The sequence below is a fragment of the Pristiophorus japonicus genome, unplaced genomic scaffold, assembly GCF_044704955.1.
Source record: "Pristiophorus japonicus isolate sPriJap1 unplaced genomic scaffold, sPriJap1.hap1 HAP1_SCAFFOLD_269, whole genome shotgun sequence".
In the NCBI taxonomy this organism is placed as follows: domain Eukaryota; kingdom Metazoa; phylum Chordata; class Chondrichthyes; family Pristiophoridae; genus Pristiophorus; species Pristiophorus japonicus.
Genome location: NW_027252439.1, coordinates 1 through 268,980, shown reverse-complemented (window position 1 = coordinate 268,980; position 268,980 = coordinate 1). Strand labels below are relative to the sequence as shown.

The following is a 268,980-nucleotide window of genomic DNA, read 5'->3' as shown; positions in this document are numbered from 1 at the left end:
GGTCTGGGGGAGAGAGAGAGAGAGAGAGACGGGTCTGGGGGAGAGAGAGAGAGAGAGAGACGGGTCTGGGGGTGAGAGAGAGAGACGGGCCTGGGAGAGAGAGAGACGAGTCTGGGGGAGAGAGAGAACGAGAGAGAGAGAGACAGGCCTGGGGGGAGGAGAGAGACGGGCCTGGGAGAGAGAGAGAGACGGGCCTGGGAGAGAGAGAGAGACGGGCCTGGGAGAGAGAGAGAGACGGGCCTGGGAGAGAGAGAGAGACGGGTCTGGGGGAGAGAGAGAGAGAGAGAGAGAGAGACGGGTCTGGGGGAGAGAGAGAACGAGATAGAGAGAGACGGGTCTGGTGGGAGAGAGAATGAGAGACGGGTCTGGGGGGAGAGAGAGAGAGAAAGACTGGTCTGTGGGGAGAGAGAGAGAGAGACGGGTCTGGGGGGAGAGAGAGAGAGAGAGACTGGTCTGGGGGAGAGAGAGAGAGAGACAGGTCTGGGGGGAGAGAGAGAGGGAGACGGGTCTGGGGGAGAGAGAGAGAGAGAGAGACGGGTCTGGGAAGAGAGAGAGAGACGGGTCTGGGGGGAGAGAGAGAGAGACAGGTCTGGGGGGAGAGAGAGAGAGACGGGTCTGGGGGGAGAGAGAGAGAGAGACGGGTCTGGGGGAGAGAGAGAGAGAGAGACGGGTCTGGGGGAGAGAGAGAGAGAGAGAGAGAGAGAGAGACGGGCCTGGGAGAGAGAGAGACGAGTCTGGGGGAGAGAGAGAACGAGAGAGAGAGAGAGACGGGTCTGGGGGGAGAGAGAGACGGGCCTGGGAGAGAGAGACGGGCTGGGAGAGAGAGACGGGCCTGGGAGAGAGAGAGAGACGGGCCTGGGGAGAGAGAGAGAGACGGGCCTGGGAGAGAGAGAGAGACGGGCCTGGGAGAGAGAGAGAGAGACGGGTTTGGGGGAGAGAGAGAGAGAGAGAGAGACGGGTCTGGGGGAGAGAGAGAACGAGATAGAGAGAGACGGGTCTGGGGGGAGAGAGAGAGAGAGAGACGGGTCTGGGGGAGAGAGAGAGAGAGAGACGGGTCTGGGGAGAGAGAGAGAGAGAGAGAGAGAGAGAGAGACGGGCCTGGGAGAGAAAGAGACGAGTCTGGGGGAGAGAGAGAACGAGAGAGAGAGAGACGGGTCTGGGGGGAGAGAGAGAGACGGGCCTGGAGAGAGAGAGACGGGCCTGGGAGAGAGAGAGAGACGGGTCTGGGGGGAGAGAGAGAGACGGGTCTGGGGGAGAGAGAGAGAGAGAGAGACGGGTCTGGGGGAGAGAGAGAGAGAGAGAGAGAGAGAGACAGGTCTGGGGGAGAGAGAGAGAGAGAGAGAGAGAGAGAGACGGTCTGGGGGGAGAGAGAGAGAGAGAGAGAGAGACGGGTCTGGGGGGAGAGAGAGAGAGAGAGAGACGGGTCTGGGGTGAGAAAGAGAGAGAGATAGAGAGACGGGTCTGGGGGGAGAGAAAGAGAGAGAGGGAGAGAGACGGGTCTCGGGGAGGTAGGGAGGGAGAGAGAGAAAGACGGATCTCGGGGAGGGAGAGAGAGAGAGACGGGTCTGGGGGGAGAGAGAGAGACGGGTCTGGGGGGAGAAAGAGAGAGAGAGAGAGAGAGAGAGACGGGTCTCGGGGAGGGAGAGAGGGACGGGTCTGGGGGGAGAGAGAGAGAGAGATTGGTCTGGGGGAGAGAGAGAGAGAGAGACGGGTCTGGGGGAGAAAGAGAGAGAGAGACGGGCCTGGAGGTAGAGAGAGAGAGAGACGGGTCTGGGGGGAGAGAGAGAGAGAGAGATTGGTCTGGGGAGAGAGAGAGAGAGAGAGACGGGTCTGGGGGGAGAGAGACGGGTCTGGGGGTAGAGAGAGAGACGGGTCTGGGGGAGAGACAAAGAGAGACGGGCCTGGGAGAGAGAGAGAGAGACGGGTCTGGGGAGAGAGAGAGAGAGAGAGAGAGAGACGGGTCTGGGGGGAGAGAGAGAGAGAGACGGGTCTCGGGGAGGGAGAGAGAGAGAGAGAGAGAGAGACGGGTCTGTGGGGAGAGAGAGAGAGAGAGAGACGGGTCTGGGGGAGAGAGAGAGAGACAGACACGGGTCTCGGGGAGAGAGAGAGAGATACGGGTCTGGGGGAGAGAGAGAGAGAGAGAGCCAGGTCTGTGGGCAGAGAGAGAGAGAGAGAGAGACGGGTCTGGGGGGAGAGAGAGAGAGAAAGGGAGAAAGACGGGCCTGGGGAGAGAGAGAGAGAGAGAGAGAGAGAGACGGGTCTGGGGGCAGAGAGAGAGAGAGAGACGGGTCTGGGGGAGAGAGAGAGAGACAGACACGGGTCTCGGGGAGAGAGAGAGAGATACGGGTCTGGGGGGAGAGAGAGAGAGAGAGACGGGTCTGTGGGGAGAGAGAGAGAGAGAGAGAGAGAGAGAGACGGGCCTGGGGGGAGAGAGAGAGAGAGAGAGAGACGGGTCTGGGGGGAGAGAGAGAGAGAGAGAGACGGGTCTGGGGGAGAGAGAGAGAGACGGGTCTGGGGGGAGAGAGAGAGAGACGGGTCTGGGGGGAGCGTGAGAGAGAGAGAGACGGGTCTGGGGGGAGAGAGAGAGAGAGAGAGAGAGAGAGAGACGGGTCTCGGGGAGGGAGAGAGGGACGGGTCTGGGGGGAGAGAGAGAGAGAGACGGGTCTGGGGGGAGAGAGACGGGTCTGGGGGGAGAGAGAGAGACGGGTCTGGGGGAGAGAGAGAGAGAGAGAGACGGGTCTGGGGGAGAGAGAGAGAGAAAGAGAGACGGGCCTGGGAGAGAGAGAGACGGGTCTGGGGGAGAGAGAGAACGAGAGTGAGAGAGATTGGTCTGGGGGAGAGAGAGAGAGAGAGACGGGCCTGGGAGAGAGAGAGACGAGTCTGGGGGAGAGAGAGAACGAGAGAGAGAGAGCCGGGTCTGGGGGGAGAGAGAGAGACGGGCCTGGGAGAGAGAGAGAGACGGGCCTGGGGGAGAGAGAGACGGGTCTGGGGGAGAGAGAGAGAGAGAGAGAGAGAGAGACGGGTCTGTGGGGAGAGAGAGAGAGAGAGAGAGAGAGAGACGGGTCTCGGGGAGGGAGAGAGAGAGAGAGAGAGAGACGGGTCTGTGGGGAGAGAGAGAGAGAGGGAGAGAGACGGGTCTCGGGGAGGGAGGGAGAGAGGGAGGGAGAGAGAGAGAGAGAGAGAGAGAGAGAGAGAAAGAAAGACGGGTCTCGGGGAGGGAGAGAGAGAGAGAGACGGGTCTGGGGGGAGAGAGAGAGAGAGACGGGCCTGGAGGTAGAGAGAGAGAGAGACGGGTCTGGGGGGAGAGAGAGAGAGCGACGGGTCTGGGGGAGAGAGAGAGAGAGAGAGACGGGTCTGGGGGAGAGAGAGAGAGAGAGAGACGGGTCTGGGGGGAGAGAGAGAGACGAGTCTGGGGGAGAGAGAGAACGAGAGAGAGAGAGACGGGTCTGGGGGGAGAGAGAGAGACGGGCCTGGGAGAGAGAGAGAGACGGGCCTGGGAGAGAGAGAGAGACGGGCCTGGGAGAGAGAGAGAGAGACGGGTCTGGGGGAGAGAGAGAGAGAGAGAGAGACGGGTCTGGGGGAGAGAGAGAACGAGATAGAGAGAGACGGGTCTGGGGGGAGAGAGAATGAGAGACGGGTCTGGGGCGAGAGAGAGAGAGACGGGTCTGGGGGAGAGAGAGACGGGTCTGGGGAGAGAGAGAGAGAGAGAGAGAGAGAGGGAGAGACGGGTCTGGGGGGAGAGAGAGAGAGAAAGACTGGTCTGTGGGGAGAGAGAGAGAGAGACGGGTCTGGGGGGAGAGAGAGAGAGAGAGAGACTGGTCTGGGAGAGAGAGAGACAGGTCTGGGGGGAGAGAGAGAGGGAGACGGGTCTGGGGGAGAGAGAGAGAGAGAGAGACGGGTCTGGGGGAGAGAGAGAGAGAGAGACGGGTCTGGGGGTGAGAGAGAGAGACGGGCCTGGGAGAGAGAGAGACGAGTCTGGGGGAGAGAGAGAACGAGAGAGAGAGAGACGGGCCTGGGGGGAGAGAGAGAGACGGGCCTGGGAGAGAGAGAGAGACGGGCCTGGGAGAGAGAGAGAGACGGGCCTGGGAGAGAGAGAGAGACGGGCCTGGGAGAGAGAGAGAGACGGGTCTGGGGGAGAGAGAGAGAGAGAGAGAGACGGGTCTGGGAGAGAGAGAGAGAGAGAGAGAGAGAGAGACGGGCCTGGGAGAGAGAGAGACGGGTCTGGGGGAGAGAGAGAACGAGAGTGAGAGAGATTGGTCTGGGGGAGAGTGAGAGAGAGAGACGGGCCTGGGAGAGAGAGAGACGAGTCTGGGGGAGAGAGAGAACGAGAGAGAGAGAGACGGGTCTGGGGGGAGAGAGAGAGACGGGCCTTGGAGAGAGAGAGAGACGGGCCTGGGAGAGAGAGAGAGACGGGCCTGGGGGAGAGAGAGACGGGTCTGGGGGAGAGAGAGAGAGAGAGAGAGAGAGACGGGTCTGGGGGGAGAGAGAATGAGAGACGGGTCTGGGGCGAGAGAGAGAGAGACGGGTCTGGGGGAGAGAGAGACGGGTCTGGGGAGAGAGAGAGAGAGAGAGAGAGAGAGAGAGGGAGAGACGGGTCTGGGGGGAGAGAGAGAGAGAAAGACTGGTCTGTGGGGAGAGAGAGAGAGAGACGGGTCTGGGGGGAGAGAGAGAGAGAGAGAGACTGGTCTGGGAGAGAGAGAGACAGGTCTGGGGGGAGAGAGAGAGGGAGACGGGTCTGGGGGAGAGAGAGAGAGAGAGAGACGGGTCTGGGGGAGAGAGAGAGAGAGAGACGGGTCTGGGGGTGAGAGAGAGAGACGGGCCTGGGAGAGAGAGAGACGAGTCTGGGGGAGAGAGAGAACGAGAGAGAGAGAGACGGGCCTGGGGGGAGAGAGAGAGACGGGCCTGGGAGAGAGAGAGAGACGGGCCTGGGAGAGAGAGAGAGACGGGCCTGGGAGAGAGAGAGAGACGGGCCTGGGAGAGAGAGAGAGACGGGTCTGGGGGAGAGAGAGAGAGAGAGAGAGACGGGTCTGGGGGAGAGAGAGAGAGAGAGAGAGAGAGAGAGACGGGCCTGGGAGAGAGAGAGACGGGTCTGGGGGAGAGAGAGAACGAGAGTGAGAGAGATTGGTCTGGGGGAGAGTGAGAGAGAGAGACGGGCCTGGGAGAGAGAGAGACGAGTCTGGGGGAGAGAGAGAACGAGAGAGAGAGAGACGGGTCTGGGGGGAGAGAGAGAGACGGGCCTTGGAGAGAGAGAGAGACGGGCCTGGGAGAGAGAGAGAGACGGGCCTGGGGGAGAGAGAGACGGGTCTGGGGGAGAGAGAGAGAGAGAGAGAGAGAGACGGGTCTGGGGGGAGAGAGAGAGAGAGAGAGAGAGACGGGTCTCGGGGAGGGAGAGAGAGAGAGAGAGAGACGGGTCTGTGGGGAGAGAGAGAGAGAGAGAGAGAGGGAGAGAGACGGGTCTCGGGGAGGGAGGGAGAGAGGGAGGGAGAGAGAGAGAGAGAAAGAAAGACGGGTCTGGGGGAGAGAGAGAGAGACGGGTCTGGGGGGAGAGAGAGAGAGATGGGTCTGGGGGGAGAGAGAGAGAGAGACGGGTCTGGGGGGAGCGTGAGAGAGAGAGAGACGGGTCTGGGGGGAGAGAGAGAGAGAGAGAGAGAGAGACGGGTCTCGGGGAGGGAGAGAGGGACGGGTCTGGGGGGAGAGAGAGAGAGAGACGGGTCTGGGGGGAGAGAGACGGGTCTGGGGGGAGAGAGAGAGACGGGTCTGGGGGAGAGAGAGAGAGAGAGAGACGGGTCTGGGGGAGAGAGAGAGAGAGAGAGAGACGGGCCTGGGAGAGAGAGAGACGGGTCTGGGGGAGAGAGAGAACGAGAGTGAGAGAGATTGGTCTGGGGGAGAGAGAGAGAGAGAGACGGGCCTGGGAGAGAGAGAGACGAGTCTGGGGGAGAGAGAGAACGAGAGAGAGAGAGCCGGGTCTGGGGGGAGAGAGAGAGACGGGCCTGGGAGAGAGAGAGAGACGGGCCTGGGGGAGAGAGAGACGGGTCTGGGGGAGAGAGAGAGAGAGAGAGAGAGAGAGACGGGTCTGTGGGGAGAGAGAGAGAGAGAGAGAGAGAGAGACGGGTCTCGGGGAGGGAGAGAGAGAGAGAGAGAGAGACGGGTCTGTGGGGAGAGAGAGAGAGAGGGAGAGAGACGGGTCTCGGGGAGGGAGGGAGAGAGGGAGGGAGAGAGAGAGAGAGAGAGAGAGAAAGAAAGACGGGTCTCGGGGAGGGAGAGAGAGAGAGAGACGGGTCTGGGGGGAGAGAGAGAGAGAGACGGGCCTGGAGGTAGAGAGAGAGAGAGACGGGCCTGGGGGGAGAGAGAGAGAGCGACGGGTCTGGGGGAGAGAGAGAGAGAGAGAGACGGGTCTGGGGGAGAGAGAGAGAGAGAGAGACGGGTCTGGGGGAGAGAGAGAGAGAGAGAGAGAGACGGGTCTGGGGGGAGAGAGAGAGACGAGTCTGGGGGAGAGAGAGAACGAGAGAGAGAGAGACGGGTCTGGGGGGAGAGAGAGAGACGGGCCTGGGAGAGAGAGAGAGACGGGCCTGGGAGAGAGAGAGAGACGGGCCTGGGAGAGAGAGAGAGACGGGTCTGGGGGAGAGAGAGAGAGAGAGAGAGACGGGTCTGGGGGAGAGAGAGAACGAGATAGAGAGAGACGGGTCTGGGGGGAGAGAGAATGAGAGACGGGTCTGGGGCGAGAGAGAGAGAGACGGGTCTGGGGGAGAGAGAGACGGGTCTGGGGAGAGAGAGAGAGAGAGAGAGAGGGAGAGACGGGTCTGGGGGGAGAGAGAGAGAAAGACTGGTCTGTGGGGAGAGAGAGAGAGAGACGGGTCTGGGGGGAGAGAGAGAGAGAGAGAGACTGGTCTGGGGGGAGAGAGAGAGAGAGACAGGTCTGGGGGGAGAGAGAGAGGGAGACGAGTCTGGGGGAGAGAGAGAGAGAGAGAGACGGGTCTGGGGGAGAGAGAGAGAGAGAGACGGGTCTGGGGGTGAGAGAGAGAGACGGGCCTGGGAGAGAGAGAGACGAGTCTGGGGGAGAGAGAGAACGAGAGAGAGAGAGACGGGCCTGGGGGGAGAGAGAGAGACGGGCCTGGGAGAGAGAGAGAGACGGGCCTGGGAGAGAGAGAGAGACGGGCCTGGGAGAGAGAGAGAGAGAGACGGGCCTGGGAGAGAGAGAGAGACGGGTCTGGGGGAGAGAGAGAGAGAGAGAGAGACGGGTCTGGGGGAGAGAGAGAGAGAGAGAGAGAGAGAGACGGGCCTGGGAGAGAGAGAGACGGGTCTGGGGGAGAGAGAGAACGAGAGTGAGAGAGATTGGTCTGGGGGAGAGTGAGAGAGAGAGACGGGCCTGGGAGAGAGAGAGACGAGTCTGGGGGAGAGAGAGAACGAGAGAGAGAGAGACGGGTCTGGGGGGAGAGAGAGAGACGGGCCTTGGAGAGAGAGAGAGACGGGCCTGGGAGAGAGAGAGAGACGGGCCTGGGGGAGAGAGAGACGGGTCTGGGGGAGAGAGAGAGAGAGAGAGAGAGAGACGGGTCTGGGGGAGAGAGAGAGAGAGAGAGAGAGAGAGACGGGTCTCGGGGAGGGAGAGAGAGAGAGAGAGAGACGGGTCTGTGGGGAGAGAGAGAGAGAGAGAGAGAGGGAGAGAGACGGGTCTCGGGGAGGGAGGGAGAGAGGGAGGGAGAGAGAGAGAGAGAAAGAAAGACGGGTCTGGGGGAGAGAGAGAGAGACGGGTCTGGGGGGAGAGAGAGAGAGATGGGTCTGGGGGGAGAGAGAGAGAGAGACGGGTCTGGGGGGAGCGTGAGAGAGAGAGAGACGGGTCTGGGGGGAGAGAGAGAGAGAGAGAGAGAGAGACGGGTCTCGGGGAGGGAGAGAGGGACGGGTCTGGGGGAGAGAGAGAGAGAGACGGGTCTGGGGGGAGAGAGACGGGTCTGGGGGGAGAGAGAGAGACGGGTCTGGGGGAGAGAGAGAGAGAGAGAGACGGGTCTGGGGGAGAGAGAGAGAGAGAGAGAGACGGGCCTGGGAGAGAGAGAGACGGGTCTGGGGGAGAGAGAGAACGAGAGTGAGAGAGATTGGTCTGGGGGAGAGAGAGAGAGAGAGACGGGCCTGGGAGAGAGAGAGACGAGTCTGGGGGAGAGAGAGAACGAGAGAGAGAGAGCCGGGTCTGGGGGGAGAGAGAGAGACGGGCCTGGGAGAGAGAGAGAGACGGGCCTGGGGGAGAGAGAGACGGGTCTGGGGGAGAGAGAGAGAGAGAGAGAGAGACGGGTCTGTGGGGAGAGAGAGAGAGAGAGAGAGAGAGAGACGGGTCTCGGGGAGGGAGGGAGAGAGAGAGAGAGAGAGAGACGGGTCTGTGGGGAGAGAGAGAGAGAGGGAGAGAGATGGGTCTCGGGGAGGGAGGGAGAGAGGGAGGGAGAGAGAGAGAGAGAGAGAGAGAGAAAGAAAGACGGGTCTCGGGGAGGGAGAGAGAGAGAGAGACGGGTCTGGGGGGAGAGAGAGAGAGAGACGGGCCTGGAGGTAGAGAGAGAGAGAGACGGGCCTGGGGGGAGAGAGAGAGAGCGACGGGTCTGGGGGAGAGAGAGAGAGAGAGAGACGGGTCTGGGGGAGAGAGAGAGAGAGAGAGACGGGTCTGGGGGAGAGAGAGAGAGAGAGAGAGAGACGGGTCTGGGGGGAGAGAGAGAGACGAGTCTGGGGGAGAGAGAGAACGAGAGAGAGAGAGACGGGTCTGGGGGGAGAGAGAGAGACGGGCCTGGGAGAGAGAGAGAGACGGGCCTGGGAGAGAGAGAGAGACGGGCCTGGGAGAGAGAGAGAGACGGGTCTGGGGGAGAGAGAGAGAGAGAGAGAGACGGGTCTGGGGGAGAGAGAGAACGAGATAGAGAGAGACGGGTCTGGGGGGAGAGAGAATGAGAGACGGGTCTGGGGCGAGAGAGAGAGAGACGGGTCTGGGGGAGAGAGAGACGGGTCTGGGGAGAGAGAGAGAGAGAGAGAGAGAGAGGGAGAGACGGGTCTGGGGGGAGAGAGAGAGAGAAAGACTGGTCTGTGGGGAGAGAGAGAGAGAGACGGGTCTGGGGGGAGAGAGAGAGAGAGAGAGACTGGTCTGGGGGAGAGAGAGAGAGAGACAGGTCTGGGGGGAGAGAGAGAGGGAGACGGGTCTGGGGGAGAGAGAGAGAGAGAGAGACGGGTCTGGGGGAGAGAGAGAGAGAGAGACGGGTCTGGGGGTGAGAGAGAGAGACGGGCCTGGGAGAGAGAGAGACGAGTCTGGGGGAGAGAGAGAACGAGAGAGAGAGAGACGGGCCTGGGGGGAGAGAGAGAGACGGGCCTGGGAGAGAGAGAGAGACGGGCCTGGGAGAGAGAGAGAGACGGGCCTGGGAGAGAGAGAGAGACGGGTCTGGGGGAGAGAGAGAGAGAGAGAGAGACGGGTCTGGGGGAGAGAGAGAGAGAGAGAGAGAGAGAGAGACGGGCCTGGGAGAGAGAGAGACGGGTCTGGGGGAGAGAGAGAACGAGAGTGAGAGAGATTGGTCTGGGGGAGAGTGAGAGAGAGAGACGGGCCTGGGAGAGAGAGAGACGAGTCTGGGGGAGAGAGAGAACGAGAGAGAGAGAGACGGGTCTGGGGGGAGAGAGAGAGACGGGCCTTGGAGAGAGAGAGAGACGGGCCTGGGAGAGAGAGAGAGACGGGTCTGGGGGAGAGAGAGAGAGAGAGAGAGAGAGACGGGTCTGGGGGGAGAGAGAGAGAGAGAGAGAGAGAGACGGGTCTCGGGGAGGGAGAGAGAGAGAGAGAGAGACGGGTCTGTGGGGAGAGAGAGAGAGAGAGAGAGAGAGGGAGAGAGACGGGTCTCGGGGAGGGAGGGAGAGAGGGAGGGAGAGAGAGAGAGAGAAAGAAAGACGGGTCTCAGGGAGGGAGAGAGAGAGAGAGACGGGTCTGGGGGGAGAGAGAGAGAGAGACGGGCCTGGAGGTAGAGAGAGAGAGAGACGGGCCTGGGGGGAGAGAGAGAGAGCGACGGGTCTGGGGGAGAGAGAGAGAGAGAGACGGGTCTGGGGGAGAGAGAGAGAGAGAGACGGGTCTGGGGGAGAGAGAGAGAGAGAGAGAGAGAGAGACGGGTCTGGGGGGAGAGAGAGAGACGAGTCTGGGGGAGAGAGAGAACGAGAGAGAGAGAGACGGGTCTGGGGGGAGAGAGAGAGACGGGCCTGGGAGAGAGAGAGAGGCGGGCCTGGGAGAGAGAGAGAGACGGGCCTGGGAGAGAGAGAGAGACGGGCCTGGGAGAGAGAGAGAGACGGGTCTGGGGGAGAGAGAGAGAGAGAGAGAGACGGGTCTGGGGGAGAGAGAGAACGAGATAGAGAGAGACGGGTCTGGGGGGAGAGAGAATGAGAGACGGGTCTGGGGCGAGAGAGAGAGAGACGGGTCTGGGGGAGAGAGAGACAGGTCTGGGGAGAGAGAAAGAGAGAGAGACGGGTCTGGGGGGAGAGAGAGAGAGAAAGACTGGTCTGTGGGGAGAGAGAGAGAGAGACGGGTCTGGGGGGAGAGAGAGAGAGAGAGAGAGACTGGTCTGGGGGAGAGAGAGAGAGAGACAGGTCTGGGGGGAGAGAGAGAGGGAGACGGGTCTGGGGGAGAGAGAGAGAGAGAGAGACAGGTCTGGGGGAGAGAGAGAGAGAGACGGGTCTGGGGCGAGAGAGAGAGAGACGGGTCTGGGGGAGAGAGAGACAGGTCTGGGGAGAGAGAGAGAGAGAGAAAGAGAGAGAGACGGGTCTGGGGGTGAGAGAGAGAGACGGGCCTGGGAGAGAGAGAGACGAGTCTGGGGGAGAGAGAGACGGGCCTGGGGGGAGAGAGAGAGACGGGCCTGGGAGAGAGAGAGAGACGGGCCTGGGAGAGAGAGAGAGACGGGCCTGGGAGAGAGAGAGAGACGGGCCTGGGAGAGAGAGAGAGAGACGGGTCTGGGGGAGAGAGAGAGAGAGAGAGAGAGACGGGTCTGGGGGAGAGAGAGAACGAGATAGAGAGACGGGTCTGGGGGAGAGAGAGAACGAGATAGAGAGACGGGTCTGGTGGGAGAGAGAATGAGAGACGGGTCTGGGGCGAGAGAGAGAGAGACGGGTCTGGGGGAGAGAGAGACGGGTCTGGGGAGAGAGAGAGAGAGAGAGAGAGACGGGTCTGGGGGGAGAGAGAGAGAGAAAGACTGGTCTGTGGGGAGAGAGAGAGAGAGACGGGTCTGGGGGGAGAGAGAGAGAGAGAGAGACTGGTCTGGGGGAGAGAGAGAGAGAGAGAGAGAGAGAGAGAGACTGGTCTGGGGGAGAGAGAGAGAGAGACAGGTCTGGCGGGAGAGAGAGAGGGAGACGGGTCTGGGGGAGAGAGAGAGAGAGAGACGGGTCTGGGAAGAGAGAGAGAGACGGGTCTGGGGGGAGAGAGAGAGAGACAGGTCTGGGGGGAGAGAGAGAGAGACGGGTCTGGGGGTAGAGAGAGAGAGAGACGGGTCTGGGGGAGAGAGAGAGATGGGTCTGGGGGAGAGAGAGAGAGAGAGAGAGAGAGAGAGACGGGCCTGGGAGAGAGAGAGAGAGACGAGTCTGGGGGAGAGAGAGAACGAGAGAGAGAGAGACGGGTCTGGGGGGAGAGAGAGAGAGACGGGCCTGGGAGAGAGAGACGGGCCTGGGAGAGAGAGAGAGACGGGCCTGGGAGAGAGAGAGAGACGGGCCTGGGAGAGAGAGAGAGACGGGCCTGGGAGAGAGAGAGAGACAGGTTTGGGGGAGAGAGAGAGAGAGAGAGAGACGGGTCTGGGGGAGAGAGAGAGAGAGAGAGAGACGGGTCTGGGGGAGAGAGAGAACGAGATAGAGAGAGACGGGTCTGGGGGGAGAGAGAATGAGAGACGGGTCTGGGGCGAGAGAGAGAGAGACGGGTCTGGGGGAGAGAGAGACGGGTCTGGGGAGAGAGAGAGAGAGAGAGAGAGAGACGGGTCTGGGGGGAGAGAGAGAGAGAGACGGGTCTGGGGGGAGAGAGAGAGAGAGAGAGAGAGACTGGTCTGGGGGAGAGAGAGAGAGAGAGAGAGACAGGTCTGGGGGGAGAGAGAGAGGGAGACGGGTCTGGGGGAGAGAGAGAGAGAGAGAGAGACGGGTCTGGGAAGAGAGAGAGAGACGGGTCTGGGGGGAGAGAGAGAGAGACGGGTCTGGGGGGAGAGAGAGAGAGAGACGGGTCTGGGGGGAGAGAGAGAGAGACGGGTCGGGGGAGAGAGAGAGAGAGAGAGAGAGACGGGTCTGGGTGGAGAGAGAGAGACGGGTCTGGGGGAGAGAGAGAGAGAGAGAGACGGGTCTGGGGGAGAGCTGTGAAATGTGATTGTGTAAAATGCACCTTCTGTAAGGGTCTTTATTGAGCAGTGGCGGGGTGATGCAATGGCTCCACCCGTGCTAAAAGTTGCATGTGGCTCCCGCAGGTCCTTCACTGTGGAGATGTACTACAGGAACCAGAGTGATTCCAAGGCACACCTTCTCACTCTACCATCCTGCACCAACAGTTGTCCCTTACACAAATTCATCCAAATCACCAGCAGTGTGATCCCGGAGAATCGGGAGGAGGAATGTCGGGCACACTATGGCAGAATCCAAATAGGTAAGGCACTGATGGTCAGCTCGCTAACTTCACTAACCTTTGACCCTGACCTGTGATGGGTTGGGACGATCCCCTCTATATCCAATCTGATATTTGGCTCTATTCCAATTTCCTGGGCTGCAGCTTCAGCGACACTGCTCTCTCCCATCAGTGGTCCCTGTATCTTATATTCAGGAGTGCACCCACTCGGCCCAGCATTTTATTGTGTGACAGCATCATTTGAGGCAATAGCGCCCCTTGTCTTCGGATCTATATTGTGTCTTCCTCATGCATGCTTCTCAAATCGTTCAGTAGGTACAGGTCAAACACTCAAGTAAGATAAGGCTGGAAGGAATTGATCAAGGCTGTCACAGACTTACAGTACACAGCTGAGGCCTTTGTTGCCTTTCTCTCAGCTGAAGTTCCCACCTGATGGACATTGAAATGGGCACAGTTCAGGGGGGGTCTGGGTATCAGCAATGGAGTCTCGGAGAGTGGGCACAGTTCAGGGGGGCTCTGGGTATCAGCGATGGGGTCTCGGGGAGAGTGGGCACAGTTCAGGGGGGCTCTGGGTATCAGCGATGGGGTCTCGGGGAGAGTGGGAACAGTGCAAGGGGCTCTGGGTATCAGCGATGGGGTCTCGGGGAGAGTGGACACAGTGCGAGGGGCTCTGGGTATCAGCGATGGGGTCTCGGGGAGAGTGGGAACAGTGCAAGGGCTCTGGGTATCAGCGATGGGGTCTCGGGGAGAGTGGGCACAGTGCGAGGGGCTCTGGGTATCAGCGATGGGGTCTCGGGGAGAGTGGGAACAGTGCAAGGGGCTCTGGGTATCAGCGATGGGGTCTCGGGGAGAGTGGGCACAGTGCGAGGGGCTCTGGGTATCAGCGATGGGGTCTCGGGGAGAGTGGGCACAGTTCAGGGGGGCTCTGGGTATCAGCGAAGAGGTCTCGGGGAGAGTGGGCACAGTGCGAGGGGCTCTGGGTATCAGCGATGGGGTCTCGGGGAGAGTGGGCACAGTGCGAGGGGCTCTGGGTATCAGCGATGGGGTCTCGGGGAGAGTGGGCACAGTGCGAGGGGCTCTGGGTATCAGCGATGGGGTCTCGGGGAGAGTGGGCACAGTGCGAGGGGCTCTGGGTATCAGCGATGGGGTCTCGGGGAGAGTGGGCACAGTGCGAGGGGCTCTGGGTATCAGCGATGGGGTCTCGGGGAGAGTGGGCACAGTGCAACGGGCTCTGGGTATCAGCGATGGGGTCTCGGGGAGAGTGGGCACAGTGCGAGGGGCTCTGGGTATCAGCGATGGGGTCGAGGGTAGAATGGGCACAGTACGAGGGGCTCTGGGTATCAGCGATGGGGTCTCGGGGAGAGTGGGCACAGTGCGAGGGGCTCTGGGTATCAGCGATGGGGTCTCGGGGAGAGTGGGCACAGTGCGAGGGGCTCTGGGTATCAGCGAAGGGATCTCAGGGAGAATGGGCACAGTGCGGGGGTGGGTGGGCAGGGGGGGCTTTGGTTCGTGCTCCAGCCCCGGGTAGATTGCAGTATTGTGAATGGAGGATTGTGTTTTATTCTTAATTGAAATTGAAACTACTCGGAGGAGAGAAATTGCTCAACAATGGCGTGTTACAGTGGGGTTTGGCTCAGATTGTGCCGGGGTCAACATAGAAACATAGAAAATAGGTGCAGGAGTAGGCCATTCGGCCCTTCTAGCCTGCACCGCCATTCAATGAGTTCATGGCTGAACATGCAACTTCAGTACCCCATTCCTGCTTTCTCACCATACCCCTTGATTCCCCTAGTAGTAAGGACTTCATCTAACTCCTTTTTGAATATATTTAGTGAATTGGCCTCAACAACTTTCTGTGGTAGAGAATTCCACAGGTTCACCACTCTCTGGGTGAAGAAATTCCTCCTCATCTCAGTCCTAAATGGCTTCCCCCTTATCCTTAGACTGTGTCCCCTGGTTCTGGACTTCCCCAACATTGGGAACATTCTTCCTGCATCTAACCTGTCTAACCCCGTCAGAATTTTAAACGTTTCTATGAGGTCCCCTCTCATTCTTCTGAACTCCAGTGAATACAAGCCCAGTTGATCCAGTCTTTCTTGATAGGTCAGTCCCGCCATCCCGGGAATCAGTCTGGTGAACCTTCGCTGCACTCCCTCAATAGCAAGAATGTCCTTCCTCAGGTTAGGAGACCAAAACTGTACACAGTACTCCAGGTGTGGCCTCACCAAGGCCCTGTACAATTGTAGCAACACCTCCCTGCCCTTGTACTCAAATCCCCTCGCTATGAAGGCCAACATGCCATTTGCTTTCTTAACCGCCTGCTGTACCTGCATGCCAACCTTCAATGACTGATGTACCATGACACCCAGGTCTCGTTGCACCTCTCCTTTTCCTAATCTGTCACCATTCAGATAATAGTCTGTCTCTCTGTTTTTACCACCAAAGTGGATAACCTCACATTTATCCACATTATACTTCATCTGCCATGCATTTGCCCACTCACCTAACCTATCCAAGTCGCTCTGCAGCCTCATAGAATCCTCCTCGCAGCTCACACTGCCACCCAACTTAGTGTCATCCGCAAATTTGGAGATACTACATTTAATCCCCTCGTCTAAATCATTAATGTACAGTGTAAACAGCTGGGGCCCCAGCACAGAACCTTGCGGTACCCCACTAGTCACTGCCTGCCATTCTGAAAAGTCCCCATTTACTCCTACTCTTTGCTTCCTGTCTGACAACCAGTTCTCAATCCATGTCAGCACACTACCCCCAATCCCATGTGCTTTAACTTTGCACATTAATCTCTTGTGTGGGACCTTGTCGAAAGCCTTCTGAAAGTCCAAATATACCACATCGACTGGTTCTCCCTTGTCCACTCTACTGGAAACATCCTCAAAAAATTCCAGAAGATTTGTCAAGCATGATTTCCCTTTCACAAATCCATGCTGACTTGGACCTATCATATTACCTCTTTCCAAATGCACTGCGATGACATCCTTAATAATTGATTCCATCATTTTACCCACTACCGATGTCAGGCTGACCGGTCTGTAATTCCCTGTTTTCTCTCTCCCTCCTTTTTTAAAAAGTGGGGTTACATTGGCTACCCGCCACTCCATAGGAACTGATCCAGAGTCAATGGAATGTTGGAAAATGACTGTCAATGCATCCACTATTTCCAAGGCCACCTCCTTAAGTACTCTGGGATGCAGTCCATCAGGCCCTGGGGATTTATCGGCCTTCAATCCCATCAATTTCCCCAACACAATTTCCCGACTAATAAGGATTTCCCTCAGTTCCTCCTCCTTACTAGACCCTCCGACCCCTTTTATATCATGAAGGTTGTTTGTGTCCTCCTCAGTGAATACCGAACCAAAGTACTTGTTCAATTGGTCCGCCATTTCTTTGTTCCCCGTTATGACTTCCCCTGATTCTGACTGCAGGGGACCTACGTTTGTCTTTACTAACCTTTTTCTCTTTACATATCTATAGAAACTTTTGCAATCCGTCTTAATGTTCCCTGCAAGCTTCTTCTCGTACTCCATTTTCCCTGCCCTAATCAAACCCTTTGTCCTCCTCTGCTGAGTTCTAAATTTCTCCCAGTCCCCGGGTTCTCTGCTATTTCTGGCCAATTTGTATGCCACTTCCTTGGCTTTAATGCTATCCCTGATTTCCCTTGATAGCCACGGTTGAGCCACCTTCCCTTTTTTATTTTTACGACAGACAGGAATGTACAATTGTTGTAGTTCATCCATGCGGTCTCTAAATGTCTGCCATTGCCCATCCACAGTCAACCCCTTCAGTATCATTCGCCAATCTATCCTAGCCAATTCACGCCTCATACCTTCAAAGTTACCCTTCTTTAAGTTCTGGACCATGGTCTCTGAATTAACTGTTTCATTCTCCATCCTAATGCAGAATTCCACCATATTATGGTCACTCTTCCCCAAGGGGCCTCGCACAACGAGATTGCTAATTAATCCTCTCTCATTACACAACACCCAGTCTAAGATGGCCTCCCCCCTAGTTGGTTCCTCGACATATTGGTCTAAAAAACCATCCCTTATGCACTCCAGGAAATCCTCCTCTACCGTATTGCTTCCAGTTTGGTTAACCCAATCTATGTGCATATTAAAGTCACCCATTATAACTGCTGCACCTTTATTGCACGCACCCCTAATTTCATGTTTGATGCCCTCCCCAACATCACTACTACTGTTTGGAGGTCTGTACACAACTCCCACTAACGTTTTTTGTCCTTTGGTATTCTGCAGCTCTACCCATATAGATTCCACATCATCCAAGCTAATGTCCTTCCGAACTATTGCCTTAATTTGCTCCTTAACCAGCAATGCTACCCCACCTCCTTTTCCTTTTATTCTATCTTTCCTGAATGTTGAATACCCCTGGATGTTGAGTTCCCAGCCCTGATCATCCTGGAGCCACGTCTCCGTAATCCCAATCACATCATATTTGTTAACATCTATTTGCACAGTTAATTCATCCACTTTATTGCGGATACTCCTTGCATTAAGACACAAAGCCTTCAGGCTTGTTCTTTTAACACCCTTTGTCCTTTTAGAATTTTGCTGTACAGTGGCACTTTTTGTTCTTTGCCTTGGGTTTCTCTGCCCTCCACTTTTCCTCATCTCCTTTCTGTCTTTTGCTTTTGCCTCCTTTTTGTTTCCCTCTGTCTCCCTGCATTGGTTCCCATCCCCCTGCCATATCAGTTTAAATCCTCCCCAACAGCACTAGCAAACACGCCCCCTAGGACATTGGTTCCGGTCCTGCCCAGGTGCAGACCGTCCGGTTTGTACTGGTCCCACCTCCCCCAGAACCGGTTCCAATGCCCCAGGAATTTGAATCCCTCCCTGTTGCACCACTGCTCAAGCCACGTATTCATCTGCGCTATCCTGCGATTCCTACTCTGACTATCACGTGGCACTGGTAGCAATCCCGAGATTACTACTTTTGAGGTCCTACTTTTTAATTTAGCTCCTAGCTCCTTAAATTCGTTTCGTAGGACCTCATCCCTCTTTTTACCTATGTCGTTGGTACCAATGTGCACCACGACAACTGGCTGTTCTCCCTCCCTTTTTAGAATGTCCTGCACCCGCTCCGAGACATCCTTGACCCTTGCACCAGGGAGGCAACATACCATCCTGGAGTCTCGGTTGCGGCCGCAGAAACGCCTATCTATTCCCCTCACCATTGAATCCCCAATCACTATTGCTCTCCCACTCTTTTTCCTGCCCTCCTGTGCAGCAGAGCCAGCCACGGTGCCATGAACTTGGCTGCTGCTGCCCTCCCCTGATGAGTCATCCCCCTCAACAGTACCCAAAGCAGTGTATCTGTTTTGCAGGGGGATGACCACAGGGGACTCCTGCACTACCTTCCTTGCACTGCTCTTCCTGTTGGTCTTCCATTCCCTATCTGGCTGTGGACCCTTTCCCTGTGGTACGACCAACTCGCTACACGTGATACTCACGTCATTCTCAGCATCGTGGATGCTCCAGAGTGAATCCACCCTCAGCTCCAACTCCGCAACGCGGTCTGTCAGGAGCTGGAGGCGGATACACTTCCCGCACACGTAATCGTCAGGGACACCGGAAGTGTCCCTGAGTTCCCACATGGTACAGGAGGAGCATAACACCCGACCGAGCTCTCCTGCCATGACTTAACCCTTATATACACTTAAATTGGCAACAACAGTGTTAAAAGTTACTCACTGATATAGAAGAGAAAAAAGAAAAACTACTCACCAATCACCAGCCAATCACTTACCCTCTTGGCTGTGACGTCACCTTTTGATTTCTTTCTACTTCTTTTTTGCCTTCTCCCTGTAGCTGCACAAGTCACGCCTTTTATAGGCCTCACCACGCACCTCCTCGACGCTAGGCCCCGGACTCCCTGCTGTGCCTTTTATAGGCCTCTCCACACACCTCCTCGACGCTGGGCCCCGGACTCCCTGCTGTGCCTTTCATAGGCCTCTCCACACACCTCCTCGACGCTGGGCCCCGGACTCCCTGCTGTGCCTTTTATAGGCCTCTCCACACACCTCCTCGACGCTGCTCCCGACTGCCGCCGACGCTGGGCCCCGGACTCCCTGCTGTGCCTTTTATAGGCCTCACCACGCACCTCCGACGCTGGGCCCCGGACTCCCTGCTGTGCCTTTTATAGGCCTCTCCACGCACCTCCTCGACGCTGCTCCCGACTGCCGCCGACGCTGGGCCCCGGACTCCCTGCTGTGCCTTTTATAGGCCTCACCACGCACCTCCGACGCTGGGCCCCGGACTCCCTGCTGTGCCTTTTATAGGCCGCTCCACGCACCTCCTCGACGCTGCTCCCGACTGCCGCCGACGCTGGGCCCCGGACTCCCTGCTGTGCCTTTTATAGGCCTCACCACGCACCTCCGACGCTGGGCCCCGGACTCCCTGCTGTGCCTTTTATAGGCCGCTCCACGCACCTCCTCGATGCTGCTCCCGACTGCCGCAGACTCTCAATGTCAATGTCAATGTTGATGGAATTCCCGAATTAGTCACTCTTTTTTAAAAAACAAATGTCAAAAGCCACAGCAATCCTAAATATCGAGACCATTTATCCCCTCCCCTCCCCCGCGTCCCATCGCGTCCCCTCCCCCCGCGTCCCCTCCCCCCGCGTCCCCTCCCACATCCCCCTCCCATTCCCTACCTCCCCGCTTCCCCTCATCCCCTTCCCCCGTACCCCTGCCCCCACATATACCCATCCCCTCCCCTCCCCCTCCCCTCTCCCCCCCCCTCTCTTCCCCCCCCCCCCCTCCCCCTGCGTCCCCCCCCCCCCCGCGCCCCTCTCCCCGTGGTGGTGTACAGGCTGGCACCAGTACCTGTCCCCTAAAGTGTCCGTTATTCACGTGTGGGGCAGGGTGGTGATTCTGTCGAATGGCGGGCGAGCGCGGAGCGTTAACATTATATACCACATTCTCCTGATGTATAACATAACCGTGAATGCCATTCCCCAACTCTGGCACATGTCTGAAGTGTGTGTATCTCTCTGCAGAGCGGATCGTGGGCCTGCTGGTGGGCTCCTGCCTTCTCTTGATGCTTATTGGCCTGTGTGTCAAGCTGAGCTGCCGAAACAAGAGGCAATCCCTGGGCTACCAGCAACTCCCAGCAACTTGCAGCAACCAGCAACCAGCGACAATGAGAAATTGGCCTTGACCTTATCAGAACATAGAACAAGAAAGGCTGTGGGACTGGGAGCAGTCCGTGGCCCGAGGGGAGGGGAGGGCAGGTTGCTTGCTTTAAATGGCCTTTTATTCGTACGATAAGCAGGAGTTTTAGCTCCGATCCTTTGGTCACTGTGAGGTTAAAAAACGTGTATTTGCTTCAGAAAAGGAGCATTGAATGGAAAATGGGAGCTTAAAGTGTGGGAGGAAAGGCCAGTGTGTTGTAAGTGTTGATGTGGAGCGGTGCCTGACTTTATTTTGAATAGCTCGCAGTGTGCTGGGTGGGGTAGTTCAGTTGTCTTCACTGTTACATGGGTCTTTGTAATCCCACTAGACACAGCTGGCGATTAGTCGGTCAGTATTTGTGCCCAAGTTACCACGCAGCCAGGGACACCGGATCTTTGGGTGGTATTGGTACCTGTAACTCTGGACCTGTATACCTCACTGCCATTGCACAAACTATTCCATCATATACCCGGGGCTACAGGCAAGTTTCTAAGCCCCTACATAAACTAAAGACAATTGCATTTATATAGCGCCATTCAGGACCTCCGGGCGTCCCAAAGCACTGAGGTACTTTTGAGGTGCAGCACTGTTGTAACGACACAAACTCTGCAACCAATTTGTGCACAGCAAGCTCCCACAATGACCAGAATCTGTTTTTCAGTGACGTTGGTTGAGGCAGAAATATTGGCCAGGACACCGGGGAAAACTCCTGCTCTTCAGAATATTGCTTGGGATTTTTTACCCCCAAGAGGGTCTGTGGGTCAGTCTTTGGGTCAGTGGGTAACAGGGAACAGCACCAACCCTTGTACATGGCCGCCTTTGACCTCACAAAGGCTTTCGACACTGTCAACCATGAGGGTCTATCGAGCGTCCTCCTCCATTTTGGCTGCCCCCAAAAGTTCGTCACCATCCTCCGCCTGCTCCACGAGGACATGCAGGCCGTGATCCTGACCAACGGATCCATCACTAACCCAATCTACGTCCGGACCGGGGTCAAGCAGGGCAGCTTCATCACCCCAACCCTCAGTGGGGGGATCGTGGGGGGGGGGGTCGGGGGGGAGGGGTCGGGGGTGGGGGGGAGGAGAGGCCAGGGGGTCAGTTGGGGGGGGGGCCGGAGGGGTCAGTGGGGGAGGGTCGGGGGGGCTCAGTGGGGGGGGGGGTGAGGCCGGGGAGGTCAGTTGGGAGGGGATCGGGGGTCAGTAGGGGGGGCGGGGGTCAGTGGGGGGGATCGGGTGGTGAGTGGGGGGGGGGTCGGGGGCATGGGTGTCAGTGGGGAGGGGGCGTGGGTGTCAGTGGGGAGGGGGGCCGGGGCGGGGGGGGGAGGCCGGGGGGTGGGTGTCAGTGGGGAGGGGGGGGGCGAGTGGGTGAGTGGGAGGGGGGCCTGGGCGGGTGGTCAGTGGGAGGGGGGCCGGGGCGGGTGGTCAGTGGGGGGGAGGCCGGGGGGGGTCAGTGGGGGGGAGGCCGGGGGGGTCAGTGGGAGGTTAGTGAGGGGGGTGGGGGGAGGGCAGGGGGTCAGTGGGGGGGGGCCGGGGGGGATCGGGGGGCGATTGGTGAGCAGTGACCAGTCTGTGTATTTTGCACGGTATAATTTGGACTGTGGGTCAGGTTGGAATGTTTGGTTGGGGGCAGTGCCACTGTATTGCCCAATGTTTGCAACCTCTGCCAAGCTGGGGCTGGGAAACCCACGACCGTCCTTCAGGCAACGTAACTGCTGCCCTGTCCTGGGACCAATTACAAATCAGCAGGAAATAATTTGCTTGCTTTTTTAAAAGAATGCTGTTTTTGATCCTGTTTTTTCTAAGACGTAACACAGAAATCTGAAGCTGTGACACATTGTTTTTATACTGTGAACCTGCGCTGCCGTTGCTTACGGATGGTTGGAGCAGGCGGAATGTCTGAGTGAGGTGACAGCACCAACACTGCTGGGGAGAATGATAATGGATTATGTTGCAACATTACCCATTGAATTCCGTGTTAAGAACATAAGAAATAGGCCATACGGCCCCTCATTTAGTACGATCATGGCTGATCTGATCATGCTCCACTTCCCTGCCCGCTCCCCATAACCCCTTATTCCATTATTGGTTAAGAAACTGTCTATTTCTGTCTTAAATGTATTCAATGACCCAGCCTCCACAGCTCTCTGAGGCAGCAAATTCCACAGATTTACAAACCTCTGAGAGAAGAAATTTCTCCTCATCTCAGTTTTAAATGGACGGCCCCTTATTCTAAGATTATGCCCCTAGTTCTAGTCACCCCCATCAGATAAGATCACCTCTCATTCTTCTGAATTCCAATGAGTAGAGGCCCAACCTACTCAACCTTTCCTCATAAGTCAACCCTCTCATCCCCAGAATCAACCGAGTGAACCTTCCCTAAACTGCCTCCAAAGCAAGTATATCCTTTCATAAATATGGAAACCAAAACTGCACGCAGTATTCCAGGTGTGGCCTCACCAATACCCTGTATAGCTGTAGCAAGACTTCCCTGCTTTTATACTCCATCCCCTTAGCAATAAAGGCCAAGATACCATTGGCCTTCCTGATCACTTGCTGTACCTGCATACTAACCTTTCGTGTTTCATGCACAAGTACCCCCAGGTCCCGCTGTACTGCAGCACTTTGTAATCTTTCTCCCTTTAAGTAATAACTTGCTCTTCGATTTTTGCTGCTAAAGTGTATGACCTCATACTTTCCAACATTATACTCCATCTGCCAAATTTTTGCCCACTCACTTGTATATAGAGATATCATCTCGAGAGGTGGAGCTTTTACTGTTCACGGTCAACTCTACACAAGGCGACCATGGCCTAGGGCAAAAAAACCCGTAGTTGTTCGACAGGTATTTGGTTGGAGTGATGGGGGAGTTGTAGCTGTCCATGGAGGAATAATCCACCAGGAGAGGTGTCGTTCACCTCTCCTTGTCTCAGTGAAGATCTCTACCCTGCTGCTATCCCCATGTCAATCCTTATCTCAACCCCACTCTTCCCTTTCTCGGGTACCATTTAGTTCCTGTCTGTAAACGCCAATTGTCCCACAGTGATGGAGTGGTTATATTACTGCATGAGTAATCCAGATGTCTGGGAGTTTCAATCCCACTATGGCTGTTTGAGAACTCGGAAATAAAAAGCTGGTCTCAGTAAAAGTGACCATGAAGCTGTCAGATTGTCGTAAAAACCCCAAATTGTTCACTACTGTCCTTGAGGGAAGGAAATCTGCCATCCTTACCCGGTCTGGCCTATATGTGACTCCAGACCCACAGCAATATGCCCTGTGAGATGGCCGAGCGGGACATTGGGTTATATCACCACCCTTCCTCAGATGGGCAATAACAGCTGGCCTTGCCAGCGACACCCACATCCTGAGTATAAATAATATTTTTTAAAGTAACTTTTTTTCTGGGCACCTGCCTCCTCCCAAGGTTCTTATCGGGAGATATGCAAACCTAAAACAGCGGCAGAGCCCCTTTAACACTTGGAATATTGTCGATCGTGGACATAAACTGCACCCCCTCCACCCAATAATGACATTCGTTTCTTTGTTCCTTTTGTAAATGGAGTCTTCTCCGGAACAACAGTTTTATCGATCCATGTTCAACTGCTGACCGGGGAAAGGTTAATGATAGGTGGGGGGTCCGTACTGAAATACTGTGGGGGGGGGGGTCCGTACAGAAATACTGTGGGGGGGGGGGGTCCGTACAGAAATACTGTGGGGGGGGGGGGTCCGTACAGAAATACTGTGGGGGGGGGGGTGGCCTGTACTGAAATACTGTGGGGGGGGGGGTCCGTACAGAAATACTGTGGGGGGGGGGGGGGGTGGTCTGTGCTGAAATACTGTGGGGGGGGGGGGAGGGGGAGGGGGGTCCGTGCTGAAATACTGTGGGGGGGGTCCGTACTGAAATACTGTTGGGGGAGGGTCCGTGCTGAAATACTGTGGGGGGGGGGGAGGGAGGGTCCGTACTGAAATACTGTTGGGGAAGGGTCCGTGCTGAAATACTGTGGGGGGGGGGAGGGTCCGTGCTGAAATACTGTGGGGGGGGGGGGGAGGGTCCGTGCTGAAATACTGTGGGGGGGGGGGGGAGGGTCCGTGCTGAAATACTGTGGGGGGGGGGGGGGGGAGGGTCCGTGCTGAAATACTGTAGGGTGGGGGGGGAGGGTCCGTGCTGAAATACTGTGGGGGGGGGGGGGGGAGGGTCCGTGCTGAAATACTGTGGGGGGGGGGGGGGAGGGTCCGTGCTGAAATACTGTGGGGGGGGGGGGGAGGGTCCGTGCTGAAATACTGTGGGGGGGGGTCCGTGCTGAAATACTGTGGGGGGGGGGGGGTGGGGGAGGGTCCGTGCTGAAATACTGTGGGGGGGGGGGGAGGGTCCGTGCTGAAATACTGTGGGGGGGGAGTGGTAGGGAGGGTCCGTGCTGAAATACTGTGGGGGGGGGGGGGGGGGGAGGGTCCGTGCTGAAATACTGTGGGGGGGGGGGGGAGGGTCCGTGCTGAAATACTGTAGGGTGGGGGGGAGGGTCCGTGCTGAAATACTGTGGGGGGGGGGGGGGAGGGTCCGTGCTGAAATACTGTGGGGGGGGGGGGGAGGGTCCGTGCTGAAATACTGTGGGGGGGGGGGGGAGGGTCCGTGCTGAAATACTGTGGGGGGGGGGGGGAGGGTCCGTGCTGAAATACTGTAGGGGGGGGGGGAGGGTCCGTGCTGAAATACTGTGGGGGGGGGGGAGAGGGTCCGTGCTGAAATACTGTGGGGGGGGGGGGGAGGGTCCGTGCTGAAATACTGTGGGGGGGAGGGTCCGTGCTGAAATACTGTGGGGGGGGGGGGAGGGTCCGTGCTGAAATACTGTGGGGGGGGGGGGGGAGGGTCCGTGCTGAAATACTGTGGGGGGGGGGGGGGGGTCCGTGCTGAAATACTGTGGGGGGGGGGTCCGTGCTGAAATACTGTGGGGGGGGGGGGGGGCAGGGTCCGTGCTGAAATACTGTAGGGGGGGGGGGAGGGTCCGTGCTGAAATACTGTGGGGGGGGGGGAGGGTCCGTGCTGAAATACTGTGGGGGGGGAGTGGTAGGGAGGGTCCGTGCTGAAATACTGTAGGGTGGGGGGGAGGGTCCGTGGGGTGGGGGGGTGGGTCCGTGCTGAAATACTGTGGGGGGGAGGGGGTCCGTGCTGAAATACTGTGGGGGGGGGGAGGGGGTCCGTGCTGAAATACTGTGGGGGGGAGGGGGTCCGTGCTGAAATACTGTGGGGGGGAGGGGGTCCGTGCTGAAATACTGTGGGTGGGGGGTCTCGAATCTCCTCCAGGGGGATCCCAGAACAAGAGAAGTAATCTTAAAACTAGAACCAGGCTATCCAGGAGAGAAGCTGCTTCTCACACAAAGGTAGTGAGAATGTGCAACTCTCTCTCTATAGGCTCTCGCGGCCGGGCACAATTGCTGAGACAGAAATGGATAGATTTTTGTTGGGCATCAGGGGATAAGGAGCAAATGCAGATAAATGGAGTTGAGGTACAGACCATCCATGATCTGATTGGTTAGTGGAGCAGGCTGGCAGGGCGGAATGGCCTCGGCCTATTCCTGTTTCTATTTCAGTGAGTTCTGAGGCCCGATTGTGAATATAACTTGCGATAATAAATCACTCGATTGTACTGTCATAATTTCAGCATTTCCCTGTGTTGCATGCAATAAATTTTGATTATTTTCTCCGTTCACATCTGACTGAGTTTCATTTATTCACAGCAATGATGGTAAAATCTACAAAATACAAACAACATCCCAGTTCAGCACTGAGCAGATCCACACCCCCAGCTGCCCCCACCAGTTGGCAGCCAAGGCTCTGCTACATAGAAACATAGAAAATAGGTGCAGGATTAGGCCATTCGGCCCTTCTAGCCTGCACCGCCATTCAATGAGTTCATGGCTGAACATGCAACTTCAGTACCCCATTCCTGCTTTCTCACCATACCCCTTGATTCCCCTAGTAGTAAGGACTTCATCTAACTCCTTTTTGAATATATTTAGTGAATTGGCCTCAACAACTTTCTGTGGTAGAGAATTTCACAGGTTCACCACTCTCTGGGTGAAGAAATTCCTCCTCATCTCGGTCCTAAATGGCTTCCCCCTTATCCTTAGACTGTGTCCCCTGGTTCTGGACTTCCCCAACATTGGGAACATTCTTCCTGCATCTAACCTGTCTAACCCCGTCAGAATTTTAAACGTTTCTATGAGGTCCCCTCTCATTCTTCTGAACTCCAGTGAATACAAGCCCAGTTGATCCAGCCTTTCTTGATAGGTCAGTCCCGCCATCCCGGGAATCAGTCTGGTGAACCTTCGCTGCACTCCCTCAATAGCAAGAATGTCCTTCCTCAGGTTAGGAGACCAAAACTGTACACAATACTCCAGGTGTGGCCTCACCAAGGCCCTGTACAATTGTAGCAACACCTCCCTGCCCCTGTACTCAAATCCCCTCGCTATGAAGGCCAACATGCCATTTGCTTTCTTAACCGCCTGCTGTACCTGCATGCCAACCTTCAATGACTGATGTACCATGACACCCAGGTCTCGTTGCACCTCCCCTTTTCCTAATCTGTCACCATTCAGATAATAGTCTGTCTCTCTGTTTTTACCACCAAAGTGGATAACCTCACATTTATCCACATTATACTTCATCTGCCATGCATTTGCCCACTCACCTAACCTATCCAAGTCGCTCTGCAGCCTCATAGAATCCTCCTTGCAGCTCACACTGCCACCCAACTTAGTGTCATCCGCAAATTTGGAGATACTACATTTAATCCCCTTGTCTAAATCATTAATGTACAGTGTAAGCAGCTGGGGCCCCAGCACAGAACCTTGTGGTACCCCACAAGTCACTGCCTGCCATTCTGAAAAGTCCCCATTTACTCCTACTCTTTGCTTCCTGTCTGACAACCAGTTCTCAATCCATGTCAGCACACTACCCCCAATCCCATGTGCTTTAACTTTGCACATTAATCTCTTGTGTGGGACCTTGTCGAAAGCTTCTGAAAGTCCAAATATACCACATCAACTGGTTCTCCCTTGTCCACTCTACTGGAAACATCCTCAAAAAATTCCAGAAGATTTGTCAAGCATGATTTCCCTTTCACAAATCCATGCTGACTTGGACCTATCATATTACCTCTTTCCAAATGCACTGCGATGACATCCTTAATAATTGATTCCATCATTTTACCCACTACCGATGTCAGGCTGACCGGTCTGTAATTCCCTGTTTTCTCTCTCCCTCCTTTTTTAAAAAGTGGGGCTACATTGGCTACCCTCCACTCCATAGGAACTGATCCAGAGTCAATGGAATGTTGGAAAATGACTGTCAATGCATCCACTATTTCCAAGGCCACCTCCTTAAGTACTCTGGGATGCAGTCCATCAGGCCCTGGGGATTTATCGGCCTTCAATCCCATCAATTTCCCCAACACAATTTCCCGACTAATAAGGATTTCCCTCAGTTCCTCCTCCTTACTAGACCCTCCGACCCCTTTTATATCCGGAAGGTTGTTTGTGTCCTCCTCAGTGAATACCGAACCAAAGTACTTGTTCAATTGGTCCGCCATTTCTTTGTTCCCCGTTATGACTTCCCCTGATTCTGACTGCAGGGGACCTACGTTTGTCTTTACTAACCTTTTTCTCTTTACATACCTATAGAAACTTTTGCAATCCGTCTTAATGTTCCCTGCAAGCTTCTTCTCGTACTCCATTTTCCCTGCCCTAATCAAACCCTTTGTCCTCCTCTGCTGAGTTCTAAATTTCTCCCAGTCCCCGGGTTCTCTGCTATTTCTGGCCAATTTGTATGCCACTTCCTTGGCTTTAATGCTATCCCTGATTTCCCTTGATAGCCACGGTTGAGCCACCTTCCCTTTTTTATTTTTACGACAGACAGGAATGTACAATTGTTGTAGTTCATCCATGCGGTCTCTAAATGTCTGCCATTGCCCATCCACAGTCAACCCCTTCAGTATCATTCGCCAATCTATCCTAGCCAATTCACGCCTCATACCTTCAAAGTTACCCTTCTTTAAGTTCTGGACCATGGTCTCTGAATTAACTGTTTCATTCTCCATCCTAATGCAGAATTCCACCATATTATGGTCACTCTTCCCCAAGGGGCCTCGCACAACGAGATTGCTAATTAATTGCTAGAACTCTGATATCTTCACACTCAGTCCCCCATCTCCTGCCCTCAATCATCAGCAAAGTGATGGAAGGTGTGGACAGTGCTATCAAGCAGCACTTACAGACCAATAACCTGCTCACCGATGCTCAGTTTGGGTTCCGCCAGGACCACTCGGCTCCAGACCTCATTACAACCTTGATCCAAACAGGAGCTGAATTCCAGAGGTGAGGTGAGAGTGACTGCCATCGACATCAAGGCAGCTTTTGACCAAGTGTGGCATCAAGGACCCCGAGTAAAACTGAAGTCAATGGGGATCAGGGGGCAAACTCTCCACTGGCTGGAGTCATACCCAGCACAGAGGAAGATGGTTGTGGTGGTTGGAGGTCAATCATCACAGCCCCAGGACATCGCTGCAGGAGTTCCTTAGGGCAATGTCCTAGGTCCAAACATCTTCAGCTGCTTCATCAATGATCTTCCCTCCATCATAAGGTCAGAAGTGAGGATGTTCGCTGATGATTGCACAGAGTTCAGTTCCATTCACAACTCCTCAGATAATGGAGCAGCCCATGCCCACATGCAGCAAGACCTGGACAACATTCAGGTTTGGGCTGATAAGTGGCAAGTAACATTTGCACCACACAAGTGCCAGGCAATGACCATCTCCAACAAGCGAGAGTCGAACCACCAGCGCTTGACATTCTGCAGCATTACCATCGCCGAATCCCCCATCATCAACATCCTGGGGGTCAGCATTGACCAGAAACATAACTGGACCAGCCACATAAATACTGAGGCAACAAGAGCAGGTCAGAGGCTGGGTATTCTGCGGCAAGTGACTCACCTCCTGACTCCCCAAAGCCTTTCCACCATCTACAAGGCACAAGTCAGTCCGTCGCACCTCTGCTCTCACCCCTTCCCCTCCCTCTCAGGACCATGACAGGGTTCCCCTTGTCCTCACCTTTCACCCCACCGGCCTCCACATTCAACGGATCATCCTCCGCCATTTCCGCCACCTCCAGTGTGATCCCACCACCAATCACATCTTCCCCTCCCCTCCCCCCTCAGCATTCCGAAGGGACCGTTCCCTCTGCGACACCCTGGTCCATCCCAGCACTCCCTCCCCTTCCCATGGCACCTTCCCGTGCAGGCGCAGGAGATGCAACACCTGCCCTTTTCCCTCCTCCCTTCCCACTGTCCAGGGCCCCAAACATCCCTTCCAGGTGACACAGCGATTTACTTGTACTTCTTTCAATGTAGTATACTGTATTCGCTGCTCACGATGTGGTCTCCTCTACATTGGGGAGACCAAGCACAGATTGTGTGACCACTTTACGGAACACCTCCATTCAGTTTGTAAGTGTGACCCCAAGCTTCCGGTCACCTGTCACTGTAATTCCCCGCTCCACTCTCACTCTGACCTCTCCGTCCTCCGTCTCCTACATTGTTCCAACAAAGTTCAACGCAAGCTCGAGGAACAGCACCTCATCTTTTGTTGAGGCACTTTACAGCCTCTGGACTCAACATCCAGTTCAACAATTTCAGACCGTAAACCCTGACCCTATTTTTTCCTGTTTATTTCTCTCTTTCCCACGGCAGCTGTTGATGAATCTGCCATTTACATCCTAGCTAGATTCCTCTTTTGTTTCTTAACTTGTCCTATTACCATCTCCTTTTGTCTTGCACCTTCATCCCTTTAATCTCTTAATTTATTCTGCCTTCCACCCTATCACAGACCTTCCCCTTTGATCATTCCTCCCCTCCCTACGCTTGCTTAAAAACCTGTCACATCTCTAACTTTTTCCAGTTCTAACCAAGGGTCATCGACCTGAAACGTTAACTCTGTTTCCTCTCCATAGACGCTGCCTGACCTGCTAAGTATTCCCACCATTTTATTATTTAAATACTTGTTTGTTTGGAGATAAGTTTACATATTTAAATACTTGTTTGTTGGAGGTAAGTTTATATACTTAAATGTTTGTTTGGAGGTAAGTTACTTATTCAAATACATGTTTGTTTTGAGGTAAGTGTAATATAGTTCCACCTGGTGGACTACTGCTCCACCTAGTGGACAACTGTGATAATGCAGCCATTGTTGTTTACAGTAATTAAGCATCAGGTGACAGGTCACCTGACAAATTCCTGTGTTGAGAGATATCTTGTAAACTAGTGTGTTGTGATGTCCGAGAAAGTTTACCTCATTTGGTGATGAAGGATGGGATTTCAGGATAACATAGCTGAAATTTGTGTTGGTGGATGACTAGCCAAACATCAGAGAGACTCAAGAACAGCTATAAAAATCCAAGGTAAATTACAAGCACACTTGGCTGAACTGGAGAGTCCAGATGGCTGTGCCTATGGGAACAATAGGGCGCTTGGGTAAATTCCATCGTGACTGAGAGACTTTCGGAGCGTATGTGGAGCGGCTAGAAATGTTTTTCACTGCGAATAGTATCATCGAAGTCCCCAATGATGAAAACCATAACCGGGTGGCGGTAGAGAGAAAACGGGCAACTTTCCTGACTGAAGCAGGCCCCGAGGTGTATGAAACCCTGAAAAATGTGCTTGTTCCTGTCAAGCCAAAGGACACATCACTTATGGAGATTCTAACAAAATTAGAATAGCACTACAGTCCTGAGCCCCTGGAAATTGCTGAAAGTTATCATTTTGGAATATGAAATCAATTACCTGACGAGAGTATCAGTGAGTACATTGTAGCATTAAAAAAGCTATCCATTCACTGTCATTTCGGACATTTCAGGCCCAAGCACTGTGTGACCGTTTTGCTTCATTTTTCATCCCAGAAACAATCAGAAATATGTTATTGACAACTCCTAACTTGACAGTTGATTTAGCTTGTCAGACAGCTATGTCAATGGATATGGTCGACCAATACTCCTGAGAATTTCGTACCATTTCCAGTCATCAGGCAACCGAGGTGAGTCGCCTGCAGGTTAAAAGTAAAAGGCAGTTGGGCCCCAAGGCCTCAGCAACTGGCCAAGGTAACAGAGCATTGAAGTCCTGCTATCAGTGCCTGGGACAACACATTGCTCAAAGCTGTCTATATGTGAAGGCAGAGTGTTCCTTCTGCAGGAAACCCGGGCATCTTGCAAAGGCATGCCGACTGAAGGGTAAACCAACTTTCAAAGCTATAAGTAGAAATCCCCAGAGATTACATAGCACGGAAGAAAAGCAACAAGACGAGGTGGTTTTAGAGCTACACATCATCAGGAGCACGAGGGTAACTAACAGCGATTCGAAAAGTATCATCATCCAGGTAGATGTTGCAGGAACCAGGATACCCGGGAAATCAACATTGGTGCATCCGTGAGTGTAGTACCGGAGTCGTTATACCTCGACAAATTGAGTGATTTTCCACTGGAAAAATTGTAGAACTGCGAGGCTACTCAGGAGAGAACATTCCTGTGGTCGGTCATATCACCGTACTGGTGAAATACAAGGATCAATTTCAGAACTTGCCTCTCTTAGTAATGGCAGGAGACAAGTTTGCCTTATTAGGAAGAAATTGGTTGGGATCACTGAAGCTGGATTGGAGTGAGATTTTTCATGTTGAAACGAGATTTGCATCGAAGGATGATGTCATCAAAAAGTATCCGAAGGTGATCTGCGAAACGGGCAGTCCGATCCAAGGCTTCAAGGCGAGTGTCAGGGTACAGAAGGACGCTAGATCGGTTTAGTGCAAGCCACGTCACGTACCATACACATTCAAGGAGAGTTGAGCAAGAACTCAAAAGACTAGAGACTGAGAACATTATCTCTAAGATAGATTGATGTAATTGGGCTACACCCATTGTTGTTGTACCTAAGTCCGATGGTAAGGTAAGGTTGTGTGGTGATTAACAAGGAAATGTAACCAAGGTTCTAGAGGGTAATGTCCCCAATACATTGCCAAATATAGAAGATTTGTATCTCAACGCTGACAGGTGGTCAGATCTTCTCAAAGTTATATCTTACAAATGCCTACTTATAACTTGTCATGCTTGACTATAAATACTAGGCCTATATCAATTTAATAGGCTACCATTTGGAGTGTCTTCTGCCCCTGCCATATTCCAAGAGGTGATGAACCAGATTTTGCAAGGTATTGAAGGGGTAGTATGTTATTTAGATGACATACTCATTTCAGCACCAAACAGGCAAATTCATAATAACATATTGAATGAAGTCCTCAAATGGCTAGAGAAGCACAGAGTACGAGTGACTGCTCGCAAGTGTGAATTATTTCAAAACTTAGTGGAGTGCTTGGGGTACAGAGTAGACAAAGATGGTTTACATCCAACCAAGGGAAAGCTGGATGCAATTAGAAATGCACCCACTCCCAAGAATGTCGCTGAACTTCGATCATTTTGGGTCTTTTGAACTATTATGGGAATTCCTACCAAATTTGGCTACAATATTACATCCACTGAATGAACTATTGAAAAAACAGGTCCATTGAAAGTGGTCAGAAGAATGCAATGCATCATTCAAGGAGTGTAAAAGCCAATTGGTAGAGAGCACCATGTTTGTTCACTATGACATATCTAAGGAGGTCAAGCTAGCATGTAACGCCTCTCCGTATGGAGTTGGGACAGTGATCTCATGTATTACGTAGTGGGGAGGAGAGACCAATTGCTTTTGTTACTTGTATGGTCATAAGTTTACCATCGTTACAGACCATAAGTCCCTGACAGCAATCCTCCATCCAAAGTCCCCAGTTCCAACATTAGCTGCAGCCCGAATGCAGAGATGGGCTTTGATTTTGTCAGCATATACATATATTGAATACAGACGATCAACTGATCACAGTAATGCTGATGCTATGTCTAGAGTGCCTTCCCCATCACAAGTTACACCCGATAGGGAAGAAGTATTCTATTTTCCATATATTGGTGAACTGCCAGTCACAGCTGAAGAGCAACCAAACGTGACCCAGTTATGTCAAAGGTGTATGATTACATCGCGAATGGCTGGCCAAACCAAGTAACAGACAAAGATATTCATCCATTCTTCATTCGTAGGAATGAATTATCAGTCGATAAAGATTGTATCATGTGGCGTGCAAGAGTAGTTCAAATAAATTCAGGTCCAAATTATTAGGAGACCTCCATGACCAGTAGCTGGGAATGTGCTTGACCAAGAGTTTTGCACAGTTACTTATGATGGCCAAATCTAGATAAAGATATAGGCTACATATCGATTTTGCTGAGCTAGAAGGACAGCAATTGTTCATTATGATTGATAGCCATTCAAAGTTGGTCGAGCTGTTTCCGATGCAGAAAATAACAGGTAAAACACTAGACCATTTACAAAGATTATTTTCTTCATATAACCTCCCAGAAGAAATTGTATCTGATGATGGACCACAATTTTGTTCGGAAGAATTTGTACAGTTCACGAGCAGAAACTGTGTGAACTATACCAAGATTCCACCACACCACCATGTTTCAAATGGTGCAGCAGAGTGCACAGTACAAATTGTAAAATGTGCCCTCATCAAGCAATTGTTAGATCCAAAGCCAAAGAAACGGCAGTTATCGTTGGACCACATTGATCATATTTTACCTACAGACGTGGAAGGAGTTGAAAGTTGGAATGATACGATTATTTCTGACTCATCAGATAGTCTTGTTACAAGTAGAATACCAGTAGCAAATCCTACATCAGATGTACTGGAAACAAATCCAAGAGAAGGTCAGAATTTAAGTCGAAGTCCAAGTCAGGCAGACAAACAGTCTGAAGGTGTAGAGAGTTCAAATGTAGATCAAGGGTTGCCCTTGGAGGAAAACTCTCCTCAGGTTCAGCCTAGAATGAGTCTAAGTTCGACACCAAGTTTGGAAAGTTCTGTTCAAGAGTGAAGGTATCCTCTTCGAAACAGAAAATCAGTGGTTAAGTTTGATTTGTAAATATGGCAAAATAAGTCCTTATCATTTGTTATGTATAACCATGCAAGTTATGTATGATGAATATCTTGTTATAATTACTTCTTCATTAAGGAGGGAGAAGTTTAGTTGCACCTCGCAAACTACTGCTCCACTTACTGGACAACTGTGGTAATGCAGCCATTGCTATTTACAATAATAAAGCATCAGGTGACAGGTCACCTGACAAGTTCCTGTGTTGAGAGCCATCTTGTAAAAGTGTGTGTTGTGATGTCGTAGAGAATATACCAAAGTAAGTTATATATTTAAATACTTGTTTGTTTGGAGGTAAGTTTATATGTTAAATACTTGTTTGTTAGAATCATTGAATCATAGAATCATAGAAATTTACAGCACGAAAGGAGACCATTTCAGCCCTGTATTGTATGGGGTTAATCACATACTGTTAACTATGATATTTAGACATTTAGTGTGTGTTTCTGTCCCATGCCCCGTGGAATGTTGTTGCTATAGAGAGAGAGAGAAGCGACCTTGGGACACACACCAGCTTGTTATGAGACAGTCGGCGCCTTGAGATCTCATGCTTTGTGGACGAGCACCAGGGGTTTAGATTAGGAGTTGGCCATAAGCCACATGCACCCATGTTTTGATCAATAGTATGTTTGTTTAATAGTATAAAGGAACGGCACTGTCCCGTAGCTCTTTGAACTTCACCTTGGACCGTGATTCGTGAGCGGGGCCGGGACCCCCAAGGCTCCAGACCAGCCGTGGTTGCGGAGTTCCCGACGGGCCGAAGGCTGGTAGCTTTGTTGCATCTTATCATACTTCTCTCTTCTTCGTAAACTGTATTATTATCTTTCTTTACTCTCAGTAAACGGTGTTTTATTCTTTACTTCATTTGTCTTGTCTCTTATTGAACATTCATCCAGATCCCGAACCTGGGTCTATTATTAACGATCCAAAACAAGCCCATCGTGTCCACGCCAGTCAACCAAGAGCTACCCAGCCTAATCCCACTTTCCATCTCTCGGTCCATAGCCCTGTAGGTTACAGCACTTTAAGTGCACAACCAAGAAATTCTTAAATGTGGCGAGGCTTTCTGCCACCTCAAGGCTGAGAACTCAACATCCAGAGGTATTCAACATTCAGGAAGGATAGACAGAAAGGAAAAGGAGGTGGGGTGGCGTTGCTGGTTAAAGAGGACATTAATGCAATAGTAAAAAGGACATTAGCCTGGCTTCTGTATGGGTGGAGCTACGAAATACCAAAGGGCTGAAAACGCTAGTGGGAGTGGTGTACAGACCACAAAACAGTAGTAGTGAGGTTGGGGACAACATCAAACAAGAAATTAGGGATGCATGCAATAAAGGTACAGCAGTTATGTATCATGGGCGACTTTAATCTACATCTAGATTGGGCTAACCAAACTAGTAGCAATGCGGTGGAGGAGGATTTCCTGGAGTGTATTAGGGATGGTTTTCTAGACCAATATGTCAAGGAACCAACTAGAGGGCTGGCCATCCTAGACTGGGTGATGTGTAATGAGAAAGGTCTAATTTGCAATCTTGTTGTGCGAGGCCCCATGGGGAAGAGTGACCATAATATGGTAGAATTCTATATAAAGATGGAGAGTGACGCATTTAATTCAGAGACTAGGGTCCTGAACTTAAGAAAAGGTAACTTCGATGGTATGAGGTGTGAATTGGCTAGAATAGACTGGCAAATGATACTTAAAGGGTTGACGGTGGATAGGCAATGGGAAACATTTAAAGATCACATGGATGAACTTCAACAATTGTATATCCCTGTCTGGAGTAAAAATAAAACGGGGAAGGTGGCTCAACCATGGCTAACAAGGGAAATTAAGGATAATAAATCTAAGGAAGACGCATATAAATTGGCCAGAAAAAGCAGCGAACCTGAGGACTGGGAGAAATTTAGAATTTGGCAGAGGAGGACAAAGAGTTTAATTAAGAGGGGGAAAATAGAGTATGAGAGGAAGCTTGCTGGGAACATAAAAACTGACTGCCAAAGTTTCTATAGATATGTGAAGAGAAAAAGATTAGTGAAGACAAACGTAGGTCCCTTGCAGTCAGATTCAGGTGAATTTATAACGGGGAACAAAGAAATGGCAGATCAGTTGAACAAATATTTTGGTTCTGTCATCACGAAGGAAGACACAAATAACCTTCTGGAAGTACGAAGGGACCGAGGGTCTAGTGAGAAGGAGGAACTGACGGATATCCTTATTAGGCGGGAAATTGTGTTAGGGAAATTGATGGGATTGAAGGCTGATAAATCCCCGGTGCCTGATAGTCTGCATCCCAGGGTACTTAAGGAAGTGGCCATAGAAATAGTGGATGCATTGGTGATCATTTCCCAACAGTCTATCGACTCTGGATCAGTTCCTATGGACTGGAGGGTAGCAAATGTAACACCACTTCTTAAAAAAAGAGGTAGAGAGAAAACGGGTAATTATAGACCGGTTAACCTGACATCAATAGTGGGGAAAATGTTGGAATCAATTATTAAGGATGAAATAGCAGCGCATTTGGAAAGCAGTGACAGGATCGGTCCAAGTCAGCATGGATTTATGAAAGGGAAATCATGCTTGACAAGTCTTCTGGAATTTTTTGAAGATGTAACTAATAGAGTGGACAAGGGAGAACCAGAGGGTGTGGTGTATTTGGACTTTCAAATGGCTTTTGACAAAGTCCCACATTGGTGTGCAAAATCAAACCACATGGTCTTGGTAATGTACTGTTGTCGATAGAGAACTGGTTGGCAGACAGGAAGCAGAAAGTCGGGATAAACAGGTCCTTTTCAGAATGGCAGGCAGTGACTAGTGGAGTGCTGCAGGGCTCAGTGCTGGGATCCCAGCTCTTCACAATATATATTAATGATTTCGATGAAGGAATTGAGTGTAATATCTCCAAGTTTGCAGCTGACACTAAACTGGGTGGCGGTGTGAGCTGTGAGGAGGACACTAAGAGGCTGCAGGGTGACTTGGACAGGTTAGGTGAGTGGGCAAATGCATGGCAGATGCAGTATAATGTGGATAAATGTGAGGTTATCCACTTTGGGAGCAAAAGCACGAAGGCAGAATATTATCTGAATGGCAGTAGATTAGGAAAAGGAGAGCTGCAAGGAGACCTGGATGTCATGGTACATCAGTCATTGAAAGTTGGCATGCAGGTACAGCACGCGGTGAAAAAGGCAAATGGTATGTTGGCCTTCATAGCTTTGGGATTTGAGTATAGGAGCAGGTAGGTCTTACTGCAGTTGTACAGGGCCTTGGTGAGGCCTCACCTGGAATACTGTGTTAAGTTTTGGTCTCCTAATCTGAGGAAGGATATTCTTGCTATTGAGGAGTGCAGTGAAATTTCACCAGACTGATTCCCGGGATGGCAGGACTGACATATGAGGAGAGACTATCGACTGGGCATGTATTGACTGGAGTTTAGAAGAATGAGAGGGGATCTCATCGAAACATATAAAATTCTGACGGGATCGGGCAGGTTAGATGCAGGAAGAATGTTCCCGATGTTGGGGAAGTCCAGAACCAGGGATCACAGTCTAAGGATAAGGGGTAAGCCATTTTGGACCAAGATGAGGAGAAACTTCTTCACTCAGAGAGTTGTTAACCTGTGGAATTCCCTGCCGCAGAGAGTTGTTGAGGCCAGTTCATTGGATATATTCAAGAGGGCATTAGATATGGCCCTTATGGCTAAAGGGATCAAGGGGTATGGAGAGAAAGCAGGAAAGGGGTACTGAGGGAATGATCAGCCATGATCATATTGAATGGTGGTGCAGGCTCGAAGGGCCGAATGGCCTACTCCTGCACCTAGTTTCTATGTTTCTAATGTGGGGAAATGTGAAGTTATCCATTTTGATAGGGACAAAAAAGCAGAATATTTGTTGAATGGCGAGACTGGGAAATGTTGGTGTTCAGAGGGACCTGGGGGACCTTGTACATGAATCACTGAAAGTTAACATGCAGGTACAGCAAGCAATTAGGAAAGCAAATGGTCTGTTAGCTTTTGTTACAGAGGGGTTAGAGTATAAGAGTAAAGAAGTTGACTCCGGATCCAATGAACTGGCATCAACAACTCTCTGCGGCAGGGAATTCCACAGGTTAACAACTCTCTGAGTGAAAAAGTTTCTCCTCATCTCAGTCCTAAATGGCTTACCCCTTATCCTTAGACTGTGATCCCTGGTTCTGGACTTCCCCAACATCGGGAACATTCTTTCTGCATCTAACCTGCCCAATCCTATCAGAATTTTATATGTTTCGATGAGATCCCCTCTCACCCTTCTAAACTCCTGGGGACCAACCCTGGTTCAATGAGGAGTGTAGAAGAGCATGCCAGGAGCGGCACCAGGTATACCTGAAAATGAGGTGCCAACCTGGGGAAGCTGCAACACAGGACTACATGCATGCTGAACATCGAAAGCAGCATGCTATGGACAGGGCTAAGTGATCCCACAGCAAAGGCTATGGGCCCCAACACCATCTCGGCTGTTGTGCTGAAGACTTGTGCTCCAGAACTAGCCGCGCCTCTAGCCAAGCTGTTCCAGTGCAGCTACAACACTGGCATCTATCCGACAATGTGGAAAAATGCCCAGGTATGTCCTGTCGACAAAATGCAGGACAGATCCAATCCGGCCAATTACCGCCCCATCAGTCTACTCTCAATCATCAGCAAAGTGATGGAAGGTATGGACAGTGCTATCAAGCAGCACTTACTCACCAATAACCTGCTCATTGATGCCCAGTTTGGGTTCTGCCAGGACCATTCGGCTCCAGACCTCATTACAACCTTGGTCCAAACATGGACAAAAGAGCTGAATTCCAGAGGTGAGGTGAGAGTGACTGCCCTTGACATCAAGGCAGCATTTGGCTGAGTGTGGCATCGAGGAACCCTAGTGAAACTGAAGTCAATGGGAATCAGGGGGCAAACTCTCCACTGGCTGGGGTCATACCCAGCACAGAGGAAGATGGTTGTGGTGGTTGGAGGTCAATCATCACAGCCCCAGGACATCGCTGCAGGAGTTCCTCAGGGCAGTGTCCTAGGCCCAACCATCTTCAGCTGCTTCATCAATGAGAAGAAGCTTGCAGGGAACATTAAGGCAGATTGCAAAAGTTTCTATAGGTATGTAAAGAGAAAAAGGTTAGTAAAGACAAACGTAGGTCCCCTGCAGTCAGAATCAGGGGAAGTCATAACGGGGAACAAAGAAATGGCAGACCAATTGAACAAGTACTTTGGTTCGGTATTCACTAAGGAGGACACCAACAACCTTCCGGATATAAAAGGGGTCAGAGGGGCTAGTAAGGAGGAGGAACTGAGGGAAATCCTTATTAGTCGGGAAATTGTGTTGGGGAAATTGATGGGATTGAAGGCCGATAAATCCCCAGGGCCTGATGGACTGCATCCCAGAGTACTTAAGTAGGAGGCCTTGGAAATAGTGGATGCATTTGACAGTCATTTTCCAACATTCCATTGACTCTGGATCAGTTCCTATCGAGTGGAGGGTAGCCAATGTAACCCCACTTTTTAAAAAAGGAGGGAGAGAGAAAACAGGGAATTATAGACCGGTCAGCCTGACCTCAGTAGTGGGTAAAATGATGGAATCAATTATTAAGGATGTCATAGCAGTGCATTTGGAAAATGGTGACATGATAGGTCCAAGTCAGCATGGATTTGTGAAAGGGAAATCATGCTTGACAAACCTTCTGGAATTTTTTGAGGATGTTTCCAGTAAAGTGGACAAGGGAGAACCAGTTGATGTGGTATATTTGGACTTTCAGAAGGCTTTCGACAAGGTCCCACACAAGAGAATAATGTGCAAAGTTAAAGCACATGGGATTGGGGGTAGTGTGCTGACGTGGATTGAGAACTGGTTGTCAGACAGGAAGCAAAGAGTAGGAGTAAATGGGTACTTTTCAGAATGGCAGGCAGTGACTAGTGGGGTACCGCAAGGTTCTGTGCTGGGGCCCCAGCTGTTTACATTGTACATTAATGATTTAGATGAGGGGATTAAATGTAGTATCTCCAAATTTGCGGATGACACGAAGTTGGGTGGCAGTGTGAGCTGCGAGGAGGATGCTATGAGGCTGCAGAGTGACTTGGATAGGTTAGGTGAGTGGGCAAATGCATGGCAGATGAAGTATAATGTGGATAAATGTGAGGTTATCCACTTTGGTGGTAAAAACAGAGAGACAGACTATTATCTGAATGGTGACAGATTAGGAAAAGGGCAGGTGCAACGAGACCTGGGTGTCATGGTACATCAGTCATTGAAGGTCGGCATGCAGGTACAGCAGGCGGTTAAGAAAGCAAATGGCATGTTGGCCTTCATAGCGAGGGGATTTGAGTACAAGCGCAGGGAGGTGTTGCTACAGTTGTACAGGGCCTTGGTGAGGCCACACCTGGAGTATTGTGTACAGTTTTGGTCTCCTAACTTGAGGAAGGACATTCTTGCTATTGAGGGAGTGCAGCGAAGATTCACCAGACTGATTCCCGGGATGGTGGGACTGACCTATCAAGAAAGACTGGATCAACTGGGCTTGTATTCACTGGAGTTCAGAAGAATGAGAGGGGACCTCATAGAAACGTTTAAAATTCTGACGGGTTTAGACAGGTTAGATGCAGGAAGAATGTTCCCAATGTTGGGGAAGTCCAGAACCAGGGGTCACAGTCTAAGGATAAGGGGTAAGCCATTTAGGACCGAGATGAGGAGAAACTTCTTCACCCAGAGAGTGGTGAACCTGTGGCATTCTCTACCACAGAAAGTAGTTGAGGCCAATTCACTAAATATATTCAAAAGGGAGTTAGATGTAGTCGGGGGATCAAGGGGTATGGCGAGAAAGCAGGAAGGGGGTACTGAAGTTGCATGTTCAGCCATGAACTCATTGAATGGCGGTGCAGGCTAGAAGGGCTGAATGGCCTACTCCTGCACCTATTTTCTATGTTTCTATGTTTCTATGACCTTCCCTCCATCATAAGGTCAGAAGTGGGGATGTTCACTGATGATCTGTTCCATTCAGAACTCCTCAGATAATGAAGCAGTCCGTGCCCACATGCAGCAAGACCTGGACAACATTCAGGTTTAGGCTAATAATTGGCAAGTAATACTCACGCCACACAAGTGCCAGGCAATGACCATCTCCAACAAGCGAGATTCTAAACACCCCTTGACATTCGACAGCATTACCATCGCTGAATCCCCCATCAACATCCCAGGGGTCACCATTGACCAGAAACATAACTGGACCAGCCACATAAATACTGTGGCAACAAGAGCAGGTCAGAGGCTGGGTATTCTACAGCGAGTGTCTCACCTCCTGACTCCCCAAAGCCTTTCCACCATCTACAAGGCACAAGTCAGGAGTGTGATGGACTTGCCTGGATGAACACAGCTCCAACAACATTCGAGAAGCTCGACACCATCCAGGAAAAAGCAGCCACTTGATCGGCTCCCCATCCACCACCTTCATCATTCACTCCCTCCACCACCGGCGCACCGTGGCTGCAGTGTGTACCGTCGACAAGAGGCACTGCAGAAACTCGCCAAGGCTTCTTCGGCAGCACCTCCCAAACCCGCGATCTCTACCCCCTAGAAGGACAAGGACAGCAGGCGCATGGGAACACCACCACCTCCACGTTCCCCTCCGAGTCACACAGACCATCCCGACTTGGGAATATATCGGCCGTTCCTTCATCATCGCTGGGTCACAATCCTGGAACTCCCTCCCTAACAACACTGTGGGAGCACCTTCACCACACGGACTGCAGCGGTTCAAGGCATCGGCTCACCACCTTCTCACGGGGAAATTAGGGATGGGCAATAAATGCCGGCCTCACCAGCGACCCCCACATCCCATGGACAAATAAAAAAAGAAAAAGTCTTACTGCAATTATACAGGCCATTGGTGAGGCCACACCTGGAGTACTGTGCACAGTTCTGGTCTACTTACCTCGTGAAAGGCATACTTGCCTTGGAGGGAGTGCAATGGAGGTTCACCAGACTGATTCCTGGGATGGGGGGATTGTCCTATGAGGAGAGATTGAGCAGACTGGGCCTATATTCCCTGGAGTTTAGAAGAATGAGAAGTGATCTCATTGAAACATAAAACATTCTTTAGGGCTTGATAGGTTTAATGCTGAGAGAATATTTCCCTTGGCTCGAGAATTTAGAACATGGCGTCACAGACTCAGAATAAAGAGTTGGCCATTTGAGATTGAGATGAGGCGAAATGTCTTCACTCAGAGGGTGGTGAATTTTTGTAATTCTCTACCCCAGAGGGCTGTGGAGGCTCAGTCGTTGAGTATATTCAAGAGAGAGGTCGTTAATTTTTAGGGAACAAAGGGAATTACATAGAAACATAGAAACATAGAAAATAGGTGCAGGAGTAGGCCATTCGGCCCTTCTAGCCTGCACCGCCATTCAATGGGTTCATGGCTGAACATTCAACTTCAGTACCCCATTCCTGCTTTCTCGCCATACCCCTTGATCCCCCTAGCAGTAAGGACCTCATCTAACTCCTTTTTGAATATATTTAGTGAATTGGCCTCAACAACTTTCTGTGGTAGAGAATTCCACAGGTTCACCACTCTCTGGGTGAAGAAGTTCCTCCGCATCTCGGTCCTAAATGGCTTACCCCTTATCCTTAGACTGTGACCCCTGGTTCTGGACTTCCCCAACATTGGGAACATTCTTCCTGCATCTAACCTGTCTAACCCCGTCAGAATTTTATATGTTTCTATGAGGTCCCCTCTCATTCTTCTGAACTCCAGTGAATACAAGCCCAGTTGATCCAGTCTTTCTTGATAGGTCAGTCCCGCCATCCCGGGAATCAGTCTGGTGAACCTTCGCTGCACCCCCTCAATAGCAAGAATGTCCTTCCTCAGGTTAGGAGACCAAAACTGTACACAATACTCCAGGTGTGGCCTCACCAATGCCCTGTACAACTGTAGCAACACCTCCCTGCCCCTGTAATCAAATCCCCTTGCTATGAAGGCCAACATGCCATTTGCTTTCTTAACCGCCTGCTGCACCTGCATGCCAACCTTCAATGACTGATGTACCATGACACCCAGGTCTCTTTGCACCTCCCCTTTTCCTAATCTGTCACCATTCAGATAATAGTCTGTCTCTCTGTTTTTACCACCAAAGTGGATAACCTCACATTTATCCACATTATACTTCATCTGCCATGCATTTGCCCACTCACCTAACCTATCCAAGTCGCACTGCAGCCTCACAGCATCCTCCTCGCAGCTCACACTGCCACCCAACTTAGTGTCATCCGCAAATTTGGAGATACTACATTTAATCCCCTCATCTAAATCATTAATGTACAGTGTAAACAGCTGGGGCCCCAGCACAGAACCTTGCGGTACCCCACTAGTCACTGCCTGCCATTCTGAAAAGTACCCATTTACTCCTACTCTTTGCTTCCTGTCTGACAACCAGTTCTCAATCCATGTCAGTACACTACCCCCAATCCCATGTGCTCTAACTTTGCACATCAATCTCTTGTGTGGGACCTTGTCGAACGCCTTCTGAAAGTCCAAATATACCACATCAACTGGTTCTCCCTTATCCACTCTACTGGAAACATCCTCAAAAAATTCCAGAAGATTTGTCAAGCATGATTTCCCTTTCACAAATCCATGCTGACTTGGACCTATCATGTCACCTCTTTCCAAATGCACTGCTATGACATCCTTAATAATTGATTCCATCATTTTACCCACTACCGATGTCAGGCTGACCGGTCTATAATTCCCTGTTTTCTCTCTCCCTCCTTTTTTAAAAAGTGGGGTTACATTGGCTACCCTCCACTCCATAGGGACTGATCCAGAGTCAATGGAATGTTGGAAAATGACTGTCAACGCATCCACTATTTCCAAGGCCACCTCCTTAAGTACTCTGGGATGCAGTCCATCAGGCCCTGGGGATTTATCGGCCTTCAATCCCATCAATTTCCCCAACACAATTTCCCGGCTAATAAGGATTTCCCTCAGTTCCTCCTCCTTACTAGACCCCCCGACCCCTTTTATAACCGGAAGGTTGTTCGTGTCCTCCTTCGTGAATACCGAACCAAAGTACTTGTTCAATTGGTCCGCCATTTCTTTGTTCCCCGCTATGACTTCCCCTGATTCTGACTGCAGGGGACCTACATTTGTCTTTACTAACCTTTTTCTCTTTACATATCTATAGAAACTTTTGCAATCCGTCTTAATGTTCCCTGCAAGCTTCTTCTCATACTCCATTTTCCCTGCCCTAATCAAACCCTTTGTCCTCCTCTGCTGAGTTCTAAATTTCTCCCAGTCCCCAGGTTCGCTGCTATTTCTGGCCAATTTGTATGCCACTTCCTTGGCTTTAATACTATCCCTGATTTCCCTTGATAGCCACGGTTGAGCCACCTTCCCTTTTTTATTTCTATGCCAGACAGGAATGTACGATTGTTGTAGTTCATCCATGCGGTCTCTAAATGTCTGCCATTGCCCATCCACAGTCAACCCCTTAAGTATCATTCGCCAATCCATCTCAGCCAATTCACGCCTCATACCTTCAAAGTTAGCCTTCTTTAAGTTCTGGACCATGGTCTCTGAATTAACTGTTTCATTCTCCATCCTAATGCAGAATTCCACCATATTATGGTCACTCTTCCCCAAGGGGCCTCGCACAACGAGATTGCTAATTAATCCTTTCTCATTACATAACACCCAGTCTAAGATGGCCTCCCCCCTAGTTGGTTCCTCGACATATTGGTCTAAAAAACCATCCCTTATGCACTCCAGAAAATCCTCCTCCACCGTATTGCTTCCAGTTTGGTTAGCCCAATCTATGTGCATATTAAAGTCACCCATTATAACTGCTGCACCTTTATTGCACGCACCCCTAATTTCCTGTTTGATGCCCTCCCCAACATCACTACTACTGTTTGGAGGTCTGTACACAACTCCCACTAACGTTTTTTGCCCTTTGGTGTTCTGCAGCTCTACCCATATAGATTCCACATCATCCAAGCTAATGTCCTTCCTAACTATTGCCTTAATCTCCTCCTTAACCAGCAATGCTACCCCACCTCCTTTTCCTTTTATTCTATCCTTCCTGAATGTTGAATACCCCTGGATGTTGAGTTCCCAGCCCTGCTCATCCTGGAGCCACGTCTCCGTAATCCCAATCACATCATATTTGTTAACATCTATTTGCACAGTTAATTCATCCACCTTATTGCGGATACTCCTTGCATTAAGACACAAAGCCTTTAGGCTTGTTTTTTTAACACCCTCTGTCCTTTTAGAATTTTGCTGTACAATGGCCCTTTTTGTTCTTTGCCTTGGGTTTCTCTGCCCTCCACTTTTCCTCATCTCCTTTCTGTCTTTTGTTTTTGCCTCCTTTTTGTTTCCCTCTATCTCCCTGCATTGGTTCCCATCCCCCTGCCATATTAGTTTAACTCCTCCCCAACAGCACTAGCAAACACTCCCCCGAGGACATTGGTTCCGATTCTGCCCAGGTGCAGACCGTCCGGATTGTACTGGTCCCACCTCCCCCAGAACCGGTTCCAATGCCCCAGGAATTTGAATCCCTCCCTGCTGCACCATTGCTCAAGCCACGTATTCATCTGAGCTATCCTGCGATTCCTACTCTGACTAGCACGTGGCACTGGTAGCAATCCCGAGATTACTACTTTTGAGGTCCTACTTTTTAATTTAGCTCCTAGCTCCTTAAATTCATTTCGTAGGAACTCATCCCTTTTTTTACCTATGTCATTGGTACCAACGTGCACCACGACAACTGGCTGTTCTCCCTCCCTTTTTAGAATGTCCTCGACTCGCTCCGAGACATCCTTGACCCTTGCACCAGGGAGGCAACATACCATCCTGGAGTCTCGGTTGCGGCCGCAGAATCGCCTATCTATTCCCCTTACAATTGAATCCCCTATCACTATCGCTCTTCCACTCTTTTTCCTGCCCTCCTGTGCAATTAAGGGATATGGAGCTAGTGCGGGAAGGTGGAGTGAAGGTAGAACACCAGCCATGATCTTATTGAATGGCGGAGCAGGCTCGAGGGGCCAAAGGGCCGACTCCTGCTCCTGTTTCTTACCTAAGAAAGAACATAAGAAATAGGAGCAGGAGTCGCATGCATGTGGTCCTGTGTTGCAAATTCCCCAGGTTGGCACCTCATTTTTAGGTATACCTGGTGCTGCTCCTAGCATGCTCTTCGACACTCCTCATTGAACCAGGCTTGGTCCCCTGGCCTGATGGTAATGGTAGAGTGGGATATGTCGGGCCATGAGGTTACAGATTGTGGTGGAGTATTATTCTGCCTCTGATGGCCCACAGCGCCTCATGGATGCCCAGTTTTGAGCTGCTAGATCTGCTCTGAATCTATCCCATTTAGCGCGGTGGTAATGCCACACAACATGATGGAGGTTGTCCCCACTGTGAAGACAGGACTTTGTCTCCACAATGACTGTGCGGTGGTCACTGCTACCCATGCTGTCATGGACAGATGCATCTGCGACAGGTCGATTGGTGAGGACGAGGTCAAGTAGGTTTTTCCCTCAGGTTGGTTCTCTCACCACCTGCTGCAGGCCCAGGAATTGGCCAGCTCGGTCAGTAGTGATGCTACTGAGCCACTCCTGGTGATGGACATTGAAGTCCCCCACCCAGAGTACATTCTGTGCCCTGCTACCCTCAGAGATTCTCCCAAGTGGTGTTCAACATGGAGGATACTGATTGATCAGCTGAGGGAGGGCGGTAGGTGATAATCAGCAGGAGCTTTCCTTGCCCATGCTCGACCTGAAGCCCTGAGACTTCATGTAGTCCAGATTCAACTTCTTTACTCTTATACTCTAACCCCTCTGTAACAAAAGCTAACAGACCATTTGCTTTCCTAATTGCTTGTTGTACCTGCATGTTAACTTTCAGTGATTCATGTACAAGGTCACCCAGGTCCCTCTGAACACCAACATTTCCCAGTCTCGCCTTTCAACAAATATTCTGCTTTTTTGTCCCTACCAAAATGGATAACTTCACATTTCCCCACATTAGAAACATAGAAACTAGGTGCAGGAGTAGGCCATTCGGCCCTTCGAGCCTGCACCACCATTCAATATGATCATGGCTGATCATTCCCTCAGTACCCCTTTCCTGCTTTCTCTCCATACCCCTTGATCCCTTTAGCCATAAGGACCATATCTAACTCCCTCTTGAATATATCCAATGAACTGGCCTCAACAACTCTCTGCGGTAGATAATTCCACAGGTTCACCACTCTCTGAGTGAAGAAGTTTCTCCTCATCTCAGTCCTAAATGGCTTACACCCTTATCCCTAGACTGTGACCCCTAGTTCTGGGCTCCCCCAACATCGGGAACATTCTTCCTGCATCTAACCTGTCCAATCCTGTTAGAATTTTATATGTTTCTAAGAGATTCCCTTTCATTCTTCTAAACTCCAGTGAATACAGGCCCAGTCGATCCAGTCTCTCCTCATATGTCAGTCCTGCCATCCCGGGAATCAGTCTGGTGAACCTTCGCTGCACTCCCTCAATAGCAAGAACGTTCTTCCTCAGATTAGGAGACCAAAACTGAACATAATACTCCAGGTGAGGACTCACCAAGGCCCTGTACAACTGCAGTAAGACCTCCCTGCTCCTATACTCAAATCCCCTCGCTATGAAGGCCAACATACCATTTGTCTTCTTCACCGCGTGCTGTACCTGCATGCCAACTTTCAATGACTGATGTACCATGACATCCAGGTCTCGTTGCAACTCCCCTTTTCTTAATCTGCCGCCATTCAGATAATATTCTGCCTTTGTGTTTTTGCCACCAAAGTGGATAACCTCACATTTATCCACATTATACTGCATCTGCCATGCATTTGCCCAGTCACCTAACCTGTCCAAGTCACCCTGCAGCCCCTTAGCATCCTCCTCACAGCTCACACCGCCATCCAGCTTAGCGTCATCTGCAAACTTGGAGATATTACACTCAATTCCTTCATCTAAATCATTGATGTATATTGTAAATAGCTGTGGTTCCAGCACTGAGCCCTGCGGCACTACACTAGTCACTGCCTGCCATTCTGAAAAAGGATCCGTTTATCCCGACTCTCTGCTTCCTGTCTGCCAACCAGTTCTCTATCCACATCAATACATTACCCCCAATACCATGTGCTTTGATTTTGCACAACAATCTCTTGTGTGCAACCTTGTCAAAAGCTTTTTGAAAGTCCAAATGCACCACATCCACTGGTTCTCCCTTGTCCACTCTATTAGTTGCATCCCCAAAAAATTCTAGAGATTTGTCAAGCATGATTTCCCTTTCATAAATCCATGCTGACTTGGACCGATCCTGTCACTGCTTTCCAAATGCGCTGCTATTTCATCTTTAATAATTGATTCCAACATTTTCCCCACTACCGATGTCAGGCTAACCGGTCTATAATTACCTGTTTTCTCTCTCCCTCCTTTTTTAAAAAGTGGTGTTACATTAGCTACCCTTCAGTCCATAGGAACTGATCCAGAGTCGATAGACTGTTGGAAAATGATCACCAATGCATCCACTATTTCTAAGGCCACTTCCTTAAGTACTCTGGGATGCAGACTATCAGGCCCTGGAGATTTATCGGCCTTCAATCCCATCAATTTCCCGAACACAATTTCCTGACTAATAAGGATTTCCTTCAGTTCCTCCTTCTCGCTAGATCCTCTGTCCCCTAGTATTTCCAGAAGGTTATTAGTGTCTTCCTTCGTGAAGACAGAACCAAAGTATTTGTTCAATTGGTCTGCCATTTCTCTGTTCCCCATTATAAATTCACCTGAATCTGACTGCAAGGGACCTAAGTTTGTCTTCACTAATCTTTTTCACTTCACATATCTGTAGAAGCTTTTGCAGTCAGTTTTTATGTTCCCAGAAAGCTTCCTCTCATATTCTATTTTCCCCCTCCTAATTAAACACTTTATCCTCCTCTGCTGGATTCTAAATTTCTCCCAGTCCTCAGGTTTACTGATTTTTCTGGCCAATTTATATGCCTCTTCCTTGGATTTAACACTATCCTTAATTTCCCTTGTTAGCCACGGTTGAGCCACCTTCCCCATTTTATTTTTACTCCAGACAGGGATGTACAATTGTTGAAGTTCATCCATGTGATTTTTAACTGTTTGCCATTGCCTATCCACTGTCAACCCTCTAAGTATCATTTGCCAGCCTATTCTAGCCAATTCACGCCTCATACCATCGAAGTTACCTTTCCTTAAGTTCAGGACCCTAGTCTCTGAATTAACTGTGTCACTCTCCATCTTAATAAAGAATTCTACCATATTATGGTCATTCTTCCCCAAGATCGCTAATTAGTCCTTTCTCATTACACATCACTCAGTCTAGGATGGCCAGCCCTCTAGTTGGTTCCTCGACATATTGGTCTAGAAAACCATCCCTAATACATTCTAGGAAATCCTCCTCCACGGTATTGCTACCAGTTTGGTTAGCCCAATCTATATGTAGATTAAAGTCGCCCATGATAACTGCTGTACCTTTATTGCACGCTTCTCTAATTTCTTGTTTGATGCCATCCCCAACCTCACTACTACTGTTTGGTGGCCTGTACACAACTCCCATTAGCGTTTTCAGCCCTTTGGTATTCCGCAGCTCTACCCTTACAGATTCCACATCATCCAAGCTAATGTCCTTCCTTACTATTGCGTTAATTTTCTCTTTAACCAGCAATGCCACCCCAGCTCCTTTTCCTCTCTGTCTATCCTTCCTGAATGTTTAATATCCCTGGATGTTGAGTTCCCAGCCATGTCTCCGTAATCCCAATTATATCATATTCGTTAACAGCTGTCTGCGCAATTAATTCGTCCACCTTATTACAAATACTCCTCGCATTGAGGCACAGAGCCTTCAGGCTTGTCTTCCTAACACACCTTGTCCCTTTAGGATTTTGCTGTAATGTGGCCCTTTTTGATTTTTGCCTTGGGTTTCTCTGCCCTCCACTTTTACTTTTCTTCTTTCTATCTTTTGCTTCTGCCCCCATTCTACTTCCCTCTGTCTCCCTGCATATGTTCCCATCTCCCTGATATATTAGTTTAACTCCTCCCCAACACCACTAGCAAACACTCCCCCTCGGACATTGGTTCTGGTTCTGCCCAGGTGCTGACCGTCCGTTTTGTATTGATCCCACCTCCTCCAGAATCAGTTCCAATGCCCCAGGAATTTGAATCCCTCCCTTCTGCACCACTGCTCAAGCCACGTATTCATCTGAGCTATCCTGCGATTCCTACTCTGACTAGCACGTGGCACTGGTAGCAATCCTGAGATTACTACCTTTGAGGTCCTACTTTTTAATTTAACTCCTAGCTCCCTAAATTCAGCTTGTCGGACCTCATCCCATTTTTTACCTACATCGTTAGTACCTATATGCACCTGGCTGTTCACCCTCCCCCTCCAAAATGTCCTGCAGCCGTACCGAGACACCCTTTGACCCTTGCACCAGGGAGGCAACTTACCATCCTGGAGTCTCGGTTGCGACCGCAGAAACGTCTATCTATTCCCCTTACAATAGAATCCCCTACCACTATAGCTCTCTCACTCTTTTTCCTGCCCTCCTGTGCAGCAGAGCCACCCACGGTGCCATGAACTTGGCTGCTACTTCCCTCCCCTGGTGAGTCATCCCCTCAACAATACTCAAAACGATTTATCTGTTTTGCAGGGGGATGACCGCAGGGGACCCTGCACTACCTTCCTTCCACTGCTCTTCCTGCTGGTCACCCATTCCATCTCTGCCTTTGTAACCTTTGCCTGCGGTGTGACCAACTCACTAAATATGCTATTCACAACATCCTCAGCATCACGGATGCTCCAGAGTGAATCCATGCGCAGCTCCAGTGTCGCAATGCGGTCTGTCAGGAGCTGCAGCAGGATACACTTCCTGTACATGTAGTCGTCAGGGCACTTCCCACATAGCACAGGAGGAGCATGACATGTGTCCGATCTCTCCTGCCATGACGTAACCCTTAGATTAACTTAATTTGGCAATAACAATGATAAAGGTTACCTTCTGATAAAGGAAAAGAAAAAGAAGAAAAACTGCTCACCAATCACCAGCCAATCACTTAACCCCTTGGCTGTGATGTCACCCTTTGATTTCTTTCTACTTTTTTGCCTTCTCTCTCTGCTGCAGCTGGCCTCCTCTGCTGTCCTGCTGCTCCCCGACTGTTGGGCCTTTTATCGGCCTCCTGACTCACCGCGCCACCTCCTCCTTTTGACATGTTCTTGCCCACTCAGTCAACCTGTCTATATCTCTCTGCAGCCTCTTTGCGTCCTTCTGACAGCTTACTTTCCCAACTAACGTTGTATCATCAGCAAACTTGAATATATTACACTCAGTCCCTACACCCAAGCACTGATCCTTGTGGCACACCAATAGTTACAGCTTGCCAAGCCGAAAAAGCCAAGTTTGCTGATGATACAAAGATGGGAGGAAAAGCAATGTGTGAGGAGGACACAAAAAATCTGCAAAAGGACATAGACAGGCTAAGTGAGTGGGCAAAAAGTTTACAGATGGAGTATAATGTTGGAAAGTGTGAGGTCATGCACTTTGGCAGAAAAAAAATCAAAGAGCAAGTTATTATTTAAATGGAGAAAGATTGCAAAGTGCTGCAGTACAACAGAACCTGGGGGTACTTGTGCATGAAACACAAAAGGTTAGTATGCAGGTACAGCAAGTGATCAGAAAGGCCAATGGAATCTTGGCCTTTATTGCAAAGGGGATGGAGTATAAAAGCAAGGAAGTCTTGCTACAGTTATACAGGGTACTGGTGAGGCCACACCTGGAATACTGCATACAGTTTTGGTCTCCGTATTTAAGGAAGGATATACTTGCTTTGGAGGCAGTTCAGAGAAGGTTCACAAGGTTGATTCCAGAGATGAGGGGGTTGACTTATGAGGAAAGGTTGAGCATGTTGGGCCTCTACTCATTGGAATTCAGAAGAATGAGAGGTGATCTTATCGAAACGTATAAGATCATGAGGGGGCTTGACAAGGTGGATGCAGAGAGGATGATTCCACTGATAAGGGAGACTAGAACTAGGGGGCATGGTCTTAGAATAAGGGGCTACCTATTTAAAACTGAGATGAGGAGAAATTTCTTCTGTGAAGGTTGTGAATCTGTGGAATTCACTGCATCAAAGAGCTGTGGAAGCCGGGCCATTGATTACATTTAAGACAGAAATACAGTATTTCTTAAACGATAATGGAATAAGGGGTTATGGGGAGCGGGCAGGGAAGTGGAGCTGAGTCCATGATCGTATTAAATGGCGGAGCAGGCTCGAGGGGCCGTATAGCCTTCTCCTGCTCCTATTTCTTATGTTCTTATTTTTATTCCTACTCTGTTTTCTATCTATTAACCAATCCTCAATCTATGTCAATATATTGCCCCCAATTCCATGAATCCTAATTTTGTGTAATAACCTCTTGTGTGACACCTTATCGAATGCTTTTTGAAAATCCAAATACACTACATCCATTGGTCCCCCTTATCCATCTTCAAAAAACTCTAATAGATTTGTCAAACACGATTTCTCTTTCATAAAACCATGTTGACTCTGCCTAATATTATTACGATTTTCTAAGTGCCCTGTTACCACGTCCCTAATAGATTCGAGCATTTTGCCCACTACTGATGTCAGGCTAACTGGCTGAAAGTTCACCATTTTTTCTCCTCCTCCTTTCTTAAATAGCAGAGTTATGTTTGCTACCTTCCAATCCCTGGGGACTGTCCTCGAATCTAGGGATTTCTGGAAGATTAATACCAGTACATCCACTATCTCTGCAGCTACCTCTTTTAAAACCCAAGGTGAAGGTCGTCAGCGCCAAGGGATTTGTCATCACTTAGTCCCAATAATTTCTCCAGTCCCATGGTCCCAAGTTTCCCCAGGAGTTGCTCCTTTTTTTTTGGAGCAACTTGATTGTTCTGGAGTATCTTTTGAGTTGCAATTCTGGCCATTTAATTTGCTCCAGTGTAAGTGAGTTGGTTAGGTTTTATTTTAGTTCAGTTTTTTTTTCAAAACGGGTGTTCCCAGCCACTTCCCCCTGTTTTAGGTGTTTGGCCAGCAAATAGTTGCTCCAAACTAACACTTCTGTCCGCATAGAAAAACCTTACCTAGAGTTCAGGAATCAGCGCAAGTAACTACATTTAAAGTACCACCAAGCACCAAACAAAGCACAAAAAGTAATAAGCATTCAGTAAAAAATAAAGAACTGAAGTAAATAATTAAATTAACAAGTAAATGCTGAAATCGACAGGCTGGGGTGGGGGGTGGGGAGAGGGGGAGGGTGGTGATGATGAGGGAGAGAAGTCACATGACTGAATGGGGGAGGGGAAGAGAACAAAAGACCTTTGGGTGTCTTACCTTGTTTGGAGAGGGACAAGAGCTGAGCTGTGCTGCCATTTTTCACCTTCTTTCACCTTTGAAAGCTTAACTTTTACTTTAACAATGGGTGCAGCAATATCAATGCCACGGATTTTGCAATGGTTATACATCACGGTACTACGTAGGAGAGAATTGATTAGAGCTCATCGCATCAGGAACATCAGAGTCCGTAGGCTGCTGGGCAGGAGGCCTTACCCACCTCGGGTATATCGAGTCAGGCATTCCTACCTGGACCTGAGTGAGGCAGATTGTGTCAGAAGGCTGCGTTTCCGCAGAGAAGTTGTCCGTGAGATCTGTGAGTTGGTGAGACCAGACTTACAGCCAAGAAGCAGAACGCCGACTGCCTTGTCTGTTGAAGTGAAGGTTACAGCTGCACTTTCCTTCTATGCCTCGGGATCGTTTCAAGCTACAACTGGAGATGCGTGCGCCATCTCTCAACGTGCAATACATGTCTCCATTCACCAGGTCACGGCTGCACTGTATACACGGAGAAATGACTTCATCAAGTTCCCAATGACCGCGCCAGCAATGCATGACAGGGCTGTGGGCTTCTCCAGGATTGCTGGCTTCCCAAAGGTACAGGGCTGCATTGATTGTACCCACATCGCCTTGCGAGCACCTGTGGAGGATGCCGAGCAGTTCAGGAATAGAAAAGGCTTCCACTCCATTAATGTGCAGCTCGTGTGTGACGACAAGTATCGCATCATGTCAGTCGATGCGAGATACCCTGGCAGCACCCGTGATGCGTTCATCCTACGCGAGAGCGTTATATCTGCCATGTTTGAGCAGCAGCCAGAAGGGCAGAGCTGGCTACTGGGAGACAAAGAGTATGGCCTGACCACCTGGCTCATGACGCCCCTACGTGTGACAAGGACAGAAGCTGACCGCGAATACAACATGGCGCACATTGCGACACGCAGCATCATAGAGAGGACCATTGGCATCTTGAAACAGCGTTTCCGATGCCTGGACCATTCCGAAAGCTACTTGCAATATTCCCCTGAGATTGTCGGTCAGTTTACTGTTGTGTGCTGCATGCTGCATAACTTAGCCATCATGAGGCAGCAGCAGCTGGTCGTGGAAGAAGACGACCCACCTGCGGTGAGAGTGGCTCATGATAATGATGAGGAAGATGCAGGTGATGACCAGGAGGAGGAGGAGGATGATGACGACGAGGATGAGGAAACCATGCAAGTGCCTGAGGCCGGAGCACGATGGCGAAGGAAGGCGGGCCATCGTGCTCCTTTAACGATTGCTCGAGCCTTCCGCCAACAGCTCATCCGTGAACACTTTACTGATGCCTGAGGGCTCAGCGACAACTGTTCCGCATGGACATGTTTATTTTTTGCAGTGTTCCTAAATCTTGTGTTGTGTTAATGGAACATGATTCAGTTGTAATGTGAAAAATATTTTATTGAAAACTTTAGAATGTACTTCACTTTAGTGTAATAAAATTATTCTTCTGTCAAATTTTACTTTAGTATGATTCTTTAAGATCACTTATAAACTTGTAAAGTTACAAAACGTACTAAATAATTTCAATTAGAAAAACGTTACACTCTAAGATCACTTAAAAACTTTAAGATCACTTACTTAGTTGTACATGTACATAACTTACAAAAACTTTCAATTTGAAAACAGTTACAAGAGTAACATGAACAACAACAGCAGCAAAGAAAGGCTGCACTCATCTCTCATCCACATTTTGGTGAATGTGCACTTCTTCATGGGGGGGGGGTGGACCTTGGGTCTCTACAGAGGCAAGTGTGGGGATTGCCGTGGGAGTGGCAGTGGATTGGCCCGGCTGTGTTCCCTTATTGCAGCAGCTACCTCCCTGATGGCCTGTGCCGTCGTTCCCGCTGCCTCTGAAATTCCCTCCCTCATTTCCTGTGACATTATTGCTATTTCTTCTGACAGTCCCATTACCTCCTCATCCACTCCACTGATGGTGTGCATGAGTGATCGGGTAAGCTCATTGGTCTCCACACCCAATGCCATCACCTGAGCCACATCTGTTGCACCCTTCATTTCAGGACAGCGTGGTACATTTCTCCTTGCCCTCGCCCTGGATGTCTTGCTGAACCCCTCCAATGGGAGGCACAGGCTGGGCCGGTGGGGCCCTGGGTGTCCCATACTGCACTCCACCAGCACCGGGAGGTGCAGGCTGGGCCGGTGGGGCCCTGGGTGTCCCATACTGCATTCCACCAGCACTGGGAGGTGCAGGCTGGGACATTGGGACCCTGGGTGTCCCATACTGCATTCCACCAGCACTGGGAGGTGCAGGCTGGGACATCTGGGCCCTCGGTGTCCCATACTGCATTCCACCAGCACTGGGAGGTGCAGGCTGGGACATTGGGGCACTGAGTGATCCATACTGCATTCCAGCAGCACTGGGAGGTGCAGGCTGGGATGGTGGGGCCCTGGGTGTCCCATACTGCATTCCACCAGCACTGGGAGGTGCAGGCTGGGATGGTGGGGCCCTGGGTGTCCCATACTGCATTCCATCAGCACTGGGAGGTACAGCTGGGACGGTGGGGCCCTGGGAGTCCCATACTGCATTCCAGCATCGGCACTGGAACCCGCCACCTCGGAACTTTCGAGAGCATCCAATGTCGGACCAAAACTTAAAATACTATGCAGGGACTGGGACGAGCTGAAACCACAGAATGTCAAAACAGAACCCATGGGAGTGCTTAGCAACGTAAGTTCAAGATTCTCCCCTCATACCTCTCCAAGCCCACCCCCACCCCCCTCCAAAGTTGGTCTGGCTCGCCCGCGTCTGAATCTTCTTCTGTATCTTCAGGATTGTCATCGGGTTCTGCAAAATATAACCGAACAGTCAAATGGTTAGCAGCACAGGAGGGGGCAGGATGTGTGGCATGAGTAGTCTCACGCGTAGCAGGCCAGGCAGCAGGTTGATTAGATGGGCCACGATGCATTTTCAGTACTTACCCTTTCTCTCGCGTGTGGGCCCAGCTTGTGCAGTACTGACTGATTTTCTCCAGCTAGGACCCATCAAAGTAGCGACCCTCTGTTCCAGGGGTGTCAGTGGGTGCAGATTGGGCGGGCTGCCTCCTGTTCGATTTCTTTCCCTTTTGTTGTGGGCCAATTTCTTCTGCAAAAATGAAAATATAACTTGTTACAGAGGGTGTCTTTCTGCTGGTTGGGACATCTACAGATGGTCACATTTACAATTGCAATTCCATTGAAAAAGGAAAATATTACTTACACTAACTACTTGACCAAGGTCCTGCCATTTCTTTTTACACTGGCTCCCAGATCTCGTGGTATTTACCATTGCGCAGTAATCTTCTGCAACTTGGTTCCAGCGTTGCCTCATTTCTTTGGGTGTCACTTTTGTGCGACCTCTGTTGTTGGTATCCAGCTCCTGCCATCCGCTCTCAATGATATTAACTAGTATCTGCACCTCGTTATGCGAGAAATTCTTCGTTCTTGGCGCACGGTTTTGCATTGCATGATTTTTCAAAACACACGTTCCTTATTTTGCATGCAGCAATGAATGATTCTGACCTTTGCAGCACGCCTTCTGGAAGTTTAGCAGCAACACAGAGCACTCACTGATTCCAAACAGCACTCCTGCAGGCTCCAAAAATCAAACAGGCACCAAAACACACTCTCAAGGCATTCCCTTTAAAAATGGCCGATTGCCAATGTTAACAGACCATTGTGCATGCACAACTGCTCCATCGCACATGCGCAACGCTGCCGGCACTGAAACCGACGCTGAACCCTAGCCCTGCCCCCTGCCAGCTCTCTCTAGCCAGCATGTCCCTAGCTCCGACCCCCTCACTCTCCTGAACCACGCTGTGGCCGAAGACGCCGCGAGGATCGGCCAGAATTGCAGGTTATCTTTTCGCCGCATTTTTTCTCCCAGGAAGTCGGCGGTCCTCCGTGAGATGCGCCGGTTTTTAAGGGGGGAAATTTCAGCCCTGTGTCTTTACTTATACTGATTTCTTTAAATTCCGCACTCTCTATAGACCCTTGGTTCCCCATTATTTCCGGAATGTTTTTTGTGTCTTCTACCGTGAAGACAGATATAAAGTATTTGTTTAATGTCTGTCATTTGCTTATTGCCCATTATAACTCCTTCTGTCTCTGCCTCTAATGGGCCCACATTTATTTTCACTAAGCTCTTCCTATTTACATACCTACAGAAACATTTACAATCTGTTTTTATGTCACTTGTTAATTTATTCTCATATTCTTTTTTCTCTTTCCTTATCAATTTCTTGGTCTTCTGCTGAATTCTAAAATCCTCCCAATATTCTTTTCAGCAACATTATAAGCCTCTTCCTTTGATCTAATACTATTTTTAACTTCTCTTGTTAGCCACAGTTGGATCATTTTTCCTGTGGGATTTTTGTGCCTTAAAAAAAATGTATATTTGTTGTAAATTATGTATTAATTCTTTAAATGCTAGCCATTGCTTGTCTACCTGTCATACCTTTTAATGTAGTTTCCCAATCTAACTTCGCCAACTCGTCTATAAGGTTATTAATGAACCCTTTCTCATTGCACATTACTAGATCTAAAATAGCCTGTTCCCCAGTTGGTTCCTCAACATTCTGATCTCGAAAACTATCTTGTATACATTCCATGAACTCCTTCTTCACATTATTACTGCAAATTTGGTTTCCCCAGTCTGTATGTCGATTAAAGTCCTCTGTGATTACTGCATTATCCTGGTTACATGCACCTCTAATTTCCCGATTTATACTGTGCCCTACATTACCACTACTGTTTGGGGCTTATAAACAAATCCCACCAATGTTTTCTGCCCCTTGCTGTTTCTGAGCTCCACCCAAACTGATTCTACATCTTGATTTTCCGAGCTGAGATCCTTTCTCTCTACTGTCTTTATCCCAATCCTTTATTATCAGGGCTACCCCTCCTCCTTTTCCAATTTGCCTATCTCTTCTAAAAGTTAAGTATCCCGGAGTATTTAGTTCCCAACCGTGGTCACTTTGCAACCGTGTCTCTGTAACGGCTATTAGATCGAACCGTTTAATTTCTAACTGCACTATTAATTCATCTATTTTGTTGCGAATGCTTTGCGCAGATATGCCTTTAGCTTTGGCTTTTTTCTATTTTTCCCTGATGTCACCTTAGTCACTGATGCCCTATCGCCTTTGTTACTCTCTGTCCCTTCCTGACCCACTCGGCTTATTTTTACCCAACACTCTGCTCTAGCACCTTGACATTTCTCTTGCTGCCTTTAAATTTACTCTTTCCCGAATCCTCCCAACCCCCCTTCATTAGTTTAAAGCCCTGTGAGCAGTGTCTCCTGGAACGAGTTAGGATATTTGAGGCGCGCCTGTCCCCCTCCAATTAGCTGCTGCTGCCTTCGGTTGTTTGACACCTTGTCCTGCAAGAGAGGAAAGTGTGTCAGTGAGTGTGGTTCACGGTGTTTAGCTGATATGCTGCTCATGGTTGTATAGCTGGCAGTGTGTGTCAAGTGTGAGAGTTGATTTTGAGGTTTGCAGCAGGGCTAAGTGTGTGAGGGTGAGATGGAGCATATGAATGTGAGGTATGAGTTGTATTTGACAGAGATTGTTGGTAGGTGAGTGATGGGGTGTGGTACATTGAGCAGAGTGTGAGGCTAATGGTATTTGAAGATGAATTCACTGACCTTGACCACTCATGTGAGGTCATTAAACTTCTTGCGGCACTGCATCGAGATTCTCGGAGCTACACAGCTTGCATTGACCGTGATGGCTATCTGGTCCCAATTCCTCCTCGTAGTATGTCTGCCTCCCCATATCAAGGCCACCAGTGCTGTGTCTGAAAATCTGGGAGATCTCTCTGTGCCATGTTGCACCATCACTCAGTTTTCTTGGTCCTCAGTCTGTTTCCCAGCCACTTCCACCACCTGCTGAACCCAGAATGCACCTCCCCTTTAAGAGGTGCAGATTAGATTTAATTGGAGCGAGCTGCGCACGAACGTGGGCCTCCTGCTGAGGCACTAAGCCACTGAACACTGCAATCATTTTAATCAGCAGGCAGCACCACGAAGTTTGCACGCTGCCTGCATCAGACTCAACGGGTGCAGGCTAATCACGCATGTTTTTGGGCTTTCTCTGATTCCAGGAGGGAGATCCAGTCTGGGACCCAGCAGTTCTCTGGGACAGCATGTACTCTGAAGCAAGAGTCACCTCAGGTCTCAGAGGTTCCAGGGTAAGCACCTCGCCCACGGACTCGGGGAGCACCTCAGAATAGGAGATTAGGAGCTAGTTAACGAGCTAGTTAATGAGCTAGCTGGCAGAAAGGGCAGTATTGGAGAAAGAATGTGTTGGCAGTCCCTCGTGAATGAGTTTCAGTGTCTGCTCGCGACTTCTGGGAGGAAGGAGAAATGGAGACGTGTCTGATTAAGGACATCGGCTGAGGTTTTGCACAGTGAGGGTGTGTGTGGCTGGGGGCGGGAGGAGACATCAGTTGGTGAGTTGGCATTCATTTATTGAAAGCCCTGGGCCATCCGTTGTGTTTCTGGCTCCCCTTCCTCTCCGACTTGTGCAGCCCTCCAGCGCGTTATGGGATGTTTAGGTAAGACCTCCCGAGCGAGGGACTGTTTACACAGAGGGAGGAGCTAACTTCACTTCAGCTGCTTCCATATCTTCATCCTCCTTCGCTTCAGAACATCAAAATAAAGGGATTCCCATTTGGAAATGCAGGCGTGGTGGGAGAAGCAACACTGGAGTGGAGCAGAGTGTGTCCTGTACCTCAGGGAATGGCTGCAGCATCTCCTCACCGTGGATTAATGGGGCTCAAGGGCTAGCCACACACCTTGACCACATTTAAATGTGGCACATTGGGCTTAGCTGGCCTTGAAAGGACCTGGCAGTTTTGTGGGAGGGGATAACAGGGGTTTTTCTGGGGCAGTTTTGAGATGCTCACATTTAAAGTTGCATTTTACTTGCTTTATGACTCCAATAGAAACATAGAAATTTACAGCGCAGAAGGAGGCCATTCCAGCCCATCGTGTCTGTGCTGGCCGACAAACAGCCGCACGGCCCTTGGTCAGCAGCCCTGAAGGTTATATATAAACCTATGAACAATGACGGAAAGGCAAAGAGCACCCAGCCCAACCAGTCCGCCTCACACAACTGCGACACCCCTTATACTGAAACATTCTACACTCCACCCCAACCGGAGCCATGTGATCTCCTGGGAGAGGCAAAAACCAGATAAAAACCCAAGCCAATTTAGGGAGAAAAATCTGGGAAAATTCCTCTCCGATCCATCCAGGCGATCGAAACTAGTCCAGGAGATCACCCTGGCCGTATTCTATTCCCTGCAGTACTTACCATTATATCTGCTCCGTCCTACAAAAGGCCATCCAGTCTAATCCCAATTACCAGCTCTAGGTCTGTAACCCTGCAGGTTACTGCACTTTAAGTGCCCATCCAACCATCTCTTAAAAGTGGTGAGGGTTTCTGCATCCACCACTCTTCCAGGCAGCGAGTTCCAGATCCCCACAACCCTCTGCGTAAAGAAGCCCCCCCTCAAATCCCCTCTAAACCTTCCACCAACCACCTTAAAACTATGCCCCTTCGTAATAGACCCTTCCACCAATGGAAATAGACCCTTACTCTCCACTATGTCCAGGCCCCTCAATATATTGTACACCTCAATGAGGTCTCCTCTCAACCTTCTCTGTTCTAATGAGAACAAACCCAACCTATCCAATCTGTCCTCATATCTAAGATTCTCCATTCCAGGCAGCATTCTACTAAATCTCCTCTGCACTCTCTCTAGTGCAATCACGTCCTTCCTATAATACGGCGACCAGAACTGCACGCAGTACTCCAGCTGTGGCCTAACCAAAGTATTATATAATTTAAGCATAACCTTATATTCTATGCCTCAGCCAATAAAGGCAAGCATTCCGTATGCCTTCTTAACCACCTTATCCACCTGGTCTGCTATTTTCAGGGATCTGTGGACAAGCACTCCAAGATCCATTTGTTCATCTACACTATTAAGTGGCCTACCGCTTAATGTGTATACCCTTTCCTTATTAGCCCTCCCAAAGTGCATCACCTCACACTTCTCTGAATTAAATTTCATTTGCCACTGCTCTGCCCACCTGACCAGTAGATTGATATCCTCCTGCAGCCCATGACTTTCCTCTTCATTATCAACCACACAGCCAATTTTAGTGTCGTCTGCAAACTTCTTAATCATACTCCCTGTATTCAAATCTAAATCATTGATATATACCACAAAAAGCAAGGGACCCAGTACTGAACCCTGCGGAACCCCACTGGAAACTTCCTTCCAGTCACAAAAACATCCATCAACCATTACCCTTTGCTTCCTAAGTCCAAGCCAATTTTGGATCCAACTTGCCACTTTGCCCTGCATCCCATGGGCTTTAACCTTCATGACCAGTCTATCATGTGGGATCTTATCAAAAGCCATATATATTATATCGTACTCACTACCTTCATCGACCCACTTGGTTACCTCCGAGAATAGAATCCAGACCAATGTCTGTTAATACAGTGTTGCCCAGCAAGCGAACTAACACCCTTGTTTCTGTAATTAATCACCCTCAGACCGTGTGACGTATAAATCAGGTTTTATTAAAAGTAAAGTTTAACCAGCAGCATAAAGTCCAAACTGCAGATTTCACTGGTTACAGAATCTCTTTCAATACAAAAATAACAAGCACGACATATCGCTCTCTCTCTCAATATGGTATTAACTCCATCTAGGGAAGGCCGTTATGTATTTACTTAGAGCTGTCCCTCAATTGGATTTGAAGGGATCAGGCCCGCTGCCCCCAGCCAAACCTGGTGACAAACTGAGCCTCAGTAAGATGGAGGAACTTTCAAACTATGTGGATAGCTCTCAGGAAGGGCCATGAATGTGATCAACACTAATCGTTCTGTAATTAATACATTCATATTTTTGTCGATTTTTTAAAAAACACGCATTATCATGGAAGTTATGGAGATAGGAGGGAGCAGAAGAATGATGGGAACAGGGAATGAGGAGGGAAAGGAGATATTAGGACAGGTATCCAAAAGCTTGGGCCAAGAGGTAGGTTTTAAGGAGAGTCTTAAAGGATGAGAGAGATGGAGAAACGGTGTGATTTAGGGAGGGAGTACCAGAGCCTAGGGTCTCGGCAGCTGAGGCACACTCGTCAATGGTGGGACGAAGTGGGTTCGGGGTTTCACAGAGCCCAGAGTTGCTGCGACACAGAGATCTCGGGGTTATAGGGGCTGGAGGGGGTTACAGAGATAGGGAGGGGTGTAGGGCTGGAGGGGGTTACAGAGATAGGGAGGGTATAGGGGCTGGAGGAGGTTACAGAGATAGGGAGGGTATAGGGGCTGGAGGAGGTTACAGAGATAGGGAGAGGTGTCGGGGCTGGAGGAGGTTACAGAGATAGGGAGGGTATAGGGGCTGGAGGGGGTTACAGAGATAGGGAGGGGTGAAGGGCTGGAGAAGGTTACAGAGTTAGAGAGGATTGTGGGGCTGGAGGAGGTTATAGAGATAGGGAGGGGTGTAGGGCTGGAGGATGTTACAGAGATAGGGAGGGGTGAAGGGCTGGAGAAGGTTACAGAGTTAGAGAGGATTGTGGGGCTGGAGGAGGTTACAGAGATAGGGAGGGTGTAGGAGCTCGAGGAGGTTACAGAGATAGGGAGGGGTGTAGAAGCTGGAGGAGGTTACAGAGATAGGGAGGGGTATAGGGGCTGGAGGAGGTGACAGAAATAGGGAGGGGTATAGGGGCTGGAGGGAGTTACAGATATAGGGAGAGTGTAGGGGCTGGAGGAGGTTACAGAGATAGGGAGGGGTATAGGGGCTGGAGGGAGTTACAGATATAGGGAGAGTGTAGGGGCTGGAGGAGGTTACAGAGATAGGGAGGGGTATAGGGGCTGGAGGGAGTTACAGATATAGGGAGAGTGTAGGGGCTGGAGGAGGTTACAGAGATAGGGAGGGGTATAGGGGCTGGAGGGAGTTACAGATATAGGGAGAGTGTAGGGGCTGGAGGAGGTTACAGAGATAAGGAGGGGTGTAGGGCTGGAGGATGTTTCGAGAATAGGGAGGGGGGTAGGGCTGGAGCCGGTTACAGAGATAGGGAAGGGTGTAGGGGCTGGAGATGGGGGGGGGGGGGGGGGTTGGTGGGGGAAAGAGGGATTTGGGCATAAGAATACGAATTTTAAAACTGACGCTTAGCTAGGTCAGTGAGTACAGGAGTGATGGGTGAACGGGACTTGGTGCGAGTTGGGATACGAGAAGCAGAGTTTCAACATTAGATGAGTTGAGGTAGGGGTGGAGATGGACGATGGTGGTCTTGGTGATGGACAGGCTATGGGGTAGGAAGCTCGGTTTAGGGTCAAATAGGATGCCAAGGTTGTGATTAGTCTGGTTCAGTCCCAGAGGCTAGAGAGCAGGATGGAGGCAGTTTGTGGCGGGGACCAAAGACAATGGCTTCCCAATGTTTAATTGTTGGAAGTTGTGGCTCATCCAGGACTGAATGTCAGACAGTAAGTGTAACCAATCAGAGACAGTGTGGGGTCGAGAGTGGTGGTGGTGAGAGAGAGTATACATGTGGAACCTGACATGTTTTCGGATGTCAGCAAGGGGCAGCATGTAGATGAGACACAGGAGGGGGCCAAGGATAGATCCTTGGGGAACTCCAGGCGTAATGGTGTGGGAGCGGGAAGAGAAACCATTGCAGGAGTTTCTCTGGATACGACTGGATAAGAGGAATGGAACCAGGCGAATGTAGACCCACCGAGCTGGACAACAGAGAGGACAACTTTCTAGAGGGCAATAAATGCTGGACTTTGATGAGGAAAGGGAGATTGGAAATGGGATTAAATGTGCAATTAAAACCAAGATTAACTAAGATTAAAATCTTTAATAATGGGACTAGGAGTCGGCCAATCAGTACCTCGACTCTATAACTTGTCTTTGCTCTATATCCCTTGATACTCTTACCCATCAAAGATCCACTGATCCCAGTCGAAGATTGTAATTGGCCCCCATCATCCACAGCCCTTTGGGGGAAGAGCGTTTCAGATTCACGCGACCCCTTGTGAGAAAAAGTGCTTCCGATTTCATTCCTGAATGGCCCACCTGTAATTTTAAGATTATGCCCCTTGTTCTGGAGTCCCCATCAGAGTGAGTCGTTTCTCTGTTTCTACCCTATCGAATCCCTCTAACATTTTACTTATCAGGTTAATCGTTTTAATCACTCGATAGCCCTAGTATTAACGGTGAGTGTGATGACACTTGAATGTGGTTGAGGGCCTGGTTTTTAAACCACAATGTAATCTCTGGCCACACCGACACAAGGCCACAGTGATACTAATTTAAAGTGACGCATCACATCTCAGACCGGCAATATATAAACTTTCTTCTGATTTGGCACTGACACGTTTAGTAAAGATGGCACTGTACTAAACATACTGAGCCACAGGATGCAGCCGGGCTGTGTTTACAGGAGAGCCCTTTGATACAGTGCATACAAACAGCAATGTTACAGTGCTGCAATATCATTACAACACGCACTCCCCACAGTACGCTAAGACCCAAGACTGTCCCCACAAAGTGGTGCATAGTCGGAGCCCAATGTTGGGCTGAGCTGGGCCAGACAGGTGTTGAGCAGAACCCTGGCTTTTCACTGCAGTCAGAGGTAGGGGAAAGGGGAGTGAAAGTGGGCTGAATTAGTGGTCAGTCACTGGCCAGGCTTTCCGAGTAAAACGGCTAAACACACCAAAACAAAAGGGAAATATCCTCAAGGAAAGGGTCTGAAGCACGTGGGGAAAACAACAGGAAGTGTTGGTAACAGTTGTCATCACAGAATCATAAGCCCATCCTGCCAGTGTTGTGTGTTTACCTGGCACAACCCGTTGGAAACTCATTTCCCCAGTGTACTGTAATACACTTTCTTTCCTCTTCGTATTCTTCCCACATTACAACAGTGACCACACTCAAAGTACTTAATTGGCTGTAAAGCGCCTTGAGACGTCTGGTGGTCGTGAAAGGCACTATATAAATGCAAGTCTTCTTTGCATGGTTTTTCCAAAGTTCAGAAGCTGGAAGGAGCAGTCCCTCTGCTGGAGAACCTTTACTGGACAAATGGGATTATATCCAGCATCGACACTGCTCTGAGCCACAGTGATGGTCACCACTAGGGCTGGACAACCTACAGTTACACAGCACATTTTCCCCCATGGCACTTCTCACAGGCTTAAGGAAGATGAACTTTGAGCCAAAGGAGGAGTTATTAGAAAGGGGACAGAAAGCCCAGAGTTTGGAGTCTCAGTGGCTGAAGGTATAGCCAGCAAGGGCAAGGAGAAGGGAGGGAGGATGGACAAGAGGCCAGAGAGTTAGAAGAACGGAGAGTTTGAGGGGGGGGTGGAGTAAATGTAGGGCTGGAGGAGGTTTCAGCGATAGGGAGGGGCGAGGTCATGAAATGATTTAAACACAAGGATGAGAATTCTAAATTCAAGGTGAGTGGGTGGGGTTGGGGATATGGGGAGAGGGTGGGGTGGATTTGGGGAGATGGGTGGGTAGGATAAGAAAAAGGGGAGGGTTTGGTCGGGTCTAACGATCAGGCCCTAAAAAAGGAATGTACCCCGCTATGTCACAGCAGCAAAACAACAGATTAATTAGCTAAGCATTCAATACAATTTCATTTCGAAACAAGCTATTCCCACAGCTATTAGTCTGTAATCTCAAGTCTCCACCTATATCCAGAGACGTGCAGCTGGAGGTGACAGGGGAGTAGGTGGAAGAGGAGTACATTCAACCTTCGCACTGGTTGTCCTGCGTGAGCAAAGCCAGCCACGATCAGGGCATCTCATCACTGCTCGAGGGGACTCTGTGATGGTGTGTCTTGTGGTTCCACCAACAGCACAGGAAGATCAGTAAGAGGAACAGGACTATGCCCACACTCAGTGCCACACCCAGAATCACCTCTGCAAAACACACAGTACACCAGCTCATCAGTCCAGCCAAAAGGTGGTGCAATTTTAAAACACTTCACATTCCCGGAGACTCATTTACCCTTCCTTCGGATGAGACGTTAAACCCAGGCCCCGTCTGCCCTCTCTGGCGAATGTGAGAGATCCCATGGCATTATTGGAAGAGTTTCCACAATATCCTGGTCAATATTTATCCCTCAACCAACATCACTAAAACAGGCGATCTGGTCATTATTACATTGCTGTTTGTGAGATCACTGCTGTGTGCAATTGGCGTTTCCTACATTACTACAGTGATACACAAGACCCACCCAAACGGTGCCCAGTCTCCCCGAGACCCCATCGCTGATACACAAGACCCACCCAAACGGTGCCTAGTCCCCCCAAGACCCATATTTGGATGATCCAGTCTCCAGGTTACTGCCGGGTGCCCTGTTGCAATGGGTGGAGTGACCAATGGTGCAAAGCGCAGGACCTTCCCAAGCTAACAGAGGTCAGGGCTACCTTACAGACGAAACTATCGAATCCTGTGTCAGTACGTTACCTTTTCGCACACTGCCACTGGAGAGCTTGCATTCTTCATCCCGGTTGTCCGAGATCAGATCTCTGGTGATTCGGATGAAATCCTGTAAGGGGCAGTGTTTGGTGCAGGATGGCAGAGTGAGGAGGTATGCCTCGGAATCCGACCTGTTCCTGAAGTACATGTCCAGTGTGAAGGACCTGCAGATGCCACATGTAGGCACAATAAGTTCCATTCAGTCTGTGCCTGATAGAACATAAGAAATAGGAGCAGGAGTCGGCCATTTGGTCCCTCGAGCCTGCTCCGCCATTTAATAAGATCATGGCTGATCCGATCATGGATTCAGCTCCACTTCCCTGCCCGCTCCCCATAACCCTTTATCACTCAAAAATCTGTCCATCTCTGCCTTAAATATATTCAATGACCCAGCCTCCACAGCTCTCTGGGGCAGAGAATTCCACAGATTTACAACCCTCTGAGAGAAGAAATTCCTCCTCATCTCAGTTTTAAATGGGCGGCCCCTTATTCTAAGAGTATGTCCTCTAGTTTTAGTTTCCCCTATGAGTGGAAACATCCTCTCTGCATCCACCTTGTCAAGCCCCGTCATTATCTTATAAGTTTCAATAAGATCACCTCTCATTCTTCTGAACTCCAATGTGTAGAGGCACAACCTTTCCTCATAAGTCAACCTCCTCATCTCCAGAATCAACCGAGTGAACCTTCTCTGAACAGCCTCCAATGCAAGTATATCCTTCCTTAAATACGGAGACCAAAACTGTACACAGTACTCCAAGTGTGGCCTCACCAAAACCCTGTACAGTTGTAGCAGGACTTCTCTGCTTTTATACTCTATCCCTCTTGCAATAAAGGCCAACATTCCATTTGCCTTCCTGATTACTTGCTGTACCTGCAAACTAACTTTGTGTTTCTTGCACAAGGACCTCCAGGTCCCTCTGTACTGCAGCACTTTGCAATTTTTCTCCATTTAAATTATAATTTGCTTTTCTATTTTTTCTGCCAAAATGGATAACCTCACATTTTCCCACATTATACTCCATCTGACAATTTTTTGCCCACTCACTTAGCCTGTCTATATCCCTTTGCAGATTTTTTGTGTCCTCCTCACAATTTGCTTTCCCACCCATCTTTGTATCATCAGCAAACTTGACTACATTACACTCAGTCCCTTCATCCAGTCATTAATATAGATTGTAAATAGTTGCGGACCCAGCACTGATCCCTGCGGCACCCCTGAATGAAAACACAGTAATACATAGGAACAAAAGCACCTTTGATGACATGTGACAGTGGCTGGGCTGCCCGAGACACATACATTCCACAGTACAGTACAGCCCCCTTGGAGGTCCAGATCAGAAGCGCCCACCCATGGGACAGCGAGAAGTTTAAAAGATGTGAGTTTTCAAATCCCTCCAAGACCTCCTTCCTATCTCTGTAACCTCCTCCAACCCTCCAAGATCTCTGCGCTCCTCCAATTCTGGCCTCTTGGAGCGACTGCGCATCCCAATTATATTCGCTCCACCATCGGTGACTGGCCTTCAGCTGCCGAGGCTCTAAGCTCTGGAATTCCCTCCCTAAACCTCTCTGGCTCTCTCTCCTCCTTTAAGATGCTCCTTAAAATCTCCCTCATCTGTTCCAATATCTCCTTATGTGCCTCGGTCTCAAATTTTGTTTCATAACGCTCCTGTGTAGCACCTTGGGACGTTTTACTAGGTTAAAGATGCTATACAAGAAAATAAGAACATAAGAAATAGTAGGAGTACGCTAATTGGCCCCTTGAGCCTGCTCCGCCATTCAATAAGATCATGGCAAATCTGATCTTGCCTCAACTCCACTTCCCTGCACGGTCCTCATAACCCTCGACTCCCTTACCGTTCAAAAATCTGTCTATCTCCACCTTAAATACATTCAATGACCCAGTCTCCACAGCTCTCTGGGGCAGAGAATTCCACAGATTCCTCAGAGAGAAATTTCTCCTCAATTCCATTTACAACGATGCCCCCTAGTTCTAGATTCCCCCACAATGGAAAACATTCTCTCTGAATCTACCCTGTCACGCCCACTCATAATCTTATTTGTTTCAATAAGATCACCTCTCATTCTTCTAAACTCCATTCTGCTCAACCTTTCTTCATACGACAATCTCCTCATCTCCGGAATCAACCTCGTGAACCTTCTCTGAACTGCCTCCAATGCAAGTATATCCTTCCTTAAATACGGAGACCAAAACTGTACACAGTACTCCAGGTGTGGCCTCACCAATACCCTGTACAGTTGTAGCAGGACTTCTCTGCTTTTATATTCCATCCCCGTTGCAATAAAGATCAACACTCCACTTGCCTTCCTAATGACTTGCTGTACCTGCATAAGGTAGAAAAAGCCATAAAACAGCTTAAGAATAACAAGGCTACGGGAGCAGATGCAATCCCCGCTGAGGCGCTAAAGTATGGCGGAGAGGCGCTGTTGGCGCGAATACATGACCTCATCTCTCTCATCTGGAGGGTGGAGAGCATGCTGGGAGATCTTAAGAGATGCAGTGATCGTGACCATCTTTAAAAAGGGGACAAGTCCGACTGCGGTAACTACAGGGGAATCTCCCTGCTATCAGCCACTGGGAAAGTTGTCGCTAGAGTTCTCCTCAGTCGTCTTCTCCCAGTGGCTGAGGAGCTCCTCCCGGAGTCACAGTGCAGATTTTGTCCCCTATGGGGCACAACGGACATGATTTTTACAGCGCGACAGCTGCAGGAAAAATGTAGGGAACAGCACCAGCCCTTATACATGGCCTTCTTCAACCTTACAAAAGCCTTTGACACCGTCAACCGCGAGGGTCTATGGAGCGTCCTCCTCCGTTTTGGATGCCCCCAAAAGTTCGTCACCATCCTCTGCCTGCTCCACGACGACATGCAGGCCGTGATCCTGACCAACGAATCCATTACAGACACAATCCACATCTGAACCGGGGTCAAACAGGGCTGCGTCATCACCCCAACCCTCTTCTCAATCTTCCTTGCTGCCATATTCCATCTCACAATCAACAAGCTCCCCGCTGGAGTGGAACTAAACTACAGAACCAGTGGGATGCTGTTAAACCTACGCCGCCTCCAGGCCAGGTCCAAGACCACCTCAATGTCTGTCGAGCTACAGTATGTGGACGACGCCTGCATGGGCCTTACATCTGTAAGACAAAGATCTCCACCAGCCTGTCCTCACTGCACAGCACTGACCCCCAGTCATCAAGATCCATGGCACGGCCCTGGGCAACGTGGACCATTTCCCATACCTCGGGAGCCTCTTATCAACAAAAGCAGACATTGATGCGGAGATTCAACACCGCCTTCAGTGCGCCAGTGCAGCCTTCGGCCGCCTGAGGACCAGGCCCTCAAATCTGCCACCAAGCTCATGGTCTACAGGGCTGTAGTAATACCCGCCCTTCTGTATGGCACAGAGACATGGACCATGTACAGTAGACACCTCAAGTCGCTGGAGAAATACCACCAACGATGTCTCCGCAAGATCCTACAAAACCACTGGTAGAACAGATGCACCAACGTTAGCGTCCTCGACCAGGCCAACGTCCCCAGCATTGAAGCACTGACCACACTTGATCAGCTCTGCTGGGCAGGCCACATTGTCCGCATGCCAGACATGAGGCTCCCAAAGCAAGTGCTCTACTCGGAACTTCTTCACGGCAAACGAGCCAAAGGTGGGCAGAGAAAACGTTACAAGGACACCCTCAAAGCCTCCCTGATAAAGTGAAACATTCCGACTGACACCTGGGAGTCCCTGGCCAAAGACCACTTAAGTGGAGGAAGTGCATCCAGGGGGGCGCTGAGCACCTCAAGTCTCATCGCGGGGAGCATGCAGAAATCAATCGCGGGGAGCATGCAGAAATCAAGCGCAGGCAGCGGAAAGAGCGTGCGGCAAACCAATCCCACCCACCCTTCCCTCAACAACTATCTGTCCCGTCTGTGCCTTGTGCTGAGTAAGTTGTGCTGGGCCAAGAGGCGTGTATCTGTGAAGGGGAGGGAACGTTTCACAGGACCTACTCATCATCCTCTTGGTACACCTCAAATATGTGACAGGAAGCGTAAGGCGGAATGATGCTGCCGTACACGTTCATCGCCCTCTGCAGACTCACGATCGTTATATCATGCTGTGGAAAGAATGCACATTTTCAATGGGTTAGAAATTGTCTCTGAATCCCTCTGACCATGCAGCACTCCCTCAGTACTGCCCCTCTGGCAGTGCAGCACTCCCTCAGTACTGCCCCTCCGACAGTGTGGCACTCCCTCAGTACTGCCCCTCCGGCAGTGAAGCACTCCTTCAGTACTGCCCCTCCGACAGTGCAGCACTCCCTCAGTACTGCCCCTCCGACAGTGCATCACTCCCTCAGTACTGCCCCTCCGACAGTGCATCACTCCCTCAGTACTGTCCCTCCGACAGTGCAGCACTCCCTCAGTGCTGCCCCTCCGACAGTGCAGCACTCCCTCAGTACTGTACCTCCGACAGTGCAGCACTCCCTCAGTACTACCCCTCCGACAGTGTATCACTCCCTCAGTACTGTCCCTCCGACAGTGCGGCACTCCCTCAGTGCTGCCCCTCCAACAGTGCGGCGCTCCCTCAGTACTGCCCCTCCGACAGTGCAGCACTCCCTCAGTACTGTCCCTCCGACAGTGCAGCACTCCCTCAGTACTGCCCCGCCGACAGTGCAGCACTCCCTCAGTACTGCCCCTCCGACAGTGCAGCACTCCCTCAGTACTGTCCCTCCTACAGTGCAGCACTCCCTCAGTACTGCCCTGGGAGTGTCAGCCTGAATGATGCACTGGGGTCTCTGTGGTGGAGCTGGAACCCCGATCTTCCAACTCAGAACTCGGAGTGACATCCACGGAGCCACAGCTTTCAGTTGTATTTACCACCGTCAATCAAAATACGATTGATCGTTTATATTTAGTTCTATCGCTCAACAGTATTGATCATATGTAATACCCTCAGTTTACAGGACACAATAGGGAGACTCACCGCCGAGTACATGATCAGTTTGAGATGGGGAGTGGGTGTTGACTCATTTATCGCTTGATTAATATTTTGGAGGATCTGATTGAGGAGAATGCCTGCAAAGCAACAAAGTTTTAGATACACTGCAAAAGAAACAGGAGGGAAAGACAGGAGCTCCCCTTAGCACAGTAACAATACAGGCTGCTAAACACATCATTACTGAGTGACAACACTCAGACTAGCATTATACAATGCATCGTCCCTGTCACAGACAGTCAGTGTGGGGACAGTTAGTGAGACCAGAGACAGTCAGATTGAGGACAGTTAGTGAGACCAGAGACAGTCAGTGTGGGGACAGTTAGTGAGACCAGAGACAGTCAGTGTGGGGACAGTTAGTGAGAACAGAGACAGTCAGTGTGGGGACAGTTAATGAGACCAGAGACAGTCAGTGTGGGGACAGTGAGACCAGAGACAGTCAGTGTGGGGACAGTGAGACCAGAGACAGTAACTGTGAGGACAGTTGGTAAGACAAGAGACAGTCAGTGTGGGGACAGTTATTGAGACCAGAGACAGTCAGTGTGGAGACAGTTTGTAAGACGAGAGACAGTCAGTGTAGGGACAGTTACTGAGACCAGAGACGGTAAGTGTTGGGACAGTTAGTGAGAGCAGAGACAGTGAGTGTGGGGACAGTGAGACCAGAGACAGTCAGTGTGGGGCCAGTTAGTGAGAACAGAGACAGTCAGTGTGGGGACAGTGAGACCAGAGACAGTCAGTGTGGGGACAGTTAGTGAGATCAGAGACAGTCAGTGTGGGGACAGTTAGTGAGACCAGAGACAGTCAGCGTGGGGACAGTTACTGAGACCAGAGACAGTCAGCGTGGGGACAGTGAGACCAGAGACAGTCAGTGTGGGAACAGTTTGTGAGATGAGAGACAGTCAGTGTGAGGACTGTTAGTGAGGCCAGAGACAGTAAGTGTCGGGACAGTTAGTGAGACCAGAGACAGTCAGTGTGGGGACAGTTAGTGAGACCAGAGACAGTCAGTGTGGGGACAGTGAGACCAGAGACAGTCAGTGTGGGGACAGTTAGTGAGACCAGAGACAGTCAATGTGGGGACAGTGAGACCAGAGACAGTCAAATTGGGGACAGTGAGTGAGACCAGAGACAGTCAGTGTGGGGACAGTGAGTGAGACCAGAGACAGTCAGTGTGGGGACAGTTAGTGAGACCAGGGACAGTCAGTGTGGGGACAGTTAGTGAGACCAGAGACAGTAACTGTGAGGAAATTGGTGAGACCAGAGACAGTCAGTGTGGGGACAGTGAGACACAGTCAGTGTGAGGACAGTGAGACCAGAGACAGAAACTGTGAGGACAGTTGGTGAGATTAGAGATAGTTAGTGTGGGGATAGTTATTGAGATCAGAGACAGTCAGTGTGGCGACAGTTAGACCAGAGACAGTCAGTGTGGGGACAGTGAGACCAGAGACAGTCAGTGTGGGGACAGTGAGACCAGAGACAGTAACTGTGAGGACAGTTGTTGAGACCAGAGACAGTCAGTGTGGGGATAGTTATTGAGACCAGAGACAGTCAGTGTGGAGACAGTTAGTGAGACCAGAGACAGTCAGTGTGGGGACAGTTACTGAGACCAGAGACAGTAACTGTGAGGACAGTTGGTGAGTCCAGAGACAGTCAATGTGGGGAGTTAGTGAGACGAGAGACAGTCAGTGTGGGGACAGTAACTGAGACCAGAGACGGAGACAGTCAGTGTGAGGACAGTGAGACCAGAGACAGTCAGTGTGGGGACATTTAGTATGACCAGAGACAGTCAGTGTGGGGACAGTTAGTGAGACCAGAGACAGTCAGTGTGGGGACAGTGAGACCAGAGACAGTCAGTGTGGGGACAGTTCGTGAGAGCAGAGATCGTCAGTCTGGGGACAGTTAGTGAGACCAGACACTGTCAGTGTGGGGACAGTTATTGAGACCAGAGACAGTCAGTGTGGGGAGTGAGACCAGAGACAGTCAGTGTGGGGACAGTGAGATCAGAGACAGTAACTGTGAGGACAGTTAGTGAGGCCAGAGACTGTCAGTGTGGGGACATTTAGTGAGACCAGAGACAGTCAGTGTGGGGACAGTGAGACCAGAGACAGTCAGTGTGGGGACAGTGAGACCAGAGACAGTAACTGTGAGGACAGTTGGTGAGACCAGAGACAGTCAGTGTGTGGACAGTTAATGAGACCAGAGACAGTCAGTGTGGGGACAGTTAATGAGACCAGAAACAGTCTGTGTGGAGACATTTAGTGAGACCAGAGACAGTCAGTGTGAGCACAGTTAGTGATACCAGTGACAGTCAGTGTGGGGACATTGAGTGACAGCAGAGACAGTCAGTGTGGGGACAATGAGACCAGAGACAGTCAGTGTGGGGACAGTGAGTGAGACCAGAGAAAGTCAGTGTGGGGACAGTTATTGAGACCAGAGACAGTCAGTGTGGGGACAGTTATTGAGACCAGAGACAGTCAGTGAGACCAGAGACAGCCAGTGTGGGGACAGTGAGTGAGACAAGAGACAGTCAGTGTGGGGACAGTTTTTGAGACCAGAGACAGTCAGTGTGGGGACATTTAGCAAGACCAGAGACAGTCAGTGTGAGGAAAGTTAGTGAGACCAGAGACAGTCAGTGTGGGGACAGTTTGTGAGACGAGAGACATGTCAGTGTGGGGACTGTTAGTGAGGCCAGAGACAGTAAGTGTGAGGATAGTGAGACCAGAGACAGTCAGTGTGAGGACAGTTAGTGAGACCAGAGACAGTCAGTGTGGGGGCAGTTAGTGAGAACAGAGACAGTCAGTGTGGGGACAGTTAGTGAGACCAGAGACAGTCAGTGTGGGGACAGTGAGACCAGAGACAGTCAGTGTGGGGACAGTGAGATGAGGGACAGTCAGTGTGGGGACAGTTAGTGAGACCAGAGACAGTCAGTGTGGGGACAGTTAGTGAGACCAGAGACAGTCAGTGTGGGGACAGTGAGACCAGAGACAGTCAGTGTGGGGACAGTGAGATGAGGGACAGTCAGTGTGGGGACAGTTAGTGAGACCAGAGACAGTCAGTGTGGGAACAGTTAGTGAGACCAGAGACAGTCAGTGTGGGGACAGTGAGACCAGAGACAGTCAGTGTGGGGCCAGTTAGTGAGAACAGAGACAGTCAGTGTGGGGACAGTGAGACCAGAGACAGTCAGTGTGGGGACAGTTAGTGAGATCAGAGACAGTCAGTGTGGGGACAGTTAGTGAGACCAGAGACAGTCAGCGTGGGGACAGTTACTGAGACCAGAGACAGTAAGTGTGGGGACAGTGAGACCAGAGACAGTCAGTGTGGGGACAGTTTGTGAGATGAGAGACAGTCAGTGTGAGGACTGTTAGTGAGGCCAGAGACAGTAAGTGTCGGGACAGTTAGTGAGACCAGAGACAGTCAGTGTGGGGACAGTTAGTGAGACCAGAGACAGTCAGTGTGGGGACAGTGAGATTAGAGACAGTCAGTGTGGGGACAGTTAGTGAGACCAGAGACAGTCAGTGTGGGGACAGTGAGACCAGAGACAGTCAAATTGGGGACAGTGAGTGAGACCAGAGACAGTCAGTGTGGGGACAGTTACTGAGACAAGAGACAGTAAGTGTGGGGACAGTGAGACCAGAGACAGTCAGTGTGGGGACAGTTTGTGAGATGAGAGACAGTCAGTGTGAGGACTGTTAGTGAGGCCAGAGACAGTAAGTGTCGGGACAGTTAGTGAGACCAGAGACAGTCAGTGTGGGGACAGTTAGTGAGACCAGAGACAGTCAGTGTGGGGACAGTGAGACCAGAGACAGTCAGTGTGGGGACAGTTAGTGAGACCAGAGACAGTCAGTGTGGGGACAGTGAGACCAGAGACAGTCAAATTGGGGACAGTGAGTGAGACCAGAGACAGTCAGTGTGGGGACAGTGAGTGAGACCAGAGACAGTCAGTGTGGGGACAGTTAGTGAGACCAGAGACAGTCAGTGTGGGGACAGTGAGACCAGAGACAGTCAGTGTGGGGACAGTTAGTGAGACCAGAGACAGAAACTGTGAGGACAGTTGGTGAGATTAGAGATAGTTAGTGTGGGGATAGTTATTGAGATCAGAGACAGTCAGTGTGGCGACAGTTAGACCAGAGACAGTCAGTGTGGTGACAGTGAGACCAGAGACAGTCAGTGTGGGGAAAGTTAGTGAGACCAGAGACAGAAACTGTGAGGACAGTTGGTGAGATTAGAGATAGTCAGTGTGGGGATAGTTATTGAGATCAGAGACAGTCAGTGTGGCGACAGTGAGACCAGAGACAGTCAGTGTGGGGAAAGTGAGACCAGAGACAGTCAGTGTGAGAAGTTAGTGAGACGAGAGACAGTCAGTGTGGGGACAGTAACTGAGACCAGAGACGGAGACAGTCAGTGTGAGGACAGTGAGACCAGAGACAGTCAGTGTGGGGACATTTAGTATGACCAGAGACAGTCAGTGTGGGGACAGTTAGTGAGACCAGAGACAGTCAGTGTGGGGACAGTGAGACCAGAGACAGTCAGTGTGGGGACAGTTCGTGAGAGCAGAGATCGTCAGTCTGGGGACAGTTAGTGAGACCAGACACTGTCAGTGTGGGGACAGTTATTGAGACCAGAGACAGTCAGTGTGGGGACAGTGAGACCAGAGACAGTCAGTGTGGGGACAGTGAGATCAGAGACAGTAACTGTGAGGACAGTTAGTGAGGCCAGAGACTGTCAGTGTGGGGACATTTAGTGAGACCAGAGACAGTCAGTGTGGGGACAGTGAGACCAGAGACAGTCAGTGTGGGGACAGTGAGACCAGAGACAGTAACTGTGAGGACAGTTGGTGAGACCAGAGACAGTCAGTGTGTGGACAGTTAATGAGACCAGAGACAGTCAGTGTGGGGACAGTTAATGAGACCAGAAACAGTCTGTGTGGGGACATTTAGTGAGACCAGAGACAGTCAGTGTGAGCACAGTTAGTGATACCAGTGACAGTCAGTGTGGGGACATTGAGTGACAGCAGAGACAGTCAGTGTGGGGACAATGAGACCAGAGACAGTCAGTGTGGGGACAGTGAGACCAGAGACAGTCAGTGTGGGGACAGTGAGTGAGACCAGAGAAAGTCAGTGTGGGGACAGTTATTGAGACCAGAGACAGTCAGTGTGGGGACAGTTATTGAGACCAGAGACAGTCAGTGAGACCAGAGACAGCCAGTGTGGGGACAGTGAGTGAGACAAGAGACAGTCAGTGTGGGGACAGTTTTTGAGACCAGAGACAGTCAGTGTGGGGACATTTAGCGAGACCAGAGACAGTCAGTGTGAGGAAAGTTAGTGAGACCAGAGACAGTCGGTGTGGGGACAGTTTGTGAGACGAGAGACAGTCAGTGTGGGGGCAGTTAGTGAGAACAGAGACAGTCAGTGTGGGGACAGTTAGTGAGACCAGAGACAGTCAGTGTGGGGACAGTGAGACCAGAGACAGTCAGTGTGGGGACAGTGAGATGAGGGACAGTCAGTGTGGGGACAGTTAGTGAGACCAGAGACAGTCAGTGTGGGGACAGTTAGTGAGACCAGAGACAGTCAGTGTGGGGACAGTTAGTGAGACCAGAGACAGTCAGTGTGGGGACAGTGAGACCAGAGACAGTCAGTGTGGGGACAGTGAGACCAGAGACAGTAACTGTGAGGACAGTTGGTAAGACAAGAGACAGTCAATGTGGGGACAGTTATTGAGACCAGAGACAGTCAGTGTGGGGACAGTTTGTAAGACGAGAGACAGTCAGTGTGAGGACTGTTAGTGAGGCCAGAGACAGTCAGTGTGGAGACAGTTAGTGAGACCAGAGATAGTCAGTGTGGGGACAGTTACTGAGACCAGAGACGGTAAGTGTTGGGACAGTTAGTGAGAGCAGAGACAGTGAGTGTGGGGACAGTGAGACCAGAGACAGTCAGTGTGGGGACAGTGAGACCAGAGACAGTAACTGTGAGGACAGTTGGTAAGACAAGAGACAGTCAGTGTGGGGACAGTTATTGAGACCAGAGACAGTCAGTGTGGAGACAGTTTGTAAGACGAGAGACAGTCAGTGTAGGGACAGTTACTGAGACCAGAGACGGTAAGTGTTGGGACAGTTAGTGAGAGCAGAGACAGTGAGTGTGGGGACAGTGAGACCAGAGACAGTCAGTGTGGGGCCAGTTAGTGAGAACAGAGACAGTCAGTGTGGGGACAGTGAGACCAGAGACAGTCAGTGTGGGGACAGTTAGTGAGATCAGAGACAGTCAGTGTGGGGACAGTTAGTGAGACCAGAGACAGTCAGCGTGGGGACAGTTACTGAGACCAGAGACAGTCAGCGTGGGGACAGTGAGACCAGAGACAGTCAGTGTGGGAACAGTTTGTGAGATGAGAGACAGTCAGTGTGAGGACTGTTAGTGAGGCCAGAGACAGTAAGTGTCGGGACAGTTAGTGAGACCAGAGACAGTCAGTGTGGGGACAGTTAGTGAGACCAGAGACAGTCAGTGTGGGGACAGTGAGACCAGAGACAGTCAGTGTGGGGACAGTTAGTGAGACCAGAGACAGTCAGTGTGGGGACAGTGAGACCAGAGACAGTCAAATTGGGGGCAGTGAGTGAGACCAGAGACAGTCAGTGTGGGGACAGTGAGTGAGACCAGAGACAGTCAGTGTGGGGACAGTTAGTGAGACCAGAGACAGTCAGTGTGGGGACAGTTAGTGAGACCAGAGACAGTAACTGTGAGGAAATTGGTGAGACCAGAGACAGTCAGTGTGGGGACAGTGAGACACAGTCAGTGTGAGGACAGTGAGACCAGAGACAGAAACTGTGAGGACAGTTGGTGAGATTAGAGATAGTTAGTGTGGGGATAGTTATTGAGATCAGAGACAGTCAGTGTGGCGACAGTTAGACCAGAGACAGTCAGTGTGGGGACAGTGAGACCAGAGACAGTCAGTGTGGGGACAGTGAGACCAGAGACAGTAACTGTGAGGACAGTTGTTGAGACCAGAGACAGTCAGTGTGGGGATAGTTATTGAGACCAGAGACAGTCAGTGTGGAGACAGTTAGTGAGACCAGAGACAGTCAGTGTGGGGACAGTTACTGAGACCAGAGACAGTAACTGTGAGGACAGTTGGTGAGTCCAGAGACAGTCAATGTGGGGACAGTGAGACCAGAGACAGTCAGTGTGGGGAAAGTGAGACCAGAGACAGTCAGTGTGAGGAGTTAGTGAGACGAGAGACAGTCAGTGTGGGGACAGTAACTGAGACCAGAGACGGAGACAGTCAGTGTGAGGACAGTGAGACCAGAGACAGTCAGTGTGGGGACATTTAGTATGACCAGAGACAGTCAGTGTGGGGACAGTTAGTGAGACCAGAGACAGTCAGTGTGGGGACAGTGAGACCAGAGACAGTCAGTGTGGGGACAGTTCGTGAGAGCAGAGATCGTCAGTCTGGGGACAGTTAGTGAGGCCAGAGACTGTCAGTGTGGGGACATTTAGTGAGACCAGAGACAGTCAGTGTGGGGACAGTGAGACCAGAGACAGTCAGTGTGGGGACAGTGAGACCAGAGACAGTAACTGTGAGGACAGTTGGTGAGACCAGAGACAGTCAGTGTGTGGACAGTTAATGAGACCAGAGACAGTCAGTGTGGGGACAGTTAATGAGACCAGAAACAGTCTGTGTGGAGACATTTAGTGAGACCAGAGACAGTCAGTGTGAGCACAGTTAGTGATACCAGTGACAGTCAGTGTGGGGACATTGAGTGACAGCAGAGACAGTCAGTGTGGGGACAATGAGACCAGAGACAGTCAGTGTGGGGACAGTGAGTGAGACCAGAGAAAGTCAGTGTGGGGACAGTTATTGAGACCAGAGACAGTCAGTGTGGGGACAGTTATTGAGACCAGAGACAGTCAGTGAGACCAGAGACAGCCAGTGTGGGGACAGTGAGTGAGACAAGAGACAGTCAGTGTGGGGACAGTTTTTGAGACCAGAGACAGTCAGTGTGGGGACATTTAGCGAGACCAGAGACAGTCAGTGTGAGGAAAGTTAGTGAGACCAGAGACAGTCAGTGTGGGGACAGTTTGTGAGACGAGAGACATGTCAGTGTGGGGACTGTTAGTGAGGCCAGAGACAGTAAGTGTGAGGATAGTGAGACCAGAGACAGTCAGTGTGAGGACAGTTAGTGAGACCAGAGACAGTCAGTGTGGGGGCAGTTAGTGAGAACAGAGACAGTCAGTGTGGGGACAGTTAGTGAGACCAGAGACAGTCAGTGTGGGGACAGTGAGACCAGAGACAGTCAGTGTGGGGACAGTGAGATGAGGGACAGTCAGTGTGGGGACAGTTAGTGAGACCAGAGACAGTCAGTGTGGGGACAGTTAGTGAGACCAGAGACAGTCAGTGTGGGGACAGTGAGACCAGAGACAGTCAGTGTGGGGACAGTGAGATGAGGGACAGTCAGTGTGGGGACAGTTAGTGAGACCAGAGACAGTCAGTGTGGGAACAGTTAGTGAGACCAGAGACAGTCAGTGTGGGGACAGTGAGACCAGAGACAGTCAGTGTGGGGCCAGTTAGTGAGAACAGAGACAGTCAGTGTGGGGACAGTGAGACCAGAGACAGTCAGTGTGGGGACAGTTAGTGAGATCAGAGACAGTCAGTGTGGGGACAGTTAGTGAGACCAGAGACAGTCAGCGTGGGGACAGTTACTGAGACCAGAGACAGTAAGTGTGGGGACAGTGAGACCAGAGACAGTCAGTGTGGGGACAGTTTGTGAGATGAGAGACAGTCAGTGTGAGGACTGTTAGTGAGGCCAGAGACAGTAAGTGTCGGGACAGTTAGTGAGACCAGAGACAGTCAGTGTGGGGACAGTTAGTGAGACCAGAGACAGTCAGTGTGGGGACAGTGAGATTAGAGACAGTCAGTGTGGGGACAGTTAGTGAGACCAGAGACAGTCAGTGTGGGGACAGTGAGACCAGAGACAGTCAAATTGGGGACAGTGAGTGAGACCAGAGACAGTCAGTGTGGGGACAGTTACTGAGACAAGAGACAGTAAGTGTGGGGACAGTGAGACCAGAGACAGTCAGTGTGGGGACAGTTTGTGAGATGAGAGACAGTCAGTGTGAGGACTGTTAGTGAGGCCAGAGACAGTAAGTGTCGGGACAGTTAGTGAGACCAGAGACAGTCAGTGTGGGGACAGTTAGTGAGACCAGAGACAGTCAGTGTGGGGACAGTGAGACCAGAGACAGTCAGTGTGGGGACAGTTAGTGAGACCAGAGACAGTCAGTGTGGGGACAGTGAGACCAGAGACAGTCAAATTGGGGACAGTGAGTGAGACCAGAGACAGTCAGTGTGGGGACAGTGAGTGAGACCAGAGACAGTCAGTGTGGGGACAGTTAGTGAGACCAGAGACAGTCAGTGTGGGGACAGTTAGTGAGACCAGAGACAGTAACTGTGAGAAAATTGGTGAGACCAGAGACAGTCAGTGTGGGGACAGTTAGTGAGACCAGAGAAAGACAGTGTCAGGACAGTGAGACCAGAGACAGTCAGTGTGGGGACAGTGAGACCAGAGACAGTCAGTGTGGGGACAGTTAGTGAGACCAGAGACAGAAACTGTGAGGACAGTTGGTGAGATTAGAGATAGTTAGTGTGGGGATAGTTATTGAGATCAGAGACAGTCAGTGTGGCGACAGTTAGACCAGAGACAGTCAGTGTGGTGACAGTGAGACCAGAGACAGTCAGTGTGGGGAAAGTTAGTGAGACCAGAGACAGAAACTGTGAGGACAGTTGGTGAGATTAGAGATAGTCAGTGTGGGGATAGTTATTGAGATCAGAGACAGTCAGTGTGGCGACAGTGAGACCAGAGACAGTCAGTGTGGGGAAAGTGAGACCAGAGACAGTCAGTGTGAGAAGTTAGTGAGACGAGAGACAGTCAGTGTGGGGACAGTAACTGAGACCAGAGACGGAGACAGTCAGTGTGAGGACAGTGAGACCAGAGACAGTCAGTGTGGGGACAGTGAGACCAGAGACAGTCAGTGTGGGGACAGTGAGATGAGGGACAGTCAGTGTGGGGACAGTTAGTGAGACCAGAGACAGTCAGTGTGGGGACAGTTAGTGAGACCAGAGACAGTCAGTGTGGGGACAGTTAGTGAGACCAGAGACAGTCAGTGTGGGGACAGTGAGACCAGAGACAGTCAGTGTGGGGACAGTGAGACCAGAGACAGTAACTGTGAGGACAGTTGGTAAGACAAGAGACAGTCAGTGTGGGGACAGTTATTGAGACCAGAGACAGTCAGTGTGGGGACAGTTTGTAAGACGAGAGACAGTCAGTGTGAGGACTGTTAGTGAGGCCAGAGACAGTCAGTGTGGAGACAGTTAGTGAGACCAGAGATAGTCAGTGTGGGGACAGTTACTGAGACCAGAGACGGTAAGTGTTGGGACAGTTAGTGAGAGCAGAGACAGTGAGTGTGGGGACAGTGAGACCAGAGACAGTCAGTGTGGGGCCAGTTAGTGAGAACAGAGACAGTCAGTGTGGGGACAGTGAGACCAGAGACAGTCAGTGTGGGGACAGTTAGTGAGATCAGAGACAGTCAGTGTGGGGACAGTAAGTGAGACCAGAGACAGTCAGCGTGGGGACAGTTACTGAGACCAGAGACAGTAAGTGTGGGGACAGTGAGACCAGAGACAGTCAGTGTGGGGACAGTTTGTGAGATGAGAGACAGTCAGTGTGAGGACTGTTAGTGAGGCCAGAGACAGTAAGTGTCGGGACAGTTAGTGAGACCAGAGACAGTCAGTGTGGGGACAGTTAGTGAGACCAGAGACAGTCAGTGTGGGGACAGTGAGACCAGAGACAGTCAGTGTGGGGACAGTTAGTGAGACCAGAGACAGTCAGTGTGGGGACAGTGAGACCAGAGACAGTCAAATTGGGGACAGTGAGTGAGACCAGAGACAGTCAGTGTGGGGACAGTTAGTGAGACCAGAGACAGTAAGTGTGGGGACAGTGAGACTAGAGACAGTCAGTGTGGGGACAGTTTGTGAGATGAGAGACAGTCAGTGTGAGGACTGTTAGTGAGGCCAGAGACAGTAAGTGTCGGGACAGTTAGTGAGACCAGAGACAGTCAGTGTGGGGATAGTTAGTGAGACTAGAGATAGTTAGTGTGGGGACAGTGAGATTAGAGACAGTCAGTGTGGGGATAGTTATTGAGACCAGAGACAGTCAGTGTGGAGACAGTTAGTGAGACCAGAGACAGTCAGTGTGGGGACAGTGAGACCAGAGACAGTAACTGTGAGGACAGTTGTTGAGACCAGAGACAGTCAGTGTGCGGATAGTTATTGAGACCAGAGACAGTCAGTGTGGAGACAGTTAGTGAGACCAGAGACAGTCAGTGTGGGGACAGTTACTGAGACCAGAGACAGTAACTGTGAGGACAGTTGGTGAGTCCAGAGACAGTCAATGTGGGGACAGTGAGACCAGAAACAGTCAGTGTGGGGAAAGTGAGACCAGAGACAGTCAGTGTGAGGAGTTAGTGAGACGAGAGACAGTCAGTGTGGGGACAGTGAGACCAGAGACAGTCAGTGTGGGGACAGTGAGATGAGGGACAGTCAGTGTGGGGACAGTTAGTGAGACCAGAGACAGTCAGTGTGGGGACAGTTCGTGAGACCAGAGACAGTCAGTGTGGGGACAGTGAGACCAGAGACAGTCAGTGTGGGGACAGTGAGATGAGGGACAGTCAGTGTGGGGACAGTTAGTGAGACCAGAGACAGTCAGTGTGGGAACAGTTAGTGAGACCAGAGACAGTCAGTGTGGGGACAGTGAGACCAGAGACAGTCAGTGTGGGGCCAGTTAGTGAGAACAGAGACAGTCAGTGTGGGGACAGTGAGACCAGAGACAGTCAGTGTGGGGACAGTTAGTGAGATCAGAGACAGTCAGTGTGGGGACAGTTAGTGAGACCAGAGACAGTCAGCGTGGGGACAGTTACTGAGACCAGAGACAGTAAGTGTGGGGACAGTGAGACCAGAGACAGTCAGTGTGGGGACAGTTTGTGAGATGAGAGACAGTCAGTGTGAGGACTGTTAGTGAGGCCAGAGACAGTAAGTGTCGGGACAGTTAGTGAGACCAGAGACAGTCAGTGTGGGGACAGTTAGTGAGACCAGAGACAGTCAGTGTGGGGACAGTGAGATTAGAGACAGTCAGTGTGGGGACAGTTAGTGAGACCAGAGACAGTCAGTGTGGGGACAGTGAGACCAGAGACAGTCAAATTGGGGACAGTGAGTGAGACCAGAGACAGTCAGTGTGGGGACAGTTACTGAGACAAGAGACAGTAAGTGTGGGGACAGTGAGACCAGAGACAGTCAGTGTGGGGACAGTTTGTGAGATGAGAGACAGTCAGTGTGAGGACTGTTAGTGAGGCCAGAGACAGTAAGTGTCGGGACAGTTAGTGAGACCAGAGACAGTCAGTGTGGGGACAGTTAGTGAGACCAGAGACAGTCAGTGTGGGGACAGTGAGACCAGAGACAGTCAGTGTGGGGACAGTTAGTGAGACCAGAGACAGTCAGTGTGGGGACAGTGAGACCAGAGACAGTCAAATTGGGGACAGTGAGTGAGACCAGAGACAGTCAGTGTGGGGACAGTGAGTGAGACCAGAGACAGTCAGTGTGGGGACAGTTAGTGAGACCAGAGACAGTCAGTGTGGGGACAGTTAGTGAGACCAGAGACAGTAACTGTGAGAAAATTGGTGAGACCAGAGACAGTCAGTGTGGGGACAGTTAGTGAGACCAGAGAAAGACAGTGTCAGGACAGTGAGACCAGAGACAGTCAGTGTGGGGACAGTGAGACCAGAGACAGTCAGTGTGGGGACAGTTAGTGAGACCAGAGACAGAAACTGTGAGGACAGTTGGTGAGATTAGAGATAGTTAGTGTGGGGATAGTTATTGAGATCAGAGACAGTCAGTGTGGCGACAGTTAGACCAGAGACAGTCAGTGTGGTGACAGTGAGACCAGAGACAGTCAGTGTGGGGAAAGTTAGTGAGACCAGAGACAGAAACTGTGAGGACAGTTGGTGAGATTAGAGATAGTCAGTGTGGGGATAGTTATTGAGATCAGAGACAGTCAGTGTGGCGACAGTGAGACCAGAGACAGTCAGTGTGGGGAAAGTGAGACCAGAGACAGTCAGTGTGAGAAGTTAGTGAGACGAGAGACAGTCAGTGTGGGGACAGTAACTGAGACCAGAGACGGAGACAGTCAGTGTGAGGACAGTGAGACCAGAGACAGTCAGTGTGGGGACATTTAGTATGACCAGAGACAGTCAGTGTGGGGACAGTTAGTGAGACCAGAGACAGTCAGTGTGGGGACAGTGAGACCAGAGACAGTCAGTGTGGGGACAGTTCGTGAGAGCAGAGATCGTCAGTCTGGGGACAGTTAGTGAGACCAGACACTGTCAGTGTGGGGACAGTTATTGAGACCAGAGACAGTCAGTGTGGGGACAGTGAGACCAGAGACAGTCAGTGTGGGGACAGTGAGATCAGAGACAGTAACTGTGAGGACAGTTAGTGAGGCCAGAGACTGTCAGTGTGGGGACATTTAGTGAGACCAGAGACAGTCAGTGTGGGGACAGTGAGACCAGAGACAGTCAGTGTGGGGACAGTGAGACCAGAGACAGTAACTGTGAGGACAGTTGGTGAGACCAGAGACAGTCAGTGTGTGGACAGTTAATGAGACCAGAGACAGTCAGTGTGGGGACAGTTAATGAGACCAGAAACAGTCTGTGTGGGGACATTTAGTGAGACCAGAGACAGTCAGTGTGAGCACAGTTAGTGATACCAGTGACAGTCAGTGTGGGGACATTGAGTGACAGCAGAGACAGTCAGTGTGGGGAAAATGAGACCAGAGACAGTCAGTGTGGGGACAGTGAGACCAGAGACAGTCAGTGTGGGGACAGTGAGTGAGACCAGAGAAAGTCAGTGTGGGGACAGTTATTGAGACCAGAGACAGTCAGTGTGGGGACAGTTATTGAGACCAGAGACAGTCAGTGAGACCAGAGACAGCCAGTGTGGGGACAGTGAGTGAGACAAGAGACAGTCAGTGTGGGGACAGTTTTTGAGACCAGAGACAGTCAGTGTGGGGACATTTAGCGAGACCAGAGACAGTCAGTGTGAGGAAAGTTAGTGAGACCAGAGACAGTCGGTGTGGGGACAGTTTGTGAGACGAGAGACATGTCAGTGTGGGGACTGTTAGTGAGGCCAGAGACAGTAAGTGTGAGGATAGTGAGACCAGAGACAGTCAGTGTGAGGACAGTTAGTGAGACTAGAGACAGTCAGTGTGGGGGCAGTTAGTGAGAACAGAGACAGTCAGTGTGGGGACAGTTAGTGAGACCAGAGACAGTCAGTGTGGGGACAGTGAGACCAGAGACAGTCAGTGTGGGGACAGTGAGATGAGGGACAGTCAGTGTGGGGACAGTTAGTGAGACCAGAGACAGTCAGTGTGGGGACAGTTAGTGAGACCAGAGACAGTCAGTGTGGGGACAGTTAGTGAGACCAGAGACAGTCAGTGTGGGGACAGTGAGACCAGAGACAGTCAGTGTGGGGACAGTGAGACCAGAGACAGTAACTGTGAGGACAGTTGGTAAGACAAGAGACAGTCAGTGTGGGGACAGTTATTGAGACCAGAGACAGTCAGTGTGGGGACAGTTTGTAAGACGAGAGACAGTCAGTGTGAGGACTGTTAGTGAGGCCAGAGACAGTCAGTGTGGAGACAGTTAGTGAGACCAGAGATAGTCAGTGTGGGGACAGTTACTGAGACCAGAGACGGTAAGTGTTGGGACAGTTAGTGAGAGCAGAGACAGTGAGTGTGGGGACAGTGAGACCAGAGACAGTCAGTGTGGGGACAGTGAGACCAGAGACAGTAACTGTGAGGACAGTTGGTAAGACAAGAGACAGTCAGTGTGGGGACAGTTATTGAGACCAGAGACAGTCAGTGTGGAGACAGTTTGTAAGACGAGAGACAGTCAGTGTAGGGACAGTTACTGAGACCAGAGACGGTAAGTGTTGGGACAGTTAGTGAGAGCAGAGACAGTGAGTGTGGGGACAGTGAGACCAGAGACAGTCAGTGTGGGGCCAGTTAGTGAGAACAGAGACAGTCAGTGTGGGGACAGTGAGACCAGAGACAGTCAGTGTGGAGACAGTTAGTGAGACCAGAGACAGTCAGTGTGGGGACAGTTACTGAGACCAGAGACAGTAACTGTGAGGACAGTTGGTGAGTCCAGAGACAGTCAATGTGGGGACAGTGAGACCAGAGACAGTCAGTGTGGGGAAAGTGAGACCAGAGACAGTCAGTGTGAGGAGTTAGTGAGACGAGAGACAGTCAGTGTGGGGACAGTAACTGAGACCAGAGACGGAGACAGTCAGTGTGAGGACAGTGAGACCAGAGACAGTCAGTGTGGGGACATTTAGTATGACCAGAGACAGTCAGTGTGGGGACAGTTAGTGAGACCAGAGACAGTCAGTGTGGGGACAGTGAGACCAGAGACAGTCAGTGTGGGGACAGTTCGTGAGAGCAGAGATCGTCAGTCTGGGGACAGTTAGTGAGACCAGACACTGTCAGTGTGGGGACAGTTATTGAGACCAGAGACAGTCAGTGTGGGGACAGTGAGACCAGAGACAGTCAGTGTGGGGACAGTGAGATCAGAGACAGTAACTGTGAGGACAGTTAGTGAGGCCAGAGACTGTCAGTGTGGGGACATTTAGTGAGACCAGAGACAGTCAGTGTGGGGACAGTGAGACCAGAGACAGTCAGTGTGGGGACAGTGAGACCAGAGACAGTAACTGTGAGGACAGTTGGTGAGACCAGAGACAGTCAGTGTGTGGACAGTTAATGAGACCAGAGACAGTCAGTGTGGGGACAGTTAATGAGACCAGAAACAGTCTGTGTGGAGACATTTAGTGAGACCAGAGACAGTCAGTGTGAGCACAGTTAGTGATACCAGTGACAGTCAGTGTGGGGACATTGAGTGACAGCAGAGACAGTCAGTGTGGGGACAATGAGACCAGAGACAGTCAGTGTGGGGACAGTGAGTGAGACCAGAGAAAGTCAGTGTGGGGACAGTTATTGAGACCAGAGACAGTCAGTGTGGGGACAGTTATTGAGACCAGAGACAGTCAGTGAGACCAGAGACAGCCAGTGTGGGGACAGTGAGTGAGACAAGAGACAGTCAGTGTGGGGACAGTTTTTGAGACCAGAGACAGTCAGTGTGGGGACATTTAGCGAGACCAGAGACAGTCAGTGTGAGGAAAGTTAGTGAGACCAGAGACAGTCAGTGTGGGGACAGTTTGTGAGACGAGAGACATGTCAGTGTGGGGACTGTTAGTGAGGCCAGAGACAGTAAGTGTGAGGATAGTGAGACCAGAGACAGTCAGTGTGAGGACAGTTAGTGAGACCAGAGACAGTCAGTGTGGGGGCAGTTAGTGAGAACAGAGACAGTCAGTGTGGGGACAGTTAGTGAGACCAGAGACAGTCAGTGTGGGGACAGTGAGACCAGAGACAGTCAGTGTGGGGACAGTGAGATGAGGGACAGTCAGTGTGGGGACAGTTAGTGAGACCAGAGACAGTCAGTGTGGGGACAGTTAGTGAGACCAGAGACAGTCAGTGTGGGGACAGTGAGACCAGAGACAGTCAGTGTGGGGACAGTGAGATGAGGGACAGTCAGTGTGGGGACAGTTAGTGAGACCAGAGACAGTCAGTGTGGGAACAGTTAGTGAGACCAGAGACAGTCAGTGTGGGGACAGTGAGACCAGAGACAGTCAGTGTGGGGCCAGTTAGTGAGAACAGAGACAGTCAGTGTGGGGACAGTGAGACCAGAGACAGTCAGTGTGGGGACAGTTAGTGAGATCAGAGACAGTCAGTGTGGGGACAGTTAGTGAGACCAGAGACAGTCAGCGTGGGGACAGTTACTGAGACCAGAGACAGTAAGTGTGGGGACAGTGAGACCAGAGACAGTCAGTGTGGGGACAGTTTGTGAGATGAGAGACAGTCAGTGTGAGGACTGTTAGTGAGGCCAGAGACAGTAAGTGTCGGGACAGTTAGTGAGACCAGAGACAGTCAGTGTGGGGACAGTTAGTGAGACCAGAGACAGTCAGTGTGGGGACAGTTAGTGAGACCAGAGACAGTCAGTGTGGGGACAGTGAGATTAGAGACAGTCAGTGTGGGGACAGTTAGTGAGACCAGAGACAGTCAGTGTGGGGACAGTGAGACCAGAGACAGTCAAATTGGGGACAGTGAGTGAGACCAGAGACAGTCAGTGTGGGGACAGTTACTGAGACAAGAGACAGTAAGTGTGGGGACAGTGAGACCAGAGACAGTCAGTGTGGGGACAGTTTGTGAGATGAGAGACAGTCAGTGTGAGGACTGTTAGTGAGGCCAGAGACAGTAAGTGTCGGGACAGTTAGTGAGACCAGAGACAGTCAGTGTGGGGACAGTTAGTGAGACCAGAGACAGTCAGTGTGGGGACAGTGAGACCAGAGACAGTCAGTGTGGGGACAGTTAGTGAGACCAGAGACAGTCAGTGTGGGGACAGTGAGACCAGAGACAGTCAAATTGGGGACAGTGAGTGAGACCAGAGACAGTCAGTGTGGGGACAGTGAGTGAGACCAGAGACAGTCAGTGTGGGGACAGTTAGTGAGACCAGAGACAGTCAGTGTGGGGACAGTTAGTGAGACCAGAGACAGTAACTGTGAGAAAATTGGTGAGACCAGAGACAGTCAGTGTGGGGACAGTTAGTGAGACCAGAGAAAGACAGTGTCAGGACAGTGAGACCAGAGACAGTCAGTGTGGGGACAGTGAGACCAGAGACAGTCAGTGTGGGGACAGTTAGTGAGACCAGAGACAGAAACTGTGAGGACAGTTGGTGAGATTAGAGATAGTTAATGTGGGGATAGTTATTGAGATCAGAGACAGTCAGTGTGGCGACAGTTAGACCAGAGACAGTCAGTGTGGTGACAGTGAGACCAGAGACAGTCAGTGTGGGGAAAGTTAGTGAGACCAGAGACAGAAACTGTGAGGACAGTTGGTGAGATTAGAGATAGTCAGTGTGGGGATAGTTATTGAGATCAGAGACAGTCAGTGTGGCGACAGTGAGACCAGAGACAGTCAGTGTGGGGAAAGTGAGACCAGAGACAGTCAGTGTGAGAAGTTAGTGAGACGAGAGACAGTCAGTGTGGGGACAGTAACTGAGACCAGAGACGGAGACAGTCAGTGTGAGGACAGTGAGACCAGAGACAGTCAGTGTGGGGACAGTGAGACCAGAGACAGTCAGTGTGGGGACAGTGAGATGAGGGACAGTCAGTGTGGGGACAGTTAGTGAGACCAGAGACAGTCAGTGTGGGGACAGTTAGTGAGACCAGAGACAGTCAGTGTGGGGACAGTTAGTGAGACCAGAGACAGTCAGTGTGGGGACAGTGAGACCAGAGACAGTCAGTGTGGGGACAGTGAGACCAGAGACAGTAACTGTGAGGACAGTTGGTAAGACAAGAGACAGTCAGTGTGGGGACAGTTATTGAGACCAGAGACAGTCAGTGTGGGGACAGTTTGTAAGACGAGAGACAGTCAGTGTGAGGACTGTTAGTGAGGCCAGAGACAGTCAGTGTGGAGACAGTTAGTGAGACCAGAGATAGTCAGTGTGGGGACAGTTACTGAGACCAGAGACGGTAAGTGTTGGGACAGTTAGTGAGAGCAGAGACAGTGAGTGTGGGGACAGTGAGACCAGAGACAGTCAGTGTGGGGCCAGTTAGTGAGAACAGAGACAGTCAGTGTGGGGACAGTGAGACCAGAGACAGTCAGTGTGGGGACAGTTAGTGAGATCAGAGACAGTCAGTGTGGGGACAGTAAGTGAGACCAGAGACAGTCAGCGTGGGGACAGTTACTGAGACCAGAGACAGTAAGTGTGGGGACAGTGAGACCAGAGACAGTCAGTGTGGGGACAGTTTGTGAGATGAGAGACAGTCAGTGTGAGGACTGTTAGTGAGGCCAGAGACAGTAAGTGTCGGGACAGTTAGTGAGACCAGAGACAGTCAGTGTGGGGACAGTTAGTGAGACCAGAGACAGTCAGTGTGGGGACAGTGAGACCAGAGACAGTCAGTGTGGGGACAGTTAGTGAGACCAGAGACAGTCAGTGTGGGGACAGTGAGACCAGAGACAGTCAAATTGGGGACAGTGAGTGAGACCAGAGACAGTCAGTGTGGGGACAGTTAGTGAGACCAGAGACAGTAAGTGTGGGGACAGTGAGACTAGAGACAGTCAGTGTGGGGACAGTTTGTGAGATGAGAGACAGTCAGTGTGAGGACTGTTAGTGAGGCCAGAGACAGTAAGTGTCGGGACAGTTAGTGAGACCAGAGACAGTCAGTGTGGGGATAGTTAGTGAGACTAGAGATAGTTAGTGTGGGGACAGTGAGATTAGAGACAGTCAGTGTGGGGATAGTTATTGAGACCAGAGACAGTCAGTGTGGAGACAGTTAGTGAGACCAGAGACAGTCAGTGTGGGGACAGTGAGACCAGAGACAGTAACTGTGAGGACAGTTGTTGAGACCAGAGACAGTCAGTGTGCGGATAGTTATTGAGACCAGAGACAGTCAGTGTGGAGACAGTTAGTGAGACCAGAGACAGTCAGTGTGGGGACAGTTACTGAGACCAGAGACAGTAACTGTGAGGACAGTTGGTGAGTCCAGAGACAGTCAATGTGGGGACAGTGAGACCAGAGACAGTCAGTGTGGGGAAAGTGAGACCAGAGACAGTCAGTGTGAGGAGTTAGTGAGACGAGAGACAGTCAGTGTGGGGACAGTGAGACCAGAGACAGTCAGTGTGGGGACAGTGAGATGAGGGACAGTCAGTGTGGGGACAGTTAGTGAGACCAGAGACAGTCAGTGTGGGGACAGTTAGTGAGACCAGAGACAGTCAGTGTGGGGACAGTGAGACCAGAGACAGTCAGTGTGGGGACAGTGAGATGAGGGACAGTCAGTGTGGGGACAGTTAGTGAGACCAGAGACAGTCAGTGTGGGAACAGTTAGTGAGACCAGAGACAGTCAGTGTGGGGACAGTGAGACCAGAGACAGTCAGTGTGGGGCCAGTTAGTGAGAACAGAGACAGTCAGTGTGGGGACAGTGAGACCAGAGACAGTCAGTGTGGGGACAGTTAGTGAGATCAGAGACAGTCAGTGTGGGGACAGTTAGTGAGACCAGAGACAGTCAGCGTGGGGACAGTTACTGAGACCAGAGACAGTAAGTGTGGGGACAGTGAGACCAGAGACAGTCAGTGTGGGGACAGTTTGTGAGATGAGAGACAGTCAGTGTGAGGACTGTTAGTGAGGCCAGAGACAGTAAGTGTCGGGACAGTTAGTGAGACCAGAGACAGTCAGTGTGGGGACAGTGAGACCAGAGACAGTCAAATTGGGGACAGTGAGTGAGACCAGAGACAGTCAGTGTGGGGACAGTGAGTGAGACCAGAGACAGTCAGTGTGGGGACAGTTAGTGAGACCAGAGACAGTCAGTGTGGGGACAGTTAGTGAGACCAGAGACAGTAACTGTGAGAAAATTGGTGAGACCAGAGACAGTCAGTGTGGGGACAGTTAGTGAGACCAGAGAAAGACAGTGTCAGGACAGTGAGACCAGAGACAGTCAGTGTGGGGACAGTGAGACCAGAGACAGTCAGTGTGGGGACAGTTAGTGAGACCAGAGACAGAAACTGTGAGGACAGTTGGTGAGATTAGAGATAGTTAGTGTGGGGATAGTTATTGAGATCAGAGACAGTCAGTGTGGCGACAGTTAGACCAGAGACAGTCAGTGTGGTGACAGTGAGACCAGAGACAGTCAGTGTGGGGAAAGTTAGTGAGACCAGAGACAGAAACTGTGAGGACAGTTGGTGAGATTAGAGATAGTCAGTGTGGGGATAGTTATTGAGATCAGAGACAGTCAGTGTGGCGACAGTGAGACCAGAGACAGTCAGTGTGGGGAAAGTGAGACCAGAGACAGTCAGTGTGAGAAGTTAGTGAGACGAGAGACAGTCAGTGTGGGGACAGTAACTGAGACCAGAGACGGAGACAGTCAGTGTGAGGACAGTGAGACCAGAGACAGTCAGTGTGGGGACAGTGAGACCAGAGACAGTCAGTGTGGGGACAGTGAGATGAGGGACAGTCAGTGTGGGGACAGTTAGTGAGACCAGAGACAGTCAGTGTGGGGACAGTTAGTGAGACCAGAGACAGTCAGTGTGGGGACAGTTAGTGAGACCAGAGACAGTCAGTGTGGGGACAGTGAGACCAGAGACAGTCAGTGTGGGGACAGTGAGACCAGAGACAGTAACTGTGAGGACAGTTGGTAAGACAAGAGACAGTCAGTGTGGGGACAGTTATTGAGACCAGAGACAGTCAGTGTGGGGACAGTTTGTAAGACGAGAGACAGTCAGTGTGAGGACTGTTAGTGAGGCCAGAGACAGTCAGTGTGGAGACAGTTAGTGAGACCAGAGATAGTCAGTGTGGGGACAGTTACTGAGACCAGAGACGGTAAGTGTTGGGACAGTTAGTGAGAGCAGAGACAGTGAGTGTGGGGACAGTGAGACCAGAGACAGTCAGTGTGGGGCCAGTTAGTGAGAACAGAGACAGTCAGTGTGGGGACAGTGAGACCAGAGACAGTCAGTGTGGGGACAGTTAGTGAGATCAGAGACAGTCAGTGTGGGGACAGTAAGTGAGACCAGAGACAGTCAGCGTGGGGACAGTTACTGAGACCAGAGACAGTAAGTGTGGGGACAGTGAGACCAGAGACAGTCAGTGTGGGGACAGTTTGTGAGATGAGAGACAGTCAGTGTGAGGACTGTTAGTGAGGCCAGAGACAGTAAGTGTCGGGACAGTTAGTGAGACCAGAGACAGTCAGTGTGGGGACAGTTAGTGAGACCAGAGACAGTCAGTGTGGGGACAGTGAGACCAGAGACAGTCAGTGTGGGGACAGTTAGTGAGACCAGAGACAGTCAGTGTGGGGACAGTGAGACCAGAGACAGTCAAATTGGGGACAGTGAGTGAGACCAGAGACAGTCAGTGTGGGGACAGTTAGTGAGACCAGAGACAGTAAGTGTGGGGACAGTGAGACTAGAGACAGTCAGTGTGGGGACAGTTTGTGAGATGAGAGACAGTCAGTGTGAGGACTGTTAGTGAGGCCAGAGACAGTAAGTGTCGGGACAGTTAGTGAGACCAGAGACAGTCAGTGTGGGGATAGTTAGTGAGACTAGAGATAGTTAGTGTGGGGACAGTGAGATTAGAGACAGTCAGTGTGGGGATAGTTATTGAGACCAGAGACAGTCAGTGTGGAGACAGTTAGTGAGACCAGAGACAGTCAGTGTGGGGACAGTGAGACCAGAGACAGTAACTGTGAGGACAGTTGTTGAGACCAGAGACAGTCAGTGTGCGGATAGTTATTGAGACCAGAGACAGTCAGTGTGGAGACAGTTAGTGAGACCAGAGACAGTCAGTGTGGGGACAGTTACTGAGACCAGAGACAGTAACTGTGAGGACAGTTGGTGAGTCCAGAGACAGTCAATGTGGGGACAGTGAGACCAGAGACAGTCAGTGTGGGGAAAGTGAGACCAGAGACAGTCAGTGTGAGGAGTTAGTGAGACGAGAGACAGTCAGTGTGGGGACAGTGAGACCAGAGACAGTCAGTGTGGGGACAGTGAGATGAGGGACAGTCAGTGTGGGGACAGTTAGTGAGACCAGAGACAGTCAGTGTGGGGACAGTTAGTGAGACCAGAGACAGTCAGTGTGGGGACAGTGAGACCAGAGACAGTCAGTGTGGGGACAGTGAGATGAGGGACAGTCAGTGTGGGGACAGTTAGTGAGACCAGAGACAGTCAGTGTGGGAACAGTTAGTGAGACCAGAGACAGTCAGTGTGGGGACAGTGAGACCAGAGACAGTCAGTGTGGGGCCAGTTAGTGAGAACAGAGACAGTCAGTGTGGGGACAGTGAGACCAGAGACAGTCAGTGTGGGGACAGTTAGTGAGATCAGAGACAGTCAGTGTGGGGACAGTTAGTGAGACCAGAGACAGTCAGCGTGGGGACAGTTACTGAGACCAGAGACAGTAAGTGTGGGGACAGTGAGACCAGAGACAGTCAGTGTGGGGACAGTTTGTGAGATGAGAGACAGTCAGTGTGAGGACTGTTAGTGAGGCCAGAGACAGTAAGTGTCGGGACAGTTAGTGAGACCAGAGACAGTCAGTGTGGGGACAGTTAGTGAGAGCAGAGACAGTCAGTGTGGGGACAGTGAGATTAGAGACAGTCAGTGTGGGGACAGTTAGTGAGACCAGAGACAGTCAGTGTGGGGACAGTGAGACCAGAGACAGTCAAATTGGGGACAGTGAGTGAGACCAGAGACAGTCAGTGTGGGGACAGTTACTGAGACAAGAGACAGTAAGTGTGGGGACAGTGAGACCAGAGACAGTCAGTGTGGGGACAGTTTGTGAGATGAGAGACAGTCAGTGTGAGGACTGTTAGTGAGGCCAGAGACAGTAAGTGTCGGGACAGTTAGTGAGACCAGAGACAGTCAGTGTGGGGACAGTTAGTGAGACCAGAGACAGTCAGTGTGGGGACAGTGAGACCAGAGACAGTCAGTGTGGGGACAGTTAGTGAGACCAGAGACAGTCAGTGTGGGGACAGTGAGACCAGAGACAGTCAAATTGGGGACAGTGAGTGAGACCAGAGACAGTCAGTGTGGGGACAGTGAGTGAGACCAGAGACAGTCAGTGTGGGGACAGTTAGTGAGACCAGAGACAGTCAGTGTGGGGACAGTTAGTGAGACCAGAGACAGTAACTGTGAGAAAATTGGTGAGACCAGAGACAGTCAGTGTGGGGACAGTTAGTGAGACCAGAGAAAGACAGTGTCAGGACAGTGAGACCAGAGACAGTCAGTGTGGGGACAGTGAGACCAGAGACAGTCAGTGTGGGGACAGTTAGTGAGACCAGAGACAGAAACTGTGAGGACAGTTGGTGAGATTAGAGATAGTTAGTGTGGGGATAGTTATTGAGATCAGAGACAGTCAGTGTGGCGACAGTTAGACCAGAGACAGTCAGTGTGGTGACAGTGAGACCAGAGACAGTCAGTGTGGGGAAAGTTAGTGAGACCAGAGACAGAAACTGTGAGGACAGTTGGTGAGATTAGAGATAGTCAGTGTGGGGATAGTTATTGAGATCAGAGACAGTCAGTGTGGCGACAGTGAGACCAGAGACAGTCAGTGTGGGGAAAGTGAGACCAGAGACAGTCAGTGTGAGAAGTTAGTGAGACGAGAGACAGTCAGTGTGGGGACAGTAACTGAGACCAGAGACGGAGACAGTCAGTGTGAGGACAGTGAGACCAGAGACAGTCAGTGTGGGGACATTTAGTATGACCAGAGACAGTCAGTGTGGGGACAGTTAGTGAGACCAGAGACAGTCAGTGTGGGGACAGTGAGACCAGAGACAGTCAGTGTGGGGACAGTTCGTGAGAGCAGAGATCGTCAGTCTGGGGACAGTTAGTGAGACCAGACACTGTCAGTGTGGGGACAGTTATTGAGACCAGAGACAGTCAGTGTGGGGACAGTGAGACCAGAGACAGTCAGTGTGGGGACAGTGAGATCAGAGACAGTAACTGTGAGGACAGTTAGTGAGGCCAGAGACTGTCAGTGTGGGGACATTTAGTGAGACCAGAGACAGTCAGTGTGGGGACAGTGAGACCAGAGACAGTCAGTGTGGGGACAGTGAGACCAGAGACAGTAACTGTGAGGACAGTTGGTGAGACCAGAGACAGTCAGTGTGTGGACAGTTAATGAGACCAGAGACAGTCAGTGTGGGGACAGTTAATGAGACCAGAAACAGTCTGTGTGGGGACATTTAGTGAGACCAGAGACAGTCAGTGTGAGCACAGTTAGTGATACCAGTGACAGTCAGTGTGGGGACATTGAGTGACAGCAGAGACAGTCAGTGTGGGGAAAATGAGACCAGAGACAGTCAGTGTGGGGACAGTGAGACCAGAGACAGTCAGTGTGGGGACAGTGAGTGAGACCAGAGAAAGTCAGTGTGGGGACAGTTATTGAGACCAGAGACAGTCAGTGAGACCAGAGACAGCCAGTGTGGGGACAGTGAGTGAGACAAGAGACAGTCAGTGTGGGGACAGTTTTTGAGACCAGAGACAGTCAGTGTGGGGACATTTAGCGAGACCAGAGACAGTCAGTGTGAGGAAAGTTAGTGAGACCAGAGACAGTCGGTGTGGGGACAGTTTGTGAGACGAGAGACATGTCAGTGTGGGGACTGTTAGTGAGGCCAGAGACAGTAAGTGTGAGGATAGTGAGACCAGAGACAGTCAGTGTGAGGACAGTTAGTGAGACTAGAGACAGTCAGTGTGGGGGCAGTTAGTGAGAACAGAGACAGTCAGTGTGGGGACAGTTAGTGAGACCAGAGACAGTCAGTGTGGGGACAGTGAGACCAGAGACAGTCAGTGTGGGGACAGTGAGATGAGGGACAGTCAGTGTGGGGACAGTTAGTGAGACCAGAGACAGTCAGTGTGGGGACAGTTAGTGAGACCAGAGACAGTCAGTGTGGGGACAGTTAGTGAGACCAGAGACAGTCAGTGTGGGGACAGTGAGACCAGAGACAGTCAGTGTGGGGACAGTGAGACCAGAGACAGTAACTGTGAGGACAGTTGGTAAGACAAGAGACAGTCAGTGTGGGGACAGTTATTGAGACCAGAGACAGTCAGTGTGGGGACAGTTTGTAAGACGAGAGACAGTCAGTGTGAGGACTGTTAGTGAGGCCAGAGACAGTCAGTGTGGAGACAGTTAGTGAGACCAGAGATAGTCAGTGTGGGGACAGTTACTGAGACCAGAGACGGTAAGTGTTGGGACAGTTAGTGAGAGCAGAGACAGTGAGTGTGGGGACAGTGAGACCAGAGACAGTCAGTGTGGGGACAGTGAGACCAGAGACAGTAACTGTGAGGACAGTTGGTAAGACAAGAGACAGTCAGTGTGGGGACAGTTATTGAGACCAGAGACAGTCAGTGTGGAGACAGTTTGTAAGACGAGAGACAGTCAGTGTAGGGACAGTTACTGAGACCAGAGACGGTAAGTGTTGGGACAGTTAGTGAGAGCAGAGACAGTGAGTGTGGGGACAGTGAGACCAGAGACAGTCAGTGTGGGGCCAGTTAGTGAGAACAGAGACAGTCAGTGTGGGGACAGTGAGACCAGAGATAGTCAGTGTGGGGACAGTTAGTGAGATCAGAGACAGTCAGTGTGGGGACAGTTAGTGAGACCAGAGACAGTCAGCGTGGGGACAGTTACTGAGACCAGAGACAGTCAGCGTGGGGACAGTGAGACCAGAGACAGTCAGTGTGGGAACAGTTTGTGAGATGAGAGACAGTCAGTGTGAGGACTGTTAGTGAGGCCAGAGACAGTAAGTGTCGGGACAGTTAGTGAGACCAGAGACAGTCAGTGTGGGGACAGTTAGTGAGACCAGAGACAGTCAGTGTGGGGACAGTGAGACCAGAGACAGTCAGTGTGGGGACAGTTAGTGAGACCAGAGACAGTCAGTGTGGGGACAGTGAGACCAGAGACAGTCAAATTGGGGACAGTGAGTGAGACCAGAGACAGTCAGTGTGGGGACAGTGAGTGAGACCAGAGACAGTCAGTGTGGGGACAGTTAGTGAGACCAGAGACAGTCAGTGTGGGGACAGTTAGTGAGACCAGAGACAGTAACTGTGAGGAAATTGGTGAGACCAGAGACAGTCAGTGTGGGGACAGTGAGACACAGTCAGTGTGAGGACAGTGAGACCAGAGACAGAAACTGTGAGGACAGTTGGTGAGATTAGAGATAGTTAGTGTGGGGATAGTTATTGAGATCAGAGACAGTCAGTGTGGCGACAGTTAGACCAGAGACAGTCAGTGTGGGGACAGTGAGACCAGAGACAGTCAGTGTGGGGACAGTGAGACCAGAGACAGTAACTGTGAGGACAGTTGTTGAGACCAGAGACAGTCAGTGTGGGGATAGTTATTGAGACCAGAGACAGTCAGTGTGGAGACAGTTAGTGAGACCAGAGACAGTCAGTGTGGGGACAGTTACTGAGACCAGAGACAGTAACTGTGAGGACAGTTGGTGAGTCCAGAGACAGTCAATGTGGGGACAGTGAGACCAGAGACAGTCAGTGTGGGGAAAGTGAGACCAGAGACAGTCAGTGTGAGGAGTTAGTGAGACGAGAGACAGTCAGTGTGGGGACAGTAACTGAGACCAGAGACGGAGACAGTCAGTGTGAGGACAGTGAGACCAGAGACAGTCAGTGTGGGGACATTTAGTATGACCAGAGACAGTCAGTGTGGGGACAGTTAGTGAGACCAGAGACAGTCAGTGTGGGGACAGTGAGACCAGAGACAGTCAGTGTGGGGACAGTTCGTGAGAGCAGAGATCGTCAGTCTGGGGACAGTTAGTGAGACCAGACACTGTCAGTGTGGGGACAGTTATTGAGACCAGAGACAGTCAGTGTGGGGACAGTGAGACCAGAGACAGTCAGTGTGGGGACAGTGAGATCAGAGACAGTAACTGTGAGGACAGTTAGTGAGGCCAGAGACTGTCAGTGTGGGGACATTTAGTGAGACCAGAGACAGTCAGTGTGAGGACAGTGAGACCAGAGACAGTCAGTGTGGGGACAGTGAGACCAGAGACAGTAACTGTGAGGACAGTTGGTGAGACCAGAGACAGTCAGTGTGTGGACAGTTAATGAGACCAGAGACAGTCAGTGTGGGGACAGTTAATGAGACCAGAAACAGTCTGTGTGGAGACATTTAGTGAGACCAGAGACAGTCAGTGTGAGCACAGTTAGTGATACCAGTGACAGTCAGTGTGGGGACATTGAGTGACAGCAGAGACAGTCAGTGTGGGGACAATGAGACCAGAGACAGTCAGTGTGGGGACAGTGAGTGAGACCAGAGAAAGTCAGTGTGGGGACAGTTATTGAGACCAGAGACAGTCAGTGTGGGGACAGTTATTGAGACCAGAGACAGTCAGTGAGACCAGAGACAGCCAGTGTGGGGACAGTGAGTGAGACAAGAGACAGTCAGTGTGGGGACAGTTTTTGAGACCAGAGACAGTCAGTGTGGGGACATTTAGCGAGACCAGAGACAGTCAGTGTGAGGAAAGTTAGTGAGACCAGAGACAGTCAGTGTGGGGACAGTTTGTGAGACGAGAGACATGTCAGTGTGGGGACTGTTAGTGAGGCCAGAGACAGTAAGTGTGAGGATAGTGAGACCAGAGACAGTCAGTGTGAGGACAGTTAGTGAGACCAGAGACAGTCAGTGTGGGGGCAGTTAGTGAGAACAGAGACAGTCAGTGTGGGGACAGTTAGTGAGACCAGAGACAGTCAGTGTGGGGACAGTGAGACCAGAGACAGTCAGTGTGGGGACAGTGAGATGAGGGACAGTCAGTGTGGGGACAGTTAGTGAGACCAGAGACAGTCAGTGTGGGGACAGTTAGTGAGACCAGAGACAGTCAGTGTGGGGACAGTGAGACCAGAGACAGTCAGTGTGGGGACAGTGAGATGAGGGACAGTCAGTGTGGGGACAGTTAGTGAGACCAGAGACAGTCAGTGTGGGAACAGTTAGTGAGACCAGAGACAGTCAGTGTGGGGACAGTGAGACCAGAGACAGTCAGTGTGGGGCCAGTTAGTGAGAACAGAGACAGTCAGTGTGGGGACAGTGAGACCAGAGACAGTCAGTGTGGGGACAGTTAGTGAGATCAGAGACAGTCAGTGTGGGGACAGTTAGTGAGACCAGAGACAGTCAGCGTGGGGACAGTTACTGAGACCAGAGACAGTAAGTGTGGGGACAGTGAGACCAGAGACAGTCAGTGTGGGGACAGTTTGTGAGATGAGAGACAGTCAGTGTGAGGACTGTTAGTGAGGCCAGAGACAGTAAGTGTCGGGACAGTTAGTGAGACCAGAGACAGTCAGTGTGGGGACAGTTAGTGAGACCAGAGACAGTCAGTGTGGGGACAGTGAGATTAGAGACAGTCAGTGTGGGGACAGTTAGTGAGACCAGAGACAGTCAGTGTGGGGACAGTGAGACCAGAGACAGTCAAATTGGGGACAGTGAGTGAGACCAGAGACAGTCAGTGTGGGGACAGTTACTGAGACAAGAGACAGTAAGTGTGGGGACAGTGAGACCAGAGACAGTCAGTGTGGGGACAGTTTGTGAGATGAGAGACAGTCAGTGTGAGGACTGTTAGTGAGGCCAGAGACAGTAAGTGTCGGGACAGTTAGTGAGACCAGAGACAGTCAGTGTGGGGACAGTTAGTGAGACCAGAGACAGTCAGTGTGGGGACAGTGAGACCAGAGACAGTCAGTGTGGGGACAGTTAGTGAGACCAGAGACAGTCAGTGTGGGGACAGTGAGACCAGAGACAGTCAAATTGGGGACAGTGAGTGAGACCAGAGACAGTCAGTGTGGGGACAGTGAGTGAGACCAGAGACAGTCAGTGTGGGGACAGTTAGTGAGACCAGAGACAGTCAGTGTGGGGACAGTTAGTGAGACCAGAGACAGTAACTGTGAGAAAATTGGTGAGACCAGAGACAGTCAGTGTGGGGACAGTTAGTGAGACCAGAGAAAGACAGTGTCAGGACAGTGAGACCAGAGACAGTCAGTGTGGGGACAGTGAGACCAGAGACAGTCAGTGTGGGGACAGTTAGTGAGACCAGAGACAGAAACTGTGAGGACAGTTGGTGAGATTAGAGATAGTTAGTGTGGGGATAGTTATTGAGATCAGAGACAGTCAGTGTGGCGACAGTTAGACCAGAGACAGTCAGTGTGGTGACAGTGAGACCAGAGACAGTCAGTGTGGGGAAAGTTAGTGAGACCAGAGACAGAAACTGTGAGGACAGTTGGTGAGATTAGAGATAGTCAGTGTGGGGATAGTTATTGAGATCAGAGACAGTCAGTGTGGCGACAGTGAGACCAGAGACAGTCAGTGTGGGGAAAGTGAGACCAGAGACAGTCAGTGTGAGAAGTTAGTGAGACGAGAGACAGTCAGTGTGGGGACAGTAACTGAGACCAGAGACGGAGACAGTCAGTGTGAGGACAGTGAGACCAGAGACAGTCAGTGTGGGGACAGTTAGTGAGACCAGAGACAGTCAGTGTGGGGACAGTGAGACCAGAGACAGTCAGTGTGGGGACAGTTCGTGAGAGCAGAGATCGTCAGTCTGGGGACAGTTAGTGAGACCAGACACTGTCAGTGTGGGGACAGTTATTGAGACCAGAGACAGTCAGTGTGGGGACAGTGAGACCAGAGACAGTCAGTGTGGGGACAGTGAGATCAGAGACAGTAACTGTGAGGACAGTTAGTGAGGCCAGAGACTGTCAGTGTGGGGACATTTAGTGAGACCAGAGACAGTCAGTGTGGGGACAGTGAGACCAGAGACAGTCAGTGTGGGGACAGTGAGACCAGAGACAGTAACTGTGAGGACAGTTGGTGAGACCAGAGACAGTCAGTGTGTGGACAGTTAATGAGACCAGAGACAGTCAGTGTGGGGACAGTTAATGAGACCAGAAACAGTCTGTGTGGGGACATTTAGTGAGACCAGAGACAGTCAGTGTGAGCACAGTTAGTGATACCAGTGACAGTCAGTGTGGGGACATTGAGTGACAGCAGAGACAGTCAGTGTGGGGACAATGAGACCAGAGACAGTCAGTGTGGGGACAGTGAGACCAGAGACAGTCAGTGTGGGGACAGTGAGTGAGACCAGAGAAAGTCAGTGTGGGGACAGTTATTGAGACCAGAGACAGTCAGTGTGGGGACAGTTATTGAGACCAGAGACAGTCAGTGAGACCAGAGACAGCCAGTGTGGGGACAGTGAGTGAGACAAGAGACAGTCAGTGTGGGGACAGTTTTTGAGACCAGAGACAGTCAGTGTGGGGACATTTAGCGAGACCAGAGACAGTCAGTGTGAGGAAGGTTAGTGAGACCAGAGACAGTCGGTGTGGGGACAGTTTGTGAGACGAGAGACATGTCAGTGTGGGGACTGTTAGTGAGGCCAGAGACAGTAAGTGTGAGGATAGTGAGACCAGAGACAGTCAGTGTGAGGACAGTTAGTGAGACTAGAGACAGTCAGTGTGGGGGCAGTTAGTGAGAACAGAGACAGTCAGTGTGGGGACAGTTAGTGAGACCAGAGACAGTCAGTGTGGGGACAGTGAGACCAGAGACAGTCAGTGTGGGGACAGTGAGATGAGGGACAGTCAGTGTGGGGACAGTTAGTGAGACCAGAGACAGTCAGTGTGGGGACAGTTAGTGAGACCAGAGACAGTCAGTGTGGGGACAGTTAGTGAGACCAGAGACAGTCAGTGTGGGGACAGTGAGACCAGAGACAGTCAGTGTGGGGACAGTGAGACCAGAGACAGTAACTGTGAGGACAGTTGGTAAGACAAGAGACAGTCAGTGTGGGGACAGTTATTGAGACCAGAGACAGTCAGTGTGGGGACAGTTTGTAAGACGAGAGACAGTCAGTGTGAGGACTGTTAGTGAGGCCAGAGACAGTCAGTGTGGAGACAGTTAGTGAGACCAGAGATAGTCAGTGTGGGGACAGTTAGTGAGATCAGAGACAGTCAGTGTGGGGACAGTGAGACCAGAGACAGTCAGTGTGGGGACAGTGAGACCAGAGACAGTAACTGTGAGGACAGTTGGTAAGACAAGAGACAGTCAGTGTTGGGACAGTTAGTGAGAGCAGAGACAGTGAGTGTGGGGACAGTGAGACCAGAGACAGTCAGTGTGGGGCCAGTTAGTGAGAACAGAGACAGTCAGTGTGGGGACAGTGAGACCAGAGACAGTCAGTGTGGGGACAGTTAGTGAGATCAGAGACAGTCAGTGTGGGGACAGTAAGTGAGACCAGAGACAGTCAGCGTGGGGACAGTTACTGAGACCAGAGACAGTAAGTGTGGGGACAGTGAGACCAGAGACAGTCAGTGTGGGGACAGTTTGTGAGATGAGAGACAGTCAGTGTGAGGACTGTTAGTGAGGCCAGAGACAGTAAGTGTCGGGACAGTTAGTGAGACCAGAGACAGTCAGTGTGGGGACAGTTAGTGAGACCAGAGACAGTCAGTGTGGGGACAGTGAGACCAGAGACAGTCAGTGTGGGGACAGTTAGTGAGACCAGAGACAGTCAGTGTGGGGACAGTGAGACCAGAGACAGTCAAATTGGGGACAGTGAGTGAGACCAGAGACAGTCAGTGTGGGGACAGTTAGTGAGACCAGAGACAGTAAGTGTGGGGACAGTGAGACTAGAGACAGTCAGTGTGGGGACAGTTTGTGAGATGAGAGACAGTCAGTGTGAGGACTGTTAGTGAGGCCAGAGACAGTAAGTGTCGGGACAGTTAGTGAGACCAGAGACAGTCAGTGTGGGGATAGTTAGTGAGACTAGAGATAGTTAGTGTGGGGACAGTGAGATTAGAGACAGTCAGTGTGGGGACAGTTAGTGAGACCAGAGACAGTCAGTGTGGGGACAGTGAGACCAGAGACAGTCAAATTGGGGACAGTGAGTGAGACCAGAGACAGTCAGTGTGGGGATAGTTATTGAGACCAGAGACAGTCAGTGTGGAGACAGTTAGTGAGACCAGAGACAGTCAGTGTGGGGACAGTGAGACCAGAGACAGTAACTGTGAGGACAGTTGTTGAGACCAGAGACAGTCAGTGTGGGGATAGTTATTGAGACCAGAGACAGTCAGTGTGGAGACAGTTAGTGAGACCAGAGACAGTCAGTGTGGGGACAGTTACTGAGACCAGAGACAGTAACTGTGAGGACAGTTGGTGAGTCCAGAGACAGTCAATGTGGGGACAGTGAGACCAGAGACAGTCAGTGTGGGGAAAGTGAGACCAGAGACAGTCAGTGTGAGGAGTTAGTGAGACGAGAGACAGTCAGTGTGGGGACAGTAACTGAGACCAGAGACGGAGACAGTCAGTGTGAGGACAGTGAGACCAGAGACAGTCAGTGTGGGGACATTTAGTATGACCAGAGACAGTCAGTGTGGGGACAGTTAGTGAGACCAGAGACAGTCAGTGTGGGGACAGTGAGACCAGAGACAGTCAGTGTGGGGACAGTTCGTGAGAGCAGAGATCGTCAGTCTGGGGACAGTTAGTGAGACCAGACACTGTCAGTGTGGGGACAGTTATTGAGACCAGAGACAGTCAGTGTGGGGACAGTGAGACCAGAGACAGTCAGTGTGGGGACAGTGAGATCAGAGACAGTAACTGTGAGGACAGTTAGTGAGGCCAGAGACTGTCAGTGTGGGGACATTTAGTGAGACCAGAGACAGTCAGTGTGGGGACAGTGAGACCAGAGACAGTCAGTGTGGGGACAGTGAGACCAGAGACAGTAACTGTGAGGACAGTTGGTGAGACCAGAGACAGTCAGTGTGTGGACAGTTAATGAGACCAGAGACAGTCAGTGTGGGGACAGTTAATGAGACCAGAAACAGTCTGTGTGGAGACATTTAGTGAGACCAGAGACAGTCAGCGTGAGCACAGTTAGTGATACCAGTGACAGTCAGTGTGGGGACATTGAGTGACAGCAGAGACAGTCAGTGTGGGGACAATGAGACCAGAGACAGTCAGTGTGGGGACAGTGAGACCAGAGACAGTCAGTGTGGGGACAGTGAGTGAGACCAGAGAAAGTCAGTGTGGGGACAGTTATTGAGACCAGAGACAGTCAGTGTGGGGACAGTTATTGAGACCAGAGACAGTCAGTGAGACCAGAGACAGCCAGTGTGGGGACAGTGAGTGAGACAAGAGACAGTCAGTGTGGGGACAGTTTTTGAGACCAGAGACAGTCAGTGTGGGGACATTTAGCGAGACCAGAGACAGTCAGTGTGAGGAAAGTTAGTGAGACCAGAGACAGTCAGTGTGGGGACAGTTTGTGAGACGAGAGACATGTCAGTGTGGGGACTGTTAGTGAGGCCAGAGACAGTAAGTGTGAGGATAGTGAGACCAGAGACAGTCAGTGTGAGGACAGTTAGTGAGACCAGAGACAGTCAGTGTGGGGGCAGTTAGTGAGAACAGAGACAGTCAGTGTGGGGACAGTTAGTGAGACCAGAGACAGTCAGTGTGGGGACAGTGAGACCAGAGACAGTCAGTGTGGGGACAGTGAGATGAGGGACAGTCAGTGTGGGGACAGTTAGTGAGACCAGAGACAGTCAGTGTGGGGACAGTTAGTGAGACCAGAGACAGTCAGTGTGGGGACAGTTAGTGAGACCAGAGACAGTCAGTGTGGGGCCAGTTAGTGAGAACAGAGACAGTCAGTGTGGGGACAGTTAGTGAGACCAGAGACAGTCAGCGTGGGGACAGTTACTGAGACCAGAGACAGTAAGTGTGGGGACAGTGAGACCAGAGACAGTCAGTGTGGGGACAGTTTGTGAGATGAGAGACAGTCAGTGTGAGGACTGTTAGTGAGGCCAGAGACAGTAAGTGTCGGGACAGTTAGTGAGACCAGAGACAGTCAGTGTGGGGACAGTTAGTGAGAGCAGAGACAGTCAGTGTGGGGACAGTGAGATTAGAGACAGTCAGTGTGGGGACAGTTAGTGAGACCAGAGACAGTCAGTGTGGGGACAGTGAGACCAGAGACAGTCAAATTGGGGACAGTGAGTGAGACCAGAGACAGTCAGTGTGGGGACAGTTACTGAGACAAGAGACAGTAAGTGTGGGGACAGTGAGACCAGAGACAGTCAGTGTGGGGACAGTTTGTGAGATGAGAGACAGTCAGTGTGAGGACTGTTAGTGAGGCCAGAGACAGTAAGTGTCGGGACAGTTAGTGAGACCAGAGACAGTCAGTGTGGGGACAGTTAGTGAGACCAGAGACAGTCAGTGTGGGGACAGTGAGACCAGAGACAGTCAGTGTGGGGACAGTTAGTGAGACCAGAGACAGTCAGTGTGGGGACAGTGAGACCAGAGACAGTCAAATTGGGGACAGTGAGTGAGACCAGAGACAGTCAGTGTGGGGACAGTGAGTGAGACCAGAGACAGTCAGTGTGGGGACAGTTAGTGAGACCAGAGACAGTCAGTGTGGGGACAGTTAGTGAGACCAGAGACAGTAACTGTGAGAAAATTGGTGAGACCAGAGACAGTCAGTGTGGGGACAGTTAGTGAGACCAGAGAAAGACAGTGTCAGGACAGTGAGACCAGAGACAGTCAGTGTGGGGACAGTGAGACCAGAGACAGTCAGTGTGGGGACAGTTAGTGAGACCAGAGACAGAAACTGTGAGGACAGTTGGTGAGATTAGAGATAGTTAGTGTGGGGATAGTTATTGAGATCAGAGACAGTCAGTGTGGCGACAGTTAGACCAGAGACAGTCAGTGTGGTGACAGTGAGACCAGAGACAGTCAGTGTGGGGAAAGTTAGTGAGACCAGAGACAGAAACTGTGAGGACAGTTGGTGAGATTAGAGATAGTCAGTGTGGGGATAGTTATTGAGATCAGAGACAGTCAGTGTGGCGACAGTGAGACCAGAGACAGTCAGTGTGGGGAAAGTGAGACCAGAGACAGTCAGTGTGAGAAGTTAGTGAGACGAGAGACAGTCAGTGTGGGGACAGTAACTGAGACCAGAGACGGAGACAGTCAGTGTGAGGACAGTGAGACCAGAGACAGTCAGTGTGGGGACATTTAGTATGACCAGAGACAGTCAGTGTGGGGACAGTTAGTATGACCAGAGACAGTCAGTGTGGGGACAGTGAGACCAGAGACAGTCAGTGTGGGGACAGTTCGTGAGAGCAGAGATCGTCAGTCTGGGGACAGTTAGTGAGACCAGACACTGTCAGTGTGGGGACAGTTATTGAGACCAGAGACAGTCAGTGTGGGGACAGTGAGACCAGAGACAGTCAGTGTGGGGACAGTGAGATCAGAGACAGTAACTGTGAGGACAGTTAGTGAGGCCAGAGACTGTCAGTGTGGGGACATTTAGTGAGACCAGAGACAGTAAGTGTGGGGCAGTGAGACCAGAGACAGTCAGTGTGGGGACAGTGAGACCAGAGACAGTAACTGTGAGGACAGTTGGTGAGACCAGAGACAGTCAGTGTGTGGACAGTTAATGAGACCAGAGACAGTCAGTGTGGGGACAGTTAATGAGACCAGAAACAGTCTGTGTGGGGACATTTAGTGAGACCAGAGACAGTCAGTGTGAGCACAGTTAGTGATACCAGTGACAGTCAGTGTGGGGACATTGAGTGACAGCAGAGACAGTCAGTGTGGGGACAATGAGACCAGAGACAGTCAGTGTGGGGACAGTGAGACCAGAGACAGTCAGTGTGGGGACAGTGAGTGAGACCAGAGAAAGTCAGTGTGGGGACAGTTATTGAGACCAGAGACAGTCAGTGTGGGGACAGTTATTGAGACCAGAGACAGTCAGTGAGACCAGAGACAGCCAGTGTGGGGACAGTGAGTGAGACAAGAGACAGTCAGTGTGGGGACAGTTTTTGAGACCAGAGACAGTCAGTGTGGGGACATTTAGCGAGACCAGAGACAGTCAGTGTGAGGAAAGTTAGTGAGACCAGAGACAGTCAGTGTGGGGACAGTTTGTGAGACGAGAGACATGTCAGTGTGGGGACTGTTAGTGAGGCCAGAGACAGTAAGTGTGAGGATAGTGAGACCAGAGACAGTCAGTGTGAGGACAGTTAGTGAGACTAGAGACAGTCAGTGTGGGGGCAGTTAGTGAGAACAGAGACAGTCAGTGTGGGGACAGTTAGTGAGACCAGAGACAGTCAGTGTGGGGACAGTGAGACCAGAGACAGTCAGTGTGGGGACAGTGAGATGACGGACAGTCAGTGTGGGGACAGTTAGTGAGACCAGAGACAGTCAGTGTGGGGACAGTTAGTGAGACCAGAGACAGTCAGTGTGGGGACAGTTAGTGAGACCAGAGACAGTCAGTGTGGGGACAGTTAGTGAGACCAGAGACAGTCAGTGTGGGGACAGTTCGTGAGAACAGAGACAGTCAGTGTGGGGACAGTTAATGAGACCAGAGACAGTCAGTGTGGGGACAGTGAGACCAGAGACAGTCAGTGTGGGGACAGTGAGACCAGAGACAGTAACTGTGAGGACAGTTGGTAAGACAAGAGACAGTCATTGTGGGGACAGTTATTGAGACCAGAGACAGTCAGTGTGGGGACAGTTTGTAAGACGAGAGACAGTCAGTGTGAGGACTGTTAGTGAGGCCAGAGACAGTCAGTGTGGAGACAGTTAGTGAGACCAGAGATAGTCAGTGTGGGGACAGTTACTGAGACCAGAGACGGTAAGTGTTGGGACAGTTAGTGAGAGCAGAGAAAGTGAGTGTGGGGACAGTGAGACCAGAGACAGTCAGTGTGGGGCCAGTTAGTGAGAACAGAGACAGTCAGTGTGGGGACAGTGAGACCAGAGACAGTCAGTGTGGGGACAGTTAGTGAGATCAGAGACAGTCAGTGTGGGGACAGTAAGTGAGACCAGAGACAGTCAGCGTGGGGACAGTTACTGAGACCAGAGACAGTAAGTGTGGGGACAGTGAGACCAGAGACAGTCAGTGTGGGGACAGTTTGTGAGATGAGAGACAGTCAGTGTGAGGACTGTTAGTGAGGCCAGAGACAGTAAGTGTCGGGACAGTTAGTGAGACCAGAGACAGTCAGTGTGGGGACAGTTAGTGAGACCAGAGACAGTCAGTGTGGGGACAGTGAGACCAGAGACAGTCAGTGTGGGGACAGTTAGTGAGACCAGAGACAGTCAGTGTGGGGACAGTGAGACCAGAGACAGTCAAATTGGGAACAGTGAGTGAGACCAGAGACAGTCAGTGTGGGGACAGTTACTGAGACCAGAGACAGTAAGTGTGGGGACAGTGAGACTAGAGACAGTCAGTGTGGGGACAGTTTGTGAGATGAGAGACAGTCAGTGTGAGGACTGTTAGTGAGGCCAGAGACAGTAAGTGTCGGGACAGTTAGTGAGACCAGAGACAGTCAGTGTGGGGATAGTTAGTGAGACTAGAGATAGTTAGTGTGGGGACAGTGAGATTAGAGACAGTCAGTGTGGGGACAGTTAGTGAGACCAGAGACAGTCAGTGTGGGGACAGTGAGACCAGAGACAGTCAAATTGGGGACAGTGAGTGAGACCAGAGACAGTCAGTGTGGGGACAGTGAGTGAGACCAGAGACAGTCAGTGTGGGGACAGTTAGTGAGACCAGAGACAGTCAGTGTGGGGACAGTTAGTGAGACCAGAGACAGTAGCTGTGAGAAAATTGGTGAGACCAGAGACAGTCAGTGTGAGGACAGTGAGACCACAGATAGTCAGTGTGGGGACAGTTAGTGAGACCAGAGAAAGACAGTGTCAGGACAGTGAGACCAGAGACAGTCAGTGTGGGGACAGTGAGACCAGAGACAGTCAGTGTGGGGACAGTTAGTGAGACCAGAGACAGAAACTGTGAGGACAGTTGGTGAGATTAGAGAAAGTTAGTGTGGGGATAGTTATTGAGATCAGAGACAGTCAGTGTGGGGACAGTTACTGAGACCAGAGACAGTAACTGTGAGGACAGTTGGTGAGTCCAGAGACAGTCAATGTGGGGACAGTGAGACCAGAGACAGTCAGTGTGGGGAAAGTGAGACCAGAGACAGTCAGTGTGAGGAGTTAGTGAGACGAGAGACAGTCAGTGTGGGGACAGTAACTGAGACCAGAGACGGTGACAGTCAGTGTGAGGACAGTGAGACCAGAGACAGTCAGTGTGGGGACATTTAGTATGACCAGAGACAGTCAGTGTGGGGACAGTTAGTGAGACCAGAGACAGTCAGTGTGGGGACAGTGAGACCAGAGACAGTCAGTGTGGGGACAGTTCGTGAGAGCAGAGATCGTCAGTCTGGGGACAGTTAGTGAGACCAGACACTGTCAGTGTGGGGACAGTTATTGAGACCAGAGACAGTCAGTGTGGGGACAGTGAGACCAGAGACAGTCAGTGTGGGGATAGTGAGATCAGAGACAGTAACTGTGAGGACAGTTAGTGTGGCCAGAGACTGTCAGTGTGGGGACATTTAGTGAGACCAGAGACAGTCAGTGTGGGGACAGTGAGACCAGAGACAGTCAGTGTGGGGACAGTGAGACCAGAGACAGTCAGTGTGGGGACAGTGAGTGAGACCAGAGACAGTCAGTGTGGGGACAGTTAGTGAGACCAGAAACAGTCTGTGTGGGGACATTTAGTGAGACCAGAGACAGTCAGTGTGGGGACAGTGAGTGAGACGAGAGAAAGTCAGTGTGGGGATAGTTGGTGTGACCAGAGACAGTCAGTGTGGCGACAGTGAGACCAGAGACAGTCAGTGTGACGACATTTAGCATGACCAGAGACAGTCAGTGTGGGGACAGTTTGTGAAACCAGAGACAGTCAGTGTGGGGACAGTTAGTGAGACCAGAGACAGTCAGTGTGGGGACAGTTAGTGAGACAAGAGACAGTCAGTTAGGGGACAGTTATTGAGACCAGAGACAGTCAGTGTGGGGACAGTTATTGAGACAAGAGACAGTAAGTGTGGGGACAGCGAGACCAGAGACAGTCAGTGTGGGGTCATTTAGTGAGACCAGAGACAGTCAGTGTGGGGACAGTGAGACGAGAGACAGTCAGTGTGGGGACAGTTAGTGAGACCAGAGACAGTCAGTGTGGGGACATTGAGTGAGAGCAGAGACAGTCAGTGTGGGGACAATGAGACCAGAGACAGTCAGTGTGGGGACAGTGAGACCAGAGACAGTCAGTGTGGGGACAGTGAGTGAGACCAGAGAAAGTCAGTGTGGCGACAGTTAGTGAGACCAGAGAAAGTCAGTGTGGGGACAGTTATTGACATCAGAGTCAGTCAGTGTGGGGACAGTTATTGAGACCAGAGACAGTCAGTGTGGGGACAGTTATTGAGACCAGAGACAGTCAGTGTGGGGACAGTTAGTGAGACCAGAGAAAGTAACTGTGAGGACAGTTAGTGAGACCAGAGACAGTAACTGTGAGGACAGTTATTGAGACCAGAGACAGTCAGTGTGGGGACAGTTAGTGAGACCAGAGACATTCAGTGTGGGGACATTTAGCGAGACCAGAGACAGTCAGTGTGGGGACAGTAAGTGAGACCAGAGACAGTCAGTGTGGGGACAGTGAGTGAGACAAGAGACAGTCAGTGTGGGGACAGTTTTTGAGACCAGAGACAGTCAGTGTGGGGACAGTTAGTGAGACCAGAGACAGTCAGTGTGGGTAAGTTTGTGAGACGAGAGACATGTCAGTGTGGGGACTGTTAGTGAGGCCAGAGACAGTAAGTGTGAGGATAGTGAGACCAGAGACAGTCAGTGTGAGGACAGTTAGTGAGACCAGAGACAGTCAGTGTGGGGGCAGTTAGTGAGACCAGAGACAGTCAGTGTGGGGGCAGTTAGTGAGACCAGAGACAGTCAGTGTGGGGGCAGTTAGTGAGACCAGAGACAGTCAGTGTGAGGACAGTTAGTGAGACCAGAGACAGTCAGTGTGGGGGCAGTTAGTGAGAACAGAGACAGTCAGTGTGGGGACAGTTAGTGAGACCAGAGACAGTCAGTGTGGGGACAGTGAGACCAGAGACAGTCAGTGTGGGGACATTGAGATGAGAGACAGTCAGTGTGGGGACAGTTAGTGAGACCAGAGACAGTCAGTGTGGGGACAGTTAGTGAGACCAGAGACAGTCAGTGTGGGGACAGTTAGTGAGACCAGAGACAGTCAGTGTGGGGACAGTTAGTGAGACCAGAGACAGTCAGTGTGGGGACAGTGAGACCAGAAACAGTAACTGTGAGGACAGTTGGTAAGACAAGAGACAGCCAGTGTGGGGACAGTTATTGAGACCAGAGACAGTCAGTGTGGGGACAGTTTGTGAGACGAGAGACAGTCAGTGTGAGGACTGTTAGTGAGGCCAGAGACAGTCAGTGTGGAGACAGTTAGTGAGACCAGAGACCGTCAGTGTGGGGACAGTTACTGAGACCAGAGACAGTAAGTGTTGGGACAGTTAGTGAGACCAGAGACAATCAGTGTGGGGAAATTTAGTGAGAGCAGAGACAGTGAGTGTGGGGACAGTGAGACCAGAGACAGTCAGTGTCAGGACAGTGAGACCAGAGAGAGTAAGTGTGGGGACAGTGAGACCAGAGACAGTCAGTGTGGGAACAGTTAGTGAGATCAGAGACAGTCAGTGTGGGGACAGTTGGTGAGACCAGAGACAGTCAGCGTGGGGACAGTTAGTGAGACCAGAGACAGTAAGTGTGGGGACAGTGAGACCAGAGACAGTCAGTGTGGGGACAGTTAGTGAGACCAGAGACAGTCAGTGTGGGGACAGTGAGACCAGAGACAGTCAGTGTGGGGACATTTAGTATTACCAGAGACAGTCAGTGTGGGGACAGTTAGTGAGACCAGAGACAGTCAGTGTGAGGACAGTTAGTGAGACCAGAGACAGTCATTGTGGGGACAGTGAGACCAGAGACAGTCAGTGTGGGGACAGTGAGACGAGAGACAGTCAATGTGTGGACAGTGAGACCAGAGACAGTCAGTGTGGGGACAGTTAGTGAGACCAGAGACAGTCAGTCTGGGGACAGTTAGTGAGACCAGTGACAGTCAGTGTGGGGACAGTTAGTGAGACCAGAGACAATCAGTGTGGGGAAATTTAGTGAGAGCAGAGACAGTGAGTGTGGGGACAGTGAGACCAGAGACAGTCAGTGTCAGGACAGTGAGACCAGAGAGAGTAAGTGTGGGGACAGTGAGACCAGAGACAGTCAGTGTGGGAACAGTTAGTGAGATCAGAGACAGTCAGTGTGGGGACAGTTGGTGAGACCAGAGACAGTCAGCGTGGGGACAGTTAGTGAGACCAGAGACAGTAAGTGTGGGGACAGTGAGACCAGAGACAGTCAGTGTGGGGACAGTTAGTGAGACCAGAGACAGTCAGTGTGGGGACAGTGAGACCAGAGACAGTCAGTGTGGGGACATTTAGTATTACCAGAGACAGTCAGTGTGGGGACAGTTAGTGAGACCAGAGACAGTCAGTGTGAGGACAGTTAGTGAGACCAGAGACAGTCATTGTGGGGACAGTGAGACCAGAGACAGTCAGTGTGGGGACAGTGAGACGAGAGACAGTCAATGTGTGGACAGTGAGACCAGAGACAGTCAGTGTGGGGACAGTTAGTGAGACCAGAGACAGTCAGTCTGGGGACAGTTAGTGAGACCAGTGACAGTCAGTGTGGGGACAGTGAGACGAGAGACAGTCAGTGTGGGGACAGTTAGTGAGACCAGAGACAGTCAATGTGGGGACAGTGAGAACAGAGACAGTCAGTGTGGGGACAGTTAGTGAGAGCAGAGACAGTCAGTCTGGGGACAGTTAGTGAGACCAGAGACAGTGAGTGTGGGGACAGTTCGTGAGACCAGAGACAGTCAGAGTGGGGACAGTTTGTGAGACCAGAGAGAGTCAGGTTGGGAACAGTTCGTGAGACAAGTGACAGTCAGTGTGGGGACAGTTATTGAGACCAGAGACAGTCAGAGTGGGGACAGTTTGTGAGACGAGAGACAGTCAGTGTGAGGACTGTTAGTGAGGCCAGAGACAGTCAGTGTGGAGACAGTTAGTGAGACCAGAGACAGTCAGTGTGGGGACAGTGAGACCAGAGACAGTCAGTGTGGGGACAGTTAGTGAGACCAGAGACAGTCAGTGTGGGGACAGTGAGACCAGAGACAGTCAGTGTGGGGACATTTAGTATTACCAGAGACAGTCAGTGTGGGGACAGTTAGTGAGACCAGAGACAGTCAGTGTGAGGACAGTTAGTGAGACCAGAGACAGTCATTGTGGGGACAGTGAGACCAGAGACAGTCAGTGTGGGGACAGTGAGACGAGAGACAGTCAATGTGTGGACAGTGAGACCAGAGACAGTCAGTGTGGGGACAGTTAGTGAGACCAGAGACAGTCAGTCTGGGGACAGTTAGTGAGACCAGTGACAGTCAGTGTGGGGACAGTTAGTGAGACCAGAGACAATCAGTGTGGGGAAATTTAGTGAGAGCAGAGACAGTGAGTGTGGGGACAGTGAGACCAGAGACAGTCAGTGTCAGGACAGTGAGACCAGAGAGAGTAAGTGTGGGGACAGTGAGACCAGAGACAGTCAGTGTGGGAACAGTTAGTGAGATCAGAGACAGTCAGTGTGGGGACAGTTGGTGAGACCAGAGACAGTCAGCGTGGGGACAGTTAGTGAGACCAGAGACAGTAAGTGTGGGGACAGTGAGACCAGAGACAGTCAGTGTGGGGACAGTTAGTGAGACCAGAGACAGTCAGTGTGGGGACAGTGAGACCAGAGACAGTCAGTGTGGGGACATTTAGTATTACCAGAGACAGTCAGTGTGGGGACAGTTAGTGAGACCAGAGACAGTCAGTGTGAGGACAGTTAGTGAGACCAGAGACAGTCATTGTGGGGACAGTGAGACCAGAGACAGTCAGTGTGGGGACAGTGAGACGAGAGACAGTCAATGTGTGGACAGTGAGACCAGAGACAGTCAGTGTGGGGACAGTTAGTGAGACCAGAGACAGTCAGTCTGGGGACAGTTAGTGAGACCAGTGACAGTCAGTGTGGGGACAGTGAGACGAGAGACAGTCAGTGTGGGGACAGTTAGTGAGACCAGAGACAGTCAATGTGGGGACAGTGAGAACAGAGACAGTCAGTGTGGGGACAGTTAGTGAGACCAGAGACAGTGAGTGTGGGGACAGTTCGTGAGACCAGAGACAGTCAGAGTGGGGACAGTTTGTGAGACCAGAGAGAGTCAGGTTGGGAACAGTTCGTGAGACAAGTGACAGTCAGTGTGGGGACAGTTATTGAGACCAGAGACAGTCAGAGTGGGGACAGTTTGTGAGACGAGAGACAGTCAGTGTGAGGACTGTTAGTGAGGCCAGAGACAGTCAGTGTGGAGACAGTTAGTGAGACCAGAGACAGTCAGTGTGGGGACAGTGAGACCAGAGACAGTCAGTGTGGGGACAGTTAGTGAGACCAGAGACAGTCAGTGTGGGGACAGTGAGACCAGAGACAGTCAAATTGGGGACAGTGAGTGAGACCAGAGACAGTCAGTGTGGGGACAGTGAGTGAGACCAGAGACAGTCAGTGTGGGGACAGTTAGTGAGACCAGAGACAGTCAGTGTGGGGACAGTTAGTGAGACCAGAGACAGTAACTGTGAGGAAATTGGTGAGACCAGAGACAGTCAGTGTGGGGACAGTGAGACACAGTGAGTGTGAGGACAGTGAGACCACAGATAGTCAGTGTGGGGACAGTTAGTGAGACCAGAGAAAGACAGTGTCAGGACAGTGAGACCAGAGACAGTCAGTGTGGGGACAGTGAGACCAGAGACAGTCAGTGTGGGGAAAGTTAGTGAGACCAGAGACAGAAACTGTGAGGACAGTTGGTGAGATTAGAGATAGTCAGTGTGGGGACAGTGAGACCAGAGACAGTAACTGTGAGGACAGTTGTTGAGACCAGAGACAGTCAGTGTGGGGACAGTTATTGAGACCAGAGACAGTCAGTGTGGAGACAGTTAGTGAGACCATAGACAGTCAGTGTGGGGACAGTTACTGAGACCAGAGACAGTAACTGTGAGGACAGTTGGTGAGTCCAGAGACAGTCAATGTGGGGACAGTGAGACCAGAGACAGTCAGTGTGGGGAAAGTGAGACCAGAGACAGTCAGTGTGAGGAGTTAGTGAGACGAGAGAGTCAGTGTGGGGACAGTAACTGAGACCAGAGACGGAGACAGTCAGTGTGAGGACAGTGAGACCAGAGACAGTCAGTGTGGGGACAGTTAGTGAGACCAGAGACAGTCAGTGTGGGGACAGTGAGACCAGAGACAGTCAGTGTGGGGACAGTTATTGAGGCCAGAGACTGTCAGTGTGGGGACATTTAGTGAGACCAGAGACAGTCAGTGTGGGGACAGTGAGATCAGAGACAGTAACTGTGAGGACAGTGAGACCAGAGACAGTCAGTGTGGGGACAGTGAGTGAGACAGAGACAGTCAGTGTGGTGACAGTTAGTGAGACCAGAGACAGTAACTGTGAGGACAGTTGGTGAGACCAGAGACAGTCAGTGTGTGGACAGTTAATGAGACCAGAGACAGTCAGTGTGGGGACAGTTAGTGAGACCAGAAACAGTCTGTGTGGGGACATTTAGTGAGACCAGAGACAGTCAGTGTGGGGACAGTGAGTGAGACGAGAGAAAGTTAGTGTGGGGATAGTTGGTGTGACCAGAGACAGTCAGTGTGGCGACATTTAGCATGACCAGAGACAGTCAGTGTGGGGACAGTTTGTGAAACCAGAGACAGTCAGTGTGGGGACAGTTAGTGATACCAGAGACAGTCAGTGTGGGGACAGTTAGTGAGACCAGAGTCAGTCAGTGTGGGGACAGTTAGTGAGACAAGAGACAGTCAGTTAGGGGACAGTTATTGAGACCAGAGACAGTCAGTGTGGGAACAGTTATTGAGACAAGAGACAGTTAGTGTGGGGACAGCGAGACCAGAGACAGTAACTGTGGGGACAGTTATTGAGACCAGAGACAGTCAGTGTGGGGACAGTTATTGAGACCAGAGACAGTCAGTGTGGGGACAGTTTGTGAAACCAGAGACAGTCAGTGTGGGGACAGTTAGTGATACCAGAGACAGTCAGTGTGGGGACAGTTAGTGAGACCAGAGTCAGTCAGTGTGGGGACAGTTAGTGAGACAAGAGACAGTCAGTTAGGGGACAGTTATTGAGACCAGAGACAGTCAGTGTGGGAACAGTTATTGAGACAAGAGACAGTTAGTGTGGGGACAGCGAGACCAGAGACAGTAACTGTGGGGACAGTTATTGAGACCAGAGACAGTCAGTGTGGGGACAGTTAGTGAGACAAGAGACAGTCAGTGTGGGGACAGTTTGTGATACGAGAGACAGTCAGTGTGAGGATTGTTAGTGAGACAAGAGACAGTCAGTGTGGGGACAGTTTTTGAGACCAGAGACAGTCAGTGTGGGGACATTTAGCGAGACCAGAGACAGTCAGTGTGAGGAAAGTTAGCGAGACCAGAGACAGTCAGTGTGGGGACAGTTTGTGAGACGAGAGACATGTCAGTGTGGGGATTGTTAGTGAGGCCAGAGACAGTAAGTGTGAGGATAGTGAGACCAGAGACAGTCAGTGTGAGGACAGTTAGTGAGACCAGAGACAGTCAGTGTGGCGACAGTTAGTGAGACCAGAGACAGTAACTATGAGGACAATTAGTGAGACCAGAGACAGTCAGTGTGGGGACAGTTAGTGAGACCAGAGAAAGTAACTGTGAGGACAGTTAGTGAGACCAGAGACAGTAACTATGAGGACAATTAGTGAGACCAGAGACAGTCAGTGTGGGGACAGTTAGTGAGACAAGAGACAGTCAGTGTGGGGACAGTTTGTGATACGAGAGACAGTCAGTGTGAGGACTGTTAGTGAGGCCAGAGACAGTCAGTGTGGGGACAGTGAGACCAGAGACAGTCAGTGTGGGGACAGTGAGACCAGAGACATTCAGTGTGAGGACATTTAGTATGACCAGAGACAGTCAGTGTGAGGACAGTAAGTGAGACCAGAGACAGTCAGTGAGACCAGAGACAGCCAGTGTGGGGACAGTGAGTGAGACAAGAGACAGTCAGTGTGGGGACAGTTTATGAGACGAGAGACATGTCAGTGTGGGGACTGTTAGTGAGGCCAGAGACAGTAAGTGTGAGGATAGTGAGACCAGAGACAGTCAGTGTGAGGACAGTTAGTGAGACCAGAGACAGTCAGTGTGGGGGCAGTTAGTGAGAACAGAGACAGTCAGTGTGGGGTCAGTGAGACCAGAGACAGTCAGTGTGGGGACAATGAGATGAGAGACAGTCAGTGTGGGGACAGTTAGTGAGACCAGAGACAGTCAGTGTGGGGACAGTTAGTGAGACCAGAGACAGTCAGTGTGGGGACAGTGAGTGAGACCAAAGACAGTCAGTGTGGGGACAGTTAGTGAGACCAGAGACAGTCAGTGTGGGGACAGTTAATGAGACCAGAGACAGTCAGTGTGGGGACAGTGAGACCAGAGACAGTAACTGTGAGGACAGTTGGTAAGACAAGAGACAGTCAGTGTGGGGACAGTTATTGAGACCAGAGACAGTCAGTGTGGGGACAGTTTGTAAGACGAGAGACAGTCAGTGTGAGGACTGTTAGTGAGGCCAGAGACAGTCAGTGTGGAGACAGTTAGTGAGACCAGAGACAGTCAGTGTGGGGACAGTTACTGAGACCAGAGACGGTAAGTGTTGGGACAGTTAGTGAGAGCAGAGACAGTGAGTGTGGGGACAGTGAGACCAGAGACAGTCAGTGTGGGGCCAGTTAGTGAGAACAGAGACAGTCAGTGTGGGGACAGTGAGACCAGAGACAGTCAGTGTGGGGACAGTTAGTGAGATCAGAGACAGTAAGTGTGGGGACAGTTAGTGAGACCAGAGACAGTCAGCGTGGGGACAGTTACTGAGACCAGAGACAGTAAGTGTGGGGACAGTGAGACCAGAGACAGTCAGTGTGGGGACAGTTTGTGAGATGAGAGACAGTCAGTGTGAGGACTGTTAGTGAGGCCAGAGACAGTAAGTGTCGGGACAGTTAGTGAGACCAGAGACAGTCAGTGTGCGGACAGTTAGTGAGACCAGAGACAGTCAGTGTGGAGACAGTGAGACCAGAGACAGTCAGTGTGGGGACAGTTAGTGAGACCAGAGACAGTCAGTGTGGGGACAGTGAGACCAGAGACAGTCAAATTGGGGACAGTGAGTGAGACCAGAGACAGTCAGTGTGGGGACAGTGAGTGAGACCAGAGACAGTCAGTGTGGGGACAGTTAGTGAGACCAGAGACAGTCAGTGTGGGGACAGTTAGTGAGACCAGAGACAGTAACTGTGAGGAAATTGGTGACCCAGAGACAGTCAGTGTGAGGACAGTGAGACCACAGATAGTCAGTGTGGGGACAGTTAGTGAGACCAGAGAAAGACAGTGTCAGGACAGTGAGACCAGAGACAGTCAGTGTGGGGACAGTGAGACCAGAGACAGTCAGTGTGGGGACAGTTAGTGAGACCAGAGACAGAAACTGTGAGGACAGCTGGTGTGATTAGAGATAGTTAGTGTGGGGATAGTTATTGAGATCAGAGACAGTCAGTGTGGTGACAGTTAGACCAGAGACAGTCAGTGTGGGGACAGTGAGACCAGAGACAGTCAGTGTGGGGACAGTGAGACCAGAGACAGTAACTGTGAGGACAGTTGTTGAGACCAGAGACAGTCAGTGTGGGGACAGTTATTGAGACCAGAGACAGTCAGTGTGGAGACAGTTAGTGAGACCAGAGACAGTCAGTGTGGGGACAGTTACTGAGACCAGAGACAGTAACTGTGAGGACAGTTGGTGAGTCCAGAGACAGTCAATGTGGGGACAGTGAGACCAGAGACAGTCAGTGTGGGGAAAGTGAGACCAGAGACAGTCAGTGTGAGGAGTTAGTGAGACGAGAGACAGTCAGTGTGGGGACAGTAACTGAGACCAGAGACGGAGACAGTCAGTGTGAGGACAGTGAGACCAGAGACAGTCAGTGTGGGGACATTTAGTATGACCAGAGACAGTCAGTGTGGGGACAGTTAGTGAGACCAGAGACAGTCAGTGTGGGGACAGTGAGACCAGAGACAGTCAGTGTGGGGACAGTTAGTGAGACCAGAGACAGAAACTGTGAGGACAGTTGGTGAGATTAGAGATAGTTAGTGTGGGGATAGTTATTGAGATCAGAGACAGTCAGTGTGGCGACAGTTAGACCAGAGACAGTCAGTGTGGGTACAGTGAGACCAGAGACAGTCAGTGTGGGGACAGTGAGACCAGAGACAGTAACTGTGAGGACAGTTGTTGAGACCAGAGACAGTCAGTGTGGGGACAGTTATTGAGACCAGAGACAGTCAGTGTGGAGACAGTTAGTGAGACCAGAGGCAGTCAGTGTGGGGACAGTTACTGAGACCAGAGACAGTAACTGTGAGGACAGTTGGTGAGTCCAGAGACAGTCAATGTGGGGAAAGTGAGACCAGAGACAGTCAGTGTGAGGAGTTAGTGAGACGAGAGACAGTCAGTGTGGGGACAGTAACTGAGACCAGAGACGGAGACAGTCAGTGTGAGGACAGTGAGACCAGAGACAGTCAGTGTGGGGACATTTAGTATGACCAGAGACAGTCAGTGTGGGGACAGTTAGTGAGACCAGAGACAGTCAGTGTGGGGACAGTGAGACCAGAGACAGTCAGTGTGGGGACAGTTCGTGAGAGCAGAGATCGTCAGTCTGGGGACAGTTAGTGAGACCAGACACTGTCAGTGTGGGGACAGTTATTGAGACCAGAGACAGTCAGTGTGGGGACAGTGAGACCAGAGACAGTCAGTGTGGGGACAGTGAGATCAGAGACAGTAACTGTGAGGACAGTTAGTGAGGCCAGAGACTGTCAGTGTGGGGACATTTAGTGAGACCAGAGACAGTCAGTGTGGGGACAGTGAGACCAGAGACAGTCAGTGTGGGGACAGTGAGACCAGAGACAGTCAGTGTGAGGACAGTGAGTGAGACCAGAGACAGTCAGTGTGGTGACAGTTAGTGAGACCAGAGACAGTAACTGTGAGGACAGTTGGTGAGACCAGAGACAGTCAGTGTGTGGACAGTTAATGAGACCAGAGACAGTCAGTGTGGGGACAGTTAGTGAGACCAGAAACAGTCTGTGTGGGGACATTTAGTGAGACCAGAGACAGTCAGTGTGGGGACAGTGAGACCAGAGACAGTCAGTGTGACGACATTTAGCATGACCAGAGACAGTCAGTGTGGGGACAGTGAGTGAGACGAGAGAAAGTCAGTGTGGGGATAGTTGGTGTGACCAGAGACAGTCAGTGTGGCGACAGTGAGACCAGAGACAGTCAGTGTGACGACATTTAGCATGACCAGAGACAGTCAGTGTGGGGACAGTTTGTGAAACCAGAGACAGTCAGTGTGGGGACAGTTAGTGATACCAGAGACAGTCAGTGTGGGGACAGTTAGTGAGACCAGAGACAGTCAGTGTGGGGACAGTTAGTGAGACAAGAGACAGTCAGTTAGGGGACAGTTATTGAGACCAGAGACAGTCAGTGTGGGGACAGTTATTGAGACAAGAGACAGTTAGTGTGGGGACAGCGAGACCAGAGACAGTAACTGTGGGGACAGTTATTGAGACCAGAGACAGTCAGTGTGGGGACAGTTATTGAGACCAGAGACAGTCAGTGTGGGGACAGTTAGTGAGACCAGAGACAGTCAGTGTGGGGACAGTTAGTGAGACCAGAGAAAGTAACTGTGAGGACAGTTAGTGAGACCAGAGACAGTAACTGTGAGGACAGTTATTGAGACCAGAGACAGTCAGTGTGGGGACAGTTAGTGAGACCAGAGAAAGTAACTATGAGGACAATTAGTGAGACCAGAGACAGTCAGTGTGGGGACAGTTAGTGAGACAAGAGACAGTCAGTGTGGGGACAGTTTGTGATACGAGAGACAGTCAGTGTGAGGACTGTTAGTGAGACAAGAGACAGTCAGTGTGGGGACAGTTTTTGAGACCAGAGACAGTCAGTGTGGGGACATTTAGCGAGACCAGAGACAGTCAGTGTGAGGAAAGTTAGCGTGACCAGAGACAGTCAGTGTGGGGACAGTTTGTGAGACGAGAGACATGTCAGTGTGGGGACTGTTAGTGAGGCCAGAGACAGTAAGTGTGAGGATAGTGAGACCAGAGACAGTCAGTGTGAGGACAGTTAGTGAGACCAGAGACAGTCAGTGTGGCGACAGTTAGTGAGACCAGAGACAGTAACTATGAGGACAATTAGTGAGACCAGAGACAGTCAGTGTGGGGACAGTTAGTGAGACCAGAGAAAGTAACTGTGAGGACAGTTAGTGAGACCAGAGACAGTAACTATGAGGACAATTAGTGAGACCAGAGACAGTCAGTGTGGGGACAGTTAGTGAGACAAGAGACAGTCAGTGTGGGGACAGTTTGTGATACGAGAGACAGTCAGTGTGAGGACTGTTAGTGAGGCCAGAGACAGTCAGTGTGGGGACAGTGAGACCAGAGACAGTCAGTGTGGGGACAGTGAGACCAGAGACATTCAGTGTGAGGACATTTAGTATGACCAGAGACAGTCAGTGTGAGGACAGTAAGTGAGACCAGAGACAGTCAGTGAGACCAGAGACAGCCAGTGTGGGGACAGTGAGTGAGACAAGAGACAGTCAGTGTGGGGACAGTTTTTGAGACCAGAGACAGTCAGTGTGGGGACATTTAGCGAGACCAGAGACAGTCAGTGTGAGGAAAGTTAGTGAGACCAGAGACAGTCAGTGTGGGGACAGTTTATGAGACGAGAGACATGTCAGTGTGGGGACTGTTAGTGAGGCCAGAGACAGTAAGTGTGAGGATAGTGAGACCAGAGACAGTCAGTGTGAGGACAGTTAGTGAGAACAGAGACAGTCAGTGTGGGGGCAGTTAGTGAGAACAGAGACAGTCAGTGTGGGGACAGTTAGTGAGACCAGAGACAGTCAGTGTGGGGACAGTGAGACCAGAGACAGTCAGTGTGGGGACAGTGAGATGAGAGACAGTCAGTGTGGGGACAGTTAGTGAGACCAGAGACAGTCAGTGTGGGGACAGTTAGTGAGACCAGAGACAGTCAGTGTGGGGACAGTGAGTGAGACCAAAGACAGTCAGTGTGGGGACAGTTAGTGAGACCAGAGACAGTCAGTGTGGGGACAGTTAGTGAGAACAGAGACAGTCAGTGTGGGGACAGTTAATGAGACCAGAGACAGTCAGTGTGGGGACAGTGAGACCAGAGACAGTAACTGTGAGGACAGTTGGTAAGACAAGAGACAGTCAGTGTGGGGACAGTTATTGAGACCAGAGACAGTCAGTGTGGGGACAGTTTGTAAGACGAGAGACAGTCAGTGTGAGGACTGTTAGTGAGGCCAGAGACAGTCAGTGTGGAGACAGTTAGTGAGACCAGAGCCAGTCAGTGTGGGGACAGTTACTGAGACCAGAGACGGTAAGTGTTGGGACAGTTAGTGAGAGCAGAGACAGTGAGTGTGGGGACAGTGAGACCAGAGACAGTCAGTGTGGGGCCAGTTAGTGAGAACAGAGACAGTCAGTGTGGGGACAGTGCGACCAGAGACAGTCAAATTGGGGACAGTGAGTGAGACCAGAGACAGTCAGTGTGGGGACAGTGAGTGAGACCAGAGACAGTCAGTGTGGGGACAGTTAGTGAGACCAGAGACAGTAACTGTGAGGAAATTGGTGACCCAGAGACAGTCAGTGTGAGGACAGTGAGACCACAGATAGTCAGTGTGGGGACAGTTAGTGAGACCAGAGAAAGACAGTGTCAGGACAGTGAGACCAGAGACAGTCAGTGTGGGGACAGTGAGACCAGAGACAGTCAGTGTGGGGACAGTTAGTGAGACCAGAGACAGAAACTGTGAGGACAGCTGGTGAGATTAGAGATAGTTAGTGTGGGGATAGTTATTGAGATCAGAGACAGTCAGTGTGGTGACAGTTAGACCAGAGACAGTCAGTGTGGGGACAGTGAGACCAGAGACAGTCAGTGTGGGGACAGTGAGACCAGAGACAGTAACTGTGAGGACAGTTGTTGAGACCAGAGACAGTCAGTGTGGGGACAGTTATTGAGACCAGAGACAGTCAGTGTGGAGACAGTTAGTGAGACCAGAGACAGTCAGTGTGGGGACAGTTACTGAGACCAGAGACAGTAACTGTGAGGACAGTTGGTGAGTCCAGAGACAGTCAATGTGGGGACAGTGAGACCAGAGACAGTCAGTGTGGGGAAAGTGAGACCAGAGACAGTCAGTGTGAGGAGTTAGTGAGACGAGAGACAGTCAGTGTGGGGACAGTAACTGAGACCAGAGACGGAGACAGTCAGTGTGGGGACAGTTCGTGAGAGCAGAGATCGTCAGTCTGGGGACAGTTAGTGAGATCAGACACTGTCAGTGTGGGGACAGTTATTGAGACCAGAGACAGTCAGTGTGGGGACAGTGAGACCAGAGACAGTCAGTGTGGGGACAGTGAGATCAGAGACAGTAACTGTGAGGACAGTTAGTGAGGCCAGAGACTGTCAGTGTGGGGACATTTAGTGAGACCAGAGACAGTCAGTGTGGGGACAGTGAGACCAGAGACAGTCAGTGTGGGGACAGTGAGACCAGAGACAGTCAGTGTGGGGACAGTGAGTGAGACCAGAGACAGTAACTGTGAGGACAGTTGGTGAGACCAGAGACAGTCAGTGTGTGGACAGTTAATGAGACCAGAGACAGTCAGTGTGGGGACAGTTAGTGAGACCAGAAACAGTCTGTGTGGGGATATTTAGTGAGACCAGAGACAGTCAGTGTGGGGACAGTGAGTGAGACGAGAGAAAGTCAGTGTGGGGATAGTTGGTGTGACCAGAGACAGTCAGTGTGGCGACAGTGAGACCAGAGACAGTCAGTGTGACGACATTTAGCATGACCAGAGACAGTCAGTGTGGGGACAGTTTGTGAAACCAGAGACAGTCAGTGTGCGGACAGTTAGTGATACCAGAGACAGTCAGTGTGGGGACAGTTAGTGAGACCAGAGACAGTCAGTGTGGGGACAGTTAGTGAGACAAGAGACAGTCAGTTAGGGGACAGTTATTGAGACCAGAGACAGTCAGTGTGGGGACAGTTATTGAGACAAGAGACAGTTAGTGTGGGGACAGCGAGACCAGACACACTAACTGTGGGGACAGTTATTGAGACCAGAGACAGTCAGTGTGGGGACAGTTATTGAGACCAGAGACAGTCAGTGTGGGGACAGTTAGTGAGACCAGAGACAGTCAGTGTGGGGACAGTTAGTGAGACCAGAGAAAGTAACTGTGAGGACAGTTAGTGAGACCAGAGACAGTAACTGTGAGGACAGTTATTGAGACCAGAGACAGTCAGTGTGGGGACAGTTAGTGAGACCAGAGAAAGTAACTATGAGGACAATTAGTGAGACCAGAGACAGTCAGTGTGGGGACAGTTAGTGAGACAAGAGACAGTCAGTGTGAGGACTGTTAGTGAGACAAGAGACAGTCAGTGTGGGGACAGTTTTTGAGACCAGAGACAGTCAGTGTGGGGACATTTAGCGAGACCAGAGACAGTCAGTGTGAGGAAAGTTAGCGTGACCAGAGACAGTCAGTGTGGGGACAGTTTGTGAGACGAGAGACATGTCAGTGTGGGGACTGTTAGTGAGGCCAGAGACAGTAAGTGTGAGGATAGTGAGACCAGAGACAGTCAGTGTGAGGACAGTTAGTGAGACCAGAGACAGTCAGTGTGGCGACAGTTAGTGAGACCAGAGACAGTAACTATGAGGACAATTAGTGAGACCAGAGACAGTCAGTGTGGGGACAGTTAGTGAGACCAGAGAAAGTAACTGTGAGGACAGTTAGTGAGACCAGAGACAGTAACTATGAGGACAATTAGTGAGACCAGAGACAGTCAGTGTGGGGACAGTTAGTGAGACAAGAGACAGTCAGTGTGGGGACAGTTTGTGATACGAGAGACAGTCAGTGTGAGGACTGTTAGTGAGGCCAGAGACAGTCAGTATGGGGACAGTGAGACCAGAGACAGTCAGTGTGGGGACAGTGAGACCAGAGACATTCAGTGTGAGGACATTTAGTATGACCAGAGACAGTCAGTGTGAGGACAGTAAGTGAGACCAGAGACAGTCAGTGAGACCAGAGACAGCCAGTGTGGGGACAGTGAGTGAGACAAGAGACAGTCAGTGTGGGGACAGTTTTTGAGACCAGAGACAGTCAGTGTGGGGACATTTAGCGAGACCAGAGACAGTCAGTGTGAGGAAAGTTAGTGAGACCAGAGACAGTCAGTGTGGGGACAGTTTATGAGACGAGAGACATGTCAGTGTGGGGACAGTTAGTGAGACCAGAGACAGTCAGTGTGGGGACAGTGAGATGAGAGACAGTCAGTGTGGGGACAGTTAGTGAGACCAGAGACAGTCAGTGTGGGGACAGTTAGTGAGACCAGAGACAGTCAGTGTGGGGACAGTGAGTGAGACCAAAGACAGTCAGTGTGGGGACAGTTAGTGAGACCAGAGACAGTCAGTGTGGGGACAGTTAGTGAGAACAGAGACAGTCAGTGTGGGGACAGTTAATGAGACCAGAGACAGTCAGTGTGGGGACAGTGAGACCAGAGACAGTAACTGTGAGACAGTTGGTAAGACAAGAGACAGTCAGTGTGGGGACAGTTATTGAGACCAGAGACAGTCAGTGTGGGGACAGTTTGTAAGACGAGAGACAGTCAGTGTGAGGACTGTTAGTGAGGCCAGAGACAGTCAGTGTGGAGACAGTTAGTGAGACCAGAGACAGTCAGTGTGGGGACAGTTACTGAGACCAGAGACGGTAAGTGTTGGGACAGTTAGTGAGAGCAGAGACAGTGAGTGTGGGGACAGTGAGACCAGAGACAGTCAGTGTGGGGCCAGTTAGTGAGAACAGAGACAGTCAGTGTGGGGACAGTGAGACCAGAGACAGTCAGTGTGGGGACAGTTAGTGAGATCAGAGACAGTCAGTGTGGGGACAGTTCGTGAGACCAGAGACAGTCAGCGTGGGGACAGTTACTGAGACCAGAGACAGTAAGTGTGGGGACAGTGAGACCAGAGACAGTCAGTGTGGGGACAGTTTGTGAGATGAGAGACAGTCAGTGTGAGGACTGTTAGTGAGGCCAGAGACAGTCAGTGTGGGGACAGTGAGACCAGAGACAGTCAGTGTGGGGACAGTTAGTGAGACCAGAGACAGTCAGTGTGGGGACAGTGAGACCAGAGACAGTCAAATTGGGGACAGTGAGTGAGACCAGAGACAGTCAGTGTGGGGACAGTGAGTGAGACCAGAGACAGTCAGTGTGGGGACAGTTAGTGAGACCAGAGACAGTCAGTGTGGGGACAGTTAGTGAGACCAGAGACAGTAACTGTGAGGAAATTGGTGACCCAGAGACAGTCAGTGTGAGGACAGTGAGACCACAGATAGTCAGTGTGGGGACAGTTAGTGAGACCAGAGAAAGACAGTGTCAGGACAGTGAGACCAGAGACAGTCAGTGTGGGGACAGTGAGACCAGAGACAGTCAGTGTGGGGACAGTTAGTGAGACCAGAGACAGAAACTGTGAGGACAGCTGGTGAGATTAGAGATAGTTAGTGTGGGGATAGTTATTGAGATCAGAGACAGTCAGTGTGGTGACAGTTAGACCAGAGACAGTCAGTGTGGGGACAGTGAGACCAGAGACAGTCAGTGTGGGGACAGTGAGACCAGAGACAGTAACTGTGAGGACAGTTGTTGAGACCAGAGACAGTCAGTGTGGGGACAGTTACTGAGACCAGAGACAGTAACTGTGAGGACAGTTGGTGAGTCCAGAGACAGTCAATGTGGGGACAGTGAGACCAGAGACAGTCAGTGTGGGGAAAGTGAGACCAGAGACAGTCAGTGTGAGGAGTTAGTGAGACGAGAGACAGTCAGTGTGGGGACAGTAACTGAGACCAGAGACGGAGACAGTCAGTGTGAGGACAGTGAGACCAGAGACAGTCAGTGTGGGGACATTTAGTATGACCAGAGACAGTCAGTGTGGGGACAGTTAGTGAGACCAGAGACAGTCAGTGTGGGGACAGTGAGACCAGAGACAGAAACTGTGAGGACAGTTGGTGAGATTAGAGATAGTTAGTGTGGGGATAGTTATTGAGATCAGAGACAGTCAGTGTGGCGACAGTTAGACCAGAGACAGTCAGTGTGGGGACAGTGAGACCAGAGACAGTCAGTGTGGGGACAGTGAGACCAGAGACAGTAACTGTGAGGATAGTTGTTGAGACCAGAGACAGTCAGTGTGGGGACAGTTATTGAGACCAGAGACAGTCAGTGTGGAGACAGTTAGTGAGACCAGAGACAGTCAGTGTGGGGACAGTTACTGAGACCAGAGACAGTAACTGTGAGGACAGTTGGTGAGTCCAGAGACAGTCAATGTGGGGAAAGTGAGACCAGAGACAGTCAGTGTGAGGAGTTAGTGAGACGAGAGACAGTCAGTGTGGGGACAGTAACTGAGACCAGAGACGGAGACAGTCAGTGTGAGGACAGTGAGACCAGAGACAGTCAGTGTGGGGACATTTAGTATGACCAGAGACAGTCAGTGTGGGGACAGTTAGTGAGACCAGAGACAGTCAGTGTGGGGACAGTGAGACCAGAGACAGTCAGTGTGGGGACAGTTCGTGAGAGCAGAGATCGTCAGTCTGGGGACAGTTAGTGAGACCAGACACTGTCAGTGTGGGGACAGTTATTGAGACCAGAGACAGTCAGTGTGGGGACAGTGAGACCAGAGACAGTCAGTGTGGGGACAGTGAGATCAGAGACAGTAACTGTGAGGACAGTTAATGAGGCCAGAGACTGTCAGTGTGGGGACATTTAGTGAGACCAGAGACAGTCAGTGTGGGGACAGTGAGACCAGAGACAGTCAGTGTGGGGACAGTGAGACCAGAGACAGTCAGTGTGGGGACAGTGAGTGAGACCAGAGACAGTCAGTGTGGTGACAGTTAGTGAAACCAGAGACAGTAACTGTGAGGACAGTTGGTGAGACCAGAGACAGTCAGTGTGTGGACAGTTAATGAGACCAGAGACAGTCAGTGTGGGGACAGTTAGTGAGACCAGAGACAGTCAGTGTGGGGACAGTGAGTGAGACGAGAGAAAGTCAGTGTGGGGATAGTTGGTGTGACCAGAGACAGTCAGTGTGGCGACAGTGAGACCAGAGACAGTCAGTGTGACGACATTTAGCATGACCAGAGACAGTCAGTGTGGGGACAGTTTGTGAAACCAGAGACAGTCAGTGTGGGGACAGTTAGTGATACCAGAGACAGTCAGTGTGGGGACAGTTAGTGAGACCAGAGACAGTCAGTGTGGGGACAGTTAGTGAGACAAGAGACAGTCAGTTCGGGGACAGTTATTGAGACCAGAGACAGTCAGTGTGGGGACAGTTATTGAGACAAGAGACAGTTAGTGTGGGGACAGCGAGACCAGAGACAGTAACTGTGGGGACAGTTATTGAGACCAGAGACAGTCAGTGTGGGGACAGTTATTGAGACCAGAGACAGTCAGTGTGGGGACAGTTAGTGAGACCAGAGACAGTCAGTGTGGGGACAGTTAGTGAGACCAGAGAAAGTAACTGTGAGGACAGTTAGTGAGACCAGAGACAGTAACTGTGAGGACAGTTATTGAGACCAGAGACAGTCAGTGTGGGGACAGTTAGTGAGACCAGAGAAAGTAACGATGAGGACAATTAGTGAGACCAGAGACAGTCAGTGTGGGGACAGTTAGTGAGACAAGAGACAGTCAGTGTGGGGACAGTTTGTGATACGAGAGACAGTCAGTGTGAGGACTGTTAGTGAGACAAGAGACAGTCAGTGTGGGGACAGTTTTTGAGACCAGAGACAGTCAGTGTGGGGACATTTAGCGAGACCAGAGACAGTCAGTGTGAGGAAAGTTAGCGTGACCAGAGACAGTCAGTGTGGGGACAGTTTGTGAGACGAGAGACATGTCAGTGTGGGGACTGTTAGTGAGGCCAGAGACAGTAAGTGTGAGGATAGTGAGACCAGAGACAGTCAGTGTGAGGACAGTTAGTGAGACCAGAGACAGTCAGTGTGGCGACAGTTAGTGAGACCAGAGACAGTAACTATGAGGACAATTAGTGAGACCAGAGACAGTCAGTGTGGGGACAGTTAGTGAGACCAGAGAAAGTAACTGTGAGGACAGTTAGTGAGACCAGAGACAGTAACTATGAGGACAATTAGTGAGACCAGAGACAGTCAGTGTGGGGACAGTTAGTGAGACAAGAGACAGTCAGTGTGGGGACAGTTTGTGATACGAGAGACAGTCACTGTGAGGACTGTTAGTGAGGCCAGAGACAGTCAGTATGGGGACAGTGAGACCAGAGACAGTCAGTGTGGGGACAGTGAGACCAGAGACAGTCAGTGTGGGGACAGTGAGACCAGAGACATTCAGTGTGAGGACATTTAGTATGACCAGAGACAGTCAGTGTGAGGACAGTAAGTGAGACCAGAGACAGTCAGTGAGACCAGAGACAGCCAGTGTGTGGACAGTGAGTGAGACAAGAGACAGTCAGTGTGGGGACAGTTTTTGAGACCAGAGACAGTCAGTGTGGGGACATTTAGCGAGACCAGAGACAGTCAGTGTGAGGAAAGTTAGTGAGACCAGAGACAGTCAGTGTGGGGACAGTTTATGAGACGAGAGACATGTCAGTGTGGGGACTGTTAGTGAGGCCAGAGACAGTAAGTGTGAGGATAGTGAGACCAGAGACAGTCAGTGTGAGGACAGTTAGTGAGACCAGAGACAGTCAGTGTGGGGGCAGTTAGTGAGAACAGAGACAGTCAGTGTGGGGACAGTTAGTGAGACCAGAGACAGTCAGTGTGGGGACAGTGAGACCAGAGACAGTCAGTGTGGGGACAGTGAGATGAGAGACAGTCAGTGTGGGGACAGTTAGTGAGACCAGAGACAGTCAGTGTGGGGACAGTTAGTGAGACCAGAGACAGTCAGTGTGGGGACAGTGAGTGAGACCAAAGACAGTCAGTGTGGGGACAGTTAGTGAGACCAGAGACAGTCAGTGTGGGGACAGTTAGTGAGAACAGAGACAGTCAGTGTGGGGACAGTTAATGAGACCAGAGACAGTCAGTGTGGGGACAGTGAGACCAGAGACAGTAACTGTGAGGACAGTTGGTAAGACAAGAGACAGTCAGTGTGGGGACAGTTATTGAGACCAGAGACAGTCAGTGTGGGGACAGTTTGTAAGACGAGAGACAGTCAGTGTGAGGACTGTTAGTGAGGCCAGAGACAGTCAGTGTGGAGACAGTTAGTGAGACCAGAGACAGTCAGTGTGGGGACAGTTACTGAGACCAGAGACGGTAAGTGTTGGGACAGTTAGTGAGAGCAGAGACAGTGAGTGTGGGGACAGTGAGACCAGAGACAGTCAGTGTGGGGCCAGTTAGTGAGAACAGAGACAGTCAGTGTGGGGACAGTGAGACCAGAGACAGTCAGTGTGGGGACAGTTAGTGAGATCAGAGACAGTCAGTGTGGGGACAGTTCGTGAGACCAGAGACAGTCAGCGTGGGGACAGTTACTGAGACCAGAGACAGTCAGTGTGGGGACAGTGAGACCAGAGACAGTCAGTGTGGGGACAGTTAGTGAGACCAGAGACAGTCAGTGTGGGGACAGTGAGACCAGAGACAGTCAAATTGGGGACAGTGAGTGAGACCAGAGACAGTCAGTGTGGGGACAGTGAGTGAGACCAGAGACAGTCAGTGTGGGGACAGTTAGTGAGACCAGAGACAGTCAGTGTGGGGACAGTTAGTGAGACCAGAGACAGTAACTGTGAGGAAATTGGTGACCCAGAGACAGTCAGTGTGAGGACAGTGAGACCACAGATAGTCAGTGTGGGGACAGTTAGTGAGACCAGAGAAAGACAGTGTCAGGACAGTGAGACCAGAGACAGTCAGTGTGGGGACAGTGAGACCAGAAACAGTCAGTGTGGGGACAGTTAGTGAGACCAGAGACAGAAACTGTGAGGACAGCTGGTGAGATTAGAGATAGTTAGTGTGGGGATAGTTATTGAGATCAGAGACAGTCAGTGTGGTGACAGTTAGACCAGAGACAGTCAGTGTGGGGACAGTGAGACCAGAGACAGTCAGTGTGGGGACAGTGAGACCAGAGACAGTAACTGTGAGGACAGTTGTTGAGACCAGAGACAGTCAGTGTGGGGACAGTTATTGAGACCAGAGACAGTCAGTGTGGAGACAGTTAGTGAGACCAGAGACAGTCAGTGTGGGGACAGTTACTGAGACCAGAGACAGTAACTGTGAGGACAGTTGGTGAGTCCAGAGACAGTCAATGTGGGGACAGTGAGACCAGAGACAGTCAGTGTGGGGAAAGTGAGACCAGAGACAGTCAGTGTGAGGAGTTAGTGAGACGAGAGACAGTCAGTGTGGGGACAGTAACTGAGACCAGAGACGGAGACAGTCAGTGTGAGGACAGTGAGACCAGAGACAGTCAGTGTGGGGACATTTAGTATGACCAGAGACAGTCAGTGTGGGGACAGTTAGTGAGACCAGAGACAGTCAGTGTGGGGACAGTGAGACCAGAGACAGTCAGTGTGGGGACAGTTAGTGAGACCAGAGACAGAAACTGTGAGGACAGTTGGTGAGATTAGAGATAGTTAGTGTGGGGATAGTTATTGAGATCAGAGACAGTCAGTGTGGCGACAGTTAGACCAGAGACAGTCAGTGTGGGGACAGTGAGACCAGAGACAGTCAGTGTGGGGACAGTGAGACCAGAGACAGTAACTGTGAGGACAGTTGTTGAGACCAGAGACAGTCAGTGTGGGTACAGTTATTGAGACCAGAGACAGTCAGTGTGGAGACAGTTAGTGAGACCAGAGACAGTCAGTGTGGGGACAGTTACTGAGACCAGAGACAGTAACTGTGAGGACAGTTGGTGAGTCCAGAGACAGTCAATGTGGGGAAAGTGAGACCAGAGACAGTCAGTATGAGGAGTTAGTGAGACGAGAGACAGTCAGTGTGGGGACAGTAACTGAGACCAGAGACGGAGACAGTCAGTGTGAGGACAGTGAGACCAGAGACAGTCAGTGTGGGGACATTTAGTATGACCAGAGACAGTCAGTGTGGGGACAGTTAGTGAGACCAGAGACAGTCAGTGTGGGGACAGTGAGACCAGAGACAGTCAGTGTGGGGACAGTTCGTGAGAGCAGAGATCGTCAGTCTGGGGACAGTTAGTGAGACCAGACACTGTCAGTGTGGGGACAGTTATTGAGACCAGAGACAGTCAGTGTGGGGACAGTGAGACCAGAGACAGTCAGTGTGGGGACAGTGAGATCAGAGACAGTAACTGTGAGGACAGTTAATGAGGCCAGAGACTGTCAGTGTGGGGACATTTAGTGAGACCAGAGACAGTCAGTGTGGGGACAGTGAGACCAGAGACAGTCAGTGTGGGGACAGTGAGACCAGAGACAGTCAGTGTGGGGACAGTGAGTGAGACCAGAGACAGTCAGTGTGGTGACAGTTAGTGAGACCAGAGACAGTAACTGTGAGGACAGTTGGTGAGACCAGAGACAGTCAGTGTGTGGACAGTTAATGAGACCAGAGACAGTCAGTGTGGGGACAGTTAGTGAGACCAGAGACAGTCAGTGTGGGGACAGTGAGTGAGACGAGAGAAAGTCAGTGTGGGGATAGTTGGTGTGACCAGAGACAGTCAGTGTGGCGACAGTGAGACCAGAGACAGTCAGTGTGACGACATTTAGCATGACCAGAGACAGTCAGTGTGGGGACAGTTTGTGAAACCAGAGACAGTCAGTGTGGGGACAGTTAGTGATATCAGAGACAGTCAGTGTGGGGACAGTTAGTGAGACCAGAGACAGTCAGTGTGGGGACAGTTAGTGAGACAAGAGACAGTCAGTTAGGGGACAGTTATTGAGACCAGAGACAGTCAGTGTGGGGACAGTTATTGAGACAAGAGACAGTTAGTGTGGGGACAGCGAGACCAGAGACAGTAACTGTGGGGACAGTTATTGAGACCAGAGACAGTCAGTGTGGGGACAGTTATTGAGACCAGAGACAGTCAGTGTGGGGACAGTTAGTGAGACCAGAGACAGTCAGTGTGGGGACAGTTAGTGAGACCAGAGAAAGTAACTGTGAGGACAGTTAGTGAGACCAGAGACAGTAACTGTGAGGACAGTTATTGAGACCAGAGACAGTCAGTGTGGGGACAGTTAGTGAGACCAGAGAAAGTAACGATGAGGACAATTAGTGAGACCAGAGACAGTCAGTGTGGGGACAGTTAGTGAGACAAGAGACAGTCAGTGTGGGGACAGTTTGTGATACGAGAGACAGTCAGTGTGAGGACTGTTTGTGAGACAAGAGACAGTCAGTGTGGGGACAGTTTTTGAGACCAGAGACAGTCAGTGTGGGGACATTTAGCGAGACCAGAGACAGTCAGTGTGAGGAAAGTTAGCGTGACCAGAGACAGTCAGTGTGGGGACAGTTTGTGAGACGAGAGACATGTCAGTGTGGGGACTGTTAGTGAGGCCAGAGACAGTAAGTGTGAGGATAGTGAGACCAGAGACAGTCAGTGTGAGGACAGTTAGTGAGACCAGAGACAGTCAGTGTGGCGACAGTTAGTGAGACCAGAGACAGTAACTATGAGGACAATTAGTGAGACCAGAGACAGTCAGTGTGGGGACAGTTAGTGAGACCAGAGAAAGTAACTGTGAGGACAGTTAGTGAGACCAGAGACAGTAACTATGAGGACAATTAGTGAGACCAGAGACAGTCAGTGTGGGGACAGTTAGTGAGACAAGAGACAGTCAGTGTGGGGACAGTTTGTGATACGAGAGACAGTCACTGTGAGGACTGTTAGTGAGGCCAGAGACAGTCAGTATGGGGACAGTGAGACCAGAGACAGTCAGTGTGGGGACAGTGAGACCAGAGACAGTCAGTGTGGGGACAGTGAGACCAGAGACATTCAGTGTGAGGACATTTAGTATGACCAGAGACAGTCAGTGTGAGGACAGTAAGTGAGACCAGAGACAGTCAGTGAGACCAGAGACAGCCAGTGTGGGGACAGTGAGTGAGACAAGAGACAGTCAGTGTGGGGACAGTTTTTGAGACCAGAGACAGTCAGTGTGGGGACATTTAGCGAGACCAGAGACAGTCAGTGTGAGGAAAGTTAGTGAGACCAGAGACAGTCAGTGTGGGGACAGTTTATGAGACGAGAGACATGTCAGTGTGGGGACTGTTAGTGAGGCCAGAGACAGTAAGTGTGAGGATAGTGAGACCAGAGACAGTCAGTGTGAGGACAGTTAGTGAGACCAGAGACAGTCAGTGTGGGGGCAGTTAGTGAGAACAGAGACAGTCAGTGTGGGGACAGTTAGTGAGACCAGAGACAGTCAGTGTGGGGACAGTGAGACCAGAGACAGTCAGTGTGGGGACAGTGAGATGAGAGACAGTCAGTGTGGGGACAGTTAGTGAGACCAGAGACAGTCAGTGTGGGGACAGTTAGTGAGACCAGAGACAGTCAGTGTGGGGACAGTGAGTGAGACCAAAGACAGTCAGTGTGGGGACAGTTAGTGAGACCAGAGACAGTCAGTGTGGGGACAGTTAGTGAGAACAGAGACAGTCAGTGTGGGGACAGTTAATGAGACCAGAGACAGTCAGTGTGGGGACAGTGAGACCAGAGACAGTAACTGTGAGGACAGTTGGTAAGACAAGAGACAGTCAGTGTGGGGACAGTTATTGAGACCAGAGACAGTCAGTGTGGGGACAGTTTGTAAGACGAGAGACAGTCAGTGTGAGGACTGTTAGTGAGGCCAGAGACAGTCAGTGTGGAGACAGTTAGTGAGACCAGAGACAGTCAGTGTGGGGACAGTTACTGAGACCAGAGACGGTAAGTGTTGGGACAGTTAGTGAGAGCAGAGACAGTGAGTGTGGGGACAGTGAGACCAGAGACAGTCAGTGTGGGGCCAGTTAGTGAGAACAGAGACAGTCAGTGTGGGGACAGTGAGACCAGAGACAGTCAGTGTGGGGACAGTTAGTGAGATCAGAGACAGTCAGTGTGGGGACAGTTCGTGAGACCAGAGACAGTCAGCGTGGGGACAGTTACTGAGACCAGAGACAGTCAGTGTGGGGACAGTGAGACCAGAGACAGTCAGTGTGGGGACAGTTTGTGAGATGAGAGACAGTCAGTGTGAGGACTGTTAGTGAGGCCAGAGACAGTAAGTGTCGGGACAGTTAGTGAGACCAGAGACAGTCAGTGTGGGGACAGTTAGTGAGACCAGAGACAGTCAGTGTGGGGACAGTGAGACCAGAGACAGTCAGTGTGGGGACAGTTAGTGAGACCAGAGACAGTCAGTGTGGGGACAGTGAGACCAGAGACAGTCAAATTGGGGACAGTGAGTGAGACCAGAGACAGTCAGTGTGGGGACAGTGAGTGAGACCAGAGACAGTCAGTGTGGGGACAGTTAGTGAGACCAGAGACAGTCAGTGTGGGGACAGTTAGTGAGACCAGAGACAGTAACTGTGAGGAAATTGGTGACCCAGAGACAATCAGTGTGAGGACAGTGAGACCACAGATAGTCAGTGTGGGGACAGTTAGTGAGACCAGAGAAAGACAGTGTCAGGACAGTGAGACCAGAGACAGTCAGTGTGGGGACAGTGAGACCAGAGACAGTCAGTGTGGGGACAGTTAGTGAGACCAGAGACAGAAACTGTGAGGACAGCTGGTGAGATTAGAGATAGTTAGTGTGGGGATAGTTATTGAGATCAGAGACAGTCAGTGTGGTGACAGTTAGACCAGAGACAGTCAGTGTGGGGACAGTGAGACCAGAGACAGTCAGTGTGGGGACAGTGAGACCAGAGACAGTAACTGTGAGGACAGTTGTTGAGACCAGAGACAGTCAGTGTGGGGACAGTTATTGAGACCAGAGACAGTCAGTGTGGAGACAGTTAGTGAGACCAGAGACAGTCAGTGTGGGGACAGTTACTGAGACCAGAGACAGTAACTGTGAGGACAGTTGGTGAGTCCAGAGACAGTCAATGTGGGGACAGTGAGACCAGAGACAGTCAGTGTGGGGAAAGTGAGACCAGAGACAGTCAGTGTGAGGAGTTAGTGAGACGAGAGACAGTCAGTGTGGGGACAGTAACTGAGACCAGAGACGGAGACAGTCAGTGTGAGGACAGTGAGACCAGAGACAGTCAGTGTGGGGACATTTAGTATGACCAGAGACAGTCAGTGTGGGGACAGTTAGTGAGACCAGAGACAGTCAGTGTGGGGACAGTGAGACCAGAGACAGTCAGTGTGGGGACAGTTAGTGAGACCAGAGACAGAAACTGTGAGGACAGTTGGTGAGATTAGAGATAGTTAGTGTGGGGATAGTTATTGAGATCAGAGACAGTCAGTGTGGCGACAGTTAGACCAGAGACAGTCAGTGTGGGGACAGTGAGACCAGAGACAGTCAGTGTGGGGACAGTGAGACCAGAGACAGTAACTGTGAGGACAGTTGTTGAGACCAGAGACAGTCAGTGTGGGTACAGTTATTGAGACCAGAGACAGTCAGTGTGGAGACAGTTAGTGAGACCAGAGACAGTCAGTGTGGGGACAGTTACTGAGACCAGAGACAGTAACTGTGAGGACAGTTGGTGAGTCCAGAGACAGTCAATGTGGGGAAAGTGAGACCAGAGACAGTCAGTGTGAGGAGTTAGTGAGACGAGAGACAGTCAGTGTGGGGACAGTAACTGAGACCAGAGACGGAGACAGTCAGTGTGAGGACAGTGAGACCAGAGACAGTCAGTGTGGGGACATTTAGTATGACCAGAGACAGTCAGTGTGGGGACAGTTAGTGAGACCAGAGACAGTCAGTGTGGGGACAGTGAGACCAGAGACAGTCAGTGTGGGGACAGTTCGTGAGAGCAGAGATCGTCAGTCTGGGGACAGTTAGTGAGACCAGACACTGTCAGTGTGGGGACAGTTATTGAGACCAGAGACAGTCAGTGTGGGGACAGTGAGACCAGAGACAGTCAGTGTGGGGACAGTGAGATCAGAGACAGTAACTGTGAGGACAGTTAGTGAGGCCAGAGACTGTCAGTGTGGGGACATTTAGTGAGACCAGAGACAGTCAGTGTGGGGACAGTGAGACCAGAGACAGTCAGTGTGGGGACAGTGAGACCAGAGACAGTCAGTGTGGGGACAGTGAGTGAGACCAGAGACAGTCAGTGTGGTGACAGTTAGTGAGACCAGAGACAGTAACTGTGAGGACAGTTGGTGAGACCAGAGACAGTCAGTGTGTGGACAGTTAATGAGACCAGAGACAGTCAGTGTGGGGACAGTTAGTGAGACCAGAAACAGTCTGTGTGGGGACATTTAGTGAGACCAGAGACAGTCAGTGTGGGGACAGTGAGTGAGACGAGAGAAAGTCAGTGTGGGGATAGTTGGTGTGACCAGAGACAGTCAGTGTGGCGACAGTGAGACCAGAGACAGTCAGTGTGACGACATTTAGCATGACCAGAGACAGTCAGTGTGGGGACAGTTTGTGAAACCAGAGACAGTCAGTGTGGGGACAGTTAGTGATACCAGAGACAGTCAGTGTGGGGACAGTTAGTGAGACCAGAGACAGTCAGTGTGGGGACAGTTAGTGAGACAAGAGACAGTCAGTTAGGGGACAGTTATTGAGACCAGAGACAGTCAGTGTGGGGACAGTTATTGAGACAAGAGACAGTTAGTGTGGGGACAGCGAGACCAGAGACAGTAACTGTGGGGACAGTTATTGAGACCAGAGACAGTCAGTGTGGGGACAGTTATTGAGACCAGAGACAGTCAGTGTGGGGACAGTTAGTGAGACCAGAGACAGTCAGTGTGGGGACAGTTAGTGAGACCAGAGAAAGTAACTGTGAGGACAGTTAGTGAGACCAGAGACAGTAACTGTGAGGACAGTTATTGAGACCAGAGACAGTCAGTGTGGGGACAGTTAGTGAGACCAGAGAAAGTAACTATGAGGACAATTAGTGAGACCAGAGACAGTCAGTGTGGGGACAGTTAGTGAGACAAGAGACAGTCAGTGTGGGGACAGTTAGTGAGACCAGAGACAGTCAGTGTGGGGACAGTTAGTGAGACCAGAGACAGTCAGTGTGGGGACAGTGAGACCAGAGACAGTCAGTGTGGGGACAGTTCGTGAGAGCAGAGATCGTCAGTCTGGGGACAGTTAGTGAGACCAGACACTGTCAGTGTGGGGACAGTTATTGAGACCAGAGACAGTCAGTGTGGGGACAGTGAGACCAGAGACAGTCAGTGTGGGGACAGTGAGATCAGAGACAGTAACTGTGAGGACAGTTAGTGAGGCCAGAGACTGTCAGTGTGGGGACATTTAGTGAGACCAGAGACAGTCAGTGTGGGGACAGTGAGACCAGAGACAGTCAGTGTGGGGACAGTGAGACCAGAGACAGTCAGTGTGGGGACAGTGAGTGAGACCAGAGACAGTCAGTGTGGTGACAGTTAGTGAGACCAGAGACAGTAACTGTGAGGACAGTTGGTGAGACCAGAGACAGTCAGTGTGTGGACAGTTAATGAGACCAGAGACAGTCAGTGTGGGGACAGTTAGTGAGACCAGAAACAGTCTGTGTGGGGACATTTAGTGAGACCAGAGACAGTCAGTGTGGGGACAGTGAGTGAGACGAGAGAAAGTCAGTGTGGGGATAGTTGGTGTGACCAGAGACAGTCAGTGTGGCGACAGTGAGACCAGAGACAGTCAGTGTGACGACATTTAGCATGACCAGAGACAGTCAGTGTGGGGACAGTTTGTGAAACCAGAGACAGTCAGTGTGGGGACAGTTAGTGATACCAGAGACAGTCAGTGTGGGGACAGTTAGTGAGACCAGAGACAGTCAGTGTGGGGACAGTTAGTGAGACAAGAGACAGTCAGTTAGGGGACAGTTATTGAGACCAGAGACAGTCAGTGTGGGGACAGTTATTGAGACAAGAGACAGTTAGTGTGGGGACAGCGAGACCAGAGACAGTAACTGTGGGGACAGTTATTGAGACCAGAGACAGTCAGTGTGGGGACAGTTATTGAGACCAGAGACAGTCAGTGTGGGGACAGTTAGTGAGACCAGAGACAGTCAGTGTGGGGACAGTTAGTGAGACCAGAGAAAGTAACTGTGAGGACAGTTAGTGAGACCAGAGACAGTAACTGTGAGGACAGTTATTGAGACCAGAGACAGTCAGTGTGGGGACAGTTAGTGAGACCAGAGAAAGTAACTATGAGGACAATTAGTGAGACCAGAGACAGTCAGTGTGGGGACAGTTAGTGAGACAAGAGACAGTCAGTGTGGGGACAGTTAGTGAGACCAGAGACAGTCAGTGTGGGGACAGTTAGTGAGACCAGAGAAAGTAACTGTGAGGACAGTTAGTGAGACCAGAGACAGTAACTGTGAGGACAGTTATTGAGACCAGAGACAGTCAGTGTGGGGACAGTTAGTGAGACCAGAGAAAGTAACTATGAGGACAATTAGTGAGACCAGAGACAGTCAGTGTGGGGACAGTTAGTGAGACAAGAGACAGTCAGTGTGGGGACAGTTTGTGATACGAGAGACAGTCAGTGTGAGGACTGTTAGTGAGACAAGAGACAGTCAGTGTGGGGACAGTTTTTGAGACCAGAGACAGTCAGTGTGGGGACATTTAGCGAGACCAGAGACAGTCAGTGTGAGGAAAGTTAGCGTGACCAGAGACAGTCAGTGTGGGGACAGTTTGTGAGACGAGAGACATGTCAGTGTGGGGACTGTTAGTGAGGCCAGAGACAGTAAGTGTGAGGATAGTGAGACCAGAGACAGTCAGTGTGAGGACAGTTAGTGAGACCAGAGACAGTCAGTGTGGCGACAGTTAGTGAGACCAGAGACAGTAACTATGAGGACAATTAGTGAGACCAGAGACAGTCAGTGTGGGGACAGTTAGTGAGAACAGAGAAAGTAACTGTGAGGACAGTTAGTGAGACCAGAGACAGTAACTATGAGGACAATTAGTGAGACCAGAGACAGTCAGTGTGGGGACAGTTAGTGAGACAAGAGACAGTCAGTGTGGGGACAGTTTGTGATACGAGAGACAGTCACTGTGAGGACTGTTAGTGAGGCCAGAGACAGTCAGTATGGGGACAGTGAGACCAGAGACAGTCAGTGTGGGGACAGTGAGACCAGAGACATTCAGTGTGAGGACATTTAGTATGACCAGAGACAGTCAGTGTGAGGACAGTAAGTGAGACCAGAGACAGTCAGTGAGACCAGAGACAGCCAGTGTGGGGACAGTGAGTGAGACAAGAGACAGTCAGTGTGGGGACAGTTTTTGAGACCAGAGACAGTCAGTGTGGGGACATTTAGCGAGACCAGAGACAGTCAGTGTGAGGAAAGTTAGTGAGACCAGAGACAGTCAGTGTGGGGACAGTTTATGAGACGAGAGACATGTCAGTGTGGGGACTGTTAGTGAGGCCAGAGACAGTAAGTGTGAGGATAGTGAGACCAGAGACAGTCAGTGTGAGGACAGTTAGTGAGACCAGAGACAGTCAGTGTGGGGGCAGTTAGTGAGAACAGAGACAGTCAGTGTGGGGACAGTTAGTGAGACCAGAGACAGTCAGTGTGGGGACAGTGAGACCAGAGACAGTCAGTGTGGGGACAGTTAGTGAGACCAGAGACAGTCAGTGTGGGGACAGTGAGTGAGACCAAAGACAGTCAGTGTGGGGACAGTTAGTGAGACCAGAGACAGTCAGTGTGGGGACAGTTAGTGAGAACAGAGACAGTCAGTGTGGGGACAGTTAATGAGACCAGAGACAGTCAGTGTGGGGACAGTGAGACCAGAGACAGTAACTGTGAGGACAGTTGGTAAGACCAGAGACGGTAAGTGTTGGGACAGTTAGTGAGAGCAGAGACAGTGAGTGTGGGGACAGTGAGACCAGAGACAGTCAGTGTGGGGCCAGTTAGTGAGAACAGAGACAGTCAGTGTGGGGACATTGAGACCAGAGACAGTCAGTGTGGGGACAGTTAGTGAGATCAGAGACAGTCAGTGTGGGGACAGTTCGTGAGACCAGAGACAGTCAGCGTGGGGACAGTTACTGAGACCAGAGACAGTAAGTGTGGGGACAGTGAGACCAGAGACAGTCAGTGTGGGGACAGTTTGTGAGATGAGAGACAGTCAGTGTGAGGACTGTTAGTGAGGCCAGAGACAGTAAGTGTCGGGACAGTTAGTGAGACCAGAGACAGTCAGTGTGGGGACAGTTAGTGAGACCAGAGACAGTCAGTGTGGGGACAGTGAGACCAGAGACAGTCAGTGTGGGGACAGTTAGTGAGACCAGAGACAGTCAGTGTGGGGACAGTGAGACCAGAGACAGTCAAATTGGGGACAGTGAGTGAGACCAGAGACAGTCAGTGTGGGGACAGTGAGTGAGACCAGAGACAGTCAGTGTGGGGACAGTTAGTGAGACCAGAGACAGTCAGTGTGGGGACAGTTAGTGAGACCAGAGACAGTAATTGTGAGGAAATTGGTGACCCAGAGACAGTCAGTGTGAGGACAGTGAGACCACAGATAGTCAGTGTGGGGACAGTTAGTGAGACCAGAGAAAGACAGTGTCAGGACAGTGAGACCAGAGACAGTCAGTGTGGGGACAGTGAGACCAGAGACAGTCAGTGTGGGGACAGTTAGTGAGACCAGAGACAGAAACTGTGAGGACAGCTGGTGAGATTAGAGATAGTTAGTGTGGGGATAGTTATTGAGATCAGAGACAGTCAGTGTGGTGACAGTTAGACCAGAGACAGTCAGTGTGGGGACAGTGAGACCAGAGACAGTCAGTGTGGGGACAGTGAGACCAGAGACAGTAACTGTGAGGACAGTTGTTGAGACCAGAGACAGTCAGTGTGGGGACAGTTATTGAGACCAGAGACAGTCAGTGTGGAGACAGTTAGTGAGACCAGAGACAGTCAGTGTGGGGACAGTTACTGAGACCAGAGACAGTAACTGTGAGGACAGTTGGTGAGTCCAGAGACAGTCAATGTGGGGACAGTGAGACCAGAGACAGTCAGTGTGGGGAAAGTGAGACCAGAGACAGTCAGTGTGAGGAGTTAGTGAGACGAGAGACAGTCAGTGTGGGGACAGTAACTGAGACCAGAGACGGAGACAGTCAGTGTGAGGACAGTGAGACCAGAGACAGTCAGTGTGGGGACATTTAGTATGACCAGAGACAGTCAGTGTGGGGACAGTTAGTGAGACCAGAGACAGTCAGTGTGGGGACAGTGAGACCAGAGACAGTCAGTGTGGGGACAGTTAGTGAGACCAGAGACAGAAACTGTGAGGACAGTTGGTGAGATTAGAGATAGTTAGTGTGGGGATAGTTATTGAGATCAGAGACAGTCAGTGTGGCGACAGTTAGACCAGAGACAGTCAGTGTGGGGACAGTGAGACCAGAGACAGTCAGTGTAGGGACAGTGAGACCAGAGACAGTAACTGTGAGGACAGTTGTTGAGACCAGAGACAGTCAGTGTGGGGACAGTTATTGAGACCAGAGACAGTCAGTGTGGAGACAGTTAGTGAGACCAGAGACAGTCAGTGTGGGGACAGTTACTGAGACCAGAGACAGTAACTGTGAGGACAGTTGGTGAGTCCAGAGACAGTCAATGTGGGGAAAGTGAGACCAGAGACAGTCAGTGTGAGGAGTTAGTGAGACGAGAGACAGTCAGTGTGGGGACAGTAACTGAGACCAGAGACGGAGACAGTCAGTGTGAGGACAGTGAGACCAGTGACAGTCAGTGTGGGGACATTTAGTATGACCAGAGACAGTCAGTGTGGGGACAGTTAGTGAGACCAGAGACAGTCAGTGTGGGGACAGTGAGACCAGAGACAGTCAGTGTGGGGACAGTTCGTGAGAGCAGAGATCGTCAGTCTGGGGACAGTTAGTGAGACCAGACACTGTCAGTGTGGGGACAGTTATTGAGACCAGAGACAGTCAGTGTGGGGACAGTGAGACCAGAGACAGTCAGTGTGGGGACAGTGAGATCAGAGACAGTAACTGTGAGGACAGTTAGTGAGGCCAGAGACTGTCAGTGTGGGGACATTTAGTGAGACCAGAGACAGTCAGTGTGGGGACAGTGAGACCAGAGACAGTCAGTGTGGGGACAGTGAGACCAGAGACAGTCAGTGTGGGGACAGTGAGTGAGACCAGAGACAGTCAGTGTGGTGACAGTTAGTGAGACCAGAGACAGTAACTGTGAGGACAGTTGGTGAGACCAGAGACAGTCAGTGTGTGGACAGTTAATGAGACCAGAGACAGTCAGTGTGGGGACAGTTAGTGAGACCAGAAACAGTCTGTGTGGGGACATTTAGTGAGACCAGAGACAGTCAGTGTGGGGACAGTGAGTGAGACGAGAGAAAGTCAGTGTGGGGATAGTTGGTGTGACCAGAGACACTCAGTGTGGCGACAGTGAGACCAGAGACAGTCAGTGTGACGACATTTAGCATGACCAGAGACAGTCAGTGTGGGGACAGTTTGTGAAACCAGAGACAGTCAGTGTGGGGACAGTTAGTGATACCAGAGACAGTCAGTGTGGGGACAGTTAGTGAGACCAGTGACAGTCAGTGTGGGGACAGTTAGTGAGACAAGAGACAGTCAGTTAGGGGACAGTTATTGAGACCAGAGACAGTCAGTGTGGGGACAGTTATTGAGACCAGAGACAGTCAGTGTGGGGACAGTTATTGAGACCAGAGACAGTCAGTGTGGGGACAGTTAGTGAGACCAGAGACAGTCAGTGTGGGGACAGTTAGTGAGACCAGAGAAAGTAACTGTGAGGACAGTTAGTGAGACCAGAGACAGTAACTGTGAGGACAGTTATTGAGACCAGAGACAGTCAGTGTGGGGACAGTTAGTGAGACCAGAGAAAGTAACTATGAGGACAATTAGTGAGACCAGAGACAGTCAGTGTGGGGACAGTTAGTGAGACAAGAGACAGTCAGTGTGGGGACAGTTTGTGATACGAGAGACAGTCAGTGTGAGGACTGTTAGTGAGACAAGAGACAGTCAGTGTGGGGACAGTTTTTGAGACCAGAGACAGTCAGTGTGGGGACATTTAGCGAGACCAGAGACAGTCAGTGTGAGGAAAGTTAGCGTGACCAGAGACAGTCAGTGTGGGGACAGTTTGTGAGACGAGAGACATGTCAGTGTGGGGACTGTTAGTGAGGCCAGAGAGAGTAAGTGTGAGGATAGTGAGACCAGAGACAGTCAGTGTGAGGACAGTTAGTGAGACCAGAGACAGTCAGTGTGGCGACAGTTAGTGAGACCAGAGACAGTAACTATGAGGACAATTAGTGAGACCAGAGACAATCAGTGTGGGGACAGTTAGTGAGACCAGAGAAAGTAACTGTGAGGACAGTTAGTGAGACCAGAGACAGTAACTATGAGGACAATTAGTGAGACCAGAGACAGTCAGTGTGGGGACAGTTAGTGAGACAAGAGACAGTCAGTGTGGGGACAGTTTGTGATACGAGAGACAGTCAGTGTGAGGACTGTTAGTGAGGCCAGAGACAGTCAGTGTGGGGACAGTGAGACCAGAGACAGTCAGTGTGGGGACAGTGAGACCAGAGACATTCAGTGTGAGGACATTTAGTATGACCAGAGACAGTCAGTGTGAGGACAGTAAGTGAGACCAGAGACAGTCAGTGAGACCAGAGACAGCCAGTGTGGGGACAGTGAGTGAGACAAGAGACAGTCAGTGTGGGGACAGTTTTTGAGACCAGAGACAGTCAGTGTGGGGACATTTAGCGAGACCAGAGACAGTCAGTGTGAGGAAAGTTAGTGAGACCAGAGACAGTCAGTGTGGGGACAGTTTGTGAGACGAGAGACATGTCAGTGTGGGGACTGTTAGTGAGGCCAGAGACAGTAAGTGTGAGGATAGTGAGACCAGAGACAGTCAGTGTGAGGACAGTTAGTGAGACCAGAGACAGTCAGTGTGGGGGCAGTTAGTGAGAACAGAGACAGTCAGTGTGGGGACAGTTAGTGAGACCAGAGACAGTCAGTGTGGGGACAGTTAGTATGACCAGAGACAGTCAGTGTGGGGACAGTTAGTGAGACCAGAGACAGTCAGTGTGGGGACAGTGAGATCAGAGACAGTAACTGTGAGGACAGTTAGTGAGGCCAGAGACTGTCAGTGTGGGGACATTTAGTGAGACCAGAGACAGTCAGTGTGGGGACAGTGAGACCAGAGACAGTCAGTGTGGGGACAGTGAGACCAGAGACAGTCAGTGTGGGGACAGTGAGTGAGACCAGAGACAGTCAGTGTGGTGACAGTTAGTGAGACCAGAGACAGTAACTGTGAGGACAGTTGGTGAGACCAGAGACAGTCAGTGTGTGGACAGTTAATGAGACCAGAGACAGTCAGTGTGGGGGCAGTTAGTGAGACCAGAAACAGTCTGTGTGGGGACATTTAGTGAGACCAGAGACAGTCAGTGTGGGGACAGTGAGTGAGACGAGAGAAAGTCAGTGTGGGGATAGTTGGTGTGACCAGAGACAGTCAGTGTGGCGACAGTGAGACCAGGGACAGTCAGTGTGACGACATTTAGCATGACCAGAGACAGTCAGTGTGGGGACAGTTTGTGAAACCAGAGACAGTCAGTGTGGGGACAGTTAGTGATACCAGAGACAGTCAGTGTGGGGACAGTTAGTGAGACCAGAGACAGTCAGTGTGGGGACAGTTAGTGAGACAAGAGACAGTCAGTTAGGGGACAGTTATTGAGACCAGAGACAGTCAGTGTGGGGACAGTTATTGAGACAAGAGACAGTTAGTGTGGGGACAGCGAGACCAGAGACAGTAACTGTGGGGACAGTTATTGAGACCAGAGACAGTCAGTGTGGGGACAGTTATTGAGACCAGAGACAGTCAGTGTGGGGACAGTTAGTGAGACCAGAGACAGTCAGTGTGGGGACAGTTAGTGAGACCAGAGAAAGTAACTGTGAGGACAGTTAGTGAGACCAGAGACAGTAACTGTGAGGACAGTTATTGAGACCAGAGACAGTCAGTGTGGGGACAGTTAGTGAGACCAGAGAAAGTAACTATGAGGACAATTAGTGAGACCAGAGACAGTCAGTGTGGGGACAGTTAGTGAGACAAGAGACAGTCAGTGTGGGGACAGTTTGTGATACGAGAGACAGTCAGTGTGAGGACTGTTAGTGAGACAAGAGACAGTCAGTGTGGGGACAGTTTTTGAGACCAGAGACAGTCAGTGTGGGGACATTTAGCGAGACCAGAGACAGTCAGTGTGAGGAAAGTTAGCGTGACCAGAGACAGTCAGTGTGGGGACAGTTTTTGAGACGAGAGACATGTCAGTGTGGGGACTGTTAGTGAGGCCAGAGACAGTAAGTGTGAGGATAGTGAGACCAGAGACAGTCAGTGTGAGGACAGTTAGTGAGACCAGAGACAGTCAGTGTGGCGATAGTTAGTGAGACCAGAGACAGTAACTATGAGGACAATTAGTGAGACCAGAGACAGTCAGTGTGGGGACAGTTAGTGAGACCAGAGAAAGTAACTGTGAGGACAGTTAGTGAGACCAGAGACAGTAACTATAAGGACAATTAGTGAGACCAGAGACAGTCAGTGTGGGGACAGTTAGTGAGACAAGAGACAGTCAGTGTGGGGACAGTTTGTGATACGAGAGACAGTCAGTGTGAGGACTGTTAGTGAGGCCAGAGACAGTCAGTGTGGGGACAGTGAGACCAGAGACAGTCAGTGTGGGGACAGTGAGACCAGAGACATTCAGTGTGAGGACATTTAGTATGACCAGAGACAGTCAGTGTGAGGACAGTAAGTGAGACCAGAGACAGTCAGTGAGACCAGAGACAGCCAGTGTGGGGACAGTGAGTGAGACAAGAGACAGTCAGTGTGGGGACAGTTTTTGAGACCAGAGACAGTCAGTGTGGGGACATTTAGCGAGACCAGAGACAGTCAGTGTGAGGAAAGTTAGTGAGACCAGAGACAGTCAGTGTGGGGACAGTTTGTGAGACGAGAGACATGTCAGTGTGGGGACTGTTAGTGAGGCCAGAGACAGTAAGTGTGAGGATAGTGAGACCAGAGACAGTCAGTGTGGGGACAGTGAGATGAGAGACAGTCAGTGTGAGGACAGTTAGTGAGACAAGAGACAGTCAGTGTGGGGACAGTTTTTGAGACCAGAGACAGTCAGTGTGGGGACAGTGAGACCAGAGACAGTCAGTGTGGGGACAGTGAGATGAGAGACAGTCAGTGTGGGGACAGTTAGTGAGACCAGAGACAGTCAGTGTGGGGACAGTTAGTGAGACCAGAGACAGTCAGTGTGGGGACAGTGAGTGAGACCAAAGACAGTCAGTGTGGGGACAGTTAGTGAGACCAGAGACAGTCAGTGTGGGGACAGTTAGTGAGAACAGAGACAGTCAGTGTGGGGACAGTTAATGAGATTAGAGACAGTCAGTGTGGGGACAGTGAGACCAGAGACAGTAACTGTGAGGACAGTTGGTAAGACAAGAGACAGTCAGTGTGGGGACAGTTATTGAGACCAGAGACAGTCAGTGTGGGGACAGTTTGTAAGACGAGAGACAGTCAGTGTGAGGACTGTTAGTGAGGCCAGAGACAGTCAGTGTGGAGACAGTTAGTGAGACCAGAGCCAGAGACAGTCAGTGTGGGGACAGTTACTGAGACCAGAGACGGTAAGTGTTGGGACAGTTAGTGAGAGCAGAGACAGTGAGTGTGGGGACAGTGAGACCAGAGACAGTCAGTGTGGGGCCAGTTAGTGAGAACAGAGACAGTCAGTGTGGGGACAGTGAGACCAGAGACAGTCAGTGTGGGGACAGTTAGTGAGATCAGAGACAGTCAGTGTGGGGACAGTTAGTGAGACCAGAGACAGTCAGTGTGTGGACAGTTAATGAGACCAGAGACAGTCAGTGTGGGGACAGTTAGTGAGACCAGAAACAGTCTGTGTGGGGACATTTAGTGAGACCAGAGACAGTCAGTGTGGGGACAGTGAGTGAGACGAGAGAAAGTCAGTGTGGGGATAGTTGGTGTGACCAGAGACAGTCAGTGTGGCGACAGTGAGACCAGAGACAGTCAGTGTGACGACATTTAGCATGACCAGAGACAGTCAGTGTGGGGACAGTTTGTGAAACCAGAGACAGTCAGTGTGGGGACAGTTAGTGATACCAGAGACAGTCAGTGTGGGGACAGTTAGTGAGACCAGAGACAGTCAGTGTGGGGACAGTTAGTGAGACAAGAGACAGTCAGTTAGGGGACAGTTATTGAGACCAGAGACAGTCAGTGTGGGGACAGTTATTGAGACAAGAGACAGTTAGTGTGGGGACAGCGAGACCAGAGACAGTAACTGTGGGGACAGTTATTGAGACCAGAGACAGTCAGTGTGGGGACAGTTATTGAGACCAGAGACAGTCAGTGTGGGGACAGTTAGTGAGACCAGAGACAGTCAGTGTGGGGACAGTTAGTGAGACCAGAGAAAGTAACTGTGAGGACAGTTAGTGAGACCAGAGACAGTAACTGTGAGGACAGTTATTGAGACCAGAGACAGTCAGTGTGGGGACAGTTAGTGAGACCAGAGAAAGTAACTATGAGGACAATTAGTGAGACCAGAGACAGTCAGTGTGGGGACAGTTAGTGAGACAAGAGACAGTCAGTGTGGGGACAGTTTGTGATACGAGAGACAGTCAGTGTGAGGACTGTTAGTGAGACAAGAGACAGTCAGTGTGGGGACAGTTTTTGAGACCAGAGACAGTCAGTGTGGGGACATTTAGCGAGACCAGAGACAGTCAGTGTGAGGAAAGTTAGCGTGACCAGAGACAGTCAGTGTGGGGACAGTTTTTGAGACGAGAGACATGTCAGTGTGGGGACTGTTAGTGAGGCCAGAGACAGTAAGTGTGAGGATAGTGAGACCAGAGACAGTCAGTGTGAGGACAGTTAGTGAGACCAGAGACAGTCAGTGTGGCGACAGTTAGTGAGACCAGAGACAGTAACTATGAGGACAATTAGTGAGACCAGAGACAGTCAGTGTGGGGACAGTTAGTGAGACCAGAGAAAGTAACTGTGAGGACAGTTAGTGAGACCAGAGACAGTAACTATGAGGACAATTAGTGAGACCAGAGACAGTCAGTGTGGGGACAGTTAGTGAGACAAGAGACAGTCAGTGTGGGGACAGTTTGTGATACGAGAGACAGTCAGTGTGAGGACTGTTAGTGAGGCCAGAGACAGTCAGTGTGGGGACAGTGAGACCAGAGACAGTCAGTGTGGGGACAGTGAGACCAGAGACATTCAGTGTGAGGACATTTAGTATGACCAGAGACAGTCAGTGTGAGGACAGTAAGTGAGACCAGAGACAGTCAGTGAGACCAGAGACAGCCAGTGTGGGGACAGTGAGTGAGACAAGAGACAGTCAGTGTGGGGACAGTTTTTGAGACCAGAGACAGTCAGTGTGGGGACATTTAGCGAGACCAGAGACAGTCAGTGTGAGGAAAGTTAGTGAGACCAGAGACAGTCAGTGTGGGGACAGTTTGTGAGACGAGAGACATGTCAGTGTGGGGACTGTTAGTGAGGCCAGAGACAGTAAGTGTGAGGATAGTGAGACCAGAGACAGTCAGTGTGAGGACAGTTAGTGAGACCAGAGACAGTCAGTGTGGGGGCAGTTAGTGAGAACAGAGACAGTCAGTGTGGGGACAGTTAGTGAGACCAGAGACAGTCAGTGTGGGGACAGTGAGACCAGAGACAGTCAGTGTGGGGACAGTGAGATGAGAGACAGTCAGTGTGGGGACAGTTAGTGAGACCAGAGACAGTCAGTGTGGGGACAGTTAGTGAGACCAGAGACAGTCAGTGTGGGGACAGTGAGTGAGACCAAAGACAGTCAGTGTGGGGACAGTTAGTGAGACCAGAGACAGTCAGTGTGGGGACAGTTAGTGAGAACAGAGACAGTCAGTGTGGGGACAGTTAATGAGATTAGAGACAGTCAGTGTGGGGACAGTGAGACCAGAGACAGTAACTGTGAGGACAGTTGGTAAGACAAGAGACAGTCAGTGTGGGGACAGTTATTGAGACCAGAGACAGTCAGTGTGGGGACAGTTTGTAAGACGAGAGACAGTCAGTGTGAGGACTGTTAGTGAGGCCAGAGACAGTCAGTGTGGAGACAGTTAGTGAGACCAGAGCCAGAGACAGTCAGTGTGGGGACAGTTACTGAGACCAGAGACGGTAAGTGTTGGGACAGTTAGTGAGAGCAGAGACAGTGAGTGTGGGGACAGTGAGACCAGAGACAGTCAGTGTGGGGCCAGTTAGTGAGAACAGAGACAGTCAGTGTGGGGACAGTGAGACCAGAGACAGTCAGTGTGGGGACAGTTAGTGAGATCAGAGACAGTCAGCGTGGGGACAGTTACTGAGACCAGAGACTGTAAGTGTGGGGACAGTGAGACCAGAGACAGTCAGTGTGGGGACAGTTTGTGAGATGAGAGACAGTCAGTGTGAGGACTGTTAGTGAGGCCAGAGACAGTAAGTGTCGGGACAGTTAGTGAGACCAGAGACAGTCAGTGTGGGGACAGTTAGTGAGACCAGAGACAGTCAGTGTGGGGACAGTGAGACCAGAGACAGTCAGTGTGGGGACAGTTAGTGAGACCAGAGACAGTCAGTGTGGGGACAGCGAGACCAGAGACAGTCAAATTGGGGACAGTGAGTGAGACCAGAGACAGTCAGTGTGGGGACAGTGAGTGAGACCAGAGACAGTCAGTGTGGGGACAGTTAGTGAGACCAGAGAAAGTAACTATGAGGACAATTAGTGAGACCAGAGACAGTCAGTGTGGGGACAGTTAGTGAGACAAGAGACAGTCAGTGTGGGGACAGTTTGTGATACGAGAGACAGTCAGTGTGAGGACTGTTAGTGAGACAAGAGACAGTCAGTGTGGGGACAGTTTTTGAGACCAGAGACAGTCAGTGTGGGGACATTTAGCGAGACCAGAGACAGTCAGTGTGAGGAAAGTTAGCGTGACCAGAGACAGTCAGTGTGGGGACAGTTTGTGAGACGAGAGACATGTCAGTGTGGGGACTGTTAGTGAGGCCAGAGACAGTAAGTGTGAGGATAGTGAGACCAGAGACAGTCAGTGTGAGGACAGTTAGTGAGACCAGAGACAGTCAGTGTGGCGACAATTAGTGAGACCAGAGACAGTCAGTGTGGGGACAGTTAGTGAGACCAGAGAAAGTAACTGTGAGGACAGTTAGTGAGACCAGAGACAGTAACTATGAGGACAATTAGTGAGACCAGAGACAGTCAGTGTGGGGACAGTTAGTGAGACAAGAGACAGTCAGTGTGGGGACAGTTTGTGATACGAGAGACAGTCAGTGTGAGGACTGTTAGTGAGGCCAGAGACAGTCAGTGTGGGGACAGTGAGACCAGAGACAGTCAGTGTGGGGACAGTGAGACCAGAGACATTCAGTGTGAGGACATTTAGTATGACCAGAGACAGTCAGTGTGAGGACAGTAAGTGAGACCAGAGACAGTCAGTGAGACCAGAGACAGCCAGTGTGGGGACAGTGAGTGAGACAAGAGACAGTCAGTGTGGGGACAGTTTTTGAGACCAGAGACAGTCAGTGTGGGGACATTTAGCGAGACCAGAGACAGTCAGTGTGAGGAAAGTTAGTGAGACCAGAGACAGTCAGTGTGGGGACAGTTTGTGAGACGAGAGACATGTCAGTGTGGGGACTGTTAGTGAGGCCAGAGACAGTAAGTGTGAGGATAGTGAGACCAGAGACAGTCAGTGTGAGGACAGTTAGTGAGACCAGAGACAGTCAGTGTGGGGGCAGTTAGTGAGAACAGAGACAGTCAGTGTGGGGACAGTTAGTGAGACCAGAGACAGTCAGTGTGGGGACAGTGAGACCAGAGACAGTCAGTGTGGGGACAGTGAGATGAGAGACAGTCAGTGTGGGGACAGTTAGTGAGACCAGAGACAGTCAGTGTGGGGACAGTTAGTGAGACCAGAGACAGTCAGTGTGGGGACAGTGAGTGAGACCAAAGACAGTCAGTGTGGGGACAGTTAGTGAGACCAGAGACAGTCAGTGTGGGGACAGTTAGTGAGAACAGAGACAGTCAGTGTGGGGACAGTTAATGAGATTAGAGACAGTCAGTGTGGGAACAGTGAGACCAGAGACAGTAACTGTGAGGACAGTTGGTAAGACAAGAGACAGTCAGTGTGGGGACAGTTATTGAGACCAGAGACAGTCAGTGTGGGGACAGTTTGTAAGACGAGAGACAGTCAGTGTGAGGACTGTTAGTGAGGCCAGAGACAGTCAGTGTGGAGACAGTTAGTGAGACCAGAGCCAGAGACAGTCAGTGTGGGGACAGTTACTGAGACCAGAGACGGTAAGTGTTGGGACAGTTAGTGAGAGCAGAGACAGTGAGTGTGGGGACAGTGAGACCAGAGACAGTCAGTGTGGGGCCAGTTAGTGAGAACAGAGACAGTCAGTGTGGGGACAGTGAGACCAGAGACAGTCAGTGTGGGGACAGTTAGTGAGATCAGAGACAGTCAGTGTGGGGACAGTTAGTGAGACCAGAGACAGTCAGTGTGTGGACAGTTAATGAGACCAGAGACAGTCAGTGTGGGGACAGTTAGTGAGACCAGAAACAGTCTGTGTGGGGACATTTAGTGAGACCAGAGACAGTCAGTGTGGGGACAGTGAGTGAGACGAGAGAAAGTCAGTGTGGGGATAGTTGGTGTGACCAGAGACAGTCAGTGTGGCGACAGTGAGACCAGAGACAGTCAGTGTGACGACATTTAGCATGACCAGAGACAGTCAGTGTGGGGACAGTTTGTGAAACCAGAGACAGTCAGTGTGGGGACAGTTAGTGATACCAGAGACAGTCAGTGTGGGGACAGTTAGTGAGACCAGAGACAGTCAGTGTGGGGACAGTTAGTGAGACAAGAGACAGTCAGTTAGGGGACAGTTATTGAGACCAGAGACAGTCAGTGTGGGGACAGTTATTGAGACAAGAGACAGTTAGTGTGGGGACAGCGAGACCAGAGACAGTAACTGTGGGGACAGTTATTGAGACCAGAGACAGTCAGTGTGGGGACAGTTATTGAGACCAGAGACAGTCAGTGTGGGGACAGTTAGTGAGACCAGAGACAGTCAGTGTGGGGACAGTTAGTGAGACCAGAGAAAGTAACTGTGAGGACAGTTAGTGAGACCAGAGACAGTAACTGTGAGGACAGTTATTGAGACCAGAGACAGTCAGTGTGGGGACAGTTAGTGAGACCAGAGAAAGTAACTATGAGGACAATTAGTGAGACCAGAGACAGTCAGTGTGGGGACAGTTAGTGAGACAAGAGACAGTCAGTGTGGGGACAGTTTGTGATACGAGAGACAGTCAGTGTGAGGACTGTTAGTGAGACAAGAGACAGTCAGTGTGGGGACAGTTTTTGAGACCAGAGACAGTCAGTGTGGGGACATTTAGCGAGACCAGAGACAGTCAGTGTGAGGAAAGTTAGCGTGACCAGAGACAGTCAGTGTGGGGACAGTTTTTGAGACGAGAGACATGTCAGTGTGGGGACTGTTAGTGAGGCCAGAGACAGTAAGTGTGAGGATAGTGAGACCAGAGACAGTCAGTGTGAGGACAGTTAGTGAGACCAGAGACAGTCAGTGTGGCGACAGTTAGTGAGACCAGAGACAGTAACTATGAGGACAATTAGTGAGACCAGAGACAGTCAGTGTGGGGACAGTTAGTGAGACCAGAGAAAGTAACTGTGAGGACAGTTAGTGAGACCAGAGACAGTAACTATGAGGACAATTAGTGAGACCAGAGACAGTCAGTGTGGGGACAGTTAGTGAGACAAGAGACAGTCAGTGTGGGGACAGTTTGTGATACGAGAGACAGTCAGTGTGAGGACTGTTAGTGAGGCCAGAGACAGTCAGTGTGGGGACAGTGAGACCAGAGACAGTCAGTGTGGGGACAGTGAGACCAGAGACATTCAGTGTGAGGACATTTAGTATGACCAGAGACAGTCAGTGTGAGGACAGTAAGTGAGACCAGAGACAGTCAGTGAGACCAGAGACAGCCAGTGTGGGGACAGTGAGTGAGACAAGAGACAGTCAGTGTGGGGACAGTTTTTGAGACCAGAGACAGTCAGTGTGGGGACATTTAGCGAGACCAGAGACAGTCAGTGTGAGGAAAGTTAGTGAGACCAGAGACAGTCAGTGTGGGGACAGTTTGTGAGACGAGAGACATGTCAGTGTGGGGACTGTTAGTGAGGCCAGAGACAGTAAGTGTGAGGATAGTGAGACCAGAGACAGTCAGTGTGAGGACAGTTAGTGAGACCAGAGACAGTCAGTGTGGGGGCAGTTAGTGAGAACAGAGACAGTCAGTGTGGGGACAGTTAGTGAGACCAGAGACAGTCAGTGTGGGGACAGTGAGACCAGAGACAGTCAGTGTGGGGACAGTGAGATGAGAGACAGTCAGTGTGGGGACAGTTAGTGAGACCAGAGACAGTCAGTGTGGGGACAGTTAGTGAGACCAGAGACAGTCAGTGTGGGGACAGTGAGTGAGACCAAAGACAGTCAGTGTGGGGACAGTTAGTGAGACCAGAGACAGTCAGTGTGGGGACAGTTAGTGAGAACAGAGACAGTCAGTGTGGGGACAGTTAATGAGATTAGAGACAGTCAGTGTGGGGACAGTGAGACCAGAGACAGTAACTGTGAGGACAGTTGGTAAGACAAGAGACAGTCAGTGTGGGGACAGTTATTGAGACCAGAGACAGTCAGTGTGGGGACAGTTTGTAAGACGAGAGACAGTCAGTGTGAGGACTGTTAGTGAGGCCAGAGACAGTCAGTGTGGAGACAGTTAGTGAGACCAGAGCCAGAGACAGTCAGTGTGGGGACAGTTACTGAGACCAGAGACGGTAAGTGTTGGGACAGTTAGTGAGAGCAGAGACAGTGAGTGTGGGGACAGTGAGACCAGAGACAGTCAGTGTGGGGCCAGTTAGTGAGAACAGAGACAGTCAGTGTGGGGACAGTGAGACCAGAGACAGTCAGTGTGGGGACAGTTAGTGAGATCAGAGACAGTCAGTGTGGGGACAGTTAGTGAGACCAGAGACAGTCAGCGTGGGGACAGTTACTGAGACCAGAGACTGTAAGTGTGGGGACAGTGAGACCAGAGACAGTCAGTGTGGGGACAGTTTGTGAGATGAGAGACAGTCAGTGTGAGGACTGTTAGTGAGGCCAGAGACAGTAAGTGTCGGGACAGTTAGTGAGACCAGAGACAGTCAGTGTGGGGACAGTTAGTGAGACCAGAGACAGTCAGTGTGGGGACAGTGAGACCAGAGACAGTCAGTGTGGGGACAGTTAGTGAGACCAGAGACAGTCAGTGTGGGGACAGCGAGACCAGAGACAGTCAAATTGGGGACAGTGAGTGAGACCAGAGACAGTCAGTGTGGGGACAGTGAGTGAGACCAGAGACAGTCAGTGTGGGGACAGTTAGTGAGACCAGAGAAAGTAACTATGAGGACAATTAGTGAGACCAGAGACAGTCAGTGTGGGGACAGTTAGTGAGACAAGAGACAGTCAGTGTGGGGACAGTTTGTGATACGAGAGACAGTCAGTGTGAGGACTGTTAGTGAGACAAGAGACAGTCAGTGTGGGGACAGTTTTTGAGACCAGAGACAGTCAGTGTGGGGACATTTAGCGAGACCAGAGACAGTCAGTGTGAGGAAAGTTAGCGTGACCAGAGACAGTCAGTGTGGGGACAGTTTGTGAGACGAGAGACATGTCAGTGTGGGGACTGTTAGTGAGGCCAGAGACAGTAAGTGTGAGGATAGTGAGACCAGAGACAGTCAGTGTGAGGACAGTTAGTGAGACCAGAGACAGTCAGTGTGGCGACAATTAGTGAGACCAGAGACAGTCAGTGTGGGGACAGTTAGTGAGACCAGAGAAAGTAACTGTGAGGACAGTTAGTGAGACCAGAGACAGTAACTATGAGGACAATTAGTGAGACCAGAGACAGTCAGTGTGGGGACAGTTAGTGAGACAAGAGACAGTCAGTGTGGGGACAGTTTGTGATACGAGAGACAGTCAGTGTGAGGACTGTTAGTGAGGCCAGAGACAGTCAGTGTGGGGACAGTGAGACCAGAGACAGTCAGTGTGGGGACAGTGAGACCAGAGACATTCAGTGTGAGGACATTTAGTATGACCAGAGACAGTCAGTGTGAGGACAGTAAGTGAGACCAGAGACAGTCAGTGAGACCAGAGACAGCCAGTGTGGGGACAGTGAGTGAGACAAGAGACAGTCAGTGTGGGGACAGTTTTTGAGACCAGAGACAGTCAGTGTGGGGACATTTAGCGAGACCAGAGACAGTCAGTGTGAGGAAAGTTAATGAGACCAGAGACAGTCAGTGTGGGGACAGTTTGTGAGACGAGAGACATGTCAGTGTGGGGACTGTTAGTGAGGCTAGAGACAGTAAGTGTGAGGATAGTGAGACCAGAGACAGTCAGTGTGAGGACAGTTAGTGAGACCAGAGACAGTCAGTGTGGGGGCAGTTAGTGAGAACAGAGACAGTCAGTGTGGGGACAGTTAGTGAGACCAGAGACAGTCAGTGTGGGGACAGTGAGACCAGAGACAGTCAGTGTGGGGACAGTGAGATGAGAGACAGTCAGTGTGGGGACAGTTAGTGAGACCAGAGACAGTCAGTGTGGGGACAGTTAGTGAGACCAGAGACAGTCAGTGTGGGGACAGTGAGTGAGACCAAAGACAGTCAGTGTGGGGACAGTTAGTGAGACCAGAGACAGTCAGTGTGGGGACAGTTAGTGAGAACAGAGACAGTCAGTGTGGGGACAGTTAATGAGATTAGAGACAGTCAGTGTGGGGACAGTGAGACCAGAGACAGTAACTGTGAGGACAGTTGGTAAGACAAGAGACAGTCAGTGTGGGGACAGTTATTGAGACCAGAGACAGTCAGTGTGGGGACAGTTTGTAAGACGAGAGACAGTCAGTGTGAGGACTGTTAGTGAGGCCAGAGACAGTCAGTGTGGAGACAGTTAGTGAGACCAGAGCCAGAGACAGTCAGTGTGGGGACAGTTACTGAGACCAGAGACGGTAAGTGTTGGGACAGTTAGTGAGAGCAGAGACAGTGAGTGTGGGGACAGTGAGACCAGAGACAGTCAGTGTGGGGCCAGTTAGTGAGAACAGAGACAGTCAGTGTGGGGACAGTGAGACCAGAGACAGTCAGTGTGGGGACAGTTAGTGAGATCAGAGACAGTCAGCGTGGGGACAGTTACTGAGACCAGAGACTGTAAGTGTGGGGACAGTGAGACCAGAGACAGTCAGTGTGGGGACAGTTTGTGAGATGAGAGACAGTCAGTGTGAGGACTGTTAGTGAGGCCAGAGACAGTAAGTGTCGGGACAGTTAGTGAGACCAGAGACAGTCAGTGTGGGGACAGTTAGTGAGACCAGAGACAGTCAGTGTGGGGACAGTGAGACCAGAGACAGTCAGTGTGGGGACAGTTAGTGAGACCAGAGACAGTCAGTGTGGGGACAGCGAGACCAGAGACAGTCAAATTGGGGACAGTGAGTGAGACCAGAGACAGTCAGTGTGGGGACAGTGAGTGAGACCAGAGACAGTCAGTGTGGGGACAGTTAGTGAGACCAGAGAAAGTAACTATGAGGACAATTAGTGAGACCAGAGACAGTCAGTGTGGGGACAGTGAGACCAGAGACAGTCAGTGTGGGGACAGTTTGTGAGATGAGAGACAGTCAGTGTGAGGACTGTTAGTGAGGCCAGAGACAGTAAGTGTCGGGACAGTTAGTGAGACCAGAGACAGTCAGTGTGGGGACAGTTAGTGAGACCAGAGAAAGACAGTGTCAGGACAGTGAGACCAGAGACAGTCAGTGTGGGGACAGTGAGACCAGAGACAGTCAGTGTGGGGACAGTTAGTGAGACCAGAGACAGAAACTGTGAGGACAGCTGGTGAGATTAGAGATAGTTAGTGTGGGGATAGTTATTGAGATCAGAGACAGTCAGTGTGGTGACAGTTAGACCAGAGACAGTCAGTGTGGGGACAGTGAGACCAGAGACAGTCAGTGTGGGGACAGTGAGACCAGAGACAGTAACTGTGAGGACAGTTGTTGAGACCAGAGACAGTCAGTGTGGGGACAGTTATTGAGACCAGAGACAGTCAGTGTGGAGACAGTTAGTGAGACCAGAGACAGTCAGTGTGGGGACAGTTACTGAGACCAGAGACAGTAACTGTGAGGACAGTTGGTGAGTCCAGAGACAGTCAATGTGGGGACAGTGAGACCAGAGACAGTCAGTGTGGGGAAAGTGAGACCAGAGACAGTCAGTGTGAGGAGTTAGTGAGACGAGAGACAGTCAGTGTGGGGACAGTAACTGAGACCAGAGACGGAGACAGTCAGTGTGAGGACAGTGAGACCAGAGACAGTCAGTGTGGGGACATTTAGTATGACCAGAGACAGTCAGTGTGGGGACAGTTAGTGAGACCAGAGACAGTCAGTGTGGGGACAGTGAGACCAGAGACAGTCAGTGTGGGGACAGTTAGTGAGACCAGAGACAGAAACTGTGAGGACAGTTGGTGAGATTAGAGATAGTTAGTGTGGGGATAGTTATTGAGATCAGAGACAGTCAGTGTGGCGACAGTTAGACCAGAGACAGTCAGTGTGGGGACAGTGAGACCAGAGACAGTCAGTGTAGGGACAGTGAGACCAGAGACAGTAACTGTGAGGACAGTTGTTGAGACCAGAGACAGTCAGTGTGGGGACAGTTATTGAGACCAGAGACAGTCAGTGTGGAGACAGTTAGTGAGACCAGAGACAGTCAGTGTGGGGACAGTTACTGAGACCAGAGACAGTAACTGTGAGGACAGTTGGTGAGTCCAGAGACAGTCAATGTGGGGAAAGTGAGACCAGAGACAGTCAGTGTGAGGAGTTAGTGAGACGAGAGACAGTCAGTGTGGGGACAGTAACTGAGACCAGAGACGGAGACAGTCAGTGTGAGGACAGTGAGACCAGAGACAGTCAGTGTGGGGACATTTAGTATGACCAGAGACAGTCAGTGTGGGGACAGTTAGTGAGACCAGAGACAGTCAGTGTGGGGACAGTGAGACCAGAGACAGTCAGTGTGGGGACAGTTCGTGAGAGCAGAGATCGTCAGTCTGGGGACAGTTAGTGAGACCAGACACTGTCAGTGTGGGGACAGTTATTGAGACCAGAGACAGCCAGTGTGGGGACAGTGAGACCAGAGACAGTCAGTGTGGGGACAGTGAGATCAGAGACAGTAACTGTGAGGACAGTTAGTGAGGCCAGAGACTGTCAGTGTGGGGACATTTAGTGAGACCAGAGACAGTCAGTGTGGGGACAGTGAGACCAGAGACAGTCAGTGTGGGGACAGTGAGACCAGAGACAGTCAGTGTGGGGACAGTGAGTGAGACCAGAGACAGTCAGTGTGGTGACAGTTAGTGAGACCAGAGACAGTAACTGTGAGGACAGTTGGTGAGACCAGAGACAGTCAGTGTGTGGACAGTTAATGAGACCAGAGACAGTCAGTGTGGGGACAGTTAGTGAGACCAGAAACAGTCTGTGTGGGGACATTTAGTGAGACCAGAGACAGTCAGTGTGGGGACAGTGAGTGAGACGAGAGAAAGTCAGTGTGGGGATAGTTGGTGTGACCAGAGACACTCAGTGTGGCGACAGTGAGACCAGAGACAGTCAGTGTGACGACATTTAGCATGACCAGAGACAGTCAGTGTGGGGACAGTTTGTGAAACCAGAGACAGTCAGTGTGGGGACAGTTAGTGATACCAGAGACAGTCAGTGTGGGGACAGTTAGTGAGACCAGAGACAGTCAGTGTGGGGACAGTTAGTGAGACAAGAGACAGTCAGTTAGGGGGCAGTTATTGAGACCAGAGACAGTCAGTGTGGGGACAGTTATTGAGACCAGAGACAGTCAGTGTGGGGACAGTTATTGAGACCAGAGACAGTCAGTGTGGGGACAGTTAGTGAGACCAGAGACAGTCAGTGTGGGGACAGTTAGTGAGACCAGAGAAAGTAACTGTGAGGACAGTTAGTGAGACCAGAGACAGTAACTGTGAGGACAGTTATTGAGACCAGAGACAGTCAGTGTGGGGACAGTTAGTGAGACCAGAGAAAGTAACTATGAGGACAATTAGTGAGACCAGAGACAGTCAGTGTGGGGACAGTTAGTGAGACAAGAGACAGTCAGTGTGGGGACAGTTTGTGATACGAGAGACAGTCAGTGTGAGGACTGTTAGTGAGACAAGAGACAGTCAGTGTGGGGACAGTTTTTGAGACCAGAGACAGTCAGTGTGGGGACATTTAGCGAGACCAGAGACAGTCAGTGTGAGGAAAGTTAGCGTGACCAGAGACAGTCAGTGTGGGGACAGTTTGTGAGACGAGAGACATGTCAGTGTGGGGACTGTTAGTGAGGCCAGAGAGAGTAAGTGTGAGGATAGTGAGACCAGAGACAGTCAGTGTGAGGACAGTTAGTGAGACCAGAGACAGTCAGTGTGGCGACAGTTAGTGAGACCAGAGACAGTAACTATGAGGACAATTAGTGAGACCAGAGACAATCAGTGTGGGGACAGTTAGTGAGACCAGAGAAAGTAACTGTGAGGACAGTTAGTGAGACCAGAGACAGTAACTATGAGGACAATTAGTGAGACCAGAGACAGTCAGTGTGGGGACAGTTAGTGAGACAAGAGACAGTCAGTGTGGGGACAGTTTGTGATACGAGAGACAGTCAGTGTGAGGACTGTTAGTGAGGCCAGAGACAGTCAGTGTGGGGACAGTGAGACCAGAGACAGTCAGTGTGGGGACAGTGAGACCAGAGACATTCAGTGTGAGGACATTTAGTATGACCAGAGACAGTCAGTGTGAGGACAGTAAGTGAGACCAGAGACAGTCAGTGAGACCAGAGACAGCCAGTGTGGGGACAGTGAGTGAGACAAGAGACAGTCAGTGTGGGGACAGTTTTTGAGACCAGAGACAGTCAGTGTGGGGACATTTAGCGAGACCAGAGACAGTCAGTGTGAGGAAAGTTAGTGAGACCAGAGACAGTCAGTGTGGGGACAGTTTGTGAGACGAGAGACATGTCAGTGTGGGGACTGTTAGTGAGGCCAGAGACAGTAAGTGTGAGGATAGTGAGACCAGAGACAGTCAGTGTGAGGACAGTTAGTGAGACCAGAGACAGTCAGTGTGGGGGCAGTTAGTGAGAACAGAGACAGTCAGTGTGGGGACAGTTAGTGAGACCAGAGACAGTCAGTGTGGGGACAGTTAGTATGACCAGAGACAGTCAGTGTGGGGACAGTTAGTGAGACCAGAGACAGTCAGTGTGGGGACAGTGAGATCAGAGACAGTAACTGTGAGGACAGTTAGTGAGGCCAGAGACTGTCAGTGTGGGGACATTTAGTGAGACCAGAGACAGTCAGTGTGGGGACAGTGAGACCAGAGACAGTCAGTGTGGGGACAGTGAGACCAGAGACAGTCAGTGTGGGGACAGTGAGTGAGACCAGAGACAGTCAGTGTGGTGACAGTTAGTGAGACCAGAGACAGTAACTGTGAGGACAGTTGGTGAGACCAGAGACAGTCAGTGTGTGGACAGTTAATGAGACCAGAGACAGTCAGTGTGGGGGCAGTTAGTGAGACCAGAAACAGTCTGTGTGGGGACATTTAGTGAGACCAGAGACAGTCAGTGTGGGGACAGTGAGTGAGACGAGAGAAAGTCAGTGTGGGGATAGTTGGTGTGACCAGAGACAGTCAGTGTGGCGACAGTGAGACCAGGGACAGTCAGTGTGACGACATTTAGCATGACCAGAGACAGTCAGTGTGGGGACAGTTTGTGAAACCAGAGACAGTCAGTGTGGGGACAGTTAGTGATACCAGAGACAGTCAGTGTGGGGACAGTTAGTGAGACCAGAGACAGTCAGTGTGGGGACAGTTAGTGAGACAAGAGACAGTCAGTTAGGGGACAGTTATTGAGACCAGAGACAGTCAGTGTGGGGACAGTTATTGAGACAAGAGACAGTTAGTGTGGGGACAGCGAGACCAGAGACAGTAACTGTGGGGACAGTTATTGAGACCAGAGACAGTCAGTGTGGGGACAGTTATTGAGACCAGAGACAGTCAGTGTGGGGACAGTTAGTGAGACCAGAGACAGTCAGTGTGGGGACAGTTAGTGAGACCAGAGAAAGTAACTGTGAGGACAGTTAGTGAGACCAGAGACAGTAACTGTGAGGACAGTTATTGAGACCAGAGACAGTCAGTGTGGGGACAGTTAGTGAGACCAGAGAAAGTAACTATGAGGACAATTAGTGAGACCAGAGACAGTCAGTGTGGGGACAGTTAGTGAGACAAGAGACAGTCAGTGTGGGGACAGTTTGTGATACGAGAGACAGTCAGTGTGAGGACTGTTAGTGAGACAAGAGACAGTCAGTGTGGGGACAGTTTTTGAGACCAGAGACAGTCAGTGTGGGGACATTTAGCGAGACCAGAGACAGTCAGTGTGAGGAAAGTTAGCGTGACCAGAGACAGTCAGTGTGGGGACAGTTTTTGAGACGAGAGACATGTCAGTGTGGGGACTGTTAGTGAGGCCAGAGACAGTAAGTGTGAGGATAGTGAGACCAGAGACAGTCAGTGTGAGGACAGTTAGTGAGACCAGAGACAGTCAGTGTGGCGACAGTTAGTGAGACCAGAGACAGTAACTATGAGGACAATTAGTGAGACCAGAGACAGTCAGTGTGGGGACAGTTAGTGAGACCAGAGAAAGTAACTGTGAGGACAGTTAGTGAGACCAGAGACAGTAACTATGAGGACAATTAGTGAGACCAGAGACAGTCAGTGTGGGGACAGTTAGTGAGACAAGAGACAGTCAGTGTGGGGACAGTTTGTGATACGAGAGACAGTCAGTGTGAGGACTGTTAGTGAGGCCAGAGACAGTCAGTGTGGGGACAGTGAGACCAGAGACAGTCAGTGTGGGGACAGTGAGACCAGAGACATTCAGTGTGAGGACATTTAGTATGACCAGAGACAGTCAGTGTGAGGACAGTAAGTGAGACCAGAGACAGTCAGTGAGACCAGAGACAGCCAGTGTGGGGACAGTGAGTGAGACAAGAGACAGTCAGTGTGGGGACAGTTTTTGAGACCAGAGACAGTCAGTGTGGGGACATTTAGCGAGACCAGAGACAGTCAGTGTGAGGAAAGTTAGTGAGACCAGAGACAGTCAGTGTGGGGACAGTTTGTGAGACGAGAGACATGTCAGTGTGGGGACTGTTAGTGAGGCCAGAGACAGTAAGTGTGAGGATAGTGAGACCAGAGACAGTCAGTGTGGGGACAGTGAGATGAGAGACAGTCAGTGTGAGGACAGTTAGTGAGACAAGAGACAGTCAGTGTGGGGACAGTTTTTGAGACCAGAGACAGTCAGTGTGGGGACAGTGAGACCAGAGACAGTCAGTGTGGGGACAGTGAGATGAGAGACAGTCAGTGTGGGGACAGTTAGTGAGACCAGAGACAGTCAGTGTGGGGACAGTTAGTGAGACCAGAGACAGTCAGTGTGGGGACAGTGAGTGAGACCAAAGACAGTCAGTGTGGGGACAGTTAGTGAGACCAGAGACAGTCAGTGTGGGGACAGTTAGTGAGAACAGAGACAGTCAGTGTGGGGACAGTTAATGAGATTAGAGACAGTCAGTGTGGGGACAGTGAGACCAGAGACAGTAACTGTGAGGACAGTTGGTAAGACAAGAGACAGTCAGTGTGGGGACAGTTATTGAGACCAGAGACAGTCAGTGTGGGGACAGTTTGTAAGACGAGAGACAGTCAGTGTGAGGACTGTTAGTGAGGCCAGAGACAGTCAGTGTGGAGACAGTTAGTGAGACCAGAGCCAGAGACAGTCAGTGTGGGGACAGTTACTGAGACCAGAGACGGTAAGTGTTGGGACAGTTAGTGAGAGCAGAGACAGTGAGTGTGGGGACAGTGAGACCAGAGACAGTCAGTGTGGGGCCAGTTAGTGAGAACAGAGACAGTCAGTGTGGGGACAGTGAGACCAGAGACAGTCAGTGTGGGGACAGTTAGTGAGATCAGAGACAGTCAGTGTGGGGACAGTTAGTGAGACCAGAGACAGTCAGTGTGTGGACAGTTAATGAGACCAGAGACAGTCAGTGTGGGGACAGTTAGTGAGACCAGAAACAGTCTGTGTGGGGACATTTAGTGAGACCAGAGACAGTCAGTGTGGGGACAGTGAGTGAGACGAGAGAAAGTCAGTGTGGGGATAGTTGGTGTGACCAGAGACAGTCAGTGTGGCGACAGTGAGACCAGAGACAGTCAGTGTGACGACATTTAGCATGACCAGAGACAGTCAGTGTGGGGACAGTTTGTGAAACCAGAGACAGTCAGTGTGGGGACAGTTAGTGATACCAGAGACAGTCAGTGTGGGGACAGTTAGTGAGACCAGAGACAGTCAGTGTGGGGACAGTTAGTGAGACAAGAGACAGTCAGTTAGGGGACAGTTATTGAGACCAGAGACAGTCAGTGTGGGGACAGTTATTGAGACAAGAGACAGTTAGTGTGGGGACAGCGAGACCAGAGACAGTAACTGTGGGGACAGTTATTGAGACCAGAGACAGTCAGTGTGGGGACAGTTATTGAGACCAGAGACAGTCAGTGTGGGGACAGTTAGTGAGACCAGAGACAGTCAGTGTGGGGACAGTTAGTGAGACCAGAGAAAGTAACTGTGAGGACAGTTAGTGAGACCAGAGACAGTAACTGTGAGGACAGTTATTGAGACCAGAGACAGTCAGTGTGGGGACAGTTAGTGAGACCAGAGAAAGTAACTATGAGGACAATTAGTGAGACCAGAGACAGTCAGTGTGGGGACAGTTAGTGAGACAAGAGACAGTCAGTGTGGGGACAGTTTGTGATACGAGAGACAGTCAGTGTGAGGACTGTTAGTGAGACAAGAGACAGTCAGTGTGGGGACAGTTTTTGAGACCAGAGACAGTCAGTGTGGGGACATTTAGCGAGACCAGAGACAGTCAGTGTGAGGAAAGTTAGCGTGACCAGAGACAGTCAGTGTGGGGACAGTTTTTGAGACGAGAGACATGTCAGTGTGGGGACTGTTAGTGAGGCCAGAGACAGTAAGTGTGAGGATAGTGAGACCAGAGACAGTCAGTGTGAGGACAGTTAGTGAGACCAGAGACAGTCAGTGTGGCGACAGTTAGTGAGACCAGAGACAGTAACTATGAGGACAATTACTGAGACCAGAGACAGTCAGTGTGGGGACAGTTAGTGAGACCAGAGAAAGTAACTGTGAGGACAGTTAGTGAGACCAGAGACAGTAACTATGAGGACAATTAGTGAGACCAGAGACAGTCAGTGTGGGGACAGTTAGTGAGACAAGAGACAGTCAGTGTGGGGACAGTTTGTGATACGAGAGACAGTCAGTGTGAGGACTGTTAGTGAGGCCAGAGACAGTCAGTGTGGGGACAGTGAGACCAGAGACAGTCAGTGTGGGGACAGTGAGACCAGAGACATTCAGTGTGAGGACATTTAGTATGACCAGAGACAGTCAGTGTGAGGACAGTAAGTGAGACCAGAGACAGTCAGTGAGACCAGAGACAGCCAGTGTGGGGACAGTGAGTGAGACAAGAGACAGTCAGTGTGGGGACAGTTTTTGAGACCAGAGACAGTCAGTGTGGGGACATTTAGCGAGACCAGAGACAGTCAGTGTGAGGAAAGTTAGTGAGACCAGAGACAGTCAGTGTGGGGACAGTTTGTGAGACGAGAGACATGTCAGTGTGGGGACTGTTAGTGAGGCCAGAGACAGTAAGTGTGAGGATAGTGAGACCAGAGACAGTCAGTGTGAGGACAGTTAGTGAGACCAGAGACAGTCAGTGTGGGGGCAGTTAGTGAGAACAGAGACAGTCAGTGTGGGGACAGTTAGTGAGACCAGAGACAGTCAGTGTGGGGACAGTGAGACCAGAGACAGTCAGTGTGGGGACAGTGAGATGAGAGACAGTCAGTGTGGGGACAGTTAGTGAGACCAGAGACAGTCAGTGTGGGGACAGTTAGTGAGACCAGAGACAGTCAGTGTGGGGACAGTGAGTGAGACCAAAGACAGTCAGTGTGGGGACAGTTAGTGAGACCAGAGACAGTCAGTGTGGGGACAGTTAGTGAGAACAGAGACAGTCAGTGTGGGGACAGTTAATGAGATTAGAGACAGTCAGTGTGGGGACAGTGAGACCAGAGACAGTAACTGTGAGGACAGTTGGTAAGACAAGAGACAGTCAGTGTGGGGACAGTTATTGAGACCAGAGACAGTCAGTGTGGGGACAGTTTGTAAGACGAGAGACAGTCAGTGTGAGGACTGTTAGTGAGGCCAGAGACAGTCAGTGTGGAGACAGTTAGTGAGACCAGAGCCAGAGACAGTCAGTGTGGGGACAGTTACTGAGACCAGAGACGGTAAGTGTTGGGACAGTTAGTGAGAGCAGAGACAGTGAGTGTGGGGACAGTGAGACCAGAGACAGTCAGTGTGGGGCCAGTTAGTGAGAACAGAGACAGTCAGTGTGGGGACAGTGAGACCAGAGACAGTCAGTGTGGGGACAGTTAGTGAGATCAGAGACAGTCAGTGTGGGGACAGTTAGTGAGACCAGAGACAGTCAGCGTGGGGACAGTTACTGAGACCAGAGACTGTAAGTGTGGGGACAGTGAGACCAGAGACAGTCAGTGTGGGGACAGTTTGTGAGATGAGAGACAGTCAGTGTGAGGACTGTTAGTGAGGCCAGAGACAGTAAGTGTCGGGACAGTTAGTGAGACCAGAGACAGTCAGTGTGGGGACAGTTAGTGAGACCAGAGACAGTCAGTGTGGGGACAGTTAGTGAGACCAGAGACAGTCAGTGTGGGGACAGTGAGACCAGAGACAGTCAGTGTGGGGACAGTTAGTGAGACCAGAGACAGTCAGTGTGGGGACAGCGAGACCAGAGACAGTCAAATTGGGGACAGTGAGTGAGACCAGAGACAGTCAGTGTGGGGACAGTGAGTGAGACCAGAGACAGTCAGTGTGGGGACAGTTAGTGAGACCAGAGAAAGTAACTATGAGGACAATTAGTGAGACCAGAGACAGTCAGTGTGGGGACAGTTAGTGAGACAAGAGACAGTCAGTGTGGGGACAGTTTGTGATACGAGAGACAGTCAGTGTGAGGACTGTTAGTGAGACAAGAGACAGTCAGTGTGGGGACAGTTTTTGAGACCAGAGACAGTCAGTGTGGGGACATTTAGCGAGACCAGAGACAGTCAGTGTGAGGAAAGTTAGCGTGACCAGAGACAGTCAGTGTGGGGACAGTTTGTGAGACGAGAGACATGTCAGTGTGGGGACTGTTAGTGAGGCCAGAGACAGTAAGTGTGAGGATAGTGAGACCAGAGACAGTCAGTGTGAGGACAGTTAGTGAGACCAGAGACAGTCAGTGTGGCGACAATTAGTGAGACCAGAGACAGTCAGTGTGGGGACAGTTAGTGAGACCAGAGAAAGTAACTGTGAGGACAGTTAGTGAGACCAGAGACAGTAACTATGAGGACAATTAGTGAGACCAGAGACAGTCAGTGTGGGGACAGTTAGTGAGACAAGAGACAGTCAGTGTGGGGACAGTTTGTGATACGAGAGACAGTCAGTGTGAGGACTGTTAGTGAGGCCAGAGACAGTCAGTGTGGGGACAGTGAGACCAGAGACAGTCAGTGTGGGGACAGTGAGACCAGAGACATTCAGTGTGAGGACATTTAGTATGACCAGAGACAGTCAGTGTGAGGACAGTAAGTGAGACCAGAGACAGTCAGTGAGACCAGAGACAGCCAGTGTGGGGACAGTGAGTGAGACAAGAGACAGTCAGTGTGGGGACAGTTTTTGAGACCAGAGACAGTCAGTGTGGGGACATTTAGCGAGACCAGAGACAGTCAGTGTGAGGAAAGTTAGTGAGACCAGAGACAGTCAGTGTGGGGACAGTTTGTGAGACGAGAGACATGTCAGTGTGGGGACTGTTAGTGAGGCCAGAGACAGTAAGTGTGAGGATAGTGAGACCAGAGACAGTCAGTGTGAGGACAGTTAGTGAGACCAGAGACAGTCAGTGTGGGGGCAGTTAGTGAGAACAGAGACAGTCAGTGTGGGGACAGTTAGTGAGACCAGAGACAGTCAGTGTGGGGACAGTGAGACCAGAGACAGTCAGTGTGGGGACAGTGAGATGAGAGACAGTCAGTGTGGGGACAGTTAGTGAGACCAGAGACAGTCAGTGTGGGGACAGTTAGTGAGACCAGAGACAGTCAGTGTGGGGACAGTGAGTGAGACCAAAGACAGTCAGTGTGGGGACAGTTAGTGAGACCAGAGACAGTCAGTGTGGGGACAGTTAGTGAGAACAGAGACAGTCAGTGTGGGGACAGTTAATGAGATTAGAGACAGTCAGTGTGGGGACAGTGAGACCAGAGACAGTAACTGTGAGGACAGTTGGTAAGACAAGAGACAGTCAGTGTGAGGACTGTTAGTGAGGCCAGAGACAGTCAGTGTGGAGACAGTTAGTGAGACCAGAGCCAGAGACAGTCAGTGTGGGGACAGTTACTGAGACCAGAGACGGTAAGTGTTGGGACAGTTAGTGAGAGCAGAGACAGTGAGTGTGGGGACAGTGAGACCAGAGACAGTCAGTGTGGGGCCAGTTAGTGAGAACAGAGACAGTCAGTGTGGGGACAGTGAGACCAGAGACAGTCAGTGTGGGGACAGTTTGTGAGATGAGAGACAGTCAGTGTGAGGACTGTTAGTGAGGCCAGAGACAGTAAGTGTCGGGACAGTTAGTGAGACCAGAGACAGTCAGTGTGGGGACAGTTAGTGAGACCAGAGACAGTCAGTGTGGGGACAGTGAGACCAGAGACAGTCAGTGTGGGGACAGTTAGTGAGACCAGAGACAGTCAGTGTGGGGACAGTGAGACCAGAGACAGTCAAATTGGGGACAGTGAGTGAGACCAGAGACAGTCAGTGTGGGGACAGTGAGTGAGACCAGAGACAGTCAGTGTGGGGACAGTTAGTGAGACCAGAGACAGTCAGTGTGGGGACAGTTAGTGAGACCAGAGACAGTAACTGTGAGGAAATTGGTGAGACCAGAGACAGTCAGTGTGAGGACAGTGAGACCACAGATAGTCAGTGTGGGGACAGTTAGTGAGACCAGAGAAAGACAGTGTCAGGACAGTGAGACCAGAGACAGTCAGTGTGGGGACAGTGAGACCAGAGACAGTCAGTGTGGGGACAGTGAGACCAGAGACCAGAGACAGAAACTGTGAGGACAGCTGGTGAGATTAGAGATAGTTAGTGTGGGGATAGTTATTGAGATCAGAGACAGTCAGTGTGGTGACAGTTAGACCAGAGACAGTCAGTGTGGGGACAGTGAGACCAGAGACAGTCAGTGTGGGGACAGTGAGACCAGAGACAGTAACTGTGAGGACAGTTGTTGAGACCAGAGACAGTCAGTGTGGGGACAGTTATTGAGACCAGAGACAGTCAGTGTGGGGACAGTTACTGAGACCAGAGACAGTAACTGTGAGGACAGTTGGTGAGTCCAGAGACAGTCAATGTGGGGAAAGTGAGACCAGAGACAGTCAGTGTGGGGACAGTTTGTGAAACCAGAGACAGTCAGTGTGGGGACAGTTAGTGATACCAGAGACAGTCAGTGTGGGGACAGTTAGTGAGACCAGAGACAGTCAGTGTGGGGACAGTTAGTGAGACAAGAGACAGTTAGTGTGGGGACAGCGAGACCAGAGACAGTAACTGTGGGGACAGTTATTGAGACCAGAGACAGTCAGTGTGGGGACAGTTATTGAGACCAGAGACAGTCAGTGTGGGGACAGTTACTGAGACCAGAGACAGTAACTGTGAGGACAGTTGGTGAGTCCAGAGACAGTCAATGTGGGGAAAGTGAGACCAGAGACAGTCAGTGTGGGGACAGTTTGTGAAACCAGAGACAGTCAGTGTGGGGACAGTTAGTGATACCAGAGACAGTCAGTTAGGGGACAGTTATTGAGACCAGAGACAGTCAGTGTGGGGACAGTTATTGAGACAAGAGACAGTTAGTGTGGGGACAGCGAGACCAGAGACAGTAACTGTGGGGACAGTTATTGAGACCAGAGACAGTCAGTGTGGGGACAGTTATTGAGACCAGAGACAGTCAGTGTGGGGACAGTTAGTGAGACCAGAGACAGTCAGTGTGGGGACAGTTAGTGAGACCAGAGAAAGTAACTGTGAGGACAGTTAGTGAGACCAGAGACAGTAACTGTGAGGACAGTTATTGAGACCAGAGACAGTCAGTGTGGGGACAGTTAGTGAGACCAGAGAAAGTAACTATGAGGACAATTAGTGAGACCAGAGACAGTCAGTGTGGGGACAGTTAGTGAGACAAGAGACAGTCAGTGTGGGGACAGTTTGTGATACGAGAGACAGTCAGTGTGAGGACTGTTAGTGAGACAAGAGACAGTCAGTGTGGGGACAGTTTTTGAGACCAGAGACAGTCAGTGTGGGGACATTTAGCGAGACCAGAGACAGTCAGTGTGAGGAAAGTTAGCGTGACCAGAGACAGTCAGTGTGGGGACAGTTTTTGAGACGAGAGACATGTCAGTGTGGGGACTGTTAGTGAGGCCAGAGACAGTAAGTGTGAGGATAGTGAGACCAGAGACAGTCAGTGTGAGGACAGTTAGTGAGACCAGAGACAGTCAGTGTGGCGACAGTTAGTGAGACCAGAGACAGTAACTATGAGGACAATTAGTGAGACCAGAGACAGTCAGTGTGGGGACAGTTAGTGAGACCAGAGAAAGTAACTGTGAGGACAGTTAGTGAGACCAGAGACAGTAACTATGAGGACAATTAGTGAGACCAGAGACAGTCAGTGTGGGGACAGTGAGTGAGACCAGAGACAGTCAGTGTGGGGACAGTTAGTGAGACCAGAGAAAGTAACTATGAGGACAATTAGTGAGACCAGAGACAGTCAGTGTGGGGACAGTTAGTGAGACAAGAGACAGTCAGTGTGGGGACAGTTTGTGATACGAGAGACAGTCAGTGTGAGGACTGTTAGTGAGACAAGAGACAGTCAGTGTGGGGACAGTTTTTGAGACCAGAGACAGTCAGTGTGGGGACATTTAGCGAGACCAGAGACAGTCAGTGTGAGGAAAGTTAGCGTGACCAGAGACAGTCAGTGTGGGGACAGTTTGTGAGACGAGAGACATGTCAGTGTGGGGACTGTTAGTGAGGCCAGAGACAGTAAGTGTGAGGATAGTGAGACCAGAGACAGTCAGTGTGAGGACAGTTAGTGAGACCAGAGACAGTCAGTGTGGCGACAGTTAGTGAGACCAGAGACAGTAACTATGAGGACAATTAGTGAGACCAGAGACAGTCAGTGTGGGGACAGTTAGTGAGACCAGAGAAAGTAACTGTGAGGACAGTTAGTGAGACCAGAGACAGTAACTATGAGGACAATTAGTGAGACCAGAGACAGTCAGTGTGGGGACAGTTAGTGAGACAAGAGACAGTCAGTGTGGGGACAGTTTGTGATACGAGAGACAGTCAGTGTGAGGACTGTTAGTGAGGCCAGAGACAGTCAGTGTGGGGACAGTGAGACCAGAGACAGTCAGTGTGGGGACAGTGAGACCAGAGACATTCAGTGTGAGGACATTTAGTATGACCAGAGACAGTCAGTGTGAGGACAGTAAGTGAGACCAGAGACAGTCAGTGAGACCAGAGACAGCCAGTGTGGGGACAGTGAGTGAGACAAGAGACAGTCAGTGTGGGGACAGTTTTTGAGACCAGAGACAGTCAGTGTGGGGACATTTAGCGAGACCAGAGACAGTCAGTGTGAGGAAAGTTAGTGAGACCAGAGACAGTCAGTGTGGGGACAGTTTGTGAGACGAGAGACATGTCAGTGTGGGGACTGTTAGTGAGGCCAGAGACAGTAAGTGTGAGGATAGTGAGACCAGAGACAGTCAGTGTGAGGACAGTTAGTGAGACCAGAGACAGTCAGTGTGGGGGCAGTTAGTGAGAACAGAGACAGTCAGTGTGGGGACAGTTAGTGAGACCAGAGACAGTCAGTGTGGGGACAGTGAGACCAGAGACAGTCAGTGTGGGGACAGTGAGATGAGAGACAGTCAGTGTGGGGACAGTTAGTGAGACCAGAGACAGTCAGTGTGGGGACAGTTAGTGAGACCAGAGACAGTCAGTGTGGGGACAGTGAGTGAGACCAAAGACAGTCAGTGTGGGGACAGTTAGTGAGACCAGAGACAGTCAGTGTGGGGACAGTTAGTGAGAACAGAGACAGTCAGTGTGGGGACAGTTAATGAGATTAGAGACAGTCAGTGTGGGGACAGTGAGACCAGAGACAGTAACTGTGAGGACAGTTGGTAAGACAAGAGACAGTCAGTGTGGGGACAGTTATTGAGACCAGAGACAGTCAGTGTGGGGACAGTTTGTAAGACGAGAGACAGTCAGTGTGAGGACTGTTAGTGAGGCCAGAGACAGTCAGTGTGGAGACAGTTAGTGAGACCAGAGCCAGAGACAGTCAGTGTGGGGACAGTTACTGAGACCAGAGACGGTAAGTGTTGGGACAGTTAGTGAGAGCAGAGACAGTGAGTGTGGGGACAGTGAGACCAGAGACAGTCAGTGTGGGGCCAGTTAGTGAGAACAGAGACAGTCAGTGTGGGGACAGTGAGACCAGAGACAGTCAGTGTGGGGACAGTTTGTGAGATGAGAGACAGTCAGTGTGAGGACTGTTAGTGAGGCCAGAGACAGTAAGTGTCGGGACAGTTAGTGAGACCAGAGACAGTCAGTGTGGGGACAGTTAGTGAGACCAGAGACAGTCAGTGTGGGGACAGTGAGACCAGAGACAGTCAGTGTGGGGACAGTTAGTGAGACCAGAGACAGTCAGTGTGGGGACAGTGAGACCAGAGACAGTCAAATTGGGGACAGTGAGTGAGACCAGAGACAGTCAGTGTGGGGACAGTGAGTGAGACCAGAGACAGTCAGTGTGGGGACAGTTAGTGAGACCAGAGACAGTCAGTGTGGGGACAGTTAGTGAGACCAGAGACAGTAACTGTGAGGAAATTGGTGAGACCAGAGACAGTCAGTGTGAGGACAGTGAGACCACAGATAGTCAGTGTGGGGACAGTTAGTGAGACCAGAGAAAGACAGTGTCAGGACAGTGAGACCAGAGACAGTCAGTGTGGGGACAGTGAGACCAGAGACCAGAGACAGAAACTGTGAGGACAGCTGGTGAGATTAGAGATAGTTAGTGTGGGGATAGTTATTGAGATCAGAGACAGTCAGTGTGGTGACAGTTAGACCAGAGACAGTCAGTGTGGGGACAGTGAGACCAGAGACAGTCAGTGTGGGGACAGTGAGACCAGAGACAGTAACTGTGAGGACAGTTGTTGAGACCAGAGACAGTCAGTGTGGGGACAGTTATTGAGACCAGAGACAGTCAGTGTGGGGACAGTTACTGAGACCAGAGACAGTAACTGTGAGGACAGTTGGTGAGTCCAGAGACAGTCAATGTGGGGAAAGTGAGACCAGAGACAGTCAGTGTGGGGACAGTTTGTGAAACCAGAGACAGTCAGTGTGGGGACAGTTAGTGATACCAGAGACAGTCAGTGTGGGGACAGTTAGTGAGACCAGAGACAGTCAGTGTGGGGACAGTTAGTGAGACAAGAGACAGTCAGTTAGGGGACAGTTATTGAGACCAGAGACAGTCAGTGTGGGGACAGTTATTGAGACAAGAGACAGTTAGTGTGGGGACAGCGAGACCAGAGACAGTAACTGTGGGGACAGTTATTGAGACCAGAGACAGTCAGTGTGGGGACAGTTATTGAGACCAGAGACAGTCAGTGTGGGGACAGTTAGTGAGACCAGAGACAGTCAGTGTGGGGACAGTTAGTGAGACCAGAGAAAGTAACTGTGAGGACAGTTAGTGAGACCAGAGACAGTAACTGTGAGGACAGTTATTGAGACCAGAGACAGTCAGTGTGGGGACAGTTAGTGAGACCAGAGAAAGTAACTATGAGGACAATTAGTGAGACCAGAGACAGTCAGTGTGGGGACAGTTAGTGAGACAAGAGACAGTCAGTGTGGGGACAGTTTGTGATACGAGAGACAGTCAGTGTGAGGACTGTTAGTGAGACAAGAGACAGTCAGTGTGGGGACAGTTTTTGAGACCAGAGACAGTCAGTGTAGGGACATTTAGCGAGACCAGAGACAGTCAGTGTGAGGAAAGTTAGCGTGACCAGAGACAGTCAGTGTGGGGACAGTTTTTGAGACGAGAGACATGTCAGTGTGGGGACTGTTAGTGAGGCCAGAGACAGTAAGTGTGAGGATAGTGAGACCAGAGACAGTCAGTGTGAGGACAGTTAGTGAGACCAGAGACAGTCAGTGTGGCGACAGTTAGTGAGACCAGAGACAGTAACTATGAGGACAATTAGTGAGACCAGAGACAGTCAGTGTGGGGACAGTTAGTGAGACCAGAGAAAGTAACTGTGAGGACAGTTAGTGAGACCAGAGACAGTAACTATGAGGACAATTAGTGAGACCAGAGACAGTCAGTGTGGGGACAGTTAGTGAGACAAGAGACAGTCAGTGTGGGGACAGTTTGTGATACGAGAGACAGTCAGTGTGAGGACTGTTAGTGAGGCCAGAGACAGTCAGTGTGGGGACAGTGAGACCAGAGACAGTCAGTGTGGGGACAGTGAGACCAGAGACATTCAGTGTGAGGACATTTAGTATGACCAGAGACAGTCAGTGTGAGGACAGTAAGTGAGACCAGAGACAGTCAGTGAGACCAGAGACAGCCAGTGTGGGGACAGTGAGTGAGACAAGAGACAGTCAGTGTGGGGACAGTTTTTGAGACCAGAGACAGTCAGTGTGGGGACATTTAGCGAGACCAGAGACAGTCAGTGTGAGGAAAGTTAGTGAGACCAGAGACAGTCAGTGTGGGGACAGTTTGTGAGACGAGAGACATGTCAGTGTGGGGACTGTTAGTGAGGCCAGAGACAGTAAGTGTGAGGATAGTGAGACCAGAGACAGTCAGTGTGAGGACAGTTAGTGAGACCAGAGACAGTCAGTGTGGGGGCAGTTAGTGAGAACAGAGACAGTCAGTGTGGGGACAGTTAGTGAGACCAGAGACAGTCAGTGTGGGGACAGTGAGACCAGAGACAGTCAGTGTGGGGACAGTGAGATGAGAGACAGTCAGTGTGGGGACAGTTAGTGAGACCAGAGACAGTCAGTGTGGGGACAGTTAGTGAGACCAGAGACAGTCAGTGTGGGGACAGTGAGTGAGACCAAAGACAGTCAGTGTGGGGACAGTTAGTGAGACCAGAGACAGTCAGTGTGGGGACAGTTAGTGAGAACAGAGACAGTCAGTGTGGGGACAGTTAATGAGATTAGAGACAGTCAGTGTGGGGACAGTGAGACCAGAGACAGTAACTGTGAGGACAGTTGGTAAGACAAGAGACAGTCAGTGTGGGGACAGTTATTGAGACCAGAGACAGTCAGTGTGGGGACAGTTTGTAAGACGAGAGACAGTCAGTGTGAGGACTGTTAGTGAGGCCAGAGACAGTCAGTGTGGAGACAGTTAGTGAGACCAGAGCCAGAGACAGTCAGTGTGGGGACAGTTACTGAGACCAGAGACGGTAAGTGTTGGGACAGTTAGTGAGAGCAGAGACAGTGAGTGTGGGGACAGTGAGACCAGAGACAGTCAGTGTGGGGCCAGTTAGTGAGATCAGAGACAGTCAGTGTGGGGACAGTTAGTGAGACCAGAGACAGTCAGCGTGGGGACAGTTACTGAGACCAGAGACTGTCAGTGTGAGGACTGTTAGTGAGGCCAGAGACAGTAAGTGTCGGGACAGTTAGTGAGACCAGAGACAGTCAGTGTGGGGACAGTTAGTGAGACCAGAGACAGTCAGTGTGGGGACAGTGAGACCAGAGACAGTCAGTGTGGGGACAGTTAGTGAGACCAGAGACAGTCAGTGTGGGGACAGCGAGACCAGAGACAGTCAAATTGGGGACAGTGAGTGAGACCAGAGACAGTCAGTGTGGGGACAGTGAGTGAGACCAGAGACAGTGAGTGTGGGGACAGTTAGTGAGACCAGAGACAGTCAGTGTGGGGCCAGTTAGTGAGAACAGAGACAGTCAGTGTGGGGACAGTGAGACCAGAGACAGTCAGTGTGGGGACAGTTTGTGAGATGAGAGACAGTCAGTGTGAGGACTGTTAGTGAGGCCAGAGACAGTAAGTGTCGGGACAGTTAGTGAGACCAGAGACAGTCAGTGTGGGGACAGTTAGTGAGACCAGAGACAGTCAGTGTGGGGACAGTGAGACCAGAGACAGTCAGTGTGGGGACAGTTAGTGAGACCAGAGACAGTCAGTGTGGGGACAGTGAGACCAGAGACAGTCAAATTGGGGACAGTGAGTGAGACCAGAGACAGTCAGTGTGGGGACAGTGAGTGAGACCAGAGACAGTCAGTGTGGGGACAGTTAGTGAGACCAGAGACAGTCAGTGTGGGGACAGTTAGTGAGACCAGAGACAGTAACTGTGAGGAAATTGGTGAGACCAGAGACAGTCAGTGTGAGGACAGTGAGACCACAGATAGTCAGTGTGGGGACAGTTAGTGAGACCAGAGAAAGACAGTGTCAGGACAGTGAGACCAGAGACAGTCAGTGTGGGGACAGTGAGACCAGAGACCAGAGACAGAAACTGTGAGGACAGCTGGTGAGATTAGAGATAGTTAGTGTGGGGATAGTTATTGAGATCAGAGACAGTCAGTGTGGTGACAGTTAGACCAGAGACAGTCAGTGTGGGGACAGTGAGACCAGAGACAGTCAGTGTGGGGACAGTGAGACCAGAGACAGTAACTGTGAGGACAGTTGTTGAGACCAGAGACAGTCAGTGTGGGGACAGTTATTGAGACCAGAGACAGTCAGTGTGGGGACAGTTACTGAGACCAGAGACAGTAACTGTGAGGACAGTTGGTGAGTCCAGAGACAGTCAATGTGGGGAAAGTGAGACCAGAGACAGTCAGTGTGGGGACAGTTTGTGAAACCAGAGACAGTCAGTGTGGGGACAGTTAGTGATACCAGAGACAGTCAGTGTGGGGACAGTTAGTGAGACCAGAGACAGTCAGTGTGGGGACAGTTAGTGAGACAAGAGACAGTCAGTTAGGGGACAGTTATTGAGACCAGAGACAGTCAGTGTGGGGACAGTTATTGAGACAAGAGACAGTTAGTGTGGGGACAGCGAGACCAGAGACAGTAACTGTGGGGACAGTTATTGAGACCAGAGACAGTCAGTGTGGGGACAGTTATTGAGACCAGAGACAGTCAGTGTGGGGACAGTTAGTGAGACCAGAGACAGTCAGTGTGGGGACAGTTAGTGAGACCAGAGAAAGTAACTGTGAGGACAGTTAGTGAGACCAGAGACAGTAACTGTGAGGACAGTTATTGAGACCAGAGACAGTCAGTGTGGGGACAGTTAGTGAGACCAGAGAAAGTAACTATGAGGACAATTAGTGAGACCAGAGACAGTCAGTGTGGGGACAGTTAGTGAGACAAGAGACAGTCAGTGTGGGGACAGTTTGTGATACGAGAGACAGTCAGTGTGAGGACTGTTAGTGAGACAAGAGACAGTCAGTGTGGGGACAGTTTTTGAGACCAGAGACAGTCAGTGTAGGGACATTTAGCGAGACCAGAGACAGTCAGTGTGAGGAAAGTTAGCGTGACCAGAGACAGTCAGTGTGGGGACAGTTTTTGAGACGAGAGACATGTCAGTGTGGGGACTGTTAGTGAGGCCAGAGACAGTAAGTGTGAGGATAGTGAGACCAGAGACAGTCAGTGTGAGGACAGTTAGTGAGACCAGAGACAGTCAGTGTGGCGACAGTTAGTGAGACCAGAGACAGTAACTATGAGGACAATTAGTGAGACCAGAGACAGTCAGTGTGGGGACAGTTAGTGAGACCAGAGAAAGTAACTGTGAGGACAGTTAGTGAGACCAGAGACAGTAACTATGAGGACAATTAGTGAGACCAGAGACAGTCAGTGTGGGGACAGTTAGTGAGACAAGAGACAGTCAGTGTGGGGACAGTTTGTGATACGAGAGACAGTCAGTGTGAGGACTGTTAGTGAGGCCAGAGACAGTCAGTGTGGGGACAGTGAGACCAGAGACAGTCAGTGTGGGGACAGTGAGACCAGAGACATTCAGTGTGAGGACATTTAGTATGACCAGAGACAGTCAGTGTGAGGACAGTAAGTGAGACCAGAGACAGTCAGTGAGACCAGAGACAGCCAGTGTGGGGACAGTGAGTGAGACAAGAGACAGTCAGTGTGGGGACAGTTTTTGAGACCAGAGACAGTCAGTGTGGGGACATTTAGCGAGACCAGAGACAGTCAGTGTGAGGAAAGTTAGTGAGACCAGAGACAGTCAGTGTGGGGACAGTTTGTGAGACGAGAGACATGTCAGTGTGGGGACTGTTAGTGAGGCCAGAGACAGTAAGTGTGAGGATAGTGAGACCAGAGACAGTCAGTGTGAGGACAGTTAGTGAGACCAGAGACAGTCAGTGTGGGGGCAGTTAGTGAGAACAGAGACAGTCAGTGTGGGGACAGTTAGTGAGACCAGAGACAGTCAGTGTGGGGACAGTGAGACCAGAGACAGTCAGTGTGGGGACAGTGAGATGAGAGACAGTCAGTGTGGGGACAGTTAGTGAGACCAGAGACAGTCAGTGTGGGGACAGTTAGTGAGACCAGAGACAGTCAGTGTGGGGACAGTGAGTGAGACCAAAGACAGTCAGTGTGGGGACAGTTAGTGAGACCAGAGACAGTCAGTGTGGGGACAGTTAGTGAGAACAGAGACAGTCAGTGTGGGGACAGTTAATGAGATTAGAGACAGTCAGTGTGGGGACAGTGAGACCAGAGACAGTAACTGTGAGGACAGTTGGTAAGACAAGAGACAGTCAGTGTGGGGACAGTTATTGAGACCAGAGACAGTCAGTGTGGGGACAGTTTGTAAGACGAGAGACAGTCAGTGTGAGGACTGTTAGTGAGGCCAGAGACAGTCAGTGTGGAGACAGTTAGTGAGACCAGAGCCAGAGACAGTCAGTGTGGGGACAGTTACTGAGACCAGAGACGGTAAGTGTTGGGACAGTTAGTGAGAGCAGAGACAGTGAGTGTGGGGACAGTGAGACCAGAGACAGTCAGTGTGGGGCCAGTTAGTGAGATCAGAGACAGTCAGTGTGGGGACAGTTAGTGAGACCAGAGACAGTCAGCGTGGGGACAGTTACTGAGACCAGAGACTGTCAGTGTGAGGACTGTTAGTGAGGCCAGAGACAGTAAGTGTCGGGACAGTTAGTGAGACCAGAGACAGTCAGTGTGGGGACAGTTAGTGAGACCAGAGACAGTCAGTGTGGGGACAGTGAGACCAGAGACAGTCAGTGTGGGGACAGTTAGTGAGACCAGAGACAGTCAGTGTGGGGACAGCGAGACCAGAGACAGTCAAATTGGGGACAGTGAGTGAGACCAGAGACAGTCAGTGTGGGGACAGTGAGTGAGACCAGAGACAGTCAGTGTGGGGACAGTTAGTGAGACCAGAGAAAGTAACTATGAGGACAATTAGTGAGACCAGAGACAGTCAGTGTGGGGACAGTTAGTGAGAACAGAGACAGTCAGTGTGGGGACAGTGAGACCAGAGACAGTCAGTGTGGGGACAGTTAGTGAGATCAGAGACAGTCAGTGTGGGGACAGTTAGTGAGACCAGAGACAGTCAGCGTGGGGACAGTTACTGAGACCAGAGACTGTAAGTGTGGGGACAGTGAGACCAGAGACAGTCAGTGTGGGGACAGTTTGTGAGATGAGAGACAGTCAGTGTGAGGACTGTTAGTGAGGCCAGAGACAGTAAGTGTCGGGACAGTTAGTGAGACCAGAGACAGTCAGTGTGGGGACAGTTAGTGAGACCAGAGACAGTCAGTGTGGGGACAGTGAGACCAGAGACAGTCAGTGTGGGGACAGTTAGTGAGACCAGAGACAGTCAGTGTGGGGACAGTGAGACCAGAGACAGTCAAATTGGGGACAGTGAGTGAGACCAGAGACAGTCAGTGTGGGGACAGTGAGTGAGACCAGAGACAGTCAGTGTGGGGACAGTTAGTGAGACCAGAGACAGTCAGTGTGGGGACAGTTAGTGAGACCAGAGACAGTAACTGTGAGGAAATTGGTGAGACCAGAGACAGTCAGTGTGAGGACAGTGAGACCACAGATAGTCAGTGTGGGGACAGTTAGTGAGACCAGAGAAAGACAGTGTCAGGACAGTGAGACCAGAGACAGTCAGTGTGGGGACAGTGAGACCAGAGACAGTCAGTGTGGGGACAGTGAGACCAGAGACCAGAGACAGAAACTGTGAGGACAGCTGGTGAGATTAGAGATAGTTAGTGTGGGGATAGTTATTGAGATCAGAGACAGTCAGTGTGGTGACAGTTAGACCAGAGACAGTCAGTGTGGGGACAGTGAGACCAGAGACAGTCAGTGTGGGGACAGTGAGACCAGAGACAGTAACTGTGAGGACAGTTGTTGAGACCAGAGACAGTCAGTGTGGGGACAGTTATTGAGACCAGAGACAGTCAGTGTGGGGACAGTTACTGAGACCAGAGACAGTAACTGTGAGGACAGTTGGTGAGTCCAGAGACAGTCAATGTGGGGAAAGTGAGACCAGAGACAGTCAGTGTGGGGACAGTGAGTGAGACGAGAGACAGTCAGTGTGGGGACAGTAACTGAGACCAGAGACGGAGACAGTCAGTGTGAGGACAGTGAGACCAGAGACAGTCAGTGTGGGGACATTTAGTATGACCAGAGACAGTCAGTGTGGGGACAGTGAGATCAGAGACAGTAACTGTGAGGACAGTTAGTGAGGCCAGAGACTGTCAGTGTGGGGACATTTAGTGAGACCAGAGACAGTCAGTGTGGGGACAGTTAGTGAGACCAGAGACAGTCAGTGTGGGGACAGTGAGACCAGAGACAGTCAGTGTGGGGACAGTGAGTGAGACCAGAGACAGTCAGTGTGGGGACAGTTAGTGAGACCAGAGACAGTCAGTGTGGGGACAGTTAGTGAGACCAGAAACAGTCTGTGTGGGGACATTTAGTGAGACCAGAGACAGTCAGTGTGGGGACAGTGAGTGAGACGAGAGACAGTCAGTGTGGGGACAGTAACTGAGACCAGAGACGGAGACAGTCAGTGTGAGGACAGTGAGACCAGAGACAGTCAGTGTGGGGACATTTAGTATGACCAGAGACAGTCAGTGTGGGGACAGTGAGATCAGAGACAGTAACTGTGAGGACAGTTAGTGAGGCCAGAGACTGTCAGTGTGGGGACATTTAGTGAGACCAGAGACAGTCAGTGTGGGGACAGTTAGTGAGACCAGAGACAGTCAGTGTGGGGACAGTGAGACCAGAGACAGTCAGTGTGGGGACAGTGAGTGAGACCAGAGACAGTCAGTGTGGGGACAGTTAGTGAGACCAGAGACAGTCAGTGTGGGGACAGTTAGTGAGACCAGAAACAGTCTGTGTGGGGACATTTAGTGAGACCAGAGACAGTCAGTGTGGGGACAGTGAGTGAGACGAGAGAAAGTCAGTGTGGGGATAGTTGGTGTGACCAGAGACAGTCAGTGTGGCGACAGTGAGACCAGAGACAGTCAGTGTGACGACATTTAGCATGACCAGAGACAGTCAGTGTGGGGACAGTTTGTGAAACCAGAGACAGTCAGTGTGGGGACAGTTAGTGATACCAGAGACAGTCAGTGTGGGGACAGTTAGTGAGACCAGAGACAGTCAGTGTGGGGACAGTTAGTGAGACCAGAGACAGTCAGTGTGGGGACAGTGAGTGAGACCAAAGACAGTCAGTGTGGGGACAGTTAGTGAGACCAGAGACAGTCAGTGTGGGGACAGTTAATGAGAACAGAGACAGTCAGTGTGGGGACAGTTAATGAGATTAGAGACAGTCAGTGTGGGGACAGTGAGACCAGAGACAGTAACTGTGAGGACAGTTGGTAAGACAAGAGACAGTCAGTGTGGGGACAGTTATTGAGACCAGAGACAGTCAGTGTGGGGACAGTTTGTAAGACGAGAGACAGTCAGTGTGAGGACTGTTAGTGAGGCCAGAGACAGTCAGTGTGGAGACAGTTAGTGAGACCAGAGCCAGAGACAGTCAGTGTGGGGACAGTTACTGAGACCAGAGACGGTAAGTGTTGGGACAGTTAGTGAGAGCAGAGACAGTGAGTGTGGGGACAGTGAGACCAGAGACAGTCAGTGTGGGGCCAGTTAGTGAGAACAGAGACAGTCAGTGTGGGGACAGTGAGACCAGAGACAGTCAGTGTGGGGACAGTTTGTGAGATGAGAGACAGTCAGTGTGAGGACTGTTAGTGAGGCCAGAGACAGTAAGTGTCGGGACAGTTAGTGAGACCAGAGACAGTCAGTGTGGGGACAGTTAGTGAGACCAGAGACAGTCAGTGTGGGGACAGTGAGACCAGAGACAGTCAGTGTGGGGACAGTTAGTGAGACCAGAGACAGTCAGTGTGGGGACAGTGAGTGAGACCAGAGACAGTCAGTGTGGGGACAGTTAGTGAGACCAGAGACAGTCAGTGTGGGGACAGTTAGTGAGACCAGAGACAGTAACTGTGAGGAAATTGGTGAGACCAGAGACAGTCAGTGTGAGGACAGTGAGACCACAGATAGTCAGTGTGGGGATAGTTAGTGAGACCAGAGAAAGACAGTGTCAGGACAGTGAGACCAGAGACAGTCAGTGTGGGGACAGTGAGACCAGAGACAGTCAGTGTGGGGACAGTGAGACCAGAGACCAGAGACAGAAACTGTGAGGACAGCTGGTGAGATTAGAGATAGTTAGTGTGGGGATAGTTATTGAGATCAGAGACAGTCAGTGTGGTGACAGTTAGACCAGAGACAGTCAGTGTGGGGACAGTGAGACCAGAGACAGTCAGTGTGGGGACAGTGAGACCAGAGACAGTAACTGTGAGGACAGTTGTTGAGACCAGAGACAGTCAGTGTGGGGACAGTTATTGAGACCAGAGACAGTCAGTGTGGGGACAGTTACTGAGACCAGAGACAGTAACTGTGAGGACAGTTGGTGAGTCCAGAGACAGTCAATGTGGGGAAAGTGAGACCAGAGACAGTCAGTGTGGGGACAGTGAGTGAGACGAGAGACAGTCAGTGTGGGGACAGTAACTGAGACCAGAGACGGAGACAGTCAGTGTGAGGACAGTGAGACCAGAGACAGTCAGTGTGGGGACATTTAGTATGACCAGAGACAGTCAGTGTGGGGACAGTGAGATCAGAGACAGTAACTGTGAGGACAGTTAGTGAGGCCAGAGACTGTCAGTGTGGGGACATTTAGTGAGACCAGAGACAGTCAGTGTGGGGACAGTTAGTGAGACCAGAGACAGTCAGTGTGGGGACAGTGAGACCAGAGACAGTCAGTATGGGGACAGTGAGTGAGACCAGAGACAGTCAGTGTGGTGACAGTTAGTGAGACCAGAGACAGTCAGTGTGGGGACAGTTAGTGAGACCAGAAACAGTCTGTGTGGGGACATTTAGTGAGACCAGAGACAGTCAGTGTGGGGACAGTGAGTGAGACGAGAGAAAGTCAGTGTGGGGATAGTTGGTGTGACCAGAGACAGTCAGTGTGGCGACAGTGAGACCAGAGACAGTCAGTGTGACGACATTTAGCATGACCAGAGACAGTCAGTGTGGGGACAGTTTGTGAAACCAGAGACAGTCAGTGTGGGGACAGTTAGTGATACCAGAGACAGTCAGTGTGGGGACAGTTAGTGAGACCAGAGACAGTCAGTGTGGGGACAGTGAGACCAGAGACAGTCAGTGTCAGGACAGTGAGACCAGAGAGAGTCAGTGTGGGGACAGTGAAACCAGAGACAGTCAGTGTGGGAACAGTTAGTGAGATCAGAGACAGTCAGTGTGGGGACAGTTGGTGAGACCAGAGACAGTCAGCGTGGGGACAGTTAGTGAGACCAGAGACAGTAAGTGTGGGGACAGTGAGACCAGAGACAGTCAGTGTGGGGACAGCTAGTGAGACCAGAGACAGTCAGTGTGGGGACAGTGAGACCAGAGACAGTCAGTGTGGGGACATTTAGTATGACCAGTGACAGTCAGTGTGGGGACAGTTAGTGAGACCAGAGACAGTCAGTGTGAGGACAGTTAGTGAGACCAGAGACAGTCATTGTGGGGACAGTGAGACCAGAGACAGTCAGTGTGGGGACAGTTTGTGAGACCAGAGACAGTCAATGTGGGGACAGTGAGACCAGAGACAGTCAAATTGGGGACAGTGAGTGAGACCAGAGACAGTCAGTGTGGGGACAGTGAGTGAGACCAGAGACAGTCAGTGTGGGGACAGTTAGTGAGACCAGAGACAGTCAGTTGGGGACAGTTAGTGAGACCAGAGACAGTAACTGTGAGGAAATTGGTGAGACCAGAGACAGTCAGTGTGGGGACAGTTATTAAGACCAGAGAAAGTCAGTGTGGCGACAGTGAGACCAGAGACAGTCAGTGTGGGGACAGTTAGTGAGACCAGAGAAAGACAGTGTCAGGACAGTGAGACCAGAGACAGTCAGTGTGGGGACAGTGAGACCAGAGACAGTCAGTGTGGGGACAGTTAGTGAGACCAGAGACAGAAACTGTGAGGACAGTTGGTGAGATTAGAGATAGTTAGTGTGGGGACAGTAATTGAGATCAGAGACAGTCAGTGTGGCGACAGTGAGACCAGAGACAGTCAGTGTGGGGACAGTGAGACCAGAGACAGTCAGTGTGGGGACAGTGAGACCAGAGACAGTCAGTGTGGGGACAGTGAGTGAGACCAGAGACAGTCAGTGTGGGGACAGTTAGTGAGACCAGAGACAGTAACTGTGAGGACAGTTGGTGAGACCAGAGACAGTCAGTGTGGGGACAGTTAGTGAGACCAGAGACAGTCAGTGTGGGGACAGTTAGTGAGACCAGAGACAGTCAGTGTGGGGACAGTGAGTGAGACCAAAGACAGTCAGTGTGGGGACAGTTAGTGACACCAGAGACAGTCAGTGTGGGGACAGTTAGTGAGAACAGAGACAGTCAGTGTGGGGACAGTTAATGAGATTAGAGACAGTCAGTGTGGGGACAGTGAGACCAGAGACAGTAACTGTGAGGACAGTTGGTAAGACAAGAGACAGTCAGTGTGGGGACAGTTATTGAGACCAGAGACAGTCAGTGTGGGGACAGTTTGTAAGACGAGAGACAGTCAGTGTGAGGACTGTCAGTGAGGCCAGAGACAGTCAGTGTGGAGACAGTTAGTGAGACCAGAGCCAGAGACAGTCAGTGTGGGGACAGTTACTGAGACCAGAGACGGTAAGTGTTGGGACAGTTAGTGAGAGCAGAGACAGTGAGTGTGGGGACAGTGAGACCAGAGACAGTCAGTGTGGGGCCAGTTAGTGAGAACAGAGACAGTCAGTGTGGGGACAGTGACACCAGAGACAGTCAGTGTGGGGACAGTTAGTGAGATCAGAGACAGTCAGTGTGGGGACAGTTAGTGAGACCAGAGACAGTCAGCGTGGGGACAGTTACTGAGACCAGAGACTGTAAGTGTGGGGACAGTGAGACCAGAGACAGTCAGTGTGGGGACAGTTTGTGAGATGAGAGACAGTCAGTGTGAGGACTGTTAGTGAGGCCAGAGACAGTAAGTGTCGGGACAGTTAGTGAGACCAGAGACAGTCAGTGTGGGGACAGTTAGTGAGACCAGAGACAGTCAGTGTGGGGACAGTGAGACCAGAGACAGTCAGTGTGGGGACAGTTAGTGAGACCAGAGACAGTCAGTGTGGGGACAGTGAGACCAGAGACAGTCAAATTGGGGACAGTGAGTGAGACCAGAGACAGTCAGTGTGGGGACAGTGAGTGAGACCAGAGACAGTCAGTGTGGGGACAGTTAGTGAGACCAGAGACAGTCAGTGTGGGGACAGTTAGTGAGACCAGAGACAGTAACTGTGAGGAAATTGGTGAGACCAGAGACAGTCAGTGTGAGGACAGTGAGACCACAGATAGTCAGTGTGGGGACAGTTAGTGAGACCAGAGAAAGACAGTGTCAGGACAGTGAGACCAGAGACAGTCAGTGTGGGGACAGTGAGACCAGAGACAGTCAGTGTGGGGACAGTGAGACCAGAGACCAGAGACAGAAACTGTGAGGACAGCTGGTGAGATTAGAGATAGTTAGTGTGGGGATAGTTATTGAGATCAGAGACAGTCAGTGTGGTGACAGTTAGACCAGAGACAGTCAGTGTGGGGACAGTGAGACCAGAGACAGTCAGTGTGGGGACAGTGAGACCAGAGACAGTAACTGTGAGGACAGTTGTTGAGACCAGAGACAGTCAGTGTGGGGACAGTTATTGAGACCAGAGACAGTCAGTGTGGGGACAGTTACTGAGACCAGAGACAGTAACTGTGAGGACAGTTGGTGAGTCCAGAGACAGTCAATGTGGGGAAAGTGAGACCAGAGACAGTCAGTGTGGGGACAGTGAGTGAGATGAGAGACAGTCAGTGTGGGGACAGTAACTGAGACCAGAGACGGAGACAGTCAGTGTGAGGACAGTGAGACCAGAGACAGTCAGTGTGGGGACATTTAGTATGACCAGAGACAGTCAGTGTGGGGACAGTGAGATCAGAGACAGTAACTGTGAGGACAGTTAGTGAGGCCAGAGACTGTCAGTGTGGGGACATTTAGTGAGACCAGAGACAGTCAGTGTGGGGACAGTTAGTGAGACCAGAGACAGTCAGTGTGGGGACAGTGAGACCAGAGACAGTCAGTGTGGGGACAGTGAGTGAGACCAGAGACAGTCAGTGTGGTGACAGTTAGTGAGACCAGAGACAGTCAGTGTGGGGACAGTTAGTGAGACCAGAAACAGTCTGTGTGGGGACATTTAGTGAGACCAGAGACAGTCAGTGTGGGGACAGTGAGTGAGACGAGAGAAAGTCAGTGTGGGGATAGTTGGTGTGACCAGAGACAGTCAGTGTGGCGACAGTGAGACCAGAGACAGTCAGTGTGACGACATTTAGCATGACCAGAGACAGTCAGTGTGGGGACAGTTTGTGAAACCAGAGACAGTCAGTGTGGGGACAGTTAGTGATACCAGAGACAGTCAGTGTGGGGACAGTTAGTGAGACCAGAGACAGTCAGTGTGGGGACAGTGAGACCAGAGACAGTCAGTGTCAGGACAGTGAGACCAGAGAGAGTCAGTGTGGGGACAGTGAAACCAGAGACAGTCAGTGTGGGAACAGTTCGTGAGATCAGAGACAGTCAGTGTGGGGACAGTTGGTGAGACCAGAGACAGTCAGTGTGGGGACAGTTAGTGAGACCAGAGACAGTCAGTGTGGGGACAGATAGTGAGACCAGAGACAGTAACTGTGAGGAAATTGGTGAGACCAGAGACAGTCAGTGTGAGGACAGTGAGACCACAGATAGTCAGTGTGGGGACAGTTAGTGAGACCAGAGAAAGACAGTGTCAGGACAGTGAGACCAGAGACAGTCAGTGTGGGGACAGTGAGACCAGAGACAGTCAGTGTGGGGACAGTGAGACCAGAGACCAGAGACAGAAACTGTGAGGACAGCTGGTGAGATTAGAGATAGTTAGTGTGGGGATAGTTATTGAGATCAGAGACAGTCAGTGTGGTGACAGTTAGACCAGAGACAGTCAGTGTGGGGACAGTGAGACCAGAGACAGTCAGTGTGGGGACAGTGAGACCAGAGACAGTAACTGTGAGGACAGTTGTTGAGACCAGAGACAGTCAGTGTGGGGACAGTTATTGAGACCAGAGACAGTCAGTGTGGGGACAGTTACTGAGACCAGAGACAGTAACTGTGAGGACAGTTGGTGAGTCCAGAGACAGTCAATGTGGGGAAAGTGAGACCAGAGACAGTCAGTGTGGGGACAGTGAGTGAGATGAGAGACAGTCAGTGTGGGGACAGTAACTGAGACCAGAGACGGAGACAGTCAGTGTGAGGACAGTGAGACCAGAGACAGTCAGTGTGGGGACATTTAGTATGACCAGAGACAGTCAGTGTGGGGACAGTGAGATCAGAGACAGTAACTGTGAGGACAGTTAGTGAGGCCAGAGACTGTCAGTGTGGGGACATTTAGTGAGACCAGAGACAGTCAGTGTGGGGACAGTTAGTGAGACCAGAGACAGTCAGTGTGGGGACAGTGAGACCAGAGACAGTCAGTGTGGGGACAGTGAGTGAGACCAGAGACAGTCAGTGTGGTGACAGTTAGTGAGACCAGAGACAGTCAGTGTGGGGACAGTTAGTGAGACCAGAAACAGTCTGTGTGGGGACATTTAGTGAGACCAGAGACAGTCAGTGTGGGGACAGTGAGTGAGACGAGAGAAAGTCAGTGTGGGGATAGTTGGTGTGACCAGAGACAGTCAGTGTGGCGACAGTGAGACCAGAGACAGTCAGTGTGACGACATTTAGCATGACCAGAGACAGTCAGTGTGGGGACAGTTTGTGAAACCAGAGACAGTCAGTGTGGGGACAGTTAGTGATACCAGAGACAGTCAGTGTGGGGACAGTTAGTGAGACCAGAGACAGTCAGTGTGGGGACAGTGAGACCAGAGACAGTCAGTGTCAGGACAGTGAGACCAGAGAGAGTCAGTGTGGGGACAGTGAAACCAGAGACAGTCAGTGTGGGAACAGTTAGTGAGATCAGAGACAGTCAGTGTGGGGACAGTTGGTGAGACCAGAGACAGTCAGCGTGGGGACAGTTAGTGAGACCAGAGACAGTAAGTGTGGGGACAGTGAGACCAGAGACAGTCAGTGTGGGGACAGTTAGTGAGACCAGAGACAGTCAGTGTGGGGACAGTGAGACCAGAGACAGTCAGTGTGGGGACATTTAGTATGACCAGTGACAGTCAGTGTGGGGACAGTTAGTGAGACCAGAGACAGTCAGTGTGAGGACAGTTAGTGAGACCAGAGACAGTCATTGTGGGGACAGTGAGACCAGAGACAGTCAGTGTGGGGACAGTTTGTGAGACCAGAGACAGTCAATGTGGGGACAGTGAGACCAGAGACAGTCAAATTGGGGACAGTGAGTGAGACCAGAGACAGTCAGTGTGGGGACAGTGAGTGAGACCAGAGACAGTCAGTGTGGGGACAGTTAGTGAGACCAGAGACAGTCAGTTGGGGACAGTTAGTGAGACCAGAGACAGTAACTGTGAGGAAATTGGTGAGACCAGAGACAGTCAGTGTGGGGACAGTTATTAAGACCAGAGAAAGTCAGTGTGGCGACAGTGAGACCAGAGACAGTCAGTGTGGGGACAGTTAGTGAGACCAGAGAAAGACAGTGTCAGGACAGTGAGACCAGAGACAGTCAGTGTGGGGACAGTGAGACCAGAGACAGTCAGTGTGGGGACAGTTAGTGAGACCAGAGACAGAAACTGTGAGGACAGTTGGTGAGATTAGAGATAGTTAGTGTGGGGACAGTTATTGAGATCAGAGACAGTCAGTGTGGCGACAGTGAGACCAGAGACAGTCAGTGTGGGGACAGTGAGACCAGAGACAGTCAGTGTGGGGACAGTGAGACCAGAGACAGTCAGTGTGGGGACAGTGAGTGAGACCAGAGACAGTCAGTGTGGGGACAGTTAGTGAGACCAGAGACAGTAACTGTGAGGACAGTTGGTGAGACCAGAGACAGTCAGTGTGTGGACAGTTAATGAGACCAGAGACAGTCAGTGTGGGGACAGTGAGTGAGACCAGAGACAGTCAGTGTGGGGACAGTTAGTGAGATAAGAGACAGTCAGTGTGGGGACAGTTAGTGAGACAAGAGACAGTCAGTGTGGGGACAGTTTGTGATAAGAGAGACAGTCAGTGTGAGGACTGTTAGTGAGGCCAGAGACAGTCAGTGTGGAGACAGTTAGTGAGACCAGAGACAGTCAGTGTGGGGACAGTGAGACCAGAGACAGTCAGTGTGGGGACAGTTTGTAAGACGAGAGACAGTCAGTGTGAGGACTGTTAGTGAGGCCAGAGACAGTCAGTGTGGAGACAGTTAGTGAGACCAGAGCCAGAGACAGTCAGTGTGGGGACAGTTACTGAGACCAGAGACGGTAAGTGTTGGGACAGTTAGTGAGAGCAGAGACAGTGAGTGTGGGGACAGTGAGACCAGAGACAGTCAGTGTGGGGCCAGTTAGTGAGAACAGAGACAGTCAGTGTGGGGACAGTGAGACCAGAGACAGTCAGTGTGGGGACAGTTTGTGAGATGAGAGACAGTCAGTGTGAGGACTGTTAGTGAGGCCAGAGACAGTAAGTGTCGGGACAGTTAGTGAGACCAGAGACAGTCAGTGTGGGGACAGTTAGTGAGACCAGAGACAGTCAGTGTGGGGACAGTGAGACCAGAGACAGTCAGTGTGGGGACAGTTAGTGAGACCAGAGACAGTCAGTGTGGGGACAGTGAGTGAGACCAGAGACAGTCAGTGTGGGGACAGTTAGTGAGACCAGAGACAGTCAGTGTGGGGACAGTTAGTGAGACCAGAGACAGTAACTGTGAGGAAATTGGTGAGACCAGAGACAGTCAGTGTGAGGACAGTGAGACCACAGATAGTCAGTGTGGGGATAGTTAGTGAGACCAGAGAAAGACAGTGTCAGGACAGTGAGACCAGAGACAGTCAGTGTGGGGACAGTGAGACCAGAGACAGTCAGTGTGGGGACAGTGAGACCAGAGACCAGAGACAGAAACTGTGAGGACAGCTGGTGAGATTAGAGATAGTTAGTGTGGGGATAGTTATTGAGATCAGAGACAGTCAGTGTGGTGACAGTTAGACCAGAGACAGTCAGTGTGGGGACAGTGAGACCAGAGACAGTCAGTGTGGGGACAGTGAGACCAGAGACAGTAACTGTGAGGACAGTTGTTGAGACCAGAGACAGTCAGTGTGGGGACAGTTATTGAGACCAGAGACAGTCAGTGTGGGGACAGTTACTGAGACCAGAGACAGTAACTGTGAGGACAGTTGGTGAGTCCAGAGACAGTCAATGTGGGGAAAGTGAGACCAGAGACAGTCAGTGTGGGGACAGTGAGTGAGACGAGAGACAGTCAGTGTGGGGACAGTAACTGAGACCAGAGACGGAGACAGTCAGTGTGAGGACAGTGAGACCAGAGACAGTCAGTGTGGGGACATTTAGTATGACCAGAGACAGTCAGTGTGGGGACAGTGAGATCAGAGACAGTAACTGTGAGGACAGTTAGTGAGGCCAGAGACTGTCAGTGTGGGGACATTTAGTGAGACCAGAGACAGTCAGTGTGGGGACAGTTAGTGAGACCAGAGACAGTCAGTGTGGGGACAGTGAGACCAGAGACAGTCAGTATGGGGACAGTGAGTGAGACCAGAGACAGTCAGTGTGGTGACAGTTAGTGAGACCAGAGACAGTCAGTGTGGGGACAGTTAGTGAGACCAGAAACAGTCTGTGTGGGGACATTTAGTGAGACCAGAGACAGTCAGTGTGGGGACAGTGAGTGAGACGAGAGAAAGTCAGTGTGGGGATAGTTGGTGTGACCAGAGACAGTCAGTGTGGCGACAGTGAGACCAGAGACAGTCAGTGTGACGACATTTAGCATGACCAGAGACAGTCAGTGTGGGGACAGTTTGTGAAACCAGAGACAGTCAGTGTGGGGACAGTTAGTGATACCAGAGACAGTCAGTGTGGGGACAGTTAGTGAGACCAGAGACAGTCAGTGTGGGGACAGTGAGACCAGAGACAGTCAGTGTCAGGACAGTGAGACCAGAGAGAGTCAGTGTGGGGACAGTGAAACCAGAGACAGTCAGTGTGGGAACAGTTAGTGAGATCAGAGACAGTCAGTGTGGGGACAGTTGGTGAGACCAGAGACAGTCAGCGTGGGGACAGTTAGTGAGACCAGAGACAGTAAGTGTGGGGACAGTGAGACCAGAGACAGTCAGTGTGGGGACAGCTAGTGAGACCAGAGACAGTCAGTGTGGGGACAGTGAGACCAGAGACAGTCAGTGTGGGGACATTTAGTATGACCAGTGACAGTCAGTGTGGGGACAGTTAGTGAGACCAGAGACAGTCATTGTGGGGACAGTGAGACCAGAGACAGTCAGTGTGGGGACAGTTTGTGAGACCAGAGACAGTCAATGTGGGGACAGTGAGACCAGAGACAGTCAAATTGGGGACAGTGAGTGAGACCAGAGACAGTCAGTGTGGGGACAGTGAGTGAGACCAGAGACAGTCAGTGTGGGGACAGTTAGTGAGACCAGAGACAGTCAGTTGGGGACAGTTAGTGAGACCAGAGACAGTAACTGTGAGGAAATTGGTGAGACCAGAGACAGTCAGTGTGGGGACAGTTATTAAGACCAGAGAAAGTCAGTGTGGCGACAGTGAGACCAGAGACAGTCAGTGTGGGGACAGTTAGTGAGACCAGAGAAAGACAGTGTCAGGACAGTGAGACCAGAGACAGTCAGTGTGGGGACAGTGAGACCAGAGACAGTCAGTGTGGGGACAGTTAGTGAGACCAGAGACAGAAACTGTGAGGACAGTTGGTGAGATTAGAGATAGTTAGTGTGGGGACAGTAATTGAGATCAGAGACAGTCAGTGTGGCGACAGTGAGACCAGAGACAGTCAGTGTGGGGACAGTGAGACCAGAGACAGTCAGTGTGGGGACAGTGAGACCAGAGACAGTCAGTGTGGGGACAGTGAGTGAGACCAGAGACAGTCAGTGTGGGGACAGTTAGTGAGACCAGAGACAGTAACTGTGAGGACAGTTGGTGAGACCAGAGACAGTCAGTGTGGGGACAGTTAGTGAGACCAGAGACAGTCAGTGTGGGGACAGTTAGTGAGACCAGAGACAGTCAGTGTGGGGACAGTGAGTGAGACCAAAGACAGTCAGTGTGGGGACAGTTAGTGACACCAGAGACAGTCAGTGTGGGGACAGTTAGTGAGAACAGAGACAGTCAGTGTGGGGACAGTTAATGAGATTAGAGACAGTCAGTGTGGGGACAGTGAGACCAGAGACAGTAACTGTGAGGACAGTTGGTAAGACAAGAGACAGTCAGTGTGGGGACAGTTATTGAGACCAGAGACAGTCAGTGTGGGGACAGTTTGTAAGACGAGAGACAGTCAGTGTGAGGACTGTCAGTGAGGCCAGAGACAGTCAGTGTGGAGACAGTTAGTGAGACCAGAGCCAGAGACAGTCAGTGTGGGGACAGTTACTGAGACCAGAGACGGTAAGTGTTGGGACAGTTAGTGAGAGCAGAGACAGTGAGTGTGGGGACAGTGAGACCAGAGACAGTCAGTGTGGGGCCAGTTAGTGAGAACAGAGACAGTCAGTGTGGGGACAGTGAGACCAGAGACAGTCAGTGTGGGGACAGTTAGTGAGATCAGAGACAGTCAGTGTGGGGACAGTTAGTGAGACCAGAGACAGTCAGCGTGGGGACAGTTACTGAGACCAGAGACTGTAAGTGTGGGGACAGTGAGACCAGAGACAGTCAGTGTGGGGACAGTTTGTGAGATGAGAGACAGTCAGTGTGAGGACTGTTAGTGAGGCCAGAGACAGTAAGTGTCGGGACAGTTAGTGAGACCAGAGACAGTCAGTGTGGGGACAGTTAGTGAGACCAGAGACAGTCAGTGTGGGGACAGTGAGACCAGAGACAGTCAGTGTGGGGACAGTTAGTGAGACCAGAGACAGTCAGTGTGGGGACAGTGAGACCAGAGACAGTCAAATTGGGGACAGTGAGTGAGACCAGAGACAGTCAGTGTGGGGACAGTGAGTGAGACCAGAGACAGTCAGTGTGGGGACAGTTAGTGAGACCAGAGACAGTCAGTGTGGGGACAGTTAGTGAGACCAGAGACAGTAACTGTGAGGAAATTGGTGAGACCAGAGACAGTCAGTGTGAGGACAGTGAGACCACAGATAGTCAGTGTGGGGACAGTTAGTGAGACCAGAGAAAGACAGTGTCAGGACAGTGAGACCAGAGACAGTCAGTGTGGGGACAGTGAGACCAGAGACAGTCAGTGTGGGGACAGTGAGACCAGAGACCAGAGACAGAAACTGTGAGGACAGCTGGTGAGATTAGAGATAGTTAGTGTGGGGATAGTTATTGAGATCAGAGACAGTCAGTGTGGTGACAGTTAGACCAGAGACAGTCAGTGTGGGGACAGTGAGACCAGAGACAGTCAGTGTGGGGACAGTGAGACCAGAGACAGTAACTGTGAGGACAGTTGTTGAGACCAGAGACAGTCAGTGTGGGGACAGTTATTGAGACCAGAGACAGTCAGTGTGGGGACAGTTACTGAGACCAGAGACAGTAACTGTGAGGACAGTTGGTGAGTCCAGAGACAGTCAATGTGGGGAAAGTGAGACCAGAGACAGTCAGTGTGGGGACAGTGAGTGAGATGAGAGACAGTCAGTGTGGGGACAGTAACTGAGACCAGAGACGGAGACAGTCAGTGTGAGGACAGTGAGACCAGAGACAGTCAGTGTGGGGACATTTAGTATGACCAGAGACAGTCAGTGTGGGGACAGTGAGATCAGAGACAGTAACTGTGAGGACAGTTAGTGAGGCCAGAGACTGTCAGTGTGGGGACATTTAGTGAGACCAGAGACAGTCAGTGTGGGGACAGTTAGTGAGACCAGAGACAGTCAGTGTGGGGACAGTGAGACCAGAGACAGTCAGTGTGGGGACAGTGAGTGAGACCAGAGACAGTCAGTGTGGTGACAGTTAGTGAGACCAGAGACAGTCAGTGTGGGGACAGTTAGTGAGACCAGAAACAGTCTGTGTGGGGACATTTAGTGAGACCAGAGACAGTCAGTGTGGGGACAGTGAGTGAGACGAGAGAAAGTCAGTGTGGGGATAGTTGGTGTGACCAGAGACAGTCAGTGTGGCGACAGTGAGACCAGAGACAGTCAGTGTGACGACATTTAGCATGACCAGAGACAGTCAGTGTGGGGACAGTTTGTGAAACCAGAGACAGTCAGTGTGGGGACAGTTAGTGATACCAGAGACAGTCAGTGTGGGGACAGTTAGTGAGACCAGAGACAGTCAGTGTGGGGACAGTGAGACCAGAGACAGTCAGTGTCAGGACAGTGAGACCAGAGAGAGTCAGTGTGGGGACAGTGAAACCAGAGACAGTCAGTGTGGGAACAGTTCGTGAGATCAGAGACAGTCAGTGTGGGGACAGTTGGTGAGACCAGAGACAGTCAGTGTGGGGACAGTTAGTGAGACCAGAGACAGTCAGTGTGGGGACAGATAGTGAGACCAGAGACAGTAACTGTGAGGAAATTGGTGAGACCAGAGACAGTCAGTGTGAGGACAGTGAGACCACAGATAGTCAGTGTGGGGACAGTTAGTGAGACCAGAGAAAGACAGTGTCAGGACAGTGAGACCAGAGACAGTCAGTGTGGGGACAGTGAGACCAGAGACAGTCAGTGTGGGGACAGTGAGACCAGAGACCAGAGACAGAAACTGTGAGGACAGCTGGTGAGATTAGAGATAGTTAGTGTGGGGATAGTTATTGAGATCAGAGACAGTCAGTGTGGTGACAGTTAGACCAGAGACAGTCAGTGTGGGGACAGTGAGACCAGAGACAGTCAGTGTGGGGACAGTGAGACCAGAGACAGTAACTGTGAGGACAGTTGTTGAGACCAGAGACAGTCAGTGTGGGGACAGTTATTGAGACCAGAGACAGTCAGTGTGGGGACAGTTACTGAGACCAGAGACAGTAACTGTGAGGACAGTTGGTGAGTCCAGAGACAGTCAATGTGGGGAAAGTGAGACCAGAGACAGTCAGTGTGGGGACAGTGAGTGAGATGAGAGACAGTCAGTGTGGGGACAGTAACTGAGACCAGAGACGGAGACAGTCAGTGTGAGGACAGTGAGACCAGAGACAGTCAGTGTGGGGACATTTAGTATGACCAGAGACAGTCAGTGTGGGGACAGTGAGATCAGAGACAGTAACTGTGAGGACAGTTAGTGAGGCCAGAGACTGTCAGTGTGGGGACATTTAGTGAGACCAGAGACAGTCAGTGTGGGGACAGTTAGTGAGACCAGAGACAGTCAGTGTGGGGACAGTGAGACCAGAGACAGTCAGTGTGGGGACAGTGAGTGAGACCAGAGACAGTCAGTGTGGTGACAGTTAGTGAGACCAGAGACAGTCAGTGTGGGGACAGTTAGTGAGACCAGAAACAGTCTGTGTGGGGACATTTAGTGAGACCAGAGACAGTCAGTGTGGGGACAGTGAGTGAGACGAGAGAAAGTCAGTGTGGGGATAGTTGGTGTGACCAGAGACAGTCAGTGTGGCGACAGTGAGACCAGAGACAGTCAGTGTGACGACATTTAGCATGACCAGAGACAGTCAGTGTGGGGACAGTTTGTGAAACCAGAGACAGTCAGTGTGGGGACAGTTAGTGATACCAGAGACAGTCAGTGTGGGGACAGTTAGTGAGACCAGAGACAGTCAGTGTGGGGACAGTGAGACCAGAGACAGTCAGTGTCAGGACAGTGAGACCAGAGAGAGTCAGTGTGGGGACAGTGAAACCAGAGACAGTCAGTGTGGGAACAGTTAGTGAGATCAGAGACAGTCAGTGTGGGGACAGTTGGTGAGACCAGAGACAGTCAGCGTGGGGACAGTTAGTGAGACCAGAGACAGTAAGTGTGGGGACAGTGAGACCAGAGACAGTCAGTGTGGGGACAGTTAGTGAGACCAGAGACAGTCAGTGTGGGGACAGTGAGACCAGAGACAGTCAGTGTGGGGACATTTAGTATGACCAGTGACAGTCAGTGTGGGGACAGTTAGTGAGACCAGAGACAGTCAGTGTGAGGACAGTTAGTGAGACCAGAGACAGTCATTGTGGGGACAGTGAGACCAGAGACAGTCAGTGTGGGGACAGTTTGTGAGACCAGAGACAGTCAATGTGGGGACAGTGAGACCAGAGACAGTCAAATTGGGGACAGTGAGTGAGACCAGAGACAGTCAGTGTGGGGACAGTGAGTGAGACCAGAGACAGTCAGTGTGGGGACAGTTAGTGAGACCAGAGACAGTCAGTTGGGGACAGTTAGTGAGACCAGAGACAGTAACTGTGAGGAAATTGGTGAGACCAGAGACAGTCAGTGTGGGGACAGTTATTAAGACCAGAGAAAGTCAGTGTGGCGACAGTGAGACCAGAGACAGTCAGTGTGGGGACAGTTAGTGAGACCAGAGAAAGACAGTGTCAGGACAGTGAGACCAGAGACAGTCAGTGTGGGGACAGTGAGACCAGAGACAGTCAGTGTGGGGACAGTTAGTGAGACCAGAGACAGAAACTGTGAGGACAGTTGGTGAGATTAGAGATAGTTAGTGTGGGGACAGTTATTGAGATCAGAGACAGTCAGTGTGGCGACAGTGAGACCAGAGACAGTCAGTGTGGGGACAGTGAGACCAGAGACAGTCAGTGTGGGGACAGTGAGACCAGAGACAGTCAGTGTGGGGACAGTGAGTGAGACCAGAGACAGTCAGTGTGGGGACAGTTAGTGAGACCAGAGACAGTAACTGTGAGGACAGTTGGTGAGACCAGAGACAGTCAGTGTGTGGACAGTTAATGAGACCAGAGACAGTCAGTGTGGGGACAGTGAGTGAGACCAGAGACAGTCAGTGTGGGGACAGTTAGTGAGATAAGAGACAGTCAGTGTGGGGACAGTTAGTGAGACAAGAGACAGTCAGTGTGGGGACAGTTTGTGATAAGAGAGACAGTCAGTGTGAGGACTGTTAGTGAGGCCAGAGACAGTCAGTGTGGAGACAGTTAGTGAGACCAGAGACAGTCAGTGTGGGGACAGTGAGACCAGAGACATTCAGTGTAAGGACATTTAGTATGACCAGAGACAGTCAGTGTGGGGACAGTTCGTGATAACAGAGACAGTCAGTGTGAGGACAGTAAGTGAGACCAGAGACAGTCAGTGTGGGGACAGTGAGTGAGACAAGAGACAGTCAGTGTGGGGACAGTTTTTGAGATCAGAGACAGTCAGTGTGGGGACATTTAGCGAGACCAGAGACAGTCAGTGTGAGGAAAGTTAGTGAGACCAGAGACAGTCAGTGTGGGGACAGATTGTGAGACGAGAGACATGTCAGTGTGGGGACTGTTAGTGAGGCCAGAGACAGTAAGTGTGAGGATAGTGAGACCAGAGACAGTCAGTGTGAGGACAGTTAGTGAGACCAGAGACAGTAACTGTGAGGAAATTGGTGAGACCAGAGACAGTCAGTGTGGGGACAGTTATTAAGACCAGAGAAAGTCAGTGTGGCGACAGTGAGACCAGAGACAGTCAGTGTGGGGACAGTTAGTGAGACCAGAGAAAGACAGTGTCAGGACAGTGAGACCAGAGACAGTCAGTGTGGGGACAGTGAGACCAGAGACAGTCAGTGTGGGGACAGTGAGATGAGAGACAGTCAGTGTGGGGACAGTTAGTGAGACCAGAGATAGTCAGTGTGGGGACAGTTAGTGAGACCAGAGACAGTCAGTGTGGGGACAGTGAGTGAGACCAGAGACAGTCAGTGTGGGGACAGTTAGTGAGACCAGAGACAGTCAGTGTGGGGACAGTTAGTGAGACCAGAGACAGTCAGTGTGGGGACAGTGAGACCAGAAACAGTAACTGTGAGGACAGTTGGTAAGACAAGAGACAGTCAGTGTGGGGACAGTTATTGAGACCAGAGACAGTCAGTGTGGTGACAGTTTGTGAGACGAGAGACAGCTAGTGTGAGGACTGTTAGTGAGGCCAGAGACAGTCAGTGTGGAGACAGTTAGTGAGACCAGAGACCGTCAGTGTGGGGACAGTTACTGAGACCAGAGACAGTAAGTGTTGGGACAGTTAGTGAGACCAGAGACAATCAGTGTGGGGAAATTTAGTGAGAGCAGAGACAGTGAGTGTGGGGACAGTGAGACCAGAGACAGTCAGTGTCAGGACAGTGAGACCAGAGACAGTCAGTGTCAGGACAGTGAGACCAGAGAGAGTCAGTGTGGGGACAGTGAGACCAGAGACAGTCAGTGTGGGAACAGTTAGTGGGAACAGTTCGTGAGACCAGAGACAGTGAGTGTGGGGACAGTTAGTGAGACCAGAGACAGTCAGTGTGGGGACAGTGAGACCAGAAACAGTAACTGTGAGGACAGTTGGTAAGACAAGAGACAGTCAGTGTGGGGACAGTTATTGAGACCAGAGACAGTCAGTGTGGGGACAGTTTGTGAGACGAGAGACAGTCAGTGTGAGGACTGTTAGTGAGGCCAGAGACAGCCAGTGTGGAGACAGTTAGTGAGACCAGAGACAGTCAGTGTGGGGACAGTTACTGAGACCAGAGACAGTAAGTGTTGGGACAGTTAGTGAGACCAGAGACAATCAGTGTGGGGAAATTTAGTGAGAGCAGAGACAGTGAGTGTGGGGCCAGTTCGTGAGAAGAGAGACAGTCAGTGTAGGAACAGTGAGACCAGAGACAGTCAGTGTCAGGACAGTGAGACCAGAGAGAGTCAGTGTGGGGACAGTGAGACCAGAGACAGTCAGTGTGGGAACAGTTAGTGAGATCAGAGACAGTCAGTGTGGGGACAGTTAGTGAGACCAGAGACAGTCAGCGTGGGGACAGTTCGTGAGACCAGAGACAGTCAGTGTGGGGACATTTAGTATGACCAGAGACAGTCAGTGTGGGGACAGTTAGTGAGACCAGAGACAGTCAGTGTGGGGACAGTGAGTGAGACGAGAGAAAGTCAGTGTGGGGATAGTTGGTGTGACCAGAGACAGTCAGTGTGGCGACAGTGAGACCAGAGACAGTCAGTGTGACGACATTTAGCATGACCAGAGACAATCAGTGTGGGGACAGTTTGTGAAACCAGAGACAGTCAGTGTGGGGACAGTTAGTGATACCAGAGACAGTCAGTGTGGGGACAGTTCGTGAGACCAGAGACAGTCAGTGTGGGGACAGTTAGTGAGACAAGAGACAGTCAGTTAGGGGACAGTTATTGAGACCAGAGACAGTCAGTGTGGGGACAGTTATTGAGACAAGAGACAGTAAGTGTGGGGACAGCGAGACCGGAGACAGTAACTGTGAGGACAGTTAGTGAGACCAGAGACAGTCAGTGTGGGGTCATTTAGTGAGACCAGAGACAGTCAGTGTGGGGACAGTTAGTGATACCAGTGACAGTCAGTGTGGGGACATTGAGTGAGAGCAGAGACAGTCAGTGTGGGGACAATGAGACCAGAGACAGTCAGTGTGGGGACAGTGAGACCAGAGACAGTCAGTGTGGGGACAGTGAGTGAGACCAGAGAAAGTCAGTGTGGCAACAGTTAGTGAGACCAGAGAAAGTCAGTGTGGGGACAGTTATTGAGACCAGAGACAGTCAGTGTGGGGACAGTTATTGAGACCAGAGACAGTCAGTGTGGGGACATTTAGTGAGAGCAGAGACAGTCAGTGAGACCAGAGACAGTCAGTGTGGGGACAGTTATTGAGACCAGAGACAGTCAGCGTGGGGACAGTTATTGAGACCAGAGACAGTCAGTGTGGGGACAGTTAGTGAGACCAGAGAAAGTAACTGTGAGGACAGTTAGTGAGACCAGAGACAGTAACTATGAGGACAATTAGTGAGACCAGAGACAGTCAGTGTGGGGAAATTTAGTGAGAGCAGAGACAGTGAGTGTGGGGCCAGTTCGTGAGAAGAGAGACAGTCAGTGTGGGGACAGTGAGACCAGAGACAGTCAGTGTCAGGACAGTGAGACCAGAGAGAGTCAGTGTGGGGACAGTGAGACCAGAGACAGTCAGTGTGGGAACAGTTAGTGAGATCAGAGACAGTCAGTGTGGGGACAGTTAGTGAGACCAGAGACAGTCAGTGTGAGGACAGTTAGTGAGACCAGAGACAGTCATTGTGGGGACAGTGAGACCAGAGACAGTCAATGTGGGGACAGTGAGACCAGAGACAGTCCAATTGGGGACAGTGAGTGAGACCAGAGACAGTCAGTGTGGGGACAGTGAGTGAGACCAGAGACAGTCAGTGTGGGGACAGTTAGTGAGACCAGAGACAGTCAGTTGGGGACAGTTAGTGAGACCAGAGACAGTAACTGTGAGGAAATTGGTGAGACCAGAGACAGTCAGTGTGGGGACAGTTATTAAGACCAGAGAAAGTCAGTGTGGCGACAGTGAGACCAGAGACAGTCAGTGTGGGGACAGTTAGTGAGACCAGAGAAAGACAATGTCAGGACAGTGAGACCAGAGACAGTCAGTGTGGGGACAGTGAGACCAGAGACAGTCAGTGTGGGGACAGTTCGTGAGACCAGAGACAGAAACTGTGAGGACAGTTGGTGAGATAAGAGATAGTTAGTGTGGGGACATTTATTGAGATCAGAGACAGTCAGTGTGGCGACAGTGAGACCAGAGACAGTCAGTGTGGGGACAGTGAGACCAGAGACAGACAGTGTGGGGACAGTGAGTGAGACCAGAGACAGTCAGTGTGGGGACAGTTAGTGAGACCAGAGACAGTAACTGTGAGGACAGTTGGTGAGACCAGAGACAGTCAGTGTGTGGACAGTTAATGAGACCAGAGACAGTCAGTGTGGGGACTGTTAGTGAGACCAGAGACAGTCAGTGTGACGACATTTAGTATGACCAGAGACAGTCAGTGTGGGGACAGTGAGTGAGACCAGAGACAGTCAGTGTGGGGACAGTTAGTGAGACCAGAGACAGCAACTGTGAGGACAGTTGGTGAGACCAGAGATAGTCAGTGTGTGGACAGTTAATGAGACCAGAGACAGTCAGTGTGGGGACAGTTAGTGAGACCAGAGACAGTCAGTGTGACGACATTTAGTATGACCAGAGACAGTCAGTGTGGAGACAGTTCGTGAGACCAGAGACAGTCAGTGTGGGGACAGTTAGTGAGACAAGAGACAGTCAGTGTGGGGATAGTTAGTGAGACCTGAGACAGTCAGTGTGGGGACAGTTAGTGAGACCAGAGACAGTCAGTGTGGGGACAGTTAGTGATACCAGTGACAGTCAGTGTGGGGACATTGAGTGAGAGCAGAGACAGTCAGTGTGGGGACAATGAGACCAGAGACAGTCAGTGTGGGGACAGTGAGACCAGAGACAGTCAGTGTGGAGACAGTGAGTGAGACCAGAGAAAGTCAGTGTGGCAACAGTTAGTGAGACCAGAGAAAGTCAGTGTGGGGACAGTTATTGAGACCAGAGACAGTCAGTGTGGGGACAGTTATTGAGACCAGAGACAGTCAGTGTGGGGACATTTAGTGAGAGCAGAGACAGTCAGTGAGACCAGAGACAGTCAGTGTGGGGACAGTTATTGAGACCAGAGACAGTCAGCGTGGGGACAGTTATTGAGACCAGAGACAGTCAGTGTGGGGACAGTTAGTGAGACCAGAGAAAGTAACTGTGAGGACAGTTAGTGAGACCAGAGACAGTAACTATGAGGACAATTAGTGAGACCAGAGACAGTCAGTGTGGGGAAATTTAGTGAGAGCAGAGACAGTGAGTGTGGGGCCAGTTCGTGAGAAGAGAGACAGTCAGTGTGGGGACAGTGAGACCAGAGACAGTCAGTGTCAGGACAGTGAGACCAGAGAGAGTCAGTGTGGGGACAGTGAGACCAGAGACAGTCAGTGTGGGAACAGTTAGTGAGATCAGAGACAGTCAGTGTGGGGACAGTTAGTGAGACCAGAGACAGTCAACGTGGGGACAGTTAGTGAGACCAGAGACAGTCAGTGTGAGGACAGTGAGACCAGAGACAGTAAGTGTGGGGACATTTAGTATGACCAGAGACAGTCAGTGTGGGGACAGTTAGTGAGACCAGAGACAGTCAGTGTGAGGACAGTTAGTGAGACCAGAGACAGTCATTGTGGGGACAGTGAGACCAGAGACAGTCAATGTGGGGACAGTGAGACCAGAGACAGTCCAATTGGGGACAGTGAGTGAGACCAGAGACAGTCAGTGTGGGGACAGTGAGTGAGACCAGAGACAGTCAGTGTGGGGACAGTTAGTGAGACCAGAGACAGTCAGTTGGGGACAGTTAGTGAGACCAGAGACAGTAACTGTGAGGAAATTGGTGAGACCAGAGACAGTCAGTGTGGGGACAGTTATTAAGACCAGAGAAAGTCAGTGTGGCGACAGTGAGACCAGAGACAGTCAGTGTGGGGACAGTTAGTGAGACCAGAGAAAGACAGTGTCAGGACAGTGAGACCAGAGACAGTCAGTGTGGGGACAGTGAGACCAGAGACAGTCAGTGTGGGGACAGTTCGTGAGACCAGAGACAGAAACTGTGAGGACAGTTGGTGAGATAAGAGATAGTTAGTGTGGGGACATTTATTGAGATCAGAGACAGTCAGTGTGGCGACAGTGAGACCAGAGACAGTCAGTGTGGGGACAGTGAGACCAGAGACAGACAGTGTGGGGACAGTGAGTGAGACCAGAGACAGTCAGTGTGGGGACAGTTAGTGAGACCAGAGACAGTAACTGTGAGGACAGTTGGTGAGACCAGAGACAGTCAGTGTGTGGACAGTTAATGAGACCAGAGACAGTCAGTGTGGGGACTGTTAGTGAGACCAGAGACAGTCAGTGTGACGACATTTAGTATGACCAGAGACAGTCAGTGTGGGGACAGTGAGTGAGACCAGAGACAGTCAGTGTGGGGACAGTTAGTGAGACCAGAGACAGCAACTGTGAGGACAGTTGGTGAGACCAGAGATAGTCAGTGTGTGGACAGTTAATGAGACCAGAGACAGTCAGTGTGGGGACAGTTAGTGAGACCAGAGACAGTCAGTGTGACGACATTTAGTATGACCAGAGACAGTCAGTGTGGGGACAGTTCGTGAGACCAGAGACAGTCAGTGTGGGGACAGTTAGTGAGACAAGAGACAGTCAGTGTGGGGATAGTTAGTGAGACCTGAGACAGTCAGTGTGGGGACAGTTAGTGAGACAAGAGACAGTCAGTGTGGGGACATTTAGTGAGAGCAGAGACAGTCAGTGTGGGGACAGTTATTGAGACCAGAGACAGTCAGTGTGGGGACAGTTATTGAGACCAGAGACAGTCAGTGTGGGGACAGTTACTGAGACCAAAGACAGTCAGTGTGAGGACAGTGAGACCAAAGACAGTCAGTGTGGGAACAGTGAGACCAGAGACAGTCAGTGTGGGGACAGTTAGTGAGACCAGAGACAGTCAGTGTGGGGACAGTTAGTGAGACAAGAGACAGTCAGTTAGGGGACAGTTATTGAGACCAGAGACAGTCAGTGTGGGGACAGTTATTGAGACAAGAGACAGTTAGTGTGGGGACAGCGAGACCAGAGACAGTAACTGTGGGGACAGTTATTGAGACCAGAGACAGTCAGTGTGGGGACAGTTATTGAGACCAGAGACAGTCAGTGTGGGGACAGTTAGTGAGACCAGAGACAGTCAGTGTGGGGACAGTTAGTGAGACCAGAGAAAGTAACTGTGAGGACAGTTAGTGAGACCAGAGACAGTAACTGTGAGGACAGTTATTGAGACCAGAGACAGTCAGTGTGGGGACAGTTAGTGAGACCAGAGAAAGTAACTATGAGGACAATTAGTGAGACCAGAGACAGTCAGTGTGGGGACAGTTAGTGAGACAAGAGACAGTCAGTGTGGGGACAGTTTGTGATACGAGAGACAGTCAGTGTGAGGACTGTTAGTGAGACAAGAGACAGTCAGTGTGGGGACAGTTTTTGAGACCAGAGACAGTCAGTGTGGGGACATTTAGCGAGACCAGAGACAGTCAGTGTGAGGAAAGTTAGCGTGACCAGAGACAGTCAGTGTGGGGACAGTTTTTGAGACGAGAGACATGTCAGTGTGGGGACTGTTAGTGAGGCCAGAGACAGTAAGTGTGAGGATAGTGAGACCAGAGACAGTCAGTGTGAGGACAGTTAGTGAGACCAGAGACAGTCAGTGTGGCGACAGTTAGTGAGACCAGAGACAGTAACTATGAGGACAATTAGTGAGACCAGAGACAGTCAGTGTGGGGACAGTTAGTGAGACCAGAGAAAGTAACTGTGAGGACAGTTAGTGAGACCAGAGACAGTAACTATGAGGACAATTAGTGAGACCAGAGACAGTCAGTGTGGGGACAGTTAGTGAGACAAGAGACAGTCAGTGTGGGGACAGTTTGTGATACGAGAGACAGTCAGTGTGAGGACTGTTAGTGAGGCCAGAGACAGTCAGTGTGGGGACAGTGAGACCAGAGACAGTCAGTGTGGGGACAGTGAGACCAGAGACATTCAGTGTGAGGACATTTAGTATGACCAGAGACAGTCAGTGTGAGGACAGTAAGTGAGACCAGAGACAGTCAGTGAGACCAGAGACAGCCAGTGTGGGGACAGTGAGTGAGACAAGAGACAGTCAGTGTGGGGACAGTTTTTGAGACCAGAGACAGTCAGTGTGGGGACATTTAGCGAGACCAGAGACAGTCAGTGTGAGGAAAGTTAGTGAGACCAGAGACAGTCAGTGTGGGGACAGTTTGTGAGACAAGAGACATGTCAGTGTGGGGACTGTTAGTGAGGCCAGAGACAGTAAGTGTGAGGATAGTGAGACCAGAGACAGTCAGTGTGAGGACAGTTAGTGAGACCAGAGACAGTCAGTGTGGGGGCAGTTAGTGAGAACAGAGACAGTCAGTGTGGGGACAGTTAGTGAGACCAGAGACAGTCAGTGTGGGGACAGTGAGACCAGAGACAGTCAGTGTGGGGACAGTGAGATGAGAGACAGTCAGTGTGGGGACAGTTAGTGAGACCAGAGACAGTCAGTGTGGGGACAGTTAGTGAGACCAGAGACAGTCAGTGTGGGGACAGTGAGTGAGACCAAAGACAGTCAGTGTGGGGACAGTTAGTGAGACCAGAGACAGTCAGTGTGGGGACAGTTAGTGAGAACAGAGACAGTCAGTGTGGGGACAGTTAATGAGATTAGAGACAGTCAGTGTGGGGACAGTGAGACCAGAGACAGTAACTGTGAGGACAGTTGGTAAGACAAGAGACAGTCAGTGTGGGGACAGTTATTGAGACCAGAGACAGTCAGTGTGGGGACAGTTTGTAAGACGAGAGACAGTCAGTGTGAGGACTGTTAGTGAGGCCAGAGACAGTCAGTGTGGAGACAGTTAGTGAGACCAGAGCCAGAGACAGTCAGTGTGGGGACAGTTACTGAGACCAGAGACGGTAAGTGTTGGGACAGTTAGTGAGAGCAGAGACAGTGAGTGTGGGGACAGTGAGACCAGAGACAGTCAGTGTGGGGCCAGTTAGTGAGAACAGAGACAGTCAGTGTGGGGACAGTGAGACCAGAGACAGTCAGTGTGGGGACAGTTTGTGAGATGAGAGACAGTCAGTGTGAGGACTGTTAGTGAGGCCAGAGACAGTAAGTGTCGGGACAGTTAGTGAGACCAGAGACAGTCAGTGTGGGGACAGTTAGTGAGACCAGAGACAGTCAGTGTGGGGACAGTGAGACCAGAGACAGTCAGTGTGGGGACAGTTAGTGAGACCAGAGACAGTCAGTGTGGGGACAGTGAGACCAGAGACAGTCAAATTGGGGACAGTGAGTGAGACCAGAGACAGTCAGTGTGGGGACAGTGAGTGAGACCAGAGACAGTCAGTGTGGGGACAGTTAGTGAGACCAGAGACAGTCAGTGTGGGGACAGTTAGTGAGACCAGAGACAGTAACTGTGAGGAAATTGGTGAGACCAGAGACAGTCAGTGTGAGGACAGTGAGACCACAGATAGTCAGTGTGAGGACAGTTAGTGAGACCAGAGAAAGACAGTGTCAGGACAGTGAGACCAGAGACAGTCAGTATGGGGACAGTGAGACCAGAGACAGTCAGTGTGGGGACAGTGAGACCAGAGACCAGAGACAGAAACTGTGAGGATAGCTGGTGAGATTAGAGATAGTTAGTGTGGGGATAGTTATTGAGATCAGAGACAGTCAGTGTGGTGACAGTTAGACCAGAGACAGTCAGTGTGGGGACAGTGAGACCAGAGACAGTCAGTGTGGGGACAGTGAGACCAGAGACAGTAACTGTGAGGACAGTTGTTGAGACCAGAGACAGTCCGTGTGGGGACAGTTATTGAGACCAGAGACAGTCAGTGTGGGGACAGTTACTGAGACCAGAGACAGTAACTGTGAGGACAGTTGGTGAGTCCAGAGACAGTCAATGTGGGGAAAGTGAGACCAGAGACAGTCAGTGTGGGGACAGTGAGTGAGACGAGAGACAGTCAGTGTGGGGACAGTAACTGAGACCAGAGACGGAGACAGTCAGTGTGAGGACAGTGAGACCAGAGACAGTCAGTGTGGGGACATTTAGTATGACCAGAGACAGTCAGTGTGGGGACAGTTAGTGAGACCAGAGACAGTCAGTGTGGGGACAGTTTGTGAAACCAGAGACAGTCAGTGTGGGGACAGTTAGTGAGACCAGAGACAGTCAGTGTGGGGACAGTTAGTGAGACCAGAGACAGTCAGTGTGGGGACAGTGAGACCAGAGACAGTCAGTGTCAGGACAGTGAGACCAGAGAGAGTCAGTGTGGGGACAGTGAAACCAGAGACAGTCAGTGTGGGAACAGTTAGTGAGATCAGAGACAGTCAGTGTGGGGACAGTTGGTGAGACCAGAGACAGTCAGCGTGGGGACAGTTAGTGAGACCAGAGACAGTAAGTGTGGGGACAGTGAGACCAGAGACAGTCAGTGTGGGGACAGTTAGTGAGACCAGAGACAGTCAGTGTGGGGACAGTGAGACCAGAGACAGTCAGTGTGGGGACATTTAGTATGACCAGTGACAGTCAGTGTGGGGACAGTTAGTGAGACCAGAGACAGTCAGTGTGAGGACAGTTAGTGAGACCAGAGACAGTCATTGTGGGGACAGTGAGACCAGAGACAGTCAGTGTGGGGACAGTTTGTGAGACCAGAGACAGTCAATGTGGGGACAGTGAGACCAGAGACAGTCAAATTGGGGACAGTGAGTGAGACCAGAGACAGTCAGTGTGGGGACAGTGAGTGAGACCAGAGACAGTCAGTGTGGGGACAGTGAGACCAGAGACAGTCAGTGTGGGGACAGTGAGACCAGAGACAGTCAGTGTGGGGACAGTGAGTGAGACCAGAGACAGTCAGTGTGGGGACAGTTAGTGAGACCAGAGACAGTAACTGTGAGGACAGTTAGTGAGACCAGAGACAGTCAGTGTGAGGACAGTTAGTGAGACCAGAGACAGTCATTGTGGGGACAGTGAGACCAGAGACAGTCAGTGTGGGGACAGTTTGTGAGACCAGAGACAGTCAATGTGGGGACAGTGAGACCAGAGACAGTCAAATTGGGGACAGTGAGTGAGACCAGAGACAGTCAGTGTGGGGACAGTTTGTGAGACCAGAGACAGTCAATGTGGGGACAGTGAGACCAGAGACAGTCAAATTGGGGACAGTTATTGAGATCAGAGACAGTCAGTGTGGCGACAGTGAGACCAGAGACAGTCAGTGTGGGGACAGTGAGACCAGAGACAGTCAGTGTGGGGACAGTGAGACCAGAGACAGTCAGTGTGGGGACAGTGAGTGAGACCAGAGACAGTCAGTGTGGGGACAGTTAGTGAGACCAGAGACAGTAACTGTGAGGACAGTTGGTGAGACCAGAGACAGTCAGTGTGTGGACAGTTAATGAGACCAGAGACAGTCAGTGTGGGGACAGTGAGTGAGACCAGAGACAGTCAGTGTGGGGACAGTTAGTGAGATAAGAGACAGTCAGTGTGGGGACAGTTATTGAGACCAGAGACAGTCAGTGTGGGGACATTTAGCATGACCAGAGACAGTCAGTGTGGGGACAGTTTGTGAAACCAGAGACAGTCAGTGTGGGGACAGTTAGTGAGACCAGAGACAGTCTGTGTGGGGACATTTAGTGAGACCAGAGACAGTAACTGTGAGGACAGTTGGTGAGACCAGAGACAGTCAGTGTGGGGACAGTTAGTGAGACAAGAGACAGTCAGTGTGGTGACAGTTTGTGATACGAGAGACAGTCAGTGTGAGGACTGTTAGTGAGGCCAGAGACAGTCAGTGTGGAGACAGTTAGTGAGACCAGAGACAGTCAGTGTGGGGACAGTGAGACCAGAGACATTCAGTGTAAGGACATTTAGTATGACCAGAGACAGTCAGTGTGGGGACAGTTCGTGATAACAGAGACAGTCAGTGTGAGGACAGTAAGTGAGACCAGAGACAGTCAGTGTGGGGACAGTGAGTGAGACAAGAGACAGTCAGTGTGGGGACAGTTTTTGAGATCAGAGACAGTCAGTGTGGGGACATTTAGCGAGACCAGAGACAGTCAGTGTGAGGAAAGTTAGTGAGACCAGAGACAGTCAGTGTGGGGACAGTTTGTGAGACGAGAGACATGTCAGTGTGGGGACTGTTAGTGAGGCCAGAGACAGTAAGTGTGAGGATAGTGAGACCAGAGACAGTCAGTGTGAGGACAGTTAGTGAGACCAGAGACAGTCAGTGTGGGGGCAGTTAGTGAGAACAGAGACAGTCAATGTGGGGACAGTTAGTGAGACCAGAGACAGTCAGTGTGGGGACAGTGAGACCAGAGACAGTCAGTGTGGGGACAGTGAGATGAGAGACAGTCAGTGTGGGGACAGTTAGTGAGACCAGAGATAGTCAGTGTGGGGACAGTTAGTGAGACCAGAGACAGTCAGTGTGGGGACAGTGAGTGAGACCAGAGACAGTCAGTGTGGGGACAGTTAGTGAGACCAGAGACAGTCAGTGTGGGGACAGTTAGTGAGACCAGAGACAGTCAGTGTGGGGACAGTGAGACCAGAAACAGTAACTGTGAGGACAGTTGGTAAGACAAGAGACAGTCAGTGTGGGGACAGTTATTGAGACCAGAGACAGTCAGTGTGGGGACAGTTTGTGAGACGAGAGACAGCTAGTGTGAGGACTGTTAGTGAGGCCAGAGACAGTCAGTGTGGAGACAGTTAGTGAGACCAGAGACCGTCAGTGTGGGGACAGTTACTGAGACCAGAGACAGTAAGTGTTGGGACAGTTAGTGAGACCAGAGACAATCAGTGTGGGGAAATTTAGTGAGAGCAGAGACAGTGAGTGTGGGGACAGTGAGACCAGAGACAGTCAGTGTCAGGACAGTGAGACCAGAGACAGTCAGTGTCAGGACAGTGAGACCAGAGAGAGTCAGTGTGGGGACAGTGAGACCAGAGACAGTCAGTGTGGGAACAGTTAGTGGGAACAGTTCGTGAGACCAGAGACAGTGAGTGTGGGGACAGTTAGTGAGACCAGAGACAGTCAGTGTGGGGACAGTGAGACCAGAAACAGTAACTGTGAGGACAGTTGGTAAGACAAGAGACAGTCAGTGTGGGGACAGTTATTGAGACCAGAGACAGTCAGTGTGGGGACAGTTTGTGAGACGAGAGACAGTCAGTGTGAGGACTGTTAGTGAGGCCAGAGACAGCCAGTGTGGAGACAGTTAGTGAGACCAGAGACAGTCAGTGTGGGGACAGTTACTGAGACCAGAGACAGTAAGTGTTGGGACAGTTAGTGAGACCAGAGACAATCAGTGTGGGGAAATTTAGTGAGAGCAGAGACAGTGAGTGTGGGGACAGTGAGTGAGACCAGAGACAGTCAGTGTGGGGACAGTGAGACCAGAGACAGTCAGTGTGGGGACAGTGAGACCAGAGACAGTCAGTGTGGGGACAGTGAGTGAGACCAGAGACAGTCAGTGTGGGGACAGTTAGTGAGACCAGAGACAGTAACTGTGAGGACAGTTAGTGAGACCAGAGACAGTCAGTGTGAGGACAGTTAGTGAGACCAGAGACAGTCATTGTGGGGACAGTGAGACCAGAGACAGTCAGTGTGGGGACAGTTTGTGAGACCAGAGACAGTCAATGTGGGGACAGTGAGACCAGAGACAGTCAAATTGGGGACAGTGAGTGAGACCAGAGACAGTCAGTGTGGGGACAGTTTGTGAGACCAGAGACAGTCAATGTGGGGACAGTGAGACCAGAGACAGTCAAATTGGGGACAGTTATTGAGATCAGAGACAGTCAGTGTGGCGACAGTGAGACCAGAGACAGTCAGTGTGGGGACAGTGAGACCAGAGACAGTCAGTGTGGGGACAGTGAGACCAGAGACAGTCAGTGTGGGGACAGTGAGTGAGACCAGAGACAGTCAGTGTGGGGACAGTTAGTGAGACCAGAGACAGTAACTGTGAGGACAGTTGGTGAGACCAGAGACAGTCAGTGTGTGGACAGTTAATGAGACCAGAGACAGTCAGTGTGGGGACAGTGAGTGAGACCAGAGACAGTCAGTGTGGGGACAGTTAGTGAGATAAGAGACAGTCAGTGTGGGGACAGTTATTGAGACCAGAGACAGTCAGTGTGGGGACATTTAGCATGACCAGAGACAGTCAGTGTGGGGACAGTTTGTGAAACCAGAGACAGTCAGTGTGGGGACAGTTAGTGAGACCAGAGACAGTCTGTGTGGGGACATTTAGTGAGACCAGAGACAGTAACTGTGAGGACAGTTGGTGAGACCAGAGACAGTCAGTGTGGGGACAGTTAGTGAGACAAGAGACAGTCAGTGTGGTGACAGTTTGTGATACGAGAGACAGTCAGTGTGAGGACTGTTAGTGAGGCCAGAGACAGTCAGTGTGGAGACAGTTAGTGAGACCAGAGACAGTCAGTGTGGGGACAGTGAGACCAGAGACATTCAGTGTAAGGACATTTAGTATGACCAGAGACAGTCAGTGTGGGGACAGTTCGTGATAACAGAGACAGTCAGTGTGAGGACAGTAAGTGAGACCAGAGACAGTCAGTGTGGGGACAGTGAGTGAGACAAGAGACAGTCAGTGTGGGGACAGTTTTTGAGATCAGAGACAGTCAGTGTGGGGACATTTAGCGAGACCAGAGACAGTCAGTGTGAGGAAAGTTAGTGAGACCAGAGACAGTCAGTGTGGGGACAGTTTGTGAGACGAGAGACATGTCAGTGTGGGGACTGTTAGTGAGGCCAGAGACAGTAAGTGTGAGGATAGTGAGACCAGAGACAGTCAGTGTGAGGACAGTTAGTGAGACCAGAGACAGTCAGTGTGGGGGCAGTTAGTGAGAACAGAGACAGTCAATGTGGGGACAGTTAGTGAGACCAGAGACAGTCAGTGTGGGGACAGTGAGACCAGAGACAGTCAGTGTGGGGACAGTGAGATCAGAGACAGTCAGTGTGGGGACATTTAGCGAGACCAGAGACAGTCAGTGTGAGGAAAGTTAGTGAGACCAGAGACAGTCAGTGTGGGGACAGATTGTGAGACGAGAGACATGTCAGTGTGGGGACTGTTAGTGAGGCCAGAGACAGTAAGTGTGAGGATAGTGAGACCAGAGACAGTCAGTGTGAGGACAGTTAGTGAGACCAGAGACAGTAACTGTGAGGAAATTGGTGAGACCAGAGACAGTCAGTGTGGGGACAGTTATTAAGACCAGAGAAAGTCAGTGTGGCGACAGTGAGACCAGAGACAGTCAGTGTGGGGACAGTTAGTGAGACCAGAGAAAGACAGTGTCAGGACAGTGAGACCAGAGACAGTCAGTGTGGGGACAGTGAGACCAGAGACAGTCAGTGTGGGGACAGTGAGATGAGAGACAGTCAGTGTGGGGACAGTTAGTGAGACCAGAGATAGTCAGTGTGGGGACAGTTAGTGAGACCAGAGACAGTCAGTGTGGGGACAGTGAGTGAGACCAGAGACAGTCAGTGTGGGGACAGTTAGTGAGACCAGAGACAGTCAGTGTGGGGACAGTTAGTGAGACCAGAGACAGTCAGTGTGGGGACAGTGAGACCAGAAACAGTAACTGTGAGGACAGTTGGTAAGACAAGAGACAGTCAGTGTGGGGACAGTTATTGAGACCAGAGACAGTCAGTGTGGTGACAGTTTGTGAGACGAGAGACAGCTAGTGTGAGGACTGTTAGTGAGGCCAGAGACAGTCAGTGTGGAGACAGTTAGTGAGACCAGAGACCGTCAGTGTGGGGACAGTTACTGAGACCAGAGACAGTAAGTGTTGGGACAGTTAGTGAGACCAGAGACAATCAGTGTGGGGAAATTTAGTGAGAGCAGAGACAGTGAGTGTGGGGACAGTGAGACCAGAGACAGTCAGTGTCAGGACAGTGAGACCAGAGACAGTCAGTGTCAGGACAGTGAGACCAGAGAGAGTCAGTGTGGGGACAGTGAGACCAGAGACAGTCAGTGTGGGAACAGTTAGTGGGAACAGTTCGTGAGACCAGAGACAGTGAGTGTGGGGACAGTTAGTGAGACCAGAGACAGTCAGTGTGGGGACAGTGAGACCAGAAACAGTAACTGTGAGGACAGTTGGTAAGACAAGAGACAGTCAGTGTGGGGACAGTTATTGAGACCAGAGACAGTCAGTGTGGGGACAGTTTGTGAGACGAGAGACAGTCAGTGTGAGGACTGTTAGTGAGGCCAGAGACAGCCAGTGTGGAGACAGTTAGTGAGACCAGAGACAGTCAGTGTGGGGACAGTTACTGAGACCAGAGACAGTAAGTGTTGGGACAGTTAGTGAGACCAGAGACAATCAGTGTGGGGAAATTTAGTGAGAGCAGAGACAGTGAGTGTGGGGCCAGTTCGTGAGAAGAGAGACAGTCAGTGTAGGAACAGTGAGACCAGAGACAGTCAGTGTCAGGACAGTGAGACCAGAGAGAGTCAGTGTGGGGACAGTGAGACCAGAGACAGTCAGTGTGGGAACAGTTAGTGAGATCAGAGACAGTCAGTGTGGGGACAGTTAGTGAGACCAGAGACAGTCAGCGTGGGGACAGTTCGTGAGACCAGAGACAGTCAGTGTGGGGACATTTAGTATGACCAGAGACAGTCAGTGTGGGGACAGTTAGTGAGACCAGAGACAGTCAGTGTGGGGACAGTGAGTGAGACGAGAGAAAGTCAGTGTGGGGATAGTTGGTGTGACCAGAGACAGTCAGTGTGGCGACAGTGAGACCAGAGACAGTCAGTGTGACGACATTTAGCATGACCAGAGACAATCAGTGTGGGGACAGTTTGTGAAACCAGAGACAGTCAGTGTGGGGACAGTTAGTGATACCAGAGACAGTCAGTGTGGGGACAGTTCGTGAGACCAGAGACAGTCAGTGTGGGGACAGTTAGTGAGACAAGAGACAGTCAGTTAGGGGACAGTTATTGAGACCAGAGACAGTCAGTGTGGGGACAGTTATTGAGACAAGAGACAGTAAGTGTGGGGACAGCGAGACCGGAGACAGTAACTGTGAGGACAGTTAGTGAGACCAGAGACAGTCAGTGTGGGGTCATTTAGTGAGACCAGAGACAGTCAGTGTGGGGACAGTTAGTGATACCAGTGACAGTCAGTGTGGGGACATTGAGTGAGAGCAGAGACAGTCAGTGTGGGGACAATGAGACCAGAGACAGTCAGTGTGGGGACAGTGAGACCAGAGACAGTCAGTGTGGGGACAGTGAGTGAGACCAGAGAAAGTCAGTGTGGCAACAGTTAGTGAGACCAGAGAAAGTCAGTGTGGGGACAGTTATTGAGACCAGAGACAGTCAGTGTGGGGACAGTTATTGAGACCAGAGACAGTCAGTGTGGGGACATTTAGTGAGAGCAGAGACAGTCAGTGAGACCAGAGACAGTCAGTGTGGGGACAGTTATTGAGACCAGAGACAGTCAGCGTGGGGACAGTTATTGAGACCAGAGACAGTCAGTGTGGGGACAGTTAGTGAGACCAGAGAAAGTAACTGTGAGGACAGTTAGTGAGACCAGAGACAGTAACTATGAGGACAATTAGTGAGACCAGAGACAGTCAGTGTGGGGAAATTTAGTGAGAGCAGAGACAGTGAGTGTGGGGCCAGTTCGTGAGAAGAGAGACAGTCAGTGTGGGGACAGTGAGACCAGAGACAGTCAGTGTCAGGACAGTGAGACCAGAGAGAGTCAGTGTGGGGACAGTGAGACCAGAGACAGTCAGTGTGGGAACAGTTAGTGAGATCAGAGACAGTCAGTGTGGGGACAGTTAGTGAGACCAGAGACAGTCAGTGTGAGGACAGTTAGTGAGACCAGAGACAGTCATTGTGGGGACAGTGAGACCAGAGACAGTCAATGTGGGGACAGTGAGACCAGAGACAGTCCAATTGGGGACAGTGAGTGAGACCAGAGACAGTCAGTGTGGGGACAGTGAGTGAGACCAGAGACAGTCAGTGTGGGGACAGTTAGTGAGACCAGAGACAGTCAGTTGGGGACAGTTAGTGAGACCAGAGACAGTAACTGTGAGGAAATTGGTGAGACCAGAGACAGTCAGTGTGGGGACAGTTATTAAGACCAGAGAAAGTCAGTGTGGCGACAGTGAGACCAGAGACAGTCAGTGTGGGGACAGTTAGTGAGACCAGAGAAAGACAGTGTCAGGACAGTGAGACCAGAGACAGTCAGTGTGGGGACAGTGAGACCAGAGACAGTCAGTGTGGGGACAGTTCGTGAGACCAGAGACAGAAACTGTGAGGACAGTTGGTGAGATAAGAGATAGTTAGTGTGGGGACATTTATTGAGATCAGAGACAGTCAGTGTGGCGACAGTGAGACCAGAGACAGTCAGTGTGGGGACAGTGAGACCAGAGACAGACAGTGTGGGGACAGTGAGTGAGACCAGAGACAGTCAGTGTGGGGACAGTTAGTGAGACCAGAGACAGTAACTGTGAGGACAGTTGGTGAGACCAGAGACAGTCAGTGTGTGGACAGTTAATGAGACCAGAGACAGTCAGTGTGGGGACTGTTAGTGAGACCAGAGACAGTCAGTGTGACGACATTTAGTATGACCAGAGACAGTCAGTGTGGGGACAGTGAGTGAGACCAGAGACAGTCAGTGTGGGGACAGTTAGTGAGACCAGAGACAGCAACTGTGAGGACAGTTGGTGAGACCAGAGATAGTCAGTGTGTGGACAGTTAATGAGACCAGAGACAGTCAGTGTGGGGACAGTTAGTGAGACCAGAGACAGTCAGTGTGACGACATTTAGTATGACCAGAGACAGTCAGTGTGGAGACAGTTCGTGAGACCAGAGACAGTCAGTGTGGGGACAGTTAGTGAGACAAGAGACAGTCAGTGTGGGGATAGTTAGTGAGACCTGAGACAGTCAGTGTGGGGACAGTTAGTGAGACCAGAGACAGTCAGTGTGGGGACAGTTAGTGATCCCAGTGACAGTCAGTGTGGGGACATTGAGTGAGAGCAGAGACAGTCAGTGTGGGGACAATGAGACCAGAGACAGTCAGTGTGGGGACAGTGAGACCAGAGACAGTCAGTGTGGAGACAGTGAGTGAGACCAGAGAAAGTCAGTGTGGCAACAGTTAGTGAGACCAGAGAAAGTCAGTGTGGGGACAGTTATTGAGACCAGAGACAGTCAGTGTGGGGACAGTTATTGAGACCAGAGACAGTCAGTGTGGGGACATTTAGTGAGAGCAGAGACAGTCAGTGAGACCAGAGACAGTCAGTGTGGGGACAGTTATTGAGACCAGAGACAGTCAGCGTGGGGACAGTTATTGAGACCAGAGACAGTCAGTGTGGGGACAGTTAGTGAGACCAGAGAAAGTAACTGTGAGGACAGTTAGTGAGACCAGAGACAGTAACTATGAGGACAATTAGTGAGACCAGAGACAGTCAGTGTGGGGAAATTTAGTGAGAGCAGAGACAGTGAGTGTGGGGCCAGTTCGTGAGAAGAGAGACAGTCAGTGTGGGGACAGTGAGACCAGAGACAGTCAGTGTCAGGACAGTGAGACCAGAGAGAGTCAGTGTGGGGACAGTGAGACCAGAGACAGTCAGTGTGGGAACAGTTAGTGAGATCAGAGACAGTCAGTGTGGGGACAGTTAGTGAGACCAGAGACAGTCAGCGTGGGGACAGTTAGTGAGACCAGAGACAGTCAGTGTGAGGACAGTGAGACCAGAGACAGTAAGTGTGGGGACATTTAGTATGACCAGAGACAGTCAGTGTGGGGACAGTTAGTGAGACCAGAGACAGTCAGTGTGAGGACAGTTAGTGAGACCAGAGACAGTCATTGTGGGGACAGTGAGACCAGAGACAGTCAATGTGGGGACAGTGAGACCAGAGACAGTCCAATTGGGGACAGTGAGTGAGACCAGAGACAGTCAGTGTGGGGACAGTGAGTGAGACCAGAGACAGTCAGTGTGGGGACAGTTAGTGAGACCAGAGACAGTCAGTTGGGGACAGTTAGTGAGACCAGAGACAGTAACTGTGAGGAAATTGGTGAGACCAGAGACAGTCAGTGTGGGGACAGTTATTAAGACCAGAGAAAGTCAGTGTGGCGACAGTGAGACCAGAGACAGTCAGTGTGGGGACAGTTAGTGAGACCAGAGAAAGACAGTGTCAGGACAGTGAGACCAGAGACAGTCAGTGTGGGGACAGTGAGACCAGAGACAGTCAGTGTGGGGACAGTTCGTGAGACCAGAGACAGAAACTGTGAGGACAGTTGGTGAGATAAGAGATAGTTAGTGTGGGGACATTTATTGAGATCAGAGACAGTCAGTGTGGCGACAGTGAGACCAGAGACAGTCAGTGTGGGGACAGTGAGACCAGAGACAGACAGTGTGGGGACAGTGAGTGAGACCAGAGACAGTCAGTGTGGGGACAGTTAGTGAGACCAGAGACAGTAACTGTGAGGACAGTTGGTGAGACCAGAGACAGTCAGTGTGTGGACAGTTAATGAGACCAGAGACAGTCAGTGTGGGGACTGTTAGTGAGACCAGAGACAGTCAGTGTGACGACATTTAGTATGACCAGAGACAGTCAGTGTGGGGACAGTGAGTGAGACCAGAGACAGTCAGTGTGGGGACAGTTAGTGAGACCAGAGACAGCAACTGTGAGGACAGTTGGTGAGACCAGAGATAGTCAGTGTGTGGACAGTTAATGAGACCAGAGACAGTCAGTGTGGGGACAGTTAGTGAGACCAGAGACAGTCAGTGTGACGACATTTAGTATGACCAGAGACAGTCAGTGTGGGGACAGTTCGTGAGACCAGAGACAGTCAGTGTGGGGACAGTTAGTGAGACAAGAGACAGTCAGTGTGGGGATAGTTAGTGAGACCTGAGACAGTCAGTGTGGGGACAGTTAGTGAGACAAGAGACAGTCAGTGTGGGGACATTTAGTGAGAGCAGAGACAGTCAGTGTGGGGACAGTTATTGAGACCAGAGACAGTCAGTGTGGGGACAGTTATTGAGACCAGAGACAGTCAGTGTGGGGACAGTTACTGAGACCAAAGACAGTCAGTGTGAGGACAGTGAGACCAAAGACAGTCAGTGTGGGAACAGTGAGACCAGAGACAGTCAGTGTGGGGACAGTTAGTGAGACCAGAGACAGTCAGTGTGGGGACAGTTAGTGAGACAAGAGACAGTCAGTTAGGGGACAGTTATTGAGACCAGAGACAGTCAGTGTGGGGACAGTTATTGAGACAAGAGACAGTTAGTGTGGGGACAGCGAGACCAGAGACAGTAACTGTGGGGACAGTTATTGAGACCAGAGACAGTCAGTGTGGGGACAGTTATTGAGACCAGAGACAGTCAGTGTGGGGACAGTTAGTGAGACCAGAGACAGTCAGTGTGGGGACAGTTAGTGAGACCAGAGAAAGTAACTGTGAGGACAGTTAGTGAGACCAGAGACAGTAACTGTGAGGACAGTTATTGAGACCAGAGACAGTCAGTGTGGGGACAGTTAGTGAGACCAGAGAAAGTAACTATGAGGACAATTAGTGAGACCAGAGACAGTCAGTGTGGGGACAGTTAGTGAGACAAGAGACAGTCAGTGTGGGGACAGTTTGTGATACGAGAGACAGTCAGTGTGAGGACTGTTAGTGAGACAAGAGACAGTCAGTGTGGGGACAGTTTTTGAGACCAGAGACAGTCAGTGTGGGGACATTTAGCGAGACCAGAGACAGTCAGTGTGAGGAAAGTTAGCGTGACCAGAGACAGTCAGTGTGGGGACAGTTTTTGAGACGAGAGACATGTCAGTGTGGGGACTGTTAGTGAGGCCAGAGACAGTAAGTGTGAGGATAGTGAGACCAGAGACAGTCAGTGTGAGGACAGTTAGTGAGACCAGAGACAGTCAGTGTGGCGACAGTTAGTGAGACCAGAGACAGTAACTATGAGGACAATTAGTGAGACCAGAGACAGTCAGTGTGGGGACAGTTAGTGAGACCAGAGAAAGTAACTGTGAGGACAGTTAGTGAGACCAGAGACAGTAACTATGAGGACAATTAGTGAGACCAGAGACAGTCAGTGTGGGGACAGTTAGTGAGACAAGAGACAGTCAGTGTGGGGACAGTTTGTGATACGAGAGACAGTCAGTGTGAGGACTGTTAGTGAGGCCAGAGACAGTCAGTGTGGGGACAGTGAGACCAGAGACAGTCAGTGTGGGGACAGTGAGACCAGAGACATTCAGTGTGAGGACATTTAGTATGACCAGAGACAGTCAGTGTGAGGACAGTAAGTGAGACCAGAGACAGTCAGTGAGACCAGAGACAGCCAGTGTGGGGACAGTGAGTGAGACAAGAGACAGTCAGTGTGGGGACAGTTTTTGAGACCAGAGACAGTCAGTGTGGGGACATTTAGCGAGACCAGAGACAGTCAGTGTGAGGAAAGTTAGTGAGACCAGAGACAGTCAGTGTGGGGACAGTTTGTGAGACAAGAGACATGTCAGTGTGGGGACTGTTAGTGAGGCCAGAGACAGTAAGTGTGAGGATAGTGAGACCAGAGACAGTCAGTGTGAGGACAGTTAGTGAGACCAGAGACAGTCAGTGTGGGGGCAGTTAGTGAGAACAGAGACAGTCAGTGTGGGGACAGTTAGTGAGACCAGAGACAGTCAGTGTGGGGACAGTGAGACCAGAGACAGTCAGTGTGGGGACAGTGAGATGAGAGACAGTCAGTGTGGGGACAGTTAGTGAGACCAGAGACAGTCAGTGTGGGGACAGTTAGTGAGACCAGAGACAGTCAGTGTGGGGACAGTGAGTGAGACCAAAGACAGTCAGTGTGGGGACAGTTAGTGAGACCAGAGACAGTCAGTGTGGGGACAGTTAGTGAGAACAGAGACAGTCAGTGTGGGGACAGTTAATGAGATTAGAGACAGTCAGTGTGGGGACAGTGAGACCAGAGACAGTAACTGTGAGGACAGTTGGTAAGACAAGAGACAGTCAGTGTGGGGACAGTTATTGAGACCAGAGACAGTCAGTGTGGGGACAGTTTGTAAGACGAGAGACAGTCAGTGTGAGGACTGTTAGTGAGGCCAGAGACAGTCAGTGTGGAGACAGTTAGTGAGACCAGAGCCAGAGACAGTCAGTGTGGGGACAGTTACTGAGACCAGAGACGGTAAGTGTTGGGACAGTTAGTGAGAGCAGAGACAGTGAGTGTGGGGACAGTGAGACCAGAGACAGTCAGTGTGGGGCCAGTTAGTGAGAACAGAGACAGTCAGTGTGGGGACAGTGAGACCAGAGACAGTCAGTGTGGGGACAGTTTGTGAGATGAGAGACAGTCAGTGTGAGGACTGTTAGTGAGGCCAGAGACAGTAAGTGTCGGGACAGTTAGTGAGACCAGAGACAGTCAGTGTGGGGACAGTTAGTGAGACCAGAGACAGTCAGTGTGGGGACAGTGAGACCAGAGACAGTCAGTGTGGGGACAGTTAGTGAGACCAGAGACAGTCAGTGTGGGGACAGTGAGACCAGAGACAGTCAAATTGGGGACAGTGAGTGAGACCAGAGACAGTCAGTGTGGGGACAGTGAGTGAGACCAGAGACAGTCAGTGTGGGGACAGTTAGTGAGACCAGAGACAGTCAGTGTGGGGACAGTTAGTGAGACCAGAGACAGTAACTGTGAGGAAATTGGTGAGACCAGAGACAGTCAGTGTGAGGACAGTGAGACCACAGATAGTCAGTGTGAGGACAGTTAGTGAGACCAGAGAAAGACAGTGTCAGGACAGTGAGACCAGAGACAGTCAGTATGGGGACAGTGAGACCAGAGACAGTCAGTGTGGGGACAGTGAGACCAGAGACCAGAGACAGAAACTGTGAGGATAGCTGGTGAGATTAGAGATAGTTAGTGTGGGGATAGTTATTGAGATCAGAGACAGTCAGTGTGGTGACAGTTAGACCAGAGACAGTCAGTGTGGGGACAGTGAGACCAGAGACAGTCAGTGTGGGGACAGTGAGACCAGAGACAGTAACTGTGAGGACAGTTGTTGAGACCAGAGACAGTCCGTGTGGGGACAGTTATTGAGACCAGAGACAGTCAGTGTGGGGACAGTTACTGAGACCAGAGACAGTAACTGTGAGGACAGTTGGTGAGTCCAGAGACAGTCAATGTGGGGAAAGTGAGACCAGAGACAGTCAGTGTGGGGACAGTGAGTGAGACGAGAGACAGTCAGTGTGGGGACAGTAACTGAGACCAGAGACGGAGACAGTCAGTGTGAGGACAGTGAGACCAGAGACAGTCAGTGTGGGGACATTTAGTATGACCAGAGACAGTCAGTGTGGGGACAGTTAGTGAGACCAGAGACAGTCAGTGTGGGGACAGTTTGTGAAACCAGAGACAGTCAGTGTGGGGACAGTTAGTGAGACCAGAGACAGTCAGTGTGGGGACAGTTAGTGAGACCAGAGACAGTCAGTGTGGGGACAGTGAGACCAGAGACAGTCAGTGTCAGGACAGTGAGACCAGAGAGAGTCAGTGTGGGGACAGTGAAACCAGAGACAGTCAGTGTGGGAACAGTTAGTGAGATCAGAGACAGTCAGTGTGGGGACAGTTGGTGAGACCAGAGACAGTCAGCGTGGGGACAGTTAGTGAGACCAGAGACAGTAAGTGTGGGGACAGTGAGACCAGAGACAGTCAGTGTGGGGACAGTTAGTGAGACCAGAGACAGTCAGTGTGGGGACAGTGAGACCAGAGACAGTCAGTGTGGGGACATTTAGTATGACCAGTGACAGTCAGTGTGGGGACAGTTAGTGAGACCAGAGACAGTCAGTGTGAGGACAGTTAGTGAGACCAGAGACAGTCATTGTGGGGACAGTGAGACCAGAGACAGTCAGTGTGGGGACAGTTTGTGAGACCAGAGACAGTCAATGTGGGGACAGTGAGACCAGAGACAGTCAAATTGGGGACAGTGAGTGAGACCAGAGACAGTCAGTGTGGGGACAGTGAGTGAGACCAGAGACAGTCAGTGTGGGGACAGTGAGACCAGAGACAGTCAGTGTGGGGACAGTGAGACCAGAGACAGTCAGTGTGGGGACAGTGAGTGAGACCAGAGACAGTCAGTGTGGGGACAGTTAGTGAGACCAGAGACAGTAACTGTGAGGACAGTTAGTGAGACCAGAGACAGTCAGTGTGAGGACAGTTAGTGAGACCAGAGACAGTCATTGTGGGGACAGTGAGACCAGAGACAGTCAGTGTGGGGACAGTTTGTGAGACCAGAGACAGTCAATGTGGGGACAGTGAGACCAGAGACAGTCAAATTGGGGACAGTGAGTGAGACCAGAGACAGTCAGTGTGGGGACAGTTTGTGAGACCAGAGACAGTCAATGTGGGGACAGTGAGACCAGAGACAGTCAAATTGGGGACAGTTATTGAGATCAGAGACAGTCAGTGTGGCGACAGTGAGACCAGAGACAGTCAGTGTGGGGACAGTGAGACCAGAGACAGTCAGTGTGGGGACAGTGAGACCAGAGACAGTCAGTGTGGGGACAGTGAGTGAGACCAGAGACAGTCAGTGTGGGGACAGTTAGTGAGACCAGAGACAGTAACTGTGAGGACAGTTGGTGAGACCAGAGACAGTCAGTGTGTGGACAGTTAATGAGACCAGAGACAGTCAGTGTGGGGACAGTGAGTGAGACCAGAGACAGTCAGTGTGGGGACAGTTAGTGAGATAAGAGACAGTCAGTGTGGGGACAGTTATTGAGACCAGAGACAGTCAGTGTGGGGACATTTAGCATGACCAGAGACAGTCAGTGTGGGGACAGTTTGTGAAACCAGAGACAGTCAGTGTGGGGACAGTTAGTGAGACCAGAGACAGTCTGTGTGGGGACATTTAGTGAGACCAGAGACAGTAACTGTGAGGACAGTTGGTGAGACCAGAGACAGTCAGTGTGGGGACAGTTAGTGAGACAAGAGACAGTCAGTGTGGTGACAGTTTGTGATACGAGAGACAGTCAGTGTGAGGACTGTTAGTGAGGCCAGAGACAGTCAGTGTGGAGACAGTTAGTGAGACCAGAGACAGTCAGTGTGGGGACAGTGAGACCAGAGACATTCAGTGTAAGGACATTTAGTATGACCAGAGACAGTCAGTGTGGGGACAGTTCGTGATAACAGAGACAGTCAGTGTGAGGACAGTAAGTGAGACCAGAGACAGTCAGTGTGGGGACAGTGAGTGAGACAAGAGACAGTCAGTGTGGGGACAGTTTTTGAGATCAGAGACAGTCAGTGTGGGGACATTTAGCGAGACCAGAGACAGTCAGTGTGAGGAAAGTTAGTGAGACCAGAGACAGTCAGTGTGGGGACAGTTTGTGAGACGAGAGACATGTCAGTGTGGGGACTGTTAGTGAGGCCAGAGACAGTAAGTGTGAGGATAGTGAGACCAGAGACAGTCAGTGTGAGGACAGTTAGTGAGACCAGAGACAGTCAGTGTGGGGGCAGTTAGTGAGAACAGAGACAGTCAATGTGGGGACAGTTAGTGAGACCAGAGACAGTCAGTGTGGGGACAGTGAGACCAGAGACAGTCAGTGTGGGGACAGTGAGATGAGAGACAGTCAGTGTGGGGACAGTTAGTGAGACCAGAGATAGTCAGTGTGGGGACAGTTAGTGAGACCAGAGACAGTCAGTGTGGGGACAGTGAGTGAGACCAGAGACAGTCAGTGTGGGGACAGTTAGTGAGACCAGAGACAGTCAGTGTGGGGACAGTTAGTGAGACCAGAGACAGTCAGTGTGGGGACAGTGAGACCAGAAACAGTAACTGTGAGGACAGTTGGTAAGACAAGAGACAGTCAGTGTGGGGACAGTTATTGAGACCAGAGACAGTCAGTGTGGGGACAGTTTGTGAGACGAGAGACAGCTAGTGTGAGGACTGTTAGTGAGGCCAGAGACAGTCAGTGTGGAGACAGTTAGTGAGACCAGAGACCGTCAGTGTGGGGACAGTTACTGAGACCAGAGACAGTAAGTGTTGGGACAGTTAGTGAGACCAGAGACAATCAGTGTGGGGAAATTTAGTGAGAGCAGAGACAGTGAGTGTGGGGACAGTGAGACCAGAGACAGTCAGTGTCAGGACAGTGAGACCAGAGACAGTCAGTGTCAGGACAGTGAGACCAGAGAGAGTCAGTGTGGGGACAGTGAGACCAGAGACAGTCAGTGTGGGAACAGTTAGTGGGAACAGTTCGTGAGACCAGAGACAGTGAGTGTGGGGACAGTTAGTGAGACCAGAGACAGTCAGTGTGGGGACAGTGAGACCAGAAACAGTAACTGTGAGGACAGTTGGTAAGACAAGAGACAGTCAGTGTGGGGACAGTTATTGAGACCAGAGACAGTCAGTGTGGGGACAGTTTGTGAGACGAGAGACAGTCAGTGTGAGGACTGTTAGTGAGGCCAGAGACAGCCAGTGTGGAGACAGTTAGTGAGACCAGAGACAGTCAGTGTGGGGACAGTTACTGAGACCAGAGACAGTAAGTGTTGGGACAGTTAGTGAGACCAGAGACAATCAGTGTGGGGAAATTTAGTGAGAGCAGAGACAGTGAGTGTGGGGACAGTGAGTGAGACCAGAGACAGTCAGTGTGGGGACAGTGAGACCAGAGACAGTCAGTGTGGGGACAGTGAGACCAGAGACAGTCAGTGTGGGGACAGTGAGTGAGACCAGAGACAGTCAGTGTGGGGACAGTTAGTGAGACCAGAGACAGTAACTGTGAGGACAGTTAGTGAGACCAGAGACAGTCAGTGTGAGGACAGTTAGTGAGACCAGAGACAGTCATTGTGGGGACAGTGAGACCAGAGACAGTCAGTGTGGGGACAGTTTGTGAGACCAGAGACAGTCAATGTGGGGACAGTGAGACCAGAGACAGTCAAATTGGGGACAGTGAGTGAGACCAGAGACAGTCAGTGTGGGGACAGTTTGTGAGACCAGAGACAGTCAATGTGGGGACAGTGAGACCAGAGACAGTCAAATTGGGGACAGTTATTGAGATCAGAGACAGTCAGTGTGGCGACAGTGAGACCAGAGACAGTCAGTGTGGGGACAGTGAGACCAGAGACAGTCAGTGTGGGGACAGTGAGACCAGAGACAGTCAGTGTGGGGACAGTGAGTGAGACCAGAGACAGTCAGTGTGGGGACAGTTAGTGAGACCAGAGACAGTAACTGTGAGGACAGTTGGTGAGACCAGAGACAGTCAGTGTGTGGACAGTTAATGAGACCAGAGACAGTCAGTGTGGGGACAGTGAGTGAGACCAGAGACAGTCAGTGTGGGGACAGTTAGTGAGATAAGAGACAGTCAGTGTGGGGACAGTTATTGAGACCAGAGACAGTCAGTGTGGGGACATTTAGCATGACCAGAGACAGTCAGTGTGGGGACAGTTTGTGAAACCAGAGACAGTCAGTGTGGGGACAGTTAGTGAGACCAGAGACAGTCTGTGTGGGGACATTTAGTGAGACCAGAGACAGTAACTGTGAGGACAGTTGGTGAGACCAGAGACAGTCAGTGTGGGGACAGTTAGTGAGACAAGAGACAGTCAGTGTGGTGACAGTTTGTGATACGAGAGACAGTCAGTGTGAGGACTGTTAGTGAGGCCAGAGACAGTCAGTGTGGAGACAGTTAGTGAGACCAGAGACAGTCAGTGTGGGGACAGTGAGACCAGAGACATTCAGTGTAAGGACATTTAGTATGACCAGAGACAGTCAGTGTGGGGACAGTTCGTGATAACAGAGACAGTCAGTGTGAGGACAGTAAGTGAGACCAGAGACAGTCAGTGTGGGGACAGTGAGTGAGACAAGAGACAGTCAGTGTGGGGACAGTTTTTGAGATCAGAGACAGTCAGTGTGGGGACATTTAGCGAGACCAGAGACAGTCAGTGTGAGGAAAGTTAGTGAGACCAGAGACAGTCAGTGTGGGGACAGTTTGTGAGACGAGAGACATGTCAGTGTGGGGACTGTTAGTGAGGCCAGAGACAGTAAGTGTGAGGATAGTGAGACCAGAGACAGTCAGTGTGAGGACAGTTAGTGAGACCAGAGACAGTCAGTGTGGGGGCAGTTAGTGAGAACAGAGACAGTCAATGTGGGGACAGTTAGTGAGACCAGAGACAGTCAGTGTGGGGACAGTGAGACCAGAGACAGTCAGTGTGGGGACAGTGAGATGAGAGACAGTCAGTGTGGGGACAGTTAGTGAGACCAGAGATAGTCAGTGTGGGGACAGTTAGTGAGACCAGAGACAGTCAGTGTGGGGACAGTGAGTGAGACCAGAGACAGTCAGTGTGGGGACAGTTAGTGAGACCAGAGACAGTCAGTGTGGGGACAGTTAGTGAGACCAGAGACAGTCAGTGTGGGGACAGTGAGACCAGAAACAGTAACTGTGAGGACAGTTGGTAAGACAAGAGACAGTCAGTGTGGGGACAGTTATTGAGACCAGAGACAGTCAGTGTGGGGACAGTTTGTGAGACGAGAGACAGCTAGTGTGAGGACTGTTAGTGAGGCCAGAGACAGTCAGTGTGGAGACAGTTAGTGAGACCAGAGACCGTCAGTGTGGGGACAGTTACTGAGACCAGAGACAGTAAGTGTTGGGACAGTTAGTGAGACCAGAGACAATCAGTGTGGGGAAATTTAGTGAGAGCAGAGACAGTGAGTGTGGGGACAGTGAGACCAGAGACAGTCAGTGTCAGGACAGTGAGACCAGAGACAGTCAGTGTCAGGACAGTGAGACCAGAGAGAGTCAGTGTGGGGACAGTGAGACCAGAGACAGTCAGTGTGGGAACAGTTAGTGGGAACAGTTCGTGAGACCAGAGACAGTGAGTGTGGGGACAGTTAGTGAGACCAGAGACAGTCAGTGTGGGGACAGTGAGACCAGAAACAGTAACTGTGAGGACAGTTGGTAAGACAAGAGACAGTCAGTGTGGGGACAGTTATTGAGACCAGAGACAGTCAGTGTGGGGACAGTTTGTGAGACGAGAGACAGTCAGTGTGAGGACTGTTAGTGAGGCCAGAGACAGCCAGTGTGGAGACAGTTAGTGAGACCAGAGACAGTCAGTGTGGGGACAGTTACTGAGACCAGAGACAGTAAGTGTTGGGACAGTTAGTGAGACCAGAGACAATCAGTGTGGGGAAATTTAGTGAGAGCAGAGACAGTGAGTGTGGGGCCAGTTCGTGAGAAGAGAGACAGTCAGTGTAGGAACAGTGAGACCAGAGACAGTCAGTGTCAGGACAGTGAGACCAGAGAGAGTCAGTGTGGGGACAGTGAGACCAGAGACAGTCAGTGTGGGGACAGTTAGTGAGACCAGAGACAGTCAGTGTGGGGACAGTGAGTGAGACGAGAGAAAGTCAGTGTGGGGATAGTTGGTGTGACCAGAGACAGTCAGTGTGGCGACAGTGAGACCAGAGACAGTCAGTGTGACGACATTTAGCATGACCAGAGACAATCAGTGTGGGGACAGTTTGTGAAACCAGAGACAGTCAGTGTGGGGACAGTTAGTGATACCAGAGACAGTCAGTGTGGGGACAGTTCGTGAGACCAGAGACAGTCAGTGTGGGGACAGTTAGTGAGACAAGAGACAGTCAGTTAGGGGACAGTTATTGAGACCAGAGACAGTCAGTGTGGGGACAGTTATTGAGACAAGAGACAGTAAGTGTGGGGACAGTGAGACCGGAGACAGTAACTGTGAGGACAGTTAGTGAGACCAGAGACAGTCAGTGTGGGGTCATTTAGTGAGACCAGAGACAGTCAGTGTGGGGACAGTTAGTGATACCAGTGACAGTCAGTGTGGGGACATTGAGTGAGAGCAGAGACAGTCAGTGTGGGGACAATGAGACCAGAGACAGTCAGTGTGGGGACAGTGAGACCAGAGACAGTCAGTGTGGGGACAGTGAGTGAGACCAGAGAAAGTCAGTGTGGCAACAGTTAGTGAGACCAGAGAAAGTCAGTGTGGGGACAGTTATTGAGACCAGAGACAGTCAGTGTGGGGACAGTTATTGAGACCAGAGACAGTCAGTGTGGGGACATTTAGTGAGAGCAGAGACAGTCAGTGAGACCAGAGACAGTCAGTGTGGGGACAGTTATTGAGACAAGAGACAGTCAGCGTGGGGACAGTTATTGAGACCAGAGACAGTCAGTGTGGGGACAGTTAGTGAGACCAGAGAAAGTAACTGTGAGGACAGTTAGTGAGACCAGAGACAGTAACTATGAGGACAATTAGTGAGACCAGAGACAGTCAGTGTGGGGACAGTTAGTGAGACAAGAGACAGTCAGTGTGGGGACAGTTTGTGATACGAGAGACAGTCAGTGTGAGGACATTTAGTATGACCAGAGACAGTCAGTGTGGGGACAGTTTTTGAGATCAGAGACAGTCAGTGTGGGGACATTTAGCGAGACCAGAGACAGTCAGTGTGAGGAAAGTTAGTGAGACCAGAGACAGTCAGTGTGGGGACAGTTTGTGAGACGAGAGACATGTCAGTGTGGGGACTGTTAGTGAGGCCAGAGACAGTAAGTGTGAGGATAGTGAGACCAGAGACAGTCAGTGTGAGGACAGTTAGTGAGACCAGAGACAGTCAGTGTGGGGGCAGTTAGTGAGAACAGAGACAGTCAATGTGGGGACAGTTAGTGAGACCAGAGACAGTCAGTGTGGGGACAGTGAGACCAGAGACAGTCAGCGTGGGGACAGTGAGATGAGAGACAGTCAGTGTGGGGACAGTTAGTGAGACCAGAGACAGTCAGTGTGGGGACAGTTAGTGAGACCAGAGACAGTCAGTGTGGGGACAGTTAGTGAGACCAGAGACAGTCAGTGTGGGGACAGTTAGTGAGACCAGAGACAGTCAGTGTGGGGACAGTGAGACCAGAAACAGTAACTGTGAGGACAGTTGGTAAGACAAGAGACAGTCAGTGTGGGGACAGTTATTGAGACCAGAGACAGTCAGTGTGGGGACAGTTTGTGAGACGAGAGACAGCTAGTGTGAGGACTGTTAGTGAGGCCAGAGACAGTCAGTGTGGAGACAGTTAGTGAGACCAGAGATCGTCAGTGTGGGGACAGTTACTGAGACCAGAGACAGTAAGTGTTGGGACAGTTAGTGAGACCAGAGACAATCAGTGTGGGGAAATTTAGTGAGACCAGAGACAGTCAGTGTCAGGACAGTGAGACCAGAGAGAGTCAGTGTGGGGACAGTGAGACCAGAGACAGTCAGTGTGGGAACAGTTAGTGAGATCAGAGACAGTCAGTGTGGGGACAGTTAGTGAGACCAGAGACAGTCAGCGTGGGGACAGTTAGTGAGACCAGAGACAGTCAGTGTGGGGACAGTGAGACCAGAGACAGTAAGTGTGGGGACATTTAGTATGACCAGAGACAGTCAGTGTGGGGACAGTTAGTGAGACCAGAGACAGTCAGTGTGAGGACAGTTAGTGAGACCAGAGACAGTCATTGTGGGGACAGTGAGACCAGAGACAGTCAATGTGGGGACAGTGAGACCAGAGACAGTCCAATTGGGGACAGTGAGTGAGACCAGAGACAGTCAGTGTGGGGACAGTGAGTGAGACCAGAGACAGTGAGTGTGGGGACAGTTAGTGAGACCAGAGACAGTCAGTTGGGGACAGTTAGTGAGACCAGAGACAGTAACTGTGAGGAAATTGGTGAGACCAGAGACAGTCAGTGTGGGGACAGTTATTAAGACCAGAGAAAGTCAGTGTGGCGACAGTGAGACCAGAGACAGTCAGTGTGGGGACAGTTAGTGAGACCAGAGAAAGACAGTGTCAGGACAGTGAGACCAGAGACAGTCAGTGTGGGGACAGTGAGACCAGAGACAGTCAGTGTGGGGACAGTTCGTGAGACCAGAGACAGAAACTGTGAGGACAGTTGGTGAGATAAGAGATAGTTAGTGTGGGGACATTTATTGAGATCAGAGACAGTCAGTGTGGCGATAGTGAGACCAGAGACAGTCAGTGTGACGACATTTAGTATGACCAGAGACAGTCAGTGTGGGGACAGTGAGTGAGACCAGAGACAGTCAGTGTGGGGACAGTTAGTGAGACCAGAGACAGCAACTGTGAGGACAGTTGGTGAGACCAGAGATAGTCAGTGTGTGGACAGTTAATGAGACCAGAGACAGTCAGTGTGGGGACAGTTAGTGAGACCAGAGACAGTCAGTGTGACGACATTTAGTATGACCAGAGACAGTCAGTGTGGGGACAGTTCGTGAGACCAGAGACAGTCAGTGTGGGGACAGTTAGTGAGACAAGAGACAGTCAGTGTGGGGAAAGTTAGTGAGACCTGAGACAGTCAGTGTGGGGACAGTTAGTGAGACAAGAGACAGTCAGTGTGGGGACATTTAGTGAGAGCAGAGACAGTCAGTGTGGGGACAGTTATTGAGACCAGAGACAGTCAGTGTGGGGACAGTTATTGAGACCAGAGACAGTCAGTGTGGGGACAGTTACTGAGACCAATGACAGTCAGTGTGAGGACAGTGAGACCAAAGACAGTCAGTGTGGGAACAGTGAGACCAGAGACAGTCAGTGTGGGGACAGTGAGACCAGAGACAGTCAGTGTGGGGACAGTGAGACCAGAGACAGTCAGTGTGGGGACAGTGAGACCAGAGATAGTCAGTGTCGGGACAGTTAGTGAGACCAGAGACAGTAACTGTGAGGACAGTTGGTGAGACCAGAGACAGTCAGTGTGTGGACAGTTATTGAGACGAGAGACAGTCAGTGTGGGGACAGTGAGACGAGAGACAGTCAGTGTGGGGACAGTGAGACCAGAGACAGTCAGTGTGGGGACAGTTAGTGAGACCAGAGACAGTCAGTCTGGGGACAGTTAGTGAGACCAGTGACAGTCAGTGTGAGGACAGTTGGTGAGACCAGAGACAGTCAGTGTGGGGACAGTTTGTGAGACCAGAGACAGTGAGTGTGGGGACAGTTCGTGAGACCAGAGACAGTCAGTGTGGGGACAGTTAGTGAGACCAGAGACAGTCAGTGTGGGGACAGTGAGACCAGAGACAGTCAGTGTGGGGACAGTGAGAACAGAGACAGTCAGTGTGGGCACAGTTTGTGAGACCAGAGACAGTCAGTGTGGGGACAGTTCGTGAGACAAGTGACAGTCAGTGTGGGGACAGTTATTGAGACCAGAGACAGTCAGAGTGGGGACAGTTTGTGAGACGAGAGACAGTCAGTGTGAGGAATGTTAGTGAGGCCAGAGACAGTCAGTGTCGGGACAGTTAGTGAAACCAGAGACAGTAACTGTGAGGACAATTGGTGAGACCAGAGCCAGTCAGTGTGAGGACAGTTAGTGAGACCAGAGACAGTCAGTGTGGGGACAGTTAGTGAGACCAGAGACAGTCAGTGTGGGGACAGTGAGACCAGAGACAGTCAGTGTGGGGACAGTGAGTGAGACCAGAGACAGTCAGTGTGGGGACAATGAGTGAGACCAGAGACAGTCAGTGTGGGGACAGTTAGTGAGACCAGAGACAGTCAGTTGGGGACAGTTAGTGAGACCAGAGACAGTAACTGTGAGGAAATTGGTGAGACCAGAGACAGTCAGTGTGGGGACAGTTATTAAGACCAGAGAAAGTCAGTGTGGCGACAGTGAGACCAGAGACAGTCAGTGTGGGGACAGTTAGTGAGACCAGAGAAAGTCAGTGTCAGGACAGTGAGACCAGAGACAGTCAGTGTGGGGACAGTGAGACCAGAGTCAGTCAGTGTGGGGACAGTTAGTGAGACCAGAGACAGAAACTGTGAGGACAGTGAGACCAGAGACAGTCAGTGTTGGGACAGTGAGACCAGAGACAGTAACTGTGAGGACAGTTAGTGAGACCAGAGACAGTCAGTGAGACCAGAGACAGTGAGACCAGAGGCAGTCAGTGTGGGGATATTTAGTGAGACCAGTGACAGTCAGTGTGAGGACAGTTGGTGAGACCAGAGACAGTCAGTGTGAGGACAGTTAGTGAGACGAGAGACAGTCAGTGTGGGGACAGTAACTGAGACCAGAGACAGTCAGTGTGAGGACAGTGAGACCAGAGACAGTCAGTGTGGGGACAGTGAGACCAGAGACAGTCAGTGTGGGGACAGTGAGACCAGAGACAGTCAGTGTGGGGACAGTTAGTGAGACCAAGACAGTCAGTCTGGGGACAGTTAGTGAGACCAGTGACAGTCAGTGTGAGGACAGTTGGTGAGACCAGAGACAGTCATTGTGAGGACAGTTAGTGAGACCAGAGCCAGTCAGTGTGGGGACAGTTTGTGAGACCAGAAACAGTGAGTGTGGGGACAGTTAGTGAGACCAGAGACAGTCAGTGTGGGGACAGTGAGACCAGAGACAGTCAGTGTGGGGACAGTGAGACCAAAGACAGTCAGTGTGGGGACAGTGAGACCAGAGACAGTCAGTGTGGGGACAGTGAGTGAGACCAGAGACTGTCAGTTTGGGGACAGTTAGTGAGACCAGAGACAGTAACTGTGAGGACAGTTGGTGAGACCAGAGACAGTCAGTGTGTGGACAGTTAATGAGACCAGAGACAGTCAGTGTGGGGACAGTTAGTGAGACCAGAGACAGTCAGTGTGACGACATTTAGTATGACCAGAGACAGTCAGTGTGGGGACAGTGAGTGAGACCAGAGACAGTCAGTGTGGGGACAGTTAGTGAGACCAGAGACAGTAACTGTGAGGACAGTTGGTGAGACCAGAGACAGTGAGTGTGTGGACAGTTAATGAGACCAGAGACAGTCAGTGTGGGGACAGTTAGTGAGACCAGAGACAGTCAGTGTGGGGACAGTTATTGAGACCAGAGACAGTCAGTGTGGGGACATTTAGTGAGAGCACAGACAGTCAGTGTGGGGACAGTGAGACCAGAGACAGTCAGTGTGGGGACAGTTTGTGAGACGAGAGACAGTCAATGTGAGGACTGTTACTGAGACCAGAGACAGTCATTGTGGGGACAGTGAGACCAGAGACAGTCAGTGTGGGGACAGTGAGACCAGAGACAGTCAGTGTGGGGACAGTGAGTGAGACCAGAGACAGTCAGTGTGGGGACAGTTAGTGAGACCAGAGACAGTAACTGTGTGGACAGTTGGTGAGACCAGAGACAGTCAGTGTGTGGACAGTTAATGAGACCAGAGACAGTCAGTGTGGGGACAGTTAGTGAGACCAGAGACAGTCAGTGTGACGACATTTAGTATGACCAGAGACAGTCAGTGTGGGGACAGTGAGTGAGACCAAAGACAGTCAGTGTGGGGACAGTTAGTGAGACTAGAGACAGTCAGTGTGGGGACAGTTAGTGAGACCAGAGACAGTCAGTGTGGGGACAGTGAGATTAGAGACAGTCAGTGTGGGGACAGTTAGTGAGACCAGAGACAGTCAGTGTGGGGACAGTGAGACCAGAGACAGTCAGTGTGGGGACAGTTTGTGAAACCAGAGACAGTCAGTGTGGGGACAGTTAGTGAGACCAGAGACAGTCAGTGTGGGGACAGTTAGTGAGACAAGAGACAGTCAGTTAGGGGACAGTTATTGAGACCAGAGACAGTCAGTTTGGGGACAGTTATTGAGACAAGAGACAGTAAGTGTGGGGACAGCGAGACCGGAGACAGTAACTGTGAGGACAGTTAGTGAGACCAGAGACAGTCAGTGTGGGGTCATTTAGTGAGACCAGAGACAGTCAGTGTGGGGACAGTTAGTGATACCAGTGACAGTCAGTGTGGGGACATTGAGTGAGAGCAGAGACAGTCAGTGTGGGGACAATGAGACCAGAGACAGTCAGTGTGGGGACAGTGAGACCAGAGACAGTCAGTGTGGGGACAGTGAGTGAGACCAGAGAAAGTCAGTGTGGCAACAGTTAGTGAGACCAGAGAAAGTCAGTGTGGGGACAGTTATTGAGACCAGAGACAGTCAGTGTGGGGACAGTTATTGAGACCAGAGGCAGTTAGTGTGGGGACATTTAGTGAGAGCAGAGACAGTCAGTGAGACCAGAGACAGTCAGTGTGGGGACAGTTATTGAGACCAGAGACAGTCAGTGTGGGGACAGTTAGTGAGACCAGAGAAAGTAACTGTGAGGACAGTTAGTGAGACCAGAGACAGTAACTATGAGGACAATTAGTGAGACCAGAGACAGTCAGTGTGGGGACAGTTAGTGAGACAAGAGACAGTCAGTGTGGGGACAGTTTGTGATACGAGAGACAGTCAGTGTGAGGACTGTTAGTGAGGCCAGAGACAGTCAGTGTGGAGACAGTTAGTGAGACCAGAGACAGTCAGTGTGGGGACAGTGAGACCAGAGACATTCAGTGTGAGGACATTTAGTATGACCAGAGACAGTCAGTGTGGGGACAGTTCGTGATAACAGAGACAGTCAGTGTGAGGACAGTAAGTGAGACCAGAGACAGTCAGTGTGGGGACAGTGAGTGAGACAAGAGACAGTCAGTGTGGGGACAGTTTTTGAGATCAGAGACATGTCAGTGTGGGGACTGTTATTGAGGCCAGAGACAGTAAGTGTGAGGATAGTGAGACCAGAGACAGTCAGTGTGAGGACAGTTAGTGAGACCAGAGACAGTCAGTGTGGGGGCAGTTAGTGAGAACAGAGACAGTCAATGTGGGGACAGTTAGTGAGACCAGAGACAGTCAGTGTGGGGACAGTGAGACCAGAGACAGTCAGTGTGGGGACAGTGAGATGAGAGACAGTCAGTGTGGGGACAGTTAGTGAGACCAGAGACAGTCAGTGTGGGGACAGTTAGTGAGACCAGAGACAGTCAGTGTGGGGACAGTTAGTGAGACCAGAGACAGTCAGTGTGGGGACAGTTAGTGAGACCAGAGACAGTCAGTGTGGGGACAGTGAGACCAGAAACAGTAACTGTGAGGACAGTTGGTAAGACAAGAGACAGTCAGTGTGGGGACAGTTATTGAGACCAGAGACAGTCAGTGTGGGGACAGTTTGTGAGACGAGAGACAGCTAGTGTGAGGACTGTTAGTGAGGCCAGAGACAGTCAGTGTGGAGACAGTTAGTGAGACCAGAGACCGTCAGTGTGGGGAAATTTAGTGAGAGCAGAGACAGTGAGTGTGGGGACAGTGAGACCAGAGACAGTCAGTGTCAGGACAGTGAGACCAGAGAGAGTCAGTGTGGGGACAGTGAGACCAGAGACAGTCAGTGTGGGGACAGTTAGCGGGGACAGTTCGTGAGACCAGAGACAGTGAGTGTGGGGACAGTTAGTGAGACCAGAGACAGTCAGTGTGGGGACAGTGAGACCAGAAACAGTAACTGTGAGGACAGTTGGTAAGACAAGAGACAGTCAGTGTGGGGACAGTTTGTGAGACGAGAGACAGTCAGTGTGAGGACTGTTAGTGAGGCCAGAGACAGCCAGTGTGGAGACAGTTAGTGAGACCAGAGACAGTCAGTGTGGGGACAGTTACTGAGACCAGAGACAGTAAGTGTTGGGACAGTTAGTGAGACCAGAGACAATCAGTGTGGGGAAATTTAGTGAGAGCAGAGACAGTGAGTGTGGGGCCAGTTCGTGAGAAGAGAGACAGTCAGTGTGGGGACAGTGAGACCAGAGACAGTCAGTGTCAGGACAGTGAGACCAGAGAGAGTCAGTGTGGGGACAGTGAGACCAGAGACAGTCAGTGTGGGAACAGTTAGTGAGATCAGAGACAGTCAGTGTGGGGACAGTTAGTGAGACCAGAGACAGTCAGCGTGGGGACAGTTAGTGAGACCAGAGACAGTCAGTGTGGGGACAGTGAGACCAGAGACAGTAAGTGTGGGGACATTTAGTATGACCAGAGACAGTCAGTGTGGGGACAGTTAGTGAGACCAGAGACAGTCAGTGTGAGGACAGTTAGTGAGACCAGAGACAGTCATTGTGGGGACAGTGAGACCAGAGACAGTCAATGTGGGGACAGTGAGACCAGAGACATCCAATTGGGGACAGTGAGTGAGACCAGAGACAGTCAGTGTGGGGACAGTGAGTGAGACCAGAGACAGTCAGTGTGGGGACAGTTAGTGAGACCAGAGACAGTCAGTTGGGGACAGTTAGTGAGACCAGAGACAGTAACTGTGAGGAAATTGGTGAGACCAGAGACAGTCAGTGTGGGGACAGTTATTAAGACCAGAGAAAGTCAGTGTGGCGACAGTGAGACCAGAGACAGTCAGTGTGGGGACAGTTAGTGAGACCAGAGAAAGACAGTGTCAGGACAGTGAGACCAGAGACAGTCAGTGTGGGGACAGTGAGACCAGAGACAGTCAGTGTGGGGACAGTTCGTGAGACCAGAGACAGAAACTGTGAGGACAGTTGGTGAGATTAGAGATAGTTAGTGTGGGGACATTTATTGAGATCAGAGACAGTCAGTGTGGCGACAGTGAGACCAGAGACAGTCAGTGTGGGGACAGTGAGACCAGAGACAGTCAGTGTGGGGACAGTGAGTGAGACCAGAGACAGTCAGTGTGGGGACAGTTAGTGAGACCAGAGACAGTAACTGTGAGGACAGTTGGTGAGACCAGAGACAGTCAGTGTGTGGACAGTTAATGAGACCAGAGACAGTCAGTGTGGGGACAGTTAGTGAGACCAGAGACAGTCAGTGTGACGACATTTAGTATGACCAGAGACAGTCAGTGTGGGGACAGTGAGTGAGACCAGAGACAGTCAGTGTGGGGACAGTTAGTGAGACCAGAGACAGCAACTGTGAGGACAGTTGGTGAGACCAGAGATAGTCAGTGTGTGGACAGTTAATGAGACCAGAGACAGTCAGTGTGGGGACAGTTAGTGAGACCAGAGACAGTCAGTGTGACGACATTTAGTATGACCAGAGACAGTCAGTGTGGGGACAGTTCGTGAGACCAGAGACAGTCAGTGTGGGGACAGTTAGTGAGACAAGAGACAGTCAGTGTGGGGACAGTTAGTGAGACCTGAGACAGTCAGTATGGGGACAGTTAGTGAGACAAGAGACAGTCAGTGTGGGGACATTTAGTGAGAGCAGAGACAGTCAGTGTGGGGACAGTTATTGAGACCAGAGACAGTCAGTGTGGGGACAGTTATTGAGACCAGAGACAGTCAGTGTGGGGACAGTTACTGAGACCAATGACAGTCAGTGTGGGGACAGTGAGACCAGAGACAGTCAATGTGGGGACAGTGAGACCAGAGATAGTCAGTGTCGGGACAGTTAGTGAGACCAGAGACAGTAACTGTGAGGACAGTTGGTGAGACCAGAGACAGTCAGTGTGTGGACAGTTATTGAGACGAGAGACAGTCAGTGTGGGGACAGTGAGACGAGAGACAGTCAGTGTGGGGACAGTGAGACCAGAGACAGTCAGTGTGGGGACAGTTAGTGACACCAGAGACAGTCAGTCTGGGGACAGTTAGTGAGACCAGTGACAGTCAGTGTGAGGACAGTTGGTGAGACCAGAGACAGTCAGTGTGGGGACAGTTTGTGAGACCAGAGACACTGAGTGTGGGAACAGTTCGTGAGACCAGAGACAGTCAGTGTGGGGACAGTTAGTGAGACCAGAGACAGTCAGTGTGGGGACAGTGAGACGAGAGACAGTCAGTGTGGGGACAGTTAGTGAGACCAGAGACAGTCAATGTGAGGACAGTGAGAACAGAGACAGTCAGTGTGGGGACAGTTAGTGAGAGCAGAGACAGTCAGTCTGGGGACAGTTAGTGAGACCAGTGTCAGTCAGTGTGAGGACAGTTGGTGAGATCAGAGACAGTCAGTGAGAGGACAGTTAATGAGACCAGAGACAGTCAGTGTGGGGACAGTTCGTGAGACCAGAGACAGTGAGTGTGGGGACAGTTAGTGAGACCAGAGACAGTCAGTGTGGGGACAGTGAGACCAGAGACAGTCAGTGTGGGCACAGTTTGTGAGACCAGAGACAGTCAGTGTGGGGACAGTTCGTGAGACAAGTGACAGTCAGTGTGGGGACAGTTATTGAGACCAGAGACAGTCAGAGTGGGGACAGTTTGTGAGACGAGAGACAGTCAGTGTGAGGAATGTTAGTGAGGCCAGAGACAGTCAGTGTCGGGACAGTTAGTGAAACCAGAGACAGTAACTGTGAGGACAATTGGTGAGACCAGAGACAGTCAGTGTGAGGACAGTTAGTGAGACCAGAGACAGTCAGTGTGGGGACAGTTAGTGAGACCAGAGACAGTTAGTGTGGGGACAGTGAGACCAGAGACAGTCAGTGTGGGGACAGTGAGTGAGACCAGAGACAGTCAGTGTGGGGACAATGAGTGAGACCAGAGACAGTCAGTGTGGGGACAGTTAGTGAGACCAGAGACAGTAACTGTGAGGAAATTGGTGAGACCAGAGACAGTCAGTGTGGGGACAGTTATTAAGACCAGAGAAAGTCAGTGTGGCGACAGTGAGACCAGAGACAGTCAGTGTGGGGACAGTTAGTGAGACCAGAGAAAGTCAGTGTCAGGACAGTGAGACCAGAGACAGTCAGTGTGGGGACAGTGAGACCAGAGTCAGTCAGTGTGGGGACAGTTAGTGAGACCAGAGACAGAAACTGTGAGGACAGTGAGACCAGAGACAGTCAGTGTTGGGACAGTGAGACCAGAGACATTAACTGTGAGGACAGTTAGTGAGACCAGAGACAGTCAGTGAGACCAGAGGCAGTCAGTGTGGGGATATTTAGTGAGACCAGTGACAGTCAGTGTGAGGACAGTTGGTGAGACCAGAGACAGTCAGTGTGAGGACAGTTAGTGAGACGAGAGACAGTCAGTGTGGGGACAGTAACTGAGACCAGAGACAGTCAGTGTGAGGAAAGTGAGACCAGAGACAGTCAGTGTGGGGACAGTGAGACCAGAGACAGTCAGTGTGGGGACAGTTAGTGAGACCAAGACAGTCAGTCTGGGGACAGTTAGTGAGACCAGTGACAGTCAGTGTGAGGACAGTTGGTGAGACCAGAGACAGTCATTGTGAGGACAGTTAGTGAGACCAGAGCCAGTCAGTGTGGGGACAGTTTGTGAGACCAGAAACAGTGAGTGTGGGGACAGTTAGTGAGACCAGAGACAGTCAGTGTGGGGACAGTTATTGAGACCAGAGACAGTCAGTGTGGGGACATTTAGTGAGAGCACAGACAGTCAGTGTGGGGACAGTGAGACCAGAGACAGTCAGTGTGGGGACAGTTAGTGAGACCAGAGACAGTCAGTGTGGGGACAGTTAGTGAGACCAGAGACAGTCAGTGTGGGGACAGTGAGATTAGAGACAGTCAGTGTGGGGACAGTTAGTGAGACCAGAGACAGTCAGTGTGGGGACAGTGAGACCAGAGACAGTCAGTGTGGGGACAGTTTGTGAAACCAGAGACAGTCAGTGTGGGGACAGTTAGTGAGACCAGAGACAGTCAGTGTGGGGACAGTTAGTGAGACAAGAGACAGTCAGTTAGGGGACAGTTATTGAGACCAGAGACAGTCAGTTTGGGGACAGTTATTGAGACAAGAGACAGTAAGTGTGGGGACAGCGAGACCGGAGACAGTAACTGTGAGGACAGTTAGTGAGACCAGAGACAGTCAGTGTGGGGTCATTTAGTGAGACCAGAGACAGTCAGTGTGGGGACAGTTAGTGATACCAGTGACAGTCAGTGTGGGGACATTGAGTGAGAGCAGAGACAGTCAGTGTGGGGACAATGAGACCAGAGACAGTCAGTGTGGGGACAGTGAGACCAGAGACAGTCAGTGTGGGGACAGTGAGTGAGACCAGAGAAAGTCAGTGTGGCAACAGTTAGTGAGACCAGAGAAAGTCAGTGTGGGGACAGTTATTGAGACCAGAGACAGTCAGTGTGGGGACAGTTATTGAGACCAGAGGCAGTTAGTGTGGGGACATTTAGTGAGAGCAGAGACAGTCAGTGAGACCAGAGACAGTCAGTGTGGGGACAGTTATTGAGACCAGAGACAGTCAGTGTGGGGACAGTTATTGAGACCAGAGACAGTCAGTGTGGGGACAGTTAGTGAGACCAGAGAAAGTAACTGTGAGGACAGTTAGTGAGACCAGAGACAGTAACTATGAGGACAATTAGTGAGACCAGAGACAGTCAGTGTGGGGACAGTTAGTGAGACAAGAGACAGTCAGTGTGGGGACAGTTTGTGATACGAGAGACAGTCAGTGTGAGGACTGTTAGTGAGGCCAGAGACAGTCAGTGTGGAGACAGTTAGTGAGACCAGAGACAGTCAGTGTGGGGACAGTGAGACCAGAGACATTCAGTGTGAGGACATTTAGTATGACCAGAGACAGTCAGTGTGGGGACAGTTCGTGATAACAGAGACAGTCAGTGTGAGGACAGTAAGTGAGACCAGAGACAGTCAGTGTGGGGACAGTGAGTGAGACAAGAGACAGTCAGTGTGGGGACAGTTTTTGAGATCAGAGACATGTCAGTGTGGGGACTGTTATTGAGGCCAGAGACAGTAAGTGTGAGGATAGTGAGACCAGAGACAGTCAGTGTGAGGACAGTTAGTGAGACCAGAGACAGTCAGTGTGGGGGCAGTTAGTGAGAACAGAGACAGTCAATGTGGGGACAGTTAGTGAGACCAGAGACAGTCAGTGTGGGGACAGTGAGACCAGAGACAGTCAGTGTGGGGACAGTGAGATGAGAGACAGTCAGTGTGGGGACAGTTAGTGAGACCAGAGACAGTCAGTGTGGGGACAGTTAGTGAGACCAGAGACAGTCAGTGTGGGGACAGTTAGTGAGACCAGAGACAGTCAGTGTGGGGACAGTTAGTGAGACCAGAGACAGTCAGTGTGGGGACAGTGAGACCAGAAACAGTAACTGTGAGGACAGTTGGTAAGACAAGAGACAGTCAGTGTGGGGACAGTTATTGAGACCAGAGACAGTCAGTGTGGGGACAGTTTGTGAGACGAGAGACAGCTAGTGTGAGGACTGTTAGTGAGGCCAGAGACAGTCAGTGTGGAGACAGTTAGTGAGACCAGAGACCGTCAGTGTGGGGAAATTTAGTGAGAGCAGAGACAGTGAGTGTGGGGACAGTGAGACCAGAGACAGTCAGTGTCAGGACAGTGAGACCAGAGAGAGTCAGTGTGGGGACAGTGAGACCAGAGACAGTCAGTGTGGGGACAGTTAGCGGGGACAGTTCGTGAGACCAGAGACAGTGAGTGTGGGGACAGTTAGTGAGACCAGAGACAGTCAGTGTGGGGACAGTGAGACCAGAAACAGTAACTGTGAGGACAGTTGGTAAGACAAGAGACAGTCAGTGTGGGGACAGTTTGTGAGACGAGAGACAGTCAGTGTGAGGACTGTTAGTGAGGCCAGAGACAGCCAGTGTGGAGACAGTTAGTGAGACCAGAGACAGTCAGTGTGGGGACAGTTACTGAGACCAGAGACAGTAAGTGTTGGGACAGTTAGTGAGACCAGAGACAATCAGTGTGGGGAAATTTAGTGAGAGCAGAGACAGTGAGTGTGGGGCCAGTTCGTGAGAAGAGAGACAGTCAGTGTGGGGACAGTGAGACCAGAGACAGTCAGTGTCAGGACAGTGAGACCAGAGAGAGTCAGTGTGGGGACAGTGAGACCAGAGACAGTCAGTGTGGGAACAGTTAGTGAGATCAGAGACAGTCAGTGTGGGGACAGTTAGTGAGACCAGAGACAGTCAGCGTGGGGACAGTTAGTGAGACCAGAGACAGTCAGTGTGGGGACAGTGAGACCAGAGACAGTAAGTGTGGGGACATTTAGTATGACCAGAGACAGTCAGTGTGGGGACAGTTAGTGAGACCAGAGACAGTCAGTGTGAGGACAGTTAGTGAGACCAGAGACAGTCATTGTGGGGACAGTGAGACCAGAGACAGTCAATGTGGGGACAGTGAGACCAGAGACATCCAATTGGGGACAGTGAGTGAGACCAGAGACAGTCAGTGTGGGGACAGTGAGTGAGACCAGAGACAGTCAGTGTGGGGACAGTTAGTGAGACCAGAGACAGTCAGTTGGGGACAGTTAGTGAGACCAGAGACAGTAACTGTGAGGAAATTGGTGAGACCAGAGACAGTCAGTGTGGGGACAGTTATTAAGACCAGAGAAAGTCAGTGTGGCGACAGTGAGACCAGAGACAGTCAGTGTGGGGACAGTTAGTGAGACCAGAGAAAGACAGTGTCAGGACAGTGAGACCAGAGACAGTCAGTGTGGGGACAGTGAGACCAGAGACAGTCAGTGTGGGGACAGTTCGTGAGACCAGAGACAGAAACTGTGAGGACAGTTGGTGAGATTAGAGATAGTTAGTGTGGGGACATTTATTGAGATCAGAGACAGTCAGTGTGGCGACAGTGAGACCAGAGACAGTCAGTGTGGGGACAGTGAGACCAGAGACAGTCAGTGTGGGGACAGTGAGTGAGACCAGAGACAGTCAGTGTGGGGACAGTTAGTGAGACCAGAGACAGTAACTGTGAGGACAGTTGGTGAGACCAGAGACAGTCAGTGTGTGGACAGTTAATGAGACCAGAGACAGTCAGTGTGGGGACAGTTAGTGAGACCAGAGACAGTCAGTGTGACGACATTTAGTATGACCAGAGACAGTCAGTGTGGGGACAGTGAGTGAGACCAGAGACAGTCAGTGTGGGGACAGTTAGTGAGACCAGAGACAGCAACTGTGAGGACAGTTGGTGATACCAGAGATAGTCAGTGTGTGGACAGTTAATGAGACCAGAGACAGTCAGTGTGGGGACAGTTAGTGAGACCAGAGACAGTCAGTGTGACGACATTTAGTATGACCAGAGACAGTCAGTGTGGGGACAGTTCGTGAGACCAGAGACAGTCAGTGTGGGGACAGTTAGTGAGACAAGAGACAGTCAGTGTGGGGACAGTTAGTGAGACCTGAGACAGTCAGTATGGGGACAGTTAGTGAGACAAGAGACAGTCAGTGTGGGGACATTTAGTGAGAGCAGAGACAGTCAGTGTGGGGACAGTTATTGAGACCAGAGACAGTCAGTGTGGGGACAGTTATTGAGACCAGAGACAGTCAGTGTGGGGACAGTTACTGAGACCAATGACAGTCAGTGTGGGGACAGTGAGACCAGAGACAGTCAATGTGGGGACAGTGAGACCAGAGATAGTCAGTGTCGGGACAGTTAGTGAGACCAGAGACAGTAACTGTGAGGACAGTTGGTGAGACCAGAGACAGTCAGTGTGTGGACAGTTATTGAGACGAGAGACAGTCAGTGTGGGGACAGTGAGACGAGAGACAGTCAGTGTGGGGACAGTGAGACCAGAGACAGTCAGTGTGGGGACAGTTAGTGAGACCAGAGACAGTCAGTCTGGGGACAGTTAGTGAGACCAGTGACAGTCAGTGTGAGGACAGTTGGTGAGACCAGAGACAGTCAGTGTGGGGACAGTTTGTGAGACCAGAGACACTGAGTGTGGGAACAGTTCGTGAGACCAGAGACAGTCAGTGTGGGGACAGTTAGTGAGACCAGAGACAGTCAGTGTGGGGACAGTGAGACGAGAGACAGTCAGTGTGGGGACAGTTAGTGAGACCAGAGACAGTCAATGTGAGGACAGTGAGAACAGAGACAGTCAGTGTGGGGACAGTTAGTGAGAGCAGAGACAGTCAGTCTGGGGACAGTTAGTGAGACCAGTGTCAGTCAGTGTGAGGACAGTTGGTGAGATCAGAGACAGTCAGTGAGAGGACAGTTAGTGAGACCAGAGACAGTCAGTGTGGGGACAGTTCGTGAGACCAGAGACAGTGAGTGTGGGGACAGTTAGTGAGACCAGAGACAGTCAGTGTGGGGACAGTGAGACCAGAGACAGTCAGTGTGGGGACAGTGAGACCAGAGACAGTCAGTGTGGGCACAGTTTGTGAGACCAGAGACAGTCAGTGTGGGGACAGTTCGTGAGACAAGTGACAGTCAGTGTGGGGACAGTTATTGAGACCAGAGACAGTCAGAGTGGGGACAGTTTGTGAGACGAGAGACAGTCAGTGTGAGGAATGTTAGTGAGGCCAGAGACAGTCAGTGTCGGGACAGTTAGTGAAACCAGAGACAGTAACTGTGAGGACAATTGGTGAGACCAGAGACAGTCAGTGTGAGGACAGTTAGTGAGACCAGAGACAGTCAGTGTGGGGACAGTTAGTGAGACCAGAGACAGTTAGTGTGGGGACAGTGAGACCAGAGACAGTCAGTGTGGGGACAGTGAGTGAGACCAGAGACAGTCAGTGTGGGGACAATGAGTGAGACCAGAGACAGTCAGTGTGGGGACAGTTAGTGAGACCAGAGACAGTCAGTTGGGGACAGTTAGTGAGACCAGAGACAGTAACTGTGAGGAAATTGGTGAGACCAGAGACAGTCAGTGTGGGGACAGTTATTAAGACCAGAGAAAGTCAGTGTGGCGACAGTGAGACCAGAGACAGTCAGTGTGGGGACAGTTAGTGAGACCAGAGAAAGTCAGTGTCAGGACAGTGAGACCAGAGACAGTCAGTGTGGGGACAGTGAGACCAGAGTCAGTCAGTGTGGGGACAGTTAGTGAGACCAGAGACAGAAACTGTGAGGACAGTGAGACCAGAGACAGTCAGTGTTGGGACAGTGAGACCAGAGACAGTAACTGTGAGGACAGTTAGTGAGACCAGAGACAGTCAGTGAGACCAGAGGCAGTCAGTGTGGGGATATTTAGTGAGACCAGTGACAGTCAGTGTGAGGACAGTTGGTGAGACCAGAGACAGTCAGTGTGAGGACAGTTAGTGAGACGAGAGACAGTCAGTGTGGGGACAGTAACTGAGACCAGAGACAGTCAGTGTGAGGAAAGTGAGACCAGAGACAGTCAGTGTGGGGACAGTGAGACCAGAGACAGTCAGTGTGGGGACAGTTAGTGAGACCAAGACAGTCAGTCTGGGGACAGTTAGTGAGACCAGTGACAGTCAGTGTGAGGACAGTTGGTGAGACCAGAGACAGTCATTGTGAGGACAGTTAGTGAGACCAGAGCCAGTCAGTGTGGGGACAGTTTGTGAGACCAGAAACAGTGAGTGTGGGGACAGTTAGTGAGACCAGAGACAGTCAGTGTGGGGACAGTTATTGAGACCAGAGACAGTCAGTGTGGGGACATTTAGTGAGAGCACAGACAGTCAGTGTGGGGACAGTGAGACCAGAGACAGTCAGTGTGGGGACAGTTAGTGAGACCAGAGACAGTCAGTGTGGGGACAGTTAGTGAGACCAGAGACAGTCAGTGTGGGGACAGTGAGATTAGAGACAGTCAGTGTGGGGACAGTTAGTGAGACCAGAGACAGTCAGTGTGGGGACAGTGAGACCAGAGACAGTCAGTGTGGGGACAGTTTGTGAAACCAGAGACAGTCAGTGTGGGGACAGTTAGTGAGACCAGAGACAGTCAGTGTGGGGACAGTTAGTGAGACAAGAGACAGTCAGTTAGGGGACAGTTATTGAGACCAGAGACAGTCAGTTTGGGGACAGTTATTGAGACAAGAGACAGTAAGTGTGGGGACAGCGAGACCGGAGACAGTAACTGTGAGGACAGTTAGTGAGACCAGAGACAGTCAGTGTGGGGTCATTTAGTGAGACCAGAGACAGTCAGTGTGGGGACAGTTTGTGAGACCAGAAACAGTGAGTGTGGGGACAGTTAGTGAGACCAGAGACAGTCAGTGTGGGGACAGTTATTGAGACCAGAGACAGTCAGTGTGGGGACATTTAGTGAGCGCACAGACAGTCAGTGTGGGGACAGTGAGACCAGAGACAGTCAGTGTGGGGACAGTTTGTGAGACGAGAGACAGTCAGTGTGAGGACTGTTACTGAGACCAGTGACAGTCAGTGTGAGGACAGTGAGACCAAAGACAGTCAGTGTGGGGACAGTGAGACCAGAGACAGTCAGTGTGGGGACAGTGAGTGAGACCAGAGACTGTCAGTTTGGGGACAGTTAGTGAGACCAGAGACAGTAACTGTGAGGACAGTTGGTGAGACCAGAGACAGTCAGTGTGTGGACAGTTAATGAGACCAGAGACAGTCAGTGTGGGGACAGTTAGTGAGACCAGAGACAGTCAGTGTGACGACATTTAGTATGACCAGAGACAGTCAGTGTGGGGACAGTTAGTGAGACCAGAGACAGTCAGTGTGGGGACAGTTAGTGAGACCAGAGACAGTAACTGTGAGGACAGTTGGTGAGACCAGAGACAGTGAGTGTGTGGACAGTTAATGAGACCAGAGACAGTCAGTGTGGGGACAGTTAGTGAGACCAGAGACAGTCAGTGTGGGGACAGTTATTGAGACCATGGACAGTCAGTGTGGGGACATTTAGTGAGAGCACAGACAGTCAGTGTGGGGACAGTGAGACCAGAGACAGTCAGTGTGGGGACAGTTTGTGAGACGAGAGACAGTCAATGTGAGGACTGTTACTGAGACCAGAGACAGTCATTGTGGGGACAGTGAGACCAGAGACAGTCAGTGTGGGGACAGTGAGACCAGAGACAGTCAGTGTGGGGACAGTGAGTGAGACCAGAGACAGTCAGTGTGGGGACAGTTAGTGAGACCAGAGACAGTAACTGTGTGGACAGTTGGTGAGACCAGAGACAGTCAGTGTGTGGACAGTTAATGAGACCAGAGACAGTCAGTGTGGGGACAGTTAGTGAGACCAGAGACAGTCAGTGTGACGACATTTAGTATGACCAGAGACAGTCAGTGTGGGGACAGTGAGTGAGACCAAAGACAGTCAGTGTGGGGACAGTTAGTGAGACCAGAGACAGTCAGTGTGGGGACAGTGAGATTAGAGACAGTCAGTGTGGGGACAGTTAGTGAGACCAGAGACAGTCAGTGTGGGGACAGTGAGACCAGAGACAGTCAGTGTGGGGACAGTGAGTGAGACCAGAGACAGTCAGTGTGGGGACAATGAGTGAGACCAGAGACAGTCAGTGTGGGGACAGTTAGTGAGACCAGAGACAGTCAGTTGGGGACAGTTAGTGAGACCAGAGACAGTAACTGTGAGGAAATTGGTGAGACCAGAGACAGTCAGTGTGGGGACAGTTATTAAGACCAGAGAAAGTCAGTGTGGCGACAGTGAGACAAGAGACAGTCAGTGTGGGGACAGTTAGTGAGACCAGAGAAAGTCAGTGTCAGGACAGTGAGACCAGAGACAGTCAGTGTGGGGACAGTGAGACCAGAGTCAGTCAGTGTGGGGACAGTTAGTGAGACCAGAGACAGAAACTGTGAGGACAGTGAGACCAGAGACAGTCAGTGTTGGGACAGTGAGACCAGAGACAGTAACTGTGAGGACAGTTAGTGAGACCAGAGACAGTCAGTGAGACCAGAGACAGTGAGACCAGAGGCAGTCAGTGTGGGGATATTTAGTGAGACCAGTGACAGTCAGTGTGAGGACAGTTGGTGAGACCAGAGACAGTCAGTGTGAGGACAGTTAGTGAGACGAGAGACAGTCAGTGTGGGGACAGTAACTGAGACCAGAGACAGTCAGTGTGAGGACAGTGAGACCAGAGACAGTCAGTGTGGGGACAGTGAGACCAGAGACAGTCAGTGTGGGGACAGTTAGTGAGACCAAGACAGTCAGTCTGGGGACAGTTAGTGAGACCAGTGACAGTCAGTGTGAGGACAGTTGGTGAGACCAGAGACAGTCATTGTGAGGACAGTTAGTGAGACCAGAGCCAGTCAGTGTGGGGACAGTTTGTGAGACCAGAAACAGTGAGTGTGGGGACAGTTAGTGAGACCAGAGACAGTCAGTGTGGGGACAGTTATTGAGACCAGAGACAGTCAGTGTGGGGACATTTAGTGAGAGCACAGACAGTCAGTGTGGGGACAGTGAGACCAGAGACAGTCAGTGTGGGGACAGTTTGTGAGACGAGAGACAGTCAGTGTGAGGACTGTTACTGAGACCAGTGACAGTCAGTGTGAGGACAGTGAGACCAAAGACAGTCAGTGTGGGGACAGTGAGACCAGAGACAGTCAGTGTGGGGACAGTGAGTGAGACCAGAGACTGTCAGTTTGGGGACAGTTAGTGAGACCAGAGACAGTAACTGTGAGGACAGTTGGTGAGACCAGAGACAGTCAGTGTGTGGACAGTTAATGAGACCAGAGACAGTCAGTGTGGGGACAGTTAGTGAGACCAGAGACAGTCAGTGTGACGACATTTAGTATGACCAGAGACAGTCAGTGTGGGGACAGTGAGTGAGACCAGAGACAGTCAGTGTGGGGACAGTTAGTGAGACCAGAGACAGTAACTGTGAGGACAGTTGGTGAGACCAGAGACAGTGAGTGTGTGGACAGTTAATGAGACCAGAGACAGTCAGTGTGGGGACAGTTAGTGAGACCAGAGACAGTCAGTGTGGGGACAGTTATTGAGACCAGAGACAGTCAGTGTGGGGACATTTAGTGAGAGCACAGACAGTCAGTGTGGGGACAGTTAGACCAGAGACAGTCAGTGTGGGGACAGTTTGTGAGACGAGAGACAGTCAATGTGAGGACTGTTACTGAGACCAGAGACAGTCATTGTGGGGACAGTGAGACCAGAGACAGTCAGTGTGGGGACAGTGAGACCAGAGACAGTCAGTGTGGGGACAGTGAGTGAGACCAGAGACAGTCAGTGTGGGGACAGTTAGTGAGACCAGAGACAGTAACTGTGTGGACAGTTGGTGAGACCAGAGACAGTCAGTGTGTGGACAGTTAATGAGACCAGAGACAGTCAGTGTGGGGACAGTTAGTGAGACCAGAGACAGTCAGTGTGACGACATTTAGTATGACCAGAGACAGTCAGTGTGGGGACAGTGAGTGAGACCAAAGACAGTCAGTGTGGGGACAGTTAGTGAGACCAGAGACGGTCAGTGTGGGGACAGTTAGTGAGACCAGAGACAGTCAGTGTGGGGACAGTTAGTGAGACCAGAGACAGTAACTGTGAGGACAGTTGGTGAGACCAGAGACAGTCAGTGTGTGGACAGTTAATGAGACCAGAGACAGTCAGTGTGGGGACAGTTAGTGAGACCAGAGACAGTCAGTGTGACGACATTTAGTATGACCAGAGACAGTCAGTGTGAGGACAGTTAGTGAGAGCAGAGAAAGTCAGTGTGGGGACATTTAGTGAGACGAGAGACAGTCAGTGTGGAGACAGTGAGACGAGAGACAGTCAGTGTGGAGACAGTGAGACCAGAGACAGTCAGTGTGGGGACAGTGAGACCAGAGACAGTCAGTGTGGGGACAGTTAGTGAGACCAGAGACAGTAACTGTGAGGACAGTGAGACCAGAGACAGTCAGTGTGGGGACAGTGAGACCAGAGACAGTCAGTGTGAGGACATTTAGTATGACCAGAGACAGTCAGTGTGGGGACAGTGAGACCAGAGACAGTCAGTGTGGGTACAGGTGTGAGACGAGAGACAGTCAGTGTGAGATCTGTGAGTGAGGCCAGAGACAGTCAGTGTGGGGACAGTTACTGAGACCAGAGACAGTCAGTGTGAGGACAGTGAGACCAGAGACAGTCAGTGTGGGGACAGTGAGACCAGAGACAGTCAGTCTGGGGACAGTGAGACCAGAGACAGTCAGTGTGGGGACAGTGAGACCAGAGACAGTAACTGTGAGGACAGTTGGTGAGACCAGAGACAGTCAGTCTGGGGACAGTTATTGAGACCAGAGACAGTCAGTGTGGGGACAGTTATTGAGACCAGAGACAGTCAGTGTGGGGACATTTAGTGAGAGCAGAGAAAGTCAGTGTGGGGACAGTGAGACGAGAGACAGTCAGTGTGGGGACAGTGAGACCAGAGACAGTCAGTGTGGGGACAGTGAGACCAGAGACAGTCAGTGTGGGGACAGTTAGTGAGATCAGAGACAGTCAGTGTGGGGACAGTTCGTGAGACCAGAGACAGTCATTGTGGGGACAGTGAGACCAGAGACAGTCAGTGTGGGGACAGTTTGTGAGACCAGAGACAGTCAATGTGGGGACAGTGAGACCAGAGACAGTCAAATTGGGGACAGTGAGTGAGACCAGAGACAGTCAGTGTGGGGACAGTTAGTGAGACCAGAGACAGTCAGTTGGGGACAGTTAGTGAGACCAGAGACAGTAACTGTGAGGAAATTGGTGAGACCAGAGACAGTCAGTGTGAGGACAGTTAGTGAGACCAGAGACAGTCATTGTGGGGACAGTGAGACCAGAGACAGTCAAATTGGGGACAGTGAGTGAGACCAGAGACAGTCAGTGTGGGGACAGTGAGTGAGACCAGCGACAGTCAGTGTGACGACATTTCGTATGACCAGAGACAGTCAGTGTGGGGACAGTGAGTGAGACCAGAGACAGTCAGTGTGGGGACAGTGAGACCAGAGACAGTAACTGTGAGGACAGTTAGTGAGACCAGAGACAGTCAGTGAGACCAGAGACAGTCAGTGTGGGGACAGTGAGACCAGAGACAGTCAGTGTGGGGACAGGTATTGAGACCAGAGACAGTCAGTGTGGGGACAGTGAGACCAGAGACAGTCAGTGTGGGGATATTTAGCGAGACCAGAGACAGTCAGTGTGGGGACAGTAAGTGAGACTAGAGACAGTCAGTGTGGGGACAGTGAGACCAGAGACAGTCAGTGTGGGGACAGTGAGACCAGAGACAGTCAGTGTGGGGACAGTGAGACGAGAGACAGTCAATGTGGGGACAGTGAGACCAGAGACAGTCAGTGTGGGGACAGTGAGACCAGAGACAGTCAGTGTGGGGACAGTTAGTGAGACCAGAGACAGTCAATGTGGGGACAGTGAGAACAGAGACAGTCAGTGTGGGGACAGTTAGTGAGACCAGAGACAGTCAGTGTGGGGACAGTGAGACCAGAGACAGTCAGTGTGAGGACATTTAGTGAGACCAGAGACATTCAGTGTGGGGACAGTTATTGAGACCAGAGACAGTCAGTGTGGGGACAGTTATTGAGACCAGAGACAGTAACTGTGAGGACAGTGAGACTAGAGACAGTCAGTGTTGGGACAGTGAGACCAGAGACAGTAACGGTGAGGACAGTTAGTGAGACCACAGACAGTCAGTGAGACCAGAGACAGTCAGTGTGGGGACAGTGAGACCAGAGACAGTCAGTGTGGGGACAGTTGGTGAGACTAGAGACAGTCAGCGTGAGGACAGTTAGTGAGACCAGAGACAGTCAGTGTGGGGACAGTTTGTGAGACCAGAAACAGTGAGTGTGGGGACAGTTAGTGAGACCAGAGACAGTCAGTGTGGGGACAGTTATTGAGACCAGAGACAGTCAGTGTGACGACATTTAGTATGACCAGAGACAGTCAGTGTGGGGACAGTGAGTGAGACCAGAGACAGTCAGTGTGGGGACAGTTAGTGAGACCAGAGACAGTAACTGTGAGGACAGTTGGTTAGACCAGAGACAGTCAGTGTGTGGACAGTTAATGAGACCAGAGACAATCAGTGTGGGGACAGTTAGTGAGACCAGAGACAGTCAGTGTGACGACATTTAGTATGACCAGAGACAGTCAGAGTGGGGACAGTTCGTGAGACCAGAGACAGTCAGTGTGGGGACAGTTAGTGAGACAAGAGACAGTCAGTGTGGGGACAGTTAGTGAGACCAGAGACAGTCAGTGTGGGGACAGTTAGTGAGACAAGAGACAGTCAGTGTGGGGACATTTAGTGAGAGCAGAGACAGTCAGTGTGGGGACAGTTAGTGAGACCAGAGACAGTCAGTGTGGGGACAGTTCGTGAGACAAGAGACAGTCAGTGTGGGGACAGCGAGACCAGAGACAGTAACTGTGAGGACAGTTAGTGAGACCAGAGACAGTCAATTAGGGGACAGTTATTGAGACCAGAGACAGTCAGTGTGGGGACAGTTAGTGAGACAAGAGACAGTCAATTCGGGGACAGTTATTGAGACCAGAGACAGTCATTGTGGGGACATTTAGTGAGAGCAGAGAAAGTCAGTGTGGGGACATTTAGTGAGATGGGAGACAGTGAGTGTGGGGACAGTGAGACCAGAGATAGTCAGTGTCGGGACAGTTGGTGAGACCAGAGACAGTCAGTGTGTGGACAGTTATTGAGACGAGAGACAGTCAGTGTGGGGACAGTGAGACGAGAGACAGTCAGTGTGGGGACAGTGAGACCAGAGACAGTCAATGTGGGGACAGTGAGACCAGAGACAGTCAGTGTGGGGACAGTTAGTGAGACCAGAGACAGACAGTCTGGGGACAATTAGTGAGACCAGTGACAGTCAGTGTGAGGACAGTTGGTGAGACCAGAGACAGTCAGTGTGTGGACAGTTTGTGAGACCAGAGACAGTCAGTGTGGGGACAGTTTGTGAGACCAGAGACAGTCAGTGTGGGGACAGTTAGTGAGACAAGAGACAGTCAGTTAGGGGACAGTTATTGAGACGAGAGACAGTCAGTGTGGGGACAGTGAGAACAGAGACAGTCAGTGTGGGGACAGTTAGTGAGAGCAGAGACAGTCAGTCTGGGGACAGTTAGTGAGACCAGTGACAGTCAGTGTGAGGACAGTTGGTGAGATCAGAGACAGTCATTGTGAGGACAGTTAGTGAGACCAGAGACAGTCAGTGTGGGGACAGTTCGTGAGACCAGAGACAGTGAGTGTGGGGACAGTTAGTAAGACTAGAGACAGTCAGTGTGGGGACAGTGAGACCAGAGACAGTCAGTGTGGGGACAGTGAGACCAGAGACAGTCAGTGTGGGGACAGTTATTGAGACCAGAGACAGTCAGAGTGGGGACAGTTTGTGAGACGAGAGACAGTCAGTGTGAGGAATGTTAGTGAGGCCAGAGACAGTCAGTGTGGAGGCAGTTATTGAGACCAGAGACAGTCAGTGTGGGGACAGTTACTGAGACCAGTGACAGTCAGTGTGAGGACAGTGAGACCAAAGACAGTCAGTGTGGGAACAGTGAGACCAGAGACAGTCAGTGTGGGGACAGTGAGACCAGAGACAGTCAGTGTGGGGACAGTGAGACCAGAGACAGTCAGTGTGGGGACAGTGAGACCAGAGATAGTCAGTGTCGGGACAGTTCGTGAGACCAGAGACAGTAACTGTGAGGACAATTGGTGAGACCAGAGACAGTCAGTGTGAGGACAGTTAGTGAGACCAGAGACAGTCAGTGTGGGGACAGTTAGTGAGACCAGAGACTGTCAGTGTAGGACAGTGAGACCAGAGACAGTCAGTGTGGGGACAGTTAGTGAGACCAGAGACAGTAACTGTGAGGACAGTTATTGAGACGAGAGACAGTCAGTGTGGGGACAGTGAGACGAGAGACAGTCAGTGTGGGGACAGTGAGACCAGAGACAGTCAATGTGGGGACAGTGAGACCAGAGACAGTCAGTGTGGGGACAGTTAGTGAGACCAGAGACAGTCAGCCTGGGGACAGTTAGTGAGACCAGTGACAGTCAGTGTGAGGACAGTTGGTGAGACCAGAGACAGTCAGTGTGAGGACAGTTAGTGAGACCAGAGCCAGTCAGTGTGGGGACAGTTTGTGAGACCAGAGACAGTGAGTGTGGGGACAGTTAGTGAGACCAGAGACAGTGAGTGTGAGGACAGTTGGTGAGACCAGAGACAGTCAGTGTGAGGACAGTTGGTGAGACCAGAGACAGTCAGTGTGAGGACAGTTAGTGAGACCAGAGCCAGTCAGTGTGGGGACAGTTTGTGAGACCAGAGACAGTCAGTGTGGGGACAGTTATTGAGACCAGAGACAGTCAGTGTGGGGACATTTAGTGAGAGCACAGACAGTCAGTGTGTGGACAGTGAGACCAGAGACAGTCAGTGTGAGGACAGTGAGACCAAAGACAGTCAGTGTGGGAACAGTGAGACCAGAGACAGTCATTGTGGGGACAGTGAGACCAGAGACAGTCAGTGTGGGGACAGTGAGACCAGAGACAGTCAGTGTGGCGACAGTTAGTGAGACAAGAGACAGTAACTGTGAGGTCAGTTAGTGAGACAGGAGACAGTCAGTGTGGGGACAGTAATTGAGACCAGAGACAGTCAGTGTGGGGACAGTTATTGAGACCAGAGACAGTCAGTGTGGGGACATTTAGTGAGAGCAGAGACAGTCAGTGTGGGGACAGTTATTGAGACCAGGGACAGTCAGTGTGGGGACAGTTATTGAGACCAGAGACAGTCAGTGTGGGGACATTTAGCGAGACCAGAGACAGTCAGTGTGAGGACAGTGAGACCAAAGACAGTCAGTGTGGGAACAGTGAGACCAGATACAGTCAGTGTGGGGACAGTGAGACCAGAGACAGTCAGTGTGGGGACAGTTTGTGAGACCAGAGACAGTCAGTGTGGGGACAGTTCGTGAGACAAGTGACAGTCAGTGTGGGGACAGTCATTGAGACCAGAGACAGTCAGAGTGGGGATAGTTTGTGAGACGAGAGACAGTCAGTGTGAGGAATGTTAGTGAGGCCAGAGACAGTCAGTGTGGAGGCAGTTATTGAGACCAGAGACAGTCAGTGTGGGGACAGTTACTGAGACCAGTGACAGTCAGTGTGAGGACAGTGAGACCAAAGACAGTCAATGTGGGAACAGTGAGACCAGAGACAGTCAGTGTGGGGACAGTGAGACCAGAGACAGTCAGTGTGGGGACAGTGAGACCAGAGACAGTCAGTGTGGGGACAGTGAGACCAGAGACAGTCAGTGTGGGGACAGTGAGACCAGAGACAGTCAGTGTGGGAACAGTGAGACGAGAGATAGTAAGTGTCGGGACAGTTAGTGAGACCAGAGACAGTAACTGTGAGGACAATTGGTGAGACCAGAGACAGTCAGTGTGAGGACAGTTCGTGAGACCAGAGACAGTCAGTGTGGGGACAGTTAGTGAGACCAGAGACAGTCAGTGTAGGACAGTGAGACCAGAGACAGTCAGTGTGGGGACAGTGAGACCAGAGACAGTCAGTGTGGCGACAGTTAGTGAGACAAGAGACAGTCAGTGTGGGGACAGTAATTGAGACCAGAGACAGTCAGTGTGGGGACAGTAATTGAGACCAGAGACAGTCAGTGTGGGGACAGTTATTGAGACCAGAGACAGTCAGTGTGGGGACATTTAGTGAGAGCAGAGACAGTCAGTGTGGGGACAGTTATTGAGACCAGAGACAGTCAGTGTGGGGACAGTTATTGAGACCAGAGACAGTCAGTGTGGGGACATTTAGCGAGACCAGAGACAGTCAGTGTGGGGACAGTTTTTGAGACCAGAGACAGTCAGTGTGGGGACTGTTAGTGAGACCAGAGACAGTTAGTGAGACCAGAGACAGTCAGTGTGGGGACAGTTATTGAGACCAGAGACAGTAACTGTGAGGACAGTGAGACCAGAGACAGTCAGTGTGGGGACAGTGAGACCAGAGACAGTCAGTGTGGGGACAGTTATTGAGACCAGAGACAGTCAGTGTGGGGACAGTGAGACCAGAGACAGTCAGTGTGGGGATATTTAGTGAGACCAGAGACAGTGAGTGTGGGGACAGTTAGTGAGACGAGAGACAGTCAGTGTGGGGACAGTAACTGAGACCAGAGACAGTCAGTGTGGGGACAGTGAGATTCGAGGCAGTCAGTGTGGTGACAGTGAGACCAGAGACAGTCAATGTGGGGACAGTGAGAACAGAGACAGTCAGTGTGGGGACAGTTAGTGAGACCAGAGACAGTCAGTGTGGGGACAGTGAGACCAGAGACAGTCAGTGTGAGGACATTTAGTGAGACCAGAGACAGTGAGTGTGGGCATAGTTAGTGAGCCCAGAGACAGTAACTGTGGGGACAGTGAGTGACACCACAGACAGTCAGTGTGAGGACAGTTATTGAGACCAGAGACAGTCAGTGTGGGGACAGTTATTGAGACCAGAGACAGTCATTGTGGGGACAGTGAGACCAGAGACAATCAGTGTGGGGACAGTGAGACCAGAGACAGTCAGTGTGGGGACAGTTATTGAGACCAGAGACAGTCAGTGTGGGGACAGTGAGACCAGAGACAGTCAGTGTGGGGATATTTAGTGAGACCAGAGACAGTGAGTGTGGGGACAGTTAGTGAGACGAGAGACAGTCAGTGTGAGGACAGTTAGTGAGACCAGTGACAGTCAGTGTGAGGACAGTGAGACCAGAGACAGTCAGTGTGGGGACAGTGAGACTAGAGACAGTCAGTGTGGTGACAGTGAGACCAGAGACAGTCAATGTGGGGACAGTGAGAACAGAGACAGTCAGTGTGGGGACAGTTAGTGAGACCAGAGACAGTCAGTGTGGGGACAGTGAGACTAGAGACAGTCAGTGTGGTGACAGTGAGACCAGAGACAGTCAATGTGGGGACAGTGAGAACAGAGACAGTCAGTGTGGGGACAGTGAGACCAGAGACAGTCTGTGTGGGGACAGTGAGACTAGAGACAGTCAGTGTGGTGACAGTGAGACCAGAGACAGTCAATGTGCGGACAGTGAGAACAGAAACAGTCAGTGTGGGGACAGTTAGTGAGACCAGTGACAGTCAGTGTGAGGACATTTAGTGAGACCAGAGACAGTGAGTGTGGGGATAGTTAGTGAGCCCAGAGACAGTAACTGTGGGGACAGTGAGTGAGACCACAGACAGTCAGTGTGAGGACAGTTATTGATACCAGAGACAGTCAGTGTGGGGACATTTAGTGAGACGAGAGACAGTCAGTGTTGGGACAGTGAGACCAGAGACAGTAACTGTGAGGACAGTTAGTGAGACCAGAGACAGTCAGTGAGACCAGAGACAGTCAGTGTGGGGACAGTGAGACCAGAGACAGTCAGTGTGGGGACAGTTATTGAGACAAGAGACAGTCAGTTTGGGGACAGTGAGACCAGAGACAGTCAGTGTGGGGATATTTAGTGAGACCAGAGACAGTGAGTGTGGGGACAGTGAGACCAGAGACAGTCAGTGTGGGGACAGTTATTGAGACGAGAGACAGTCAGTGTGGGGACAGTACGTGAGACCAGAGACAGTCAGTGTGAGGACAGTGAGACCAGAGACAGTCAGTGTGGGGACAGTGAGACCAGAGTCAGTCAGTGTGGGGACAGTTAGTGAGACCAGAGACAGTCAGTCTGGGGACAGTTAGTGAGACCAGTGACAGTCAGTGTGGGGACAGTTTGTGAGACCAGAGACAGTCAGTGTGAGGACAGTTAGTGAGACCAGAGCCAATCAGTGTGGGGACAGTTAGTGAGACCAGAGACAGTCAGTGTGAGGACAGTTGGTGAGACCAGAGACAGTCAGTGTGAGGACAGTTAGTGAGACCAGAGCCAGTCAGTGTGGGGACAGTTTGTGAGACCAGAGACAGTCAGTGTGGGGACAGTTAGTGAGACCAGAGACAGTCAGTGTGGGGACAGTTATTGAGACCAGAGACAGTCAGTGTGAGGTCAGTTGGTGAGACAGGAGACAGTCAGTGTGGGGACAGTTATTGAGACCAGAGACACTCAGTGTGGGGACATTTAGTGAGAGCAGAGACAGTCAGTGTGGGGACAGTTATTGAGACCAGAGACAGTCAGTGTGGGGACAGTTATTGAGACCAGAGACAGTCAGTGTGGCGACAGTGAGACCAGAGACAGTCAGTGTAAGGACATTTAGTATGACCAGAGACAGTCAGTGTGTGGACAGTGAGACCAGAGACAGTCAGTGTGAGGACATTTAGTATGACCAGGGACAGTCAGTGTGGGGACAGTTATTGAGACCAGAGACAGTCAGTGTGGAGGCAGTTATTGAGACCAGAGACAGTCAGTGTGGGGACAGTTACTGAGACCAGTGACAGTCAGTGTGAGGACAGTGAGACCAAAGACAGTCAGTGTGGGAACAGTGAGATCAGGGACAGTCAGTGTGGGGACAGTGAGACCAGAGACAGTCAGTGTGGGGACAGTGAGACCAGAGACAGTCAGTGTGGGGACAGTGAGACCAGAGATAGTCAGTGTCGGGACAGTTAGTGAGACCAGAGACAGTAACTGTGAGGACTGTTAGTGAGGCCAGAGACAGTCAGTGTGGAGACAGTTTTTGAGACCAGAGACAGTCAGTGTGGGGACAGTTACTGAGACCAGAGACAGTCAGTGTGAGGACAGTGAGACCAGAGACAGTCAGTATGGGAACAGTGAGACCAGAGACAGTCAGTGTGAGGACAGTTGGTGAGACCAGAGACAGTCAGTGTGGGGACAGTTAGTGAGAGCAGAGACAGTCAGTGTGGGGACAGTTAGTGAGACAAGAGACAGTCAGTGTGGGGATAGTTATTGAGACCAGAGACAGTCAGTGTGGGGACAGTTATTGAGACCAGAGACAGTCAGTGTGTGGACATTTGGTGAGAGCAGAGACAGTCAGTGTGGGGACAGTTTGTGAGACTGTGAATGTTTAAAAATGTATAGAGACATTGAAGTTAAGAACGTGGGAATTGTATAGGGACAGTATAAGCCCACAAACAATTCATGGAGGAATAGCCATGACATCTCAGACTCGAGACTGCGAAATGTTACAACACTAACACATATTGAAACAAAACCCACAGCTTGCAGAAAAACCTCAAGATCTTATTAAATCATGTTATTAACCTGAAACATTGACAGAAGGTCTTTGTTTAAAATCGGACCATGCTTGGGTCGGCTTATGAGTGGACAAAGGGAAGGAGTGATCAAAAGAGATGGGCTGAGCTGGGATGTCACTCTGGCCCTATCTTGTTATCTTTTGCCGAAAATGTATAACCATCGTCCCTTTACAATGTAACGTCACTTTTGTCCGTCGGAAGTGAGTATGTTCGAACAGACTTGCATTCCCTCTGTCTGATAAAGTCCCTGATCGGGATTTGCTTTTGAAAAAAAAGCTTGCTTTGTTTAAAGCACAAACGATATTCGTTTGAGTAATTTTGCTGAACCAGATTGAGGTAAAAGAATCCAGGAATCAACATTTGGTGTCAGAAGTGGGATCTCAACGGACGACTGCCAAAAACTTGCGAATTAAGAGCCAGACTAGCCTTGGACGAGACGAGGGGAAAGTGGCCACTGGAGTGAGTATGATTTCAATACTGCTCCAGTTTCCCCCGGTTTCAAAAGTCTGAGGAAAGTTTAGCCACTCGCTGGTTCTCAGGTAGTGTCTGAACAAGATCTGGTGAATCTGGTGAATACCTTTCAAACTTAGAATAGGGATAGAGATAGGGAAATTGCGCGATGACGCAAACCAAGCGGCGACTTGGAAAGATAGGTTTTAGTTAGAGCTAGATAGGGATAAATCATCAATCATGGATCCAAAAATTAATAGGAAAGAAAAGAGGCTATTGTGAACGTCTGTTTAAATGAGAAATGCTTCTGTGATTTTTACTGTAAAAAAAAAAGCCGGGGAGTTGTGGTTTGTTTTATCTCCACCTACTTTTTCAAACAGAATGAAAGTTTTTTTTAACCCTTCGTAGTGTTGTCCTGTATGTGGGAAGTTTAAGAGTGTGAACCTTATTGAATTACGTATATTCGGATGATAAGTTACGGAGCCAGGAAATGCACAAAGGATAGGTTTGTTGAGTAACAAAAAAGAAAAAATTACATGGTCCCGGTGGTTAAAAAAAAATAATTTAACATGCTCACTTACTTGTCGAAAGAAAACATTCAGAGAAGGCACAGCAAAACAACTGAGATGGATTCAAAAGGATTCAAAAAGAAATATTATATTAAATAACACGACCTTGAGGCTGGAACAATTGAGATAACGAAAAGCAGTCCACGTGCCAGACTTCTCTCTAGTTATGGAAAAGACAAAAAAAAGTTACGTACTAAATAGGTGCTGAAAAAAAAAATGTTCTGAGATTTTAAATTATGAGAAAAATTCCTCTGCAGTCTAAAAAAAAATCACTCCTGTCCAGTTGGCAGAAAAACTCCATTAAATTAGGGCTTTCATTGACTGATTGGATTTAAACTGCGCAGTGACGCGAAAGGATAGAGAAATTTGGAGACTAAAAGAAATTAAATAAGGCTCATAAGAAATCAAATTTAGAAAATTAGGCTCACAGGGAATTAAGTAAGGCTTATGGGGAATTAAATAGAGGATAGGTGTTCAAGTCAGGTGTGACGTCGACCTCGTATATCACTTGGCCTGTCTAGGCACTGATTGAATTTAAATCACGCAGCAACTCGAAAGGTAGGGCCGACGCGGACGCGCAGCGACGCGAGCGTGCGGCCGAGTAAAGGAGGGCTGACGCAGACGCGCAGCAGCGTGGAACGCGTAGCGACGCAAGACGTGCGACGGCGCGAGCGTGCGGCCGAGTGAAGGAGGGCTGACGCAGACGCGCAGCAGCGTGGAACGCGTGGCGGCGCGGGACGTGCGGCGGCGCGAGCGCGCGGCCGAGTGAACGTGGTACAACGCGAACGCACGGCAACGCGAACCGCGGGGTGATATCAAAGTCAGTGCTGGTGTCAGAAAGTCTTTGTTTATTTTAAGTGTTTTAAATCGCGCGGCGACGCGGGAGTCTGTGTTTATTTTAAGTGTTTTAAATCGCGCGGCGACGTGAACCGCGGGCCGACGCGGATCCGTGTTAGATTTCGTAAAGTCTTTGTTTATTTTAAGTGTTTTAAATCGCGCGGCGACGCGGGAGTCTGTGTTTATTTTAATTGTTTTAAATTGCGCGGCGACGCGAACCACGGGGCGACGCGGATCAGTGTTAGATTTAGTAGTCTTTGTTTATTTTAAGTGTTTTAAATCGCGCGGCGACACGAACCGCGGGGCGACGCAGATCAGTGTTAGATTTAGTAGTCTGTTTATTTTGAGTTTGTTCAAAGTCAGTGTTAGTTTCAGTAAAGTCTGTGTTTATTTTAAGTTTGTTCAAATTGCACGACGACACGAACTCTTAACGACATGGTAATACGAGGGGCAGCGTGAAAATGGGTAATCAGTTGGATAAAACGGATGCGGATAGTCCGCTACAAAAGTTACGTGAGGAATTCCCTGAAAGAGCTGAAGACTTTAGAAAATTATCAGGAGCCCTGAACAAATTATTAGGAGATGACCAGTGGCCTCTAGGTGGCACTAGAAGCGTAGAGGTAGCAAAAAAAGCACAGGGATTGTCAAAAATTAAAAGATGCATCACTTCTGTCAAGTTGGCAAATAAATGCTATTAAATTGGGACTCTCATTGACAGAGGGAACACATGTTAAAACTGTAGACGTCTTTAAAAAAAAAAGAATGTGCGCACAAGAAACTTACTAAGAGATCCTCTGGGACCTCTGAGAAAGGTATTGACCGACTACGTAGTCAAATCGCTGGCTTTGTGTTAACCGAGGCTGATGATGAAATTGATGAGTGGTCACTGACCCAGCGCCCAACGGCGCCTCCCGCACCCCCTGGCCCCTTGCTCCAGTCCTCTTCCCAACACCCTCCACCTTACACTCCAGCGAAAGGAGTTAAAAATAACCCCATACCACCAAAGCAACAAACCCAAACTGACTCCTCATCCTCTGATAGCGATTCGGATCCCAAGTTCACAAGCAATATAGCCGAAAGGACCAGATCTCACACTCGAAAGGGCAGAACTATATCTCGATATCACAGACAGTCCCGTAAATCTTCTAGTCAATCTACCAGTCCAAGTTGTGAAAGACATAGCAAACACCCCCGCCGATCGAGACGCAGAACTGTCAAGCAGTCAGACAGCTTCGAAACATCCTCCGACCTAGAAATGATTTCCAAGATCCCAAAATCCCGACACCAATTCCCTGTCAGACCAATGCCAAACCCTGATGCACAACAAGCTGCAGACCACCCCACTATAGATGTCTATGTGATCTTCGAACAACTATTCGATTGCTCACGCTATCCGGACAAATGGAAAGGGCAGTTAGATATTATTGGCAGGAAAAGAAAGGGGAGGGGGGAGGTGCGCCCCCAACCCGGGTCAAGACTGAATACGTGACTAGAAAGGAAGAGCCATCTCGGGAGGAAGGATCAATAGAACCGCAATGTTGCATACAGGATTGGATGGATAAGCAAGGATACGGTTATACTAAACAACCAAACGGCCCGAGCCCTGCTAATAAACCTCCCTATTGTCCCCGGCATGGTATGGGAAGAGGCCGGGACTGGGTAAGAGGAATTGACTGTTTTAATTGTGGGCAGGAAGGACATTGGAATAAAAATTGCCCCTACCGTCAGCATGGAAAAGGAAGAGGAGGAAGAGGAGGGGGGCAAGGGGGGAGAGGAGGATCTTACACGAACTTCTCCCAGAACAACCCCTTTGGTCAATTGTCCCCCGATTGACTACGCAGCTTGATTGTGCAGGGATCCTCCCCGGACGACGAACCAATGATATTGTTAAAAATTCTGAATGAGTGGCAACCCTTTTTGATAGATACGGGAGCCTTCATGTCTTCTGTACAATCAAAGCTTAAACTCCCTGCCTCTACTGAAACACAGGAACTTTCAGGATTCCTGGGACAAATCTCGACATTCCCGGTGTCAGAACCGGTTAAAATGGGTTACCAGGAAGAATCGGTGGAACATCGATTTGTTATCACAACCAATCTGGACTGTAACTTGATGGCTAGAGACCTCCTCTGCAAATTCCAGTTGCATTTGGAGTGTGGAGATGATGGGATTATTGTAAAACAGGGAACCCTTAAGCGGCAGTATTATACCACTAGAACCCCTCAGTGGTGGTCTCTGGACCTGCCGCTGGCACCCTATCACGTGACACTAGCATACGATCCCAGTGGAAAGAATCAAGACCTGCAGAACTTTTATCAGGATCACGAAGGGGAAGTGAAGGAAATTCTATTAAGAGCTAGAGTGACTGGACCGGAAGGGAAGGCAGATTTTGTGGAAATGGACAGCCCCCAACGGTGGCACCACATATTACTCGTGAAGTATTACCTCCCCACCACGCTAAAGATTTGGGAGTTATGGTGCGCCAGGCTATAGATGAGGCTGACCCTACCAGCCGGGATGTGCAAATTGTAAAACATGGCCAAACAGTCCAATTCCACGGGGACCCCGAGAACGTCTTAACAACTCTGCAGCATCATACTGGCTCTGACATACCTGACTATGTGGATCCTCATGTGTGGGCAGAGGACCCCTCCCAAGTGGGTTATCACAGGCAATACCGAGTATCCACCGAGCTTTGGAGGCTAGCCGAGTCGAACCAATTTGCCAGTTTCCAGTCCCTTAGCACGGCTAAACAAATGCGACAGTGTTTGGGGATGATCAATTACTGTAGATCCTGGATCCCTAATGTTGCCCTGATGACTAAGCACCTCACCCCGTATACAAATAAGTAAGGCAGCTTTGAAATAGAAACCGTAGACGTCCAAGCCTTTAAGGAACTAAAGACAGCCCTGCTGCAAGCTCCAGCTTTGGGCCAGCCCCTCTATGACCGGCCCTTTCAACTGTATTGTACAATTCTGAAAGACTGTGCTACCGTTGTCTTAACACATCTCACTCCGTAGCTGCCCTCCTGGGCCAACTGCAGACTCAACACCTTACCATGGCCAGGCAAAGCAGATATGAGATCTACTTACTAAACAATCCTAAGCTGACCTTTCGGCACTGTACTGCAATTAATCCGGCCTGTTTTCTTACTGAGCCACCCCAAGATGAGGAAGAACCCAGTCATGATTGTTTATCTTTAATTTAAGAGGCCACATCAGTCAGGGAAGATTTTGTTGATGTACCAATTGAAGATCCAGACTGTATTATGTATGTTGACGGAATTAATCCAGAAGGTACACGAATCTCAGGATACGCCATAGTAAACCAGGAGAATCAGGTCTTGGAATCTGCCGCTTTTGAAACTGCCTATTCTGCTCAACAAGCTGAACTATTCGCCCTCACCCGAGCCTGTATCTGGGCCAAAGATCTCAAAGTCAATATCTATACCGACTCTAGGTATGCCTTTGGGGTGGCCCATGATTTCGGACAATTATGGAAAAATAGGGGATTCCTAACCTCACAGGGGAATGAGATATCCCATAAACAGCTAGTATCTGATTTGTTGCAAGCTCTCATGTTCCCCAAACGCATTGCCATTGTTAAATGTACTGCCCACAGTACCGGAAATTCTCTGGTTGATATAGGGAATCGTTGTGCTGACCAAGAGGCCAAATAGGCCTCTCGTGACCAACAGATGGTAGTGCCCAAAATTATGAGTCAGACTAAAAATCCTGCGAAGGATAAGTTAGCCTCGGAAAAACCAATGCCAACCATCCAAGATGTTATAAAAGCACAGGAGGACGCTCCTGAAAAAGATAAACTGTTGTGGAAATATTATGCATGTACTTATGACAATGTTTCTAAACTCTGGACCACTCCCGCGGAACAGACTTGCATGTCAGACGAGTTGGCTCTATGGGTTATTGAATGTATGCATTTTGCTACTCATTGTGGAGCAAGGACCACGAGTGACACACTTTTGGCTACTTGGTGGCACCCTAGACTCCAGGCGCTCACCCAGAACATCAGTAGTCGTTGCCTGGTTTGCCAGCAACATAATCCAGGGAAGGGAGTCCCCTGTGATTGGGGTAAAACGCCCCTACCCGAAAGTCCCTTTGAGACATTTCAGTTGGACTACATTGAGTTGCAAAAAGTTCAGTGTTACAAATATATGTTAGTAATAGTAGATGTGTTTAGCAGATGGATTGAAGCCTACCCTACCCTGGACAATAAGGCTCAAACTGTTGTTAAGGTGTTAATGAGGGAAATTGTTCCTAGATATGGTATCTCAGCTCGACTGATGACCACCTATGTTCTTTCTCTGACTCAGGCTCTGCGACTAGCTCACAACCAGGTTCAAGATGCTCACCTCGACCTCCCAGTTTTACCCGAATTGTCCCTCGTGGCACCAGGGAAGTATGGATTCAGAAGGGATTAGAGCCACAATGGGAGGGGTCTTTTCAGGTGTTACTCACTACCCCCACTGCAGGCAAGGTTGAGGGGAAAAGTGCCTGGGTTCACCTGCACCACTGCAAGCTCACCACCCTCTAACGAACCTATTTTACTGGTTATTCTAACTCGTGTTTCTGTTCCAGACTTCCTCTTCTCCATAGCTGAACAAGGCCGTTGGCATCCTAATTGGAACGTGGACCAGTTTGAACTTTTACCCGTGGTGATAGACAGCCAGCTACACCGACGGTGACCTGAGAAGAGAGACGGGAAAACTGAACTCTTTTAATCAGCAAAATAATTGGACTATTTATCTGAATCCTGAGCCATAAGATGAAACTGTCTGTATGCCACAGTCTGTATAATAGTGTTGATATATGACAGTTTCGGCGCATGGGAGGGGAGACAGACGAGAGCTACATGTCTTATGTTTATGCGCAAAATGGGAACTTTTCTAGATGTTGGGTGTGTTCACATTCCCTATACATTCCAAAGGGGGAGTTCCACTAACCCTAACTGAGACTGTCAGATGGATTCAGAGCCAAACTATCACGAGAGGAGGGGGGCCAACACAATACTGCTGAAGCTCTGGAGGGCATCACAGCTGAAATGGTAGCAATAAGGACCGTAGCATTACAAAAACGAATGGCCCTCAATTACCTGTTAGCTGAGAAAGGGGGAACGTGTGCCCTGATAGGATCTGAATGTTGCACTTACATTCCTGATAGTTCAGAAAACATAACCAATCTCGCTGATCACATAAGAAGGAAGGTGAAGAAGTTATCCACACCAGCAGAAGGATCTAGCTGGTTAGATTGGCTATCAGATGGATCTTGGAAATCCTATCTAATTGTTGGTTGCCTTAACCTTTGTTGTAAAGTAATGATGGCAATGTTAGCAAACCCCCTTGTGGTCAAGGGCTCCCGAGTTATGATCCAACGAACTAAAGAACTACTCGACACTAACAACAATATAATTCAGGAAATAGAGTGTGAACGGATGAATGCGATACTCCTAGAATGATCCTAAGTGTTATCATGGAATGATAAAAGGGGGGAATGTGAATGTTTAAAAATGTATAGAGACATTGAAGTTAAGAACGTGGGAATTGTATAGGGACAGTATAAGCTAACAAACAATTCATGGAGGAATAGCCATGACATCTCAGACTCGAGACTGCGAAATGTTACAACACTAACACATATTGAAACAAAACCCACAGCTTGCAGAAAAACCTCAAGGTCTTATTAAATCATGTTATTAACCTGAAACATTGACAGAAGGTCTTTGTTTAAAATCGGACCATGCTTGGGTCGGCTTATGAGTGGACAAAGGGAAGGAGTGATCAAAAGAGATGGGCTGAGCTGGGATGTCACTCTGGCCCTATCTTGTTATCTTTTGCCGAAAATGTATAACCATCGTCCCTTTACAATGTAACGTCACTTTTGTCCGTAGGAAGTGAGTGCGTTCGAACAGACTTGCATTCCTTCTGTCTGATAAAGTCCCCGATCGGGATTTGCTTTTGAAATAAAAGCTTGCTTTGTTTAAAGCACAAACGGTATTCGTTTCAGTAATTTTGCTGAACCAGATTGAGGTAAAAGAATCCAGGAATCAACAAGACGAGAGACAGTCAGTGTGGAGACAGTTATTGAGACCAGAGACAGTCAGTGTGGGGACAGTTACTGAGACCAGAGACAGTCAGTGTGGGAACAGTGAGACCAGAGACAGTCAGTGTGGGGACAGCGACACCAGAGACAGTCAGTGTGGGGACAGCGACACCAGAGACAGTCAGTGTGGGGACAGTTAGTGAGACCAGAGACAGTCAGTGTGGGGACAGTTATTGAGACCAGAGACAGTCATTGTGGGGACATTTAGTGAGAGCAGAGACAGTCAGTGTGGGGACATTTAGTGAGACGAGAGACAGTCAGTGTGGGGACAGTGAGATGAGAGACAGTCAGTGTGGGGACAGTGAGACCAGAGACAGTCAGTGTGGGGACAGTTAGTGAGACCAGAGACTGTCAATGTGGGGACAGTGAGAACAGAGACAGTCAGTCTGGGGACAGTTAGTGAGACCAGAGACAGTCAGTCTGGGGACAGTTAGTGAGACCAGAGACAGTCAGTGTGGGGACAGTTAGTGAGACCAGTGACAGTCAGGGTGAGGACATTTAGTGAGACCAGAGACAGTGAGTGTGGGAATAGTTAGTGAGACCAGAGACAGTAACTGTGAGGACAGTTAGTGAGACCAGAGACAGTCAGTGTGGGGACAGTGAGACCAGAGACAGTCAGTGTGGGGACAGTGAGACAAGAGACAGTCAGTGTGGGGACAGTTTGTGAGACGAGAGACAGTCAGTGTGAGGACTGTTAGTGAGGCCAGAGACAGTTAGTGTGGAGACAGTTATTGAGACCAGAGACAGTCAGTGTGGGGACAGTTACTGAGACCAGAGACAGTCAGTGTGAGGACAGTGAGACCAGAGACAGTCAGTGTGGGGACAGTGAGACCAGAGACAGTAACTGTGAGGACAGTTGGTGAGACCAGAGACAGTCAGTGTGGGGACATTTAGTGAGACCAGAGACAGTCTGTGTGGGGACATTTAGTG

At 51.0% G+C, this 268,980-nt stretch overlaps 2 protein-coding genes across 2 annotated transcripts in view; one reads left to right on the top strand and one right to left on the bottom strand.

The window, feature by feature from the left end:
• The window catches only part of LOC139247291 (lysosomal acid phosphatase-like), a 64,352-nt gene extending 44,495 nt beyond the window's left edge, over positions 1 to 19,857 (top strand). Inside the window, exons 6-7 of the mRNA XM_070871594.1 lie at positions 12,426 to 12,601; positions 19,619 to 19,857. Of these exons, the coding sequence (XP_070727695.1) occupies positions 12,426 to 12,601; positions 19,619 to 19,779 (337 nt within the window). The 3' untranslated portion in view covers positions 19,780 to 19,857. The remainder of the gene's footprint in view (positions 1 to 12,425; positions 12,602 to 19,618) is intronic.
• A 41,992-nt stretch (positions 19,858 to 61,849) lies between these two features.
• LOC139247292 (lysosomal acid phosphatase-like) lies at positions 61,850 to 266,632 on the bottom strand. Its single transcript, XM_070871595.1, has 5 exons — positions 266,491 to 266,632; positions 71,784 to 71,875; positions 70,811 to 70,917; positions 66,771 to 66,946; positions 61,850 to 66,220 (listed from the first exon to the last, which is right to left on the bottom strand). Exons 1-5 carry the CDS (start codon positions 266,543 to 266,545, stop codon positions 66,093 to 66,095), a joined length of 558 nt encoding a protein of 185 aa, XP_070727696.1. The 5' UTR covers positions 266,546 to 266,632; the 3' UTR covers positions 61,850 to 66,092.
• Positions 266,633 to 268,980: the final 2,348 nt, after the last annotated feature.

Coding starts and splice junctions, on each gene's coding strand:
- LOC139247292 (XM_070871595.1), bottom strand. CDS start 266,545: ATGGAGAAGAGGAAGTCTGGAACAGAAACACGAGTTAGAATAACCAGT. Junction 71,876..266,490: donor TAGAATAACCAGTAAAATAG/GTTCGTTAGAGG, acceptor GTTGCTTTGCAG/GCATTCTCCTCAATCAGATC. Junction 66,221..66,770: donor CAGTGGCAGTGTGCGAAAAG/GTAACGTACTGA, acceptor TGTGTTTTGCAG/AGGTGATTCTGGGTGTGGCA.